General features: G+C 41.6%; 6 protein-coding genes across 16 annotated transcripts; 4 read left to right on the forward strand and 2 right to left on the reverse strand.

The window, feature by feature from the left end:
* The first annotated feature begins 202 nt into the window (after window positions 1–202).
* Window positions 203–6,929, forward strand: TMEM247 (transmembrane protein 247). The gene is given in 4 exon segments (XM_032653246.1): window positions 203–1,485; window positions 1,488–1,586; window positions 2,304–2,651; window positions 5,409–6,929. Coding segments are annotated over 4 exon segments (729 nt in total). The 5' UTR covers window positions 203–1,467; the 3' UTR covers window positions 5,673–6,929.
* A 23,070-nt stretch (window positions 6,930–29,999) lies between these two features.
* Window positions 30,000–52,462, reverse strand: ATP6V1E2 (ATPase H+ transporting V1 subunit E2). The gene is given in 7 exon segments (XM_032653248.1): window positions 30,000–32,154; window positions 32,156–32,200; window positions 32,203–32,656; window positions 36,513–38,226; window positions 40,544–40,846; window positions 51,355–51,430; window positions 52,319–52,462. Coding segments are annotated over 3 exon segments (636 nt in total). The 5' UTR covers window positions 32,509–32,656; window positions 36,513–38,226; window positions 40,544–40,846; window positions 51,355–51,430; window positions 52,319–52,462; the 3' UTR covers window positions 30,000–31,869.
* A 32-nt stretch (window positions 52,463–52,494) lies between these two features.
* RHOQ (ras homolog family member Q) lies at window positions 52,495–92,838 on the forward strand. 2 transcript variants are annotated; one of them, XM_032653249.1, is made up of 5 exons: window positions 52,521–53,091; window positions 53,642–53,700; window positions 84,791–84,955; window positions 85,262–85,357; window positions 88,563–92,838. In XM_032653249.1, the coding sequence occupies exons 1-5, from the start codon at window positions 52,950–52,952 to the stop codon at window positions 88,716–88,718; spliced, it is 618 nt and encodes a 205-aa protein (XP_032509140.1). In that variant the 5' UTR covers window positions 52,521–52,949; the 3' UTR covers window positions 88,719–92,838. The 2 variants fall into 2 exon arrangements, with proteins under 2 accessions (XP_032509141.1, XP_032509140.1); XM_032653250.1 differs by lacking the exons at window positions 84,791–84,955; window positions 85,262–85,357; window positions 88,563–92,838 and adding an exon at window positions 70,434–71,200 and having other exon boundaries at window positions 52,495–53,091.
* On the reverse strand, window positions 88,928–112,428 carry PIGF (phosphatidylinositol glycan anchor biosynthesis class F). Its single transcript, XM_032653247.1, has 6 exons — window positions 112,306–112,428; window positions 110,204–110,452; window positions 108,937–109,028; window positions 107,585–107,701; window positions 104,697–104,805; window positions 88,928–89,238 (listed from the first exon to the last, which is right to left on the reverse strand). The coding sequence occupies exons 2-6, from the start codon at window positions 110,429–110,431 to the stop codon at window positions 89,125–89,127; spliced, it is 660 nt and encodes a 219-aa protein (XP_032509138.1). The 5' UTR covers window positions 110,432–110,452; window positions 112,306–112,428; the 3' UTR covers window positions 88,928–89,124.
* Window positions 112,429–112,510: 82 nt separating this feature from the next.
* Window positions 112,511–120,256, forward strand: CRIPT (CXXC repeat containing interactor of PDZ3 domain). The gene is made up of 5 exons (XM_032653251.1): window positions 112,511–112,658; window positions 114,883–114,948; window positions 115,708–115,762; window positions 118,921–119,024; window positions 119,344–120,256. The coding sequence occupies exons 1-5, from the start codon at window positions 112,643–112,645 to the stop codon at window positions 119,406–119,408; spliced, it is 306 nt and encodes a 101-aa protein (XP_032509142.1). The 5' UTR covers window positions 112,511–112,642; the 3' UTR covers window positions 119,409–120,256.
* Window positions 120,257–186,738: 66,482 nt separating this feature from the next.
* Window positions 186,739–246,673, forward strand: SOCS5 (suppressor of cytokine signaling 5). Of its 10 annotated transcripts, XM_032653057.1 has the most exons (5): window positions 187,053–187,244; window positions 217,503–217,598; window positions 228,684–228,776; window positions 241,869–241,952; window positions 242,459–246,673. In XM_032653057.1, the coding sequence occupies exon 5, from the start codon at window positions 242,471–242,473 to the stop codon at window positions 244,079–244,081; it is 1,611 nt and encodes a 536-aa protein (XP_032508948.1). In that variant the 5' UTR covers window positions 187,053–187,244; window positions 217,503–217,598; window positions 228,684–228,776; window positions 241,869–241,952; window positions 242,459–242,470; the 3' UTR covers window positions 244,082–246,673. The 10 variants fall into 10 exon arrangements, 9 of the variants coding, with proteins under 9 accessions (XP_032508953.1, XP_032508951.1, XP_032508950.1 ...); XM_032653058.1 differs by lacking the exon at window positions 241,869–241,952; XM_032653059.1 differs by lacking the exons at window positions 217,503–217,598; window positions 241,869–241,952 and having other exon boundaries at window positions 186,985–187,244.
* Window positions 246,674–288,358: the final 41,685 nt, after the last annotated feature.

The raw sequence follows: 288,358 nt of genomic DNA on the forward strand, positions 1-288,358 counted from the left end.
ACACTGAGCAGCAGAAAGGTAAAATAACTTTCCCTTGGACACACAGCTAGAGAGAGGAGCAAAGCTAGAATTCAAATGCAGCCTTTTCTCTTTCCATATGCAACCTTGCCTCCAACTACCAAAAATGTTTTTTTGTCATTTCCACAAAACTGAAGACAACAAAGTATATTCCCCAGCCCCCATTCTCTTTACTGGTCCCATTCAATCCATTCAATGAATAACTGAGGTTGTATTAGTTTGCTAGGGCTGTCATAGCAAAGTACCATAGACTGGGTGGCTTAAACAACAGGAGTTTATTTTCTCACACTTCTGGAGGCTAGATGTCCAAGATCAAGGTGTCGGCAGGGTTGGTTCCATCTGAAGGCTGTAAGGGAAGGATCTGTTCCAGGCCTATGATGATTAATTTTCTGTGTCAACTTGACTAGGCCCTGGGATGCCCAGATATCTGGTTAGACATTATTTCTGAGTATGTCTGTGAGGATGCTTCTGGAAGAGATTAGCATTTGAATGGGTGGACTGAATAAAGCAGATTGCCCTATCGAGTGTGAATGGGCATCATCCCATCCTTGGAGGGCCTGAATGGAGCAAAAAGCTGGAGGAAGGCTGAATTGATTTGCTCTGTCTGTCTGAGCTGAGATCTTGGCCTTCTCCTGGCTTTCGACTGGGACTTATACCAGCAGCAGTCCTGGTTATTAGGCCTTCAGACTCAGACTGGAAGCCATGCCACCAGCTTTCATGTGTCTCCCACTTGCAGATGCAAATCATGCCACTTCTCGGCCTCCATAATCACATGAGCCAGTTCTTTCTAAGTTCTATTTGAATTTATAAGGCTGGGCTCCTACTGGTTTTCTGGAGAACACTAATACGAGCCCTGTCTCCTTGGTCTTTAGATGGCCATCTTCTCCCATCTTCACATCATCTCCTTCTGTGCATGTCTGTGTCCAAATTTCCTCTTCTAAGGACATCAGTCATATTGGATTAGGACCCACCCTAATGACCTTATTTTAACTTAATCACCTCTGTAAAGACCCTATCTCTAAATAAAGTCACGTTCTAAGGTCCTTGGGGTTAGGACTCCAACAAATGAATGTGCGGGGTGAGGGCACATAATTCAGCCCATAACAGGGTTTGTGGAGCTAACCGTGACTCATCTCAATACAGGCTGCATTTAAAAGAGGAACTCAAGAGAACAGATTTCAGATGATGGAACTCTGGATTTCAAGTGGTGGAATTCTAGTTTTCACAGCGGTCCCTAGGGGTGGCAAAGGCCCACCCTATAGTTCTTAATAATGGCACCTCAAAGGTATCACACCCTCTGCCAAAGGGGCCTTAGCAACTGGTGGAATGTGCGTTATTATGAGGACAGGGCATTGTGATGGTGGCCAGGCTGTGGAATCTTGTGAGGCCAAACGTTAATGCCTCAAAAGATGTCCTTTGGCCCCAACCGGCAGTATTGTGGTTTTCTGGATGGCAACAGAGGACAGGGAGAGATGACGGAAGGCCGGGGGGCAGGAGAAAGCTGCCCAACCTTCCCCAAGATGGTGCCTGATGACCCCATGTCCGAAGGGAAGTCAAAGCCTTCTATGGTAAGGAGGATGCCTCTTCTCACTGCCCCAGCCTGTCCCAGCACAGGGGGGAAGAGCATAATGGGGACACCACAAGATAGGAGCTGAGAGCTGTTAGATTCCAGAGAACTGCTAAGAAGAGTAGGAGACGTGCACCCTATCCCCACGCTGGCACCCAGCTGTAACTGGAGACCAGGTAGCCCTTCGTAAGATTGTCAGGTCACTTGAAGCTGGCTTTGGTCTCCCCCGTCTAGCTCTCCATGTGGGGCCCTTTCCTCCTCCTGCAGATGGGACCAGGCTTCCCCATAACCCTACCGTTGGTTCCCATATACTGAGGTTCTCTCAATGCAGACCTTGGGTTTCTTCCTCCCTCTGTGGCCCCCAGAGGACTGGATGTCTAATTGGCCTCAAAGTAGAGTGGGAGGTGGGAAAGTTACCACCAGTAGTGATCTGAAGATCACGAGGAAGACAGACTTCTACTCAACCCTCCCAAAGGCCCCACTTGCAACTTTAGGGCACCATTCTTCTGTGTCCGTTTGCCCTCTCCTCCTTAACTCTCAGGTCCTGATAACTCCGTCGAAGTTTCTCGGGAGAACTCAGTCTAGATGTTTACAATTCACACCGCTTTCAAGCACCCCAGTGCACTGTGCCTAGGGCTGCAGGAGCGTGGTGGGGTAGGGGTTGGGCGGCCCCATGCTAACCCCTCCAGACCCCCCACTTCCCCCTTCCCAGGCCCAGGAGGCAGAGTCCCCCAAGCCAGACTTGTCCTACGACTACCTTGAGGAGATGGAAACTTGTGAGGACAGAGGCTGCCCGGGGCCACCTAAGTCACTCTCCTCCAAGGCCGGCCCCGCCACCACCAAGGGCCAGGAGGGCGATGGACCTGAACGCGCAGAGCCGCCCCTGGCCCCAGCCGCAGCGGCGCCGGGGACCCCAGGGCCCCAGCGAAACGACGAGATGGAGCTGGAGAAGATGCGCATGGAGTTCGAGCTCGAGCGGCTCTGGTACCTGCAGGAGGAGAACGAGCGGCAGCGGCAGCACGAAGAGGTGATGGAGCAGCTGCGGCAGCAGGCGAGGCCCCGCCTAGTAGGTGACAGGTCCCAGCTGGGAGGCGAAGGGGGCGGGGAAACTAGGGGTGAGGGGAGCCCATCCCTGACCTGCACGGGGAGCCCACCTTACCTGCTTCTCGGCTGTTCCCTGCCCTGCGCCCGCCGGCTCACTGCTTTAGAGCTTCCATGTTAAGCTGAGATCCAACTCTTCAAGGATCAACCCTCCCCAGGAGGGACCCGGAAGCCACCTTGTCCACTTGCCTGTCCATGGCTTTCCTCCTCAGGGAAAACTCTTCAACACTTCCTCTATGTCTGGATTTCCACCACTCTCTACTCCTCTCTGCATCTCTTAAAATAGGACGCCTGGGACTAGACCCAGAACTCCCACTGCAGTCTGGCTAGTGGATTTTGATAGAACCATCCCCTGCTCCCCTGATCAGGGCCGCACGTGTTCTGTTGGATCACGCTGCCTTGCTGTCAACTAAAACTTAGACATCTTTTGGCAAGAAATGGACCACTCTCCCCTAATCTAAATGGGGATAAGAAAGCCTGCTTGTGATTAAATGGGACGGGAAATGCTTAGCACTCTGGCTGGGCCTTCATAAGCACTAAATAATGAAAGATGTTACTGTTTAAAGCAATGCTGTCTGGGCTTTAAATTCAGACAGGCCTGGGTTAAAATCCTGGCTCCACCACATATAAATTGTGTGACACTGGGCAAGTTACTGATCCTCTTTGGGCCTTGGCCTGCTCATCTGTAAGGTAATACCTACCTCATAGGGTTGTCGTGAGGATTAAATGAAAGAATGCATGTGAGGCACTTTGCAGTGAGCCTGGCACATTGAGGTAAGCACTCAGTGTTAGCTATTACCATTTTTATGTACTCACGCACTTCACTTCTTGACACAAATGCAACAACTTACGTTCATCATTTCTCAATTTTATCAGGATGTAATGTATTAGCTATGCTTCCCAGCTCTGAGTCATCCTCAGTTCTGAGAAACTTGCCTCCTGGCTTTATCCAAGTCATTGCTGTAATTGTCGAGGAGGATATGACCTAAAGTAAATACCACTAAAAGATCTCCCTACAGGTTAGCAATGTTCCATTAATCAGCACCCTTGAGTTACATTATCTCCAGCTCACATTTCTCTACCTTGTCCAGAAAACTGTACTGAGACACACTGTCAAATGGTTTCCCAGAATTAAGATATTACACTATAGCAATTCCCCAATTGACTGGTCCATTTTTTTTTTTAAGAAAATTAGGTTGGTTTTGCATGATTTGTTCTCAATGAACACATGCTGGCTTCTTAACAATTCTCTTTTGTTTTCCTTGCTCACAAAATACCTGCTTTTTAGTTTGAAAATCTTTCTCCTTGCTGGAGGAGATGGAAATCCTTGGTGTACAGTCCTATCTGCTCTCTGTCTTCTGCTTTAAAAAAAAAATAGACAACTGAAAGTGTTTTGAAAAGTCTAAAAGGTTTCACAAATGCACAATTTGTTATCAAAATCACAAATAATAGCCATTAGCACGTAGACCACAAACAGTGGCAGAAAGTCCACGGAACCAGAGCCACACCAGGTCTGCAGAAAAACACAAGATCTGTCCAGCCCTCCAGTCCCACCAGAACACTGGGTTTCTTCCTCTGGTCTTCCATCTTCCTTACTATTCATTTTAGAGGTGGCATCACTGGAGTCATTTCCTGCCCCCTCAGTTTTATTTAGTTACTCTCACATTTTACGTAGCTGGTTCAACAATAGTATACCCAAAACCCCAGTCTTTTAACAATAGATTACAAAAGGGTTTTACTTCCTGTGCCTTTACTTGGAGAGCTGACTTAATTTTTAAGCCTCCCACCTCTCTTCTTCTGGGTGGGTGGGTGGGTGGGTAGATAATTGTCATTGTATTGAAAAATATCTCTATGAATATGTTTCTTGTGAATTTAGGGCATCACAGTCCCTGCCATATGCCTGCTTACAAAAAATGTGGCATGAGTTTAAAAGATATTTTAAAGAATGAACCATGGGTAATGCCTTCTTAACTATAGATCAAAATAGCTATATCAGCTTTTACTCTACTTATATGTTGATGCTTTCTATAGTTAAAATGGGGGTCTGTTCGACTTTAATTATATAGATTCTGGAAAAGAGCAATACACAGGCAGAATCAGCCAGACAGCTCAAGCTGCCTCCCCCACACCCCAAACCCTAAGAGTTTACGGAGGCCCCATCACCTGTGTCTTACTACCCGTCTGCAGGAGAGACCACCCCCTGGGCTGAAGGACCACAGCCTGACCTTATGTGACATGCACTACGGCCCAGAGAGTCAGACACAGTCATCTGTGCCCAAGGGACCCCCTCTCATTGTGCCACCATCCAGAAAACAAGGTGGAGTATCTGGGGACACTGTCCAGAGAACACACCCAAGACCTGGTGTCCAGATGTGGGGATCTCACGCCCAAGACCTGGTGTTCACATGTGGGCTCAGAGGCTGCATGGAGTGTACCAAGAAAGGAAGGGGGCGGCCTGACTCAGGAGGGCTAAGACCAGGCTCAAGAAGTGAAAACTCATGAGTCCCCTCTGTGCCCGTGACCTTGCCTGGGATTTTCATTCTCGTCCTCACTCTTCCTCCTCATCATCTTGTGAGGTGGGCACGATTACCCTCACCTTAGGTGAGGAAGACAGCCTGCCCGAGGTCACGTTCAGGAAGGGACAAGAGCAGGATTGAAGCCCGGGTCTGCCTGGTACCCAAGCCCTGGTTTTGCCATTTCTACTCTCTTCTTTCCCCCGCAGTTCTCGGGAGGCCTCCAGGACCTCCTGCTTCCCCAGAACCAATTCGCCATGTTCCTGTACTGCTTCATCTTCATACACACAATCTATGTCACCAAGGAGATGATCTTCTTTCTCTTCTCCAAGCACTACCTGTTCTGCATCGCGGCCATGTTGCTCTGTTTGATTAAAACTTTATGGTCATACTTCCAAGTGCCTTGGCTCTCTCCAACACTGGGCACCTCCTTCCCTCACCCGTGCCTCCCTCCCATCGGAACTTGCTGTTAGGAAATGTTTGCTGTCAACCATTTACACCTTAGTGCGGAGAAACATGTTGTTCAGGCCTTCTACTAAGCCTGAGTTCCCACTGTGGATAAAGATGCTTTATTCCCCAAGAGGAGAATTTCAGAAGGTAGCAGGCCAGGGAAGTATCTGTAGGGAGAAGGGTTTAGAAAGCCTTTCCAGAATCACAGAAATCATACCATGACCAGGCTGACTTGCGATCCACCACATCTACTCAGATAGATCTTCCCTGAGGTGTGGGGAGCTGGGGTAGGCTTTTGAGGGTAGGCCCCCCAAAGACATCCACATCCCTGTGAATATGTCACCTTATGTGGTAAAAGAGACTTTTGAGATTAAATTAAGAGCCTTGAAATGAAGAGATGATCCTGGACTACCCAGAGGAGCACAATGTAATCATAAGGGTCCTCGTAAGAGGGAGGCAGGAGGGTAAGAGGCAGAGAAGGCGATGTGGCCATGGAAGCAGAGGGGAGAGTGGTGCAGGACCATGAGCCAAGGAATGCGGGCAGCCTATAGAAGTTAGAAAAGGCAAGAAAACGGGTTCTTTCCTAGAGCCACCAGAGGAATGCAGCCCTGCCAAACCCATTTTAAACGTGTGACCTCCAGAACTGTAAGAGAATAAATCTGAGTTGTTTTAAGCCGCTACATCTGTAATAATTTATTGCGGCCGCAACACTAACACAGGAAACTAATACAGGAGCCAAGGTTCCCCAAGCTCTTTCCAGCTCTGCAGACATGTCAAGATGGCATCACCAAGGCATTGGCAAGGGTCCATCTAGCCCTGGGCCTGAGCAGGACTGTACACAGTCCACCATGCATGCTTGGAGCCTGCCCTCAGCAACATGCAATTCAAGAAGAGAGACGCTGAAGAAGCTCCAGGAAACCCAGGACAGGCCTATCAGATATCCTGATCACTGAGCAGCACATGCCTGGGTGAGGCGGGGGCAACATCTGGGCATACTCCTGGGGGCACAGGTAAGGAGGCATTGATTGATTAGGTGCAGTCAGCAATGATGCTCCAGTAGAAAAATAGGAGAAAAAAAACCTAAAGAGGCCACACGCCCAACCCTCAAATCACATACACACACATACACACACACACAGAGATACATAACAAATAGTTGTCTACAACAGAGATATACACAACAACAGGCGGCAACAACCAAAAGGAACAGACTTTGGGCAGTAGGGGACTCACAAGAGGCACAGAAGTGGCCCAGTGTAACAAGGGAAAGGAGTTCACCTCCCCCATCCTCTACACATATACGTGCGCGCGTGCACGCGCACACACACACACACACACACACACACACACACACACACACACACACAGCAGGTTGTCAGCTGCCCCCACCTCACCAGCCCTGCCCAGGAATGACGGCCAGCACGGGAGACTTTAAGGATAACGCAGCAAACTGAAGGGACACAGCTTTGCAATCAATCAAGTCTTTTTTGACCCTTCCTCTTCCTGGACATAAGGCTCTGCTTTAAGAGGAACAAAAGAATACGTTCTGTCTTGCTGGGCTCTCTGAGTGATGCAGAGCGAAACACATGAAAAGAGAAGACCGCCGCGGGACTCATTGTCAGTACACATTATCACGCCGTTTCAGTCCACGGTGACTTCTCATTTTCCACCCAGTTCAATTCATTCATTCCCATTTATAGCTGCGCGTGACAGGTATTTACTTGGAAGTAATAAAACTGTCATTTCTCATTAAACTTTCAATGGCAGAATTTTTTTGCTATGGGTCACTTCTCACAATCTAATTTGATCTGGGTTTCTGGGGTGGGATTGAGGCAAAAGAAGGAGGAGATCAGGATATCAAAAAGATTAAGGCCCAGATGTTTAATTCACTACAACAAACAGAATTGGGAGTTTGTTTATAAAAAAAAAAAAAACAAAAAACTGCTATAAGACCATTCAATTCATCATCCTGTTGCCAGGTAAAACTGGACTTAAATACACCCATTTTCCTTACAAATCTTCAGAGAAAGATTAGTAAACTCCTTTCAGTTAAGTTAGCATGTCTTCTCACCCCCTTCACAATGGCCATGAAATCTCCCCTCTATCCTTACTTCCTACTCTGATAGAAGACTGAAGCCAGCAGCCAAAGATCTACCCTAGGCAGAAATGAAAACAGCTCATGGTCACTCCTCAAACTTGATACAGACCTCACTGTTCAAATGCAACGCAGAAAATCAGAAGGAAGGGAGAGACAAAAGTGGAGAGAGATACAAAGGATAGAAAAAAGGCACAGCCTAGGATTACCAAGCAGGCAACAAGTCAACATACAAGCCCTTCTGGAGCACCTCCAATATGCCAGGCACTTGGCTACATGCTTTATGGAGGCCCGGGAGGCAGACATGTACATTATACCCATTTCACAGACAAGGATACTGAGGCTCAGAGAGGTTAAGCGATGTGCCCAAGATCATCTTAGATCTCAAGTCTGACTCCAAAGTGATCTTTCTGTATTTCCACACTCCCCAAATCCTGCCTTGGAGGATCTCACAGCCTTGCTGAGGACATGCAGCTGATACACACTAAAGTATAAAGAAACTATCAGGCACATAGACCTCAGTGATGAAGGAGATTAAAGGAGAGGTCCCTGGAGCCCAGGGTGATAGGAAGTCTTCTCAAAAGAGCAGCCCACAAGGGCAGGTAAGCCTGGGACAGGTAGAAAGGAGTAGCGAGAACTCATGTGAATTAAGACCAGGGTGGGAGTGTATAATCTATACTCAAAGAAGGAGCAGGCACATGCTTGCTCCGGTGAATGGTAACAGGCCTGGAAAACTGATTTGGAGCCAAATTTTATAGTCGTGAATATTGACCTGAGGAATATGAACTTAGTCCCTTGGGAAACAAGGAATCCCTGAAGATTGTAGAGTGAGATAGTGACCCTCCCCCCACAAAGAGGGGAACTCCTCCCCCCTCCCCTCTCCTGGGGGCCACGTTCTTGCCTTGACCTTCTCTTCCCATTTCCAATCCAGGAACATTCTTTCTGAGGTCCCAGTATGAAGACTGCATTTAGCTGTAAAAGAAACCCAGCCACAGTGGCTTAACCAAATAGGGGTTTATGTGTCTCACATACTCAGAAGTCCCAGGTTGGGCAGTCCGTGATGGTGAAACTTCTCAAGGAAGTCATAGAGGAGGATCCTTCTTTTCGTTCCACCATCCTTAGCATATGGCTTTTATCCCCCTCACCCCATGGCTTTTAGCCTTATAATCTCAAGATGGCTGCTATAGCTCCAGGTATCAACTCCAGGTCAGCAGAGGGGGGAAGAGAAATGGGGCCATCTTTTTTCAAAGCTTTCCAGAAAGATCCGCCTAGAGACTTCTGCTTACATCTCATTGGTCAGCCTGGTCATGTTGCTGCTCCTAGCTTCAGGACATATGAGGTGTGGTAAGTTTTTGGCCTGGACAGTGTTGCAGCCTTGAACAAAATTAAGATTCTGATAATATGGTGGGGGTGGGGAAGGGGAGGGGTGGATACTGAATAAGCAAATAACTGTGTCTACCGTACCTTGCTGCTTTCTTAAGCCCAGCTCCCTCCCACTCTCTGCCCCAGTGTCATGGTCCAGGTTGAGACAACTGGGTAGGACACAGCTGTAGCCAAGCTGGAGCTGGGCCTGGCCCACAGCTGCACTTCTGCCTTAAGGCCTGGCTCACATACCACAGCAGGAAGGTCATGGTTTTCTCCGGATACACAACTGGAACAGCTCTGCCTGCAACCTCCTGACCTCTGCCTGAGGCCCCAGTATCTTACACAACCGGGGCCACAGCCTTGCCTGGGGACTTAGAAGGGCACACCCCTCTGTGCTGGGTGCCCTCAGCAAAGTTGCAGGAGGAGGTGAGTCTGCCCTGAGAGTCCCTCCCCTTCCTGAGTCCCAGATCCCACAGGACAGAGCCCAGTGCCCCCAATGTCTGTCCTGTCATCCCACTCACACCGTGATGCTGAAGACAGAGTGTAACGGATCCTACACATTACACTCAGCTTCAGCCCAGGCAATTGAGCACTAATAGTGAACTTTCGGGAAGGCTTAGGAGGAGAAAGATAGAAGAATCTTTCCTGCTCCCCAAATGGAATCACATACGTGGCAACCCTGAGCCCAGGGACGGGGCTAGAGTCCTGGAGATGCTGAGATCTGCGGGAGGGAAGGGGGAGCAGGCTTGGCTTCCAAGGCCACTTCCCTGCCAGATCGGTTTCTAATCCCACTTCAGGAGGTGATTGCAAGCAAGTTGGTTAAGCTTTCTAGGCTTTATTTGGGTGACCTGAAAATTATCTAGACTCTAACTCAGTTTAAAAAAAAAAAAAAAAGGTGGGGAATGGGGAGAAGGGGACCAAAGAGCTTAGGGTCTGATTTCAGAAATTCCTACCTAACTGATCTGAGATGGTGTCCTGGGAGCACCTGAAGAGTGTCCCAACTGATTGTAATGTTCAGCTTCATTACAAAACCTAAATCCTTGCTACTCTGCACGTGATCTGAGGACCAGCAGCCCCAGGCATCTTAGAAATGCAGCATCCCAGGCCCCACCCTGGACCCCACTGATCGTTTGCATTTTTGACAACATCCCCAAAGACTCTTGTGCACCTGAAAGTCTGCAAAGCACTGCTCTAGGTGATGTAACTCAATTCAACCTTTGCTCTGTTGTGAAGACACTGCTCTTGGCCTGGAGGGTCTTCGGGGGTGGGAGGGTACGTGGAGGCAAGATAGGAAGGAGTGGAGAGAGGATAACTGAGCACGTAGCCCCCACCAGTGCCGTGGGAGCCTCCATCACAGCTGGCAGGTGCAGGCTGGATGGCAGTGTGTCCGCCCCTCCTCCCTCTGTGCTCTTCACCAGTACTTGCTCTGGGCTTCTGAGCCACCAAATGATTTCTCCCAGCACTCTGCGATTCACCAGAAACTTCCGGAATCCCCCCAGGCCTATCTCTGCCTCTGTCCCTTTTATGATCTAGCTCCGTTGCTTGGGGGGAAAAAAATCTCGCTAACATACATTCATTCATTATTTAAAGGTTGCCGCTGTTCTTTCAGGAAGGTTAAGCATGATGAAAAGATGGGATTTTTTCCACAGGGCGCAGCAGAAAAACTAGGGCTCCCGCATTTTTAAGCTGTTTTGGCCAAGTCTTATTGCATAATTTAAAGCCTGTGACTTATTTAGATTTAATTAGCCAAAGGAGCAGCTGCTGCGGGTTCATTAGTCAGTATTTATTAAGCGCTCCCAGAGGGCTTGTCCAGGGCTCTTAAGAGCCAAGTGGAGGATCAGCTTTGGACTTGCAAATTTCCTACACTTAAGTATGAGGGTATCGCAGATAGCGTCAGGAGGTAGGCATTTTTATTCCTCAAGAACAAAGGGGTGGCATCAAAGGGCCTGGGGTCATGAGATGAATCCCACAAACAACTCTGGCATGAGTCAGTGATTTAGGGACTCATGGTGACAGGTATGATAACAGCGTGCGGGCTCATGGAAAAGGCAGAGCTATACAGATGAGAGGTGTTAGTAAAAGATGAGCAAAGGGCTTCCCTGGTGGCACGGTGGTTGACAGTCCGCCTACCTATGCAGGGGACACGGGTTCGTGCCCGGTCCGGGAAGATCCCACATGCCGCGGAGTGGCTGGGCCCGTGAGCCATGGCCGCTGAGCCTGCGCGTCCGGAGCCTATGCTCCGCAACGGGAGGGGCCACAACAGTGAGAGGCCCGCGGACCGCAAAAAAAAAAAAAAAAAAAATAGATGAGCAAAGAATGTGTAGGGATCACCGACCTGACTTTAAGAACTGGGAGAAGTGGAGAGGATCAGAATCGGCTCCAGAGTCTGTGAGGCCCAGCGCAAAAGAACAATGCAGGGTGTCGAGAATTCCAAGGTGGTGACAGCAGAGCCTGAAACCAGGTGTGAGGTCTCCCTGAGCGCAGGGTCCCCCTGAGTATGGGGCCCAGTGCCAATGCTGTGGCAGTCCGCCCATGAGGCCAGCCCTCGAGGTGGATGAAGGAGACCCCCTGGGGTGGGGGGCTTTTGTGGATCCCCTCAAATCCCATCCTGGTCCTCGGCACCCCATCAGCTGGAGGAAGGGGAGCAGGTGCTATGCATTTTGAAAGGGGGTGGGGACCACGGGAGCAGGCCCAGCAGTGGAGGATGCTGAGTCTGGTGGCCTGGGGGGACAAAAGGTCCCCTCCCAGGCAATGCAGGGGTGCCCCTCGTACACCCACCGGCTCTGGAGGCAGAGTCTGGCTAAGCAGGAGGCACCTCTTGGTGTGCAGGTCACGCCCCAGGCTTGCAGCTGCTAATCCCAGGGCTAACAGAAGCAAAGAGCTCTCCAACTCTTGGCGTGTCCCCTCCCTCCTGGCTTCCGCCCCCAGCCCCATTCAGCTGCCCGTTTTTCTCTGGGCTAGAAAATCCCAAAATAGGAGAATAAAGCTACACTTTTTACCCTCATGAGCCTCATTTGTATCAAATGACACAGTCACTTTGCCGCAAACTTTTTCATCAAAGGAGCCTTTGTAGGGTCCTGGGGCAGAAAGCAGGCCTTGGAAGACAGCCACCAGGAAGCCGGGCAGAAAGTGCTGAGCAAGGCAACCCTTAGTTTAGGTAGTGGGGGGGCGGGAGGGAGGCGGGGGAGGGCGGTCTCAGACATTCTCTACCATGGACCTGCTCTCCTCCCAGCACTCTCTTTGACCAGGAGATGCCAGAACAGCTAATTGTGTGCTGCCGGGACCAACCCACTGCCGGGGGCTCAATCAGTGCTTGAAGCAAATGAATGAACAAGCCAATGAACTAAAGGATACACTAGACAACCTGAGAGAGGATCCCGAGCTCAAGCCTCTGTGAAGACGTGCTGGAGAGGAGAGAAGGGAGCACACGCTTCCCCAGTACCTACTGGCTATTCTGCCCCGTGCAACACACTTTATGTTAACTCATCTCATCGCACGGCCACTCCCTGAGGGAGTGCTATAACCATCCTCACTTTGCAGAAGAGAACGAGACTCAGAGAGGTTCAGGAGTTGCCTGAGCTCCCTCGGCAAGAAGGTGGCAGAGGTCAAGTGTGGCGCAGAGCTGAAAGTTGCTTTAAAGAAAGCTACGAAATCTATGTCTCATTTATTTGTATTTGTGAATGACGATTCAGAGCTGCTTTGATAACGTATGTGAAAAGTACTGTTACTGTATTTCATGTGGTATTATGCAGTCCACTATGTCTCTCTATTGTGCACACCTACGGGTAGTGGCTTCAAAGGTACTTGGCTTAAAAATCTACCGTTTCATTCCACCCACTCTCTCCCTTCCTCCCACCAAAGGCTGTGGAGGGAAATGTCTCTGAGAGGGGACAAGGACGTAAGTCCTCACTAGCCCAGGAACTTCACACACCTGCTATTTTCTTGGCGAGAGGGAGATCCATACTCAAAGCCCTTGATGCCCCCCACTCCCCTCCCTCCCTCCCATTTCCACCATGTGACGATGCAGGCCCCCTGTCTAGTTGTTCAAGGGCATCCAGGAATCCAGTCTTTTTATGTGTTGGTTCCATCTTTTTAAGCACTCTGTGGACCTAACAAAAGTCTGTGGGCCCACCAGTTCACAAACTTTGAACTTGAGATGTGATTTCCCTTACGATAGAGTCTTCTGTTTCACTCAGAGACATGCTGGGGCGTTTCTTCAAACAGAAAACACTCCTAGTTATGAAAATAGAACGTGATTCACTCCAGCACCGCGTTGAAGCACAGAAGCAGGAGTAAAGCATGCTTCTTCCCTTCACAAATAGCCTCCCCTTGAGGTGTTTCAAGAGACAGATCTCTTAATGCATTTCAAATCAGGTTAGAGTGGCAAAAATCCAATTTTCATACAACTTCTTGAAGGAAGATGGGAATTTGGCTCGAGCCTGGATCAGAGTTAAAGAAGGGACAAGGCAGGGGCCTGGGGGTGGGGAAATGAGGCAAGAGAGTGCGTTGAGGGTGGAGGGCAAAGGGGGGTGCCCTCGCTGAGAGACGTGGAGAGAGGCTGGCAACAGCTCTGTGAAGTTGGTGAGACAGAGAGGTGGGTCATGCGGATCGGAGCCAACTGGAGAGGGGAAGAGGATGAGGGAGCTCCTTAGTTGCCATGGTGACAAAGGAATAAGGAAAGGGGGGGGAAGAGTGAGGGGGGAATCTCGGAGAAGAGCTATATTATGCTGCTACAACCAGCTCTCTCCTCTCCACCCAGGACCCCTGCCTATGACTCCCTGGGCCCTCTGCCACCTCCCCCACCTGACTCCATTCATCCCTGGCGTGGATAAAGTCCTATGAAATTACGTCAAGGACATTTAGATCCTATACATGGGTGGTCTGGACAGATACCTACTTACGGTGCATCTGGGTCTCCAAAAGGCCTCTTGAATTCAAAAATATTTTCTCCACTGTCCTGCTATATAAAGCTTACAATTCTACTATTAGGGCAAAATTTCCTGGACTAAGTATTTGTTCATGTTCAATTACAAACCCTCCTTAGGAACTGTAATATCTTGGATATTAACTTCTAGAATCTCATAAATTAATTTATCACATGTAGCAGGGATCTCAGCCTAGGAATGTCCACTACTAGGATTCAGGCATATCTAAATATGTATGATAAATTAGTAGGGCAGACCCCAGACGGGCCAGTTCATAGGATGGTTCCAGTGGCATCTGCTATGTGTGTTAAATGTTCATTTCCCCTTGATTTTCTTTTGGGGAACTCCCTGTTCATCAATCTTTGTCCAAGAGGTTCAAGTGGGCTGACTTCCAATCGAGGGTGGACCCAAGACCCAGACCTGGCCAATCAGAGCATTCCATCTCCTGGCCAAATGATTGGTTCTGGTGTGGACACATGACCCAAGCCTAACCAATGAGTCTCAGACTTAGGACTTTTGCTGGAACTCCTGGGAAAGATAAACTCTCCACTGGGTACTAAGCAAGCAGAATAAATGTCCAGAGCTACTGGAGGCTGTCTTGTTCCACTCGGGGAAGGCCTCACTGAGAATAAAGCTGACGTGAAGAAAAGCAAAGCCAAGAAGAGATGAGAAGACTCAGGGAAGGAGAGGGAGGGAGGGAGGAGAAGGAGAGAGAGTGAGTCCTTGTTGGCATGATTTGAGCCCCTGGATCCACCTGAAACAGAGACATCCCTACGCTTTTCAGTTGCTATTAACTTTGATTTAAATTGTGTTTCTGTCACTTGGAACCAAGAGTTCTGAATCATGCAAGGGCTTTCCCATTTGGCTAAGGAGAAGAGGATTACATGAGTTGGAACATGGGCTCAGCAATAGCTAATGGAGGTGATTTGGCACCTGTTCCCAGCCTGTCCTCTGGAGAAAGCCGTGGAGATGAACCTAAACAAGGGAGTGCGAGAGGCGTGGGGAGAAGTGGAGCTATTAGAAGCATACATGAGAACCCACATGTCGAAAGGGAGCCATTTGTCCACTTCTGGAGGGAAAACAGCCCTGCTCTGGCCCCATGAGGGGTTGAGGTATTGATGTCTGTGCCAAGGGAAATGGTGGTAGGACCTTGCTGAGAGGGGATGCCAGTGGGAAACCAGAGAGAAGCATAGTCTGTACACTCACAAAAGGCTCCATGAAAAGACCATGAAAGGTCTGGAAGCAACCCAAGTGTCCATCAACTGATGGGTGGCTAACTACTGTGTGAGAGAGCCATACAATGGAATATTATTTGGCAATAAAAAGGAATGAAGGGGCTTCCCTGGTGGTGCAGTGGTTAAGAATCCGCCTGCCAGTGCAGGGGACACGGGTTCGAGCCCTGGTCTGGGAAGATCCCACATGCTGTGGAGCAAATGGGCACGTGTGCTACAACTACTGAGACTGCGCGTCTGGAGCCCACAAGCCACAACTACTGAGGCACAGGCCTAGAGCCCGTGCTACGCAACAAGAGAAGCCACCACAATGAGTAGCCCCTGCTCACCACAAGCAGAGAAAGCCCACACGCAGCAATGAAGACCCAGTGCAGCCAAAAATAAATAAATTAATTAAATAAATAAATTTTTTAAAAAAAGGAATGGAGCATTGATCCATGCTACCACATGGTTGAACCCTGAAAACATCATGCTAAGTAAAATAAACCAATCACAAAGGACTACATATTTTATAATTCCATTCATATGAAATGTCCAGAATACACAGATCTCTAGAGACAGATTAGTGGTTGCTTAGGGCTAGGGGGACAGAAAGATTGAGGGATGAGAGCTCGGGGTGCACAGTTTCCTTTAGGGTGATGAAATGTCCTAAAATTAAATGTGGTGATGGCTGCAAAACCTGAATATGCTAAAAGCCATCTAATTGCACACTTTAAATGGGGAAATTGTACGGTATATAAATTATATCTCAATAAAGCTGTTACCCTCCAAAATGGCTCTTGAGGTACCTGCCCAGTCCGCGTGTGGCAGGGGTAGGGGTGGGGGGTTGGCCTCCAGGAGGCCCAGGGCACATGATGTAGCTCTTGCTACTCTGGGAGAGAGTGTGCCCTTCAATCCAATAAGAGGGACCTCACTCTGGGCCAGCACTTTAAGAGGGCTCCCCTCTGATTCTTATCTGGTCTCCCCCCTCCCCACAGGGTAAAAAGTCTGTAGGGCCAAGTGGACGTGTACACCACACTCACACCTTCCAAGAACATACCCTAGGCATACAGGACCAAGGAACTCCTTGCCCAGAAGGTCCCAAACCTGTTTCTCCAGCCTGCAGTCAGTCCTCTTCCCCAGGTCGATCCTCCCTCCACAGGGTAGACTGGAATGGTGGCGAGCATAAAAGAGGTGTGACTGGAACCTGGATATGTAGGCTGGATGCCCACATCAGGCCCCTCCAAGGGTGAGGCAGAGCTGGGGGGTGAAGGAGAAGGGGACAGGCCATGGGCCATGAGTGCAGGGTGGCGGGGAGGGGGCCTGGGGCCAGGTCTCCCCAAAACCACCATGTTCCAGCACGGGGATCAGAGGGATATGAGCATTCTCAATCCAAACTTGACCTTCTAGGTCATCATGAAGATTTATTTTTCAAGATAGGAAGCTGGAACATTTAACAATTTGTTAGCTCACTTTACAGTTGTAAGATATGTGAACACATGGCTTGCGGACCTCCCTTTGTCCTCGTGCTCTGGACCCCCTCAAATATAAAGATCTGATGCTGAGAGGTGCTACACTTGAGAGAAATCTATCAGAGCTTTTCTTTCTAATGAATCCTGCTGTGGGGTTTCCCAGGTCGCATTTACTGATTTCGGGAACAGTTCATAGATTCTTCGCTCCAGGCTAAAGAGAAAGCTGATACTTGGCTGCCCACAACCTTGAAGTTTAATGATTTCTCTCAACGTCTCCTCAGCTTAGCCCAGGGCTTAGGCACGTAGTGAGGGGCAGGCTGGAGACTGGGTGGTTCCCTGAGCCATACTAAGGAATCCGTGTCTGTCTGGCTCTCTTGTCTTCAGTCTTGTTGTTGCTTTAGGATATAATGTAATAGAGTCCAACTGGCAAGGAATTCTAGCAGAGGCTCATGGGAAACACCTGAGAGCAGGGCTGGGACAGGCCAGAGAGTCTCTCTTCATCCTTCCTTTGTATCTTCCTGATGGCCAAAATCTCTGTGGGATCTTGTGCTAGTGCCTTTAGGGGACAGACCTGCAAGACACACGGTCTCTACCCTCCAAGAAGTTACCATCTGGTTGCAAAATAACACTGACACTGATCATTAAAACACAATATAAAAACCCTAAAATATAACTTAGGGTGTGACATAAAGCGTTTTCAAGACTAGAGACCATCTCGTCCAGAGTTTCTCCTTGGCACTGTTGACACTTTGGGCCACATTATCCTTTGCTTGGAGAGATGGGAGCTGTCCTGTGCATTGCAGGATAGTTAGCAGCATTCCTGGCCTCTACTCACTAGATGCCAGTAACAGGCTCCCGGCCCCAGTTGTGACAACGAGAAACATCTCCAGATACTACCAAATGTCCTGTGGGGGTCAAAACTGCCCCCAGTTGAGAACCATTGCTCTAGTATAAATATCCCCCCATCATTTCCAGTATAATTAATGTCTATAGACAGAGATTGCAGGAAGCCACATGCGGGGGAGATGATCGTGGGCTGGAGGAGCCTGGTTCTTGGAGGAGAAGGCAGCACCTGAGGCCGTCCTCATAGGGTGGGTAGGGTTTGGTGAATCCAGCCAGAAGGACAGCACTCCAAGAGGGGAGACAGTATGCTCGAAGACAGAGAGGCTAGAACAAGCAGCGTGCCCCACATGGTTATGAGGTTGTGCAATGCCAAAAGGTGCCCAGTCGGGGGGACAAGTGGGCACTGAAATGCGGCCCACCCTCCCCCGGCCAAGCCATGCCCCTTGGCACTGGGCTGCATCAGTCCAGAGGAAGGGGAGAATTTTTCTTAGTACAGAGGTGTCTTGTGAGCCCCACCTCATATGCTCACGGTGCTGTACTGCCCAAAGAAGGCCTTTTTCCAATGACAAAAGTGCCACAGCAGCAGGCCAAGCCCCCACGAATGAGCACAGCCTGGGATGGAGAGGACAGAGAGCCAGCAAAGTAGCCAGCCCTCCGTCAGGGACTGATGGGGACTCCAGCTTTCTCGGGCCCTCGATGGTCCCACTATGCTCCTCTCCACTCTGATTTCTCTGTGGGGAGCCCCCCAGCCCCCCTGCTCTGCAGAGGCCCCACATGGAAGAATGAGAAGGAAGGTCTTTCAAGAGCTCAAAGTAGGTTGAACCAAAAGGGGAAGGAAAGCTCTAAGAGTCTGGGTCTGAGACAGACAGCAGCCAGTGTGCCTGGCTCAGATCCTTGCTGTTTCCATCCCCTCCTCAGAAAGGCCCTACAGAGAGGTGGTCATCCCTCAGGGAAGGGACCCCTCGCCCCATCACCTTCCCTTTCTTTGCTCATCCATCCAGCAATGGACCGGCACAAACTAAGGTACAGGTGCTCTTGGGGATACATGAAGACCCTCCAAAGGGTACACACTTTGGTGTAAGTCATTTTAGGAGCCTCACATGACGAGTCCTCGACTTCCACAAGCGCTCTCTTATACAGCTGTCCTGTCTGAGCACATGGACGAGGGATGCTGCTTGTTCTGCCTCTTGCTTCGCTTGCACAATCACCCTTCTCCCACCTCCCAAAAGAAAGGCACACTACCTACCTGTCCCAAGTCTTCCCACAGCGCATTGGCTTAGGGAAAAATGCATGGTGCACTGAAAGGACAGTCTAAATGCCAGCATCCATGTGGAGAAAAGGGGTGACTAATGACTGGGCAAATCGACGAGCTTCCAATTCTCTGCTCTCATTCAGACTGAAGGAGAATCTATTCTAGTTGTCAGCTGATAGGTTTTTAATGATCTACCCATATGATCTTTGAGATTAACTCAAAAGGAGTTTATAAAACTGAGCGACATTGCTACAACAAAACTCCCTACATTCCTTTGTACTTATGTATGTGAAAAGATTTCTGAGCTCAGCTCTTGCACCTATTTAAAACACAAAACAAAACAAATAGAATTAATACCGAACCTTGACCCCTTCTAGCGATGAGTAATATTCATCCATGGATATATGAACTAATTGGGGTAGGGAAAAAAAGCTTCTTCTCATTAAGAGATGTAGTTTCAATTAATCTTTATTTTTTATGCTTCCTTAGTAGCTATTAGATTTTCTAATAGCATTTGTTTTGATTAACTGTATATTAGTTGTCATGGTACAAATCCAGACAAAATACTCTCTAACATTTAGAATCTATGGTCACAAGAAATTTTAAAAATAAATTCATTTTATATACATAGCTTGGTTGCAGAGAAGTATGATAGGGTGATGCATAAAAGATATACAATCATAAAAATGTATTAGGATAAAATTCTGTAGGGAAAGTAGAAGGAAATATAAATTCAAGGAGGAAAAAGAGATGAAATTTTTCCAACTGTTAAGGCAGAATTTCATGTATTTTTTAAAAGGATTACAGTGGGTATCCAATCACTATAGTATTTCATTTAGAAACATTTCTCAGAGTACTGCAACACTTTTATCTTTAAATGTCAATATTTGCGTACACCAGAAAGTACACCCTATGTAACTGTTTAAACCATGGAAAAATTTTGTGTGTTGGCTCCTAAAAATGTGCAAAGGGGTACACATATTTTCCAAAAAAATTTTTGGAGTCTACAAGAAAAACATTTAGAGCACCAGCGTCACAGAGCTTGGCTCTTGCCTGCAAGGGGAGGGCCTACAATGAATGCAAAATCAGCACCTTTGAAGATTCCCTAAAGCTTGAGGGACCTGAGGGCACCCTTAAAGCATTGCCAAGGGGGTGAGGGCTCTCACTATTGTGAAACTGGGCCAAGGAGCTCCCCCTTCGTCCTGTCAATATCTTCCTCCCTCGTCTTTCTCTTCTCACTTGTTTTATTTGCAGCTTTCCTCCAAAATCCCATTCCCTCCACTACAGATGCCCTGTCAGGTCAGTGTGAGATCTGTTCTGCTTTGTTGTGTCCCACCTCACCGGTCCTTTCTCCCAGAAGCCTTCGGGTGGGCGGGCAGTGTCCCCACCCCCCCACCGCCAGCCTCGCTGGCCGCAGTCTAATACCCCATGTACACGCGCAGCACCCACTGCTTCCTCCAGTTTTCTCTTGCTTTGGGCTAGTCCTCACTCCTCAGCTAAGCCATAAGTTTTCTCATCTGTGTCTCCAAACCTCTCTTCTCAGCCGTAAGAGGCGGATAAAAAGAATTAAGCGCGATGAAATTTGAACAGCGCCTGGCACCGAGCCTGGCCTGCAGCCAGAACTTGGCACCCAGCTGCATTCAGCAAATACTTGCTAATCGTGCTGTTGCATTTTCTCGCTGGCCAGTGATTACAGAAGTCTGGGCTTCCTAGCGTCCCCCTTCTTCGCCCAGGGAACCAAAGAGAGTTCCCAAATCCCCAGGTCTCCTTTAGATAGCTTGTCAAGTAGGGGTGATGGAAATGCCTTCCCCCTCCCGCCACCGCTGCTGCCGCCGAGTCCGCTCTGGGTGCCCGAGCCCAGGCTGGCGGGGTGAAGGGGGTGGGGGGAGCTGGGAGCTATGAGGTCATACTCGGGTCACGTGACCGCTGCCGCATCTGTCAACTGTGGTACAATTACTAAGCCGGTCGGGCCTAGCGACATTCAAACCAGTTCTCTCTTCCTCCTCTCTCTCCCAGGCTCTGTGCCCTTTCACACCAAGGGACCGTCTCAAAAGTCTAGGACCCTGAAGGAGTTGGCTTTCACATGCTACAATTTAAAGGGCTGGGATAGAAAGAAAGGGGGGGGCGGGGCGGGCGGAGAGAAACAAAAGTCCAAGAATGCACTTACTGCTGCTGCAGTTTGAAAACTGTGCTTAAGGTTCTTTAAAATCTTTTTCGGTCAAAGCAATTTGACATATGTATTACAGAGTCTATAAAAATCCTCATACTCTAACCCATTAATTCCAGCTCTAGCATGCTTGTAAGGGAAGTAATCCAAACAGGGGCAAAGGTTTCGGGACACGAAATTCACCGTCTTGTTATTGAAATTAACAAACTATATAACGAAACGGAATAGATTAGGGTATAAAAGAACAATAAAATATTGTTCAGTTGTTAAAAATGGTGATTTCCAAGAATCTTTCATGACATGAAAGATGTATGAAAAAATGACCACAGGGAGTATTTGCTGAGCACTTCCTATGTGCCAAGTGTTCTGCTAAACGCTTTCTATGGATTGATTCTTACAACCTAAGTAGACAGATACTATTATTATCCCTCTTCTAAAAACTGTGGCCTAGAGAAGGAAGCTGCCTAAGGTTGACTAGCTAATAAAGTGTGAAAATTGAAGCTTAGCGGTTATCCAAAGGGTTTACCTAAATAAATGGCAGAGGCAGGATTTGAACTCACAGAGTCAAATCCTGAGTCTGGAGACCAGTCTTTTAACCTCCATGCTCTTAACTGCCTGCCCAGTAGTAACTAGCAAGAAATCAGTATGAACACTGCACACACACCATCAGGCCAGTAATATGTATACACACATGTGCCCCTACACACAATATATGAGTAGCAAAAGAGTGGAAGGACAGACACCCACATTTTCACACTGGTATCTGTCAGTGGTACAATTACGAGTGATTTAAGTTTTCTTTATACTACTCTAAATCTTTTAAATTAATACAATGTATATGTATTAATTTAACAAGTAGACAAAATGTTAAATACAGACTGATTCCACTAGAGAGCCCTGTGCCAATTATGGGATTATTTATTATAAGGACAACTTGAAAGTAACTCAAGTGTCAATTACTGTTTGAATAGTTAAATGAATTATAAAACATATTAGGTGCAATAATTTGCAGGCATGGAAAATGAAGGATACAGAGATCAAGTGATACCGTTATGTGAAAAATCAAGGTACAAAATGGTAGGCCTATTATGCACAGTCACTTGAAAATATTACTGTAAAATATGAAAGAAAGGAGAAAAAGATAACTATATCAGGATGATAAAATTATATGTGATTTTTAAACTTTTCTGACTTCTATAATGTCTTTTATTTCTTGTATACTAATACAAATATTTTCATCGAGTTAAGGTTCCATATCAAAATTAGCAATGGAGCACATGGGCATCTTTTTTGCCTTTTTAGAATGCTTTCTGTTTTATCTCATTTCATTGACAAAACGCCCCAATGAGAATACTGTAGGCACTTTCTTATCCATTAAGAAAAGTTAAGGCACTGAAATGGTGAATGAGTTACTTGGAGTAAACCAGCAAATGCATGGCAACCCCTGGGACTAGAACCCAGGCCTGCAATCTCCTACCCCAGAACTCTGTCCTATAAACCACACCAATTCCTTTCTGTGAAGGGCTGCATGGTGCTGCCTAGAGAATACAAACTACTATTACAAGACTCCAGACTCTGAGAACCAAGTGTATATTCTCTCAATGAGCAAGAGCCTGGAGGCAGGGAGCATGCATTGCCCTATTTCTGCTCTTTGTCTTCAGAGTGAGAATGTCTAAGGCCCAAGGCTTCCCCCGCCCCTCCAAAGCCCTCCACACACACAGCCAACCACGTCCCCCAAAGCAGGCCACCTGCGAACATGCCTTGCTCTTGGTTGGAGAGCGAGGCCAGTAGATGTGCAGTGTATCCTCCCCGACACCCTTTACTGTACAACCCTGCCCACGGCCCCCACAGGAGAAGGATCAGGGGCCCTACAGGCCAGCATGTGTCAAAGGCCAGTCTCAAACTAGGTAGGCACCAGACAAGCAAGCCTAGAAAGAAAGATCAGGACATACAGACAACCAACAGGCACATGAAAAGATTCTCAATGTCACTAATTGTTAGAGAAATGCCAATCAAAACTACAGTGAGGTACCACCTCACACCGGTCAGAATGGCCATCGTCAAAATGTCTACAAATAACAAATGCTGGAGAGTGTGTGGAGAAAAGGGAACCCTCCTACAGGATTGGTGAGAATGTAAATTGATGCAGCCACTATGGAGAACAGTATGGAGGTTCCTTAAAAAACTAAAAATAGAGCTACCATATGATTCAGCAATGCCTTGCCTGGGCATATATCCAGAAAAGACAAAAACTCTAATTCAAAAAGATACGTGCACCCCAGTGTTCATAGCAGCACTAGTTACAATAGCCAAGACATGGAAGCAACCTAAATGACCATCTACAGATGAATGGATAAGAGATGTAGTGTGTGTGTATATACATATATATATACACACACACAATGTAATGTAAGCCATAAAAAAGAATGAAATAATGCCATTTGCAGCAACATGGATGGATCTAGAGATTATACTAAGTGAAGTAAGTCAGACAGAAAAAGACAAATATCATATGATACAAGTGAATTTATTTACAAAACAGAAATAGACTCACAGACATAGAAAACAAACATATGACTACCAAAGGGGAAAGGGGGAATAGGGATAAATTAGGAGTTTGGGATTAACATATACATACTGCTATATATAAAATAGGTAAACAACAAGGACCTAATGTATAGCACAGAGAACTATACTCGGTATCTTGTAATAACCTATAATGGAAGAGAATCTGAAAAAGGAAATATATATGTGTATACTATATACATATATATAATACTGAATCACTTTGCTGTACACCTGAAACTAACACAACATTGTAAATCAACTATACTTCAATCAAAAAGAGAGAGAGAGAGAGAGAGACAGAGACAGAGACAGAGAGAGAGACAGAGAGAGAGAGAGATCAGAAGAGGTCAAGTGTCAGCAGCAGTGGGTGAAGCCAACAGTGGGGAGCTGGGGGGCTGAGGAACCCCAAGGAACTGGGTCATCAGGCCCTGGTCCCTCATGTAACAGAAGGAGATGTGACTTGCCAGGGTCACACAACAGCCAGACAGAGTAGAAGTAAACCCAATCCACAGCCCAAAGGAAACAGTCAAAGGCCAGGACCAAACTCCACAGAGCCAGGCTTCATTCATTCATTCAAGATATAACCAGTGCCATTCCTGCTTACCAGATCTTCCTGATGTCATGGATTCAGAGCCAGTACCCTGTCCCCAGCCCACTCCCTTTCCGGGGGATCAGGTGACTCCCATGACTCAAGAAGACAAAGAAGTCACAAGCAAGGGAGAAGCTGCCCCTCCAGAGAAACAAATGCAAACTCCAAAGCGTGGAAAACAAACCAATGGGCTGAGTCCAGGGGCGTGACAAGTCCAAGCACTCCAGAGCCCAGTGAGGAAAGCTTCCAGGAGGAGGAGTCAGGAGGAGGTATGACTTGAGTGGTCCAGAAGGATAGGTGTGCTATAAAGTTTGAGCTAAAAGAAAACCAGAAGATTCCATAGGTATGGTAACGCACAAGAAGCTAAGAGGGGGACGGAAGCCTAGGTTTACAAATCCCGATGGCAAGGGAGGGTCCCTAGTAAGGAGAAAGGGAGGTGGAGGTGCTTGGATAGGGTAATTTCTGTAAACAGTACATTTAAGTGTTTGTCCTCAACTTGGAGTGGAAAGCATGGGATACCTGAATATTAACAGCTCCTGCTACTGAAGACAAAGGTAAAGGTAATGGTACTTTCTGTAAGGAAGGGACGCCATTGGCCCCAGATGCTATTTACAAAGGGCTTTTCAGGAAAAAAAAAAAAGTCTTGCCTATAAAGAGACCTGTCCATTAATCTGAGCTGATGATGACTGGGTGGTTTGTTTTCCTATTTCCATGGGATCTGTGGGGTTTCTTTTGAGCAAAGGAGAGGGGCAAATGCTGTGTTGGGGACCTAACAGAGAAGCAGGGACACAGTAAAATGAGGTCATGTCCCTTCCATGCTTGCAAGCCCTAAGTGGCTTCCCATTGTACTTAGAATAAATTCAGATCCCTTTAAGGGCCGCCCACAAGACCCCTGGGATCTGGCCCTGCCCCTTCTGTCTCACCTTCACTTGCTTGGTGAAGCCCACTGACCTCCTCTCTGCTCCTCAAGCCAGCAGAGCTTTCTCTGCCTGGTGCCTCACACTGGGGTTCCCTCTGCTCAGAACGTCCTTCCCTTCCGCCCCCGTCCCCCCACCCTGCTGTTTCCGTGGATGCCTCCTTCTCCTGCCTTAGGTGCACAGGGCCCTACGTGAGCAGAGGCTGCCAAAGGCCTCCCTGCCCATAACCTTTTACTTCTCCATAGCACTTAGATCAACCGAAGTCGCCAGCTGTCTACTTGCTCAGTGTAGCGAGTGTCCCCTCCTGACCCCTCAGCCCTCTCACTTGTGCCCACCATCCCCATCAGCAGGTTCCTTTGGAAAAGCTGGGGTCTTAACTGCCCTGTTCACTGAAAGGGATGCGGTGCCAGGCAGAGCGCCTGACATTGGTAACCAGCCAATAAATATTTGTGGAGTGAATAAATGAATAAGAGGTCTGCTGATTTGAATGTAACTGAGTGAAAACCCAGAGCTCAAATTCCAAAGGAGAAAATAAGAATCTTTACACACTCCCTATTGCTTCCCTTTCTCCAACTGAGCCCCAGCACAACTTGCTTCCACTTTCTCCGCTCCTCCCTCCCTCCCTCCCTTCTTTCTTTTACAGAGGTTCACGAGCACCTGCTCTGGCCGGTGCTGTGTGGTGGGCCCACCTTCCCACCCACTCTGCTCCCCAACATGCCCCCGGGGCCCTGACCTCATCCAGGACCCCAGTCTATCCCTGGGCCCCCTCAAGTCACATCCCTTATACAGTCACCCCCCGGTACCTCTTCTCTGTAGACCTTCATTGTGACTGAGCCCTGAGGACAGAACACCCTGGGAAAGAGAAATGAAGGATTCTCCAAGGAACAAGCTATAGCCATGTATTTGCTAACATATTTGCCCTGCTGGGAGCCAAAGTTTTGGAGCTTTTATACATTAAGTTTTCATTTAAAAGGAATGACAACAACCCAGTCTTATCAGGTTTTTTGTTTGCAGTCCCAAGGGTCTTATTAGCTGGCTATGACCCAGGACTGCTTCCTTGCTTCCTTTGAGGCTCAGATTCCTTTGAGGCTTTCAAGATCCCTTCAAGTTCTAAATCTTGTGTGATCTTGGGGATGTGAATCCACTCAGGCTTGGTAACAGCCAGGAGTCATCAAACATCACCCTCTCTGGGCTCACCTCCCAGTGATAAAAAAAACACGTGCCCAATTCCATCACTCCACGGGTGTGCAGGAGGAGGTGGTGAGCTGGGCCAAGGGTCTGCCAAGACTGTCTGAGCTGGGGATCCCTTCTGCTGCGTCTGCGGAGAGAATGGAGTAGCCTGCCTTCCAGTGAAAGGGGTCCCATCCTGCAGGAAAGGACCACGGGGCGAGCTGTGAGGTTGTGTGGGAAAGCTGGGGAGTTGTGAGAAAGTGAGGGTTTATCATGCTTTAGAACAGAGCTTAGGAAGGTGAGGGTGGGAGGAGAGATACAGCCTTTTCCAGCATTGTCAATGACCAGGCATGATGTCAGAAACAAGGTAATGAACAGGGAGGGTACAGAGAAGGAGACAGGGGAGGGCAGAGGAAAGGGGCAAAGACTTGAGTATCTCCCTGGGGAGTTCAGTGAGGGGCTGCACTGGTTCCCAGAGCCACGCGGGTTGGGGTTGGCCCAGCATAGGTCTGCTGACCCCCTTCCAGGGATCTTGGGACCCTAGGGACAGAGAGGAAGCCCTGCAGCATTTTCTGAGGTTCCAGCACGTGCTCAAAGTAACCTTTCCATTTCTGGCTCTCCAGGCAGCTCAGGATCGGAATTAAATCTACGCTCTCCCTCCACCAAGTTATCTTTGCCGACAGCCTTCCTGCGGGGGGCAGGGGGGCTGGCCTCAGTGAGGGGCAAGGCCTGACGGCCTGATGTTCAGTCTCCCCCAGCCCTCCCCAGGCAGGGAGTGAGCCTGCAGAAGCAGCCTCGCCATAAGCACTGCCTGGGTCTGTGTCAGCAGCAAACAGCTTCCCTTGCACCTCGGGAGGAAGTGTTAATGAGAAGAGCGGTGGGGAAGGGTTGCGCCTGCCTGCGGTTGTAACAGTTTGCTCCTTTTGGCTCCTGGGGACTGAGGAACTTACACAAGGAACACGCCTTCTTGAGGGTAAGACGGTTAACGCTAATAAAGAATGTGTGTACGTTTGTACTAGACAACTAACATAAAGGGCCTAGTGCAAACATCTCTAAAGCAAAGATCCCGACAGGACCGCAGCTGCCAGAAGGTACAGGATGGTGACCAGCAGCCTACCCCACAGGTCTAGGGTGGCACTGGGAGCTACAGAAAGGTGAGGGCTAAGATTTGCCTCTGCGTGGCTGAGGCCCCTAAGGACGACCCAGCCCATCCACAGCCCCCTGCCTTCACACCCAGGTCCAAAGCAAACCCCCTCCTGTTTCCCAGGGAGGGAAGGGATCCGATAAACCCTGACTGAAGCGAGTCCTGCTTGAGTTCAGGCTCTACCCATCTGCAGCCTTCCCCTCAGCAGCAGTAGAGAGGGATTTTCTTGTCAAGAGCCATCGCTGGGTTACAGGGCGGGCGTCCGAGCCCTGGTCCTCACCTCACGTCATTGCCCTTTTCTATGGCACAATCCGTGCTTGAAGAGAAGGCCTCCGTCCAGAAACCAGAGCCAGGCCGGGAATGAAGAATGTAACAAACATTTTAAATGTCTGTTCAGACCCTACGACGTGCACACCCAGCGTCAGCACTAAAGGAACAAAGCAGCAGGGACCACAGAGAAGAATGAAGACACAGTCCCTACCAACAAAGATCTGTGTCGAAAAAGATGGGCCTGAGTAGACAAAGCAGCTGACAGGAAATAACGGCAATGCATGGAAAGTCCTCATGAACGGGGGCTGCGGTCCTGATAGCCAGGGGCTAGGAGGGCAGGCTTGGTTCACCACCAGCTTTTGTTTCGCTGAGGGGACACTGTGAGGGTGGAGGCTGGAACCCACGGGGTTGAGAGGCTGAGGAGGAGGGGGCTGGGGAGAAAGCGTATCCGGCAGCTCTGGAGAGAGACAAGCTTGGGAAAACAGAGAGGTGTTGAAGTGCGACTGGGGGAAATTTTGTCCCACGTGTACTATGTAAAGCTCTCCTCAACTTCCCATAAAACCTTTCATTAAAACTATTTTGCAGGGGAGATGAATTAATGTCAATTTGGAGGACGTGAATTATTGTCGGGGGCCCCAATAACGGACTGAGGCCAGCTCAGAGGGCTGGACCTGGGGTGGACCAGGGGGCTAGACACTCCTGGGTTATACAGCTTGAAGTGGGGTTCAAGTTCCCAGAATGGGAGGTGGCTGGGGGCTCAGGCAAGTGGGAAGGGAATGCTTTGCTGGGCCTGGAATGATGGCTGGGAGAGAAAGGGGGGGGCTCTGAGGGGGAGTCCAGGGGGGCTTGTAAGATGGTGTGAAACTGTGATGGAAAGCCTCAAGCCCTGGACAAGTGAAAGGATTTATTGAGGTGGAAGGCAGGGAGGTGGCAGCGGATAGGACACGGGTCACTGATTCTGATCTCCTCCGGCCTGTGTATCAGAGAATTTGACCTACCTCACCAAAAAGCTGGGGAGACTGTCATCTCCCACCTGGGCTGATAAAAAGTTCCCCAACTGGGCTCTGGCCTGCAGTCTCTCCCTCCCTCCAATGTGTCCTCCACATACAGTGCCACTGGAATAATCTTTTAAAAGTCCAGTTCTCAGGGACTTCCCCGGCGGTCCAGTGGTTAAGACTCCGTGCTTCCAGTGCAGGGGGTGTGGGTTCGATCCCTGGCTGGGGAACTAAGATCCCGCATGCTGTGAGGTGCGGCCAAAAAACTTAAAAATAAATAAAGTCCTTCAATGACCCTGCATCACCTACACCCCACCCCCACACACACACCAGATTTCATCTAATTCCTGAGCAGGGCAGGAAGCACACATAATCAGGCTTTGTCCATCTTTCCAGCCTCATCCATGTCACTTCCCTTCGCCCTTCACACTCCATCACGCTGAACTACACACAGGTCCTCAAACACAACTTGCTTTTTCACACCTCAGGGCCTTTGCATATGCTCTCCCCACCCCATCCCCTACCTCTGCCTGAAGTTCTTTCCCCAGCTCAACTGCCAACATCCCGGAGCATTCTGTGAACCTCTCTACCTGCTACTGTATTTCCACAGTACGCTGAATACAGCACTTCCACGTTGTAACATCACCATGTTATCATCTGTGTATGCGTCTATAATTAGTCAGAGGACAGGACCAGATGGTATTCTTTGCAGCCCAGGAGCTAGCACAGCACCTAGCTCATTGCTGGCATTCAGAAATTTTTCAATGAATGAGTCAATTCACAACTCAAAAGGGCCCACAAAGAAGACACCCTTTAAGGAGTCTGTCCAGCTGACAAAGACCCCCTTTTCTCTAAGAACTGCCCCAGACACCAACTGGACTGTAGGTGGACATCTAATCTGAATTGAGCCAAATGGATTCCTTCTAAGAAAAGAGGAAATAACTCCAAGAAAAGCAAATTTGTTTCTGGAACTACAACATGTAAACTCTGGGGACCATGCAAACTCCACCATTTAAAATGGACAGTAGAGGACTTCACTGGTGGTGCAAGAATCCACCTGCCAATGCAGGGGACACGGGTTCAATCCCTGGTCCGTGAAGATCCCACATGCTGCGGAGCAACTAAGTCCATGTGCCGCAACTCCGGAGCCCACATGCCACAACTACTGAAGCCCACGTGCTATAGGGCCTGTGTGCCACAACTACTGAGCCCACGTGCTGCAACTTCTGAAGCCCGTGCACCTAGAACCCGTGCTCCACACTAAGAGAAGCCACTGCAGTGAGAAGCCTGCACACCACAAAGAAGAGGAGCCCCCACTCGCTGCAACTAGAGAAAGCCCACACGCAGCAACAAAGACCCAATGCAGCCAAAAAAAATGATAAAAAAATAAGAGTATCAGTCCTTACGTTTAAAAAATAATTATAATAAAAAAATAAAATGGACAGTAGAAAAAGTCACTGCTTAAAAAAGAAAATGAACTAGCCATCTAGAGGACTTCAGAAAGCTTTCTGATGCCCAGTTCCAGCCCTCCCCTGAGACCATGACAGATTCCTGTCCCGAGCTCCTGTGAGACACCCCTGTTTACTAATAACCTGCCTCCTACTCTGTATTTGAGCTTCATGGGATTTCTGTTCCTTATAAATTCCTGACCACACAAGCCAACCTTTGCCCTTGGCAGAGTTGCCTGGGGGTTATTTTCTTCAAAAAACTTCTACTTTAATACATAAATCATACACATGCAGAACCAGCTACATAATTTATGGGGCCCAGTGTAAAATGAAACTGTGGAACCCTTTGTTCAAAAAGTACAGTTAAAGGTACTAAAATACTTATAAAGCTTTTTCTTTTCTTCTGCAGTCTCTCTTTTGGCTTGTCATGGTGTTTATTTGCTATTTAATGTCTAAGTAAATAAAAATTACAATATAAAATCCTTAGCATGAATTTTATCATTTATCTTTATATTGTGCAATGCCCATATAGAGAATCACCACAATGACTGTATTTCTTGGCTTCTCCCAGAAGATGCACCCAGCTGGTCACAAGAGATGAGCCCAAGTCGCCTCCAGACACCGAGCTGTCTAATGGAGAACTCCATCAGGTACAGGATACTTCACAGGGCAAGTGCAGATCCTTATAAGCTCCTGAAGATCCCTCCCCGAGACTCAGGCCCAGCAACCTTGACAACTGCTGGGTCCTCCTTCCCACCAGTCCCCAGATCTATGCGTTGTACCGAGGCTGGGGTCAGGAAAGCCGAGCCAGGCATCTCCCATTCCAACAGGCTGGCTGATCCAATCCACAGGAGACAGGTGAACCCCAGGGTCTTTAAACCTCCACACTGAGATGTGCCCAGTATCTGGTGGGTGAGAGACCCAAGCTCACCAAGTCACCTGCTGAATGTGCCATGGAGCTGCCAAGCTGAGCAGAGATGGCCACCATTATGCCCAGCCCTAAGATTCTACGGAGCATACAGACCCTCCCTGCATGCACACTGGGCAGAGGGCAGCAATGAGCACTAGTTGAGGGAAGGGAAGGCAGGGTCTTGGAGCACCAGGGCGCTGGGAAGTGGGTGGTCAAGAACCCAACCCAGGGAGATGGGTAGGCTTTGGGAATCAGTACTACGTGTGAGCCAAGGTCCAAGTCCCTGACACATGCTCCGAAGTCCCACTGGACTTCACTTATAAAGGGCACATGCAAATATAAAATTAAGAATTTCCAGACAGTGGCTGTAAAGCATTAGACCCCAAGTGCCGGGCTCTTCTGACATGGAGCTCTGTGTGACTGCACTCACCATACACCCATGAAGTTGACCCTCTACACATGAAAAAGAGTTCTAGACCTTATTAAATAACGTAAGAACAAGAAGCTGAGACAGAAGAAGAAAAACAAACTTCACATACATATTAAAGAGCTTTAGAACACCCAGACCCATAGGTCAAGAATACCATTCACATCTCAGTTTGAGGACGAGCTAAAGAGCAGATGTCTCTACTCCCTTCAACACAGACTGTAGAACTGACAAGAGGCTGTAATATGTGTAGATAAATTGGAAATAGGTTGCTAAGCACTAAGTCAGGCTTTATTCCAAAGCGTAATGCCTTTAGCTAGTCAAAGGGTATTTCATGAAGACAGGCTAATACCAGAGCAAAAAAGAGGAGGAGGTATTACTGGCTTCCTTTGTCCTAATAACTCATGCTTTTATAGCTTAGAAATTCAACACGAGCTTCACTTCCCAGAGGCTCATATAAAGAACTTCCTGCTGGCACTGGCTCCAAACAAGGCCTTTCGTATTTCTGGCATCTTTTGCCAGGATAAGAGATCCAGTCGACTCTCCAGAGTATTGGAGACCATTATTCTCTGATCACCACTGTAGACCTCCACACCTCCAGCCGCATCTGTAGCCAGTTGCACGCCTCTGTCAACTTGGACTTCCACACGTTTGTGGGAGACTGTCGTGTATTGAGGGATGGCTTTTTGCACTGCAGCCTCCACCAGGAGGAGGTCCTGTGGCCTGCGGCGTACAATCCACCACAGGCTCCAGCAGTCGGAGCAGACCCTGAAGCACTAGTTTATATCCAGCAGCCCCTGGTAAAATACTGGGTCTGCCCCGATCCTGCTGAGTCTCGGCTTTGCATCATTCAGCAATTCTGAGATGAGGTCGTTTCGGGCTCTCGGGACTTTCAGCCTTGCCTGATTCCTCATGGTAGACATCTGGCTTTTCTTCTGCTGCTCTATCTGCTTCTCTTTCTTCTCATAATACGCCATAATCTTCAGTCGTTGGGTTTGCACAAGGCATCCTCTCTCAAGGTTGAACTCTTCCTCAGCCTTGGCGTCTATTTCTTCGGCCTTCTCACTGGCTTCCTGCTCAATGAAAGCCATCACCTACTTAATCTGCTTCTGCACATTGACATCACTCAGGGCCGTGGCTGCTCCTGGAAAGGGAGGTGGAGGGAGAACTGGTGGACTCTCTGGTTCCTTTGACTTAGGGCAGAGTTTCAGGAGTGTCTCCAGAGTTCCACGTTCTGAGCTGTGGAATGCATGAGGGGAGGAAGGATATAGTCAGAGTCCAAAGGGAAGGATCATGGAGACCATCTATTCATGAATCACTTGGAGGAAACTGAAGCCCAGAGAGGGAAAGCAACCTGTCCAAGGTCATACCCTAGTAGAACAGAGACCCAAACCTGGGTTCTCAGAGTTCCATTTCTACTACACTCACCACCTTTTTGTCATCAAATAATAATGAGATGATTAGGGCAGACCTCAGGAAGACTTCTAGTCAGCAATGGCTCAATCACAGATAGCAAGTGGAGAGAATGGAAATGCCAAATTAATACAAAAATGTAGGCACATTTTGGGTTGGAGAGGGCTGGGGAGAGTCAAAAGAAACTTGTGGTTAAACAGGAAGGTTGCCTTGAAGCAAAATCCAGGAAGGTTGCCTTGAAGCAAAAAGATTTTTAGAGCCTCAACTGATTCAAAGAGACAGAAAACTCATAGGCAGATGGTGACATCCTGGAGAGAACTGCAAGGTGGGAGGGGTTGAAGGTAGTCTTTTAACTGGAAGTGGTTTCCAAACCTAGATGTACATATGAATCACCAGGGGACCTTTCAGAAATACAGCTTTCCAGGCCCCACTCCAGACTACTGAATGAGTATTTCTGCCAGTAGGGTCTGGGAATCCATATCTTAAAAAGACTCCCTGGACCCTCTTATACTGTTGGTGGGAATGTAAATTGGTGTACTCACTATGGAGAACAGTATGGAGGTTCCTCAACAAATTAAAAATAGGGCTTCCCTGGTGGCGCAGTGGTTGAGAGTCTGCCTGCCGATGCAGGGGACACGGGTTCGTGCCCTGGTCCGGGAAGATCCCACATGCCGCGGAACGGCTGGGCCCATGAGCCATGGCCACTGAGCCTGCGCGTCCCGAGCCTGTGCTCCGCAATGGGAGAGGCCACAACAGTGACAGGCCCAGGTACCGCAAAAAAAAAAAAAAAAAAAAAAAATTAAAAATAGAGTTGCCATATGATTCAGCAACCCCACTCCTGGGCATATATCCAAACAAAACTATAATTTGAAAAGATACATGCACCCCTATGTTCATAGCAGCACTATTTACAATAGCCAAGACATGGAAACAACCTAAATGTCCATTGACAGATGAATGGATAAAGAAGATGTGGTATATATATACAACGGAATATTACTTGGTCATAAAAAGAATGAAATAATGCCATTTGCAGCTACATGGATGGACTTAGAGATTACTGCACTAAACGAAGTAAGTCAGAAAGAGAAAGACAAATGCCATACGATATCACTTATATGTGGAATATAAAATATGACACAAATGAACTTATCTACAAAAAAGAAACAGACTCAGACATAGAGAACAGTCTTGTGTTGCCAAGGGGTAGGGAGTGTGGGGGAGGGTTGGATTGGGAGTTTGGGACTAGCAGATGCAAACTATTATATATAGAATGGATAAACAATACAGTCCTATTGTATAGCGCAGGAAACTATATTCAATATCCTGTAATAAACCATAATAGAAAAGAAAAAAAAAAGACTCACTGGGATGCTTAATGAGCCCAGGAAAATGATATATGAAAAAAATAAGACTAGCAATAAAGAGATAGAAAATATTAAAAAGAACCGAACAGAAAATTTGGAGCTAAAGAATACAATAACTGAATTGAAAAATTCACTAGAGGTGTTCAACAACAGACTTGATTACGGAGAAGAAATAAACAGCAAACTCGAGGACAGGCCATTTGAAATTATCTATTATTGTTGGAGAAGCAAATTTTTTTAAAGTGAAGAAAGCCTAAGAGACATATAGAACACCATCAAGTGGATTAACATATGTAATATAGGAGCCCCAGAAGGTGAAGAGACAGAAAGAAAGGAGCAGAAATCTTATTTGACGAAATAATGGCTCCAAACTCCCCAAGTCTGAGGAAGGAAACAGACACCCAGATTCACAAACAAAAATGAGAAAGGAATCAAATCATGTCACTAAAACAAATCAGTGAAACACAAAGACATCAAGAGAGGGGCAAAAAAAGCTACAAAGCAGACAGAAAACAATGAACAAAATGACAATAGCACATCCTTCTTTATAAGTAACTATTTTAAATGTAAATTAAACTCCCTAATCAAAAGCTATAGAGTGGCTGAATAAATTAAAAACAAAACAAGATCCAATTATATGCTGTCTCCAGGAGACTCACTTTAGGTTTAAGAACACACATAGGCTGAAAGTGAAAGGATGGAGAAAGATATTCTGTGCTAATGGTAACCAAAAGAGAGCAGGAGTGGCCATACTTATATAAAATATATTTTAAGTCAAAAACTGTCATAAGAGTAAAAGAAGGACATTTTATAATGATAAAAAGGTCAATTCACTAAGAAGATATAGTAACTATAGATATATATGCACCCAACATCAGAGTACCCAAATATATAAAGTAAACATTAACAGAACTGAAGGGAGTAATAGTCAGGAACACAGTAATATTAAGAGATGTCAATATCTCACCTCCAATAATGAATAAACTATCCAGAGAGAAGATCAATAAGGAAACACAGGACTTTAACAATGATATAGATCAAATAGACCTAACAGACGACACAGCAAAATATTCCACCACCAGCAGCAAAACACACATTTTTTTCAAGCACAGTTTTAACACTCTCCAGCATGGATTACATGTTAGGTCACAAACAAAGCCTTAACAAACTTAAGAAGACTGAAATCATACCAAGTATCTTTTCTAACCACAATGGAATTAAGCTAGAAATCAGTAGCAGAAGGAAAAATGGAAAACACAAATATGTAGAAATTAAACAACACTCTATTGAACAACCAATGGACCAAAGAAGATATCTAAAGGGAAATTAGAAAATATCTTGAGACAAACAAAAATGAAATACACATACCAAAACTTGGGACGCAGCAAAAGTGGTAGTAAGAAAAGTTTATAGCTGTAAAAGCCTACGTCTAAAAAGAAAGATTTCAAATATACAACTTAACTTTATACATTAAGGAACTAGGAAAAGAAAAACTAACCCCAAAATTAGCAGAAGGAAGGAAATAATAAAAATTAGGGAAGAAATAAATGAAATAGAAAAATGGAAAAGAATCAATGAAACTAAGAGTTAGCTTTTGAAAAGATAAAACTGACAACCTTTAGCTAGACTAAGAAAAAAAGAAGACTCAAATATATAAAATCATTATACTGATGCCACAGAAATAAAAAGCATTGTAAGAGACTACTCTGAACAACCATATACCAACAAATTGGAAAACCTAAAAGAAATGGATAAATTCCTAGAAACATACTACCTACCAAGGCTGAACCATGCAGAAATAGAAAATCTGAACATAGTAGTTCAGATATGAGCCATGTGAGCCATGGCCGCTGAGCCTGCGCATCCGGAGCCTGTGCTCCGCAACGGCAGAGGCCACAACAGTGAGAGGCCCGCGTACCGCAAAAAAAAAGAAAAAAAAAGAATGCTGTCCCAGAAAGATGCACCATTCACCAAGCTTGGTGGAAAAACAACCCCGTGTTTCTGACAAAGACCAAGACTTCGGGTTCAACCTTACAAACTGTCATTGGAAGTTAAAAAGAAAATGATTTAGCCCACCCATTCCCCACTATTTTAGGATGTAATTTTTCTTAAACTGCACTTTTGTAAACAGAGCAAAACATTCTCTGCTCCTAAATAAGACAAGTCCATTAAATATTTTTTAAAAAGGGCTCTCTGGGTAACCCTGCTAATCACCAGCTTTGGAAGCCACCATGAATGAAAGCAGAGAGAGTAAGAGATGCAGGAAGTCCCAGGTTAAGTGTGTAAAGGAAAAAATGTACCAGACAAATCCTTACCAGTCCACTGCCAAGGGCCAGCCTTTGCTCTGGCACCAGGCGTCTGTAGGCAGAATGTGGAACTTGGAACACGCACTGGAACCTGGCACTGTTGCTTCCTTCTTTCTGCAGACCCTCACAGTTTGACCAGGCAGCTTGAATCCAAAGAGCCAGACTGTCACTGGGGAAGGCGGGCCAAACCAGCCAAAAGGAGGCCAAGAGGAATTTCCTTGGCACAGAGGCCTCAGCTGGGGGCTACGCTTGCATGCCCAGAATCTCAATTAAGTTGGCACATGGTGGGCCTCAGCTCTGGGGTGGGCTCACCTTAACCAAGCTGTCAGAAACAGGTACGTATGTGAACCCAGGCAGCCAGTTTATTAAGTTACTAGTGAAAAATACAGCTGTCATGTTGGCAGGTCATGGCCCTCTTTTCCTGTATGTGAGTTGCCTGGGAAGCCAAATCCAAAGGTTGTTTTAGTGAGAAGCCAGAGCAAGCAAGACTTGCCAGACAGTCTTTCAGAATGCCACGCCAGCCACAGGGGCTGGCACACTCTGGTCCCACGGGGAGGACATCCTCTCCAAGCCCAGACAGGGCTTAAGGAGGCATCGCCGGCTTCCACAGTACGGTTGCTGGAGTAAGACTGCTGGAATTCAGATCCTACTTCTGCACTTAACATTTGTATGACTTTGGGAAAGCAGCTCATGCCTTGAAGCCTCAGTTTCTCCATCCGTAAAATGGAAATAATAATAGCGTGCACATCATAGGATTATTGAGAGGCTTAAATGAAAGAAGTGAATGTTCAGCATATACTGCTAAGCACAGTTAACCTTCACGCTTGGTAGTTACGGTCATTATCAGCATTATATTATTACTAGCTCTTCTCCTCCGCTTTAAGCCTCATCACAGTCACCCTTTGTGTGTACAGAGTACTTATGACTGATTTGATTTCCCCTCCCTAAAATAAGTAGAAACACGTCCTAGTCTTGCTTCCTTATATTAAAATTAGTAGCCCTGCATGGAGTTTGGGAACCTCCCGGCACTTCACGGCACATTCCCCCATGGTCTCAGGTGGCCAGCCATATCCTTGGTGATGGTAGGTAAAGTCCTGGAATTCCAGGGCTCTTGGGCTGAGGCTGGGGTAGAGTCATCCCACAGCCTGTCACAGTCTCTGAATCTGCAGTCCTGAGTTCTCATACTTCCTCTGACTCCCACTTCTACTCAGTCTATCAGTGCTGGGACTTGAAGGCAGCTGCAGGGTGGGGCAGGGCTAAAAGTCAGGAATTAAACAAGTAAGTGTCTCTGCATGAACTCGGGTGCCCGAGTAATGTGTCTGGCAGATGTAACTTCCAGTCTGTCTGGGATGGGGATTATGAGCCCACTTGAGCCTGTGGCTTGAACAAAACAACAAAACGAACTAAGAAATGTGAAACACACGTGTCGGCTCTTGCACAAGGGCACAGGATTCTCCATTCAGATAAGCAGGCTTGCACTGTAAGTGGCGTCCACCCTGCCCATGTTTGGGGCTGGGGGCAGATCTAGAGCTCTCCAAGACAGCCTTACTCCCATAAACTATTCGGTACTGGGCTTCCCTGGTAGCGCAGTGGTTGAGAGTCCGCCTGCCGATGCAGGGGACACGGGTTCGTGTCCCGGTCCGGGAAGACCCCACATGCCGCTGAGTGGCTGGGCCCATGAGCCACGGCCGCTGAGCCTGCGTGAGAGGGAGAGGCCCGCGTACTGCAAACAAAACAAAAACAAAAACAACTATTCAGTACTAGGGTTTCTTCACTGCCCCCCAGACACATCAGGCTCAGTCTTACCTAACAGCTCTTGATCATACAGTTCTCTCAGCTACAATGCCTTCCTCTGCTTCTCTCCACTTACCTAAATCCCACCTACATCTTCAGCCCAGTTTGAGCCCCACTACCTCCTTGACCTCTGGACTCCTCCTCAAAATGACAGCATGGCCTATTTTCCAGATATAATTCAGAGCTGGATTCGGAGTCTTCTGATGCTCTAGTTACCTTCCTTCCTCCAGGAAATTCCTTGAGGACAAGAATCTCTTTCTCTAGCAGGGGCTGGATGCCGCCAGGCACTGGGTAAACATGAATTGATTGGATTAAGCCCCTGAGGCTGGGGGGGGGGGTACTTTCTTTTTTACTGTGAAATGTAACACACATCAGAAAAGTGTATGGCTTAATGAATTATTATGAGGCAAATATCCTGTAACCAGCACCCGGGTCAAGCAGCAGGACATTGCCAGCATCCCCAGAAACCCCTTCTTATGACCTTAGGGAAGAAGACATTTCAAAACTGATGATTTTGTATTTGTAGGCATAAGAGGCATTCTTAGAGAAAGTGTGGGCTTGGAAATCTCTCTTCCCTGGCCTCACCTGTGTGATCCGGTGTGCACCTTGGGGAATCCTCATCACCATTAGAGGGAGGAAGGGGTGGCAGGCGTGCTTGGCGGGCAAAATGTGTCTGTCACCCTGAAGCCCCGCCCAGACCCTGAAGCAACTGTTCCTCATTCTAGCTGGGATTTGTAAGCAAGTCTGAGGGTGGATGTGTCTGGGTGTGGGCTCCGTAACCCTGGCTGAAAGAGAAGCAGCACCAAACCAGGGCCTCTAGACACTTAGAGATTACAGCGTGAGGAAGGGAAGGGGCTTTCCAGAGCTTGGAGCATGGGGCAACTTGCAGGGCCCAGGAAGTGGGCGAGGAAATTTAGAATACTAAATTTAAATTCTAAACATGTGGGAAGGGGAACTTCCCTGATGGAGCAGTGGTTAAGACTCCATGCTCCCAATGCAGGAGGCCGGGGTTTGATCCCTGGTCAGGGAACTAGATCCCACATGCATGCCGCAACTAAGAGTTCTCATGCCACGACTAAGGAGCTGGCGAGCCGCAACTAAGTAGCCCACCTACTGCAACTAAGGAGCCCACGTGCCACAACTAAGGAGCCAGCAAGCTGCAACTAACGAGCCCATGAGCCACAACTAAGGAGCCCACCGGCCTCAACTAAGGAACACACATGCCACAACTAAGGAGCACACATGCCACAAATAAGGAGCCTGAGAATCACAACTAAGGAGCGCACCTGCCGCAACCAAATAAATAAATAATTTATAAATAAATAAATAAATATGTGGGAAGGGGGCATTCCCTTTTCTGTCTTTCAAGAAATATTTGTTGAACATCTACCATGTGCCAGGCACTGTGTAGGCACTGGAGATAGAGAACAAGCAGACACCAGCCCACCTCCCAAGCCTACGACGTCATGAGGGAGATGTACAGGTAAACAGGAAATCATACTACAGTGTGATCTGTAAGGAATCAGCAGTTCCAAGAAAGCTAAGCAAATGAAGGGGTCCAATCCCTAAAAGCCCCTCCCCAGCTCACCATGGGCTGTTTTATAATGAACTGCTCTGCAACCAGGTAGACCATGTAGTGGGTGGTTTGGGACACACCATTAGTGACCACACGTTTTAACTGGAGGCAGGTCACCTGGAAAAGGTTAGCCAGTAGACAGTATTCGTGAAGGAGGATTTATCCAAATAGGCAAGAATCGATCAAGCTGTGATGGATACCTGACTCGAAGCAATGCCTTGGGGTTTCCAGAGAGGACTTTGGTTCAGAAATATGGAAAGGTACCTGCACCCAACATGGATGGGATAAAAGCCAGGAGAGCACACAGGCTGTGTGGCCACAGGCTTCAGCTGAAGGAGTCGTCCTCTGAGCAAGGGGTCAAGCTGGGAGGGAGAAGTACAGATGGGCACTGAAGAACAAACAATTCTGAGAAGCAGGAAGAGAGAGTGAGATTGTCTAGACAGGGAGAACACTGTGGGCAGAGACACCGTGCTGGGAATGTGTAGGAGGTCTGAGTGCAGAGAACAGATTGGTGTGGCAGCAGACAGGCCTGCAGTGGCAGTGGGAGTGAGTGATGTCTAGAAAGACGGAGTTCAACTGGGGAAGGTGTGAAATGTCAGACTGAGAGCTGGGACATTAGGCTAAGGAGCCCTATCAAAGGCTTCTCAGTAGGGATGTAACTTGGCCATACCTGGGTTTAGAAAGATTAGCCTGGTGATGGTGGAGGCAGGAGAGCCTGGCTGTAAGTAAATGCCGGGTCGAGACTGCATGGATGAGGGCTTGGACGTGAACACGAGATGGAAGGAGATGTGGTACAAGAGCCGGCAAGTTTGATGACTCAGGGACTGGCCCTGGCAGCACCTGCTGCAGCTCCACCCACAGGGCTGAGCAGCTCAGCTCAGCGTGAAGATGTGGGAAAGCGGGTGTGATGCACCCTGCTCCCTCCGGAGCCAGCTGTGGGGAGACAAAGCAGCAGCCAGAGAGTTCATTTGGTCTGAAAGTAAAAGGAGACACCCAGAGCGGAAATCAGAGAAGTGTCCACAAAGCTTTCTCTCTGCTTCAACTGCTGATAACTAAGGGGCCACATACAGTTTTAATCTAAGAACTCCATCCCAGTGGCAAAGCAGGCTTTGGTTGGGGCTGGAGAAAGCTAATGCCCACTACAGCCAGGCAGGTAATATAAAGGAGAGAACCAGGCAGGGTCAGAAACATTTCTCCCCAAATAATTTACATTAAGAATTCACAATTTAGGGCTTCCCTGGTGGCGCAGTGGTTAACAATCCACCTGCCAATGCAGGGGACATGGGTTTGATCCCTGGTCCAGGAAGATCCCACATGCCGCGGAGCAACTAAGCCCGTGCATCACAACTACTGAGCTTGCGCTCTAGAGCCCGCGAGCCACAATTACTGAGCCCGTGTGCCGCAACTACTGAAGCCCGCGCGCCCAGAGCCCGTGCTCCGCAACAAGAGGCCACTGCAGTGAGAAGCTGGCGCACTGCAATGAAGAGTAGCCCCCGCTCGCCACAACTAGAGAAAGGCCGCGCGCAGCGACAAACACCCAACGCAGCCAAAAATAAATAAAATAAACAAATTTATATATAAAAAAAAGAATTCACAACTTGATTTCTCCTTTTCAAACATCTGCAGGAAGGTTACTTCAAAGGAATCAAGTTCCCCCCAAGAGCAATTTGCCACAAAGTTGCATAGCTAAAGGTTTTCAGTGGTGGTTCCCCCCACCTGCAAAAAAAAGGCCCTTCTGTTTCATCCCTGCCTAAAGGGCCCAGGCTTCTGCTGCCTTTTGGAAATGGGCACTTGGGCACAAGATCTTTTAGAGAGGCCGGAAATCCCATTTAAAAAGTAAAATCCATTTATCTTTTTTCTTTGTCTTATTGTGGTACAATATACATAACTTTTTATCATTTTAACCACTAAGTAATGTTCAGTGGCATGAAATATATTCACACGGTTGTGCAACAGACACCACCAATCATCTCCAGAACTTCGTACCCATCAAACACTAACCCCCATTCCCTCCTCTCCCTAGTCCCTGGCAACCACCATGCTACTTTGTGTCTATGAATTTGATTATTCTAGGAACCTCATAGAGGTGGAATCATTTAATATTTGTCCTTTGTGACTGACTTATTTCGCTTAGCACAATGTCTTCAAGATTCACCCATGTCATAGCACTTGTCAGAATCTCCTTCCTTTATAAGGCTGAAAAACATTCCATTGTATGTACATATCACATTTTGTTCCGTCATCAATGGACATCCGGGTTGCTTCCACCTTTTGGCTATTGTGAATAACATTCCTCTGAATGTGGGTGTACAAATGTCTGTTCAAGTCTCTGCTTTCAATTCTTTGGGATGCTTACCTAGAAGTGGTGCCACACCATTTTCCCCAGTGGCTGCACCATCTTATAATCTCACCAGCAATGCAACAAGGGTTCCAGTTTCTTCACATCCTCACCAATGTTTGTTACTCTCTGGTTTTTTGATAACAGCTTTCCTAATGGGTGTGAGGTGGTACTCATTACAGTTTGGATTTGCCTTTTCCTAATGATTAGTGATGTTGAATATCTTTTCACATGCTTATTGGGCATTTACACATTTTCTTTGGAGAAATGTCTATTCAGGCCTTTTGCCCATTTAAAAAATCAGGTTGTCTTTGTTGTTTAGTTGTAGGAGTTCTTACAACTTTGTGGTCCTGAGCACTCAACTCCAGCTGCCAGCCAGGTAGCCACTCAGCAGAGCCCCTAAAGCAGGGTTTTGCAAAGTGTGGGCCGTGAAGCCAAATGGAATAGAAAACCCAGAGTTCATTACAGGTAGTAAGTTTAAGTGTTGTTCTGTCAAACCTTTGTTAAATATATGATATATACGTACATACGTATTCTGGTTCACAATGAAAATGTATGGGTTACTGTGATTTGCCATACAAAATATTTGGAAAACACTGACTTCATGTTAATTGAATCCACCCTCCTTAGAAAACAACCATCGTTACTCAAGCAGACCCTTGTAAGTTCTCCCACAATCGATTTATCAAAGTATTCGTCCCCCAAAACAGGCCCCTTTTAAGGTGGGGATGGGGGTGGGTGGGAGTGGTCTGAGATTCTGGCTACAAGATGTATAAGCAGCTTATATGGCTAATATCTATTGAGTGTGTCCCACGGGCTGGTTGGTCACAGGACGGGGATGGTAACCAAGGGTGGGAACCAGGCTTCCCCTGAAGTAGGAGGCCTCTCTCTGGCTCGGATGCCCCCACGGGCCATAGCTGGTGTCATGAGAAGTGCGCTGGACAGAGCATCAAAGGTAAAAGTTTCGGTCCTGATGTCACTCACAGGCCGGGTGATCTGGATAAAGGTTCACAATCTGCCTGAATTCCATCTGGATAAAGACACAAAGCCTCATCTGTTTACAGAAAGGGTGTTAATGAGGAATTTTGTGAAAGCCAGACGATGTGAGGAGTGAAGAAGCTTTGTAAAGTGCTAGGTGAACATCAGAGGTCATCATTCACAAAACACTACCCCAGTCATCCTGTCCTTCCCAGAACTGCACTCCCAAGCTGCCTGTGGGGTGGTAGATGCGGGCCAGCAGTCAGCCCAGAAAGCCTCCAGGGGCCAGAGGGTGGGTTTGAAGTCGGCGAGGAGCCCCAGGACACAAGCCCTTCAGAGGGAGCTGGCCGGCCAAGCCTCCAGCCTCTGAGCCAGAGCCAGGGACAGGCCCGAGAGCAGATGCTCTGCTAGTTCAGGGACATCAGGAGCAATGTTTGGTACCCGTCCCCGGATCAGGGGATGCATTCAGATGCCAAGCACTCCTTCAGTATTGACTTAACTCTCACTGTGATAGTCCTGACTGGCTTCACCTCTGCTGAGAGACACAGCTCAACCCCAGACACAGGGAAGGTACTGGTTTGCAAGGAGGAGAGTGTATCCACCCAACTCTGTCCCTCACCATGCATAGTGACTTCCACAATGAACTGGTTGGGAAAAGTGCTATTCCTGACCCCCTCTGCACTCATCTTAACACTTCACCCAGAGTCTAGTACATAGCAGTAGCATTAAGCATTATTTGTTGGACCCACAGATGAATGGATGGGTAGTGAGGAAAGAGTCTCCCGTACAGACTGTCACAACCCTAGGGATTTGTAACTCTCTTTCAGATGAGGAGAGAGGAATATGAAGATGGAAGAGGTGCTGCAGTGGCTGGCCACAAGGGGGACACCTCCTCCTGTCCCACCCACACTCCTGCAACACAGAGCTCAATAAGAATTTTTTAAATCTAAATTATTTAAATGAATTTGCCCAGTGTCCTCTGGTTGAGACTATTCTACTCAGAGAGGTGATTTGAAGTCCCAGGCAAGGCTCTCACAATCCTAACCTACACTCCACTGAGGGATGACACTCGACATAATTAACGACTAACCAACCAGAATAGTCCTGCCTCTGCTGGAACAGGGTCTTGAAGGCCTCCTTCTCTGCTGGGGGCATTACCCTTTAGATGTTGAATGAGAAAGTCAGAGGCAGCCAGGGAAAGGCCTAGGTTGACTGGAGCATGGTGGGGGTAGAGGTGGGTTCAGGGTAGGAAGCATTTACCAACCAACATAAAATTATTTCAGGGACTTCCCTGGTGGTGTAGTGATTAAGAATCCACCTGCCAATGCAGGGGACATGGGTTTGAGCTCTGGCCCGGAAAGATCCCACATGCCACGGAGCAACTAAGCCCATGCGCCACAAGTACTGAGCCTGTACTCTAGAGCCCACAAGCCACAACTACTGAGCCCGCATGCCACAACTACCGAAGCCCACGCACCTAGAGCCTGTGCTCCGCAACAAGAGAAACCACCCTAATAAGCCCACGCACAGCAATGAAGACCCAACACAGCCAAAAATAAAAATTAATTTAAAAAAATTATTTCACTATTGTTGTTAGTCCTGCCCCAATGACATCTGCTGGAAATTCCTATCTTTAACTGAAGGTCTCAGGAATGCAGAGTTTAGGATACACCTATGGTGTTTTTTGTTTTGTTTTATTCCATTAGCCTTTTTCTCTTTAGTTTGGATACTGCTATGTCTTCAATGTCACAGGTACTTTCTTCTACAGTGTCCAATCAGCTGTTAAGCTCAGTCAGTGAATTTTTCACTTCAGGTATTGTATTCTTAAACTCTAGAAGTTTGATTTGGTTCCTTTTTTAAAACTATTTATTTATTTATTTATTTTTGGCTGCATTGGGTCTCCGTTGCTGTGCACAGGCTTTCTCTAGTTGCGGTGAGCGAGGGCCACACTTCATTGGGTTGTGCGGGCTTCTCACTGCGGTGGCTTCTCTTGTGTCCCCTGCATTGGCAGGCAGATTCTTAACCACTGCGCCACCAGGGAAGCCCTTGGTTCCTTCTTATATCTTCCATTTCCTTCCTCCCCATGTTCCCATTTTCCTTTAAGTCTTTGGGTTTATTTCTAATTCTTTTTTAAGTCTTTGCCTGCCAATTCCATTACCTCTGTCATTTCTGGGTTTGTTTCTATTGATTGATTTTTCTGGTTACAGTTCTCTATTCTTTACATATCTAGTGACTCTTGACCTTCTGAAATTTATGTTGTTTAATGTCTTTATTTTGTTGTTGTCCTTAAAAAAATGATGAAATTTGTTTTGCTCAGCAGTTATCATAATAGTGGATAAACTCGTTCTATATGAGGCTTGGGGGTCTAGAATTGCTTTTACTTCAGGGCTAATTTAGCCCTTCTACTAACGCATAACCCTTCTGGAGTTTCTACTGATTTCTTTGGACATTCAATAGGTCTCTTCACATTGGCTGGTTGAAACTCAAACATCCCCCAGCCCTGTGTGAGCCCTGGGAACCAATCAGCTCATGTTCCCTGGCAGTTCTTTGCCTACCATGGTGGAGTTTCACTCTATGCAGGAGCAACTCAGTATCAGCAACAGACTCAAGAGGATACTTCCCCCTATCTGGTACTCAGCCTTGAAAAGTCTCCTCAGCTGTCTCTTGGACTCAGCAAGATCACTATGGTCAACTTTGGTTCCCCCTTACCGTGCTGCAGTTCAGAAAGTACTTCCAGCAGAAAGGGTAATTAGTAGTAGAGCTTGCCTCATTTGTTCCTTTCTTTCAGAAATCACAGTCCTGTGCTGTGTTCAATATCTGAAAACAGTGATTTCGTATATTTTGTGCAAGTTTCGAATTGCTTACATTAGGAAGGCATATAGGTTGAACGTGTCCCCGCAAAATTCGTATGTTGGAACCTAATGCCCCAAGTAATGGTCTTAGTAGGGGCCTTCGAGAGGTGAGGAGGTCATGAGGGTAGAGCCCTCATGAGTGGGATTAGCGCCCTTATAAAAGAGGCCCAACAGAGTCCCTTTGCCCCTCTGCCATGTCTGCAACCCAGAAGAGGGCCCTCCCCAGCCATGTTGGTACCCTGATCCTGGATTTCCATCCCCCAGAACTATGAAAAATAAATTTCTGTTGTTTATTAGCTACCCAGTGTGTGGCATTTTGTTATAGCAGCCCGAATGGACTAAGACAGCGGTTGGTCTGGTAGAAGTGGGAATCTCTGCTCCCACTGCATGAAGCACATTCAGTATAGCGATCCACTCCTCCAACCTCTTCTCAAGAGGCTGCGGTGCAAGGACCAGAAGCTGTCAGGGGCCAACTGAACAGAAAAGGCACCTCCAAGGATCATGCACAGCGCACAAGACCGCGGGCAGGCTAGTACAGCTGCTCAAGACTGTCTTTCCAGGAACCACGCCCAACACACGCCTCAGGACCTGCTCTGATGAGAAAATCACTTCTGGTATCATCGCTGCCACCAGACTCTAGACAGTCAGCGTGTACGGCAGTCACTTCTGCACCAGGAACTCAGTCACACCACAACCAACACCACCACCCACCCTGTGTGCCACTTCCTGTGTTTAGTACTGAGTTGTGTACCCAACACTACAGCTGCAACCTCCAGAAAGCGTGCCCTGTATTTAACTCTAGTCACTTTAGCTCCTGAGTCTGACAATGAAAGCAAGAGTCTGTAACTTTCGGCTTCCATAAGGGGCGATCTTTTCTTCCCAACCTGACTTACAAAGTGGGAGATTTCCCAAATTCAAAACGTGCTTATAATACTCAGTGACCACAACATCCACTGTGCAAGAACAATCATAAATGAGTCTCGGATGGTTTTCTGGCACTCTTAGTACTGAAGCCTGGCATAAAATCATTAATTTCATTTCTGGAAGAGGGATCTATGATCCAGCCTCCTTTGGACCTTATAAGAGGTGGTCACTCCCAGATCATATGAGTATTCTGCACCAGCAACCTCTAAAGAAGTGTCCTTTTCACGATTCAGCAATGGCGGCAATGCCATCAGGTATAACGACTGGTCTCCTGACCTAGGCTGCAGTAAAAGGTAGCTAGAAATGAAGATCGGAAAACATTACTAAAGATGCTTGAGCCCAAATCCTCAGAGGCTGGGGTGTACTTCTGAGTTCCTGGTGTGTAATGAACTGGAAAAAAGAGATCTAGATGCATTCTAGAAACATAACTAGAAATGAAAAACAAGTGAGCCGGATTTATCGGATTTTTTTAGTCATTCTGATCATTAGGAACCATTGACCTTTAAGAAATTGCTGCAGTGTTTAAGCCATTAGTACCTTAGCTAAAAAAAGGTGCAATGTATATTACATCTGAGCCCTAAGAGAAAAGGATGCAGATGGGAGGTTTTAGTGGTGGGAAGGATAAGAGGAATAGGTATGGCACATAGCATGATGCTATGATCGTGGGACAGGTGGAGTCTGGGAAGCAAGAGAGCCCTGGGGAATGAAGAGTCTGCAGTCTGCAGAGAGAAAAGAAGCATGGATGGAGACAAGAAGCATAACTGAAGAGCAGAGGGGACGGGGTAAACGGATGATAACCACTTTACCTCCTTACCAGTAACTCTAAGAAGGAAATCTGAAGGGGGCAGAGTGTACCTACTATCACCCAAGAATTAGGGATTCACACCAAGCATGGATTCATGTCCTGACAAACCAACTGACTGAAATTTGAAACAAATCATAGATTTGACTTAGATCCTTCTCACTTCCTTCTTCCCTTGAAATCTGATGTTCCTAAAGTTCTTTATTTCTAGTATAGCTTGGGGAGGCCTAGAAACTTTGACTGGTGGGCAACAATCCAGATGTACTAGATATCGCTGGTCGCCTCCCCAGCATACATTCCCCCTGATGCCTGCGATGCCTGCCGCCCGCTGTGCAGGAACCATAGAATCTAAGTGGGATTAAAATCCTGGCCTTGGGGTGGGCCCTGATAGGCCTAATCAGGATAGTCCCAATCCCTTGTCACAGTGATGGTTTCAGGGATGGCCAATAGCCCAGGCCTAAGGCAACGAGCATCTGACATTCTGCTGGCCACCATGATGAACTCAGCTAATCTGATCAGAGAAAGTCCAAGACCTTTGTGCAATCAGTGAGTCAAGAGAAGCTCTTTCTCCTCCTGGGCAGTGTGGTGTATGGGTGCTAATGCCTGGACCTGGTACAACCATTTTGTTTTCAAGAGAGAAAGCAACCTAAGTAGGAAGTTGGCCCAAAGAGAAGAGAAAAACTGAGAGAAGTGAAGAAAAAAACAGATCCAGAGTTTTGATCAAGCCATGCCCGAAGCTTGAGCTACTTCTGTATGTTTCAGTCAAAGAAGTCCATATACTCCCTTTGCCGTTGAAGCCAGTTTGGGTTGACTTTCCTACTACTTGCAACCCAAAGCATCATGACACCAAATGATCCACTGGAATCCAGTTTTCCATTTTGGGGGTGAATGTGAGGGAACACAAACAAAATGACAGAAACTTAATGTCCTTCTAGAGATCTACTCTCAGCTTGATTTAGGCAGTTGGTCTCATGGTTAGGCACCAAGAGGAGATGGGAAAGTTTTTAAAAGTAAGGAAGAAAACTAAAATAAGGAGGATAAAAACAGAGGAGATTAAAAAGGAATGGAGAGAAGGAATACGTCAATGGAATCATACGTCAATGGATAACGCCTCAGAGGTATCCTAGCCCTTCCCCATGCTGTGTTACCAAGCCCTGTGGACTTGGTCATCTAAATATCCTGCTAGGGACTTCCCTGGTGGCACAGCAATTAAGAATCCACCTGCCAATGCAGGGGACACGGGTTCGAGCCCTGGTCCTGGAAGATCTCACATGCCACGGAGCAACTAAGCCTGTGAGCCACAACTACTGAGCCCACGTGCCACAACTACTGAAGCCCACGTGCCTAGAGCCCATGCTCTGCAACAAAAGAAGCCACTGCAATGACAAGCCCGCACACCACAACGAAGAGGAGCCCCCGCTCACCGCAACTAGAGAAAGCCCGCGCACAGCAACAAAGACCCAATGCAGCCCAAAATTAATTAATTAAAATATCCTGCTACCCATGGCCTCCTCTTCATCTACACAGCCATGCCTGGTTCAGACCTTTGTGACCTCTCTCCTCACTTCCTCTGCCTTCACTCTCGTCCCCTCTAAATCCATGTTCTAACACCACTCCCAGAGTGATCTTCTCAAAAGACAGCTCTAAACTTGTCATCTCCCACTGAAAAACTTTTAATGCCTCCTTCATGTGGAACATGGGAAGTAGCATGAGCTCAGAAGATTGATCATTTTGAAAGCTAGCTCTGCCACTTACCAGCTACGTGACTTTGGGCAAATTTCTGATTTCGCTGCACATCACTTATCTCAACTGTAGTGATAATACTAACACAGTAAAGATTCCCTTGGTTACCAGTGACAGAAAACCAACCCACACCCACTAGGCAAAAAGGGAAGGGGGACGTGTTAAATCAAGTGACTAACTGAAGACCAGTAGGTACGACAGGGTCCCAGGGATAACCAGAAATAGGAACTCACGAATATCCTGTGAGTCTCTTCCATTCTTCAAGGTTCTGGTGGAGCCCTGCATGCCCGGCTGGGGCCCTGCATGCCCTGAACGTGGCTTCCAGAGGCCCATGGCCTGGCAACATCACACAGTTCTCAATTACATACAAACCAGCTCCCCTGCACCACTAATCCTGCATTCTGTCCACCTACATGGCTCACCATTCCCAAGAAGTTGTGTGCTGTTCCTTCTTGCTGGGGGGCAGGGCTGTCTTTCCTAGGCATTCTTATCTTACTCCTATTGGCCTCTTAACCCCCAGGCCAATGACACCCTTCTGCAAATCCTTCCTCAGCACATCTAGAGCTAGGTACTAACAGCGTCCCTGCACTTGCCGAAGACTGTTCTTTATCCTCGATCACAGCACTGATCACATTACATAGTGATTATTTGTTGAGATCTGTTTGGTCCTTCCAGCTAACCCATCATTGGGCTGACCTGGGCATCCAGGATAATTCTCCCGTCTCCCTCCTACTCTACATTCAACTGGTGGAATCAGTCCAGAGCTCAAAGTACTCCTGGCAGTCAGTCTTGGCTTTTCTATGGGCCAAAGGGATGAGGTCACCGTCATCAATGAAGTCATCACTGCATGATTCATCTGACAGCAGTTCCCCACTTGGAGTGTTGTGATATTCCCAGAGCTTCTCTCAAAGCATCCAGAACCTGGAGTCCCTTCCATTTTTCAAGGTTCTAGAGCTAATCCTCCAGCTCTCTGGATCCCCGGTAAATATCTGCCACACTGAAAAGCAGCATGAGAACTGAGAAGCTGGAGTCCTCAGTGGGGGAAGCCTCCATCCTCCAGTCCTGGGACAGACCTCATTATCCCTCAAAAAGGCCGTCCCCATGTCTCTAGCAACTGCTTCTCCCCTGGCCCAAAGCTTTTGCCAGGATCTCTCAGGACACATTGTGAAGAGCCCTAGCATTCTCAAAGGTGAGCCCTGATCTCACCCTTATGGATGAGCTCACATTTATGGATGAGAAAGCAGAGGCCCCAAGAACAGAAGTGGCATATGCTCAAGGTCACACTGCTAAGTACTGTCAGAGCCAGACCCAAATGCCCTCTCTAGGCTGAGTGCACCCGGAAGCTCCTTAACCTCTCCTGATAGACCCTCCTTTCACAATCCCAGTCCCAGCAAATGCTGTCTGAAGAAGCAGGCCTGTAGGCAAAGGGGGCAAGTGCTCCTTTCCTCCCCTCTAGAAGGAAGTGGCAGAGACTAGTCTTGAACCAAGATCTGACTTCAAGGCACTGAACTGCCTTCCTTAACCTGTCATTCAGCACATAAAAAATATCTTCCAGATTCACTGCATAACCTAAAGCAGCTGGCAATGTAAATACCCACACTCAGACCCAAATGGAGGGGTCTGGTGAGACGTCCAGTGGGACTCCACAAGGAACTTCCAAGAAACCAGGAAGTCTTGCAGGACAATGGAAATCAGATTTGGGGTTTGAGAGTTGAGGCCTGGGAAGTGTGGCGTGAGGACATAACTAAGCATTTCCCAAAGTGTGTTCCAAGTCCTTGAACGCTGGAATTAGCTGGAAGCCTTTGACATAACCACTTCACCTCTCTGCGTCTCAATTTGCTTACCTGCAACCTCAGGGAGATCTAAGGGAGGTGGTCCAGTTGACCTCTGCGGTGCCTCTCAACACAGCATTTTCTGATCCTGTGAATTGATGAAAGGAAGCGATTTATCTCCTGTCAACAAGGGGAGGGAGGGTGTGGTGTCTACGCGCAGAGTATTCTCCCCCACCCCCACCCCCCGGCCCCAGGGCCTAAAGTTAGAAGCAGCACCGTTGGCGAGAGAACGCGACCTGGCCTGACGGGTGCTTCCAAGCAAGCATCGCCCAGGCAGGAGGACAGGGGTCGTTGCCTGGATCACAGGCCGCGTCTTAGAGCTCTAGAGTGTATCACTCCTCAGGGATCACAACCTAACACCTTCGAGGGAAACTGGGACTGTAAAGGGGCCTCAGAGAATGTCGCCTATAGGGGGAGCAAAGGTACACCCGCGGCATCCAGAGCCGCAGAGTCTCCCTTTTCTGGCTGGTGCGGGGTTGCGTCAGTGGTTCAAGATGCTGTAACTCCCTTAGACACCAGTTTCGTAGTAAATGACTCAAGCTCTGCCGTGAACAGCATGGGGTGGTGGGGATGGTGGGAGGCGGGACGGAGCAGTAAGCCAGGAGTCCCTACTTTCCAGCTCAGGGGCCACCGCCACCCCTCCCCCATCACCCCGTGCGTGAGAGTGAAAATTTTTTTTTAATTAAAAAAAATTTTTTTAACTCTCTTGCCCTTTCTTCCTTCCCGATTTCTAGTTCTGTTGTGCACTTAGAGGCCGACAGAATGGATCCTGCCTTCCGGGTGGAGTTTAAATATACGTGAATAATTTTTCATGACTATTGCGTCATCATAAGAGTCGTCGCGGTTCCCCAAGAGGCCTCCACGTCTTCTCCCAGCATCGGAGCCTGTGGACGCTTCTGGGCGTTGCGCACACTTTCGCGAGGAGCCCTCGCCTCCTCGCGAGCGCTGGTCGCTCGGCCCCCTCCCCCAGTCTCACCTTCCTCCCCGTCGCTCCTCCTCGGCTCCTCCTCCTCGCCCCCTCCCCACAGCCCTCGCGGGGAGTCAAGCTAGGGTGAGCCGGCAGGGCCGAGCTGCGTCCGCGGGCGGGGCGCGGGGCGCGGGGCGCGGGAGCCGGCAGGCGGGCGGGCGGGCGGGGGCGCGGAGCCGGCAGCCCGCAATCCGGGGAGGCGCCTGGGCCCGCCCTCCTCCGGGGCCGAGCGGGGAGGGGGCCCGGGCCGGCGCTGGGCGGGGAGAGCCGCCTGGCCCCTCCCCTCCGCCGCCCTCCCCAAAGTTGCCGTCTCCCCCGGGGCCGGCCAGTCTTATGATCCAGCGGATCCTCCTGGGGAGGCCTGGCCGGGGAGAGGGCGCGGGCGCCGAGCGGCGGGGGCAGCGGGCGGGCGCGGCGACCGGGGCCCGGGCGGGGATCCGGGCAGCGACCGAGGCGGCGGCAGCGCCCCGGGCCCGTCGCCCCTCCCCTCGGGTGGGGGGAGTCGCTGCATGGGGTCGGGGGGTCGGCCGTGCTGCGCTGAGCGGCGGCGGCGGCGGACCCCCCAGGCGGGCTGGGGCTGATCCCGGGGCCGGGGCGGGGGCTCCGGGGGGACCATGCCCGGAGGCCGGCCGGCCGCAGCATGGCTCACGGGCCCGGCGCGCTGATGCTCAAGTGCGTGGTGGTCGGCGACGGGGCGGTGGGCAAGACGTGCCTACTCATGAGCTATGCCAACGACGCCTTCCCGGAGGAGTACGTGCCCACCGTCTTCGACCACTACGCAGGTAAGCCTCGGAAGTGCTGACTAAGGGGCCGCTCCCCGGGCTGGGAACTTTGGAGCAACTTTGGCTGAGCCCCCTCACCGCCTCCCCTGCGCGCGCTCCCCACCCCTCCCCCGTCGCGCCCTCCGCCGGGCGCCCGGCCCCACCCCCAGGCTTTCCCTCTGGCAGCCCCTAGCATGCCGGACCCAGCCCTCTTCCCACCCCCGACTCCGGTGCCCCGTCCTGGCGCCCCGCATTTCCCATCCCCCTCGGCGCCCGGGGCCGACCCCCTTGACCTTCCTACAGCCGCCTTCCCTATTGCCCCAATCCCCGAGGGGGAAACGTGGCTACGGGACTTGGGAGAAAGGAGTGGGCAGCTGGGCGCCACATCGCCCCAGCCTCACGCCACTTCACAGTGAGCCGGGCACAAGGGAAAACGGGTGGCATCTCCCTGGGAGCTCCCACTTGCCTCCAGCTGGGTTAGGAGGGAAGGGTCCTGATGGGGAACGAAACTGCCCCAGAGCCTAGATGATTGTGAGCTTCTCTCCCCGCCCCCACTTCTCTGCCCTTGCAGTCAGCGTCACCGTAGGGGGCAAGCAGTACCTCCTGGGACTCTATGACACAGCCGGACAGGTGAGTGTCTTGGCCCCTGGCCGCACCCCCCGCCCTTTCCCCAATTCAGGGTGTTTATGAAGGGCCTTTGGAAACTGACGTGTCTAGGAGGGAGGGTGTGTCTGCAAGGGTCCTTCTGGATCAAGTATTTCTTTCTTCAAGTCACCACATTAGGGAAAGGAAAAAAAAAAACTCAGCAACAAACCCAGACCAGCCTACCCCATGTGAACCCCTGGGCTGAAAGTTTCTGCCTGTGTGTGCCTTCTGTCTGGTGCCTGGTGTGTGGGTCCCAACTCCTGTTGCAAAGTGGCAGCGGCCAATCCTGAGGCACTATTATTTTTAGTTGCCGATGACCAGGTCTCCCCTCACAGCCTTTGTCTGGTCCCTCATTGGTGAGTGGTCTGCCTGCCCGAGGAGCCTGATTGGTGGGAAATGGCATCATCTAATATGATGGGAAGGCATTTGGTCCTGGTTATGTTTATTACAACATCATTGCGCTCTGGGACTCCAGTCCCTGAAAACGTAATTTGTGGTATTACCAGAGGACCACAGGGAAAAAAGAAAAGAAACAACCACCATCCAGCCACTCCCAGGGGCAGGGAGGGGAAGGAGGGGTTAGGAGTTCAGTGTGAATCTTGGAGGAAGAGCTTTTTTTTGTTGTTCCCTAGGAAGGCCAGGTGACTTTGTCTGGGTTTTCTTTGGTAGAGATTATTGTGCAGAAAGAAAATGCACCCTCCGACCATTATTTGCATATTAGAGGTGGCTTCTGAAGCATTAAGTTCTCCTCTCTGTCTCTGTCCCAGCTCCACCCTCTTCCCAAACCCACTTTTGCTGTGGGCCTAAGATGATTTGTTTGATGAAGTTTTGCAAAATCCATCCCTGTGATTTAGACCTGAAAATTTGGGCGGAAGTTTCCACGTGTCATCCAGACTTGAGTCCTTGAGAACATGTGAGCGGCTGAGGGCCTTGGAGAGTGTCTTTAGGGGATGTCCAGTAGTACAGTTTCCTTATCTGTAAGATGGGGTTCAAAAAATTCAGACCATTCCCCTGGGCATATATTATATGCTGGATGCTTAGCACTGAGTCTGGCACACACTAGGCACACATTAGGTCAATAAAGAGGAACTTTTCTTTGTAGCCCTTGTAGATTTGGATTTCAGAATTGTAGTACCGGGTTAGATTCCAAAGAATGTCTTGTTGGGGGGCATCTCGATGTGGCCTCTGGTTTCTATACTGTGAAGTTAGAGGAGCCCCTGAGAATAGAGAAACCACTGGCAGAGCACTAGGCACCAGGTGCCTGAGGCCGCCCACTTTCACCAAACTGAACCAGGTTAGTACAACGAGTTCTTAGCTTTCCAGGGGCCCTTTTCATTACCTGCTTTGTAGTTACTCCTTCTATCATTACCGGACGGTATAGAGGGCAAGAGGCAGAACCCATTCAATCAAATAAGACCGACTTTTAAGAAGTACAGCTGGTAAACAGCAGGTTGAAATTGTTGTTTGAAAGGAGAGAGGTTAAGAATCGTCTCTAATTTTAACTTCTCTCAGTACTGCCTCTTCCCTTTTCTTTGTTACTTGTCACCATGGCCATCTTTTGACCACGAGCCCTATTCAACAGGACGTGTGTATGTCAGAGCTGTTCTGTGCACATTCAAATCTGGCTAATATCTACTGACTTCCTTCTACATATCAGGCCTGGGGCAGCCACATGCAAATATTATTTTATTTTCTGCACTAAACAACCCCATGAGATAGGTGATCCTCCATCTTTGAAGACGAGGAAACTAGGGCTCAGAGAAGCTAGGTTGCTGTTCTAAAGTCACAGCTACGGAGGGATGTTGCTAGGATTAGGACATGGGTCTGAATCTGCCATAGTTTGAGGCGGTTATGTACAGAGGAAGTCATGGGAGGTGCTGAGGTGCCACCTGGGTTGATTGGGTTGCTTGTGTCTCTGTAGACATGGTCCCTGGAATCTTCACAGTCATTCTCTGAGTGGGGGTTGTATGCCACCCCTGCAGAGGAAAAAACCCAGGTCCAAAGAGTCAAGTGCTGTTTTCCGTGGAGATTGTAAGCTATCTTCTAAGTGGGATCAACCTATTAGTGAGAGTCAGATATTACTGTTTTTATCCAATGGTGGATCACTTACTCTATTGGCCAAGAGGTATGTTAGGCCCCCTTGGTGTTTCTCCCAGCGTCTAAGACTTTTCCTGAGTTAGCAATAATTCACCTTGCAGCATCCAAGGGTTTATTACTAATAAGCAATCTTAGCAACGTAATCATCAATGAGATTAAATGAGTGCCCACTTTGTACCTAACACTGTGCTGAGCACCAGAGGGGTACAAAAGAATAAATTTAAGATGGGGATCTGCCATGTCTGAGGACAGCACAGGTGGAAACGTCTGAATTAGATGCAACGTGTGATATGTAGGAGATTCCTGTGTTGTACTTGGTCATTAAGACCTCGTGCCTCTATGAATTGGTAACCGATTAATCTTACAATAATAATAATGATAAAGAAACACATTCACATGCATATACATATAGAGAGAAATTTTCAAGTCTGATGGGCAGCAGAGGAAAGCCCATGGGCTTTGGAACCAAATAAGCTTGGGCCCAGATCTCCACCTTGCTGTACTGGTCCTGTGATTCTAGCTGTATTATTAACCTTCTCTGTGATCTAGTAAAAATGTGGTTAATTAGAATCTGTACTGCAGTGTTATAGGTCGGCTTAAATTGTTTAATGTATATAAAAGCAGCTGACACTGTTCTTCGTTCATAATAGTAGATGTGTAAAAAATATGAGAAATTACTGTGCTCCACCGTGGGCAGTTTTATAAGGGGAAGAGGTCACACGTGGAAGAGGACCGTGTATTATACTTGGAGTTGATAGAAATTCTACTAGGATGCCAGATCCTAGAGGCTTTTTAGCGGAGGTCTGATGCTAGCTTTGTACTTTGTAATTGCCACGGTCCCCATCACTGGACCCATGGACACGGTCGAGTGCTCCCTGCTCTAAATGCCCTGTTGTGTCAAGATGGTTTCCTTTCTTGATCAGAACCTGCATCCCCAGTGATGTAAGAGAAACTCTTAGAAAAATGAAGAGTTCAGCATAAAATTTGAGAACCAAGTGGGGTATGTAGGTTTCAGTCGATTCTACTTTGGGAGATAAGATGGGATGAGGGAGAAGCTCACAGCACTTTAAAAAGTTCACTCATGCACTTGGGCGCTCACTGTATTTGAACAACAGCACATCTCCCTTGGGTTGGAACTTCTAGTCTGTGTGCTTACTCTTGGGTCCCCTCTTTGACCCCAGTTGAGTTCAAAGCCATAAGTATCCAATGGCCCAATTTATATATTAAAGAACATATTATGGAACTTCAAGAGATGACTGTAGTAGATAACCTCTTGCCTTCCGGAGTAGGCTGCTTCCCCCTTAACCTCCACTGCTATTGGCAGAGAGAGAGAGAATATAGAGTGAATGTGAATGTGTCGGGCATCACGTTCTGAGTCCCATCACGTTCTCTGCCTGGGCACATCCCTCCACACCCCCGACACACTAGCATTAGGCCAAAGGGAAGCCCCCCTCTCTTGGCCAAGCCCCTAGTGGCCCAGGAGCAGCCCGACATTTTAGTGCCAAGCATTTCAGAGTGGAAGTTGAAGGCGCTCCTTCCTCCTCCCTGTGGCCTGCCGGAGAGGTCCGGCTTCCGGTCTGGGCCTCTGCAGTTCTTCTCTTTTCTTGCCTGGCGTTCAGGGCTTCAGGGTCGGCTCTGCAGCAGCCCCAGTGTCTGCTCAGGGAGGTGCTGGAGGGGTGAGATTTTCCCTCCTGACTCTGCGCTGTGTGGAGCTCAGGGGAAGTGAGAAGAGCTCTGGCTCTGGCAGACGAGCCAGTGGGAGCTGCCTGGCAAGCTGCTCTCGAAGTGCGGGCTCCAGGCTGATCTCTTAATCCTTGGCAGGAAGGCAGAACTTGATACCCTGAAGAGGGAAGGACGGACGCCCAGTTTATCCCAGGTCCCGGAATACCCACACTCAGGAGGGTGTGTTGGGGGTGAGTTTGGGTTCCCTAGAGTTCCAGATTTAGCCACTGCCTCAGTGTGTACAAGTCCATATGTGTGCTTTTGGGTGTGCTGTTGCTATATCTGTTAACTTAAACACACACAAGTTCAAGGATGCATATAAGAGAGCTATAAATACCTTCACTCAGGTGTCCCCTGGGGTTGGTTCAGGGACAAGTGAGGTCTGTTTCTTACTTGACATAGCCCAGCAGCTGTGGCTGCCTTGCAGGCCCTCTGGGTGCCCCGAGAAGCACTTCCCCTCCAGAAGGGGATCTCCAGGGAGGCAGCCTGGGAATGCCCTGCCTTCTGGAATGCCCTGCAGCACCCAAGAGCCTAGTTTAACAGGAAGGGGCAGGGGTAAGCCCAGGGTATTGCCACTCATAGAACGCCTCCCACCTTCAGGCAGGCATCCTCACAGAACCTTCCGAGGTAGACTCTTCCCAGGTGAGGAAATTGAGAGTGAGTGGGCTTATGAGAACCAGACCAAGATGGGATTAGGAAAAAGGTTTTCCTTACTTTGGAGGGGCCTGCATGGAGCATCATTAGGGCTCAGGAAGTACCAACTCACATCACCCAGGCTCCAGGTTCCTGCAGCCCGACACTGCATCCCTGAGGGGCCCCAGGAGCAGAGTTTGGGAGGAGCCGCAGGGTTCCTTCCAGACATCAGCTGCAACAGGTGAGATGCTGGCACTGAGCATCCTGGTTTCCCTTAGTAACCTACTGTAGATTTGTCATCTGTGCATTTTGCTAACCTTTTTAGAAGCTATTTATATTTCCAGTCTGCACTGCATCATAGGGAATGCTGGTTTCCTCCTCCGCGTGGGGAAGGTGGATGGCCTTTCTTGGCTTCAAAGCCTTTGCAGTGGCCGAATGCCCTGTGTCCCCCCTCTTGGCACTCTGATGTGAGTTTGGGATGTGATCCTCTGATCCATCCGGCTTCACTTCTCTCATGATTCTCTTGAGGTTTGGTGACATTTATGCTCTGGGAACCAAAGCTTACCAGCAGGTGTGTCAGGAATGGTGTTATAGGTGCGCCCAGATGCCATCTGCTCAGCTCGGAAGTGGGGGGGGGGGGGGGGGCGGGCCCAGTGTGTAGCTTCCAGGGGGCTGAACGTATATGGTCATGTTTATGTGTGCCAGGATGTGAAAAAGGTGGGAAGCATTGCCTTAAAGCTCATGGGTTAGAGTTCTTATGGAGAACTGGGTGTTTGTGGTTTTGTTGTGGAGTTTGGGGTTTCAGGAGATAAGCCCTAGTGGTATTAAAACAAAACAAAACAAAGCCGTTCTCCATGGGGCTATCGATTTCTAGCAATGACATGTGTTGGCAGCAGCTGGTACTACCAAGAGGCCTCAGGTACAGAATAGCAATATGCAAGGAGGAGGAAAGAGAGGCTGTTACAAAGAAACTAAGCCCAAAACCACACATGTTTTTAAAATTCGGGCACCTCAGCTGAATTTCCTTTCACTCAGAGGGCTTGGTTTTGCCCTAATTTGGTGTGTTTGGGTCAAGGAGCGGCTTTCCTTGCCCTCAGCACTTTGCTGTTCCTCTTTTAGTTTCTGGCAGGCAGCTGCTTTGCATGAGGAAGGGCGGGGAGACCCAGCCAGGGAGGCTGCGCGGGGCGGCAGGATGGCCATGGCGGGTCATCGGCGCCCTTCCTGGCCGCCCAGCTCTCCGAGCACAGTTCTCCCAGATCCACTGCCTGCTGGACTGACTCGATTCTCTCTAAGCTCCATGAGGACAGGTGACCGTGTCTCTTTTTCTCCACCGGGTTTCCAGCACGCAGCCCAGTGCCTGGTGCGTGGTAGGTCTACAATGACTGTTTGTTAAATTGAGTTGATTGGCATTTGGCTGTCAACTCATTTCTGCTAAAAGGTTAACCAAAGACTAGGGTTATTGCTGTTAAATAAGAGCTTCTGGCACAACCCCTTTCTTGGAAAAAAGCTTTGTTCATTTAGTAGAAGTCTCTAAGTTTCAAAGGAGTGACAGGCATGGAGGTAAGCAGCAGGCCAGGCGCTATCCCCTGACCCAAAACCTGGGGGCTTTCCGTGGGCCCCAGTGGGCCCGTCCCCCAGTGCTGTCTCTCAGGTGCCGGCCTCCACGTCTTTCCTGAGACCTGTCACTCTCAGATGCCCCGAGGGGGAGGCAGCTCGGCAGTGACAGTGTGGGTTCTGGATTCTCTGGAACATTTTTGAATCCTACTCCTCCTCTCTGTAGCTGTGAGACCGTCAGGCAGCCAACTTCTTCCCTCCCTGTGGACGGGGGAGATGATGGCCACCTCGCAGGGTTGCCGTCAGGGCTAGTTAGAGATGATGTGTAGTTGTCCCAGATGGCCTCACACTCAGTCAGGGGTGATGGTCCCAGCCGGCTTTGGGGGCTCTACCCCAGTTCAGTTCAGCTGGTGTTGATTCAGTGCCTCCTCTCTGTCCCAACCTCCTGTGGGAGAAGAAAGGGGGAGTCAGATGGCAGAAAGCAGTGGGGAACACTCTTCATGTGAAATTGAGTGGTACACCATCCCAGTTGAGAAGAGGTAGCAGGAATAAGCTCTGCAAAGCTGTAGGCTCGCAGGAAGAGATGGGAGGCAGTACAGTAGACTGGTTACCACTGTGGGCCCCCACATTGGACTGCCAGGGTCTACTTTCCAGCAAAGGACTTGACTTCTCAAAACCTCAGTTTCCTCATCTGTAAAATGGGGATTATAAAATCAAATCAGAGCTTCCCAGCTCCCAGGTAAGGGATTTTTCTTAGCCTCAAGGTGGCTGGGTAGGGCCTGGGATGGACAGCCCTGGGCTCAGGTTGTCCCTTCCAGCTTGAGCCGTCTAACCTCAGTCACTTAGCCCATGGCCCCTCTACCCTACCCACTGTGTGCTGAACACATCTCTGTCTTCTCTGTCCCAGGAAGTGAAAGCTTGGGAACCATTGGGCTAAATGAGGTCACGCAGGCAGAGGGGCACGGAGAACAGATATTCTGGGTGGAGAGGAACAGCATGGGGAGCACAGGCACAGGGCGTCCCAAATGTGTCTTTTTATGGTACCTCGGATCCCTGCTATCAGTGTCAACGTGTGGAATAGGGATGAGAACTAAATTATGGAGTTTTTCACCCAGTAACTGACGACTTAGTAATTAGAGAGATATTAACCTGGTGCTGTGCTGCTTGTTGATTTTAATAGAGAGAACAGAACATGGGGAAAGGGGCCTCTGTTATTGTTGCTGTTTCTTTTCAAGTGATTGGTGGGAGTAGAGGCCCAGCCGCCTCTCTCCTGATGCCCACACTCGCCAACCCTTCCCAGACTCAGGGAAGACCCCGGGGGTTAATAATGACACTCTTGTCATTGAGTGGCACTTTTACAGGGTGTGAAGCACGTTGCACATGGTGCTCCGTGAGGCTTCTCACCTGCCCTGAGTAAAGGAAGCAGGTCGTGGTTGCCTCCTTTGCAGGTTCAGAGAGGTTAAGTGACTTGTTCGGACCACACAGCTGGTAAAAAGGCAACACCAAGATTACAGGCCAGACTGCCCAACTCCAAGACCTGGGTTCTCTATGTTAAACCACTCACAAGAATCAGCTTGATGGTGTTATATGTCTCCTTTACATTACGTATATTCTGTTGCTGACAATTTCATTAAAAAGTACATTCTGGGCACATTGCTTTTCTGGACAGGAGAGTTGGTGGAGTGGTGTCTATAGATGGGACACTAGGGGCTGCTGCTGAAATGGCTCCTTAAAGATAACCTCCACCCCACCTCCACCCTGGGAGATGAAGGGTGTTTTGTCTATTTGTTCATTAACCTCCATTGTTGCTGAAAAAGAGGACTTCCCCTGCGTGGTGCAGGTAGCTGCATTGCCAGTGAGGCTGTGGAAGAAACTTCATGCTGGTGCAGGTGTCACCTGTTCCCGGGAAGGAGCTCTGCGCTGCTTTGCATCGTCACCCCTGCTCCGCCTGGCAGCCCTGACTTGACATGAACTTGCTGTGCGGGGGCTGCCAGGCAGATGTCTTTTCCATCCCATAGGGGCTGCCCCAGACTTTTCTTTTCTCCCTGTAGGAGTTTCCTTATTTAGGTAAAAACTGCCATTTTCAACCTGTTTGTCCCTCTTCCATCGGGATATGCCCTGAATATGCACCCAAAGACTTCCTCTGCCACCCACTCCTCATTTTGCCTGCCTTCCTGAGCATCCTGTTGACACCACCTCCGCATGGGCTTCCACATCCCACGTCCCACAGCCTGGGCTGCGTCCCACCGCCGTGACTGCCAGGACTAGATGAAAACACTCATTCAGTCAGTCAGCAAACATTCCTTAAGCACCAAATCTGGGCCAGCACCTCTGCAAGGGGTGGGGCTTACGAGACAGATCGGGCCCAGGCCCTGCCCCCAGGAGCTCACGGTTCAGCAGAGGGGGGAAGGGAGAGGGTGCCTGTTCATCGGGGGCACAGAGGAGGCTGGGTTCTGTCCTTCCCAGGAGATGAGAATGGGCACAGCAGCCTGGAGTTCTCCAGGTCGATTTTAGGTGGAGAAAGTGCTCAGACTGGATTCTTACATGTACTAGATGCTCAGTGAGGGTTTGAATTACTGCACTGGTTCTCAGATGTGGTCCTCAAACCAACATGCATCTTCTGGGAATGTGTTAGAAATCCAGACTCTTAGGCTTCACCCCAGGCCTCTGGAATCAGAGAATCTGGGACAACTCTGGTATGACAAGCCCTCCAGGTGATTCTGATACTGGCCGAAATGTCAGAGCCCCCAAGTTAGTAAATGTGAACTTAATATACCTTGTCTTAGCAAGCCACCTCCCCATCTCCCCTCCCCCGATACACACACACACACACACACACACACACACACACACACTCTCTCTCTCTCTCTCTCTCTCTCTCTCTCTCTCTCTCTCTCTCTCTCTCTCTCTCTCTCTCCTCTCCCTCTCCCTCCCCCTGCCTCCCTCACTCCCTCCCTCCCTCCCTCCATGCTCTACTTATACACTGTCTCCAGAGTGCAGGTACATACCTTATCCATCTTGTAATCCTTATTCATCTTTTAACCCCTGCCTATCCAAACACGCCTCCACACACCCTCATCTCTAGTTCTTTATGCGTGGTTGGGATGCTCCATATTTGTTGGAATGAACTGAATCATTCAGCCACTGGTGCCGCCTTCCTCGCCTGCCTGGTGGAGATGGGGCCAAGGCACGATCAGGAGAAAACGGAAGCAGAACTTCTTAAGCTGCCCTTGGCTCCACTAGTGCACTGTCTGGCCCAAGGCCATGCACACAGTAGGTTCCAGGGGTATTCCTTGATGAGGCCCAAGTGCCAAGCCATGTCCTTCCCCATACATTAAGCATCCAGACAGACTTGAGACGCAAGACCTGCTCTGTTCACCGTAGCTGAGGTTAGCACTCTGGGAGGTGACAGGCCTGCCCCTGAGGACAATGCTGGTTTGGTTTGTGCTAAATTAGTTCCAAAGCAACAGATGGGCAATGATGTCCTTTTGTATTAAAACTCCCCACTGGGACGGTTGGAGGAAGGGCTGTTACTGACACCCTTCTCGGCAGTAATTACTTTTCTGGCTGACCATGGCTTTCTGCGCAAGTGTCCTCCTCCTCCATTCCCCTGCCTTCCCTCCACTTATAAATTCCCCCTTTCCTCCTTCCTTCCTTCCTTCCTTCCTTCCTTCCTCCCTCCCTCCCTCCCTCCCTCCCTCCCTTCCCCTCTCCCTTCCTTCCTTTCTTCTTTTTTTACTGCTCTCTCTTTTTTTTTCCTTTTTTCAAAACTTGTTCCAGTGTAGAAAAGCCATCTTCTTTCAAATGGCCTAAGGGTTGGGATTATAAATGAGTTGGCTCAGAGTATGCCCCCCTTTAAGAGCTGCCACTTAATTCTGATTGTCCAGCTCAATTAAAATTCCACTTACCAATTTCGTTTCTTTTTATGGCTGAGTTATTTGTAGTGAGGTGGATGGACCTAGAGTGTGTCTTACAGAGTGAAGTAAGTCAGAAAGAGAAAGACAAATACCGTATGCTAACACATATATATGGAATCTAAGAAAAAAAAAAAAAGTCATGAAGTACCTAGGGGGCAAGACGGGAATAAAGACACAGACCTGCTAGAGAATGGACTTGAGGATATGGGGAGGGGTCAGGGTAAGCTGTGACAAAGCGAGAGAGTGGCAGGGACATATATACACTACCAAATGTAAAATAGATAGCTAGTGGGAAGCAGCCGCATAGCACAGGGAGATCAGCCTGGTGCTTTGTGACCACCTAGAGGGGTGGAATAGGGAGAGTGGGAGGGAGGCTCAAGAGGGAGGAGATATGGGAACATGTGTATATGTATAGCTGATTCACTTTGTTATAAAGCAGAAACTAACATACCATTGTAAAGCAATTATACTCCATTAAAGATGTTAAAAAATAATAATAATAAACAACCAAAAAGAATTTTAAAAATTCCACTTATCCCAGCGTAATTTTCAAAGGGCTGTCCCGCCAAGCGAGCTGGTTCAGGGTTCACAATTAAGGTGTTCCTTGTGGCCTCCCTGGCTCTGCAGGTTTGGGGGATGGGATAGAGATGAGAGGATCCCTGCTTTCTTCAGACAGGGGCCTTGTCTAGCAGCAGGGAGCTTCTGGTCTTCATCCAGCCTGCAGAAAGTGAGAAGTCCTTCTGAGGAGGAGGAGGCACCCCGTGAACTCCTCCCCTGAGACTCCAGCCCTCTTAGGGTTGAACCCCGTCTTTGAATTTCAGCTGAGAAAATCATCTATAGGCTACAGTCTAGCATTCTGTTTCATTCTTGTTTAAATCTTTATTCAGCACCCAGATTGTAAGCCCTCAGAGGGGGTCTGCATGTGGCACGTAGCGCTTAGCACAACTCACAGCCAGGTGTGTGCTGGATATAGGAGAATCTGTTAGAAAGATGATCATGAAAAGAACATCTCCCGTGACTTTACATCACCTCCGTATTGGTTTTCTCATCAGCTCATTTTAAAGGGAATTCTGTTCTGTCTTGGCATTATTGAAGGTTTTTAAAATCGGGTTATAGGTGGCCGGTGTAATGCGTTGCCTGCCGAGGCACAGTAGAACTCATTTCTTAACTCAGGGAGTCCATCAGCAGAAAGGCTGCCAGGTCTCTTTGGATAAAATACTGGCCAGGATGTGTGCTGTTCTCCAGCAAGTCTGGATCTGTAGGATTCCTTCAGTGTGTTTTGTGTCATGTGTCCCTCTGTTACAAGCAGGGGGAGCCCTGACATCCTGCTGCTGGGCCAGGCAGTGTGGAAGCATCAAAGTCTAGGCAAGCTGGTGTTATAAACAAAGCAATTCCTCAGAAATTCCTCGTGAGCCAGACTGCTTGTTTACTCCTCTTTCCTTTTTAAAAATTGAGATATTACTCATATTCAGTGGGTTTTATATGTTCACAAAGTTGTGCGACCATCACCACTATTTAATTCCAGAACATTCTCATCACCCCCAAAGAAACCCTGTACCTATAATCAGTGACTCTCCATTCTCCCCTTCCCCCAGCTCTTAGCAACCACTAATCTACTTTTTTTTTTTTTTTCCCGGTACGCGGGCCTCTCACTGCTGTGGCCTCTCCCATTGCGGAGCACAGGCTCAGCGGCCATGGCTCACGGGCCCAGCCGCTCCGCGGCACGTGGGATCCTCCCGGACCGGGGCACGAACCCGTGTCCCATGCATTGGCAGGTGGACTCTCAACCACTGCACCACCAGGGAAGCCCACTAATCTACTTTTTGACCCTGTGGATTTGCCCATTCTGGACATTTCATATAAATGGAATCATACAATATGTGACCTTCGTGTCTGGTTTCTTTCACTTAGCATCATGTTTTCAAGGTTCATCCATGTTGTAGAATATACCAGTACTTCATTTCTTTTTTGTGGCTGAATAATCCTCGTGTGTCCTTTTTATTCCTTTTCGTCAGTCTTCATTACATGGACATTCTGCCCGAACCCTGGAAATCACTGGTCATGTACTTCTGGTGCTGTCTTCACCCCAGCTCTGGTAGGGCTAGGGCTAGTCCCTCTACACTTTCAGTGTTCCAGTTCTCCTGTTGCCTCTGTTCATAATCCTCCCCACCCCCATCTACACCCTTATGTCTTTATTCATCAGATATGTGAGTATCTGTTAAATACAGGTGAGGTGAGGAACACGAAGATCCATCAGATAGGGTTCTTTCTCTGTAGGAGCTTAGAGTCCATTGGGAAGAGAAGATGTATACAGATGACCAAAATGCAAACAGAATATGGGACGTACCAAGAAAAGGTAAAGGGTGAGGAGTGTCATAAGGGTGCCTGACTGCTAGGCTGCTTGCCTGGAGTCTCCCAGAGAGCCAGGGCCTCAGTGGGGCCATCAAGACTCAGAGACTTGATTTCATTGAGGCACTCACATATCATCAGGTCCACCGGTCTGATCTGTGTTAACTCATAGAGATCTGGATATAAATAAGGTTGTGGAAGGATTATTTATCATGTGGTCTTGGTGGAAAAATGGGCTCAAGCCATAAACCAGTAGCTCACAAGGAAGAAAAGCAAACAGCCAATTGAACACACAATATGCAAAGATATGCAAATAAAAACTTTTTTTTTTTCACTTACCAAATTGAACAACATGGGAAAAATTGATATTCAGGAGTCAGGGAAGTGGATGCTGTATGTACCGTTCAGTAAAAACTGACACAATCCATTTGGAGGTTAATTTGGCAAAGACACTTAAATTTTCAGTGATCCATTTCTATGAATTTATGCCAAGGAAACACTCAGTGTACACAAAGATTTACATAAAATGATATTCTTCACAGCCATATTTATAATAGTGATAAATTATAAACACAATGCATAGTAAAAAAGGATTTGTTAAATGATAGCATGATATGTATTAGAATGATCACAGCCATTAAGAACCGCTTTCAGCAAATATTTAAAGATATATGAAAAGGCTAGTGGTGTGTTAAGTGTGAAAACGCAGGAATCAAAACTATATGGCATTATCACAACTTTGAAAAATCTGCATATGTATAACGTGTAAGAAAAAAATTGGTATAAAATTGTCACAATGTTGAAGCAGTTGGCTCTAGGTAGTGATGTTGAATACTTGTAGACATTTACTTCTTTATACTTTATTCTGTTTTTCTCCAATTTAAAAAAACGTCACTTTATTTTTATTGAACTTATATATGCAGATGGTTTAAAGAGTCAACAAGATCCTGTTATGGAGAAACAAAAGATCCCTCTCCACTTTGCTACAGAGAAGTCCTTTCCCACTCCCCCAAGGCAACCGCTTTCAGTTCTTAGCTGTTTATGTTGGTAAAAGAAATCCTCTGTTGCCTTCACACCATGAATGATGAGGCTTTAGCTATCTTTTGAATATGTCTTCCACTTCCCATCCACCTATCCCCAGTAGCTATATTGTAATTTCCATTTGATTATTGATCAGTGGTTATATTTTTATCACTGTGTTAGCACAGCTGAGCCATGTAGTGTACTATAATTACTTTTCCCTCTGTGTGCGGCTTTTTGTTTCCCTGGAGTTACTAATTATCTTCTTCCCTTGCTTAGTTTTCACCACCTGTCTATTTCATTCTAAACTCACCTTTCCATACATTCCAGCATATCAAGTATTCTGTCAGTTTCTTCTTGGAGGCATTCGTCATGAGCCTACTGACCTGCTTCAGTTTGGGCTAGTTGCCTCGAGCCTACTGCACAGCTGTCATCCTAGGATTTTCCTTCATCATTACTGGGATTCCCTTTGGCTCTATGTCTTGTATTAGATGCCAATTTTTATTTTTCATGTCTTCATAGTTTATTTCCTCGTTTTGGTAGAGTATATATTTTATTAGTTTCCTGAGAAAAGATGCATTGTAGGCAAATTTTTTGATACCTGGTATGTTTGAAAATGTTTTTATTTCCTTCATACCTGCTTGACATTTTGAAAATCGATTGGAAATCATTTTTTTCTTCAGAGCTTTGAAGGCATTGTTCCATCATCTTCCAGCTTCAATTTATGCTGTTAAAAAGTCTGATGCCAATCTTACTCTGGATTCGTTTTTAGGAACCTGTTTTTCCTGTCTGGAATCTCACACTCATGGTCTTCAGGGTAGGGTGTAGCTGGCTATTGTGGGCTATTTCATCCTAGGGCCTCGTGTCCTTCAGTTCTGAGAAATTTTCTTGGTTTATTTCTTTGATTTCTTCACTTCCAATTAATCTCTTCTGTTTCACTAGAACTTCCAGTATTTAGATATTAGAGGTTTTGGGGGTGGTCCTCTAATTGTGCCTTCTCTGTGTCTTTTTGCTCTATTTTTGGGAGAGTTCCTCAATTTTATCATCTGCCCCTTCTATTTTTTTTTAATGTGATTCTATTTTTAATTTTCAAGAACCTTTTCCTGTTCTTTGGATGTTCCTTTTTTTTTTCTTTATCATCTTCTAAGTTTGGATTGGCTTGCTTTTGGTTTGAATATCTTCTCTAATTTCTCTGAGGGTATTAATGATAGCTTTTTGAAATTTTTGTCTCCCTGCATAGTCTCTCGTTTTGATCTCTGCCTTTTGTGGCAGTTCCTCAGGTGTCTACTCACATTTACGAGAGTGGCGTTGGAGAATGGGAAACTCTGCGTATGCATGGGGCTGGATGACTCTGGCCCTTACTGAACGTCTGGGTTTCTCAGCCTCAGCACTGTTGATATTTCGGGCTGGACAGTTTGTTGTGAATGCTGTCCTGTGAACTGTAGGATGTTTAGCAGCATCCGTACTGTCTTCCCTACCCCAATCATGATGATCAGGAATGTCCCAGACATTGCCAGGTGTTCCCTTGGGGCAACGTCAGCCTTTGCTCCTTCTACCCCCATTTGAGAACCACTACTGTAGGGTGATTCATCTGGGTCTTTTCATTGGGGAACCTGGTCCTTCCTCTTGCACTGTTCATATTCCCCAGAAAAGAATCTTGCACCCTACTGCCTGAGTGGTTCCTGCTGGGCTGCCACTGTTCTGGGAGGTGAGGGGAGGAAGCAGGGTAAGGGTCTCAATTTTCAGTGTACCCTGGCCTTGTGTGTTCAGTATGTTCAACTGGGCCCTGTGTCCTCCCACCCAGGGAACCCTCTGTTCTTCCCTTTCCGGGGAATAAATATCCTCCTCCTTTCATCAGGGCTGGGGAGAGTATTTATCATGATAGAGGACAGATCTGGGGTTTAACTGCTTCATAAGCAGACTGTCAGTCTGCCCTCTTGTTTGTGGCTCCACCTTCAACCCACTTTCAGAACGCACTGCTCCAGCTCCCACACCTTTAGGGGGTTCTGTTGTACGGAACCGGGTGCTTCTTAACTTCTCCTCATTGCTGGCCCAGGATCTGGCTCCCAGGGTCTGCTAAATCAGTTCCTACTTGTTCTTTGGTTTTCTAGCTTCTAAAATTGTGTGGCTGTTGTCTCCTTCCCTGTTTGCTTTTCCTGTGGCTTTATGCCTTTTTTTTTAAATTACTGTACATGTCAGAGGATTTTGGAAAGATCAAAGATAGATTCACGTGTTCAACTGGCTAGCATTTAACTGAATTCTTCTCCAATTTGTTTTAATAGTTAGAAAACATAAATATGAAGATCAAAGCTATAGTGATAGATACCTTTTCAGTGCCTGTTATCCAGTGTACCTTTCCTTAGCATAACGTTCCCAGGAAAATGAATTCATTAGAAGCTTTCTTGGGATTCAGGCTTTGGAGCAAAAGGTCTTAGAGGAGATGTGAATTTCATCTGGCTCCTGGAACCACATGGTCAACTGCCCCTCCCACACGGGAGCTCGGCTTTCTAGTGTTCAGCATGTTTGTCCACCACGTTTAGCGTCTTACCGTTAGGCAAAGCTAAATGGACACAAATACTCTAATTAGGCAATTTCTCCTTTGCTAGACTCTATTTAGAGTCTCTATAGACAATAACTTTTAAGTCAACATTTTTCGGACAGGCCAAAACATACTCTATTAGGTTACAGCTTCCTTTAGTTACATTTTAATCACCTTGATTAGATTCGGGTGTTTTCAAGAATCTCGGTCATGTCTTAGTAATGACCCATATCGCAGATGACTAATGACGATTATGGTTTCATTTTCATGAATTTAATTCTCAACATGTAGCCATATGTCAAATTATTAGGGTGTCCTACTATAGTTCCCCTATATTTATTAACTGACATTGGGAGGCAGGAAGGGGCACTTCCAGCTCTGGGGATGGGGGTGGGGGAGGGTCGGGACTGTGTTCCTAGGTGAGGAGGTGGCATGAGTGTGTGGGTTTGGGGTGGGGACAGGACATGGGTAGAACAGGTATTCCATGCAGCCTTTTCTAGTCCTCAGGTGGTAGACATACTCACTCCTGTGAATTCCTGTGGCACTTAGCGTATGTGTCTCTTGTCATTAATCTCGTGCCTACATCAGAGGCCTTCTCTGGACCTGTTTGTCCCATTTAATCTTAACAACAACCTCTGAGGTAGGTGATATTATCCACCCCTCCCCCTGCCTTTGTTTTAATGGATGAGAAAACAGGCACACTAAAGTCACTAGTATGAGTTACACGCGCAGCCCGTGAGAGCAGCACTGGAACTCAGGCCAGGCCCGCAGGCTCCTGATCTGTAAGTCGTTCAATTAGTGACTTCCCCTGCTGCCAGGGTCTTACTAGGTTGCTTAACTAAGCTAGTGGCTCTCTGAAGGGAGATGTGTGCTGTTTGATTTTCCAGGAAGCAGCAGACTCCCTAAAGGGATTGATGTGTGGGCTTGGAAAGGACTCAGCTTAGTGGGTTACACCAGGCTGGGCTGAGAGCTGGAACCTTGCAGGTTCCCGTGCAGCTTGACCAGGCTCTACGTTCCACACCTGCTATGGTTGAAAACTGCCTCCACCTCCACCCTGACCTGCCCAACTGCTCCAGCCACAGTTTCGCCGGCACTTCACCGACTTCATCCTGGCCTCAGCTGCTGCCCTCCACCCCAGATGGGGGGATGACAGCTGCTGTCCCAACACTGCCTCCAAGGGTTTTATGAGGATACGCAGAAGAGAATGGACATTTGAAACCCCTGGAATGACCGGGGTTTTTCTTGCAGAGCTTTGTTGTTTCCTTGTCTGCCCATAGTGTTGCTTCTTTTTGATTTTGTTTCACGGGCTCTCAGTTTGTTTTGGTCAATGTCACATCTTCCTAGCCAGGTTCTCTGTGGTGGGAAGTCCAGCTCCTGGATTGGCTGAGCTTCTGGGAGCACGAGGATGCTCGTACAAACGTGGGTCCAGTGAGCCTTTTACAGGCAGCAGCTGAAAACTGCCCGTGCTGTTGTGCTGTTTGCAGCACAGGGCAGAGAGGGCCTGGCGGCAAGGGCTGGATGGCCACATCAGAGTCCACGTGCATCGTGATTCTTTTTCAGTTCTCAGGTCTCGTTTACCATTGTTTTAAAAAAATACATGTGGGGTATATTAGTTTAGCTATCTTCAGTTGTTTTAATAAAATTCCTGACTTCAGTTCTCGCCTGCCATGTAAACATATGCACTTTGTAAGCAGCCACATTTCTCAGTGTGTTCTTCACAAAGTCACTTTTACCCTCAATCCTCCTTTTCCACCGATTTATTCCTCTCTGCCAAATCTGCTGAAACTGAAGAGCTAAGGAACACTACTGGCCGTGGTGATAAACTTGCAGCCGCCACACAGGCTCCATGCTAGCTCATTTAATCTTCCAACAGTTTAGTCCATTTTATAGATGAAGGAAAGGAAACGGTAAGTAACTTGCCTGGAGCCACATAGCCAGTAAAACTATGATTCAAAGATTTAAAAGGTCTGTGTCTAAAACCTGTGACCTGCTGCTTGCTTAGAACAAAGGGGCCAGGAGGGTCCTAAACTAGTTGATTGGAGAACTGCCTTCCTGCCTCATTTCTGCCCAACTGTCCTGTAACTTTGGACAGGTTGGACGAGTTTCTCTGAGCCTCAGTTTCCTCATCAGTAAAGTGGGAGCTGCCCTATCTCATAGGCTGATGGTGAGGGTTTGGTGGGATAGTAGGGCTAGTGTGAAAGCAGGAGCAAGGCGCTCTGTGCTGTGAAGCAAAATAAGGCTAGAGTAATATAATGCGGTGACTCGTTAATAAGCCCGGAAAAGAGCTCTGCTGGGAGCCTCCTGTAGCACGAGAAGGCCAGAGCTGGAGGGGAGAAGATGAAGTGGGTGATGCAGAAGAGGCAGAGTAGGGGTTATGAGACATGCCCGAAGGAGGGTAAGCTGTGCTCCACAAAGTGGAAGCGTGTCACTATGATGAATGCAGGTCCTGAGGAGTGGATGGCTTGGGTATTTCTGCCAGGGACTCCCTGCAGGGAAAGGGTATTTCTGCCACGTGCAGGCACCTCTCTGAATTTCAAAGAAATCTCTGTGTGTGTGTGTACGCACACACGTGTGTAGGCCCATGAGGACCCAACTTTGCATACTTGTGGACCTGTGTGTATTTTCCTTAAATTAAGGTGAAATTCACACAACATAAAATTAATCATTCTTAAGTGTACAATTCAGTGGCATTTAATACCTTCACAATGTTGCATAACCTCCACCTCTGTCGAGTTGCAGAACATTTTCATCACCCCAACAGAAATTGTGTGTACTTTCTAAAGGGCCTGTTCTGTGAAAATGTATTTGTGAACCACATTAGGTCATCCTGGTTTTGCCTACCTGCCCAGAAGCCTCCCTCCCTCGTCTGCCTGTCCCATGTCTTTGGCCAAGGAGTGTGGTCCAAGACCTCAGATTCCGAATGGGTTTGCTAGTCATGGTAAACTCCTTCATGCAGTGTGGCTGTCTCTGGTGGGCATGGAGAAAACCAGCATTTCAGGCTTAATCAGAGGGTAGTTCCTGCGGCTTCTCTCGCCGCTTGACTGCCTGTCCTTAGTGTATTAGAAGTCTGTGTTTAAGGGTGTCTGCCAGTGAGAGACTTCAGTCATCGTAAGCCTCTTCCTCAGCCTCAGAGGCGAAGAAGGTAGGTGGAGGAAAATGGTGTTTCCTCTGCATTTGGCCCATCTGTAACTCCTAGTTCTATGCTGGTGCCCTCGCCACATGGGAAGCCCAGGTGACCTGAATCCACAATGCCCAACAGTCCTCTGTAGCTCAAGCATTAAAAGGGTAAGAGGGGGCTTCCCTGGTGGCACAGTGGTTGAGAGTCCGCCTGCCGATGTAGGGGACACGGGTTCGTGCCCCGGTCTGGGAAGATCCCACATGCCACGGAGCAGCTGGGCCCGTGAGCCATGGCCGCTGAGCCTGCGCGTCCGGAGCCTGTGCTCCGCAACGGGAGAGGCCACAACAGTGAGAGGCCCGCGTACCGCAAAAGAAAAAAAGAAAAAAAAAGGGTAAGAAGGCTGTTCCCCTGGAAGTGTCAGGCCTGGTACTTATATATGCCTGCCTCCAAATAGCTGGCCCTGGGCAGCATCCACTCCCCTGTGATACAGGGACCACAGCACCAGCCAATGTAGTGGGGATCCCTGAATAGTCTCCATGAGCTGCAGAGGTGGGGCCAGTGAGTAGCAAATCCTTCCATACTGAGTGAGGGGTGGAGGGAGAGAGAGGGAGACAGAGAGGAGGAGCAGCAGAAGGAGAAGAAGCGGTGAGGAAAGAGCTGCCTTCAGTCATCTAGGGACTACTTCATGCTGATTCCACTACTTAGATCTTGTGCTCACCCAGGAACCAATATCAGGCACACCTCAGAGGTACTGCAAGTTCAGACCATGCAATAAAAAGTGAGCGTATGAATTTTTTGCTTTCCTAGTGCATGTGAAAGTTATGTTTATACAGTAGTCTATTACGTGTGCAAAAGCATTATGTCTAAAGAAAAAGTGCGTACCTTAATTAAAAACTATTGCTTAAAAATGCTAACCATCACCTGAGCCTTCAGTGAGTTCATAGTAGTAACGTCAAAGATCACTGATCAGGGACTTCCCTGGCAGTCCAGTGGTTAAGACTTCACCTTCCAATGCAGCGGGTGTGGGTTCAATCCCTGGTGGGGGAGCTAGGATCCCACATGCCTCACAGCCAAAAAACCGAAACAGAAACAATATTGTAACAAATTCAGTAAAGACTTTAAAAATGGTCCACATCAAAAAAAAAAATCTTTAAAAAAAAAGATCACTGATCATAGATCACCATAACAAATACAATAATGATTTTTTTTAAAGACCTGAAATATTGCGAGAACTACCAAAGTGTGACACATAGACATGAGGTGAGCAAATGCTGTTGGAAAAATGGCACTGATAGACTTGCTCGCTGCAGGGTTGCGACATGTCTTCAATTTGTAAAAAATGCAGTCTGCAAAGTGCAATGAACTGAAGCGCAATAAAATGAGGTATGCCTGTGCTTTGGCCGGGGGCAGAGAATGAGCCCCTTGGATAATCCAGGGACCACTTCATTCTGATTGGACTACTTGGATCATGTGCCCACCTAGGAGCCAGTGACTCTGGCCGGGGGGTAGGGAATGAAACTCCATGATTGGCTTAAATCCAACCAGGAATTCTTTAAGCTAGATATGGGGTCAGGGTTCCCAGGGGCATGTGTCTGAATAGAGGAGTGGTGGGTCTTGACCTAAATCAGTTTTGCAAAGAAAGAACAAGTAGGAGAAGGATGCCGGTAGACAGTCAATGATATCCTCCATCCTAGATAAAACAAATGTCAAGACAATGGAAAAAACGTGGTGGTGAAAAACAGTAGCAGGAACTAAAATACTGGAAGAATTGCTCCGTCTGAGGCTCTGCGCCTTAGAGCTCACCTTATTATTCAGGAAGGTGGGTTGGACAGAGAAAGGGCCCTGATCTTAGGAGGCAGTTGGAATCTTGGCTGAAAGCGGTAACTGCAACCTGAGAAATTCACCTGTTAGTGGAGGATTCAGAGGCTTTATCCATCATCTCCAGCTCTGCAGCCGATAAAGGAGGTGCAGGCCACCGTGATCTGGCTGCAGTTTGTCCTTCTGACTTCATCTCCCACACGCTACCCTCATTCATTCAGCAAGAATTTAATAAGCAGCTATTATAAACCAGACTTTGAAGAGTAGTCCTCTGCCCTCGCGGAGTCCTGTGGAGGATACAGATAAGACAAGAGGTAGTTGTATTACAATGTAAGAAATGGGACGACAGGAGAAGGTGTTACAGAGAGAGGGACCTTGATCTGAATTGGGGGTTTGGAGAAGGTTTGTTGGACCAAGAGATTTTTAGACCAGAGCTTGAAAGATGAGTAGGAGCTGCCCAGGTGAGGAGTGTGGAGAGGGAAGAACAGACTGGCTGGGCAAGTGGTTGACTGACTTTGTGTTTGGGGTTGATACTGAGGACTCCCAGAGTTATGGTTTGATCCTGATGGAGTGGTGATGTCTTTTCGTGAGATGGTGAACTCAACAGGACTTGCAGATTTGAGGGGGAAGAAATGACTTTAGTTTAGAAATGTTGAATCTGAGATAATTCTGATTCAGCCAAAAGGAGACATCTAGAGCTGGGTCTGGAACTCAGAGGCAGAGAGCTCTTCCAGATACTCGTTTCCCACTGTCAACATCTTGAGCTTAAAATGCCCAAAATTGGCCTCTTGAGTTTTCTCCCTAATGTGTTTCTCCACCTTCAGTCTTCCTCATCCCTGTGAAAGACATTATCCATCCAGCTGCACAAGCTGAACCCTGGATTATTCCAGAAGGCTCCCTGGAGGCATCTGTCAGGGCTTTTCTGCCTTGGGCCTTTTGCCCCTAGTGTCCTATATCTGGCTTCTCAAAGCATCCCTCACATCTCAGGTAGACGTCGCTCCCTCCGAGAGGTCTTTCCAGACCACCAAGACTGAAACTGCTCGTCCTGGTTATTCTCTGTCTCCTGGCTGTTTTCCTTCACAGCACCTATCCCAGTTCGCATTTGTAATCATTTTTGTCCCAATTTGTTAAATACCTGACTCAGTGCCTCTAGTATGTTAGATCCATCCCCCCTTTGATAACAATTTTTATAACATGTTTCTCCTATACTTATCTTCAAATGAAGTCTATAGCTAATACAACCTTTCTGTATATATAATTTTAAATCAGTATAACATCCTGGCAGTAATAGGAAGGCAAAATAAAAGGAAAGTAATTCATAATCAACATATTTATTTCAGGGCTTCCCTGGTGGCGCAGTGGTTGAGAGTCCGCCTGCCGAAGCAGGGGACATGGGTTCGTGCCCCGGTCCGGGAAGATCCCACATGCCGCAGAGCGGCTGGGCCCGTGAGCCATGGCCGCTGAGCCTGCGCGTCCGGAGCCTGTGCTCCGCAATGGGAGAGGCCACAACAGTGAGAGGCCCGCGTACCGCAAAAAAAAAAAAAAAAAAATTTATTTCAGTATTAAATTCCTAAGTTCCCAGGGCTGAGTACTCAGAAATCATAATGAAGTAGTCAGGTGAACAACCATGAATGCAATAGCTCTAAAAGTTGACTAACGGGTTTGTGTTTTAGTGACAATTAGGGTACTAAGAGCAATATTGCCAGTGGTGTGCGATTTTCTGCATTGGTAAGCAACTCCTGTAATGTTTGCACAACATCAAGTAAATCTACCTTTCTACTAATATGCAACAGAGATAGATCCTAGATTCAGGTTATTATTAAAAGTTTTTTCATAGTCATTCAGTGCCTAGAGGCACACTCATCAATCATGCAGGACCCAGGACTGTTTTTCACTACACAGGTCAGGTAGCACCCTGGCTCACACCCCTAAATGCTGGTAGAGTTCCCCCGTTCGTGTTGACGATCAAAAATACCTCCCGCGCTTCCACAGTGTCCCCTGGACCCAGAGTAGTCCTGCCCTAGTGGGGAGGCACTTGCCTCTCCTCTGTTGTACTGTGAATTCCACGAGGGCAGGGTCCACGTCTGTTTCTCACTGGAGTACACAGTGTTCAGCACCTAGTGGGTTTATATTTGTTGAAATGAAAGAATGCATGACTATTCCATCAACATGAAATTTGTACCAAAAAAAGTTAGGAAAGGAGTACACTGCACAGAAGTGTGACCTGACATTGACCTTCCTTCTGCATGCCTTAGGCCAGCTGACCTCTGTTTTAGTGAAAGAGACTTGCAATTATAGCTCCAGACAATGTAGAATTGCAGCTCTTAAATCCTTTACAATGAAGGAAGTCATCTCACCATGCACAAAAGAAATTGCACTGTCTCTGAAGCTGTGGTTTGTCTTTTTTTGGAAAGTCAGGCTTGTCTGTTGAAGAGCTCAAAACACTTGACCAGCTCTCTCATTTATCTTAACATGTGTATGCTATATTTATTCTCCTCTCACAGATGGGGAAATGAAGCTTGCCGAAGGGCCATATTTAGTTGAGTGTTGATCCTCTGCCTTGGGGGGTCAGCTTAGATAAAACAGTATCCTAAAACTCAATTTTTATGCAGTAGTTTAAACCTCCACCCACATTAAATCTGTTACTAGGGCTGCTCACAAGGGTAAAAAGTGTTAGTTTGAGCGTTTTTAACCATGTGACGTGGCGATCTAGTTCAGTCCTCTCCTTTTAGAGATGAGGAAGTGCAGGTTCACGAGACACGGTTAGATAATGGCAGAACCAGTTCTCCAGCTGGTCGTCTTTCTGCTACCGCACATTTCAACCTTTCTCTCTCTCTCTTTTTTTTTCTCCAGCTAACCTAAACAGGAGTTATAATAAGTCAGGCAGCCAAAAGGAAGATAATAATGGAAAAGAAGCCAAAGATATGGTCCACTAGCTGCTAAATAATTAATAAATTAACTGGGAGACTGACTTATTCTAATCAAAATATATGAAGATGACAGTTGCTTAAAGTTAGAAGCTGAACCTTCAGTTTCAAGAATTCTTTTACCGAGAGCTAATCAGGCTCATGATAAGTAAATACCATCTCACAACTGAACAGAGATTTTAAAAAAGGAAAGGAAGGAAGGAAGGAAAGAAAAAAGGACGGAAAAAAAGTCAAATATTTTTAAAGTTTTTGAAAAACAATGATCTCTTAGGAATTTCCAGCACTTAAAGAAAATTCTCCTCCCCAAATTTTCTTTAGTCCACCTGTAGCAGGAGAGTGGTAGGTAAATTCAATAAACTCATCATCGATGCATTTTGAACCAAACTTACCAAAATATTCCACAAAAGAACTCAACACAGCTTCCTTGAAAAAGTTATTTTTAAGGGGGTGAAAGGTGATATTTCACAAAGTTAAATACAAAATGAACTTGAAAGTGACAAAAGGACACAAAAAAATGAGGTTTCATAGACTACTGTTACCAAGAATTATTGAAGAAATGTTGATAATTTATAAGATTTCTGACAAAACACTTCATCTTCAGAAGCTAGCTTCAGTCCATGTGCCCTCTTGGCTTTAGTATAGCACCTTTTAGGGGGTAGAGTGATTCAAGAGCCATGCCTGATACCTATTTTAGGCTTCTCACCAGAAACAGATGTTTCAGATGGAGATTACTACTCCTTCATTTACCACAAGCCACCAGTTGTCAGGGACATTCTTAGTTAGTTGCCTTACATTTTATATATCTCCAAGTAGTCAGAAGCTGTTTTAGACTTTAGAAGTCTGGGGCTTGTCTGTTAAAGAATTATTCAGTTGTGGTCCCACTTTTTCTAGGTTGTTACAGAGGAAAAATTCTTACAAGTTTTGATAATGACTGTTTTCTGAATCAAAGTAACGCCCTGGATTATTCGGAGGCGTAATATATTCTTATAGCACATATAGTCTTCAAAGCACTTGTCGTTGATAATCTCCCATTTTACAGACGGATAAATGAAGGCTCTAAGAAATAAGTGACTTGACCAAGGCCACATGCTAGTAGGTCATATATGTTCCAATCCTCTCCGTTCTGTAAGGCTCAACCCAAATGGCACCTCTTGTAAAAGTCGTTTTTTAGAGTCCCCTAATTACTACCCTTGGTTTTCACCACATTCTGACTTGTAATACAATGTCTGCATACATTTGTCTCCCTTGCCGTGAACTCCCTATGAGCAGAAACCGTTATAAATGTTTTTGTCTCTTCCAACTTACCAATTCTCCCTCCTCAGTGCCAACTTTAAGCATGTTCTCTCGTCAGCACCGCAGTTTCTTCTTCTGTTCTAGGCTGTGACTTTGAGGTCTACAAAGTTCTAGTGAGGTGCACGGGTATTATTGCTCATTCGTGTTCGTTGCCATATTTTCAACATACAGGTATCTTATGAGAGCTTTGCAAATGTTGAAATTGTTTGACGGGTCAGAAAGGATCTAAACCTTGGCCTTCCTTCATTTCCCTGATGGGTGCACATTCTGGGCACATAGTAGTGATACCAACCAGGGTTCTTGGCCTTCCCCAGTCAATAGAAATTGACTAGAGGCCAGACAAGAGATTCAGGCAAGGCTTTTTTGGGGCCCCTGCTGCAGCAGGGGGGAGGGAGGGAGAACAAACAACAGGTTTCCTTGCTTGCTTACTTGCTGAGCAGGGGCGAGCTTGTTCCTTACATGGGGTGAGGGTAGGGGTGTGTCCAGGGGTTGGGCTGGAGGGGCGGCTTAGGTGGTGGTGTGTGCAGGGGGCATACACAGTACCCTGCTTTTCCTCCTGACACTCTGTTTTTGCTCCAGGCTCTTCAGAAGGGGCAGTTGGGTTTTCTGGTCTCTTTGTATTGATCTCTTTTGGGTCCAGAATTTGCCCCAACTGCTATGCACACAGTTATTTTTAGTCTCATGTAGTTTCTTTGTATCTTGTTGCTCCAGGAGAGGTTTATTCAGGCACAAGCATTGCAGCACTGTAGCAAAGCTTCCCAGGTCCCAACCTGTCTCAGTAGGCGCTTATTAATGTTTCTTTGATTAAGCATTTATATATTCACCTGCTCCAATTTACACTCTCCCATTGTTGTATCTGACTGCCTTTTTCTATGTACATGTCTTGAATTCCCGACTAAACTATAAGCTCCAAAGGGGACGAGGGGACGATTATATTTTTTATTTGTGTGTACGTGTCCTTAGAACATTTTCCATGCAGTATGACCTCAAAACATCTTTGCTAATTGATTATCAGTGACCAGTTGTGTGATAGAATACCACAGAAAGCATGGCAAGGCCTATACCACCCAACTTGAGTGATTTTGCTTAAAGTACATATTTTGGATAAGTATTTTAAATAGGTGTACACAGTCTAAAAACATGGTTTTTTTAAAATTTTTATTGGAGTATAATTGCTTTACAATGGTGTATTAGTTTCTGCTTTACAACAGAGTGAATCAGTTATACATATACATATAATCCCCATATCTCTTCCCTCTTGCGTCTCCCTCCCTCCCACCCTCCCTATTCCCACCCTTCTAGCTGGTCACAAAGCACCGAGCTGATCTCCCTGTGCTATGCGACTGCTTCCCACTAGCTATCTATTTTACATTTGGTAGTGTATATATGTCCATATATACACTACCACTCTCTCACTTTGTCCCAGCTTACCCTTCCCCCTCCCCGTTTCCTCAAGTCCATTCTCTAGTAGGTCTGCGTCTCTGCGTCTTTATTCCCGTCTTGCCCTTAGGTTCTTCACGACCATTTTTTTTTTTTTTTAGATTCCATATATATGTGTTAGCATACGGTATTTGTCTTTCTCTTTCTGACTTACTTCACTCTGTATGACAGACTCTAGGTCCATCCACCTCAATACAAATAGCTCAATTTTGTTTCTTTTTACGGCTGAGTAATATTCCATTGTATATACGTGCCACATCTTCTTTACCCATTCATCTGTCGATGGACACTTAGGTTGCTTCCATGTCTTGGCTATTGTAAATAGAGCTGCAATGAACATTGTGGTACAAAAACATGTATTTTAAACAGGTCACTAAAGTGGGAGGGAGCACCCAGGTCCACGCCAAGGGAACAAAGGTGGTACAGAAATGGGCACGCTTCTGGGCTGCTGACTGAGCTGGGCATAAAAAGGGGTCTCCTGACTGATGGCCATTTGCCACAGTTCTCTGTTGCACCTGAAGGTGTTTTGTTTCCTCTCAGAGCACATTTCGTTGGTCTCTTATTGTCTGTGGACTCTTGTCAGATTGTCAGTGTGTGATATTGTTGAAGGGTGAAGCTTGTCATCCTCACAGATCAGGCACTCTTGATGAGAATGGAGAGCCTAATCACTAAGCTACCAGAATACATTGTAAAAAAATGGATCCCGCTGGTACTTAGCCAATTGATAAGAAGCTAAAGATTTTACTAAGCAGTTCAACAATCCTGTTGACCAAATTCACCATTGTTTTTGATGTAAGACAGTTGTCTTTAATACACTTGAGAACATTTCGGTTACCAGGCTGAAATGTTTAGATATCTACCTTTAAAAAAATTTTTTTGGACTAAAATGTAATTGATTTCTTAATTAGGAGGACACTAGAGAATTGGCTTTGAGGAATTCTTTTAAAAGAAAGGGCAGTTCCGCATTTAACTTTCTTTGTGTTGTCAAATTTTAAATATATAGCTGGGGAAGAAAGAAATGCATGCCTCAATTTATTTATCCCCAAATCTAAAATTTCACATTAAGTTCACTCAGGATATTACACAGTAGATATAAACAATTGTATATGATGCAGGGTACAGTATGCACAGGGAATCATTTATTTTTTTAATTTGCTATCTATTATTAGACTTCTAATTACTCAGGCTGGATGGAAGCAGAAAGGTCTCATTCTGATAATCACTGCCAATTATTTAGCTGGAGATTACAGGCAGAAGGAGTTCATTTTAGATGGTTCAGATTTAAGAAGTAACATTTCTTGCCAAGGAGTTCTAAACACACTTGTCTTTTTTTTTTAACCCCAATTCTTCACATTTTAACTATTCCAACAAAAATCTACAGTTTAACAAATCTAGAAATGATTAGTCTAGTTCCATTCCTTTGTGCCCACATGTCTCTCGAGGAAAATCAGTATGCACTGTGGTTATGAAAGGAATCTGTATGATAGACTTATGTTCTATAAAATGTTTGGATGAATATTTGAATATTAAGCATTTCTAGAGAACTTTGCATTCACTTGCTTTTTATTTCTTGTAATACCCTCCCAGAGAAAGAGTGCACTTTCTATTTCCCTGATGAGGTAAAATTTTCATTAAAAAAATCTAATTTGATTTTCTTAAAAAATGTGCAATTCTTTTTTTTATTACATTTTAAATAGTCTTAAGGCTCTTGAATCCCCCAGATGACTAATTAGTACAGTAATAATATATCATTCTCTTTTATTAATCTGAAAATTATACTGTCCTCAAGAGACCTCAGTTTGATTTGTGTGTTTTGATGCCAGAGTAGAAAATTTTATTTCTCACTAAAGGAGTTTCTTCCCTGTGGTTGGAGAGAGAACGATGCAGAGCCAGGGCTGATGTGCCACTGATGAGACCCTGCGTGGATTGGCAGAGAATAGGAGAACCAGTTTCCCGTGGGATGAAGAATTGACGTTAAAGAGTTGAAAGAGCTCTTTTATGTGTTTGGCACTCTGCTGAGTGCTTTAGTTGCAATATCTCATTTATTCCTCATAATCCTATGAGATAGTATCCTCATTTCTAATTCTGTGAAAACTGGATCTCGAAGTATGGATGAGGAGAGATTTGTAGCAAGAGCCCCCCATTCCCTGAGCGTGCCGTGTGCAAGTCTGCTCAGGAAAAAACTGCTGGGTAGTTGCCAGGTGGAATGCTAAGATCAAATACTGTCCCTTTAATTCTTCTTCTCGACATGCAGTTTGAAATAGGCAGTAGAGTACAAGAAGTATACTTAATTCACCAAATTGTACTGTTTAACACTCAAACTGATTTTTAAAACATGTTATACTTTTGATAATAGTCCTTTTGTAACTGACTGGGGTGCCAGCATGTTTCATACCCGTTTTGCGTGATCTCTTCATTAATCATTTCTTAACACCAGAGCACTGCTTTATTCGAATCCAATTAGAGGCCTCCACTTTTAAAAATAAATGCTAAAGCGATTGGGGATGGCATTTCCCGTCTTGTCCTGAGCCAACACTTGAGAAATCTTTCAGTGCCCTTGGCTCCAAACTGCGGGTGTGCCCTTCAAAAGCATCACAGAAAAACAGGAGGGTTAGCTCCAAAGTCAGGAGTTTGAGATAATATGAGTTTGAGTGTAACATTGTAGTAAGAAAAATGTCAGAAAATGACATGAAAGGAAAATTGTCCCATGAGAGAAATACTACCTGAAACTCTGAGTGGAAGATGTTTTTAATATGCCTTTAATTCCACATTCATGCAGTTCTAGTAGTGAAGCAGGTCATTTAAGAGGGGTGGTGGCTTAGGCCAAAAATAAAGTTTCCTTGAAACCAGATGAGAGGCTAGCCCTGACGAAAATGGAATCCTGACTGTTCACTCACAAAAATGTAAGCAAGTAGAATTTTGTGTCATAGGAAATAATCTAAATGAAACAGGATCTTCACTGTCTTTTGTGATGGAGAGATGCTAAAACAGCCCTTCTATAAAATGTGAAGCAGCAGTTTAAATATGGAAGGCATATTTTATAATAACCTGTAAGGGAAAAGAATCTGAAAAAGGATATCATATGTGTGTACATATATATATGTACACACATACATATATATATAATTGAATCACTTTGCTGTACACCTGAAACTAACACAACATTGTAAATCAACTATACTTCAATTAAAAAAAAAATAATATAGCAGTCTAACGTATTCCGGTCTGGAACCATGTCCAAGACATACTGAAAGGTGCAGAACAACATGGGTTGCACGGTTTTCATCTGTGTACAGATGTTTAAATATGTACAGTTGTAGGCATATACATGCACAGAAGATAACTGGAAAGATACATACGAAAAATCTACATTTCAGGAAAGGAATGGAAATTGGAGAGGAAGGGGGATTTTGTGAATTTACTCAGTATGTTTCTATCTTTAAATTTTTACACAAACATGCATATGTGCACACACACACACACACACACACACACAAAACTAAGAAAACTATATAAACAGGGAAAGCAAAGATTTAAGGTCTCAGTGAAGATGTATAGTGGTTAAGGCATAGGTTCTGAAGTAAAACTGCCGGAGTTTGAATCCCATCTCCTTTACTTGCTATAAACTTCCTTACACAAGTTAGTTAATTTCTGTTGCCTTAGTTTAGACAAATGCAACACAGAGATAATGGTTCTTATGTCATATAGTTGTTACAAGAATTAAATAAGTAGGGCTTCCCTGGTGGCGCAGTGGTTGAGAGTCTGCCTGCCAATGCAGGGGACACGGGTTCAAGCCCTGGTCTGGGAAGATCCCACGTGCCACGGAGCAGCTGGGCCCGTGAGCTACAAATACTGAGCTCTGCGCGTCTGGAGCCTGTGCTCCGCAGCAAGAGAGGCCGCGACAGTGAGAGGCCCGCGCACCGCGATGAAGAGTGGCCCCCGCTTGCCACAACTAGAGAAAGCCCTCACACAGAAACGAAGACCCAACACAGCCAAAAATAAATAAATGAATAAATAAATTAAAAAAAAAAAAAGAAGTAATACATGAGAGAGCATATGGCTCATATGTTTAATAACATAGTGAACATTCAGATAATATTATTATAAATGACTATACTTAAACATCTAGCTACAATCAATTCTGTGTGCAAACTTTTCAGTTAAAAATGCTTCCAGGGCTTCCCTGGTGGCGCAGTGGTTGAGAGTCTGCCTGCCGATGCAGGGGACACGGGTTCGTGCCCCGGTCCGGGAAGATCCCACATGCCGCAGAGCGGCTGGGCCCGTGAACCATGGCCGCTGAGCCTGCGCATCTGGAGCCTGTGCTCTGCAACAGGAGAGGCCCGCGTACCACAAAAAAAAAAAAAAAAAAAAATGCTTCCAGTGACAACTCTCGTCATCACAATGTATTTTCTCAGAGTTTCATTGTAGACGTTAATGATACTGTTATATTTTACCCCAGTGGTGTTCAGAGCTTCCAATTAGAATAGAATAGCAAAGACAAATGGAATTATGTTGTTTTTTTGTAGTATGTCATACATTCCATTTGTGGACTAGTCCTGACTTTGCTTCTTTGACCATCTAATCTAATGTACATATTTGTTAGTAAACTCTAGAAATGGAAATAATGAGGTTTTTCTTTCTCCCTTAGGAAGACTATGATCGTCTGAGGCCTTTATCTTATCCAATGACTGATGTCTTCCTTATATGCTTCTCTGTGGTAAATCCAGCCTCATTTCAAAATGTGAAAGAGGAGTGGGTACCAGAACTTAAGGAATACGCACCAAATGTACCCTTTTTATTAATAGGAACTCAGGTATGTCTGCTTTGATTTTACCCATTCAAGAATAACCTCTGTGGCCTGCCTTGTGGTGTTGCTCTCAGACAAATGGCCCTAAGGTATAGCAACTGAGATAATAATATGTTGAATCTCAGTTGTTATAATAAATTCTGTCACATTTTTGGAAAAAGTAGTGTCAAAGAAAGCAATTACTTGATTAGTTGGTTTTAAAGATTAGGTTCTTTTGTAATCGTTTTTTGATACGTGGGGTTAAATGGGATTACATGCTTTATCTCTAAAGACTGATAATATTATGGGACATTATTAACCTTTCTTAACTAGATTGATCTGCGAGATGACCCCAAAACTTTAGCAAGACTGAATGATATGAAGGAAAAACCTATATGTGTGGAACAAGGACAGAAACTAGCAAAAGAGGTAATGCAACCTTTACAGAATTTAAAAGTAAATGTAAATGAAGCTAAGGTGATAATAGAAGCTAATATTTATTGTGCTTTACTGTATGCCAGGCACTGTGCTGAGTGTTTTACATGCATTAGATCATTTAATCCTTGCCTCGACTCAGTGAGGTTGGTCTACTAGTACCTCTGTTTTATGGAGGAGAAAACAGAGGCACAGCCGTGTCAGGTAACTTGTAAGGTCCCGCAGGTAGTAAATGGCAGAGCTGGGCTTCAGTAAAGGCCTCACTCTGGCCTTTACTAAACCTGTGCTACACTGCCAACAATATTTTCCTAGTAAGTCATGTGTACAAAGAGGCGTCACAAATAGGGGCTGCTGAATCGGGCCCTGTCGTCAGTGAAGACTCATGGTGGAGAAGAAATGTGTGGTTGAATTCTCTTCCACAAGAGAATTTTTATGCAAGGTGGAATATATTATCATTTAAAAAATATAACTGTGATGCACAAAATACCTTTTAACTTATATTCTTCCTCTCCCCAAAGTGAGGCTTACTTTTTTCTCCATTTGCCCCTAACATGATTGGATTCTATTTTTTAGATGTTATGACTTTAATAGGACTTTCGTGGAAACGGAATATAATAAGGTGTTTTTAAAAATACTATCAGGAGGCAGAAGAAAGCAAGAAAACTTTTTGGAGAACAGTTTTTCCTAAAGCAAAAGATAAATAGCTTCACTAACAAGTTACTAGCAAGGAATTTCACATATTAAATTCTGTCATCTTAGGAGAGAAGGAATTTCTAAATTTCATAAAGGTAAAAGTCATAAATGAAAACATTGATGATTTAACTACGTAAAAATTTAATATGACATCAAATGCCAGAAACAAAATTAAAAGTCATATAACAAACTTGACATTTATGGCAGAAAAATGGGTTAATATCCTTAGTGGACATGAACCCCTTGCGTATGGATAAATCAGAAAAAGACATATGCATACCCCAATAGGAAAAGGGACTCAGAACATCAATGGGAGATTCTCCAAAAAATGCAGATTGCCATTGAAGAGAAAAAATATGTTCATATTCCTTAGTAATCAAATGTAAGTTCAATTTCCATCTGTAAAATTGGCACACAAAAGAAGAGACATTAATTAGAATACCCACTGTTCCAGGTGTAAGCAAATGGGTACTCTGTTGTTCTGTTGGTCTTCGAGTAAAAGCCTCGACAACATGCAAAAGCCTTAAAGTCATGTACACTTTTGATCAAGCAATTTCATAGGGAGGAGTTTATCCTAAGAATATTATACGGGATGTGCTTAAAGAGATAGCCATAAAGTTCCTGCATTGTTTATAATGGCAAAAAAAAAACCCTGCATCTGTTAAAAATTTATACTAATTTACTTACTGAGATGTTCATGTTTATTATGTAGTTTAAGGGGGGAAAAATGGTTGCAAAACACCATTTCTAGACCTGTCAGCAGCATTTGGCACAGTTGGTCCCTTCTTGAAACACATTCACTTGGCTTCCTTGAACGCCCTCTCTTGGGCTTTCTCCCGCTCGTGGGCCTCTCTTCCATCTCCCCGTCTCTGAATGTTGAGGGTCCAGGGATCCACACTCAGCTTCTTGGATGTCTTTCCTTCTATATCCACACTCAGCCTTTAAGCTTGGTAAGCTTCTATCCGTCTTGTGGTTTTAACAGTCTGCTACTGAGATTCCCAAATTTCTATCTGCAGCCTGGACCTCTTCCCTAAACTCTAGACTTGGTTATCTAACTGGTCATGCACCAAGTCCATCCGGGTGGTAAGCGTCTCAGAACTAACATGTCCAAAACAGAATTCCCAATTTTATCCTCTAGGCGTAGTCTTCTCAGTTACTCGGGTCAAAAACCTTGAAGTCACACTTGACCTTGCTCTTTCTCTCATACCATTCAGTGAACCCCCCAGCAAAATATATTTTTCTGCGTTCAGAATATACCCAGAATCCAAACGCTCCTCTGTGTCCCCTCCTCTGACAACCTGGTTCAGGCCCCCTCCCTCTCTGGCCTGGATTACCGGAACAGCCTCTCACTCACCTTTCTGCTTCTGTCTGTGTCTGTTAACCTGTTCTCAACACAGCAGCCAGAGTGAGACTTTAAAAATAGAAGCTCCATCAGCTCCCTGCTCTGTTCAGAATCTTCCAGTGGCTTTATTATCTTCCGAATAAAGAAAGGCCCAAGCCCTCACCCTGGCGTACAGGCCCCGCTACCTCTCTGCCTCACTCACTGTGCTCCAGGCACTCGGCCTCTGTGCGGTTTCCCCAATCTTCTGCCTCAGAGCCTTTGTCCTTTCACTGCCCCCTCTGCCTGGGATAGTCTTCCTGATGTAGACATTGTTCATTCTTTCACTCAGATATCACTCTGTCAGTGAGGCCTTGCCTGACCTCTCCCCACTTCCTATCTCCTCCCCCATTTTTCTCCAGACCACATATTCTACCTCTATATTTATTAGTCCACGGTCTTCTCCCTCTAAAATATAAGCATCATGAGAATAGCTTAGGGACTTAATTTTTTCCTTGCTCTATTCTCACATTAGGCAAATGAGAGTGCTCTGTAAGTTTTCAATGAACGAACGAACGGATGGATGGATGGCCCTTACCCCTGCTCGCCCTCTCCTGCCACTCTGGCTTCTTTCCCACCCTCTGAATGCTCCTGCATCAGGGTCTTTACATCTGTGGCTCTGTCTGCCTGGAAACTCTTTCCCTAGGTATCCCTCAGTGCTCAGACTTTACCTTGGTGAGCAGCTTTCTCTGACCACCACCACTGTCCTCTGCACCCTTTCCCTCCCTCACTCTGCTTTTTTTTTTTAACCTGTAGCATGTGCCACCATCTGCTCTATATTCCTCTGTGTGTTCCTCCCTCAGTAGAACTTAAGCAAACGTAAGCATCACACAGCAGAGACTTTGCTGTTTTGCTCAGTTCATTGACATGATCCCCAGCACGTAAAAACAGAGCCTGGCATATAGTAGGTACCCAGTAAATATTTGATGAATCAAAGAATTTTCCATAGAGAAAGTCTGGAAGAATATACACTAGTATTTTAACAGTTAGCTATCTCTGGGTATCATAAATATGGATGATTTCATTCTTTTTGCATTTTATGATTTTCCTTCTAATGGTGTATTTGTGTGGTATCAGTTGTTGTAAAAAAGACTGTATATATTTGTGATTTTTTTTTCTCCCTCCCAGATAGGTGCGTGCTGCTATGTAGAATGTTCAGCTTTAACCCAGAAGGGATTGAAGACTGTTTTTGATGAGGCTATCATAGCCATTTTAACTCCAAAGAAACACACAGTAAAAAAAAGAATAGGATCAAGATGTATAAACTGTTGTTTAATTACGTGAGAAACGTCTTCAGTGGCCAAGTAAACTGTCCATTTCTCTCAGAAAGCATATGAAATGCTAAAGCTATTACCCAGACCTCTTAAAAGTAATGAAGCAGTTTAAAACTTGAAAGGAAAAAAAAAAAAAACCCTGTCCTCAGAATTCTATAAAGTTGATTAAGAATGTTTCTTAAAGGTCCAAGAAGCAACAAACAGCATCTGAAGCCACAATCTATTATAAATACTTTATTTCAACTAGAAGGTACAATCTCTCAGGGGTTTCATAGTTTAAAAAGCTACAATCACATCATGTTGTAACTACATAAAAAACAGTGCTGTTAAGTGGAACTGCCTGGCTTAGACCATATACATGTCTGCACAGTCTTTATGGAATCTGCACAAAGAAATATCTTCTCCCTTTGCTCCAATTAATTGTTCTTGTATGTAAGTTTCTTTCTATTCCAGTATATCCAGAGTGGTGAAGTAACAAGGCCAGCCACGTAGCCAAAGGTCGCTCCAAGCGTGCAGGAGATGGGCCATTCCTGAGGAGAGAATGTATGAGGTCGAAAAGAACAAAATGTTTTATTATTACTTGAGCACAAGTGTAACCTAAATATTTCTATATTAAAGCTTAATGTGCTTTCTCAAAGAATGCCAAAAGTGTAATAAGGTCATATCTGCATTTATCATGAACACTAAAAATGTACACATTTTAGTTAATGTGCATTCAACTGTAACAAAGGTTTCTGGCGATTGTAGATTTAGTTTGATGCTCCCCAAACTGCATGAGTTACATGCTGAAATTACAAATTAAAACTTTGGGTCAGACTTTGCCATAATCCTGGACTCAATTTAGCTCTCTGAACTAGTTGATAGTTTTGTTTTTCTGATTTCCACATTGGCTTGTATATCAAATGAAACGAAAAGGGTGTATGCTGACCAAACCACAAGAAACTTTAAATTGTGTTGAAAAGACCTAGAATTCAAGCATGTTACATGGAATTTATAACAAAGCAACTGCTTTCATAATAAAACTGATTTCACCTTTCAGATATAGATATTGGAAGCACAGTAGAAGTTACAGAACCACAGCTTATATACACACCTAGAGTATTAAGTTAAATGACATACTGGCTTCCAAATACCCATTTTCTCCAGCCATATTACATTTCACAATATTACGTCAAGCCAGAAGTAAATAATGTTGACTTATTTCATCCTCGAGCAGTGCATGGTAGTCCCTAGGTTTTGAAAGGTCCTGCTTTAAAAAAATGTTCTCATGTTTATCTATGAAGCTTATTTGGTATACTGGAGCCATTTCTAATCTTTCTCTAGGGAAACAGACTGTATAACTGTGGTAGAGGTGAACCATCTTAATGCCTAGTTCTGTTACCTAATTAAGCTTTCTCGTTTGGTCTGCTGTTGACCTACCTTATTCCAGATGCCATGCAACAGACAATAGTGTTAGACAAAGTTTCAGTCAGTGTGAACAAACTAATGCAGTTCAGAGAAGCATAACCTAATCCATAAAATTTTTCCCAGCCTTTCCTACATTTAAAAATGCTGTTGCCTAAATTATGATTTCTTTATGTCTTTGGTGAGCTTCTGTTAATTTCCATGACGTGAGCTTATAGCTATGTCTATTGCACAGATTGGGTAATGGAACACTAAACTTTGATACTTGAAAATGACAGCCTTAATGCTCATAGCAGTCACAAATCTAGGATGTACTGTCTTTTGTGTGAGCTTTGTAGAGATTTTTTTAAAAATATAAGCATCATCTTCCCCATTGACGTGCGGAGAGTCTACTGGATAACTGGTCAGGAGGTTTCTCTCCTGAACTGGACAGTGGATGTCTTCTTTCTCCCAAGAAGTGGTGGTTCGCATTAAGTACCATGGCCTTATGTATGCTCAAATGGAATCTGATGTAACTTTCTCATTTAATTTTGGTCTGCTATTTTTAGATAGAATTGAAAAGAACTGTATAACTCAATTAGTATATCAGCTAAGTTGTCCAACACATGGTATAAAGGAATTAAGACAGTAAAGTATTATACATTTATTTCCAACTTGCCTTTGGGGATTTGATGGGAATTTTTTTTTTTTTCTTCCTCAAATTCACATCTCTGAAACTCTTCACACTTGGTTTCCTAGCCAATAAAGTTAAAATCTAGAATTTGTCCTGCCCTAAGAGAAATGGACTAGGACTCTGGTGTCACCTCTGTTTCTTGACTGGGCCTCATTTTCCTCATCTGGGACGTAGAGGAGATGATCTCTAATCTCTCCCATTTATCAACTCTTAGTATTTTCCTCTTTCTTACAGTAATCATTGTTGGACATTACCTTTTCGGCTTCATGGTCTTAAGATGGTAAAAATCCTGTATATAGATGATTAGAACTCTAAGCAAAGATGATTGTATCATCTGAACCTGAGGTGCCTTAGGTACTCTATTGACCTTGATGGGGTTTGGAGTTTCCCATTGCTTATTAAGAGCCTTTTCGTTGCTTTGGTTCTTTAGTATTTCTTTTTTGCAAAATCCTTCCTGCTAGTTTAACTAAAACCAAAGATTTTTTTTTTTCTGTTCATAAACAGATTGTAGAAAAGTTGCCTTATTTTCAGAAGCATGTTTTCAGTTAAGAGTTAGGTTTCCATTGAAATTCAGGCTAATCACTGGAACAACTAGTTCAAAGTAGTGAATTCTCTGGAAAATAAAATACTTCAAAAATATCTTACTGACATGAATTTTGCTAGTGAATGAAAATACACTGCTTCAAATAAGGTCATGTATGAATGAACTTAAACTTATAGTTAATATTTTTTTGCACATAATCAGTTCTGAAGTTCTTAAAAATAATTTTAGGGGCTTCCTGAAATCTTACTTAATATTTTGCTTATATCCTTATTCAATCTCTAAAGGTACATTTTAGGTTAGCCTATGTTGAATTATCACATTTACAATAAGTAGAGCCTGCACTAATGGTTTTTACTGTGAATTATCTTAGTTACTTTAGGCATTGCTTCCATTTGGTTTTAATTATTAATTTTAAGTACCAAATTAAATACTGGTTTGTCGGTTGTTGCTTTTTAAGTGATTGTTGCTTTAATAGTGTCCCATCTTAACACATGGGGTTACAAATAAAATAATATGCATAGTTTACTATCTACGTAAAGCACTGACCTTCTTACCTTAGTAGTTTTTATTTAACACTCTATGTAAACATTTGGGATAATACTCTTTCCTCTGTCTCTCACGTGGTGGATCTATGCATCATCGGCCAACTGTGAGCATCCGCACCTTGGTAAAGAGTGCACTGTCAAAGTGCAGGGAGAATCGTAATCCCTCATGAATTCAGCCAAATTCCAATTTGGGTTTCTAAATTCTATTTTAATCACTTTGTAATTTCAGTGTGGCTCTTTGTTTCCAAACACATATATACACATTTACACACACATTCTTTAAACAGTGCTATACTTCACCTCCAGTGGAATGCCAAAAATGAAGTAAATATTAGTTAGAAAGTTTTGCCTTAAGAGGGGTTAAGGCCTGGAACACCTGCTATTCAACATGTCAAGGAATCCATGCCATCAGCAAATTAAAATGTTGGACTGGCTTTGGAGACTGTTTGCTAGTGATGGACCAGGCTTTCCTGCTTGATTTTTTCTGAAATAAGTAGTCCTTAACTGTAACATAGTCATTTTTTAAAAGAGAATTTCTCTTTATATAAGGGCAACTTTCCTTAATAGGGAATGGCAAAAGGAGCTGTTGAAGGGAGTTGGGGAAGGTTGCCAACGAACAACCTTTCCTCAAGCAATTTCCTGCTAACCTTAATATTGCTTTAAAAATATTAAAACTATCCTATGGCAACAATTCATTTTGACTTGTCAAACAATCGTAGCTTAATCACATATTTTCATAATTAGATCTTGAAGTTTTCCATTTAAAACTACTGTCTCACATACGGAGATGTTTCTATTTAACATTCCTCATTAAAACACACCGTATCATCTATTGAAGAGACAATTCAACTGCGCTGCTATAAACATTTCTCCAAATTATGATAATCTGAGATGGCTCTATATAGAGAGCCATATATATATGGCTCTCTATATATATCTTGTTTTGTGTAAGGAAAATAGAAAACTCAAAGACATTCATGTAAAGGAAGTCACAAGCGATTACCACCAAACGACCATCTTCTTTTTATCCAGTTCTTTATAAATTTAAATTTTTTTAAATCACTAAACAAAAGAAAAGATCCCTCTTGCATAACAAAAGATAATGCAACTGGGTAAAATCATTACAGTTACTGTCAAAAAGAAAAACTAAAAAAATGAGTAGCTGCATCATGTGAAGAAAGCATCTTGCTTAGAGTACTACTATTATCCTTTTTCTAAATCGAATGATTCCTTATATGTGTCAGCACTTAAAAAAAGGTCAGTGTTCTCTTAAAATAATCAGCATCAACAAAGGCCTGATACATAGGGTCTTGGTACACGTACTACCAATAAGTTATTTTTCTCTTAGAAATAAAACAATTTCACCCTAATGAGCTTTAAAAAACATCTTAAATAATACAGATATAACTTTTTTTCTGTTAAAAAATCAATATTATTGCTGGTTGAAAGACATTTCAAAATTATATAAGCTTATTTCTACCTGAAGACCACACTGGTTTCTTCTGATCAGGCATTACTATAAAACTGCTTACTTTTTAGGAAAGGAAAATGTACCAATATAAAGAGTTTGATATATTTCAGAGCATGTTGTAAGTAGTACAGAATAGTGATTAAGAACACTGATTTTTGGGACTTCCCTGGTGGCTCAGGGGTTAAGAATCCGCCTGCCAATGCAGGAGACAAGGGTTCGAGCCCTGGTCTGGGAAGATCCCACATGCCGCAGAGCAACTAAGCCCATGTGCCCCAGCTACTGAGCCTGTGCTCTAGAGCCCATGAGCCACAACTGCTGAGCCTATGTGCCACAACTACTGAAGCCCGCATGCCCCAGAGCCTGTGCTGTGCAACAAGAGAAGCCACCACAATGAGAAGCCTGCGCACCACAACGAAGAGTAGCCCCCACTCACCTCAACTAGAGAAAGCCCCGGAGTGGCAACGAAGGCCCAATGCAGCCAAAAATAAATAAATTTAAAAAAAAGAAAAGACTCTCGTTTTTGTATTAGACTGGATTTGAGTCTCAGCTCTGCCATTTGTTAAATATCTGACCCTGGGAAATTAATCTGGATGGAACCTAGGATATGACATGACGCAAAGGAACTTATTTACAAAACAGAAATGGTCTCACAGACAGAAAACAAACTTACGGTTACCAAAGGGGAAAGGGGGAAAGGGATAAATTAGGCGTTTGGGATTAACACATACACACTACCATATATAAAACAGACAACAGGGATCTACTGTATAGCACAGGGAACTATATTTAGTATCTTACAATAACCTATAATGGAAAAGAATCTAAAACAATATATATATATATACCACCAAATATATTTTCAGAATATATATATATATATATATATAATATATATAAATATATATTTATATATATATATACAAAATATATAAATATATATTCAGAATATATATATATTCTGAATCACTTTGCTGAACACCTGAAACTAACACAACATTGTAAATCAACTTTACTTCAATTAAAAAAAAAAGTTTAGATCAATGGAACAGGAAGAAAGCCCAGAGGTAAACCCACGCACATATGGTCACCTTATCTTTGATAAAGGAGGCAAGAATATACAGTGGAGAAAAGACAGTCTCTGCAATAAGTGGTGCTGGGAAAACTGGACAGCTACATGTAAAAGAATGAAATTAGAACACTCCCTAACACCGTATACAAGAATAAACTCAAAATGGATTAAAGACCTAAATGTAAGGCCAGACACTATAAAACTCTTAGAGGGAAACATAGGCAGAACGCTCTATGACATAAATCATGGCAAGATCCTTTTTGACCCACCTCCTAGAAAAATGGAAATAAAAACAAAAATAAATGAGACCTAATGAAACTTAAAAGCTTTTGCACAGCAAAGGAAACCATAAACAAGATGAAAAGCCAACCCTCAGAATGGGAGAAAATATTTACAAACGAAGCAACGGACAAAGGATTAATCTCCAAAATATACATGCAGCTCATGCAGCTCAATATCAATAAAACAAACTACCCAATCCAAAAATGGGCAGAAGACCTAAACAGACATTTCTCCCAAGAAGATACACAGATTGCAAACAAACATATGAAAGGATGCTCAACATCACTAATCATTAGAGAAATGCAAATCAAAACTACAATGAAGTATCACCTCACACCAGTCAGAATGGCCATCATCAAAAAATGTACAAACAATAAATGCTGGAGAGGGTGTGGAGAAAAGAGAACCCTCTTGCAGTATTGGTGGGAATGTAAATTGATACAGCCACTATGGGTTGAAAATAGAACTACCATATGACACAGCAATCCCACTACTGGGCATATACCCTGAGAAAACCATAATTCAAAAAGAGTCATGCCCTCAGATCCAGCAAATACTGGATTTCATTGTTAATTTCTTCTTTGCTAGTTATTCGAAAAGCAAGTGTATCATATGATTGAACTTATAAATGGAGAGATGACCCACAGTCATTATTCCAGACAGCATTCCAATTCTGCAGAAACCAATACTGACCCAGACAAAGAAATTACTGAAGGCACTGGGTTAAACATACAGATCTGTGTGCCATTTCTTTATGAAGATACCACATTTTGGATTTCTCTTTTTGTGAAATCTAGAGGTTGTGTTGCAATTTCAAGAGGGTGGGACTGTATGAGACAATGACACTCTTTTACACAGATACATTTTTGGTGTTCTTTTTAAAAAACTTTTCCTGGGGCTTCCATGGTGGCGCAGTGGTTGAGAGTCCGCTTGCCGATGCAGGGGCCACGGGGTTCGTGCCCCGGTCCAGGAAGATCCCAAATGCCGCAGAGCGGCTAGGCCCGTGAGCCACGGCCACTGAGCCTGGCGCGTCCGGAGCCTGTGCTCCACAACGGGAGAGGCCACAGCAGTGAGAGGCCCACGTACTGCAAAAAAAAAAAAAAAAACAAAAAAAAAACAAAAAAAAAACTTTTCCTGTTTAAGCAGTAAATGGTTAGAATTGTTTAAAAAAAAAAACAAACCCAAAAAGAGTCATGTACCACAATGTTCATTGCAGCACTATTTACAATAGCCAGGATATGGAAGCAACCTAAGTGTCCACTGACAGATGAATGGATAAAGAAGATGTGGCACATTTATACAATGGAATATTACTCAGCCATAAAAAAAGAAACGAAATTGAGTTATTTGTAGTGAGGTAGATGGACCTAGAGTCTGTCATACAGAGTGAAGTAAGTCAGAAAGAGAAAAACAAATACCGTATGCTAACACATATATATGGAATCTGAAAAGAAAAGGTTCTGATGAACCTAGGGACAGGACAGGAATAAAGATACAGACGTAGAGAATGGACTTAAGGACACGGAGGGGGAAGGGTAAAAGCTGGGATGAAGTGAGAACATTGACATATATACACTACCAAATGTAAAATAGCTAGTGGGAAGCAGCCGCATAGCACAGGGAGATCAGCTCGGTGCTTTGTGACCACCTAGAAGGGTGGGATAGGGAAGGTGGGAAGGAGACGCAAGAGGGAGGGGATATGGGGATATATGTATACATATAGCTGATTCACTTTGTTATACAGCAGAAATTAACACACCATTATAAAGCAATTATACTCCAATAAAAATGTTAAAAAAAAAAAAAGTTTACCAAAATGTGACCCTGGGCAAGTCACCTAACCTTTCTGTGCCTTGATTTCTCATCTACAAAATAAGGATCACTGTAAAACTCACCTCATAGGGTTATTGTAACGATCAAATGAGACAAGGTGATGTGTGATACTTATAACTATACCTATAACAGTATCTGGCACATAGTACAAGTGACAATGTGAGTTATAATTGATAATAATCTTTTAGTTCATATTTTTAATAGGCACATATGAAATAAGCTGTCATTACAATCTAGAATACCATCGTTCCTCAAATATACCATCTCTAAAGCTATTTTTAAAATCCTGCCCAAATTTTAAGTACTTTAAAAGTATTTTTTTTAAATTACATCTACATATATATGGATCATGTTTGACGAGAAGGAAGCATGAATTCCATTAGATGGTAGTTGGATGTGTATATACACACATCCATATAATTTCAAGGGTTCACAAACTTGAAGCCCATATATGGACTCCTGGTTAAGAATCCCTACACTTGGAACTATATTCAATATCCTGTAATAAACCATAATGGAAAAGAATATGATACATATATATAACTGAATCACTTTGCTGTACACCAGAAACTAACACAACATTGTGAATCAACTATACTACAATAATAAAAAAAAGAATCCCTGTACTCTTCATCACTCCACCCTAATAAGTATTTTTATTAACTGTTCTAGTTGGCCAAAGAAATACAATGACCTTTCACTTTTTGGTTTCAGAATTTTAAGGATCAATTTCAATGACATAGATGGCATTTGTGTGAATTGAGAGTAAACAGTTTAAATACATTTTAATTATAATATGCACAATATAACAAGTGCAAATAGATTACATTTTTACTCCATAAAACAGCTAGTTTGGTATATCACTGACTATGGCAGTTTACAAGCTGCTGCAGGTTTCATCAGGTATTTGGGATTGGATAATGGTGACTTTTTGAAATTAGTTTAAAATATTCAACAAAAAGTTTAAAAAGCTAATTATATAAAAACATTAGGCTGCTTTTTTTTTTTTTTTTTTTTTTTTAGGCTGCTTTTAAAAATACTTTATATTTTACTTGGGAGCTTTACTTTGCTTTTCTAGGAAATGGCATGCGACATTGGAGTGAGAATGATGTGAGATGCAGGGCCAGGTCAGCCACTTACTGGCCATATGACCTTTGCCGGGTCACTTAACACCTGAGCCTCAGTTTCCCAACTGCAAAACAGGGATAATAATACCTCTTGTACTTAAAACATGGGGCTCTTGTATTAAATGAAGTAATACTTGAAAATCTGTCATGAAAGCTGTAAAGTACCATGCATCAGTATCATTCTGTATATTACATATTTTAACTTGAAAAAATTAAACTTACATGATCACTAATGGAAGTACTTCTTAGGTATTCTAATAGGTTATAATTAGAGCCTGCAGTTTAGAACAAATAAAATATTAATAGTTTATGAGCAATGTTATGTTGTGCTGTAGGAACTATTCCCTTGCCCTTGTAATATAAGCATCTTTAGTACTTGCTTTTCTTCCCATGAAATGTCTGGGGAGCATAAAGCTTACAAGAGAAAACTCTCAAGAGCTATATAGCATATGGCATTATATTAACCATATGTAGCCTTACCACTGAAATAGACGGGTGATTCTTGCTCCTAGCTGTCGTTTTTCATAACTTTTAAGAAGTATAAGTACAGAAACTGATTTTAAACCAACCACTGGTAGGCATTTCTATCATTTTTAAGAGTCTCCATTTGAATGGCTCTGTATATTCATAACTATTTATTGAGAGCCCCTACTATAAACCAAGCAGTTAAGGGGCAAACTAAGATTATTTAATTTTTTAGATAAATTTTAATAACACAAACTTTAAAAGATATGTTTCAATATAATTTTTGGAGAGGTATGTACTATGATAGATATCATGGGAAAACTGACCTATCTGCAGATCAAAAAACCTAGAAACACTTAGGACAACTCACAACCATTAGGATTACTGGCTCTTTCAGATAAAAAAGGGAGATAAAACCCAGGCAGTTCTAAATTTCAAACTACTTTTTAATATGTTTTGTTTATCATGCTTACCACAAATTTACATTTGCATGACTGATAGAATTCATTTTTAAAAACCTACTTTCAAAAATTCTACTGGTTTTAAATGATTATTTATATTTTCCTCTGAATTTGGTTTTAAGTCATGTGTTTTTCCAGATGTCCTTAAAGCAAATGCTATTGTCTGATGTAGGAATACATGTACAGATGAATCTACTCATCTGGATACATCTCTCTAGTTGTCACTCTTCCGTGTGCCATGTACACCATACCACTCTCCTGTGACTAAGAACACAGATTTAGGAAGACCTATTTGTGGAGAGGTCCACAGTCTCCAGGCTGGAACTTCTTGTCAAAGTGACGATAAATGGTCCTTGGCAGGACCATGCAAATGAATTACCTTAGCCAGCACTCTTCTCCCTCACATGAAAGTTCTGCTAGCAGATCATTTTCAACCTCACTGCCCAACAGTGAACCCACCTTTTAAATCCAAAACCATTTTCTATCAGTTACACATTATAGTTTTTTTTCCATGCTCGAAATATGTAACTCATATTTCATATACATTAATATTTTATTTTGGTCTGTCTAAAATACTGTATAACACCTTTAGCAACAGAAACACCAATTAACCTAAAAATATGCACCCTTCAATAATTAAATCCATAACCTTAGCTTTATCCCTCACTCTGTCATTATTTGCAGTGATTCATTTAATTATCCTTATGACCTCCAGCTTCAATTTATGAAAGTATTATCTGTGGCATCTGTGACTTTTAAAAATGAATATATATGTTTCACAGATATTAATTTTTTAACCTGATAAAACCAGAGAAAACAAAAAAGTTTTTAAATATAACAATGCCTCATTTATCTGGTATCTGACGGGAACAAGTACAAATATTTTTAAACTTAAAATTGTTTTAAAGACAATCTCAATCCATTTTGCTTTTTAACTTTATAAGAAATAAATATGCTCAGAAGAGATTTGATTCTCTGGGCCAATTCCATTTTGGAGACAGTAGCATGGAAGTCCAGAGTTTAAAGATATTTGTTGGTTTTCTAGGTACAAAAGCTTCACATCTTAGCTTCAAATACTCTCCTACAAATACATTAAATTTTATGGTCTAAAATACAAACACTACCAGAGTGGTCATGGCACTTAAATGAAATTCTCAAGTGAAGAAAGAAACACAATATAATAACTACCCAACCTTTCCCCCAAAAATCTAAGCTATGGCTATTTTTTAAAAAGAAAAGCTATGTTTCAGAGTCTCCAGGGATAAAGAGAATCATGGTGTCTTGGGGCACTGGATCCTGAGTCTTCCTCTAATCAGCCAAGAAATGTTGAACAAGATGTGTACCCCTCTCCTCACACTTTGCTTTCTTTTGTGTAGAAGTGGGACTGAACCCTACCTTGCACTAGGGTTACCAGGATTAAGTTGCCTGTGTGACAGTGCCAAGCCCATGCCTGGTACATACACAGACAGATACGACGTTTTCTTTCTATTGCCATCCGAAATGTCAGACAGAATTGAAAGTTACATGAAATCCAAATACCCTAAATACCAGGGAAAAAAGATGATTTAACAATCCACCCTACCAATTTAAGGATTATCAGGCAGCATGAATACAATAAACTGAGACAGTTAACATGCTCTAACACTTGGAGAACTCAAATAATGGAATTTGCAGGGTTTTTTGGTAATGCTAAAAAAAATAGTCATTAACCTACTCCTTTTACAGGTCATAAATGCCTATAACAGTAATTAAGCAGTAACTATGTGTCAGGTTCTGAACTAAGTACTTTAGAAGGATTATATTATTTAATCCTCACTAGCAAGTGGCAGAGCCAGGATTTGAACTCAATAATCTGATGCCAGAGCTCTTAATCATCCTGTTATCTGTCTACCTATTAATAAAACATGTGGTTTTAAAAACTTCATGGTAAATTTCCTTTGCTCAGAATAACCAACAACAATTCCCAACCTCCCGTTAATTTTTTTAATAACATGAAATACTAGCCGACTTTTGATAATTAAGACATTTTCCAGATGAAAAGCTCATAACCATCTATTCTGCAAAATATTTAGAGCATATTAAATCTGAATCTAAATCACAATATGAATCTAAATTATCATTACCAAACAATTAAATTCCAGTCCTGGTAATATTTAAGTATCTGTTGTAACTTACACAGAATATGTATTTTGTACACAGTAAGAACTCAACAAATATTTACTGATTAGCTATTTTTACAGCAGATAATGCATCAAATTATAATGTACAAAGATCTTCCATGGTCAAAATATTCATTTTGTCAGTAACTATAGCTAGAAGCTTTCTCTGGGGCTGAAGAAGGCTGTCTGGGTTATGGGCAATTCAAATGTTTATAATGTAATAATTACGGCAAGGAAGAGAAGCAAGATGACTTTCAATTATTTTTAAAGAAAACAATAAAGATGACCAACAACATAGTGGGCAGCCACCGACCACATTCTCTTTCACCAAATTCTCTTGCTGCCTCCTAGAAAGGGAAGGCTTCCTCCAGCTATAGAGATGCCTGGTATCTTTTGTCATTTGTCATTACTTAAAATTATTTAAAATTCCTATTAGTAAGTGAAAAACATTTTTCATTGAGGTTATATATTTGCAATGGGCCTTTCTAGTCATTTAATGATGAAACAATTTTAAAAACATAAATATTCTTGAAATTGCTCAGTACAGAACTCACATCATTATAATCTTATGTTTGGCCTCCGGAAATTTTATACGAAGTCAGATTTGAATTCAAAGTAGAAAAAATGGAACTAAACATGCAAAAGTTTTTGTGAGGTGGATGGTATGTGTTTTTAAAGAAAGTGTAATTGCTTAACCAGATACCCTTGTTTCTCTGACTGAAACATCAGTAAAACCAGATCCCAATCCAGAAAAGCTTGCTTTACCACAAACATATCAAATCTTTACTGGGCTATAAGGAATAGAGAACTAACCTCTCTTCCTAATACTATAATATTACAGTTTAGATAATGAAGTATATATAGTAGTTATCTTCCCGTGAAATTTTACTCTAGAAAAATCTCCATTCTGAGGTGACGCCATGATCTTTCATTTGGTTTATTGTTTCTCTGGCAGATTCTGTCAGCACCATGAGCCACACGGAGTACTTATTCTGTAGTGAGGTTTATGAAGAAAAAAACCAAAACAGAACAAAAAACTTGTTCACTGAAAATAAAAAGTGAACAAAAAAGATGCCTCAGCATTTCTCTAGTTTATCAGTAAATCATTGCTAAAAGGGAAAGGGGCAGGTGATTATTATATGAATAAAAGATGATTAATTATACATCAATTCTATTATTTCACCAACAGTATCTATCAGAATTTTAAAAGATGATAGTGAATAAGTGGGTCATTAACTTGGAATACTTTAAAAACAACTCAACAGTAAAGATGATTAAACAACCAGTAATATTCCAGTCAAATGAAACATTCTTAATGAAGACCAACATTTGTTACATATTAAATTAGCTAGTTAGAAAACCTTTTTTAAAGTCAATAATTCAAATAGAAACTTTATATTAATTTTAAAAGTCTGATACCATTAATTTGGATCCGGCTCACCTCTTATTGTAAACAAGAACTGAGGTAGAAAAATGAGAGTCAGTAGGTAAAAGCCCAAACAATCGAAAATAGATAACTGAATTGTAAATAATCAAAAAATATATTTTCTACGGAAACCTAAACCCAGATTGTACAGAGGGCATCTACTCCCCATAATTCAACATCTATTTCTGCATAGTCTTATAAAGAGAAGATTTATACAAGTGTAACATATCAAACTTTTACACTCCAAAATATTCCACCTATACACAAACTAACATGTTAATTACATAGTACCTTACCAACTCATAAGCTGAGGGCCGACGGTGCTTTATATATCGATACTTTGTATTTAGATATAATTGCATACATCTGAAAGTAAGGAATTAAAATACAATTTCCTGTGTATATTTTTAAATGATTTTGATTGTCCTCCAATTTAGAAATCACTGACACTATTGAATGAAATTAAGTTCCATAAGATTGTAACTTGAGTACAAATGAATCCCCATTTCCCAGTGGTCACTGAGATGACCAAGAAAATATAAAGGAAACCTTTATTAATATTATAACCTTGGGAAGGGTATCAGTGACACCACACACCCCAAACCTCCAGGGATTTCCATAACATATAGTAGAGAAGGGCAAACCTACCAAACTTACTGAATGTAAAAGAACAACACATTTGTCTAGGAAACACAACATCTAATAGAAAGCACAAAGAATGGACTTAAAAAGTAGGCAGTTAAGTGCAAGGCATATAATTCAGATCCCTCAAGGGCCTTTGGAAAGTGACATACATAGCAGAGATTTAACCCAGCCACTTATTACCTAGGAATTTACACTAAAGAGAAAACTGGAGGGACTTCCCTGGTGGCGCAGCAGATAAGACTCCGCACTCCCAATGCAGGGGGCCTGGGTTCCATCCCTGGTCAGGGAACTAGGTCTCACATGCATGCCGCAACTAAGAATTTGCATGCCACAACTAAGGAGCTGGTGAGCCGCAACTAAGACCTGGTGCAACCTAATTAATTAATTAATTAATTAATTTTTTTTAAAACCTAGACAAATCTGCAAAGATATATGTTTTATGATAATCACAATAATTCGTAATAAATTAGTAATAGTGAAAACTATAAATAATCTAAATGTCCATTCATAAGAAATTGGTATATGATTTTACCCAAATAATGGAGTATTATAATGCAAATTTTCACTGACATGGAATGAGCTCCATAATATGCTGTTGAAGGGAAAAAAAAGATTAAAAATAATATGTGTGGGCTTCCCTGGTGGCGCAGTGGTTGAGAGTCCGCCTGCCGATGCAGGGGACACGGGTTCATGCCCCGGTCTGGGAAGATCCCACATGCCGCGGAGTGGCTAGGCCCGTGAGCCATGGCCGCTGAGCCTGCACGTCCGGAGCCTGTGCTCCGCAACGGGAGAGGCCACAACAGGGAGAGGCCCGCGTACCGCAAAAAAAAATAAAAATAAAAAATAAATAAATAAAATGTGTATTATGAATAGTTACACACATGAAGAGAGAGCTGCAAAGATTACCACCGAAACACAAATGGGAGTTGTCTCTGGGTGGCTGGCTATTTGATAATTTTTACTTACTTTTTATAATTATTAGTATAGCTTAAATTTTCTAAATAAATATATACTGTCTTTGTGATCAGAGAAAAATTCTCTTCATGTTGGAAAAAGAAAGTATATTTATTTTTTAATACCACAATTGATTTGGGAGAAATCATCTTAATATTTGGAAAAATCCATTAAGATATAGATTCAAAGATGTTTATCATAGCACTGTTTATAATAGTAAAAATAGTACTAAATGATCAATAGTGAATTTTTTAAATAAATTTTGGAATAACTATATAAAGGTTTACTATGAAGCCATTAAAACTTACAACAAAGATGTATCCATCACTAGCTCAGTGACCTTGGAATATTACATGTCCTCTAGGTATTAGTTTCCTCATCTGTAAAATGGTGATAAAAAGAACACTTACAGTGTTTCCCCTAGCTTATTAGCTATATCCTATTGTCATAGAAAACAAAAAACCTGATGTTTATGAGCTTCCTCTAATATCACAAGCCCCTATTTCAAAACCTACTTTGCTATATGCTTTAAGAAAAAAAAATCTCAAAATCAACGTTCAATTTGGCTATCAATCAAGCTAAGAAAATATGAATCTAAGACTACAAAGGCAATGTATATCAAAGTTAAAAATAGGGAATTCCTGAAACTTCTAGGCTATTAAACTCCTATACATATTCTCAAACCAAGCTTGTTTATTCACCTATACATGTAGAAAAAAATAGTGTTAGAAGATAGAAACAGGCTGATCTGGATGCCTGTGGCACTGAGACAGGCCCTAATAAATCACCCAGATTACAGTAACAGAGGGAATTGGCATCCCTACTTAACTGAACGATAAAACAATTTAAATATACATACTCGTTAGCTTCATCAGTTTTACCATCACTGTACAATCATCTACTTTGTTGCTTTAAAGAGTTGAAACCAACCTGCCATGGTCTTCCCCAATCGAGTGGAATAGGAAAGGCTCCAAGCCATGTTCCTAGAAAACTAGAAACTGTAGTGATCTGGAGACTATTCTCCCAAATGGATGTAACCCTATAAAACACAAATATATAAATTATTGGTGGTATATATCTTAGCTGCTGGGGAATCAAACAAACAGCATAAATTAACACTATACATATATATATATGTTGTTCATTTAAAATAAGCATCGCAAATTGACACAAATATTTGCCATGAATCATTAACAATCAATTGGTAAGAAGATATAAGTGTTTTTCAGCTGGAAAGGTAATATATGCACATAGTGAAAATCAAACAATACAAAAGAGTGTCTGCAATGAAAGCTAAGTCCTCCTCTCACCCTTATCATCAACTCTGATTCCTTTTCCCAGAAACAACTGCTATCACCAGCTTATTACATATCCTTCCAGAAATATTTTATACATATACAAATAAACACACAATTTTGTTTAGAATGATATATGCACATCTGCATATATATACACATATATGTATATATCCTTCAAAACAAAACTCAAATGCACCACTTTATAAATCCAGTTTTGCTGTGTGTTTTCCCTTGTTAACAGTTTTACTAGTATTCTATTGTCCAAAGGAAGCAATCACAAAAGATCACATATATGATTCCATTTTTATGAAATGTCCAAAATATGCAAATCTACAGACAGTAAATAGATTAGTGGTTGCTTAGGGCTAGGGGAGGGGGAACAAGGAAGTGGCAGGTAAAGGACATGGAGTTTCTTTTTGAGGTGATGAAAATATTCTAAAACTGTAATGATTGTTGTACATATCTGTGAATATAATAAAAACTATTGAATTGTACACTTTATATAGGTGGCATACATGGTGCTTGAATTATATCTCAATACCGTTTAAAAACCCATCTCCCAGCTATCTCAGTTCCCCTCACGTATATGAGCCACACCTTCCACATCTGTCTTAGCTTTCCAACAACCCTCCTTCATAATAACTTACAAGAGGCAACCCTTCCCACATCTACTTCCAAAAGCAAGTTTCAGGTTTTGTCCAAGGAAAAGTGCCATATTTATTAAAATATTTATGCAATTCTTAACCATTTAACATGTATTAAATTGTCCTGCCATTTTTATTAAGTTCCTACATTTTTTAATGTGTTACTGATGAAGTTTTTGAGTGTTATGCCCCATCCCATTTTTCCCATAAGTTCTGTGTTTCTTACTGCCCAGTTTTGCATAATGCAAGGATTTTTAGGAATGCATATGCCATCTTATAGCAGAACTGACTATAGAATCAAACGACGGTATCTCCCCCAAGTACACCATTAATGCTATTATCAGAAACAGAATTCAAAGCTGGATAAATCACCAATCCAAACCAATAAGGTTTCAACTGATTTTCACTGTTTAAAAATGTCAAACTAAAACACTAAAAGAAATTAATGCCATTTGGGATACTATGGTAACAATGTGGGAAAAAGTGTTCAATGTGACACTTTTGTTTTCTTGAGACTTTATGAACACTAGAAGATGGTTCTGAAGGGGAACAAACAAACATTTCAAAAGGAAAAAGTCAGTAATTTATGGAGCCTAGCTACTCAGCAAGCATCCTCTGCTCCACTTGGGCTGTTCTCTTCCAAATCACACAAAAATACCATGTTCATTTCAGTTTCTATAGTTTCATTCATCCCATAGTGTGGGGTATCTCCCCTTCCCACTTAGTCTTAGCAAATCTCTTACTCCTGATCCAAGTCCTTCATAGATCATCCCCCCATCCAGCTCATTCTTCAGTGGTCTCCTACCCTACTGAGTTCCTAAAACTTCATTGTTTGAGTTACACAAACTTCGTCTTATGTTTTTGTTCATCTCATCCTTGCCCCTTGAATGTCCAAGATCCTCATGGAGAGAAGCACAGCTAATACCACAGACTCCACACAGAGTTTGCATAACATAGAGCACAGATTTAAGGGCTCAAGAAGTTTTTGCTGCTGGGTGATAAACAAGACAAAACCATGGGCACCAAATAACTTTCTAGTTTTCTGAGTTATAACTCAACCATTTCTGATACAAATGATTTCACTGCCTTTCAAGAAGCGAAAATTTTAACTTAACGATGCTGAAAATACATACAGCTGCTAAGGGAATAAAATCCTGTAAAGGGCTTCCCTGGTGGCGCAGTGGTTGAGAGTCCGCCTGCCAATACAGGGGACACAAGTTCGTGCCCCGGTCCGGGAGGATCCCACTTGCCGCGGAGCGGCTAGGCCCGTGAGCCATGGCCGCTGAGCCTGCGTGTCCGGAGCCTGTGCTCCGCAACAGGAGAGGCCACAGCAGTGAGAGGCCCGCGTACCGCAGAAAAAGAAAAAAAAAAAATCCTGTGAAACCTGCACTCAGATGTCTCACCACAAAAGAGGCTGAACAAGAAGCTATAGCTGTTCCAATAAACATTTTTATATGGTGAACCCCAATTCTACATTATAAGATGTATGGAAGCAATTTGATCTGTAGCAATTTTATCACAGTGATAAATTATCCCCAAGGAGGGGTTTTCAAAGTTTTCTTTTGGTAACAGAAACCTTTTATCAAGCAAAATGCTAAGTGGAATTCAACCATACAAAAAAAAAAAAAAGCAGAACTGATCTTGCTAACGTGGAGGGAGAGGCCTATAATTCTGCCTGCTTGGGTCTCCCTCAAGTGCATGCCACCCTTCCCTGGCCCCAGTCCCCAGCTGCAGTGGGCCCTTACAGCATCACTGAGAACCATACAGTGCTGAGAAACACGCAAGGAACAATCAGCAAGCTGCCATGAATAGAAAAGTACCTCATTAATTTTTTTAAAAATTTCAAACATCACTAGAATATAAAATTCAAACTTACCCATTTCTACTGAAAACTCTTAGCCATGCTTTGAAGTTTGGTCCTAACAAACATAAACAAGGTACAGTAGTAAAAGTGGACAAAGTAACTGCAAGTAAAAATGTTTCCAACGCCAACCTAGGAAAAAAAACACTGTATTAATTTTTTCTTAAGTGTTAAAGGTGCATATACACACACGCATAATCTTTTTTACTTAAATAGATTTAGTATAAAACTATTTTCTTACACTTAGAAAGGTAACATGAGTCTTACCAAAACCGTGACTATAAAAAATGTTACTACCAAAATGCAAGCTATAAAAAACAATCTAGCAAATATTTGTCTTTGATGATAGAGTTCAGAAGTGTTAAATGCCATACGGTAATGAGACTGTCCATTGCAAGAAAACCCATTTCTAGGTCATTAACTTTTTCCTCAATAGTCTCTGGAACTTTCTCTGCAAATCGTGGTTCAAATTTAGCTTATATCGGAACCACTTGGAGAACTAGGTAAATTTGTTTCTGACTAAGGCCTGAGAATTTGCATTTCGATAAAATGCTGATGTTGTTGGTTTTAGAACCACAATTGGAGAACCACTGCTCCAGACATTCATTCTACTCTAAAATGGATTACAGAGAAATTATCATTTCCCATTACAAAGGTCTTGTCCTCCCCACTCTAGAATATAATTACCTGTTAATCTAGTATGTGTATATATAACCAGGTATGTATATATATGTAAAACTATACATATAGCTGTGTGTGTGTGTGTGTGCGTGTGTATGTATTGCATCACTCATTTCAACATGATCATTTATCACTGCTAAACTGAACTTTCCCAAACTATAATGGAACATTATATAAGACATATTAATGAATTTGGCTTTCGTTAATTCAAAACTGTTCAGTTTTGAAAAGGTGTTGAGTTAAATTTTACCTTTAAACTATAAACATTAGCTTCTACGTAATTAAATACAAGAATCTATTAACTTTTCTTAAGAAAACAAACTCTTTTCAAGCACTTCAGAATCACATTTACTATTTATAACTAATTTATATGTATCATTATAGTCAGTTTCCTTAGAGGTTCTAAGGGCCACACACCTATTGGTATATGACAGTTTCTCATCTACCTCCCCCTTTAATCAATTGCATGACAAAAGGCTACGTAATAGGAGCATTTAATGAATTAAGTTATTCCATTGTCTTTTAAAAAAATAACACTACCAAGGGCAATGATGTCAGTATCCTTCTGTGATCCACTGATTAAACACATCATGTTTTTTCTCTAATCACCAATAGAATTAGCACTTGGTTTAATAAACGACTGTTTTAAAATATAGTTGGCTTAAGGTAAAAAATTTCAGACTTACTCTATTAGTGGTGCTCCATATAGAACAAAAATTACATGAAAGGCGAAACAAGACATAAGAAAGTAGATACAGCATTTCAAAAATCTGGTTACCTAAAAAAGAAATGAATAACTTAAAGAATCAAGAGAATGACTAAAGGACAGCAAATGATTTGATTTTATCTACAAATACAACTTAGCCCTGTAACATGTGATACAGCTGAATATTCTTTGGATCTGCTCCTGAAGTCAGATCACATGTTCTTTGCACAGCACTGTAAAAAAGCCACAAGACAAAAATCGATCCCCATGTTCCACTCACCTAACCAACAGCAGAATCAGAAAATGTTTTTGTTTCTATGCTAAGTATTGAACTATGTTGTTAATCAGTATTTATGAAATATTTACCAATAAGTGTGCTAGGATACAAAAAAACACAAACACAGTCCTTCTTGTGTGATGATACACAAAATATTTATAGAAAATAATGATTATAATAATATTTTTTCATTTTAAAACAAAATTCCTAGGAAAACTGGACCCAAAAAAAGCACAATATTAAATAATTCCCCAAATCATATTCATGTTACTATATGATCCACATAAAAAAAGACCTGCATGTCTGCAAATCAGTGTGTGGGACCTACTTGAGTTCGAGCTCAAGAAGATCTAATAATAAAACACACAATGAGTGTTTTAAATCATAGGGCAGTAAATGTGTTTTAAATTACCTAATAAAGAACATACACATAGTATTGAATAATGTTAAGTGAGGACTTTATTAATTTAAATAATAGTCAAGTGTTACACTGTAGTGAATATTCCAGAAAATAGATTCCAATGTCTGAAAACTTCAACTGCTATTTAGTCAAGGAAGGCCAAGCTTGAAACAAGAGCTTATTTTGTAATTTATGAAAAACCCATTGTCTTTCAGAAATGCAAAAGATGAATGAAAATAAACTGAAATGTCTTATAAAATAAGATTTAAAGGTGTGATTGCTATATTTATATATATTGCTACACTGAAGATATATTTATCTTCAATGATGACATGAAACATGACTATATAGGTTCACAATGCTATGATATCCAATTAATACATGGCAAGAATCTATCAAACATTGTAGACAGTCTTCCAGCAAGCAATAGGCTACTGACTGGAAAAAAAAAAAAATCAGCTTCTTTATTCACTGTAAATAACCCAATAAGTACTTGACTAATACTTTATTCATCCAGTAATAAAAACATTACCTACATCTAAAAATCAGTTGTCAAGAAATAAGTCTTACCTTGTATGATAATGAACTTCTTTTAGAAGATGCATTTGGTTTCACTACTAAATACAATACTAAATTGACGGCAGTTACAGAAACAGAACAGATGCACAACCATGTCAAGTGTGTTTCCAGTACTGAGAAGTTCTCCAAGAAGAAGGATGGAATGAAGATGCTTAGGATAATTGAAAATATGCATAATAGATGGACATATAGTAGTCTCTTGATGTCAGTATCTTTCATGGTGTTTTCTTGAGTGGCTATCTAATGAAAAACAAATTAAGAAAAGAGCATAGGCAATAATGACTTTTTCCATTGTCCTAAATGCTCCAACGTCTAAAAACAAGCCATGAGCCAAAGTCAATTTTCTATGGGCAATAATGTCACAGTGTCAGAATATAGGAAGATGCATATATGTAAAAACTAATAGACTAATATAGTATAAACAGCTCACAGAGCCTGAAAAAGGACAAATTTACTAATTTCTTAAATATTTGTGTCTAGTTTCTGTAAAACTGTCATGTGCAAGGACTAATTAAGCAATTTGTTTTTTTTCTTTTTGCCAAAATCAGAGGTGAAAACAAACAGCATGTGTTAATGATTTGCCCTGTTGGAAATATAAGCTATGCTTTCTAGAAACCCCATAATACAATTTGGCTGAACTGTTGGCATTTTTATCATTATGGACCTTTGTCTAACATCACAGTAGTTCACATTTTCCAACAAATGCCAAGTAACACCAGGTACACACTGGAATGGTGGCCAGTGTTACCAAGAAGCTTCAAAGAACATTATGCTAAACTAAGGAGTCCCAGTACTGCAAAAATACCAAAATGACAATGTCAGTTACACATGCCAGATTCCAACCAAAAGCAGAGCATGAATGGAAGGTGGAAAAATATTTACGTTCTCTCTCACTCTCTCACTCTCTCGCTCTCTCTCTCTCTATATAAAATACGTTATTTTATATATGTATGTATTTACAAATTACCTAACAGATAGCTTATACATAGTATTGACTAATGTTAAGTAAGGACTTTATTAAAGTAGTAGTCCACATGTTACACTGTGGTTAATATTCCAGGAAAAAAAAAATATATGTGTGTATATTTTATAGACACACACAGAGCGCCCACTGGGGCAAAGGGGCGAATCCACGCCTTATAATAACACTCTCGTTTAATTCACACTGTATTTTTACAAGGCAAACACTTTACTGATAAGGAAACAGGCTAAAACAGATTAGGAAACACTCCAAGGTCCCAAGCTCCCAAGTGCTAAAGCCATTTCAAAACCTAGCCTCTTTGATACAAAGATACGCACTAGGGGGTCGAGAAAAGAATGCATGGCAAGAAAGAAAGGAAGTGTTTCTCACAGGTCCTAGCCTCAGCTGAGGGGCTGGGAAGGGAATCCAGAATATAGTCTCTCAATAGACACACCTTCAGATATTTTTCTGGGCCACCCTCAGAATCGCAACTGACTGAAGCAGATCTGGACCTAAGACAGTGAATGGTACCCAAAGTCGGATGCTTGCTGAATGACTGAATGAATGAACGAACGAATGAAAAGTTGGTCCAGTGTTGCCCCTCCTGAGAAACCAGCCCTGTGTTGGGCCCTGGCGAGCCCAGGAGGACTCTCGTCAGGTGCTTCCTCGGGTGGCCAGGGCCCCGGCCTCCACGGTCTGACCTGGCCCGAGTCCTCAAGCCTTGCAGCGGGAGAGAAGGCTCTTCTGAGCGGCTCCTAGAGGAGCCTTCGCGGGAATCGAGGGACCTTAACCTGCAGCTCCATCCCAAACTGAGTCGCTCCGAACTCTGCCCAAGCCTCAGCCGACGGGAGTGTAGGCAACGAGGGACGAATTGAGAAGCATAATCAAAGAGCACAAGCGTGGAGACCGAGAGAAAAGAAGGGACAGACGCAGAATGTCGGATCCGAAAGAGGCCAGTCCATCAGCGCAGCCCCTGGGTCACGCAGGAAGGGCGGCGCTGGAGGGGCCGGCAGGCGCGGGCCGGCAGGCACGGACCGGCCGGGGGCAGATATTCCCGGCCAGCTAGGCAGCTGGCGGAAGTGGCTTGCAGCGCCGGGAGGCTCGCGCACCCCGAGCCTCCGGCTGGGCTTACCTAACTCTCCCGCCCGCGGAAGAGAACGGAGGGTTTCTACCTCCCACCATCAGGTGTAACTCAGACCCTGTGCCTCGCGCAGGCGCAGGCCTGTGGGGAGGAGGCCCAAGGCCTCACAGCCAATCGCAGAAGTGGAGAGGCGGGCCAAGAAGGCAGCCCCGCCTCCCCACTCGCGTTTATTCCTCCCGCGGCTTTCCAGGTGTTGGATAGGCGGGGCGGAGGGCGGAAGGGCCGGAAGTGTATTTTCGTAACCCGGAAGGGGAGTGCTTCCCTGGCTGTATTGTTAACTTCTTCCAGCTGCAGGTCGTCCTGCGGCTGAGGGAGTCGTCGCGGAAGGATGGTGTGCGAAAAATGTGAGTTAAGGAGACTCTTCTGCGGGAGAAGGAGGCTGGGAGAACCTAACTGGAGTTCCCCGGGAACTTTGCTCTTTCTTTGTTTTTCCTTCGGCCACAGGTCCTTGATTCTAGCCTCTGTCCTCCTATACTGCCCTTTGACCATTCCTGCCCTCCCCAACGACCGTATCGTCCTGTATTTGCATTCAGAGTGGTCTCAGTTTTGCACCTCTGTTTATTTCCGTTGCTTCCCATCAACCCCGGGTATCATCCTGAACTGCTTCTTGACGGGCTTCCTCCCTTCACAGACCCGCCGGGTTGGAATGGATCTTAAAAGTCACTTCCACAGCATCTGGAGTTGATGGATTTAGTAAATAAAAGTACCGGACGCCCGGTTAAATTTGAATTTCAGGAAAACAACAAATAATTTTTAGTGTAAGTATGTCCTATGCAATGTTTGAGACTTGGCTCTGTTTGCTGCTCCTTACTACAGTAAGTGCTTTGTCCCAAAGCACGCACTTTTAGGACATTCTTTACTAAAAAAAAAAAAAAAAAGTATTCATTGTTTATATGAAATTTAAATCTAACTGGGTGTCCTGTATTTTATCTAACAAACCTAAGTCAATATCCCATCCAATGGCTTAAATGCTCTTTGCATGAATGCATAGAGGATTGAGGCACAGGGGTAGGAGAATCTCACCACCTTCAAAGCAGTCTGTGTAGATTTCACTGGCTTTTAGAAAAGTCTTTCCTCCCTGTAGTTGCCATCCAGTGATTCTAGTGCCAACCCTTGAGATTTAGAAAATATCTTATGATATTTTGATCTCACAAACTGGTTATGTGTTTTAAAAGAGCTGTCATATCCCCAAATCCCTTTTTCCTACAGCTAGATATGTCTGACTCTTCTGTGACAATTTCAAGTCCTCTTATCCTGATAATTGTCTAATTAATGTGATCCACTTTGTTTATATCCCTATAGTATATAAAACTTTGAACATAGATGCCCTTGAGTTTGAATCACAGTTTTTATATTAAGTGAAAGAATGACCATGGATGGTTACTTTAATAAATTCTCAGGGTGCAGAGAATAATTTGGGATTTCTATATTTGGAGCCTAGCATTCAGGAGGACCCTCCTCAGTGAGGCGTCAGCTTACCTTTTTTTTTTTTTTTTTTTTGCGGTACGCGGGCCTTCTCACTGTTGTGGCCTCTCCCGTTGCGGAGCACAGGCTCCGGACGCGCAGGCTCAGCGGCCATGGCTCACGGGCCCAGCCGCTCCGCGGCATGTGGGATCTTGCCGGACCAGGGCACGAACCCGCGTCCCCTGCATCGGCAGGCGGACTCTCAACCACTGCGCCACCAGGGAAGCCCTCAGCTTACCTTTTTAACTGCATTTTCACTAAGCCTTACCCTTTTCACTTCAGCCAAACCAAACAATATTTTGCCCGTATGTACCCTGAGTTTTCAATGCCTTTCCCCAGGATGTGTCCCTTATTCAGTTTACCTTCATCTTCTCTTCTCCTCTTTCTTCACAGTCTCATTGCCACTAATCCTCTCTATTGCCTTCCCCACAAAGCTTCACTGGATTTCCCTAGCCAAGATTATTTCTTCCTCCATGGAATTTCTCCTAGTACTTGAGCTCTCAATTGTCATACTATTTACTTTCCAGCTTATATTTTAGTTGAATAATTCTTAACTTTTTTTTTTTTTGGTTCTCTGAGCCCTTTGAGAATGTGATGAAAGCTGTAGACTTAACATAGTTTATTAAAAAATGGATATACAAAAGGTTTGTGTACAATTTAATTTCATATATTTCCTAAGGTCTACCTGTGAAACTCAGGTTCAGGACTACTATCAGAGAAATCAGTGTGCTATAAATTCCTTGAAATCTAGAGCTTTATCTCATTTGTTTTATTTTTATCTGTACTTTGTACAATGGCTTATACATCAGAGATGCTTAGTAAATATTTATGGAATGAATAGATTTATCAGATTTGTTTAAAGGATCCATGTACAGAGGAAGCCTATTATAAGCCATACTATTATCCACAAATTTTACTGAAGAGTCAGCTATCCATTGCCCACAGTTAATATCTTAAGTCTCAGTTCACTGGCCCCGACCCCAGCATTAACAGGCTTGTACATAATATGACTGGTGATGCCATTGTGAACTTTAGGCACAATGTAGTGTATTTATTAAATAGTAAACACTAATCTCCCTTACTTTTACTGTCTTGTTATAACAGGTGAAAAGAAACTTGGTACTGTTATCACTCCAGATACATGGAAAGATGGTGCAAGGAATACCACAGGTATTTTTCCTTTTAGAACGTGGAAACTGAATCAGATACTTCTGTGAATAATGTTTTCACTTTTACATTATTTGTAAAATGATATGTTATGTGTACAATGTATTTTATCTGTTAAACATTAAGGAATACTAGATACCCCAACAATTTAATATCTTTTCTATTTAGTTCTCTCAGTGACATGTCAGGGTTCCTAATTTGATAGGCAGGAGATAGCAAAATATTTAAATGATTTTTAAGCAATGAGTATATCACAGTAAATGATTTGATTCAGCTTAATTAGAGTTAGTATTGAAAGCCCCCTAGCCTCACCTGATTTTTATATTCTTGAACAAATTATTTAAATGTTTTCACTTTCATAATCATTAAATACAGTGAAGATGTTTTCAAAGGGAAGAAAAAGAAACATTTTTACTGTATTCAAGATCAATGGCACCAAAGTAGCGGCATCTAGATTTTACATTAGATATATGTAAATATAGACCCATTCCTAAAGTCCTACTTTGAGTTTGAGAAATAAAATGATTGCCTTTTATCCAAATTTTTATTTTCCTAGTAAATAATTGTGTGTGTGTTTTTTTTAAGTAGTGTCTTTGAAACCTGGCTACTAAATGAAATTTTTTAAAATTTTGATATAGGCTAGTCTGTTGGTAGGAGGTCACAAAATGAACTCTCTAACTAATTGTTAAATGTTTCATGTATGTGTTAATGTGTGAAATGTGTAGACATAACACACTGAAATACATGTATATTTCAATGCAGAAAGTGGTGGAAGAAAGCTGAATGAAAATAAAGCTTTGACCTCAAAAAAAGCAAGGTAGGTATAAGAGCATCTATAAAGCAGTCATATTAATTTCCCCTCTTTTTAATATTAAGTGTATTGGAATGAATTTGTTTTACCTCATTCTGTTGTGATAAAACATAGTTAGATAGTTCCAAGCATGCATAACCAAGCTGTCTGTTATAACCTGCTGATTTCACCCTGTTCATTTTCACTGTATCAATATATAAAGATATTATACATTATTTTTATAATTTCACCAGAAAGCATGACTTATTTTTTCTAGTTCTTAATTTTCCTGCAAATCAGAGGCCGCAGAGAAATGTGGACAGGTCATGAGCACTGGAGTCAAACCTAAATTTGAATCTAGATTTTGTTACTGTCTAGCTCTGTAACCTTAAGCAAGTTAAACCAGTTCTAAACTTTTCTGAACACTACTTTTTTACCTAGGAATAGGGATAAAAATGTCTCCCACCATAAAAACAATTTTTGACACCATACTCTATTATATCCAGTCTTAAAAATTCCTTGAATCCTTTCAGCTGTCGTCCCATTTCCTTGCTTCCTTTTACAGAAAAAGTTTTCAAAACCCTTATCTAGATAGTACTTTCTCAGTGTCCTTAAGTTCTATTTACTCCTTCAGCCGCTGTAATCAGGCCTCCATCTCCACCACACTCCTAAACCTACTCTTGTTAAGATCACACGTGACCTTTAAAACTGATGGCTACTTCTCTGTTCTTACCTTATTTAACCTTTCGAAAACTGTCTTTTTTGCAACACTTTATTCTCTTGGCTTTGAGATACCACACTCTCCTTTCCTCTTAACTCACTAACTGTTCCTTCTCAATTGAGTGCTTCTGGTCTCAATCCTAGACTTTTTTTTTTTCTATTTATAAATTTATGATCTCCCCTCAAGTGACTTTAGTCCAATGGCTTTAAATTCAAACTGTATGTTAATGAATTCCACATGTATATCTCAGTCCTGACTTTTCTGAGCTCCAAACATATATCCAGTTGCCTCCTTGACTTTTCCAATTTGATGTCTGACAGGCAACCTCTTTTTCCTTCAGTGAAATCATAGTCTTCTCATCATTGCTCTATGGTCCAATCTAGCTGTGCAAAACTGGAATCCCTAACTGATTTCTTAATTTCCCTCACTTCCCATATCCACCAGCGAGTTCTTTGGCTCTACTACCAAAATATAGCCTGAATACACCTGCTTCTGTTCATCTCACTGCTATTACCCTCTTCTAAACCATCACAGTTTCTTACTTGGGTATTGTAATAACTTTCTGTCTCCCTGCTTCCTCTCTGGTTCCCTATAGTTCGTTCTCATAATAACCAGGGTGGTCCTTTAAAGGGCATGTAACTCCTTTGCTCAAAACCTTGCATTGGTTTTCTTTTTACATTGAATAAAAGCTAGGTCCCATACCATGTTCTTACAGGGTCCTCTGTGATCTGGCCCCTCCTGCCTCTCTGACTTCCTATTGTGCCAACTCCTGCATCAGATATGCCAAGCCCACTCCCATTGGAAGAGGTTTGTGCTTACTACTCCCTCTTCCTAGAATGCATCGCTAAGAGCTTAACATAGCTGGCTCTTTCTTGTTACTTGGGTCTTAGCTGAAATGTCATCTCCTCAGAGAGGGTCCCTAACCAGCACCTAAACTAATGTCTTCCTTCCTTCCCCTCATGTCCACCACAGTATCCTCTCTGAATTTTCTCTACAGCAGGTATTACTATCTTAAAAGTGTGGTTGTGTTCTTACTTATTATCTGTCTCCTCTCACTAGAATGTCAGCTTGATGAGGGCAGAGGCTTTGTCAAGTTCATCTTTGGTATTTAATAATAATAATAAGGCTTTTAATACGTAAAGTGCCCAACACATAAAGGTGCTTATTAAATAATGGGTATAAAATAGCATGATAGACTTAAACTTCAATGCATTGTCACATTATGTATTGTTCACTGACTTATTGATGTCTTCTAAGACCACGCAGTTATTATTGACCAAGTTGTTATGTTTTACAGAGTGTATAGTTGTAGGTACTTCCAGTTCCTTTATGCTCCCAAACTTACTTCAGTGTCATTAATTAGTAGCTATTACTTTTGGGTATTTTAAGTATCTCACTTTGGAAAATGTACGTAAGATTTCTGAGACATTAAAATGTACATTTTAGAATAAAATATGGTTTTAAGAAAAAGCAATCTCTAGACATGTAGGTCCAAACAAATTGAGCTTATAATTAAAAGGAAGAATAGTGTCCGCTCTTAACTTCTCTTGTGGGAAGTAAAGTGACATTCTTTTGGATTTGGAAAAATTAACCTTTAAAAATGAGCTGTTGTATCATACCCAAGAGAAGAAACCAGGTCTAGGACAGTGTTGGTATTCAGTATATGAGTACGGTTACAAAAAGTTATTGCCAATTTAATGGGAAGTATTTCCTCTAAAGTTATTTTGCCCTCCAGTCACTGTAAGGTCACATTTTTTTTAGTAGAAACTTTTTTATCCAAAGGGATTGCATCAGTTAATTGAAAATGTCAGTTAAAGTGGGCAATCATTAAAAGATACACATACCTTATTTTAAGTCAAAGCACATAACTGTACATGCATTCATCAGTCATTTGGCACTGAGACAAGGCTTTTTGAATATGAGTCTACTTTATAATTTTCCTTACATTAATCATAACCAGAATATATATTTCCAGTATCTTTAAGGTAGAGCAAGAACTGACACTTGTAAGGTGCCAAGTCCTTCCACTTAGGATTTTTCCTCAATTTTTAAGTTTTCTTACCCATGCCTAATTCCATAGCAGTTTTAATGATTCACACTTACCTGGTCATCCTAAAGTATTCATTTAGTTTTTAATATAATCAGTCACTCTTTGTGTACTCTCATTACATGAGTTTCCTTAATATTATATCACATGAATAGATTGACAAATACAACTGTTATAAACAGGTTTGGGATTACATACAGCTGACTCTTTACAAGCATACAGCTTACATGGAAGGGGCAGAAGTGTGGAGACATATTAAGAGAGTAGCCAGTTAGAAGAGTGCTATGCCTATCAATTGTAGAACTTGATAGAGGGAACAGAGAGCATGAATTAATCACAGTTGTTACTTAAGTGAGGTTATTTAAGAGTATTTCTATTGTATTGTACATTTTTCTTTCTTTAAAAAAAAATCTCTAGATTTGATCCATATGGAAAGAATAAGTTCTCCACTTGCAGAATTTGTAAAAGTTCTGTGCACCAGCCAGGTTCTCATTACTGCCAGGGCTGTGCCTACAAAAAGGGTAAGTTTCCTTTAATACCATTTTTGAATTCATGTCAAACCTACTTCTTTTGATACTGATTTGGATAACATAGTGAAGGAGTAGTCCTTCATAAATTAGTCAAATGCTCTTTTTTCTAAGGCAAAATAAACTTAGAACTTGTCATAGTTAAAAGTATATATTTTCTTTTTTTCTTTTCTGATGCTGTTAAATTATGTTTTAAGCTTCAGGAGTGACTTAAATAAACCAAATCATTTGTATTGGTTAGCTAGTAGATTAGTATTATTAGTTGTTATTAAGATTTGATTACTTACATGAGTTTTTTGTTTGTTTGTTTTAGGCATCTGCTCTATGTGTGGAAAAAAGGTTTTGGATACCAAAAACTACAAGCAAACGTCTGTCTAGATGTATTGAAGTTTCTGGCTTTCCGTATGATTTTACTTTTTGCTTGAATTTTCAAGGCATAATATAGATGTTAAAGTTACAAAATAACATGTCTTAAGACAAGTTTAAACCAGGGAAGTAGATTGGTATTCATTTTTGTGCTCTCAAGAAGTTCTGAACAGCAGCAGTGTAACTAGTTTTTGCCTTAAGTTTTTATTTTCCTTACAAACATCTGAACTGGGATAAGTGACAAATTTAACGAAAAATATTTTCCCAGTTCTGTATGCACTTTTTATTTATCATTACTCATGTAATTTTTATTATCCTTTCCCTCTACTTTATAGATATTGCAAAAGTGTGAGAAGGAGGTTATTGATATTTGGCTTTGAACTTGGCATCCAGATTTGGAATTTTTCCCTCATTCCCTTTTGGTTGCATAGTTCTTAGGATCAGCAGTCCCTTAATTAATTGCAGCTTCATAAGGCATTTAAATATCTGAGATCATTATTGCTAAATAGTTCCTTAAGTAATTAGCCCAGGCCCAAATCAAACAAAAGTTGTATTTATGTTATTTTTTATTTGTTCTTGAAGCCAAAGTGCCAATACCTTTCATATGAGAATGGGAATGCAAGGAACACTCCACACAAATCCAAATGAATACACTGGATTTCAGAAAAACACACATTACACATATTACCTTGAATTCAGACCATTAATTATGAAAGCCAGGAGAACAGTGTGCATCTATGATGATGTGTAACGAATGAATCACCATTCCTTGGGAAAGCGCTTTGAAGCAGAAACCAAACTTCTTTTTAACCTCCTCCTCTTCTCCTTCCCCCACCAAAAATAAATAGACTAAGCAAACATTTTGACTCTTTTTTTTTAATATATATATATAACATAGACTGCTGAAAGACTACTTTGAGGTTTCTTTTTCTTTTTAATTGAAGTAAAGTTGATATACAATGTTGTGTTAATTTCTGCTGTACAACAAAGTGATTCAGTTATACATATATATACCTTTATTTAAAAATTCTTTTCCTTTATGGTTTATCACAAGATATTGAATGCAGTTCCCTGTGCTATGCAGTAGGACCTTGTTGTTTATCCATTCTATATATAATGGTTTGCATCTGCTAACCCCAAAATCCCAATCCATTGCCCTCCCCACCCCACCCGCATTGTTTCTGTTTCTTAGATAGGCTCGTTTGTGTCATATTTTAGATTCTACATGAGTGATATATGGTATTTGTCTTTCTCTTTCTGATTTATTTCTCTTAGTATGATAATCTCTAAGTCCATCCATGTTGCTGCAAATGGCATTATTTCATTCTTTTTTGTGGCTGAGTAATATTCCATTGTATATATGTACCACATCTTTTTTATCCATTCATCTGTCAATGAACATTTAAGTTGTTTCCATGTCTTGGCTATTGTGAATAGTGCTGCTATGAGCATAGGGGTGCATGTATCTTTTTGAATTGTAGTTTTGTTTGGATATATGCCCAGGAGTGGAATTGCTAGATCATATAATAGTTCAATTTTTAGTTTTTTGAGGAACCTTTATATTGTTTTCCACAGTGGCTGCACCAACTTCCATTCCCACCAACAGTGTAGGAGGGTTCCCTTTTCTCCACATTCTCTCCAGCATTTGTTATTTGTAGACTTTTTAATGATGGCCATTCTGACCGGTGTGAGGTGGTACTTCATCATAGTTTTGATTTGCATTTCTCTAATAATTAGTGATGTTGAGCACCTTTTCTTGTGACTGTTGGCTATCTGTATGTCTTCTTTGGAGAAATGTCTTTTTAGGGTTTCTGCCCATTTTTTGATTGGGTTGTTTGTTTTTTGGTTATGGAGTTATATAAGCTGTTTGTACGTTTTGGAAATTAAGCCCTTGTTGGTCATGTCATTTGTATTCTCTCCCAGTCTGTAGGTTGTCCTTTTAATTTTGTTTATGGTTTCCTTTGTTGTACAAAAGCTTGTAAGTTTGATTAGGTACGATTTGTTTATTTTTGCTTTTATTTCTATTGTTTTGGGAGACTGACCTTAGAAAACATTGGTACGATTTATGTAACGGAATGTTTTGCCTATGTTCTCTTCTAGGAGTTTTGTAGTATCATATTTTATATTTAAGTGTTTAAGCCATTTTGAGTTTATTTTTGTGTATGATGAGAGGGTGTGTTCTAACTTCATTGATTTACATGTGGCTATCCAACTTTCCCAACACCACTTGCTGAAGAGACCGTCTTTTTTCCATTGTATATTCTTGCCTCCTTTGTTGAAGATTAATTGACCGTAGGTGTGTGGGTTTATTTCTGGGCTCTGTATTCACTTTGAGGTTTCAGACAAAGATTTTTCTTATGCTGCCTTCAGAGGTACAGGACTTCTGCTTTTGAAACCTGCAGCTTACTGTGGAACACCAAAGAAGTATTCCTTGTTGCCAAGTGCAATATAAATACATAACACTATAAAATGGAAGAATAAGGTAACATGATGATATATATGGTATAGATATCACATTTTTATTTGTTTTAAAATACTATGGAAAGTATTTAAAGTTTTAACTGTTTAATTTATCTATAAGGTTTTTTTCCCTAGGATACATTCTTATTCTTACCCAGAAAAATCATAAGGGTAATGCAAAATATAATAAATGACAACAGCTCTGAGGGCAGGAAGTATCTTCTCATGCTTTAATTGGGGATTTTAAACTAAAATCAATACAAGGGACCCATAATAGGACCTGGTTAAGAGAGTGACCCAGATCCATCAACAGCTGGGTTGGTCAACTTTGGGAAACTACATTTCTCATGTATCAGCTGGGATCTGGACTTCCCCAACTCATATTTCATATTCATGCCTTGACTAGCCTTCTTCTGTAAATGATCCAACAGCCAGACTGAGGTTCTCCTATGAAGATATTTGTCAGTATTATACCTCAGAATAGTTTAAGTATTATAAACCTTCATATTGCTGAAATAACAATATGACTCCCATAAATTGAATAGAAGAAGTTATTAAATGAGGAAGAAATTCCCAAAATAAAACATGAACATAAAGTAGTTTTTAAAAAGAAGACATAAAAACAGAATAGATAACATTAAGATGACAGGATTAAGATCAAACATAGCTTTTATTAGAGTAAATAACATGTTTCTTAAAAAATCTCAGATTGTATTTAATATGTGTATATGTCAGAAACAACTTAAATTCCAACAAGAACACTTCTTAAGTTCATTCATTCATTAAAATATGCAGCCATCAAAATGGTACAGGAATTACATATATGTCCAGAAGTTTATATAAACAGGTAGAAGACATCTGAAAGCTACTAGTACTGTTTTTCTCTTTGGGGTGGAACTAAGGGTTGAGAAAAGAAAGACAACCCTTTACAGCCTCATGCCAACTACCTAATACTTTTTAGCTTCTAGTTCCCTTACCTGGGGGGAACAGGAGAGTACTAATAATTTTAGTATCTTAGAAATACATATTTACATACATAGATATGTATATATATTTTTTGAGAATTTCAAGCAGAAGAAATATATACATTGTTCTGCATTTCAACTTCTTAATGTTTCTCCTGTTTACCATTTTCTCTCTATCTCTTGTTACATGTTTTTTGTCTTGATCACATGATGAATACACTGCAGACATCATACCCTTTAATACTACGTATATACTCCATAAGAACAAACATACTAAGTTTGGTTATCAAATTCAGGAATTTAACATTGATATAATACTTTCATCTAATCTATAGTCCCTATTCCAATTTAATTTGCTGTTCCATTGGTAATTTTTGTTTTCAGCTACAGGGTGTAGTCCAGGATCATATGTTAGATTATCATGACTCTAATCTGGACCAGTTCTTCAGCCTTTTTTTATCTTTTATAGTATTGATTTATTTGAAGAATACAGGACAGTTAAAGTATAGATGATCCTTCTTTTTGGGTTTTTCTGATTCTTCCTTATGTTAAGATTCGGGTTATGCAATATGGGCTGAAATGCTATGAGTGATATGTCCTCCCAGGGTCACATCCAGACTCCCAGAATGTCCCATTGCCTATTATTGGTGATGTTAATTTGATCACTTGGGTAAGAAGTTGTCCAGTTTCTCCACTGTATAGTTCCCATTTTTTTCTTTTGTGATTAGATAATTTGTGAGGAGAAAGTTTGAGACCAGGTTGATTGATATTCTGTTCCTCATCAAACTTTCCCCTCCTAGATTTAGCATCTTTTGATAATTCTTGTCTGAATAAATTTTTACTGTGCTGTTTACAAAATTGATTTTTCTAACACATTATTCTTTCTGTATTAATTAATTGTCATTCTGCTCTAAGGAAAAGGTTTCCCTTTATCTATTTATCATGAGTATAGAATAAGTGCTTTTTTTCTGACCATTTGAGTGTTAGTTACAGATAATTCCTCTTTACCCCAAATATTTAAGTGTGTATTTTCTAAGAACAGGGATATTTTCTTCCATAACCACAGCACAATTATCAAAATCAGAAAATTAGCATTAATATAATACATTATCTAATATTTTCCATATTTCACTAGTTGTTCCAGTAATGGCCTTTGTTGGGGGGAAAAAATAGTCCAGGATCCAGTCCAGGATAACACATTACATTTAGTTGTCAAGTCTCTAGTCTCCTGTCTGGAACAGTTCTTCAACCTGTCTTTCAAAAATGTCAAGGTCATGAAAAACATATACCAGTTATTTTATAGTGTCCCTTAATTTGACGTTTTCTGATGTTTGTTTATGATTAGATTGAGCTTATGCATTTTTGACAGGAATATCATAGGAGTGATGCTGTGTCCTTTTCAGTGCATCATATCCTGATACCAGTTGTCTCATCACAAGCTGTTAATTTTGATCACTTGTTTTAGGTGGTATCTGTTAGATCTTTCTGCTGTAAAGATTCTTAATTTTTTCTTTTAAATTAACAAGCATTTTGTGGGGAGATACTTAGAGACTGTAAATATTCTGTTTCTCAGCAAATTTTCATACACTAAGTTTAGCATCCAGTGATGTTTCTTGGCTGAATTAATTGCTACTCTGATGGCTGCCAAATTGTGGTTTTCCAATTCTGTCACTCCTTCTACATTTACTAGTTGGCATTCTACTGTAAGGAAAAGACTTCTCTTTCTCACTTATATTAGTATGAACTCATAAATTCCTATCTTATTCAGTCTGTTACTCTCATTTGTTTTAATGTCAAATTGCCCCATATTTGGCCAGTGGGAGACCTTTTAGGCTGGCTTCTGGGTCTTTTTGACATGTTTTTATCATTCTTTGAGAAATTTCTTACTTTTCAGCACAAAATGTTCCAAGTTTATCTTGTTTTTTTCCCTCCACCCTATCCCTGGAATCAGCTATTTCTTCAACGATCCTTAGTTTCTTTTAGTAGAGAATGGTGTTTAGAAACTAAGATCTGGGCCTGCTGGGTGTCATTGTTTCTAGGCCCCTTCAACAGAAAGAACTAGGAAACATATATTAAAAATCACCAGTTTTTCTGATATCTCCATTTCCAATCCAACCCCACAGGGTTCTTCCTTGTCTTTACCCATTCCATATTTGTACCTTCTTCCACAGTGAGAACCCAGGCCTCCAGCATCATTATTTGCAGAACTCTGATTTTTTTTTTTTTTTTTAACTTTTGGTTGCACCAAGTGGCATGCAGGCTCTTAGTTCCTGGACCAGGGATCAAACCTGAGCCCCCTGCAGTGGAAGCGTGGAGTCTTTAACCACTGGACTGCTAGGGAGGTCCCCAGAACTCTGAATTTTTTAATACTAGTCATGCGTTTGTAATTAAAAATAGTTTTAAGTTTTTAAAAAATCTAAGTAAGCAAGTAGGAGAATTATACATGTGAATGTCATTCATTAGTCTGTTACTACAGAAAAAAAGTTTGGGAACTTTTGTGCATGTGCTGCCTCCCAGATAAATTTGGTAAGTGAATAAATGGTAGTAAATACTTGTTTCGAATCAGCTAACATTTATTGGATCTATAATACATTCACATCCCTAATCAGACTACTGTTATTGGTTCCAACTTTTTTGCTCATAAGCAAGAACTTGATAAACAACCCATCAAATTAATGTAAAATTGTAAAAGTAAGGGGTGATGATAGACACAAAGAAAATATATTGAAAGAATATAAAGAGAGAGACTGGTTCAAAAACAACAATTCTAGCAGAAATAAAAAAAAAGAATAGGAACTAGATTAAGATGATACTAGGAGAATCGAAATGAAGGGACAGATTTGAAAGACCTGATATAAGATTTGACAGCCTTGTTGACTAAATGAGGAAGTCAGAAGTTGAGTCACAGTGGGTCTCATTTAGATGTTGTAATAGTATTGGTTCTCCACCAGAGGGCAATGGTGTTTTTTCTTGGTTTTTAATTTTCCATCATGCTAAAAGATTTGCAGTTTTAGCAACTTAAAGATCAAATAGATGGACGTAAATCTCCAACAACATCGTGAACAAGATATCCAGAGAAACTTAACCATGCAATAAAAATCCTGGAAAATATTTACATATATACATATGCATATAAGTATATAAAATTTGTACATATGTATGATTTTAAAATATAGAGTTGATTAAACTGGCGAAAAAGTGATGATGATCCTCAGAGGCCAGAAACAAAGGGAAAGTGCAAGTCCAAAGTGTAAACTAGCACCAAAGCCAGTACTTGCCTTCAAGAATATCTTCCAATCTCGCAGTGCCTAAAGCCTACATCTTAAAGCATCACGTGCATGGAAGACAAAGCCTTGGACTTGAGCAAGGTGGGAAGGTTAGATAAGAGACATGTGCATTAAGCATGGAGCCCTACAAGGCAATGATTTCAGTGGATTTACTTTAAAACCCCACTTATACACAAAAAGGCAGTGGGAATACGTTCTTATGGCCTTAGCCCTGGGAGGACCAGGGGAAGAAAATTTAAATCTCTTCAGAGACTTTAGCACAAAGATCCAGAGATAGAAAATATGAAGTAGAAATTGAGACATGAGAGGTAGAGGCAAAAGGTCTGACCTACATCCAAAAGAGACATGTTTAAACTTTTTTCATAATAAATAGTTTTTTAAGAACAGGAATGAAAGAGACTTTTTTTAGGCAAACGAGTTTAAACCAGCAGATCCTCAGTAGAGGACATTCCAAAGGCATACTTCAGGAAGAAGAAAATGAGCTCAAAAATTAATGAAATGTAAGAAAGAATGATCAGTCCCAGAAAATGGTAAATATGCAGGTAACTGTAGACAAACATTGATTATATAACAAGATAATATCTAATTTGTGGAGTTCATAAGAACTAAAATACTAGGAAATATTAAAATATAGTTGATCGGGTTAAGTACTTAAGAAGAAAAAGATATTGACAAACTTTCAACTTGGTCAAGTTAAAAAATACATGTTAAACTTTCTCAAATAACAAAGAATAAAATAAGGAGCATATTTTGCAAACCAGAGGTATTATATGGAATGAGAGAAAATATATTAATCCAAAAGAAGTCAAAAAAGGAGGGGGTGGGGGGGGAGGCATTTAGAAGGGACAAAGTAAGATGAAGGCAATAAATTCAAATATCTCTATTCACAACTGATGTGAATATACTAACTTTTCCAGTTAAACAAATATTGTCACTTTTTTTTTAAAGTTCCAGCTGAATACTAAAGTGTGTTTATAGTAAAAGGATGGGAAAGTATATCAGGCAGACACTAACTAAAATAAAACTGGTGTGGCTATATTAATGTAGAAAAAGTAAGTCTTAAGGCAAAAAGCATTACTAGAGGGAAGAAAGACCATTACATACTGATAAAAAGTTCAAGTTTCCAAGAAGATAAAGCAATTCTAAGTTATATACTGCTAACGATATAGCTTCAAAATATATAAAACAAAAATTGACAGAAGTGTTCTAGTGAAAGATTTTACGCACTTTTTGCACTAATTCATGAAACAAGCAGACAAGCCTCCTAGATAGCCTCCTCCACCAGAGGGCAGACAGCAGAAGCAGGAAGAACTACAATCCTGCAGCGTGTGGAACAAAAACCACATTCACAGAAAGACAAGATGTAAAGGCAGAGGGCTATGTACCAGATGAAGGAACAAGATAAAAGCCCAGAAGAACAACTAAATGAAGTGGAGATAGGAAACCTTCCAGAAAAAGAATTGAGAATAACGATAGTGAAGATGATCCAGGACCTTGGAAAAAGAATGGAGGCAAAGATCGAGAAGATGCAAGAAATGTTTAACAAAACCTAGAAGAATTAAAGAACAAACAGAGATGAACAATACAATAACTGAAATGAAAACTACACTAGAAGGAATCAATAGCAGAATAACTGAGGCAGAAGAACAGGTAAGTGACCTGGAAGACAGAATGGTGAAATTCACTGCTGCAGAACAGAATAAAGAAAAAAAAAAGAAATGAAGACAGCCTAAGAGACCTCTGGGACAACATTAAACGCAACAGCATTCGCATTATAGGGGTCCCAGAAGAAGAAGAGAGAGAGAAAGGACCTGAGAAAATATTTGAAGAGATTATAGTCAAAAACTTCCCTAACATGGGAAAGGAAATAGCCACCCAAGTCCAGGAAGTGCAGAGAGTCCCATACAGGATAAACCAAGGAGAAACATGCCAAGACACATAGTAAACAAATTGGCAAAAATTAAAGACAAAGAAAAATTATTGAAAGCAGCAAGGGAACCATGACAAATAACATAAAAAGGAACTCCCATAAGATTAACAGCTGATTTCTCAGCAGAAACCCTACAAGCCAGAAGGAAGTGGCATGATATACTTAAAGTGATGAAAGGGAAGAACCTACAACCAAGATTACTCTAGCCGGCAAGGATCTCATTCAGATTCAATGGAGAAATCAAAAGCTTTACAGACAAGCAAAAGCTAAGCAAATTCAGCACCACCAAACCAGCTATACAACAAATGCTAAAGGAACTTCTCTAAGTGGGAAACATGAGAAGAAAAGGACCTACAAAAACAAACCGAAAACAATTAAGAAAGTGGTCATAGGAGTATACATATTGATAATTACCTTAAACGTGAATGGATTAAATGCTTCAACCAAAAGACCCAGGCTTGCTGAATGAATACAAAAACAAGACCCATATATATGCTGTGTACAAGAGACCCACTTCAGACCTAGAGACACATACAGACTGAAAGTGAGGGGGTGGAAAAAGATATTCCATGCAAATGGAAATCAAACGAAAGCTGGAGTAGCAATACTCATATCAGATAGACTAGACTTTAAAGAATGTTACAAGAGACAAGGAAGGACACTACATAATGATCAAGGGATCAATCCAAGAAGAAGATATAACAATTATAAATATATATGCACCCAACATAGGAGCACCTCACTACATAAGGCAACTGCTAACAGCTGTAAAATAGGAATCGACAGTAACACAATAATAGTGGGGGGCTTTAACACCTCACTTACACCAATGGACAGATCATGCAAAAGGAAAATAAGTAAGGAAACAGAAGCTTTAAATGACAATAGACCAGATTTAATTGATATTTATAGGACATTCCATCCAAAAACAGCAGATTACACTTTCTTCTCAAGTGCGCACGGAACATTCTCCAGGATAGATCACATCTTGGGTCACAAATCAAGCCTCAGAAAATTTAAGAAAATGTAAATCATATCAAGCATCTTTTCTGATCACAATGCTGTGAGATTAGAAATGAATTACAGGGGAAAAAAACGTAAAAAACACAAACACATGGAGGCTAAACACTACATTACTAAATAACCAAGAGATCACTGAAGAAATTAAAGAGGAAATCAAAAAATACCTAGAGACAACTGAAAATGAAAACACCACAATCCAAAACCTATGGGATGCAGCAAAAGCAGTTCTAAGAGGGAAGTTTATAGCTATACAAGCCTACCTCAAGAAACAAATATCTCAAATAATCTAACCTTACACCTAATGGAACTAGAGAAAGAAGAACAAACAAAACCCAAAGTTAGCAGAAGGAAAGAAATCATAAAGATCAGAGCAGAAATACATGAAATAGAAACAAAGGAAACAATAGCAAAGATCAATAAAACTAAAAGCTGGTTCTTTGAGAAGGTAAACAAGATTGATAAACCATTAGCTAGACACATCAAGAAAAAGAGGGAGAGGACTCAAATCAAAATTCGAAATGAAAAAGGAGAAATTACAACAGACACCACAGAAATACAAAGCATCCTAAGAGACTACTACAAGCAACTCTATGCCAATAAAGTGGACAACTTGGAAGAAATGGACAAATTCTTAGAAAGGTATAACCTTCCAAGACTGAAGCAGGAAGAAATAGAAAATATGAACAGACCAATCACAAGTCATGAAATTGAAACTGTGATTAAAAATCTTCCAACAGGGCTTCCCTGGTGGTACAGTGGTTGAGAGTCTGCCTGCCAATGCAGGGGACACGGGTTTGTGCCCTGGGCTGGGCAGATGCCACATGCTGCAGAGAGGCTAGGCCTGTGAGCCATGGCCGCTGAGCCTGCACGTCCGGAGCCTGTGTTCCGCAACGGTAGAGGCCACAGCAGTGAGAGGCCCGCGTACCCCCCCCACAAAAAAATAAAGCTTCCAACAAACAAAAGTCCAGGACCAGGTGGCTTCACAGGTGAATTCTATCAAACATTTAGAGAAGAGCTAACACCCATCCTTCTCAAACTCTTCCAAAAAATTGTGGAAGAAGGAACACTCCCAAACTCAGTCTATGAGGCCACCATCACCCTGATACCAAAACCAGACAAAGATACTAAAGAAAAGAAAATTACAGACCAATATCACTGATGTATATAGATGCAAAAATCCTCAACAAAATACTAGCAAGCAGAATCCAACAATACATTAAAGGATTACACACCATGATCAAGTGGGATTTATCCAAGAATGCAAGGATTCTTCAGTATACGCAAATCAGTCAATGTGATACACCATATTAACAAATTGAAGGAGAAAAACAATATGATCATCTCAATAGATGCAGAAAAAGCTTTTGACAAAATCCAACACCCATTTATGATAAAAACTCCAGAAAGTGGGCATAGAGGGAACCTAACTCAACATAATAAAGGCCATATGACAAACCCACAGACAACATCGTTCTCAATGGTGAAAAACTGAAACCATTTCCACTAGGATCAGGAACAAGACAAGGATGCCCACTCTCACCGCTATTATTCAACATAGTTTTGGAAGTCCTAGCCTCAGCAATCAGAGAAGGAAAAGAAATAAAAGGAATACAAATTGGAAAAGAAGAAGTAAAACTGTCACTGTTTGCAGATGACATAATACTATACATAGAGAATCCTAAAGATGCCATCAGAAAACTCCTAGAGGTAATCAATGAATTTGGTAAAGTTACAGGATACAAAATTATTGCACAGAAATCTCTTGCATTCCTATACACTAACGATGAAAAATCTGAAAGAGAAATTAAGGAAACACTCCCATTTACCACTGCAACAAAAAGAATAAAATACCTAGGAATAAACCTACCTAGGAAGACAAAAGACCTGTATGCAGAAAACTGTAAGACACTGATGAAAGAAATTAAAGATGATACCAACAGATGGAGAGATATACCATGTTCTTGGATTGGAGGAATCAATATTGTGAAAATGACTCTACTACCCAAAGCAATCTACAGATTCAATGCAATCCCTATCAAATTACCAATGGCATTTTTTACAAAACTAGAACAAAAAATCTTAAAATTTCTATGGAGACACAAAAGACCACGAATAGCCAAAGCAGTCTCAAGGGGAAAAAACGGAGCTGGAGGAATCAGACTCCCTGACTTCAGACTATACTACAAAGCTACAGTAATCAAGCCAATATGGTACTGGCACAAAAGCAGAAACATAGATCAATGGAACAAGATAGCCCAGAGGTAAACCCATACACCTATGGTCAACTTATCTATGAAAAAGGAGGCAAGGATATACAATGGAGAAAAGACAGTCTCTTCAATAAGTGATGCTGGGAAAACTCGACAGCTACATGTAAAAGAATGAAATTAGAGCACTCCCTAACACCATACACAAAAATAAACTCAAAATGGATTCGCGACCTAAATGTAAGACTGGACACTATAAAACTCTTAGAGGAAAACGTAGGAAGAACACTCTTTGACATAAATCACAGCAAGATCTTTTTTGATCCACCTCCTAGAGTAATGGAAATAAAAACAAAAATAAACAAATGGGACCTAATGAAACTTAAAAGGTTTTGCACAGCAAAGGAGACCATAAACAAGACAAAAAGACAACTCTCAGAATGGGAGAAAATATTTGCAAACGAATCAACGGTCAAAGGATTAATCTGCAAAATATATAAACAGCTCATGCAGCTCGATATTAAAAAAACAAACAACCCTATCCAAAAATGGGCAGAAGACCTAAATAGACATTTCTCCAAAGAAAACATACAGATGGCCAAGAAGCACATGAAAAGCTGCTCAGCATCACTAATTATTAGAGAAATGCAAATCAAAACTACAATGAGGTATCACCTCACACCAGTTAGAATGGGCTTCATCAGAGAATCTACAAACAAATGCTGGAGAGGGTGTGGAGAAAAGGGAACCCTCTTGCACTGTTGGTAGGAATGTAAACTGATACAGCCACTATGGAGAACAGTATGGAGGTCCCTTAAAAAACTAAAAATAGAATTACCATATGATCCAGCAATCCCACTATTAGGTATATACCCAGAGAAAACCATAATTCAAAAAGACACATGCACCCCAATGTTCATTGCAGCACTATTTACAATAGCCAGGTCTTGGAAGCAACCTAAATGCCCATCGTCAGAAGAATGGATAAAGAAGATGTGGTACATGTATACAATGGAAAATTACTCAGCCATAAAAAGGAACAAAATTGGGTCATTTGTTGAGACGTGGATGGATCTGGAGACTGTCATACAGAGTGAAGTAAGTCAGAAAGAGAAAAACAAATATCATATATTAACGCATATATGTGGAACCTAGAAAAATGGTACAGATGAACCGGTTTGCAGGGCAGAAATTGAGACACAGATGTAGAGAACAAACGTATGGACACCAAGGGGGGAAAGCCGTGGGAGTGTGGGGGTGGTGGTGTGATGAATTGGGCAATTGGGATTGACATGTATACACTGATGTGTATAAAATTGATGACTAATAAGAACCTGCTGTATAAAAAAAATAAAATTTAAAAAATTTTTTGAAAAAACAAGCAGCCAATATATAAAACTTCAGTAAGATTTGAACAGTACAATTAACTAGCTTGATCTAATGGACACACAAAAGATCATCCCAATAACTGAATAATTTGCATTCTTAAGCATGCCAGGAACATTTATAAAAAAAAATTAATCATGTACTAAGCCATAAGACAGGTCTCAACAATTTTCAGAAATTTGATATCAGAAAAACCAACCTTTAATCACAACACAATTAGGTTAGAAATCAACAGCAGAAAGATAATTTTTTAAAACTATACAGTCGGCCCTCTGTATCCTTGGGTGCTACATCCATGAATTCAACCAACCACAGGTTGAAAATATTCCCCCCAAAATTTTCCAGAAATGTCTAAAAAGCAAACCTTGCGTTTGCCATGTGCTGGCAACTATTTCGATAGCATTTACATTGTATTTTACAACTATTTATGTAGCATTACATTATAGGCATTATAAATAATCTAGAGATGATTTAAAGTTTACAGGAGAGAAGATGTACATAGGTTATATGGAAATACTACACCATTTTATGTAAGGGTGAACTTGAACATCTGTGAATTGTGGTGTGTGGGGAGGGGAGGGGTGTCCTGGAAACAGTTCCCTGCAAATATCAAAGGATGACTGTATTCAGAAATGTAAGACATACTTCTAAATAATTAATGAGTTTGAAAAATCATAGTGGAATTAGAATATACTTAAGATCAAATAATAATGAAAATATTTTATCAAAACTTGTGGGATACAGCTAAAGTGGAATTCAGAGGCTTTAAATGCTTATATGGGAAAAGAAAGTCTGACAATGAGCTAAGAATTGGACTGAAGTTAGAAGACAAATCCAAAGAAGGTAGGGAGAAGGAATTAATAAAAATAAGATCATAAATGAATCACATGTAAAACAAAGATACAGTAGAAAAAATGGAGCTCAAAAAGCAAAAAGTTCATTCTTTGTAAAAACTAGTAAAATTCTAAAACCTATAGCAAGACTGATAAAGAAAAAAATCAGGAATAGTCAATTTTAAGAATAAACAATGGAACATAATTGTAGATAAAGCAAAGCAAAAAAAAAGAATATTATGGATGCTTTTTTGCCAGTATGAGTTGAAGAATATTAGATGAAATGGATATTATCTTATAAATATAATAATGATTGACTCAAGAATAAACTAAAAAACCTGAAAGGTCCTATAATCACTAAAGAAATTTTATCACAAGTCAAACATTAGAATGAGATGGTTTTACAGGTGAATTATACAAAAATTCAAATAACAAGTGATTCCAAACTTACACAGACTTTTTCAAACAAGAGAAAAAGTGGGAATACTCCTCAACTCACTTATAAGGCTAGTATAACCTTGTTACCCAAATCAGGCAAGTACTGTAAAGAAAAGAAAATTACAGAACATTATCAGTCATGAGCATAGATGGAAAATATTAGAAAACTAATTCAGCAATGCATAAGTTGATCATATTATTTTGTGACCAATACGAGTTTATCCCAGGAATGCAAGACTGGCCAACACTTTTTAAAATCTATTAATTCATTACCCACATTAACAAATTAATGAAAAAAACTATGTGATTATTTTTTATAAAATCCAACAAACAATGAAAACTAGAATAGAAATTCCTTAACCTAGTGAAAGGTAACATCAAAAGCCCACAGCAAATATCCTATCAATTATTAAATACATTGACTTTAAAATTAGTAACAAGACAAGAATGCCTACTCTTACCACTTCTATTCAACATTGTACCAGAGATTCTAGCAATTGCAGTAAAACAAGACAAAGAAGAAAAAAGGTATAGAGATCAGAAGGAAAAAGCAAAACTAATTGTTTGCAGTATTCCAGTATTTTGTGGATCCCAAAAGAATCCACAGCAAACTATTAGGCTGAATAAACAGTTTATCCAATTTACCACAAAGGAGATCAGTACACAAAAGTAGAATGCATTTAAGCATACCAGCAAAAACAAAATGTAATTTTAAAATATACCCTATATAATAGAAACCAAAAATATAAGAATAAATATAACAGAAGGTGTCCAAGTGCTTTGGAGAAAATTATAAAATTTATTGAACAAGATAGAACTCAACAAGCTGATCATAAAATTTATATGGAAGAGCAAAGGGCCAAAAGACACTTTTAAAGAATAATAAATTGGAGGGTCTTGATATACCAAGCATCAAAGTTTTTCATAAAACTGAAGTAATAGGACTCTTGTACCAACACAAAGACAGAGAGACCAGGCGTCGATGAATACATATATGGGAAGGTGGTATATGCCACAAGTGGCATTGTAAATCAGTGGGGAAATTCTTCAGTAAATTCTAACTGGATCCCTGTACACAAAAGTCAAATCCAGAACTTAGACGTGAAAGGTAGTCCTGCTGTCCAATATCAGAAAACAGTTTTCTAGATTTTGTCTGGTTTCTTAACTGTTTAGAGCAGTAAGGTAAGTTTGGTTCCTGGCAGTCCATCATGGTCATAAGTGGAAGTCAAGTGTAGTTTTGTAGAGTTTTCCTCTTCCCACACAGTCTGTTTCCTCCACGTTGCTTTTATGTTTGTTTAGGTCTCTGTCTTCCTTGTTAGTTTTCTTCAAACGTCTGGCCTTTTTTTCTTTCTGCTTACTCTTAATAGTGTGGGGAGACTATTGGAAACTCTGCTTGTGTTGGTAGACAAGTTGACCATGAGTTTCATGTAAGGCAGAGGTTATCAACAGTAACACTACTGATGTTTTGGATCGGATAATCCTTTGTTGTGGGACGCTTTTCTTGTGCATTGTAGGATATTTAGCAGTATCCCTAGCCTCTACCCACTAGATGCCAGAACCCCCAACCCTACCAAGTTTTGTGAAAATAAAAAATGTCTCCAGACATTGCCATATGCGTCTTAAGTTCAGAATCACTGATTTAGGGTGATTCTATCTAAGCTGTTTGCAAAGGGACTGTTGAAGTCAGTATATTTAGATACTTCTTTTTGAGGTGGTCATATTCTCCACAGAATAGTCCTCCAATTTCTCTTGCCTAAGGATAAAGTGGAAGAAAGCAGGAAGCCTTAGTATTCGATATACAGGCATTCACTTATTTTTCCTGTTTTAAGTACTTCATACCGACCCTCAACTGTGCCTGGTTTTCCTCCATCCAGAAACCATCTGTTTACCCATCTCTGGAGCCTAAATCTCTAGACTTTGGCCAGAGTGTGGGACGGGCAATCACCAGTGATGTGGAGTATGGGGAGGGGAGAAATCCAGGAAGCTACGTGATCCTCAAACAGCCTTCATTCAACCAGTCTTGCTTATTTCAACACCCTGTTTCACCCCACTTCCAGAGGCACCATCAATCCTTGAGTCTTTTGAGGATTCTGGAGTGCATATGGAATTTATTTTTACCTTACTTAATGTCAGTTTACAATTTGGTCTTTCAAGTTTGCTACAATTTGGTCTTTCAAGTTTGCCAAGTCCATTACTATTTGCTTTCTACCCTCCAAAATTTGGTTCCTTTGGTATCCTCTTTCACTCTCTTTATCCTTAGGATTTATGCCACCCCCTTAAGCGCCTTTACTGTATTTTTATGTGAGGAGATTGAGCAGGATAAAAATTAGATATGTTTCATTCCACTGTCTTTATCCAGAAGCTTCAATTCCATATACTTTTGATAGTTGTCATGTTTCTAATTGTCACCAGACATTTACCCTTTGGAATGTGGGCCGTCAAGTGGAAGGGAACAGATACAGCCTTTATTTCCTTCCCCTCTTTCTATTTCTTATAGATAATATTATAATTGGGAGGTGGGAATGAAGAGAAAGATGTTAACAGAGGATATGAGAGATTAACTGGTTGAAACTGAAGTTCATGTTGAAGGGTTATGGGAGATATGAATACAATAAATAGATAAGGTGGGACCAGATTATGAAGCCTACAATACTGGTTTGAATATATCATATTGGATCCAGGAGGCAGTAGAAAAGCATTATGGACTTTTCATCTGAGAAGTGATTTGATGAAAGTAGGTTTTATAAATATTAATCTTAAGAGCTCAGATAACAGATGGACAAGAATAGGGAATGAGTAGAGGCAGAGGAGCTTTCCAGGAGACCGTGGCTGATATCCAGATAGAATTGATAAACTAGGCCATAATGGGAGGGATGGGAATGGAAAGGATAGATTTAAAAGTCATTGACAAGGAAAGTTTGATTGTATTTGTTACCTCCAACAGGTATAGAAGTTAAATAGATCACAGTTGAATGTACAGAATCTCATATTCATGGGTGGTAAATCTAAACACATTAAATAAAATGTTGGTGTGGCAGGAAATGTGCCTGGTAGAGCACCACATGATTCAGTCATTGAGAAAAGGCCCAATTAAGACAGCTCAAGAAAAAGGAAAGGGAGGCTGTTGAGAATTCACAGAGGGGTCTCATTGGAATATAAACATTCCTGAAGAACAACCAGCCTTCTGGGACTGGAATGAAACAGAAACACTTTCTCTGTTTTACTTTGGCTTTTTCCATGAACACATCTTGTACAAGGCCCACAGATGGCTATTCTAATCCCTGAGGCCATGTGACCTTTCTGGCTACATCTCTACCACCAACTGCTTCTTCCCTCTAGTCTTTCAGTTAAATTACTGAAAGAGAATTTGGACCCAGCTCCACCTTTCATTTCAGGGCACAAGTTTCACATACCTGAGCAGCCAGCAGTGACAGAGGATAGGTTGGGGAAGGGGTGGTTACACAGTGATGTCCAGTCAACACAACCACAAACACAGCAGGCACATTGACCCACCCAGGCAAAAGAATTGTTTTAATGAATCTGAATTAGAAAGGAAACGGAAACTTTTTGGTGTATAACCTTACCTTTTAGAGTTGGTGTCAGCTACAGAATCCCAAGCTACCTTACAAAGCCACCGTGAGTGGTGGAAGTGAGAAAAGGTTATAGGATTGGCCTAGTGTGCTTATTCCTTCTATGTAAGTAGTTTACACTTCAGACTGAAAACTCTGTGAATCCAGCACCAGGTCTGCTGCCTGCGAGCCAACTGGCCTCTTTGACAACACCAGACAATCCTCACCCAGGCTTCCTTATGTAATGTTTGTAGAAAAAGGGCACAGTTTGCTGACCAGTAGACCAATACACCGTCATCATGGCCCCACAGAAATTGGTCTGCTGTGGTGCTCCAAGAAACTCATAACTTTTTCAAATGAGCTTATAATTTTTCTACATCTGTGCAGTTGTTCAAGATCAAGGGTCAGCAAACTATGATTCACAGGCTAGTTGCCTATTTTTGTATATAAAGTTTTATTGGAACACAGCTATGGCCATTCAGTAATAGATTGTCTATGGTTTCTTTTGTGTACAGTGGCAGAGTTGCAAACCTAAAATATTTACTACCTGGCCCTTTAAGAAAAAGTTTGCTGACCCCTGTTCTAGATAGTTCTAGAAATGATCAGCATTTTGGGAAAAATCTTGGGTAGATATAAAAGACTAGCGGCTGCACAGTAGTGGTACAATGTTTTCCCACACTGCTGCTTTTACTGTTTCTTAGCTCCTTAATCACTTTATGGACCACATTTAGGGCCAGAAGTCACTCAGACATCTCTCAAGATTGTCTTATTGGCCTAAACTCATTATTCTACATTCATAGATTAAACTATTAATTAATTTGATCTAGATGACTAAAGCAAATGTCTTTAGTCTGTTCTGATTATTTACCCTCAGATTTTATTTTCTTGCTACATTCACTCAAGAATAATAGTATGTAATTATTTCCTGTGTGATCTGGAATGTCGGGGCCTCTTGCCAAATGCAGTCCTTTGATTTGTTTCCACAACATGGAGCTGGCCTTTAGTTGATGTGGTTGAGTTTCCCCAAACAGGATATTAATTTTCGCACAGCTGGAGAAACATAATCCTATTTCATGATTTAGTGGGCCAGAGATCCTTCTACCTTCTCTCACTAGCCTTCATTTATAAGATAAATGTTAATTTGGTTTCTTTGTGGATCGTTGGCAACACACCTGTATTTTCAAGGAACTCACCCCATACTCAGGTGAGCATACTCAGCTAAGGTGGCCCATTTGGAACAAATGAGCTTTGGCCAAGAGTTTAATGATAAAAATACATTGCTTGGGCTTCCCTGGTGGCACCGTGGTTGAGAGTCCACCTGCTGATGCAGGGGACACAGTTTCGTGCCCCGGTCCGGCAAAAGTTCTAATTTCGGTCTCTGGTGTCTCCTGCATGGTTTTGCCAACAAATTCTTCTTCGCCTGAGATACAGGATCTTTCAAGTCAACTGCTATCCCTCTCCAAGAGGTGAGGGGGAGCGAGTTTGCGGCTGTCGCATTGTGAAGGACCCACCCCACCCCCACGCGTTCCTTCCCTAGGCTCCTGATTCAGCACAAATTGAGAAACAGGGAAATGGAACATTCTTGCCTAGGCTTGCAGCACTTAGCTCTTTTGAAGGAGAAAAATTTGTGTTCATAATCACCAAATTTGAAATGTATGGCTACCAGAAATTCGGGCTGTTTCAGAGCCAGATCAGATGCTCCCTGAGCCCTCTCCCACAGCCTGTGGCTGGCCTCTCAGTGTCTGCCCTGCCCCCAGAGCCCTGGTGCTACTTCTCTCAAGTTCTACCTGTTCTTTCTTCTTCTACCCAGAAAGCCTTCTCTGACACCTCAAGGCTTGGCTAGGTGTCCTGCCTCAGTGTTTCACTACAACCTGCATTTTCCCCATCATAATATTGGCATTGCTCCTTCTCCTGTCTTTCCATGGGCTCCACCCCCATCCCCAACTAAATTATGAGATCTTGAAATCCAGCGACCATGTCTTTTCTGTTCAGCAAGACTCAGATAAATTCACCAAGACCAAAACCGGGTTGCTTGTTCCCCAGTGCATAGCCCAGCATAGGAATTCAATGATTATGAATGAACGAACGAACCGAACAAACTTCAGATCTACCTAGGGCAGGAACATCAGAATTAGAGGTACCTTTCCAACAGCCCCAGGGGCAGGGAAGTTCCAGAGAGAGCCGTACCCCGCCTGGCAGTGCATAGCGCCTTCCCTTTCTTCCCATCACCACCCTTCCTCTCCCAACACCCAGTCTGAAGGCTGGAGAGCCTTCATGTACCACAGAGAGAGCTTTCATCCTTCACCCCATCCCTAGAAAAGATCCCTTTATTATTCAGCATTGTGTCTAAAAGTCATTTAGCTCCGGATGCAAGCACTGCAGAAAACATGAAGAGCCTTAGAAAAACTGCACCACTGCTGGGGGTCTTATTTTAATTATTCTATAAAATTTCACTCTTTGCTTAGTGTCTGATTTCATTTGGGGCTGGTTTCTTCTCTTGCAGGCCCTGGACCCATGAAATCTGTATTAATTTGTATATGTGGCAGAATAGTATCAGCCAATCCCTTTCCCTGTGTTTAACCTCCTTCTTTCTTCCCCTCACTCAGGAAGCTAGCCTAGTTTGTGCTTCTTACCCAGAGGAGGGATGTGATAGCTAGAAGCAGAGAAATGAGTGTCTTCCTGGCTTTTGGTCTCAAAAGCTGCCCTTAGGAGAAAGAAGAAAAATTACACCATAGACAAAATACTTGAAGGAAAAGATAATAAGAGTAGAAAAGAGCTCCTGAGTCCTAGGGGGATGAATTCATGGGAAAATACCAAGGGCAAGAGACATTGCTAGGTCCTGTGTGCTACTCTACAGGCTCACCATGGAAAGGTGGCACAATCCCAGATGTTTGTATGGGGCCTGGGAATAGAGAAGATGTGTTCCTTACAAACTCAGTAGAGCCCCAGGAAGGTTGCAAGACCTCAGAGAAGAAGTGGGTGCATGGTGGGTTGCTGCTGAATGGGCTTTAGGCAGCAGATTTTTCCATGCCCCAGTGAGACATAAAGCATGTCTCCTTGTGCCCAAGACGATGCCAGAGAAATGGAGGGTGCCTCTGAACCTGAAGGGGTCATGCAACCAGGATAAAGGATGTCTCAATAACTACCAGTGTATTTAGTAGAATGACCTTGAGGACCAGACTCCTCACTCCCTCCACTCCCCCTTCCCCACTGCATACCTTGACACCTCATAAACCCCTCCCAGGAACTAGACACAATCCAGGGGAAAGGGGAGGTTGACATCTACAGATTCACTGAGATTATGTTACTGACAGTGCAAAGAAATGGAAGATTGAAATAAAAATTGGGTTATATTTCTTATATAAATTTGTGGATAAAGACATGTATCCACTGCTCGTATCTTATATTTAGGGATGACATTTCCCACAGAGGAGCAGTGCTCAACTAGCCACTAAAATGTCTTCTTAACAGGTTTCAAGGTTCTAGAAACCAAATGGTGAGTGTACTATCCAACATATTCCATGAAAGTAGAGCCAACAACAGGGGGAAAGTTTCTCTTCTAATGGTAAAGTGTCCAAATTCTCTGACCCAATCAATAAAGTCAAATGATCTGACAAGTGTAAAGACTGCATTTCAACATTGAAAAAACTGATTTTGCTTAAACTCAGGCTTAATATTAACTAAAACAGGCTTAATATTAACTAAAACTACTTTTAGTTTCAGCTGATTAAGAAAATACATAACAAAAGGCTAAGCTATATTCAGCAACATTGTAAGATAATTTCTTTTATTCATCATAAAAACACTTATGCATATTTGAGAAGTAATCCATATGGATGAGCACATTTTTCATTCAGTCTACAGACAGAACATGTACGTGGGTTTGCAGATCCTGTGAGGTAACTCTACCACTCCCAGAGGTCTGAGGTCCACAAGTTGGGACCTGCTGGGTCAATTAATTTGAAATCAGTCTTATTTGGAAAATCCAAAATGTATGATGGTGATGCCTTACAGAAATACCTCTTTTAGTATTACAGTCTGTGGACTCTGGCAGAAATAATAGATTTTTGCAAAACAGATCACTCTTTTTTTTGGCTGCGTTGAGTCTTCGTTGCTGCAAGGGGGCTTTCTGTAGCTGTGGCGAGCGGGGGCTACTCTTTGTTGCGGTGCACTGGCTTCTCATTGCAGTGGCTTCTCTTGTTGCGGAGCACAGGCTCTAGGCACATGGGCTTCAGTAGTTGTGGCATGCGGGCTCAGTAGTTGTGGCTCGTGGGCTCTAGAGCGCAGGCTCAGTGGTCGTGGCCCACAGGCTTAGTTGCTCCGCAGCATGTGGGATCTTCCCGGACCAGGGCTTGAACCCGTGTCCCCTGCATTGGCAGGCGGATTCTTAACCACTGCGCCACCAGGGAAGTCCTGATCACTCTTTTTTGTTTGCAAAGTCTTCATACCAGCTGAATCACAGCTTGCTTTTCACTTCTCGTAACACCTTGCAACATCGCAAAATATTTGCTGGAGTTTGGGAAGGGCGGCTACAGAATTAGTAAACTGAAAGGAAGCCTGCCTTCACTCCCACCCCTGTCAGCACCTTCTGTTCTAGCAGACCGAAAGGCAGCTTGAGAACTCTGATTGCTTCTCCAGATAAGGACAACTCTTGGCACCGTTGCCTGGGGCAAGAATGGAAGCAAAGGAAACATTAGGGAGTTGTGCAGGTGCCAGTACATAATACTGTCACTTCACAGAATGAAATTTATAACTGACTCCATGAAGGTAAATTGCTATGGCAACCAGCCTTCTCAACTTTTGTATCTGTAAGTGAAGACAATATGGGCCATTTCTATTTGGGAGTATATAATCTGGGTTTAATGAATAGCTACCATGCTCTGACTCCTAGTACTAGGCTCATATAATGCTAAACCAGGACGGGACCTTTGCAAGTATCTAGTTCACATCCCAGGTTTATAGACGGGGAACTGATACTCAGAGAAGTGACGCTACACAGCTAACATGTCTCAGACCTGAGCCCATGTTTCCTCACTTAGTTTTCTAGTGCTCTTTTCCTTTCACCATGCTGCCTTTCTGAATTGACTCACCCAACTTCCGTGAGTGGATAAGAGAAATGGGACCACAGTTAGACATAGGGCCACCATCACTTCTTACTGAGATGTCAAATCAAGTATTATGGATATGCTGGTATCTAAGTATATAACTTTCTCCAGAGTTATGACAGATTCCATATTCCAACAATTTTCATTTAGCCAGCTGATACTAAAAGTAGAGTTAATATCATGCTTGTGTTTAAGCAAAATCATTTTTTTCATTGTTGAAATGTAGTTTTCACACTTGTTAGATCATTTGACTTGATTATTGGGTCAGAGAATTTGGAAACCTTACCATTAGGAGAGAACGTTTCCCCCAGTTGTTGGCTGTACTTTCATGGCATATGCTGGACCACCAAAGGTACTAGGAGAAGACGTAGCAGTGTGGGGATGTAGGTAGTGACCCGAAGAGACTTGATTCAGTATTATGGTTCTACCATACATAGGTTAGCAAAGAATTAGAATGTACCAAAATTATATTGAATAGTAGGTAAACTTCTTTTAGTGATTCAGAAAACATCCTTTAGGAATTTTCAAGGCCTAGTTTCTTGAACGACAATTTCCATTGCATAAATACCTGCAAAGGTGCTTTGGATAAGAGCTTTCCTTCCAGTTAATGAATCACCAGGCCACAGAAAATTTGGCTATTAGGAATCTTCATAGGTTCTTGTTGAGAGAAATGGCAGAAGTTTGGAGTACCTCATACCTTTCTTTTAAAAGCAAATCAAACTCCAAAGTTAAACTAAACAGTGAAATTAAGGAGTGTTTTAGTTAGAGTATTATTTCATTTTAAAGGGACATGTAAATACAAATACTTAGTTCCCCAAAGTCTTTAATCATCTGGAGATCTTGTTAAAATACAGATTTTGGAAAAAAAAAAAAATATATAATACAGATTCTGGTTCAGCAGGCCTGAGATGAGACCCACAGTTTTGCACTTCTAACAAGGTCTCGGTGGTATCAAAGCAACTGGTCCTTGGTTTACATCTTTAGAAGAAAGGGACAAGTTTACTTGCTGCCCATCTCTTTAAATGTGTTTTCTGTGGAGGTCAACCCTGACTTTCAGATCTATGACCGCCCCAGTCATAGGACTCTTTCTGGCCTCTGAATTCCTAGTGCTCTTATTATATAAATCATCCACAAGGCACTTAGGTACTTCAGTGTATTATGTCCTGTATATGCATGTCTTGTATCCCCTACTAGATTATAAACTCATCTGTGTTTGCTCAGCCCTCTGTGTGCAACACAGATGCTCAGTGAAGAACTACTGATGACTGATTGATACACTGAATATCATTTACTCCTTCCTCAGAATGCTACACATGCTGTTGGAGGCCAACAGTCCTGGGTTCAGAGCCTCATTATGTCACCTGCAAGGTGTGCTGGATAGTTTTCATGCAGGGTATTAGCTCCATCTAGTGGCTTACTGCTGCCTAAGCTTCCTCACAAAACTCTTTCCCTAGTACATTTATTTATTTATTTATTTATTTATTTATTTATATTTAGGGCTGCTCGCTGGCTTTCTCTAGTTGCAGTGTTGCGGTGCACGGGCTTCTCATTGCAGTGGCTTCTCTTGTAGCTGAGCACGGGCTCTAGGCACACGGGCTTCAGTAGTTGTGGCTCATGGGCTCTAGAGCGCAGGATCAGTAGTTGTGGCGCACGGGCTCAGTTGCTCCGCGACATGTGGGATCTTCCCAGCCCAGGGCTCGAACCCGTGTCCCCTGCATTGGCAGGCAGATTCTTAACCACTGAGCCACCAGGGAAGCCCCCTTCCCCTAGTACATTTGATGGTCGTTTGATTCATTCATGCAACAGCATATATTGAATGCTTACTGTGTGCCGAGCATTGATTTGTCTGCTAAGTCTACAAAACAGTAAACAAGATAGACATGGTCCCTGCCTTAAGGGAGTTCATGGTCAGATGGAAAAGACAGAAATTAAATAATCTGTCAAGTAAATTTTTGTTTTTACTTTTGTTTTTTAAATTTTTATTATTTTTAATTGAAGTATAGTTGATGTACAATATTATATGTCATAAGTGTACACTATAGTGATTCATAATTTTTAAAGGTTATACTCCATTTATAGTTATTATAAAATAATGGCTATATTCCCTGTGTTGTGTAATACATCCTTATAGCTTATTTTATACATGACAGTTTGTACCTCTTAATCCCCTCCCTCCTTCCCTCTCCATGCTGGTAACCACTAGTTTGTTCTTCATATCTGTGAGTCTACTTCTTTTTTGTTATATTCACTAGTATGTTGTATTTTTTAGATTCCAAGTAAATTTTGAATTCAAATTGTGAAAAGCAGTATGAAGTACAGGATCCTGTGAGTTTGTAATAAGGCTTCCCTAGAGAAGTGACACTGAAGAGAAGAAGTTGGCCAAGAAACAACATCAGGCAGGTATCAGACACCCAGCAGCATCCCTCTGGAGACCTCAACTCCCATTTAGGCTCAGCATCCTGCCAGTCCATTGGGAGCTCCAACCTTGAGCTATGGCCTCTTTCATCAGTCATTTAGCATCTATCAGCCCACCCTATGCAAATCAGTTTACATACATCATCACTAATCTTCTCATATTATTCTTTTACAGACAATATTCAGAGAAGCTGTCATTCGCACAAAGATATAAATTGACATGTCAGAGACAGGATTCACATGCTGATCTTTCTGCCTCCAACGTCCATGTCCTTTCTTCTACTCATGCTGTCTTCCTAATGCCAAGCCCAGATCTCTTTATTCTGCTGCTTGCCTTCCACTAAAAGGAAATCATTAGGGGAAGTGTCTCTTAGGAAGAATGAAAACACGAAGGGAAAACAAAATAATAGCTTGGTGGGTCATGTGTGAAGGACATCTTACTGAGGGATCTGAATCACCCTTTGTCCCACCTTTTCTGCCTTGGTCTATGACTAAGCCTTTCTTTGGACCTCAGGTTTTGATAACTGCCCCAGCCTGACTTTCATGGGTATAACTTTCATGGCCTAACCTTCAGACCCTCCCAGTCTGGCCCATTTCTAAGATGACCAATCAACATGGTTTGCCAAAAATATCCCAGTTTTAAAGCTGCAAGTCCTGTGTTATAGGAAACCTCTTAGTCTTGGGCAAACCAGAATGGGTTGGTCACCCTATACACCAAACAAACCTGCAGCCATTTTCTGATCCACTGAAGTTTTGCTCCTGGTTTTAAATCACAAGAGGGTAAAGAACATTATTGGGGAGACTTTCTTTACTTTTTTTATTTTTAATATTTATTTATTTACTTGGGCTGTGCTAGCTCTTAGTTACAGCATGCAGGCTTCTTAGTTGCAGCATGCAAACTCTTTAGTTGCAGCATGCATGCAGGATCTAGTTCCCCGACCAGGGATTGAACCCTAGCCCCCTGCACTGGGAGCACAGAGTCTTACCTGCTGGAACGCTAGGGAAATCCTGGGAGACTTTGCTTCCTGATGGAGGAGATCTCTCCAGTTTACTTTTCTAAAACACAATGATGGACCATAACTAACCAAGCCAGCAGAGCAGTGCCTGGCCCATAAGAATACATAAACGGTCACCATGGCATTCTCAGGAAGAGCAACTCACACGTCACCCTGTACTGATCACTTCTATAGCTCAGTTTGCCCATCTTTGTACAGTGGAAATCAAAAGCCCTGCCAAAACTTTCATAAGAAACAGAACAGGCCATGATCAACAAGGAAATGGATAGTGGTTAGGAGTGTGTGCTCTGGAATCAAACCACCTGTGTCACATCCAGCTCTGCCATTTAGATGTTCATTTGTTATTTCACAAACACTTATGGGCCAGGCACTGTGCGAGCACCTTACACATATCAGCTCACTTAATTCTCTTAATTCTCATAGCAGTCTTATCAGGTAGGTACTGTTATTCTTCCCATTTTACAGATGAGACTGAGGTGAGGCACAGAGAAGTTATTTAACTTGCTCAACTCATACAAGGAGCCAGAACCTTGGGCTGGTTTGTTGACATCTCTGTTCCCCTAGTTCCCCCAGAAAAGTGGGATAATAAATTATGATACCTACTTCACTGGGTTGTTTTGCAGATTAGGTGAGAAAATCTATGTAAAGCACTTAGCAAAGGGTCTAGGACATAGGAGGCTCGCCATACTTAAACACAAGGTATGTACTACTTAATTGGTGTGACAAAACACATATTATATGCTATAATTATCGAAAACATAACTGGCAGTTAAAGAAAATGCCTAAATGAGTAAAGTAGTAAAAGTCTGGGGTGAGGCAGGATACATAAAATACCCTGAGCTTAGGAAAAGGAGGGCAGGCCTAAAGGTCTTATTTGCATGAGACACAATTCTCCCATTTCTTTTGGGGAGAAATGGCAAAGAGGACTGTAAGGATTGACAATTGGTCCCAAAGCTCCAGGCTTTACTTTCCTGAAAGAGGGACAATAAACAAGTCCTCAGTTCTGGGAAGAAGTTCTTGAAATCCCCAGGTAGGAGAGCTGAGGTATCTGGAGAAGTCCACACCTGGGCCTGGGCTGGGCTAGCCAGGGAGGCCTGTACACGCAGCTTTTTCTGGCCTCTGGCTGTGGAAAGCCTGGGCAGGGGCAGGGCTCCAGCCCACATTCCAGATTTCTACCATGACCTGCTTGCCAGTGTGAAGCCACTGTTGTCTTGGCATTATCTCCCTGGCTTCATCCATTTAGACTCCCATCTTTGGCTCACAGAACTCAGCCCTCTCCTCTTCACCTGTTCTACTTTTGATTTGCTCCCCTGATTCCAGGGAAGACACATGCCCATCTGCCCCAAGCAGGGGGAACTTGAAGGCAGAGGGGATTTAGCAGGGATGGGTGAGGTAAGAGGAATACCTTTGATAAGAGACGTGGCAGCATTACTCACAAATAGCTCTAGACTCCTGGCAGAGTCCTAGGAACTCGCCCAAGTTCTTCATCAGAGCAGGCGTTAAACTTCATTTCAGAAACCTAGTAAGAGCTGTAATTAGCAGCACAGAGAGAACAAGAATCCTCCTCTGGGTTGAGTGACCAGGGCAGTAAGCATTGAATGGACATAGCTTGTCCAGTCAAGCTGTGGTCCCTTTCTTCTCCTGCCTCTTAAAAGGTGGCTGGAGCTATGGTCTTGGGCTCAGGGAATTCTTCCTGGCTGCACTGCTTTGCCTCCAAATGGATTCTCCATCTCTCCTAAGCCCTTTTGGATAGATGACTGGATTGGATGGGACCGGATTTACATTTACATTTCTCCCCTGGATGTTGCCCTCTTCAAATCATTGGCACCCAGGATTGGCAGATTCCATTTCTCCCCCTTGTGTGAGTGCTACTCCCTGCCCAGAGTCAGTCCCTCAGGACACCTGGTCTGTGTGGAAGATTTGGACGTTGGCTGCTGCAACCTTGGTGCCTGGCATTTCAACCTTGGTTTCTGCGATCTTGGATTGTGGGTAGGAAGCTGCAGAGTGGAGCCACCACATGGCAGAGTGGGGCACAGCAATGAGGATATTCTCCCACAATGATTTTTGTGGGAGGAAAGGAGCACCTGGGAACCCAGGTAGTGGAAGGCAATTGAGTTGTTGCCTACGGATTGATGTTGCCTGGGGAGACACAGCTAAAGTTATCATGTGCCTGTAGGGTCCCTCTAGGAAAGCTTCCAAGAAGAGACTGAAATCGAGCTTCAGTTGGGCTTGAAGGGTGGTCCACCCACATTGTGCATTCAGGTCTGCATTTCAGCTCCAAGTGTTGCAGAAAAAAGGAGCATGAGAGGATGGTTATGTCCCAGGTCTCGGGTGAGTCCCTGGGATGGGCTGCCAAGTGAGGGTCCTTGGCTTTGCGCAGGAAAGACTTCAATAGTGAGCCATAGTAAAGTGAAAACAGATTTATTCAGGGAGATCCATAGACAGAGTGTGGACTGTCTCAGAAGGCGGAAAACAGCCCCAGGGCATGAGGTCATCTGGGAAATTGCGAGCAGCCCCGAGATGTGGGGTAGTTAGTTTTTATGGGCCGGGTAATTTCATAGGCTAACAAGTGGGAGGAATATTTTAACTATCTTGGAGAAGGGGTGGGGATTTCCAGGAATTGGAGCACTGCCCACTTTTTTGGCCTTTTATGATCGGCCTCAGAACTGTCATGGCGCCTATGGGTGTGTCATTTAGCATGTGCTAATGCATTACAATGAGCGTATAATGAGCTTCAAGGTCTACTGGAAGTCGAATCTTCTGCCATCTTGGATCTAATGCGTTCTAACCAGTTTTTGTCCTATCCTCTCAGATCTGAGGTGAACCTGTCTATGAAGTAAGGTGTGGACTTATTTTATTTTAGTTTATTGTGATTTTAAAGGGCAAGGAGGAGAAAATGCAGACTGAGGCAAGGAAGGGGAACCAGCATTTATTGAGCCCTTCAAGTGCTTGAGATGGATGCCTCACGCATATTAACTTGTTCTTCCTTACAATGATCTTGGGAGGTGTTATTTATTCCATTTTACAGAGGAGGAAACAGAAGGTACTTTGTAGCACAAAGTACCACAGCTAGTAAACAGAGAAGCCAGTTGCTAATTTGCTCTTTATTTAGTGTAAAACTTAATGAAAATTTTCTGAATAATTCAGTACTTTTTTCAAAAAAAAAGACTTCATGAAGCATGCCATCCAATGAGCTGTGTGACCTGGGACAAGTCAGTGAACCTCTCTGGGCTATAGTTTGAATTTCTATAAAATCAAGAGGTTATTCTGGAGTGATCTACCATCTAAGAGCTTTTGACCCAGTCTTTAATTACCCTTGTTCTCAAAGAAGGACTTCCTGTTGCCCAGCCCAAATCTCTCAAGACCCTAAATCATACTAATAGGAAGTAAATGATTAGTACTCATCAGGAGTACATCAGGAATTCACAACCCTTTTGACTGGACAGCACTTGTACAGCTATGCTGTAACTCTCCTAAATCAGGACCTATGAATAGGCAGGAGGATGAAAACATATAGTGAGTGCTGAAGGGTTTCTACCTCCCCTGGGTTTCTACCTCACCACTCTCCGACAGCCACTGCAGCCAGTGTGCCTCAACCCTGCCATTATTCCCTGTGCAGCACAGGTGCTCCCCTGCAGCTGGCCACCAGCATCACGGGACGGGCCAATGCCTACCATGCTTTATCCCTGGGCAGGCCTAGCCAAGACACAGAGGCCGGATTGGCATGGCCTCCCCTGCACCCTGGGAGAGCACTGCCCAGGTAGGGGAAATAAGATAATATTTATGAGAAACAATAAACTCTGCAGCAGCGTGTGCGCCTTGAAATTCTAGGAGCCGTGAACTGAAAAGGCACTCCCTGACTCCCCGTGCAATTTGTCCTCACCTGGCCTCGGTGGGGAAGGGATCACACATACACACACATATACGTGCATGCATGGACACACATGTACACATATGTATTTATATGCATGTATGCATACCAGCTCTCTCCTTGGGGTTTGCTAAGCCTCTTACATGAAGCATCAACAGCCCTAGGAAACTGTACTTATGAACTCTAATTCGGCTGGAGCTTGCCAGCATTCCAGGGCCAAGTCAAGGCTTTTAAATAGCTGTGGACTAGATTCTGACCTCAGAGCGCAGACTGGACAAAAAAGGGCCTAAAGATGCCAGGGAAGCCAAAGCCTACCTTTCTCACCATCCATGTCCCTCTCTCCCCTCCAGCTTCCCAAGCCCACCCTGCAATACATACACCAAAAAAGCATTAAATCCCAGAATGGGCAATTGGGTATAAGAGAGACAGACACCAGTTGAAGCTTTGTGAGTGGGTGTAGCTGTGCCCAGTGCTCGATCCAGAGATGACCACCAGAGGCAGTGTTATAATTTAAGTCAAGGCGTCTTTGGCACCCGCCTGCATCTCACAGTTTAGCCTCTGTTCCCATCCCAGCCCTCCTCAGGCACCCCTCCAAGCTGCTCTGTGCACTAGATTTATAGGACACTCTGCTCGGCGCTGTACTGAGGAATACAGAGTCATTCTGGTACTAGGTCTGTTGCAAGCTCTGGGACCTTGGGCTTCTCAAGTGACTGTGCTCTTGCTCCGCCTTAGAGAAACCGGCGTGATGCAAGAAAGATGACAAGGAACTTGTACTTAGCGGAAAAGCCTAGGTTTCTCACCAAAAGACTGGCAAATAAACCCGTATCTGTATGTTTTAAGTTAAAGTAAGATATGCTTAAGGCTTGTGTGTTTCCTTGTCTTATCTGCTCTAACCAATGTTTTCAAGTAACTGATCAACAGTAGTTCCGTTTGCATTTGATGAGAGCATCTGCGATGATATCTTAATTCCTTTTTTTATTAACGTCTACAATTTGTAAGGGACTAAGGATGCACTGTGCTGGAACCAAAGGGAGGAGGTACTGGAGGGGTGGGGCAGGGTGGGGGGTCTTGAGCCAGGATGATTGACAGGAGAAAGGATCAGGCTGGGGAAGGACATATGGACCCAGGTCTGGATGCAAGGCCAGAGTGGGGGGTCAGGGAGGAGATGGGGCTGGCTGGGGCACAGGAACTTGTAAGAGAGTAAACAGTAGGAAATAGAATTGGATAGGTAGAATAGGGAAGAGGGGAAAAAATTAGTATGTATCAATTAGTTTATCATATGATTTTGCATACTATATATAGTTTCATTTAATCCTAACATCCCTGGGAATAGGTGGGCCTGGGGATGGTGGTTCCTCAGCCTCTAACAGGGTTCATCAATGAAACTAACTTACTTGCTTAATCTCAAACAGCTAATTAGTGGTAAAACCTACATCCTAATCCTCCATTTCTGTCTCCAGGTCCAATGGCTATTTCTTTTCATTTTACCTCACCTACCAAGTTACTACCATGTTAACTTTCTAACAATATTATATGAAATGGATTATATGTGCAAATGTATATAAATAATATACAAGTATTGTTTAAGAAAATTAAGTGCTTATGAACCCACCCCTCAACTTAAGTAATAAAATATTACCAATATTATTGAAGTACCATATGCCCCTCTCTTCCCTTCCCACAATTCTGAAATGTGTGCCAGTGATACCTTTGTGCCTTATAATTTTACCACGTGTATTTGCTGTGTCATTGCCATTTGCCCCTCCAGATCCATTCTCCAATCTTATCCATCCTTCCCGGTGCCCCCTGAGGCTGCCCTGTATGGACTGTACCAGGAGGCTCCCTTGATCCCTGGCTTTCTGATGGGTTTGGCTAAAGTGAAGTGCTGACAGGAGATCAGAGGATGAGGAGAATGAGGTTGGGATATTAGCTCCCCTGCCCTTCCCTGCTGGGTCACCCACGATAAGTCGGTTGCATTCCTCTACCAAAGGCAGGCAGCCCTCCGTACAGCTCCCTGCCCACCCCTGGCTCCTTCAAGCCTAGGGAGGGTGAAGCTTCCGGACTGTCTTGCCAGCCCCCAGGGCACTACACCATTGTTTGTGGTTACCCAAACCTAGTGTTTCTGAATCTTTTTTTTTTTTTTTAATTTTCACACCCGCCCCCAACCACTATGTAGCCTTTTCAGATTTTTTTTTCCTAATCTTCTTCCCCACCATGAAACTTTAACACCACAGACATACTATGTATCTATTTATGTACTATACATATCTCTGCTTTATACATGACAAGAATAATACTTTTTTGCCCTCAAGAATCAATTTTTGCCCCCTTGGGGATAATACTGGCCTCATTGAGAATGCATACCCTAACCCAACTCACATTTTTTGTAAAGAGTGCCTTTAAGAAGCTTCTCAGCCACCCAGCTTGTGTGTGCCATCTCTTTCTTGCTAGAACACTGACTAGAACATACCTGTGTCCCTGAACAACATGTTTTTAGTTTTTCTGGGTTTTGATCTTTACATAAATGAAATGACATAGTGTATTTTTCTTGGTCTTGCTTTTCTCACTCGATAGAGTTTGGGAGATTCATCCATATTGAGGTGTGTAGCTATTGTTCATTTTCACTGCTGTATAGTATTGCATTGAAAGGAACACATCAACATTTACATGTTCATTTAGTGTTGATGGATATTTGGGTTGGTTATTCTGAACATGTGGCAAAAACATTCTTGTAAGTGTCTCCAGGTTTGGATATGGATATGGATATCCATAAATGTGGATGTGGATATAGGTATAGGCATAGTTATAAACATAGATAGAGAGTATCTAGGGTACATACCTGGATGTAGAATTGCTCGTGGTAGGGTATGCCTATCTTAACCCTTAGTAGGAAATACCAAATTGTTTTCCTATACCTGTACCAGTGTACACTCACACTAATAAGGAGTTTTGGTCACTCCACATTTTTTCCAGCATTTGTTTTTGTTAGACTTTAAATTTTTTGCTCATCTGGTGGGTATGAAATGCGTATCTCACTGTAGCATCTTGTCACTTGTTCATTAGCCATTCGTGTTACCTTTTCTTTGAATGCCTGTTTATGTCTTTTGTCCATTTTTCTACTGGGGTGTTTCTCTTTCTTCTTTATTCATTGGTATCCTTTGTATATTCTGGACACTAATCCTTTGCCAGTTACATATGTTGCAAATATTTTCCCAGACTGACTGTGGCTTGTCTTTTCACTCTCTTTAAGGTGAATTCTGATGAATAGGAGTTTAAAATTGTAAGGTAGAAAAATGTATTAATCATTTCCTTAATGGTTTATGCCTTTTGTGACTTATTTGAGATACTCTTTCCTATCCTGAGTTCCTAAAATTATTCTGTAGTTTTTTAAAGATCTTTTAAATTATGCCTTTTACCTTTAAATTTTTATTCTGTCAGAAATTCGTTTTTGTACATAGTAGGGATCCAGTTTCCTTATGTTACTAGAAACTAATTTTCCAGTCTCACTTACTGAATAGACCCTCATCTCCCTTGCCTATCTTTAGTACCTTCTCAGTCATATATTTATACACGTGTGGCTCTGTTTCTGGATTCTTTATTCTATTAGTCTATTAATATATCCCTGAACCAGTAACACTGTTCTAATTTCTATAAGCTTAATAATAAGTCTTGATATCTGGTACAGTAAGTCTCTTCTCTTCTTATCTATTCTTTGCTCTTGGCTCGTCCCTGTAAAAATTTTTAAATGATTTGTCAGCTTCTTAAAGGGACTTGTCATGGGTAAAAGCACAAGCAGGAAGCAGCATCTACATGCAGAGCAATGAGGACCACTTGGGGCAGAGTAGGTGATGAAAGTTGGTGCCAGTGGCCAGGTCATATTTGAAATCCAGTAGCCAAGGCCTCTGGGAGCCAGAACAAGATCACCCAGTATGGGGAAGCTCAGCCAGTGTCAAAAAGTGATATGAGGCTGTCTCTGCTTATTTTTATTAACCCAGTGGCTCAGGGACATCATAAAGGTACTAAACCTTTGCCTTTGGGGAGGTTTATTAATGAACTGGAATTATTTATTCTGAAAAAAGAGAAAAACTGGGAGTGACTTAATTGTTGAATACTGTTCTAGGCCAAGGAGATAAGTGAAAATGGGAAAAGAGGCCAGAGTTGGGGATTCAGACTCATAGGGCTCAACTAATATCACAACGAGACAAACCTAGCTGAACCCATAACACCCGCCTGTTTTCTTCCAAAAAGAATAGATGGTTCTGGTACAAATCCATGTCCATTTACTGGTATTTTTGTTTGTTTGATTGTTTGTTTAGACAGCACTGAGCATTTGCTATGGGCCTGCCTCTCTTCCAGGAACTTACCATGTAGTAATTTATTTAAATCCTGCCTACCCCAACCCAAATCAACTCAGAGTGCGTATCCAACTGATGATTTTCCTGTCGGTGTGCTCCCATGAGGAACAGACCACTGAGGGAAGCTGAAGAATTCTGTGTATAGACCTTCCAGAGCCACTCCTCAAGCCAGGCTTTTAAACATTTCCTAGTGATATTGTTTTGTGTGTGTGTGTGTGTGTGTGTGTGTGTGTTTGTTTGTTTGCAGTACGTGGGCCTCTCACTGTTGTGGCCTCTCCCTTTGCGGAGCACAGGCTCCGGACGCGCAGGCTCAGCGGCCATGGCTCACGGGCCCAGCCGCTCCGCGGCATGTGGGATCTTCCCAGACCGGGGCACGAACCCGTGTGCCCTGCATTGGCAGGCGGACTCTCAACCACTGCGCCACCAGGGAAGCCCTAGTGATATTGTTTATTTGACTAAAGCCAGGTGTCAAGTTATGTAGTTTAAAAACAAAAAGAAACAGGATTGTGGTGACAACATTTTCTCTGTGGAAGCAGGCAGAAGGAAGGGGATGAGCAGGAAGATGGGTATTCTAGAACAGGCTGCCTGGAGCAGCCATCATACACTCCACAGAGACTGTATGAATAAGACCTGGCCCTCTGCTACAGGCCAGAAAGCCCACGGTATCAGATTCCAGGTATTGGTAACAAGCGTTTTCCAACAAGAAGGCAGCACCTCAAATCCTTTGTGGAGAAAGACAGGTTATAAATAGACCTATAAATTTTTTTAACTAGAAGGCAACAGGCTTAGCACAGCTATTCTTCCTTGCTGGTCCTCCTCCCTGCGCTGCTTTGCCTATTAAATCCCTGCTACCAGGCAGATCTACCTGCCTCTTAGCCAATCCGCTGCAGCAGGCTCAGGAGTGCTAGGCTGGAAACTGGCTTCTATTGACTCCAGGTTGTGACCTTGCTTGTGGAAAAGAGTAAATCTTCCTATCTTCTCTCTGGCTAATTGGGCAGGAGGTAGAGGAGACAAGAATTTATGCTACAATTTGCCACCTGCTGACTAGAACACTAATGTATCCATTTCAGAGGCAGGCTCTGATTTTAGTGACAGGCTGAAGAGAAAAAGGATGTAGGCTGGGTTTCTGGAACATGTAGTGAAGACCTGCTCATGAAGCTTTTAACTACAAGATCCAAAGACTGATATTTTACTGGTCAAGTTATATGTGGCTTGTGTTTTGTGTGTGTGTGTGTGAGAGAGAGAGAGAAACAGAGAGACTGATCTCATCTCCTAACAGATCCAAAGGCATCTGAGCATTCAGAGACTTAGAAATTATTTAGCGCAGGGCGTCTCAAACTTTGTTGTACATCAGAATCACCTAGGGCTTCTTAAACACTGATTGCTAGGTGCCGCCCTCAGCGTTTCTTTTTTTTTTTTTTTAATAAATTTATTTGTTTATTTTATTTATTTGGCTGTGTTGGGTCTTGATTGCCGCACTCAGGATTTTCTAGTTGCGGCGAGCAGGGGCTACTCTTCATTGCAGTGCATGGGCTTCTCATTGCAGTGGCTTCTCTTGTTGCGGAGCACAGGTTCTAGGCATGTGGGCTTCAGTTGTTGTGGCACGTGGGCTCAGTAGTTGTGACTCGCGGACTCTAAAGCGCAGTAGGTGTGGCGCACGGGCTTAGTTGCTCCGCCGCATGTGGGATCTTCCCTGACCAGGGCTTGAACCTGTGTCCCCTGCATTGGCAGGCGGATCCTTAACCATTGCACCACCAGGGAAGTCTCCCACCTCCAGTGTTTCTGACTCAGTAGTTCTGGGTGGGGCCTGAGAATTTGCATTTCTCATAAGCTTCTGGGTGACACTGATGCTGCCAGTCTGAGGACCACACTTTGAAAACCACTGATTTAGCCCAATGTCCAGATCACAGATGAGGAAACGAAAGCCCAACAATTAATAAACGTATGTGTTTAAGGGCCCACAACTGATTATTAGCTAAAGTCGGACTAAAATAGAGACTCCCGACTCCTAATCTGGTGCTTTCCCCACCACTTCAGGCTGATGCATGGTCAGAGTGCCAGGGAGGTACCATTCTAATGATAACCATGTTTTCCTTTATGGCTGAAGATTACCAGTCTCCACGTTGTTTTCTCTTCTGCTGCCTTCCCCAGCCCAACGTCACTGGTCCTGCTGGCTCAGTACATAAATAGCCCAGCCCAGCCCACTCACTCCACCATCCAGGGGGACTAAGAATCAGGTCCTGTTCCCAAAGCCTGGTGCCTACTCCTAAAGGCTGGTGCCTACTCACTCCCGTAATAGCCTCACGGGTAAATGAGTGGAGATCTGAGGCCTCTGCAGTGACCATCGGTCATGCATATTGGCCTCGAGTTACAACTCTTTCTACATCCTCCATGTTCACCAGAGCTTTGACCTTGGTGTCTGACATTTAAGTCTTTTATCCTGCTTAGTAACTAAGTCCCCTTCGGAGGCTGGAGCTCCACTCTGAATGACCATCCAGCATTGGGGGACTGTGCTTCTGTTGTTCTTCTTCCTGGGCTGGACTGTTGGCCTATTCCCAAACCTGGTGACTGGGTCCTACAGCCCATGGGCAAACCTCCTACATGGTGTTTGCCCACCCAGAGGTCTTCTGAGCACTAATTGTCTCTTGAATTCCCCAGGGCTGCGCTCTGCCTGCCAGATTGGAAATCCCAGGCTTGACCTGGTATAAATCATTGCTGAGATTTTCATCAAGCTTGGGATGCTTCTCTACCTATCATGGGCCAGCTTCTCCATTGGATCAGTTCCCCGACCCCATCTCACCCTAGCCACATTCCTTGGTTTGCCCAGTGAGATCCAGCACAAAGATGTCCCAAAGAGGGCAGGTGCTTCGAGTGGGTTTTCCCCAGCGTGGGGAAGGGATACACTGACCCATCCACGATGGTACCTTAGAGGCCTCTTTTCATTTGGAAGTGATGCTCCAAAGGCATGGTCTGAAAGCAGACAAAGAGTTGGCTAAATCATTCTGCATAAGGAATCGGTGGATAATGGAGGTGATGGAGAGAATACAAAAGAGAGGACCCTAGAGAAGGTTGGAGTAGTTTGAGTGACACAGTAGGATGCTGTAACCTGGGGGAAAGGAGCCAATAAGAGATTCCCTGTGTGGCAGGACCAGAGGACTTCTGCTGTTCAATTTTAATTTGTCTGCTGTGGGACAATATGACCTCTTCCCTGCTAAAAATCTGGATACACCTGTACAACTTTTGTGGTAGAGACATGAAGAGTGAGAGAGCAAGACAGTGTAGAGAAACGTGCTCTGCTCCACTCGCCTCTGCTGAGACTCACGTGTAGCTAGCAGCACTGGATCTCGATTCTCGGCTGGAATCTGCTAGTTCCAGGTGGTCAACACTAGAGGGGTGAGAAGAAGCTAAAATTGGGTCTAGGAGAAGCAGGGAGGAGTCCTTGACACAGAAACAACCGCGGGTAGACTTAGGCAGGGACATGAAACATACTCCCTGTTTGCCAGACATACTGGAGGCTTTGAAGGCAACTCTTAGATGATTGTGCCGGGTTTTTCTGGGATTCATTGTCATTACACACTCACCATTTGAGAGAGCTGGCCTGATATGAGACACTCTAGAGTCTCTTAAATTTGGATCCAATTAACTTGGAATTTGTGTTCCCAGGGTCAGGGGTTTGGGTGAAATTATCTTTTTCTTGTCTGTGAAGAAACAAATCAGGAGTAGAGACAAGATGGTAGGAAACATGTTTAGCCTTTGTAAATTTAGTAATTCTTGGTTTATCACCCTAGGGAAAAAATTACAATAAATACATTGATAGTTAATGGGGGTTTACAGTTCTGGGGAAAATTGTTTTTAAAACCCTTGATCCTTTTTATACAATTTGATTTGAGGATAGTTCCAAACCTCTTCCTAGCCACTCCCTCCCCTGTAGAGAGTTGATTCCTTTGTTTCTTCCAAGCATACCTTGCATGGTGAGAAGATGCTATGGAAAGCCAGGTTGCCATTTTAAAGGCTCCCCCAAGCATCCTGGAATGGGACAAATTTTCTTTCTTGCATCCAGGTAAGTGTCAATCATCAGGGCTGGAGTAGATTGTCAGGATGTGGCAGTGGGAATGAAAAGGGAGGCGAGGAAAAGGTTCTTGCTGAAACCATTCCCTTTCCTTCATTTGTTCCTAATCCAAGAGCTGCTGGAAAGTATCTCTCAGAGCACACCTTGGTCCTTTTCCTGAGAAATCCAAACTTGGAAGTGACTAGCAGGTCTAACTGTGCCTCTGTGGAATCTAAATTCTGGAAGGAGACAAAGAGAGTTCTGGAGGCCTCTGACTGAAGAGCCTAAAGGATTAAATCCAAGTCTCTTAACAGTCCCAAAAAGCTGTCAGGGTGCCTGGGCAGTGTGGAGCCAATCCGGACGATGCATTCCAGATGGTTTGCCTTCCTTCCTTGGCTTTGGGGCCAGTTGGAGCTCCCGGGCGGTCTCCCAAGGTAGACCCCCAGAGAGCACAGGGCAGCTGTCCAGATGGGAGGGACCAGGCTGAGGATCACTGTGGCAGGCTTGAAATTAGAGGGAAGGGCCCCCTCCTTTGTGTTGAGCATCTGGATATCATTTTTCAGGCTATTAAACTAACTCTACTCTGCTAAATGCAGCCAATTCATTTTTTTCGAAAAGCACTTGGGGGCCAAGCAGTTGCCCCAGAAGGGATCCAAATAATTTGGGGCTATATGATATGGTGAAGCTCAGAGAAGGGGCTCCAAAACTCTCTAACAGGCATCCAGCCACCACCCCCACTCCAACCTCCCAACTTCACCAGTTCACGGGCAATGACGCCACCAACTGCAAAGACTCAGGACCATGCCAGGTCTTTGCAGTATATTTTACTTTTTGTTTTTGTGCAAAATGTACGAGGCAGATGTAGAAGATTTTCTTCCATGTTGAAGGCTTTCTGATTAGGTTAATGAAAATAAGCAGGAGACAGATAGAAGGGTGGGGGCAGGGAGAGCATGTGAGAGAACAGAGAGAAGGAGCAGACTAGATGAACCACCAAAAATTCTCGGTGGACTCCAAGGTCTGTGAATCGGCTCTAGCCATGACTGAATTTTCTACTGCAGAAAGAAGGCCTATTTGCCTATGGTCCTGTTGCAACCGTGTGCTTTGGCCGGCAACCTAAGGGCAGGCAGCTAAGAGCAACCCCCTCCCCAAGGGGCCTGGGGAGGGGACAGGAGGTGAAGAGTGAGCTTCTACCTATGAGTGTCCCAGGCTGGTTGGAAGAGAAGCGGTCCCTGCTCTGGGGAAATCCAGGCTAACGAGGCAGCAGGTCCCAACGCTGGGGAGCTTCTGGCTTACTAGAAAAGAGTAATCACAGAGCAGCATGCGATAAACAATTGCAAGGCAAGGGAATCCATAAATATTGAGGGGATACAGGGAAGGGGTGAGCAGAACAGTCTGCGATTATTTGGAAGGAGAAGAGTTGCTAACAGAGAAAACCCTTTCCAATCCAATAATAACCTTACACAGAGGAAGCAGAGGAAGCCCAGGCACAGATCCTGCCCAACCATCCCAATGTCTAGTCTGTTGCTTTTGGAACTGTGCTTTAATCAAGCTATTCTGGATACATTTCCAGAGGGTAAGTATTAGAGAATTAAAATCTTACACACCCAATTAATCCCCAAAAGTCACCCTATTTGAGGGGTGGAAATGTCTTCTATGTATATCTCCCAACTCTATGAACTACCTATGATGGCAGAAGCAGGTTTCCTAAAATTTTCAGCCTAGTCCATGTTGGGAGAAAGTGATGACATTCAGGACATAAATGTCTAAATATACATCATTATACATGAACAAGCCATGAATAATCAAATACACAAATCTGTATACTCCAAACTTGTGGTGGCATACCCCGATGTGATGTATCCACACAACCCTAACTCTTACACTTTGTCCTTAGGAATCACTCAAGAGTATTGTTATTGCCATTATTTAGAGACCTCACTTGACCCTGGTCCTCCTGGATGCCTGCAAATCTCCAGCCCTGAGCCTCAGACCCTTGCCTCTCTTGACAGGGCTTTTCTAGGCTGCCAAACAGCTCCCTGTTGTATGTATTAGTTAATTTTGATCTCGTTCATGGCAGCTCTGCTGTGAAATGTCAGTCCTGTTAGTAGCTCACCATCAGGCTCTGTGCTTATCTTCTCAGAGTCGTACCTCAGGACTAACCTTTACCTTCTTTTATGATACCAGAACATTGACAGACTCTCTCAAATGCCATAAATAATAATTTTCTGAAACTCATCCGCCTTGTAACTGAAACACGTCATGAGCACCAGCCAATCCTTCTGAAACAATATTGATGTAAGTGACAGGCACACAAGGAAATGATAGGTATTTTTGCCTCCAGATTCAAATGGAGTGTTTTGATATTGTTTCTCAGACCAGAAGACTTACATGGTGGAGAACTTTCCTGGACTGAATCTTTCTTGCTTACTTGAATATTCAGAGAGACTTCCTCAAGGGGTCCAGACAGTGTTGCTCTAATTATTTAAATGGAGCAACATTAGTTCTTGTCTTGTTCATACTTGGTAACCAGCGTAACTTCTGCATGATGTTAATGTACTTTCCCACTATGGTTGGACCTCTGCCCTTGTGACTCCTGCTTCTGCACAATAGGTTGATGAGGGAGCCCGGGATTCTCCCAATCAGAGAAACCCGAGACGGGCCCCAAATCAGTTAGCCTAGGGAACAGAAGCAACGGGGGCAGGACATTGCTACCCAGCCCCAATTCCATGGCCATCCCATCCTCATTTCTTTTCCTGGAGTTGCCATGAGCTCCACTTGAGGTAGAAGCTCTGGTGCTTGCTCAGGAAGGAGATGCCTGGGGAACTATTCCATGATGAAAACTGGACTCCTTAAGGCTCTGCTGCATAGAGGTTTGGTCTAGCTTTCCTAGGATAACTCATCCCACCAGAGGAAATGAGCTCATCTGGTCACTGACCTGACAGATGGCAATGATTTGGGTCCAGAGTGCCAAGGAAAACTCCCCAGAAGATTGCTGCTCCTCCCTGCGGCTTTAGTGGCAGTGCCACATGGATGGGTCTGTCTGCCTGGTAGCCTTCTCACACCCACAGAGTGTAAATACCAAGAGCAGCCACGTTCCTTGGGATCTGCATAGGGGATGCCTCTGAGGGCATCTGACCTGATTTGAGTCAGCAGAGGAGAATCTGTCAAGCCAGATCTCATTCGGGAAATGTGGAGCTGTTTTTAGACTCTGACCTGGTAGAGTCCATCCTGGAACCATGAGCTGAGGAAAATTGGCTGAAAAGAGTAAGACTCATTTAAGAAGCTGCGATGGAGGAACACCCATCCTGCCCTGGTGGCTGGCTGCCAAAGTAGATTGGCTCCAGGTAAGTCACTGGCAAAGAAAAGAATACTTCTTCCTGCTCTGCCTCAGTAAACTGTGCATGGATCATGAGCTGCTGGAGCAAGGGCACGCCGTGGAATTGGAAGGGCACCAGGAGGGTTTTGCAGCCTGTACTCCTGGGGCTTAATGAATTCTTCCATCTGATCTCCTACTTCCAGGAGGCTTCCTCTCCTCACTTCTCTCCAGGTACCGTGATAGGCCTTTCATTTGATATCGAACAGCTATTTCCATACCATCTCTGTCCATGCCTTCATCTAAGAGAATTTGTTGTGTTCTTGGCTGACCGGGGTGAATACAATCTGGGCTTTTTTTCCCCCAGTTTCTTTCACTTGTAACTGAGAAATGAGATTACCGTGCAGTAAGTACTCTAGGAAGAAGGTACACATATTTGCTGTTACCAAGAGTATCTAAATCCATAGCAATTCGTGTTAGAGGGAAAGGCACAGCAGTTTTCCTTTTTCAAGAGTTTTCCCTCTGATTGTTCATTTTGTCCTTGTAACTCTTAGGACCTCGTAGGAACGAGTCAAATTACCTCCATTTGACAGCTGAGGACAATGCAGCTCCACAGTGACTTGTCTGAGGGAGTCCAGAGAATTGGTGACAAAACTGATGTCTGGTCCTGATTTCCATTCCAGGGTTCTTTTTACCAATCTTCCTTATTTCATTCACTCAGTGTAGCAACTGAAGTGAAAAATTGCCTACTACATGACATGGTAGAAACAGGTTTGTAGTCTCATCTCCCACAGCCTGCCCACATAAACCATCTGTCCAGCCACACCAAAATAGCATCGTGTTTCAGGCTCTGCACCTTTGCTCCTGCATGTCACTTGCTTGAACTGCCCTCCCCCAATTCTCTGCTTAATGAAACTTAACCATCCCTCAAGCCCAAGCTCAACTGCCCTCCCTTCTATATTGCTCTCCTGATTATAGCAGCAAGAAGTAGTTTTTCTTGCTTGGGATGGAGTTAATAAAAAAGGGGCAACTTTGATGCCATCATATACTGCCTTGGATTATAGCTTTTTGCAGGTGAATTTTATCTCCCCCAAAAAACTGTGAGTCAAAAGGAGACAGAAATTTGTTTCACAGATCTTATGTTCCCTAGTGAGTCTTGCATAGACTATAAGCTCAGTATTTACTGAATGAGCAAATGCGACATGGAGGAGGTTAAGTGGCTCCTCTACAGTTTCACGGTACTGAGACTTGAATTCAGAATTCCAGAAGCTGATCTCCATGTTCTTTCCACCAAGTCATGCTGAAAACAATGCAGTTTTCACTATGATTAGCCTCTTTGCAGGTCAAAAATGGTTGAAAGTAGGCTACTTCATATCGGCTCAATCTAATACAATGCATATTGAGTTATTCTGAAAGAACAGAATAGTTTAAATGATTGGGCTCAAAAGCTGAACTTCCTGGGCTGTTGGCTTGCATGAAATGAGCAGCCCTTTCCCAGGGATGCCACTTCCTTTCATAAGTTTGAATTGATTCTCACCATGAGTCAATATGGGAATAAAATATGGTGGTCATTAAGGTGCCTTCATGGGCCAAACAAAGAGGAGAATGAGAGAGTGACCCAGTGTTACCTTCTTTTGATCATCCACGCACTATTTACATCTGCGCTGACTAAGCATGCTCTGCCCATAGTGGACCAGTTAATGTAGATACAGAAGTAACACAAAAAATCCCTAATGGAATGCCAATCTAGTGACCATCTACGGCTACTGCAAATCATTTAAGTAAGAATCTTAAATTCAGCGGAATTTTTTGTCTCTCTTCTTTTTGTTTCATCTGAAGAGTTGAATTAAGGTTGGAACTCCAGGTATCATTCTATAAATGAAATGTATACGCAGTCTGTATACTGAATCAATCTATATACTGAAATGGAATCAAATAGAGATAATTATGCTTACTTGGAACCTCTCAGGAAGCTGCTTGGGGAGGGAGACTCCCAAGGGAGTTACTCAAGTGACAGCAGAAGTGTGCTCGCCTGCCTTCAGAGAGGGGTGGGGTGTGGTCAACTGTAGAGCTCTTCTGCTGAGCAGAGGGTACAAGTTTGGGTCAGAACTAAATTTCTCAAGGCAATAGAGAAGAGACAGATTCTATCCTCTTTCTCTTGTGGTTGTCAGGCTGTCTTTAAATAAATATTAAGCCCATATTTAAGATTATGTGTTTGAAGCAATACCAAATTGGCCCATTAAGGCAGCTGTCTGTCTTGGTCTAGCCTTGTTTATCGGCATCATTTTACTTATCAAAGGAAATAGGCCACTCCTTGAGCAGTCACAGAAACCACAATGGAACGCAGGTATCTTAACCCAGTCTTGCATCCTCTGCATTAACATCCCATTGCTAATACCAATTCATTCCATTTGTTTATTTATTAATGACAATTATCTGCATTGCTCAAATGACTTCCTCATCCAAATTAAATATTAGGATATTAGGTCAACAACATCAGTTTTCTGAAGGCCATTCCTCTCTGAAGTACAAAAGAGAGTTAATAAATCAAGCAAAGACCAACAGCCTACTTCCTACCAGGCGCTGTGCTGGGCACTGGATGTCACAGTAGGTTAGATCTAGTTTGGTTTATTCAGAAGACAACTCTGGTAGACAAACCAAGGAATGTTTTTGTAGAAGGATAAAAATAGTCTTTAGTACATAATCTTTACAAAATTATAGACACACCCTAAGCAGCTCTTGCTTCCTTTAACAACTCATTGTGAATTCTTTATCCACGCAGTTACCTACGTTCCTATAGCATTTATTTTGCTCATGTCTCCCGTGCTTCTTGGTATGATGAATTTATAACTCAAAGACTAAAAGTAGAATTTCCTCTTACATGTTCTAAAATTACTCCCTTCAAAGTTCAATGGCTCCTTCTTCCCTTTAGTTTTAGTGATGGAAAATCTGGTGAATCATTCCTGATTACACAGTGTATAAACTTCACATTTTCATAAATCTAATCATGTTTCTGTTCAGTCTTCTTTCCAAAGTGCTTCACCCCATTCAGTAAGTCAACAGTCCTCAAGTCATTTCTGAGACCTTTCTGGAACTTTTCTAGATCTTCATGTTTATATTGATGTGTATTGTTTCTAGGAGAGAAGGCAATAAGTACTTGAGGTATAGACTACCACAGTTCTATATATATCCAGGTTGATGTCTACATAGTTCTTTAATAATAAACAGGTCAAGGAAGACATACGGGAACATATGTATATGTATAACTGATTCACTTTGTTATAAAGCAGAAACTAACACACCATTGTAAAGCAATTATACCCCAATAAAGATGTTTTAAAAAAAAAACATAAAACGAGTAGAAGAACAAAAAAAAATAATAAACAGGTCAGTATTTCACACCACAGTTTGTCATTAATCCATGCTTCTTACCCAGATATTTCATTGCTATATAAATTTCCTTACTGCAAAAACAAACAAAACACCTCTACTGAAGCAAACACCTGTCTAGAACATTCCTTCAAAACTCCTTGTCTACTGCTACATTCTCTTCCCTGATTTTGGTTTTCTGTGTACACTTAAGCACTCATCTATGTGCTCAAAATAAACAAACATGCAAAACAAGAGAAAACCAACATATCCTTCCTTTTCTCCTGCAAAATACAAATCAACAAACCCTCTCCTTATTCCCTACACATCCAAATTTTTCTCCTGACCATACTTCTACTCCCTCACTAAACTCCATTTTCTCTTCTGGCCCATAGGGGTTCTTTGTCATCTTTCTTTTTTTTTTCCACTGGGTATATGTTGAAAACACAACAAAAAGAAAAGACTTCCCACTCTCCAACTAATGTGTAGCTGATGCAGCAAGGGGAAAGTAGGTCTCTTAGGCCAGATAAATTTTAGCAGTTAACAGTATCTTCTGTGCCTCGTACTTAAACATACAGCTTTTGACATTTCATACTTCACAAACGTCAATTGTGAAACTTACATTTAGGTAATAATTAAATACTTTAAAAATAGACTCCACAACATTGACTATGATTTAGCATGGCGCCCTGTGTATAGAAAATGTATAGTAAATAATTGATGAGGCTTTACTCTGATAACTACATGAGAAATACCTCACTATCCTATAGGTTATACTTCTTACTGCAGATGTCTGGTGGTAGTTTAGTCAGCTCTATGAATGTTTTTGTTGGATGGATAGAAATCATGTGGTGAATTGATGAGGAATGGATGGAGTGTATGGGTTTTAAGTTTTTAGGAGGTAATATTCCCTTTGGGACCTTCTAGATATTTTGAGGGCTAGTACTCTGCAGAATTAACACAAATATGACAGCGATATATATTTAAGTAAATTAATTAGTTCTAGAAAATGATGCGTTTTAATGTTTCATTGGTGTATCTTCAAAAAAGGCAGCATTGTATCCATTCACTCAGGAAAAGCTTTTTTTAAAAAAGCTTATTAAAATTGGAAAATTGTCCAGGGTGTCTTTAATCTTTCACTGAACTGTCCGCTCTAAGTACTTTTAGTCTAGGGAATCATCATTGCCCTCAAAACTTCCCAAAGAAAGCCTCTACTGAGTTTTTATCCTGAGTTTTCTAGTGACAGGTTCAATGCCAGTAGGGCTGCATGGACATGTAAGTGGGATCTTCACCTTTACATACTCAGGCCACTGAGTAGGTGGCATCATATTTCAGTACTGGGAGTGAACACAAAATTCACAGGGACAAATGTTGACCCAAGCATAAGAAGACTGTTGAGTCTAATATTCTAAAATATATAATTAGTCAATGACTAGGAACCCTTCCACACATCAGTCTGGAAAGATAGTCAAATACAGAATGTTTTCTTTTTCTTAAATGTCTGCACTAGTTAAGTAGACAATACTATGTCCGTTGCTAATTTTTGAGGCCTTGGACCCAATTTTACAGTATAGACATAAACAAAATATGAGGACAAAAAAAGCAATTTTTTGGAGAACATAATGAAAGTCCCTGTCAGAAGCTACATGTTGTTCATGAGAATCCTGTTGAAATAGAAGAATATAATAAAAACCAACTGTCCTTTCCTGCTGACTTACTTTTTGAAGAAAGCTGAAAAAACACAGACATATGACTTGTGATTTGAGAGATGCCCAAATAAACTCCTTCAACATATTTATATACAAATGACCCCACAGAGATCTTCAGTTTCTGCTTCAAAGATGCTATGGATTATGGAAGGATCCATGTGCACCCTCCTCCTAACTGGGCCTCTGAAAGGCAGTATGCTTCCCTGTCCTCCAGCTGCCTTATTCATCTCAGAGCAGTCCATAAAGATTCTATAAAAATTCTACAGAGTTGAAGATCACACCAGCTCTTATTTACAAAGCTCTCTGATACCTATTCACAGACTTTTGGTTCAGAATGAAAATGCACAGGACATACAGCCTCTTCCTAGAATATTCACTATTTTCCTTTTGCTATTTAAGAATAGGAAGTGTATTAATTTAAAGCAAACGTCCACAGAAAGCACATCATCCTCCAGGTAATTTGGTCCTATCTGCCAAATTTTAAAGCGAGGAGGGAATTCTGGGAAGATGGAGGAAGTGGTAGCATAGCTTTGAATGCCCCCGATCCCTTCCCCAAAACAAAGTAACTAGGTAGCAAAACTCAAAACCCTTGAAAATATTTACAGTAAAGCTAGGTGACAAAGTAGCTCCATGAATATCAAAATATCAATGAAAGGGGATAGCCAGAAGACCTGCATGTTATCAGCACCTATGCAGGAGGAAGCAGAGAAATCCAAGAGAAACAGCATATCCGAAAGATCTGGGGACAGGAAAGTTCCACAATAGCTGAGGGGTATTCACTGGAAAGCATTATGGGCTCATGTGACAACAACCCTGAGTTCTTCAACAGAGAAATTGCATGGAAAAGAAACGTTTGGAAGGGAAAACTGCATATTTAAAGACATTTAAAAGATACATCAAAAGTTTTTTTAATGGACAAAACTAAACTATCATGTTTATGGATGCCACTTGGGTGGTAAAACCACAAAAAAATAGAAGGAAGTGATTTCTATAAAAGTCAGAATAGTGGTTATTTTCAGGGAGGGAGGGAGTTTTGATCACAGAGCACACGGAGGGCTTCTTTCATTGCTGACAAAGGTCTGTTTCTTGATCTGGGTGATGGGTAAAGGGGCCTTGCCTTATAACAATCCATTAAGCTCTGCATTTACTTTGTTTGGTTTTCTGTATTTGTATTTTATAATAAAAAGAGGCTTTAAAATTTTTTAATGCACATATCCTTTGTCCTAGCAATTCCACTGCGAGGGATTTGTCTATAAGATATACTCACCAAAGTATGCAAAGATAGGCATGCCCATTGCATTACTGTTTGAAATTGCCAAAAAGTTGGGGGTGGTGGGGGTGGAAATGAATGTCTGTTAGGTGGGGACTCTGAATAAATTATGATACAGCCAGCCATATGACAGAATACTATACAGTCAAGAAAAAAAGTGAGATGGGTCTGGTCTATGGGTTCCCAGACATACCATTAAGTTTTTAAAAGAGAGAGGCATACAACAATATTACCGTGATCCCTTGTGTGTAAATACACACAGAGACACACATTGTATTTGCATTTAAAATATTTGGAAGAATAAGAAACAGTTAAATTCTTTTACCTTTAAAGTTGAGGTGGGACTAGGGATGGAGTCAAAGGGTGAGAATTCACTTGTCATTTTATATGCTTTTATACTTTTCAAAAGTATGTATATATTTTACTTTTATAATTTTTAAAAAGCTGATGCCTTGATTGCAGTCTTGTGAGAGGCCCTGAGTGGGAGAAACCAGCTAAGCTGTACCTGGATTCCTGACAGAAAGAAACTGTAAGATAATAAATATTGTTGTAAGCTCTCAGTTTTGGGATATTTGTTACACAGCAACATAGAATTAATACGGTTGACTAAATCCCATCCCTTTTGGAAGTAGACCACCTAAGGAAAGACACTTGCCTTTGGGAGAATATCTGGCACATTGGGTGGATGTAGTAAAGTCACGATGGTTTGTTTTTTAGCAAATGTCCTCACCTGTGCCACTTTGTTTGGTTTCAACCCTTCCGGTGAGGTGACCTTATCTGTGAAGGCTTAGTTCAAAATGGGCTTTCTTTACAAATTCATTTTGTTTTCTGGCATTGAGTTTTTTCAATCTCATATTTAAAAAAAATAACTATTTATTTATGTATTTTTGGCTACGTTGGGTCTTCGTTGCTGCTCGCGTGCTTTCTCTAGTTGCGGCGAGCAGGGGCTACTCTTCGTTGCGGTGCGTGGGCTTCTCATTGCAGTGGCTTCTCTTGTTGTGGAGCACGGGCGCTAGGCATGTGGGCTTCAGTAGTTGTGGCTCACGGGCTCTAGAGCGTAGGCTCAATAGTTGTGAGGCACGGGCTTTGTTGCTCCATGGCATGTGGGATCTTCCCGGACCAGGGCTCGAACCCATGTCCCCTGCATTGGCAGGCGGATTCTTAACCACTGTGCCACCAAGGAAGTCCCTCAATCTCATTTTTAATTTGAAAACTGCAATTTGAAAGTGATTTAGTTAAGAATCATCCCAGACTCCAATTTATTACTCTATACACTTATTATTTTCTGTCCTTGACTGCTTTTCTCCATTGTCTGCATTCTTCTACCTTTCTTTGAAGTTTTTCTTAATTCTTTCAGCTCTTGGATGGCGCATAAGAATCTACTTGAGTAAGATCTCATATTATTTCCACATTTCAACATTTTTTCTTTTCTTTTTCTGGCTGGAACTGCATTTTTTATATCATAGTCATTGCTCTGAAAGCTTGTGCATGACTTCCTTTTATTTCTCATTTAATTAAAAAAGAAGGAATAAATTCTACTTTAAGAGATAGACCATATGACCACATTTAGTAGTGGGAGAACAATATTTGCATTATTTTTTGCAGAATTGTCAGAATACTTGTTCTTTGAACAACATAAGGAATCCAGATTTAGGAGGTCTGAAATTAGAGGGGTGCTCTTCCCTCCTCTCCCCACCACATCTCAGAATGGCAATTCCTCAGCTATATGGGAGAATTTAGAAAGATAAGTGGAAAGGGAAGATTTCTGAATACCATTTTACTTTGTTTACCAAGTTCTGAGAAAGCCTATTTGGCATGAAACACAAAGGGATCCAAAGATTATTTTGACTGAATCAAGATTATAGGCTCTCTGGGACTTCCCTGGTGGTCCAGTGATAAAGAATCCGCCTTCCCAGGGAGATCAGCTCGGTGCTTTGTGACCACGTAGAGGGGTGGGACAGGGAGGGTGGGAGGGAGGGAGACGCAAGAGGGAAGAGATATGGGAACATATGTATATGTATAACTGATTCACTTTGTTATAAAGCAGAAACTAACACACCAATAAAGATGTAAAAAAAAAAAAAGAAGTGCAAGGCAGACTCAGATAAGGGCTGCATTAAAATATTCAATCCAGCCATGGAAAGACAGATGACAATATGCTGGTAGTATTTATCTCTGGTAGGATCATGTTTTATCTACACTTTGGTATATCATATGTATACTTTATATTTTCCAGGATCCCTACCATAATTATGCATTACTTTAGGAAAAAATGTCTATTATTAAAGGCTGTGACAGTCCAAAATGATGATTCAGTTATGAATAAAACAGGACTCATGAATATAATATGTACTACAAAAAAGAAAAAAAGAATCCGCCTTCCAATGCAGGAGATGTGGGTTAGATCCCTGGTCGGGGAACTAAGATCCCACATGCCGCGGGGCAACTAAGCCTGCGGGCCACAACTACTGAGCTCGCGTGCCTCAATGACAGAGCCCGCGTGCCACAAACTACAGAGCCCACGTGCCCTGGAGCCCATGTGCCACAACTAGAGAGAGAAAACCTGCACACAACTAGAGAGAAAGCCACGTGCCACAACTAGAGAGAAACCCGTGTGCCACAATGAAGAGCCCATGCCACAATGAAGGATCCCGCATGCCTCAACTAAGACCTGATGCAGCCAAAAAAAAAAATTAATTAAAAAAAAATGAACAATGCATTAAACACATTTAAAGCATTAAAAAGAAAAGATTTTAGGCTCTCTAAGTTACAAATAATAATAATAATAAAACAAACAAAAAAATACATCACTTTTCCTTCTAAAATATTTAAAGAGAGATGCACGCAATGTGAGGAAAATGGCCTTAGAAGAGCATAGCAATATATGTCTTCTACCACAAAAAAACACACATGAGATCATGTCAAATAAGAGATCCAAAAAGCTGGCAACCAATCCTGCAAGGTTTTTACTTGCACTAAGTATTTTACCCCTTTCTAAGTGTAGCACAGACCTGACATAGTAAACGTACTCTTCACCAATCAAACCACAGGGGCAACGACAACAAAGACATGCATAAAAAATTTGTTAAATTTTATTTTGTTCGTTTGTTTAATTAGCACATGGCCCCAGAAAAGCTAACCGAAGACTCAGTCCTCTAGCTCTGTGGCGTTACTCTAAGTTGCTCCTCAGGGCAATTCAGACATCAGATATGGTACTTGAAGAAGAAAGATACTCCTTTCCAACCTAGAAGAAAATATTCAAGGATTTGGGAGAGAGCATATGATATTTTGCAAGGTGCCACCAGTCTTTCTCAATAAAATATCACCAGTGAAAAAACATGGAGGCCAGAAAGGGCTGGTGAGGGAGAAGTATGACAAGGAGGGTTGGCAAGAGTAAACCCTTGGTGAATTCAACCCAAGGGAAAATACAGAAAGAGAACATAAGTGAGTATTTCTCAAAAGTTTTTCTCACCAAATTCCTTTCATTTTAGAGTCGAGGAAACTGAAACGTGGGCATAGTGACCAAAGGCATACAACTAGTAACTGACAGAGCTGGTTCTTTCTACTATATCACAGTGCCTCTTCACGTTCCTAATTTCCTACCTCTGTTCTATTCTAAATTGCCCTTGTTAATTGGCATTAAAGTCTCTGCACCTAGTGTTTTAGACATATTCAGAAACTTTTTTAAACACGTTGATACATTCATTCAGGGCTGAATTATTTGTGACAGCAGTAACAACTCCACCTTGGGGCGTATCCAACAAGGTGAGGGATTCAGGAATCAATCATGTTGTGTTCCATTCTTCTAGGCTCTCCATATTTCCACAGAAGAGAAATCAGTTTCCTGAGCGTGCACAAGCCCCAAAAAGCCATCATAAGGGTGTCTGTGGAGAAAAGAAGGCAAAGTCCCATGGGTCCAGCCCTCCACAATCATCCTTAGAATGACCTTGGGGAACCTGATTCCTCCTTTGGCAAGGATGTATGTGGATTGGGTGATTTGGGAGAGGCAGGTTAACGAGCTATATGTATGTAGTTAAGTCTTTGGTTCTTCTTAGCATCAGCTGGCAAGACCATGCCTTGTCGCACTGCCTCTGAGAGCCACTGCCTCTAGGCAGGGAGAGGAAGAGGGAGTGATATTGCCTCTAACTTTGAGAGTAACCATTACCGTTTCAGTGTGCAAATGACATGTTCCAATGGGCAGGGTAGGAGTGCACAGGATTGTCTACCTATCTTGTATATTATAGGCATGGTCTAATTCTTCCTCATATTCTTTCTTCTAATAATGAATTGTGAGAGAACAGGATGTACTGTTGTGCTTTATAATTCAGGAAAACAATACAGGTATTGGCTAACATTGACATGATCAGCTGCTTTTAAAATTTTTTTTTAAAGCCAGTCTGGCAGAAAAGCATTGGCCTATTGTGGGAGTTGCGTTGGCCCTTCCAACACTTTTCAGTCCAGTCCATCAATCAGCAGCAGAATTGCCAAGAGACCACATTACTACGCTGTAGCTCAAAAAGGTCTGTGGTTGTGAGTGGGTTGACTGGGAACAAAGTTATATCATTCCAATTCTGATTGATTAATGCTGAAGTCCTTGCTAAATAATGATTACCAGTCCCAGTCTCCACAAATCATTCAGTGGTGAATAAGGACTAAGTTAAACAAACTTGGGCCTGTGAACACAGATTCTTCTTGCAGTGGGGGGCAGAGGTGTAGAGATGGTAGGAGAGGGGAGAGAAAATCTAGATTTGACTGAATAAGTGAAGAAAAAACAACTGCAGTCTGGGTTCTCATGGCACCTTGGGCACTTCCCTTCCTTCTGCTGTTGCCTTGTCCCCATCTCTGCATTCGCCATCTCTCTGCAGTCAGATTACCTCCAAATGATACCACCATAGTCACTCCCTTCTATCACCCTTGGCTCTTTCGTTACAGATGCCCATTACTAGCCAGATGGAGTTATTGCCTAGTCAAATGGTTTAAACCTCCCCTCTCTGAAGGCTTTTCTACCCAAATTCTCCAACTCCCCCCAATTCCTTCCAATTACTTGTTTCTAGCAAAGTACATTCCAAGTCATTCCCTTTGTCTCTTTCTCCCAATTTCTCTTCTTTTTCACTCCCATATCCAAGTATGCTCATGCGTGGAAAGATAGCATTCTTCTGCTTCGGTTAGATGGCCTTTTCAAAAATGCTCAGTGTATTTCCACCAATCCTGGACATGGAGTAGGTAGGGTATTAGAGTTGCAAGAATATTTTGGACAATATCAAATTTAAATATTGCTTTTCTGTTTGGGGTTCTTTGAGACATATCCAAACAATAATGGGGAAAATTTTTTTTTCAGTTTTCTGTAAGCTCTGGTTGCTTCAGTGTCAGCAATCTCAAGTGCTGCTTCTTGCCAGCTTTCCATTTGGTAGAAGGTGCTTCCTAAAGATGAACTTCTGTGAAGTCAGAACCAGCATAGACTGAGCCAAATCACGATTAAAACGCTTGCTGGCTGCTCCTGTTGCCAGTATAGTTCTGTGTCTCCACTTGTTGGAAAGCTATCTGCCTATCAATGTTTGCAAACGCCAGTACCTTTTGTTATAACAAACTCACAGTGTTCCTCTTCAAGAATGCCAGCATTCGTAATTTTTAAGCCTCCAACTTTGAAGAAATGGAAGCCTCTGAATTTCTCTGCATTTAAAAGTAGAAATGGTAATATTACATAGCTAGAAATTTCTGTAAAGTGGACTGGCAATAATGTTATTTATGCTTTCAAAAATAGGGTTCTTCTAAATTTATGCCTGTGTATCAGTCACAAGCTAATAAATTCTTTGACTTTAAATGACTTTCTTTCTTGTCCTAGAAATCCTGAATGATTGCTACGATGTAGACATTTACAGAAGTTTGACTTGAGACAAAATGTTTCAAAACTCAGGTAGATGTAAATTATAATTTATTACTGGCAGGAAAACACTTAGTTCCAACATCTCTGACTGGAAAATTTTTGAATTTTCTAGATATGACAAATAAAGATTTATGAGGTATGATTTCACAGAAGAAAAAGCATTTTGATGAAAACTCTTTTTGGTAGGTAAAATAGGAAATCACAAGAGTAACCAGGATGAACTTCAGTGGAAATCATCTGTGAGCTTAATTGATCAAATGAAATCCATTAAACTCTGGGAAACTAAACATACATGTTTATTATTTAGTTTCTGGTATTGAGTCCTTTCCATTTCCCTACAGAGTTGTTTGTGGGATCTGTTATTTGGAAAACATGCTATTTTAACTTGCGTTGTCAATAACTTGATCCTGGTAATTTGGTAGAAAGGGCATTAGATTAGGAACCAGATGGCCAGGGTTTCATTCTCACTCTGCTACTCACCGAGTTTGTGACTCTGGACATCTCTCTTCCATACTTTGGACCTCTGTCTTCTCATCTGTTCGACAATAAGAAGAAATACCTGATCCTGTTGCCTCTTAATGTTGTTGTGAGGATCAAAGAAGGTCCTAGTTGTTAAATCATTTTGAAACTATAAAGTGCTGTATAATATAAGGCAGTCTACAGTCTACTCATTATCACCTCAGAATTCCTCTCAGATTACATTGCCTCAAATGCATTATTTAGCAAAAGCACAAACTTGGATACCATATGGAGTCCCTGTTGACGCTGCAGATGTTGGTTAATTTTAGATTGTAAAAGAACAAAAGAACAGAAGCACCACCAAGCAAATTAGCCTCTCTTTAGCTTTTTCTTCGAAATCTCCTATTAGACAAATACCAAACTAAAACTGGCATGCTAAATATTATAGAAAATTACATCATTTGAAGCATTGAAATTCTGTATATCCAAGCCTTTTTGCAGTTTATTTTTGCAGGAGTTTATCCCCTTCAAAGCACATCACCAATGAATTTAATGCTACAAGATTAATTATGGTTATTTCTTCAAGGACCAAGTAAGAGGATTTTAATCTTAAACTTTAACCTCAAATAGCACAGAGACAGGGGAAACATAAAAGTTTCAGAAGAGTCACAAAAAGACACGCAATCCATTTTGGTGGTCATAGTCTCTCTTGAACTAATGGAAAACTGAACTAAGCTCAGCTGGCCTTGGGTTCTGATTCTGAAGGTTCATATTTACGAGTGGGAATTTCCTTGTAGAACAGGTGTGACAGACTTGCACATACTCATGACAACCGCTCTTACAGCCTCATCAGTTTGGGAAGACCTGTTCTGTTCATGTGTGCCATCTGTAAGACATCTCTTTACATTGTGTCAAATCTGACTCCCTGTTTACACATGCACCAGCAAGAGGTGTTTTTGTAAAATATGTAGATGGCATCTGTCTTTCTATCTCTTGTTTGTATACCACCCACTAACAAAAAATATCCTGGAACAAGCTGAGCATTCTGTAAGTGTCTTGAAATTATTTATATTATAAATATATAATGATTTTTTATATATAAAGGTCCAGTTGATATTCTAAACCTAGATTTTTACTTTTTATTTTAGAGGATAATCAATGTCCCCAAATTGTTCACTAAGTCTTAATGCCTTGAGATATTGACAGACTATCAATTTAATTAGAAAAAATTTTCAAACTCAGGCCATAAATGTTTCACCTACAAGACACTTGCTCCTCTAAAAGAGGCAAAATTTTCAAAGTATGCTTCAACCTATCTTTTAGTGATTAGGTGGATACTATACGATATTTCAAAATATGCTCTCATGTGGATTAGAAACATTAAAAGAAAATCCAAAGAGTAGATTTTATGACACAGCTTATTACGGATGCAGTCTAGGCTGATTATTTTCGTATTAAGTATACTATTAATCACCTCCCTCTCCTGCCCATATGCTACCTCTTTTAGCACAAAATGCCTAACAAGACGGGTGCAACTTGATTCTACGTTACATAGTTCTGTCAAACTGGAACAAAATTTTAACTCCCCCCAATATTTTCTCCTTGTGAAGGACTTTGGATTACTGCAGATGATTACAGGCCTAAACCAGAAATGGATTCAAACAACTCTCATTCACTGCTGAAACTGAACTGGAACTGACCCCCAAAATACATTGGCTTAATTCCCTATAAGAGGAATATGAATCAGGTTGCCATCTGTTCCCTTCTTTCTTTAACTTCACCAGTGGGCTGGGTTTAAACATAGAACTGGAAGAGCCTTTAGGGGAAGGGGAAGAGAATTCTGGTTTGGTGTCTAGACAGGTATGCTGCAAGGGTAGATTCACTCTAGATGCAAGAAGAAAGGAGTCTGTGTATTAGCTGGGGAAATCATGTAATTTGGCAAACCGTGGGAACAACGTGAGTTTAATTTGTCTAATTTTGTTTGAAGATGTTGCATCAACTAAAAATCCTTTGCTCTCCAGAGGTGAGAAACATAATCCAAAGTAGTTTAGTCAAAAAGGTAAATTTACTGGCTCATGTAACTGAATGATTTAGAGTATCTGGTTCAGGTGAAGCTTGATGCAGTGCTCAAACAGTATGACCTAGGACTTGGTTTCTCTCTCTCCATTTCTCAATTCAGCATCTTCAACATTGGCTCCATTCTTGGGCAATCTCTCACCTCGTGTACCCAATATCGATGCAAGCTGCTACTTACCTCTAGGTTCAAACCCAGAGCCAACTTTTCTAGTAGATCTAGAATGGATCACTGTGACCAGGGAATAGGATATACTGATGACCTAGACCAAGGTCACATGTTTCACCCCTGAGGCATGGGGGTAGAGATATTGCTATTCTGTCCAAGCCCTGCGAGTATGGAGGACCAGAGTCCCCAGAACAAAATTACAGTGTGGTCAGTGGAACTGATGTTCTCTACAAATACTCAGGGACCAGGTGCACAAATAATTTTATCTAGTATTATTCCTCACTTAAGCAGGAATTCTGGCTATCTCCTAAAGACAGAGTCCAAGTCTTACCAACTGAAGAGAATAAAGGAGAATGTATAATTGACATTTCCTCATGTTCACATAGAAGAGTTAGTGCTTAATGAAAACTTGAAGGATAAATATTGCAAATAGAGAAACCAAAATATATGAGAAGGAATTTAAAAATTAATTAATTTAAAAACAAAAAAGGGGGGGGGGACGTAATGGCCAAAAGAGAGACTGTAGAATCCTCATGTGAGACATTTAAAAAATTGAAGATAGTTTCAGTTAGAGCTGGGACTAGATACTCTTCAGAGATATTGTACACTTCTAGTTCTACAATTTGTAGATTTTGTGATTTCTGAGGAAGAGAGCTTTAGAGCTAAGGAAAGCTTTCTAGACAGCTGTTGGCTGAAACTTGTCAATTTCATGGTTTTTTTTTTTCTTTTAATAAATTTATTTATTTATTTATTTTTGGCTGTGTTGGGTCTTCGTTGCTACACGCTTTCTCTAGTTGCTACACCCTTTCTCTAGTTGCAGCAAGTGGGGGCTACTCTTCATTGCGGTATGCGGGCTTCTCATTGCAGTGGCTTCTCTGGTCGCGGAGCATGGGCTCTTGGTGTGCAGGCTTCAGTAGTTGCGGCACACAGGCTCAGTAGTTGTGGCTCACAGGCTCTAGAATGCAGGCTCAGTAGTCACGGCCCACGGGCTTAGTTGCTCTGTGGCATGTGGGATCTTCCTGGACCAGGGCTCGAACCCATGTCCCCTGCATTGGCAGGCGGATTCTTAACCACTGCGCCACCATGGAAGTCCCTCATGATTTGTTTTTAAATACTTCCTTTCATGCTACAATTAAAATGAACAAGCAAATAAACAAACCGCCCCACACATAAAATGGAACCAAAGAGAAGTTCTGTGTGGAAAGATAATTTTATTTTCTAATAATGATAGTAATATGGATGGGCTATCTTCTTAAGATGTATACATATATTTTTTAAATGGCAGCTCTCACTGACACATTACTTGTACATATTTCTACATCTGTATATGCTCTCCTAAATATTTCATGTAAATTAAGTGCCCTAGGATTCTTCCATCCTGGTCTCATGTATCTGGAATCTAATAAATAAGAAAAAATATGAGTGGTGGCTAGTGTAAGTACAGGATACTTACTTTACGTGGCTCAGTTATAAAGCACATTTACCGAAGTCTACCCATTTCACCAAGCCATTAAACCTATTTTCCAAAAGCAACTATGGAAAACTGAAGAATTACAAAGAGAAATGTAAAGGGGTGCTAATAAAAAATGGCTGAAGGATATTTGACCCTGGGGCTAGGGTAGCACTAGAGCTGTTTGGGGCAGTGTATACCTTACAAGTTCTCAACTCCAAACCCATCAATCCCATCTGAGACTTCTTTCTAGAGATGCTTCTATAGGTTGAATTAAGAAAACTCAAGTATTTTCTAGAGCTTAAAATTCATTAACTGGGGCATAATCAAGCTGAATTTTATTCTCTTTTTTCTTCTTTTATAAAACATTATGCCAGCTATTACTGGTTGCAGGAGAAAGATTAAATATTTTAAAAATTTCCTTTTTGGGGCTTCCCTAGTGGCGCAGTGGTTAAGAATCCACCCTCCAATGCAGGGAACAGGGGTTCGAGCCCTGGTCCGGGAAGATCCCACATGCCACGGAGCAGCTAAGCCCGTGCACCACAACTATTGAGCCTGCGCTCTAGAGCCTGCGAGCCACAACTACTGAAACCCGCGCACCTAGAGCCCGTGCTCCGCAACAAGAAGCCACTGCAGTGAGAAGCCCCCGCACCGCAACAAAGAGTAGCCCCCGCTCGCCGCAACTAGAGAAAGCCCGTGCACAGCAATGAAGACCCAATGCAGCCAAAAATAAACAAATAAATAAATTTATTTTAAAAAATTCCTTTTTGGAAAAAATACAAGGATATAATTCACAGGCCAACGAATGAGGAACTATGCTTAATGGAACGTGAGAGTTAATCCTTGGAAAGCTAAGGTTCTACTTTGGAAATCTAATCATACCACCTTAGAATATTCCTTTAGAAGATTTTATTAAAGTGTTTGGGAGACTTCTGGGGATTTATCCTACGGATAAAGCTGCAGACATACGTGTCAGGTTATTCATCACAGCATTGTTTGTAACAAATAGCAAAGATTGTAAACAGCCCAAGTGTTCATCAATAGGGGAATGGTTAAATAAACTGTAATGTAATGCTGTGCAGCTATTTAGAAGAATGAGGATGCTCTCTTAGTACTGATATGAAAGATCTCCAAGAGACGTTGTCAGAGGGAAAGCAAGATGCAGGTCAGGAGATATAATATGCCACCTCTTGTGTAAGAAGGGAGGAAGAGAAGAAAGAAGAATTGCTTGTACTTGTGTGAAGAAACACTGTAAGGACACATGGGAAAACAATATAAATAGTTACCTTGACCTATGAGGGTGGGTGGGCATGGAGAATGGGGTGGAAGAAGCAAGGTGGGAGGGAGACTTTTCGCCATATACCTTTTAATTTTGTTTTGATTTTTGAAACGTGAATATATCAGCTGGTCAAATATTAAAAATTAAATAAATACCAGAAAGAAAAAAGCTTGAGAAAAGTCATTCAGGAGTCATATGGTAACCTCATAAAAGTTCCAGTTACAATAAAAAGAAGAAGAAATCTGAATTCATCGTCAACCAAAGGTCTACTGTTGGCCTGGTACGAGTAGGTGGGTACAGTAGAAGCTCAGACCATACTGATTCCCATTCCTGTTAGCTGAGCACCTTGCTTCTGTCCAGCATCTTTAACCTACTGGCTGTTTTTCCATATCCTTCCTTCCTCTTCTCTTAAAAAAAAAAAAAGTCCAAGATCCTGGAAGATGCTGCTGACAACTATGGAAAGTTATTCATAAAGAGTTAAATTAAAGCTTTATCTAGAATGTGGATTGCTGCACGTATTCACAAAAGCCAAGAAAGTGCCCATTATCTTCCCAAGAGAATAGGCCTCCTGGTTCACTTAGCTGGACTAGACTAGGGGCCAATGCAGGGGACACGGGAGCTCCTTCCTGACACTCTCAGTGGAGACTAGGGGCTCCTTCCTGACACTCTCAGTGCAGAGCTCTGACATTGTGCTTAAAACATCCCACAGAAATCACCGGGGTAGGAGGCAGACCTCCCCACTAGCCTGGGTTTTTTGAGAGCAAGTACTGTGTCTTAGTGGGCTTTGTGTTCTCAGAGCCTAACACAGCGCCTCCGTAGGCACTGTGTCAACTCAGTAAACTGAACTTTTATCCACCTCACTGCTTAGCTCCTAATCCTAAGAGTGATCTTTAATGTCTTTCCCTCACTCACTGTCACTAAATCCATCAGTTAGACTGGTCAATTCTATCTGCCAAACATACACCCAAACCTACTACTCTTTCCAGTCTTCAGGCTACCACCCTAATCCAGACCACCACCATCTCTAGTCTGGACCAAGATCACTAGGCTGCTTTCTGATCCTCTCTCCCATCGCCCCCAGAACACATTCTCCATATGTAGTTAGGGAGATCCTTTTAAAAAACAATCAAATCATATCATACTCCTGCTTAAAATCCTTCAGAGGTTTCTATTACAATTAGAATACAATTTAAACTCTTTACCCTGCCCTTCCAAGCCCTGTCTGCTTCTTTGACTTCACCTCCTACCACTACCCCTCCCTTCCTCCACACCATGTCGGCCTTCTCTCAGTTCCTCACATCTCCTTTGCCTTCTCCTGTCTCAGGGCCTCTGTCTGTGCTCTTCCCTCTGCCTGGAAGGCTATTCCTCCTTCCTTCTGTAGGATTGTCTCTTCATTGCTGATGCTCAAAGGCCACTTTCTCAGGGAGGCTTTCTCTGACCACTCCTGTTCCATCAGCCCCACCTTCAACATTGTTCTATCTGTAGCACCTTTGACTCTACAGATTAACATCTTTATTTGTTGGTTTGTGCTTACTGTCCCCACTCCAACGTAAGTTCTGTGAAGGCTCTTGTTAGCCTCTGGATGACCAGTGCCTAGAACAGGGCTGGCGTTTAATGGCTCTAAAAAGTTTTTGTTGAATAAAAATAAAGGCATTTAAAATTAATCATGGATAGACTATATATTCCATTTCCTCAGAGACCTTTTGATGAAACTATTTAATTATAAAGGCAATAAACAATTATAAAAAGAAATGAGGATGTCATGATTGGCTTTTATATTGTACAAAGTAGGCTAAGAGAGTAAACGGAGAGAATATGATTCTGCAAGAAATGGTAACTTACGTCATAAACCAGTCTAGGCAACAGGCAGGTCTGAGCATTATGTTAGGTAGAAGGGATATAAAGATAACCAGATGCTGGTTTTGCACTCAAGGAGCTCACAATATATCAGAAGATACAGCTTTGTTATTATAGCTCTAATATCTGTATAGTGCAAATCACATTCACATTTATAATTATTTCATTTAATCACCAGAAGAGTCTTACGAGGGGGTTATTATTATGTGTTATCCCAATTTTACAGATTAAATAACTGAGGTTCAGAGAGGTTATGTGACTTGCCTCAGATGCACAGCAAGTGGTGAATGAGATTTTTAAGTTAGACCCAGATCTTCTGACTCAGCTCTCCTGTTCTATTTCACCACTCTGTCTGTTCAGTGTGATAAATGTATGTGCAGCATGCTGTGGGAGGTCAAGTGTAACAAACAGAAAGACTATTTTTATCTGGAGAGGTCTGAGAAGACTTTACCGAGGAAAGTCATATAAATGGGGCTGTGAAAGTTGGAGGAGTTTCCTGGTGGAGGAAGAGGCACATTTCAGACAGAGATCTGAGAAAATGCACAGAAAGATGAAAATGTATAGCATGCTTTATGTGGCAGGGAGCAGAGGAATCCAGGAGGGGAGGTTGGGACCATACGGTGAAAGATTTTCAGTGCCACTTTGTATGCAGTTGGGCAGTCTCTGAATGTAGAGGTTTTAAACAGTCAGATCTGGGTTTTCAAAAGAAAATTAGAGTGGCAGATCGGATGATGAATTGGATCATGAAGAAACTAGTCAGGAGATTTTATGTTATCATGCAAGGGAGATGTGTCTGAATGAGGATACTGGAAATGGAAAGGACTGATTACAAAATGTTTGTGTGACGTAGAATCACTTTTTTGGGAGGTTGAAGAGAGGGAAGAGTGAAGATTATTTTTTAAATTTTCTAGCTTATATGACTCAGTAGATGACGACTACCTCAGCCAAATTGAAGAATACAGAAAAATGATTTGAGAAGGGAATTGGAAGTAGGAGATGGGGGTTTTCTTGTAGCTAAGATAAAGCACTTGCTTTATCTTTTCGTCCTGTTTGATTTGAGGTACCTGTGTGTAGTATCCACGTAGATATGTCAAGTAGGTAGCTAAAAGTATGGGCCTAGAATCTGAAAGCAAGGTTGAAGCTGGCAATCTAGATTTAGAGTAACCAAAATATAAGTTGTATTAAAATTCCAACTGCAAAAAGGGCACAAGGGAAATTTTTGGGGGTGATGTAAATTTTCTATTTCATGATTACAGTAGTGGTTACAAGGGTATACGTGTCTCAAAACAGATCAAACTGTACACTTTAAACAGGTTCATTTTATTGAATCTTAAACTCCTTGAAAAAAAAAACCCCACTAAAAATAGAAGTGAACTGCCTTGTACAACATAGTGCTAAAAGTTTTTTAAAATGTGTTAATCAATTGTTTTAGAAAAAATAAGAGAATGAGAAATTGTTCTACATACATCAGTTAAAAACAACTGATAAGCAGCAGAGAAAGCTGCCATGGTTCCAGTTGTTTCAGAAGCCAGTGCCCAATGTGCCAGTTTATGGGCCATTTGGGAGTTCTCCATTCGAAAACTCATTCCCTCCCCAAACCACCCTCCTCCATCCTCAGCCCCCCCTTGTACCACCTGGGTTGACTTCCTCATTTGGAAGAACTGAGATAATAAAGGTACTTGAAGAATATAATATGACTCATCGCTGAACAAGAAATCTTTCTCCTTATTGATTGATTTTAGGCTTATGGCCAATTTGGCCTCCTTGTTTGGCACCATTCCCTCAGCATCACTTCTGAATTGTCCTTTCAATGCTCAGCTTAAAATCTATTTTGTTCAAAAAACCATTTTTAATTTGACAGAAGGAGGTGGTATCTGATACCTATATTCATCTCCCAGTGTGGACACATCTACCATGAGTATACAGTCACCAAATTTGCATATTTATGTTAGAATCTCAGTTCTGTCACTAAGTCTTTGAGACCTTGAAGAAAATAAGGATAATAAAAACCACCTTGCAGGGTGGTGTGGATCAAGTCAGTTAGCATATGTGAAAATGCCAAGTATGGCATTGAGTAGGCGCTCAATAAAAGGCAGATGCCTTGTCAAGCCTGACTATATTTGCTGAATTATTTAGTCTGTATTATAAGTTTCTTGAAAGTAAAAGCACTCTTTTCTGCACTCTGTACTCCCACCCTAACTAATACATCCTCTGGAGACATTGTAGAATGCTGTTTAGAAAGCTGGCAGGTCAAGGATAAAGTTGAAGAAGATTTACACAATAAATATGTAGATGAGAAGAGATCATTCAGGGGACATGGAAAAAAGGAACTCCATTTACAGGTGGTGGCAAGGTCTTTCTTTACATTTCCTCTTTTCATTCATTTAAAATTTTATCTTGCCAAAAAGAGGGGACAGAAGGTCTCATTTTGATGAGCGGAGCTGCAGGACTGTGTGCCAATACACCTGGTATTGATTCATGCCAGCTGGGAGAGGAGCTTGGCTTCTCTGTGTTTTACTACTGTGGTTTTCTGGGCTGGGCAGCTGGGTGCCTAATAATGATAAAAACCATAATAATACTTCATAATTACGCACCGCCTTTTGCCAGAACTTGGGTTTAATTACAATGACTATGACGGAACTGGCATCATCTCACTCCCTGTTGGGGTGCAATACCCAAGGGCCTGGAAATAGAGTCAAGTGGCAACTGCAATCCTTCTCCTGCAGAGCCTCTCCTGGCAATTCACCCAGAGTGCTCTGGGTTTGAAGCTCGTCATCAGAAACAAAGAATACTTTTAAATTGCCCACATGTACTAGGCACCGTCAAGTAAAGTAGTGCTTATGATGCAACTCCTGCGCGACATGGGGCACAGCATCATGGAATCCCAGGCCTGGAAGGGACCAACAGAGGTAATCTCATTCATTATTACCCTGCCCTCTGCCATGAGGCATAGCTGCCTCTACGCTCTAATAGATGAGCTCACTGACCTTCCACTCTGATTGAGCTGGAGATGCTTCTGTGGCAGCCTGATTCAGGGGTCAGGGGATTCACCAGTTCATTTCAACATGCATTTTGTGAGCACCTATTCTGAGCCAAGGCCCTGTGGAGGCATAAAAATGTATAAGGTGTGATCCCTGCCCTCAAAGTAGCTTATCTCCTAGTTGGCGGATTTGTATTAAGGCAGCTGTAACATAAAGATAGAGGGAAGTCCTGGCAGATGAAAGGAAAGAAAATCACTCCAGTTGAAAGGATCAGGGCTATCTTTTCTTCAAGAATACGAGGAAAGGATGAGAAGGTGTTGAGCAGGGTGGGGAGGCCGAGGGGCATGGGGGAGCGGGGTGGGGGAGATAGGTGAAGAGCTGGGCAACAACTTCGGGAGGTTCTTGCCGGTTTCCCTGTTTTTCTGGGGTGGGGGGAGATCTTTATAGCACATATCACCCCTGAATTATTTTTTTCCTTAAGAAATATAGCTTATTTATTTTATTTTTTAAATTTTTATTGAAGTATAGGTTGCTTTACAATGTTGTGTTAGTTTCTTCTGTACAGCAAAGTGAATCAGCTATACATATACATATATCACCTCTTTTTTGGATTTCCTTCCCATTTAGGTCACCACAGTGCACTAAGTAGAGTTCCCTGTGCTATACAGTATGTTCTCATTAGTTATCGATTTTATATATAATATCAATAATGGGTATGTGTCAATCCCAATCTCCCGATTCCTCCCACCACCACCCCCTTACCCCCTTGGTATCCATACATTTGTTCTCTACATCTGTGTCTTTATCTCTGGTTTGCAAATAAGATCATCTGTACCATTTTTCTAGATTCCACAAATATGCATTAATATATGATATTTGTTTTTCTCTGACTTCACTCTGTACGACATTCTCTAGGTCCATCCACGTCTCTACAAATGACCCAATTTCGTTCCTCTTTATGGCTGAGTAATATTCCGTTGTATATAGCACCACATTTTCTTTATCCATTCCTCTGTTGATGGACATTTAGGTTGCTTTCATGTCCTGGCTATTGTAAATAGTGCTGCTATGAGCACTGGGGTGTCACCCCTGAATTATTTATTTGCTACTTTACTCATATATGCTTTGTCTCACCCTACTCAGGAACTTTGTCCCTTTTGTTTACCACTATATCCTGAGCACCTCAAAAAATGCCTGGCACATTGTAAAATGCTTAGTAAATACTGGGCTAATGAATAAATGGCCCAGGTGAGGCAGTGGCTGTAGAAATTGAGACAAAAGGGCATTTAGTAAATATAATCAGCACGATGAAGTTCAAAGGGGTAGGGAAGTGTTACAGCTGTGAGGGAGTAGCCTGGAGGACTGCTCGCAGATTCTGGTGTGCTTAAGTGAATGAATGGTAATGTTATCAAAGAAGATAAAGAACAGATGGGAAGGAGCAGGTTTGCGGTCTTCTTAGTAGGTATTTGAGTTCTGATTTGGATATGTCAAGATTGGATTCAAGTGGAGATATCCAAAAGCACTTAGGTATGCAGATCGGGATCTCATTAAAGGTACACTCAGCCATCAAAATGGTTAGACCACCTAGTGTGCAGTAGAACGACTATGCACCAACTGAGGATCAGATCCTGGGACTCTCTTAAAAAGCCAACACAGAACCGATTTATAAAGGTTAACTGAAGAGAAATACAATCTGAGGGTTTATGGTCTTAGGTAAACTGGGGTGAGGGGTACGTTGGGGAGGAGGAAAAGGATGTAGTCCATAGAATCAACTGCAAAAGAGATCATATAAGAACGAAAAAGTGATCCTTGAACTCGATCATATGGATGTCACTGGTAGCCTTAAGAGAAGCACTTTCAGTGGGTTAGTAAGGAGTATAATTTAGCCTGTACTGGAAGCATGAATTGAAATAAGGATGAGAACTAGACAGGGTCTCATAGTCAACTTTGTTTTGTTCTGTCTGGAGGCGTTGTAATACGATCAGGGGTATGTCTAACACAGAAGTGTTGGGTAAATTTGTGAATGACGACAAGGCTTCTATAAGGCCAGATGGCCTGTCCTGGCGTCTGCACAATGCCTCAACTACGCTTTTATTCTTTCAGCCATTTCTAGGGCGGGGGCCCTTCCATACAAAGTGCAAGCAAAAAGTGGGAGACACTCCTCCATCTGATCATTGAGTCACGTTTGTGACAGCTGGGAGTGGGGATGGGAATGCTTGAATTAAACGAAGTGCCCAGGTTCCCGTGGATCTTGGAATTTAGGAACAGGGAGGCTCCTTGCTGGAGGGAGCTAGGGAGACTCATTCACAGTTTCCGACCGGGCACTCACGCCCTCCATTCAACATTTTTCCTTTCCTTTTCCCTAACAGAGTTGAAACCAGGGACAAAGCTTTCCTGCTTCTCCCACCTCAAGGTTGACCTTCCGCCCCCAAGCCCACCTCTGGACCTTCTCCGACCACGTGACCCTCTTCAGCCCCCGTGACTCGCCGCTGCCAACCCCTCCCCTCCGGCCGCAGCCCGCCTTATCCCGCCTCTCAAGCCCACGTGACCCCCTCTCTCCCACCTGACTGGCTCCTCCCTTTCCCCCGGGCCGGACCCGGCCGCCGTCGCAGCAGCCCGACTCCAAAATGGCAGCCGCGCACGGCGCGCACCCGAGCGGCCGGACCTCCCTGACTCCCGGGCCTCCCCGCTCTCGCTCCCTGCCTCCCTCCTTCGGCCCTCACCTACACGCCTTCGGATTGGCCGTTGGGAATCCCGCCCCTCCAGAGCCCCGTCTTCTATTGGTCACGGTAGGCTGCCCTTCAGAGAGGCGTGCCCCCGCCGCCCCCCGCCCCAGGAGGTATTTTCCATTCCGGTGGGGGTTGGGGGGAGGGGGGAGGGGAAAAGGGTGAAGAGGGGGAGGTGGCCGGGGAAAGGGGTGGGGGCTTGGCGGGGGCATCCGGCGGAGCTGGGGTCCCCGGACTCCGTCCGGAGGAAGCGAGACTGCGCCCGCTCGGGCAGTCGGAGGGAACTGGACGGGACCGGCGGGCGGGCGGGCGGACTCGCCCTCTCGGTGACTGCGCCGTCCGGGCCCGTCCTGCCTGGCCGCAGGTGCCCCTGGATGAGGCCGCCCCGCGCGCCCAGACCGGTGAGTGTCCCCGGTGGCCCGGCCCTTGAGTGCTCCCTGGCCCCCGCACAGCCGTTAGCGGCCGCCTCTTCGGCCCCCGGTGCTCGCGCCCGGCGCAGTCCGCCTCCGGCCGGCGCCTCCACACCCCGGGCGGAGGCAGCGCCGGCCCTCTGGCCGAGAAGAGGACGACGGGCGGGGGACGGCGGACCCGGGCCGCGAGCCCCGTGCAGACCGTGCGGCGCGTAGTGGGAGCTTGCGCTCAGTGGGCTCTTGATGCATTTCGTTGAATTGTTTTTCTGGTTGGAGGAACGTAGGGCCCCTAAGAGGAAGGGGGTCGCTCCGGGCTAGCCGGAGGGCGTTCGTGATCTGGGTCGTGGTGAATCGTGGGGGAGGTCACCGGAGACTGTGGGGCATTTGCGCGCGTTGCAGGGGAGGGGGCACCCGCCAAGTCACTTGGGGCTCTAAGGCTCCGATCCGGGGGTCCTCAAGGTCGACGAGAAGAGAGGTTCATCCGGAGATGATAGAGGGAACTGGGGAGCTTGGATGGGGGAAGTGACTGGAGCACCTCCGGAGTTTAACCCGAGGTGGAAAGGGATGCGCAGGCGGGCGCTGGAAGACCCTCTGCAACTACTTGGGGTCCTAAGATTCTTTGGTGCTGGGATTTGGGGATTCAAGCAGCTGAAGCGAAATGACTTTCTGGAGAGGGAGTTGCATTTAAAAAAGGATGCTCAGAAACAGTTTAAGCACACAACTTGCTTGGTTCTGAACTTTGAGAGGCCGGGGTATTGGAGTCACGAGGTGATTTCTGACATTTTCTTTCGGCATTCCAACCAAAAGGTGGACCTTGGCAGTTATCTTTTATTTTAAAAGGTATGTATGCGTTCGATGGTGTTTTACCAGTTACTAGTTTTGCTGGAAATTCGCAAACTGCACCTTGAAATTCTTGTAGGAGCTTCTCCATCTGCTGAAGATCCTTTCTTCAGGTCTCTCCATCCATAGCAGTGGCTTACTTCCAATTTAACGTTTAGACTGGACTGTATTATTACAGTTTGCTACTGGCTTTTATTCTAGAAGATTAATAAGTAATTCACATGCTTTCTTTCCCTTGCTTTTAATTGTTTCTTTACAAGGTCATGCAATTTTAACTTTTTAAAGTGTTGGACTGGGAAGATGTTGGTAAGCTAGCAGCTCTAGAAAGCAGTATGCAAATTTGGGAATCTTAATGTCAGATGCTTAATTTTAATAATCGTGTATTTGCATAATGCTCTTGAGAGTTGAGAACATAGAAAATGCATACCAGGGTTGGTCCACAGAATCCACCTCTGTGGCAGCCCACGGAGGTTCTTCATGTCACTGAGAAGAGGAAGCTAAGAATTGCACAGCTAGCTTTTTAATCTTTTCTTAATCATATATGTTATCTTACTAATTCCTCACAATTTGCAAAATAAAAGCTTTTTTTTTAAAGGGAGCACTTAAACATGTATGAGAAAATTTTGTAGATTGTATTTTCCCTTTGCTGTAAAATGTAATTCGTCAGAGAAAACATATCTGCAAAAAGGTGTTAATATATTCAGTTGGCACCTTCTTAGTTATTGAATAAATAATGGATAATTAAATTTTTTCTCCCTATTGTCCTTGAATTTTACTGTCCGTCTTTAGGGAGAATGTACTGGCACACAAAATAGTAGCCTAAAATATTGAAACCTAACACCTTTTAACATTATAATAGCTTTTACATTATGCACCTTCAGACTCATCTATGGCAAACCAGTGTTCAGGAAGGCTTTCTCCTATCACCTTTGTTTAGAATGGGCTGTTTTCTCCCATTGTAAAACTAAGGGAAAATAACGCTTAATGCCTGCAAAGTAGTGGTAATAACTAAACAGAATGAGAATGGGAAGCTTGGAAAAAAGATGTATGTGTATGAGTCACATTTCTTTTAGAGCTGGAAGAGTAGACCATGGATATGATTATGTTGCAGATCAGGAGACCGAGACCCAGACCAGTGGAAGGGACTAAAATTCTAGCTAGTGACCAGCCAGGATTGGTGGGCAGGTCTCTGAACTCTAGTCCAGGGTTTTTCTACTTTATGACATTCACATTGTTTATTTCTAAAGCATTCTAGTGCCAACTGTAAGTGGTTTTAGGATTATGGGTGATGTTGTTCCCTTCCAAGGATGGGGAAGTTTGGGTTGACTACTTTTATGCATGAAATGACATAAAGCAAGATGAGCTTTTATTGCACAGTTAAAAACAGTATGCTGCAGTGTTAGTGGAAGTGCTGATGTTCCCCTCTCATTGGGAAGAGACAGACTGTCATCTAGATTGAAGTATTAGATGAACTTCTTAGAGTAGGCTAGTGTGCTTTAAATTTTATGCTAAAAATTAATTGCTTAAAAATTTCTCAGAATTCAAAAGGCTCTAGTATTTTCAAGATAAATTATACAAAAATTATTATTTTAAGGAAGTGTGGGGGTTTTGTTATGTTAAAAGGGATTTTGGTACCTTTGCAAAGAGCAGTAGTAGAATTACATGGTACTTATGAAAACATGATTTTGATCATAGTTGTAGGAAAGACTGGATTTGTATAATTAAAGTTACGATCCTTGGCAAGTTATTTAACCATTATGTACCTAAGTTTCCTCACATGTAAAGTGAGGTTAATAAAAGTACCCACCTCAATAGGGTATTGGTGAGGATTAAAAGTGTTTCCTTAGCACAGAGAAAGGGTGCAACAAATATTAGACATTATTTGTCATGTTCATTAGGTATGTACAGGTACTTGTATGCTTATTTGTTTCCTTGCTGTTAACGAAGTCACTTTGTGGCTACAGAAAATTCCCAGATAAATACATGATCAGTATTTATCATATTTATTTTATAAATAACAGTCTGCTTTAAGGGGCACTTAGTGCAAATGATGCCCTCATTTATTATTTTTTTTTAGTCCTTACTCTGCTCACCTTGGACCTTGAATTAGGTGTACCTATCAAGGTAGAGTGAAGGTGGCTATTTTTCTGAATGTCATTGGGAGACCCTGTTGCAGTTTCATTATTCTAGAATTAAAATGTTAATAATTGATTTGCAGATATTCTACTGAAAATACAGTGAGTTCTGGAGTCCTACTGGTTAAACTTAGCTGAGGAAACCAGGGCTTTATAAGGTCTATTATTATTTGCAAACCCCTTCTCCCAGTGGAACCTTGAGAAAATCACTGAACCTTGTTTTCTGTTAAATGAACATTTTGATGACTTCATTCATTAAACTGTTAGGTTTTAGTGATAAAATTTGCTTAGCTCCAATTTTGTAACGTTTCTTTCTTTTTGATTTGCTATAGTCCAGGCCTAGTTAGTCTCAAGAACATGTGGTTTAGCAAATGTGCTTTATGGTGACAGTGGTGAATTTCTTCTCCTGGATATTCTGGAGTTCTTCCTTATCAGGTTCTGCAGTTGATTTTATAGCAGCTCGTCTTCCGTTTACGGTCCTCTTAACTTTTATTCAACCACGTTTTTGTGGTCTTTCCTTCTCACACATCTTTACCATCTGTACCTCCACGTAGCTTCTTACCAGCTGTCACACATGAGCTTACTTTTTTTTAGACCTCTTTTTTTTTAACATTAATTTCAGTTATTTTTAAAATGTATATCACATAATATTTAAAAATTGCCCTTATTTTTAGAGTTTCATTGAATTGAGCCCATTTTACAGGTTTGAGATTAAAATCAGAAACAGGTTATAGCTCAAAAGCATCTTTATTATGCCAGTAGTTGCTTTTTCCTATTTTGTTTTAGATCTCAGGCAGGCATTCTGTTGGTGGTACTTCAGATGATAAATACGTCCCTTTACTCTGAAGTAATGCTAACCAGCAGAGCTAAGAGAGTTACATGGCGCCATCAAAAGCTTCCAGTCATTTTTTTTCTTTCATTGATACAGAATTTTAATGTTTGAGAGTGACCAGCTCCTAATCTTCTTCTGATAAATTATTTTAATAAAGATTATGAAATTATTACAATTTGTTGGCCATTTTTGGCCTCATGACATGCTTTTAGGAATTCTGTAGAACTTAGACATGCAGACCTTTTCTTCATGTCTATTGCATAATCTAATTACATGAATAAAATATTTAATTAAATGTGATTTCAAAAGATACCGTAAATATCATGCTATAATAAAAACAACCAACCGTTGCTCAGTTTTTCATTAAGTTGATTTTCTTTATATATTTGAAAATAATAAACACATATATATGGAGTCTAAAAAAAATGGTTCTGAAGAACCTAGGGGCAGGACAGGAATGAAGACGCAGACATAGAGAATGGACTTGAGGACACGGGGAGGGGGAAGGGTAAGCTGGGACAAAGTGAGAGAGTGGCATGGACATATGTACGCTACCAAATGTAAAATAGCTAGTGGGAAGCAGCCGCATAGCACAGGGAGATCAGCTCCGTGCTTTGTGACCACCTAGAGGGGTGGGATAGGGAGGGTGGGAGGGAGGGAGATGCAAGAGGGAGGAGATATGGGGATATATGTATATATGTAGCTGATTCACTTTGTTATAAAGCAGAAAGTAACACACCATTGTAAAGCAATTATACTCCAATAAAGATGCTAAAAAAAAATTATGGCTTATGAATTGCCTGTTAGTCATATTGAAAATTCATGGGTACATGGACTGAGTAGATACAGACCATGCAAACTACTTTCTTAGCTTCAATGTAGATGTTAGAGAGTGAGAGTTAGAGATGTTAGAGAGTGAGATAGTCTAAATTATATTTAGAGGCTGAGTTGTGACCCAGGAAGGGGATCCAGAAGTCATGGAGATAACTTCCTTGAAGGCATTTATTGTAGTTACTGGCTGGCTACAAAGTCCTAGGAAGAACATGTTGAGTGTTGTGGGACATGGTTCTGAAAACAAGAATGATGCTGTACGTGAAAATAATTGTAAAAGGGGTTACCATTTTTGGACTGTTATGTTCCAGGCCAAGTGATTTGCAATCATTCTTTGATTTAATTTTCTTAACAGTTCTGAAAGGTGGGTGGCATTATCCAGTTTTATCAAAGAGGAAATTTGATTCAGGGAGGTTAAGTGACTTTCCCAAGTTGGCCAATATGTGGTACAATTGGGACTAAGGCCCTGGTCTTTTGATTGTTAACCCTAAACATTTCCGGGATATTAGGAGGCAGCTTTGAAAACTTGTAATCGTTTAATTTAGAGTTTATGAAATGTTGTTTTACTTCTTTGCTGTGGCAACTTTGGATGTCATTACCACAAGAGGTAGTATCTAGATATTTTGAGAGGATTTAGAGACATTCCTTAAATTCTTGATTGTTAAGGAAATCTAGGGATGTTTTGGTGTACAGTCTTAAACGCAGTGCTGGCTGCCCATAAAATGTTTCTCCTGTTGCCTTTATAAAATGCTGGATCATTAATGGGCATTAATAAGGGTAACATTAACAAAGAAAATAGTTTTCGGTGGGAAAAACTACAGAGTAGGCGTCCAGCGACCTGGGTTCTTCTACTGGTCTGAAAGACTGGTGTGAAAACATTAGGATAACATTGAAACAGCCTTAACGTTCTTGCTCTGGGAGTACGGGAAGGCCTGAGCTGTGTCTTAAGAGATGAGCAGGTGAGGAGAGGTTGTAGAGTTGTAAGCAGAGGGAGTACCAGTGTGTTAGGTGAATCACTGAGCTGTTATTTTTTGAACTGTAATTTCTTCAAATGTGAGTTAAAATATAAGAAAATATTTTACTTATAAGGGTAACTAACGTATTATATAGAAACTATTACACATATTTCGTATTTGTTGATTTTGGAATCCCCCAAAAATGAGGTTCTAAGAACCAAGTAAATGTGAAAGTGCTTTGTAAATTTTTAAGTGTTCTACCAGTAAGAGGCATAGAGGAATACTGATATTCTTGTGAAGGATGGACAAAGAGGATGCTGTGAAAACTTAGGTAGCAGGAAGAGAAAAGTACAAGAGGAGCAACAGCAGAAGTGGAGAAGAGAGGTGTTAGAAGGTGAAAGAAAGTATGTGAATAGATGGGAAGAAGATTGAGTTGTAGTTCTCTTTGTGCCTGTTGATCAAAAGGAGGGTTATAAGTCTGTAACTGAAGACTTTTAACATTAATTTATGGTAAGGAAAAAGCTTAGCAGGTAGTTGAAACATCTTATTCACTTCTCCATTTAGTCTACAGTGACCATGTTAACAAGGCTGTGAAAATAGGCTAATTGAGAGTTGGCTGTATTGTGATTGTTTCCTCACTTCTGTATAGGTTTAGCTAATGGCTTTAAATTGTATAAGGGTGCTCATTAAAATAAGCTGCACTGAGTTCCTGTTTATTCTAGATTTATTGAAAATAAAAGGGCATAGTGTGTTTAAGGAAAAGGGTGAGGTTTGATCTGTCAAAATGAGTGCAAAAGAAAATTAGGAAATCAGGGTAGAGCCAAAGTAGAATGGGAACAAAATGCCATAGTAGGAGTTAGGTTTTTGTGGGTTTTTTTGCTGTACACGGGCCTCTCACTGTTGTGGCCTCTCCCATTGCGGAGCACAGGCTCCGGACGTGCAGGCTCAGCGGCCATGGCTCACAGGCCCAGCCGCTCCGCGGCATGTGGCATCTTCCCGGACCAGGACACGACCCCGCGTCCCCTGCGTCGTCAGGCGGACTCTCAGCCACTGCGCCACCAGGGAAGCCTGGAGTTAGTATTTTTATTTTGTTTTATAGATGAGGAAGTGATACAAATAGTTTGGTCCTTTAAAAACTGATTATAGCTATAATGAAGAGTACAGGCTGGAGGAACAGAGAATTGAGACATTTATTCGTCAAGGAATATGTATGGCAGGGTGAGTGAATGAGGCATTTTCTGTGGCCTCTGGTAGGCAAATCACAGTCAAGGATGCCACTTAAGGCTCTGCCCTAGTTCAGGAACGAGATTATGATGGTCTGAATTAAGGAATTTGTAGCAGGGATAGAAACAAGACCACTGATTTCAGAGATATTTAGGAGTTTAAGTCCTCCAGACTTGGTTAGTGTTTGTAGGTGATAGAAGTTGAAGACGAGTCTAAGGTTCCTGACTTGGCAGGAGAATAATATGTGCAAGTTTGAGAGAAGGGGAATACTGAGTTTGCTTTCAGATAAGTAGTTACGCTCTTTAGATAAGTAATAACAAGATATCAGTTGGAAATAACGGGTCTAGCTCAGGAACGTGGTTAAGTTTATAGATGTGATTTGGAAGGCATAACGTTTGTAGTTGAAAGTTTTGAAATTAGACAAGTAATGACCATAATTCCTAAATAATAATGCATGCAGAACAAAAAGTAACTGCCAGTGCTGGCCCTAAGTTCAAGAGTGTAGACGTTTTAAACTATGTATTTTAAATTTTGCCCACCTCCAGTCAAACCCCCACCGCGTAGCTTTATAAAGAATATATAGAAATATTTGCTGCCAGAAATATTTTAGTGTCCTTGAAATAGTGTACCGCATCCTGTCTGGCCATCAGCATAACAGGGAATTTGTAGACAAATGCACTTCCTTATTCTTCACTTTAGTCTCTTTGGAATTCTCTTTGCTTCCTTGAGCTGGTGAGGTAGTCTGAACAGATTTTGAAGCCTGAAGGCTTTTTTCACCTTCTTTAAAATCTAGCCCAGATCAGCCCTATTCAGCCATCTCTTTGCCTCTTTCTCTCCTACTCCTACAGCCCTATGGAGCTCAAGGCTCTGGCAAATAAAATGGCACTCCAGGAAAGAAAAGTAAAAACAGCACAAGAGAAAGAACCTTGAAGAGGACTGTAATCTTTTCAGTTCTCCCCCAAAGGTTCTACTCTCTAAGCCAGGGGATGGAGTTGGTGAGTCATTAAGAAGTGATGTCCAAATTCAGTAAAATAAATACATCTATTGGGAGCAAGGTCTTCAAGTGCTGAGGGAATTTGGAAAGAATCTGAGGTGGTTTAGCACTTAGTGGAAAAGATGAGTTTTTGGTTCAGTTTTAAAGGAGGTAGAAAGACAAGGCTGTGCAGCAAAAGGTAACAATAACATTATTAAAGAGGGAGGGAAAACAGTATGTACCAAGGAAGTAGAAATTAAGAAAAAACAAAGGAACTGGCGAACAGGACTCTTTATCTAAAATGCATGGTTTGGGATGGAGTTAATGAGAAATTAGGGTTTTGTTAAATGATTGAAGACTAAAATTTGGAGTTAGTACTCCTTGAACACAGAGTAGAAAATTGAACATGAACAGAAGAGTATTGTAACATGATTTAAATAGCAATTAAGCAATTATGGAAGATGACAACTGTTATATATAGGTTATGATGTATATGGCACTGATTAATTTATATACCACCCAAATCCCTTATATTTTCTTTTTGTTTTCTTATTATGTACTTCTATACCTGTAGTTATCAAACTTTCCTGGGCATAAAGATTATATGAAGCTCTTGTTTGAAATATAGATTCATCCATGTTACATGTAACAAGTGTTTAGTTCCTTTCAGTTGCTGACTAGTGTTCCATTGTATGGATATACTGTAGTTTGTTTATTACTATTGTGGAAAGGGTTGTTCTAGTTTTCAACTGTTATGAGGAAAGCTGCTATGAACATTCTTGTATAGGCTTTTTGTGACGCATGTATTCTTTACTTGTGGGTGAATACCTAGAAGTGGAATTGCTGGGTATATGGGATAGGTGTGTTTAACATGAGAAATTAACAGAACAGTTTCCAATGTGGGTTTACCATTTTACACTCCTACCAGCAGTGTTCCCTCTTCCTTTCTTTTAGGGAGGAGTTTGGGTGCAATTGATGTTCTTCCTTAAATGTTTGTAGACTTCACCAGTGAAGCCATCTGGACCTGGAGTTTTCTTCGTGGAAAGGTTCTTAATTAAGGATTCAGTTTTTAAAAGAATAGGTCTAAGACTGTTCAGATTTTCTGTTTCTTTTTGTGTCTGTTTTGGTAATTTGTGTCTTTCAAGGAATTTGTCCACTTCATCTAACTTGTCAAATTTATCAGCTTGAAAATAAATTATATATTTTATGAAACAGTATTTCCTTTTAATGTGAGTAGGATATGTACTGATGTTCCCTTTTATTCCTGGATATTGGATTCATTTTCTCCTTTTCCCTCCTGATTAGTGTAGCTAGGGGTTATCAATTTCATCAGTCCTTTCATATAATCAACTTTTGGTTTTGTTGATTTTCTCTCTGGTTTATCTGTTTTCTATTTCATGATTTGAGCTCTTTTACTAATTCCTTACTTTCTCCATACTTGGGTTTAATTTGTTCTCCTTTTTCTAGCTTTTAAGGTGAAAGCTTAGGTCATTGATTTTTAATTTTTTTAAAAAATTATCAACACTTAAAGCTTATACATTTTCATTATCATTATATTCAAAATAGTTCCTAATTTCTCTTATAATTTTTCTTTGATTCATGGGTTGTTTCGAAGAGTTTTGCCAAATAATTTCCCAATATTTGGAATTTTCCAGGTGTTTTGTTACTGTGTTTTCATTTAATGCCATTGTGATCAGAGAACAAACTCTTAATAATTTCAATCCATTTAAGCTTTTTTTATTGTTTTATGGCCCAACACATGGTATATCTTGCTGAATGTTCAATGTGTACTTGAGAAGAATGTATATTCTCCTGTTGCTGGGTGGAATGCTCTCTAAATGTCAGTTAGGTTAGGTTGGTCTTTGTATATCTTCTATATTAGGTTAGGTTGGTCTTTGTATATCTTCTGTATTTTTACTAATTTTCTGCCTGCTTGTTCTATCAATTACTGAGAGAGCAGAGTTGAAGTTTTCACCTACAATTTTGGATTTCTCTGTTTCTCTTTTCAGTTCTATCAGATTTTGTTTCATGTTTCAAGCACTGTTAGAGCACTGTTAGGTGCATGCACATTTAGGATTGTTAAGTCTTGTTAATGAATTGGTCCCCATGTCATCATGAAATGTCCCTTTTTATTCCTCGTAATTTCCCTTGTTCTGAAGTCTCTGTGTCCTTTTGATTTTGCATGGTATATCTTCTTCCATCCTTTTACTTTTAACCTATCTGTATCGTTATATTTAAAGTGGGTTTCTTGTAAACAGCATGTAGTTGGGTCTTGCTTTTTTATCCAGTCTGACAATATCTCTTTTAATTTGGTGTGTTTACCAGCAATTGGCAAACTATGGCTGGCAGACCAAACTCTACCACTTGTTTATGTAAATAAAGTTTTATTGGGATGTAGTCAGGTTCATTCATTTACGTATTGTTTGTGGTTGCTTTTGTGCTACAGGTGGCAAGGTTAAGTAGCTGGGACAGAGACCAAAGCATAAAATATTTTCTGGTTCTTTATAGAAAAAGGTTGCCTACCACTAGCTTAGACCATTTACACTTAATGGAATTAAGGTTGGATTAAAATGTACTATCTTACTATTTGTTTACTATTTGTTCTTTTTTCCTTGGTTTCCTTGTCTTCTTTTGGACGGATTATTCTTTATGGTTCCATTTTATTTTTTCTGTTGGTTTATAACATTTCTCTTAAAAAAATTTTTAGTGGTAGTCCTTCTAGTTAATTAATAACAGTCTGCCATCAAATAATATTATACCACTTCATGAGTAATGCAAGAATTGTACATAATGTTACAATTTCTCCTTCCCATGTTTTGTGCTTTTTTGTCATACATTTTGATATGTGTGTTTTAACCCTGTTGCTGATCTTTTTGCTTTTGTCAGGCAGTTACCTTTTAGAACAATTAAAAATGAGAAAAATGTCTTTCTTATTTGTCTCATTTTAATCACTTCTTTAGATCTTCATTTCTTTGTGTAGATTCAAGTTTGTGTCTAATATCATATTCCTTTTGCTTGAAAAACTTCCTTTTATATTTCTTTTAGTGCAGCTTTCTCTCTCTTTCCCTCTGTCCCCACTTTGTCTCTCATTTTGCCTTCAGTTTTGGAACTTATTGTTAGTAGTTACAGAATTGTAGGTTTTCAGGTGTTTTTTCCCCCTTTGAGCACCTTAAAATGTTTTTCTCCATCTTCTCATTTGCATAGCTTCTGACAAGAACTCTGTGGTGATTTTTCTGTTTGTTTCCCCATATGTAATATGTGTTTTCCCTTTGGCTGCTTTTATGATTTTTCTCTTTATCACTGGTTTTCAGCAACTTTATTATGATGCTCCTTGGTATGGTTTTATTTGTGTTTATTCTTGGGGTTTATTGAACTTCTTAGATCTGTGGGTGTATTGTTTTCATCATATTTGTAAAATTTTTAGCCATCTAACTTCAAATTTTTGAATTCCCAAGTATTTTTCTCCTCAGACTCCAGTCCTGCATATGTTCATTCAGCCACTTAATATTAGTTCACAGATCACTGAAGTTCTCTCCATTTTTCTTCTAATCCCTTTTTCTTTTCTTTCAACATGAAAAGTTTGTTTCCCAGTCTTCAAGCACACTAATTTTTTTTTTTTGCGGTACACGGGCCTCTCACTGTTGCGGCCTCTCCCGTTCCGGAGCACAGGCTCCGGACGCGCAGGCTCAGCGGCCATGGCTCACGGGCCCAGCCGCTCCGCGCATGTGGGATCCTCCCAGACCAGGGCACAAACCCGGGTCCCCTGCATCGGCAGGCGGACTCTCAACCACTGTGCCACCAGGGAAGCCCCAAGCACACTAATTTTAAAAAATTCTCCTTTGTCTAATATGCTGTTATACCCATCAAGTTAAATTTTTATATCAGGTGTTTTTTTTTTTTAGTTCTAGAATTACTATTGATTTAAAAAAATAACTTCCACTTCCCTGTTAAGATTTTTTCTTTTTTTTCATTATGTCCATGTTTTCCTTTAAGCCTTTGAACTCTTTTCTATTAGCTATTTTGAAGTCCTTGTATTAAAATTCTCTTTATCCCTACCACTCCTGGATCCTGATTATAGGTTACCATTTCTTATTTTTTCATACATCTGGTAATTTCTTCTGGGGTTATGGTGTTGAATATTTGCCTTGATTTTTTTTTTTTTTTGTCTTCCTTTCTTGAGTATTAAGTTTTATTCTGGCAGGCAGTTGCTTTGTGGATCAGATTGATCTTTTGAGTTTTGTTTTCAGGGTTTTTTGGGTTTTGGTTTTGGGCAGTTCTAGAATAGCTTTCAGTTTAGGGCTAGTTTGGGCCCATTACTGAGGCATGCCCCTTCTTGTGTCTCACTTGATTGCCCCATGTGTTCATCAAGGTTTATTCATCCCAGCTGGTGGAAACTGAATGATCCTGGCCCTGTGTGAACTCTGGAAGTTGTTAGGCTTAGAGCTCCCTGGTATTTGTTATTTTCTTGAAGTTTTTCTTTGTCTAGCCTCATAGATTTACATAACACACACACGCAGATTGGTGTTTAGCCAGAAACTCAGGGAGACCTCTTCTGTAGATTGTTGAGCGTTTCTGTTTAGTTTCTTCCTTTATGGTAATATGCCCTGCAAATTCTAGTCGTCTCAGACTCCACAAATTCTGAGCTCTGTCACCTCATCTCAGTGAGACTGTTGGCTCTGTTTGGGTTCCCACTCCTTTTGTTGTAGTTCCAAACAGAAAGGTGGGGCAATCTTTGGGTTCACCTCATTTCTTTCCCTTTTTTCAGAGGTCATATTTCCATACTGCCTGTTACCTAGTGTCTGAAAATAATTGCTTTATGTTTTGTCTAGTTTTCTACTTGTTTGTGTCAGGAAGACAGTTTTGGACTTTGTTGGTCCCTTTTGCCTTCATTTTTGAAGGGTATTTATGCTGGATGTAGAAATTTAAGTTGGCAGTTCTTTTTTTTTTTTTTTTCTTGTAGCACTTTAAAGTCATGATTTCAATATTCTCTCATTTAAGTTGTTTCTGATGAGAAGTTAGTAGCCATTCTTACCATTGTTCACTTGTAATACGTCTTTCCCCCCACCTCTGGCTGCTTTAAAGATTTTCTCTTTATCTTTGGTTTTCAGCGATTTTATTTATTCTAGGACTAGATTAGCCCTAATACCAAGGCATGGCCTTTCTGAGATCTCTATCAAATGCATGTCATGTGCATTGAGGTCTCTCTACTCTAGCTGCCAGGAATTTGAACAACTCCCAGGTAGTTGTTCAGCTCATGCTCCATAGTTGCTCTTTCCCCAGATTTTGTTCTTTGACTCGCCGCATGCAGTTTTGCCTTGTGCACATGCAGCTTAGTCCCTAGGCAAAGGATTAGAAGATCTCTCTACAGGTTTTTGAAACTTTTTCTCTCCACAGCTCCCTTCTTTCTTGTATTCTGCTCCTTAAGTTGCATGCCTTCACTAGCCTCAGACTTGGAGCTCTATTTTCTCAACTCAGTGAAATATCTGTGTTCTTTGGGGGTTCCCCTTCCCTGTGGCACAAGCAGAAAGCCAGGGTGTTCGTGAGTCTTTGTTTCCCTTCTCTCCGAAATCACAGTCCTATGCTGCCTGTTGTCCAGCATCTGAAAATTATACTTAATATATATTGCCCCGTTTGATGGGCAATATGTATAAAATATTATTTTCAGATGTTGGACAACAGTCAACATAGGACTGCCTTTCACATCAGGAGGTCATAACTGGAAATGGGAGTGTAGAATTTCATTTTAATTTTTCTTCTTTTTAAAAACTTTTTTGCCTCACGGCTTGTGGGATCTTAGTTCCTGACCAGGGATTGAACCCAGGCCCTTGGCAGTGAAAGTGCAGAGTCCTAACCACTGGACCACTGGGGAATTCCCTAAAAACTTTTATAATTTTTGGTACAGTATATCATACCTTTTAGAGTATGGCTTCATTAAAAAAATAATGCCAGGGCTTCCCTGGTGGCGCAGCGGTTGGGAGTCCACCTGCCGATGCAGGGGACATGGGTTCGTGCCCTGGTCCGGGAAGATCCCACATGCTGCAGAGCGGCTGGGCCTGTGAGCCATGGCCGCTGAGCCTGCGCGTCCGGAGCCTGTGCAACGGGAGAGGCCACAACAGTGAGAGGCCCACGTACCGCAAAAAAAAAAAAAAAAGCCAGCTCATATTTTAATTTGCAAGCCATACAGAGAGCTACAAAGAAGAAAGTTCAAAAGAAAGAAAGAGAGAAAGCTCAATATCCCCAAACCCAGAGTTTACCATGGTTACCTTTATCATTTCAGATCTCATATTGCAAATATGCACATAGAAGAACAATTTATTTTTTAAATGGATTTATGCAGTTCATGCTATTTTTTTTTTTTTTTTGCGGTACGTGGGCCTCTCACTGCTGTGGCCTCTCCCGTTGCGGAGAACAGGCTCCGGACGCGCAGGCTCAGCGGCCATGGCTCACGGGCCCAGCCGCTCGGCGGCATGTGGGATCCTCCCAGACCGGGGCACGAACCCGCGTCCCCTGCATCGGCAGGCGGACTCTCAACCACTGCGCCACCAGGGAAGCCCCATGCTATTTTTAATTAAAAGCACTTAAATTTAATTAACGGGGTAAATTTATTAAACAGAAGGAACACTGGAAAAATGGCTCAACCACAGATAAGTGTTTATCTACTACAAGAGATATTTCCTAAAAGATTTTTCTCTAAGGTTATGAAATAAGATTATGGAAAAAGCCTAAGAGGTTAGAATCATTATGTCATAGTTGGCATGCTTCAGTAGGTCTCTCATATAAAAAAGAATCACGTGTTGGCAAATACCTGCTGTTGGTAGGAGAATAAATTGGTACAAATTTCTAAATGGCTATTTTAGCTCAAGCTGCTATAACAAAATACCATAAGCTTATGGTATTATAAACAACAGGTGGCTTACAAACAACAGAATTCATTTCTTACAGTTCTGGAGCCTTGAAGTTCGAGATTGGGATGCCAGCATGGCTGGGTTCTGGTGAGTCCCCTCATCAGGGTTGCAGACTGCAGACTTCTTGTATCCTCAAATGGCAGAAAGAGAGCTAGCTAGCTCTCTGACTGCTTCTTATAAGGGCCCTAATCCCATTCATGAGGGCTCCATCCTTGTGGTCTAATTATCTCCCAAAGGCCCCACTTCCAAATACCATCACATTGGGGATTAGATTTCAATATATGAATTTTGGGGAGATACAAATATTCAGTCTATTACAATGGCAATTTGGCAATATTCAGAATCCTTAAAAATGTTCACATCCTTTGCCCCAAATTTCATTTTTAGGAATTTATTATAAGCAACTAAGAGATGTGTACATTATGTGTACACATGAGTGTGTGTTATTCATTTCAGTGCTATTTATAATGTTGAAAAATTAGAAGCCTGTTAAATGATTAAATTATGATACAGCCATATAACCAAATACCATAAAAACATTATAAATTATGTTTTAAAAATTTTTTGTTTAGTATACTACTAATAAAAATAATTGGCAGGTGATAAAAATCATGAGCTTTAAGATGTTTAAGGGTATAAGGTATAAGAAAATATTCAAATATAGTAAATGAAAAAAGTAAGATGATATTTTGGAGTATCTTAAAAAGGATATATTTATTTTAAAGTAGGATGTAAAATAAAATATGCTAACTTTGAGTAGTTAAATTATGGGTTATTTTTCAATTATATACTGTTTAATGTTTTTCACATTTTCTACAATAAGCATGTACTATGTTAAAATCATACAAAAAACTTAATTTTTAAAATTCTGATAAATTGAATGATTGGGAGGATGAGGGAAGAAGGATTTACATGATTGTAGTCTTTCTCATCTTAATCATATGCCTCTTCTCCATTTTTGCAGGTTCTTTAGCTTGAACTTTATCTGTATAGATTTAGTGAAACAGGCATTTATTCTTATACTGTATACGTAATATATATCCTAAACTTTTTCTAATTTAAGGCAGTCTCCCATGTTTCACAGTTTAAAATTTTGGGTTTCTATCAAGCACTGCTTTGTACACTTGAAGAGATGTAATATTGCTTTCTTTCCCTTTTCCATTTTTTTCCAGAGCTGTTTTTTTAAGTTTTCGTCCTGCTTTCTCAGCCAGCGTTACTGCCCACCTCCTTGCAGATGTGGATGCCCTTACGTTAAAGAAAGAAGTCGTAGTCTTTAGTTTTCTTAATGAAATATTACATTTGCTGTCTCAGTCCCTAGCATCTTAGGCATATGGAGTTGGTGCTCTTCAGGAACTCACTCTAGTGACTCAGCTTCACATTTTTTGCTATATATTGAACATGTTAGAAATCCAGTGGAGAAAGTTAATATTCTAAAGAAGAGACAAAGGAATGTTGTGGTTAATGAATAAAGAAATAGACATGTCCTCCAGGGAGGTATCATTTATACCAGACCTCAGAGAATGACCTTAACTTGAATAGTCTAGTGTCTATACCTCAGCAGTTACAGATCCAGAAAACTCATTTTGGTCAGGGGAACTGATTTCATGCTAAGCAAATTTATTGAAGACTCATATGCGAAACAAAGTTAATTTCTTAATTTACATTAAGGAATAATATGAAGCCATAATATTTTGATAGCCTACATCTTCATTGTAGGGCTACATCTACCAAAGGGATGTGAACAGTTGGGGTCCAATAATCAGACTGTGTTTTCCTGAAGGCTCAGGCAGTACATTCTTCTTCGATTACCTTATTTTTAGTCTTTGTGAAGGGCTCTATAGCTGTGGGCAAATTTTTTAACCTCCCGAGTGTCAGTCATCTCATCATTAAAATTGTGATAATAACTAGCTACTTCCTAGGCTTGTTGTGAGAACTAAATAAGATAATCTATGAAAAGTGACTAACCTAGTGCCTATCAGACAGTTGCCATTCAGTAATTGTTCAGATGATTTGTTGTCTTCTACTTCTAGATTTGAGGTCTGGGGGTTAAGAAAGGCACTCTTGTTCTTTTCTTTCCCTTTGCAGGCATTTCTGGGAACTCTATGGGGCTAAGTGGTGTTGAGGTACTAACACTACTTGATTTACAAGAATAGTGTTCTGAGTGATAAAGTTTAACTTAATCTAGTGAAGAACTGTAGTGAATCTTTGCCTAGGTTATGTTTCACTGTGAGATCTAGCCATTTTAATATTTTGAGACTAAGGTAACAATCATTCTTTTAAGGAATTCGGTAGTGTTTGCTTTTCCAATTTGACATTTGTAAAACAGCTTGCTATTTCTTGTAAAACAAACAAGTAAATTCCAGATAACAAATATAATAAGCTGTTTTTACTCGTTGCTGACAACTTAGTAAGGTTCGTGCTCTGTAGTTAATATTTCTAATTTATTATATTCATAGATTGTAATGTTGTAAAGGACCTAATCCCTTTCCCTTTCCTTCAGATGAGCTTACTGAGGCCCAGAGAACCAGCCTGAAACTAAGCCAGACAGCTGATGCATCATAGCGGGTCCCTGGGACTGTGAGGTGCCAGTGCAGCTGGGCCCAGGACAGTGAGGCCCTTGATACAAGAGTTTGTACTCTGGAGGAGGCAAGGAGAGCGGCCAGCTCCTTCTTTTGGATGTCAGCATCCTTTCTTTCACATGGTTGTGAGAAGGCGGTATTGAATTCAAGCAGTGAGCTTGCCATAGTCCTGAGTGGCAGACATCCTAAGTGAGTCCCTTCTAGAAGGAGGCCCTGCTTGCCCCTCCTTCCTTGCTTAGCCAAATCCAAATCAGAGTGAATGAACAAATGTCCTTTTTGTGTCAGGTACCACGTCTACTAATTAGGCACTGTGGAGCAGTTGGGACTTACCTGAGAGGTTTTTTTTTTTTTTAATTTATTTTATTTATTTTTGGCTGCGTTGGGTCTTCGTTGCTGCACGTGGACTTTCTCTAGCTGTGTCGAGCGGGGGCTACTCTTCATTGCGGTGCACAGGCTTCTCATTGGGGTGGCTTCTCTTGTTGCAGAGCGTGGGATCTAGGCGTGCAGGCATCAGTAGTTGTGGCACACGGGCTTAGTTGCTCCACGGCATGTGGGATCTCCCCAGACCAGGGCTCGAACCCATGTCCCCTGCATTGGCAGGCGGATTCTTAACCACTGCGCCACCAGGGAAGTCCCTACCTGGGAGTTTTTAATGGCAGAGCTGAGACAGGTGTCTAGACTCCAGCACACTCTTCTTTTTGCCATATCCCTGTCCTTACATCAGATGAATTTTTTTTTCTCTTCTGAATTACTGTTTGACTTATATGGGAGACTTGTTAAAGAATATTTTGACATCTGTTTAGATTTTATTCTCTAATTGTCCTACGTAGTACTTTCTTATTTACAGTTCCGGTTTCTCATTATCTCATGGTGTGTATTCTGTCCTCAGCTAAATCCTTGTGGACCTATACCGTTTTGATCTCTTTCCTGTGACCCTCAGGGCTTGGAATATTTTAAGCATTCAGTAAATTGTTGATCAATAAGTAAATATTTGTTATCAGTTTTTTAATTGCACCAGACTTTACATTTTAACATACTTTCAACTAGAGAAGGATCTGGATTTGCTACTTAAAGCTTGTAATCTCAGAAGATTTAAGATTGAAAATAGTTATAAAAGTGCTGTTGTCATTTGAAAGAAACTGAGTGCTCTCACAGATAACTAACTTCACATGCTTTAAGATCTAGGAAAAGTTAGGGACGGTGAGGTTGGTCACTTATTTAAATAAATGACTTGTGGTCATCCGGTGTGTTTTTGTTTTTTAAAATCACAATCTAACTTTTTTGGCAGCCATCAAAAAATATATATGGTTATAGAGAATAGCTGTCTTGAATTATAATCCTCTATGTGTTTTGGTGGACTAATTTGCTATGGGTTTATTTCTTGAGAAGAAAAAAAAAATTTCATGTCTCCTTAGGTTAGTTTACAGAGGGATGCAGGTATGACCAGTCTTAGCACGTGGTCCCAGTCAGCAGTCTTTCTTTTCCCCCCAGCTTTATTGAGGTATAATTGGTAAGTAAAAATTATACATACTTAAGGGATACAGTGTGACGATATGATACACATATACATTGTGAAATAATTACTGCAATCAAGCTAATTTATATATCCATCATCTCACATAGTTACCCTCTTTTGCGGGGGGGCTGAAAACATTCAGGATCTACCCTTTTTGCAGATTTCAAGTATACGATACAGTAGTATTAACTGTAGTCACCATGCCATACATTAGATCCCCATAAATTATTCATCTTATAACTGAAAGTTTGTGCCCTTTGACCAACATCTCCCTATTTCCCCCACCCCCAGGCCCCTGGCAATCACCATTCTACTGTTTTTATATATCTCACCTTTTCTTTATCCATCCTGTCAGCATTCTTAAAAGTGTGTGTTTTTTATATCAAGGCGAATCAGATGAGAAAGATCTGGATAAACCATTGTAAATCTACAATTGCTATTAGAAAAAATAAGGGACATACCATACTAATAATGGACAATAATGTCATTTTTATTTCAAGGACCAGATGAATATCTAGTATGAATGTGGAATCTTTCTTTTGACTTGATATTATTTGTTGTGTCTCAAATTATCTTTCTTACATGGTGATGTTAAATATTTATCTTTAGTTGTTACTAGGTATTAACAACCTCTATGGTTGGTTGAGGGATGTAATTGTTTCTGAGTCTAGAATTTATACTTATGCCATATCTTTGTATAATTTTTAAAAATTTAAGTCTCCTGTCTGCTGTCTCTGCATGCTCCCATTTCACTGGCGTTCACATTTATTTTGAGCCTTAATTTGTAAATAACTAGAAAGTTCTAGGATAATTTATACTGTGTATAAAGTTTTCATACTTTCTCTAGTTGCGGCGAGCAGGGGCTACTCTTCGCTACAGTGGCTTTTCTTGTTGCGGAGCACGGGCTCCAGGCACGTGGACTTCCGTAGTTGCAGCACATGGGCTCAGTAGTTGTGGCTCGCGGGCTGTAGAGCACAGGCTCAGTAGTTGTGCCACACAGGCTTCAGTAGCTGTGGCACATGGGCTTAGTTGCTCTGCAGCATGTGGAATCTTCCCAGACCAGGGCTCAAATCCGTGTCCCCTGCATTGGCAGGCAGATTCTTAACCACTACACCACCAGGGAAGTCTCTACGTATTTTTAAAAGCTTTAAAAACCTTTGATTAATGTACAATAAAATTGACTTTTTTGGTGGGGAGGGCATATGGTTATTTAAATTTTACCTCGTATATAGATCTATGTAACCACCACCACAGTCAGGATACAAAACAGTTCCATCATGCCCCAGAACTCCCTCATGCTGTCCCTTTGTATCACACCCCAGACCTCTGGCTATCCCCTCTTAACCCCAATCACTGATGGTCATATAAATGGAATCATACAGTATGTATACTTTTGAGACTGGATTCTTTCATTCGCAGTAATACTCTTGAAATTCATCCAAGCTATTGCATATATCAGTAATTCTATTTTATTGCTCAGTAGTATTCCATTGATAAACTGTACTACAGTTTGATTATCTGTTCACCTATTGAAAAACATTTGGGTTATTTTCAGTTTGGGGCAATTATGAAAGAACTGTTATAAACACTTATGTACAGGTTTTTGTGTGAGCACAGATTTTCATTTCTGTAAGATAAATACCAAGGAGTGGGATTGCTGGGTCATATGATAAGTGTATATTTAACTTCACAAGGAACTTGCCAAACTTTTTCAGAATTTATGTCCCATTTTGCCTTCCTACTTAGAATGTATGCAAGTTGTAGTTGCTCTGCGTCTTCTCCAGCATTTGGCGTTACACTTTTTAAAAACAATTTTAGCTGTTATAATATTGTTATGCCTTTAATTTAGATTTCCCTAATAGCTAAAAATATTGACCACCTTTTAATGTAGTCAGTTGCCCTCCATCTAGCTCTTTGGTGCACTTTTTGTTCAAGTCTTTTACCCATTTTTAATCGGGGTCTATGTTTTCTTACTGTTGAGTTTTGAGAGTTCTTTACATACTCAGAATTCAAATCCTCTGTCACATATGCCATTTGTAAATATTTTCTCCCAGTCTTGTAGCTTGGTATTCATTTTCTTGACAGTGTCTTTCACAAAGCAAAAGTTTTTAATTTTGAAGTCCAATTTATAACTTTTTTTCTTTTATGGATCATGCTTTTGGTGTCGTGTGTAAAACTTTGCCTAACCCATGTCACTACAGTTTTATCCTGTAGATTCTAAACGTTTTATAGCTTTGTATTTTACATTAAGATCTGTGATCCATTTTTAGTTAATTTCTGTATAAGGTGTGAGGTTTAGGTTATATTCTTGCCTATGGATGTCCAGTTGTTACAACACTATTTTTGGAAAAGACTATCCTTCTTCCGTTAAATTGCCTTTGCAGACATCTTTGTCCAAAATCAGTTGCCATATTTGTATGGATCTGTTTCTCAAGTATAGTCCATTGATTTATGTGTCTGTTCTTTAACCCAATACTGTACCCTCTTAATTACTGTAGCTTTAGAGTAAGTTTTAACATCAATTAGTATGATTCTTTCATTTTTATTCTTTTTAAGAATTATTTGGCTTTTTTAGTTCCTTTGCTGTTGTTTTTAGAACAAGTTTGTCTATATATACAAAAAATATCCTGGGGGGTGGTAGTTTGATCAGAACTGTGTTTAATCTACAGATTAAATGGGAAGAATTGACACCTTTACTATGCTGAGCTTCCAATTCATGAATGTGATACGACTTTCCATTTATTTAGATCTTCTTTGATTTCTTTAATAGTGGTGTGGCTTTGGCATACAGCTCTTATACCTGTTCTATTAGATTTATACCTCTGTATTTCAAATTTTGGGGAGCTATTATAATGATATTTAAAAATTTTGGTTTCTACTTTTTCATTGCTAGTATTATATACGTGATTGATTTTTGTGTATTGACCTTATACTTTATGACTTTGTAATTTTACTTATCAGTTCTGGGAGATTTTGTGTAGATTCTTTGAGATTTTTATGTAGACAATCATATTGTCTGCAAATAGGACTTATTTTTTCTTTGTAATCTGTATGCTTTTTCTTCCCCCTTGCCTTCTCATACTTGCTAGGACTTTGAATACAGTGTTGAATAGAAGTGGTGAGAGTAGGTATCACTGACTTGTTCCCAATCATAGGGACAATGTATTCAGTCTTTCACCATTAAGTATGATGTTAGCTGTAAGCATGTCCTTCCTTCTACTTGATTTGGGTTTACTTTGCTCTTCTTTTTTTCTAATTTAAGGTGGACACTTAAGATTATTGATTTGAGAATTTTCTTCTTTGATAATGTAAGCATTTAATGCTATAAATTGTCCCCTGAGCATTGCTTAACTGCATTGTACAAATTCTGATGTGTTTTAATTTTCTTTCAATTAAAAATATTTTCTAATTTTCCTTGAGATTTTCTCTCTGACCTGTCGATTATTTGTAAGGGCATCATTTAATTTCCCAATTTTTAGAGGTTTTTCTGTTATTGATTTCTAGCTTAAATTCATTGTGGTCAGAGAACATATTTTGTGTTACTTAAGTTCTTTTAAATTTGCTAAGATTGTTTTATGACCCAGGATAAGGTCTGCCTTGATGAACATTCTCTGTGGACTTGAAGAGAAAGTTGTTGGGTGGAGTGTTCTACAAATGTCAGTTAGATCCAGTTGGTTGACAGTTTTGTTCAGTTCTCTATCCTTGTTGATTTTTTGTTTACTAATTAGATAGATTACTGAGATAAGCATGTTGAAGTCTCCAGCTATAGTTAGAGATTTCTGTATTTTTCCTTCCAGTTCTGTCAGATTTTTACTTCATGTATTTTGAAGAACTGTTAGGTTGCACATAATCTTCTTGGTGAACTGACCCTTTTATCATCATATAATGTCATTTTTTATGCCTGGTAATTTTCTTTGCTTTGAAGTTTACTTTATTTGGTATTAATATAGCTACTCCACCTTTCTCTCTCCTTTTTTTTTTTTTGTGGTATGCGGGCCCCTCACTGTCGTGGCCTCTCCCCTTGCGGAGCACAGGCTCTGGACGCGCAGGCTCAGCGGTCATGGCTTACGGGCCCGGCCGCTCCGTGGCATGTGGGATCTTCCCGGACCGGGGCACAAACCCACATCCCCTGCATCGGCAGGCAGACTCTCAACCACTGCGCCACCAGGGAAGCCCCTCCACCTTTCTCTTGATTAGTATTTCTATGATATATCTTTCCCCATCCTTTTACTTCTAACCTACTTATATTATCATAGTTGAAATAAATTTCTTGTAGGTGGCATGTAATTGGGTCTTATTTTTTTAATCCATTTTCATAATCTTTGTCTTTTAATTGGTATGTTTAGGTGCTTTACATTTAATGTAACTGCTTATATATTTGGATTGAGTGCTACCATTTTATTGTTTGCTCTCTGTTTGTTCTTTTTGGTTTTTGTTTCTCTTTTTCCCCTTTCTGCTGTGCCTTCTTTTTGGTTATTTGAACAGCTTTTGGAGTTCCATTTAAATTTATCTTTTTTTTTTTTTTTTTTTTACTATATCTCAATCTAGTGTTGGTGTGGGTGTGTGTGGTTGCTCTAGGGATTGTAATATACATATCTAAATTCTTATAGTCTACTTAGGTTAGGGTAAATATTTTCCCACTTAATTGGGATGTAGAAATCTTAATACTATATATCTCTTTACCCCACTCTTTTTTTGTTGTGTTGTCATATAACGTCTACATACAGAGAAAACTCCATCAGACAATGTTACAGCTTTTACTTTTAACCACCAAACATTTTCAAGAATTCAAGAAGAGAAAAATAGTTTATTGTATTTACCCATATGGTTATTCTTCTTTTTCATAATTCTTTCTCATTCCATTTTCCCTTGGCATCATATCCCTTCTGCCGTTTAGTAATTCTGTTAGAGCTGATTTGCTTGTAGTGAATTTTCTTGGTTTTACCTTCACCTGAGAGTGTCTTTATTTTGCCTTCATTCCTGAAGGATATTTTCACTGGATATAGAAATTCTGTGTTGATGGTCCTTTTCTTTCAGTCTTTTAAAAATATGCCATTTCCTTCTGAACTTAATGGTTCCTGGTGAGAAATGCACATCCATTCAAATTGCTCTTCCCTTATAAACACTGAATCACTTTTCTTTTTCTGTCTACTTTCAAATTTTTTCTTTGTTTTTATCAGTTCGACTTTTATGTGTCTGGGCATGGATTTCTTTTTTGTTTTGAATTTTATTTTACTTTTTTTTTTATACAGTAGATTCTTATTAGTCATCTATTTTATACATATTAGTGTATATATGTCAATCCCAATCTCCCAATTCATCCCACCACCCCCCGCCCCCCCTGCCACTTTCGCCCCTTGGTGTCCATACGTTTGTTCTCTACATCTGTGTCTCTGTTTCTGCCCTGCAAACTGGTTCATCTGTACCATTTTTCTAGGTTCCACATATATGGGCATGGATTTCTTAGGGATTTATTCTGTTTGGGTTCTCTGAACTTCTCAAATCTATATATACATTGTGTCTTTTACCAAGTTTGGAAAGTTTTCAGGCATTATTTCCTCCAATACTTTTCTGCACTGCACTCTTTCACTTTCCTTTTAGGATGCCAGTGACTCCAGTGTTAGACCTTTTGGTATCCCAGAGGTCCTTGAGGCTTTGTTCATTTTTTTTTCTCCTTGTTTTTCAGACTTGATAATTTCTATCCATCTGTCTTCAAGTTCACTGACTTTGTTTTGTCATCTCCATTTTGCTTATTGAGCTCATCCAGTGAATTATTTCAGCTGTATTTTTTATATCTAAAATTTACATTTGGTTCTATTTCTTTGCTGAGACTGTTTTAAAGTCTTTTAAAGTATTAGGTTAATTATAAAAATTAGTACATGCTTGTTGTAAAATAAAGATATATGTAGAAGTATATGAAGTTTTAAAATCTCATTGTGTGGCTCTTACTATTAATGGCCATATAAATTGTTTTTACTTTTTGTCTATTGCAAACCAACATGCAAGTTTATATGTGTATATTTGTGTGCACACACTCCCACTTGTATGTCTATAGAGTAAATTTTAGAAGTAGAATTCTGGGTAGGCATCATTTTGAATACCCACAAAATAGTCCACATAACCTTTCCCCATTGAGGTGTAGTGTGAAGGTTATTTCTTGTTTTGCACTAGCATAAATTCTTGGAAAAAAAAATTTTTTTTGATCAGAAAAGCTTTTCTTATGTTTTAGATTAGTTCAGTAAAATGGCTTCCCAGAACTAGAATTAGTAGATTAAAGGTTATGAACATGCTTAAAGTTTTTGGTAATTTGTAAATTGATGTTCCAAAGACTTGGTTGATTGACACTTGTAACTATGGAATTTAAGCTCAGGAATAAAGCCTTTGTGTTTCCACTACCAAAGAACAAGAGAGTATTGGCAATATGCAGAGACCTTCTATTCATTTCAAAAGTGTTTGTCCTTCTTGGAGCATTTTTATAATAGCTGCTTTGAAGTCTGTCAGATACTTCCAACAACTGTGTCATCTCAATTGTTGATGTCTCTTTATTGTACCATGCAAGTTGAGATTTTCCTGGTTCTTCATATGCCAAATAATTTTGGATTGCATACTGAAGTATTATGAGACCCTGGGTCTTGCTTAAATTCAGTGGTGAATATTCATTTTTGCGCTTTAGCAGGCAGTGGACCCTGTTGGTTTAGGCTGCAGGTTGCAGCTAGCTTTCTGTGGGTTGTGATTTCAATATCAATTTGGTTTTCAGAGCCTGTAGTGCTTTGCTGTTTGGATCTGTCCTGTGTGTACACTGCCCATTGGCCAGTTTGAGATAGGTGACTAGTTTTTTCTTTATTCAATTCGCAAAAGTTTTTGGTTTGCTATTTAGGATAAAGTCGATGCCATGTTCAGCTCTGGAGTGAGCCCAGGCGTTCATAAGCAACTTTATGGAGTCGTTTTTCTGAGTTCCTCCCACTCAGCTATTTCCCATATACTTTCTACTTCCCCGGGAACTCCCCATTTTAGTCCTCCAGCCAGAAAACTTTGTCTGCGGTGCTCACTTCCTGTGATTGTGCCCACATGCAGGGACCAGGGGTAGGAGCATAGAGAGGGGGAAAAAAAGGTTAGGAGAGGGTTTTGCCCCACCCTCTTGAAACCACAGCTTCTGGGATTGGAGAGGATTTCCCTCCCTCAGACCTTTAGGTACCTGTGGGCCCCCTGTTGTTACTGCCTCCCTTTTCCTGCCCAAGCCTGAACTAAAGCACTTCACGTGAAACACTGTCTACATTGCTGCCCACTTCCAGGTTTCCCCCAGTCGATGTGGCAGGATACAAGAGGGAAGAAAGTAAACCCACCCTTGGTTCCATGGCCCTTTGAATTTTGGTCTTCTTCCCCAATCTACCTGTTACCATTTCCTTTTTTTTTTTTTTTTCTTTTTTTTTGCGGTACACGGGCCTCTCACTCTTGTGGCCTCTCCCGTTGTGGAGCACAGGCTCTGGACGCACAGGCTCAGCGGCCATGGCTCACGGGCCCAGCCGCTCCGCGGCACGTGGGATCCTCCCGGACTGGGGCATGAACCCGTGTCCCCTGCATCAGCAGGCGGACTCCCAACCACTGCGTCACCGGGGAAGCCCTACCATTTACTTTTTACAGTCTTTAAATAACTGCTCCGTACATTTTGTTTAGATTTGATAGCTGTATTCAGTCGGAGGGACAGGGTGGAGTGTTTTTACTTTATCTTAGCTGGCACTAGAAAGAACCCTGTATTGTGTACTTTTAAGAAGGGCATTATTTATTCAACCAACATATGTCCTTATCATATGAGTCCTCACCATGTGCTGGACACTTTAAATGTATTATTTGTTTAATTCTCTGACAACTGTCCCCCTTTTAGACATGAGGAAATTGAGGAGTAAACTCTTAAACTAGGTCCAGAGGCACAGATAGTGACAGGCTGGGATTTGAACACAGGACCCAAGGTGTGTTCCCAGGACCAGCATCATCAGACCCACATGAGAACTTGCTAGAAATGCAAAATCTCTAACCCCGCCTCAGATCTACTAAATCAGAATTCTGGGAATGGGGCCCAGTAATTTGTTTTGATGAGCCTCTGTTAATCTGATATATGCTAAATTTGAGCACCACTTCTCTATGCTGTAGGATTTAACAATACTATGTTTTAGTTTCTTAGCAGAACTTTAATATAAGAAACAGAAGTAGCTTTTCACCCTTGTTTGAGACATATGGTAGTATGTTGAGTGAGAACTAATTTTCTTACTCATGTCACTAACATATAGCTTTAAAATCACACTTTGCTATATTATTCAAGCTTATGGTAGTTAAAATATAAATACTATGAATTTTAAAAATTTAAATGTGTGTGTATGCAAAGAAATCAATTTAGATGTGGTTTTTGACCAATAAATCACTTAGCCTCTGGTAATTACTGTTATATAATGCTCTGTATTTTAAATTTTAGGATATTATTACTGATTTCCCTCAATTTCAGGGTAGCTTTTGATACAGGTTTAGAATAATATTGGGTTGGAAAAAATGGCCCATATTTGCAGGATAGGTCCTATTTTGTGTAATTTTATTTTTTTCATAAAAGATTAAATGTATCATTATAACTAAATTTAATTTGCATATTCTTGTAAGACATTTTATTTTTTTTATTGAAGTATAGTTGACTTAAAATGTTGTGTTAGTTTCTGGTATACAGCAAAGTGATTCAGGTATACATAGCTATATATATTCTTTTTCACATTCTTTTCTATTATGGTTTATTACAAGATATTGAATATAGTTTCCTGTGCTCTACAGTAGGACCTTGTTGTTTACCTATTTTATATATAGTAGTTTGTATTTGCTAATCGCAAACTCCTAATTTATCCTTCCCCACCTCCTTTCCCCTTTGGTAACCATAAGTTTGTTTTCTATGTATGTAAGTCTGTTTCTGTTTTATAAATAAGTTCATTTGTACCATATTTTAGATTCCACATGTAAGTGATATCATATGGTCTTTGTCTGATTTCACTTAGTATGATAATCTCTAGGTCCATCCATGTTGCTGCAAATGGCATTTTCATTCTTTTTTATGGCTAATTAGTATTCCATTGTGTGTGTGTGTGTGTGTGTGTGTATAGGCTACATCTTCTTTATCCATTTATCTGTTGATGGACATTTAGGTGGCTTCCATGTCTTGGCTATTGTGAATAGTGCTGCCGTGAACATAGGGATGCATATATCTTTTTGAATTGTAGTTTTCTCTGGATATATGCCCCAGGAGTGGAATTGCTGGATCATATGGCAACTCTATTTTTATGTTTTTAGGGAACCTCCATACTGTTTTCCATAGTGGCTGCACCAATTTACATTCCCACCAACAGTGTAGGAGGGTTCCTTTTTCTCCACACCCTCTCCAGCATTTATTTGTAGACTTTTTAATCATGGCCATTCTGACTGGTGTGAGGTGATATCTCATTGTAGTTTTGATTTGCATTTCTCTAATAATTAGCAATGTTGAGCATCTTTTCATGTGCCTTTTGGCTGTGTGTATGATAAGACATTTTAAATAAATTTACGAATTAGGAAAAAAAGTCTGTTAGAGCACATCTTCAGAATCTGTTTTTTTTTTTTATTAGCTTACAATCCACATATACTTTGAGGTATGTAGATTAGATTAGATTAGTAGGTATATGTAGATTAGTTATGGAGCATTTTCTTTTGTGATAATCTCTCCTCTTACTAATAGAGTAGCTGGCGGTTGGGGCAGAGAAGATATTCTCTATTGTAGAAATAGGTTGTTTTTTGTTTTGTTTTGTTTGCAGTACGCGGGCCTCTCCCTGCTGTGGCCTTTCCCGTTGCGGAGCACAGGCTCCAGACGCGCAGGCTCAGTGGCCATGGCTCACGGGCCCAGCCGCTCTGCGGCATGTGGGATCTTCCCGGACCGGGGCACGAACCCGTGTCCCCTGCATCGGCAGGCGGAGGACTCTCAACCACTGCGCCACCAGGGAAGCCCAAATACCAAGTTCTTACCATAGACTAGATGCTGTTCCGTTATTACTTAGTATGATAACCACTTGTGAAAAGAAACCATGGATGTAAGCATATAATAAAAATGTGTTATAATCAGAATCAGATGGCTGTAGTTATACTGTAGTTCATGGACCTCATTTGCCTTAAAAGGCAGATTCTAATCTTTACCTAATCTAGAAATTAACAAATTATATGTATGCTTCCTCTTTTCTGTATTGTCCATATTCCTCTCTCATAACTCTCAAGACTCGTAGTCTTTTCTTTGTGCCAGGTATTTCTTCTAGTCCTCGTCATTTACAGAAATAATAGTGTGCCTTTCTCTAATAGAAATAAGGCTTTCTTTTTCTTCCTGACCCTGTCCTCACCATACCTTAATCCGTATTGCTTTGTTTTCTGACTGAGCCATTTGGCTCTTCTAGAATATGAAAGAATCACCAGTGAAGTCATAGTCATTTAATACAACCAAGTACAGGAATAAATCACCCTTTTTAAGCATGGCATGTAAGACCCTTTAGAGTCTTTCTTCCCGGCTTTTCAGGTTGCTTTTTCTTTTACTTCACTCCACCTATCCTGTACTTCAGCCATCTAAACCACTCCTCACCTTTGGAAAGCCAGATCCTGTCCTCTCGTCTGCCTGAAATGCCTTTCTCCACTCAGCAGGCAACTAATTCATTCTTTAAAACCTAGCTCAAAATCACCTTTTCTGTGAAACCTTCCCCGACCCTCTGCATTAGTTACGATTAGGTACAGTGACAAGTAACAGAACCTCCAAAATAACAATGGTCTAAAAACAAGAGAGAATTTATATCTCTCCTATAACAGTGGACTTTGCAGTGTGGGGCTGAAATGACAGCTCTGCTTCATGATGTCATTAGGGAAGTAATGTCTACCTCATGGCTTCAGAATCTCTCACATTTAACCCTTGTCCTCACCATCCAAAATGGAACTATCTGTCTTATGCTCTATGATGTACCAGGGAACAAAAAATGGACTAAGGGCATTTGAGAGCTATCTCTTAACATTTCCCTAAAGCTCCCAAATTAGGTATCTGCTTGCATCTCATTGGCCTCAAGGAAGGCCTGGAAATAGTCTTTATTCTTGGTGGCTGTGTACCAGCTAATCGTATTATTATGGAAGAAGAACAGGGATGGAGTACAGCTAGTAGTGTGCCACACTCCCCCAGCTAGAGGTAGTTTCTTTGTGCTTTGTGTTCCCGACAGTACTAATTAATTAGTATTTAAGTTGTATTAGAATTCATTTGTCTTCTTCACCAGATTGTGGACTTCTACAGGCATTCAGGAAAATTATAGCAGAAGTATCAGAGACAAAAGCAGGGAATGATGTTTAAATACCCATGTGAACAAGGGAATTGCTTATATAGAGCTGATTTCTTAGACTTACATTTTTTTTTCCTATTTTCTCCATTTTGTAGAGGGAAGTGGACACTGACAATAGTAGAGGGCATGGCTTCTCCTTTTCAATAATGCCTCAAAATTGATCACACAGAGAGAACACAGTTATTTAAAAGGTGATATATTCTCTGTATTATACTGTTGTTTTTAAATTGTGGTAAAATATACATAAAAGTTACCATTGTAACCATTTAAAATTTTTTTAAATTTTTATTTATTTATTTATTTATTTTTTTGCAGTATGCAGGCCTCTCACTGTTGTGGCCTCTCCTGTTGCGGAGCACAGGCTCCGGATCCGCAGGCCCAGCGGCCATGGCTCACGGGCCCAGCCGCTCCGTGGCACGTGGGATCCTCCCAGACCGGGGCACGAACCTGTGTCCCCTGCATTGGCAGGCGGACTCTCAACCACTGCGCCACCAAGGAAGCCCCATTGTAACCATTTTTAAGTGTACTGTTCTGTGGCATTAAGTTCACTCACACTGTTGTGCAACCATCACCACCATCCATCACCAGAACTTTTCTATCTTCCCTAACTGAGATTCAGAACCCATTAAACACTCCCTGTTACCCCCTTCCCCAAGCCCCTGGCAACCACCATTCTACTTTGTCTATGAATTTGACGACTCTAGGAATTTTATATAAGAGGAATCTGTATATGTTCTTTTGTGACTGGCTTATTTCACTTAGAAGGTCTTCAAGGTTCATCGTGTTGTAGCATGTGTCAGAATTTCTTTCCTTTTTAAGGCTAAATATATTGTTATATATATGTACCACATTTTATTTGTCCTTTAATCTATCAGTGGACAATTGGATTGCTGTGTTACACTGTTGTTTTTGGTAAAATTTTTGTTTTCTAAAGATATTCTCCACACAAATAATGTCTTATTATAAGTTCACCACAACTACCCCCAGACACAAACCACATAATAACATATCTTTTTAAAAGGAAATTTAACAAAAATGCAAAGAAGATAAAAATAATCATCTATATTAGAAATTTATTTTTATAGGAAGTAATACCCCCTCCCAATCACAGTTTCTGAAGTATAAACTAAAAAATAAAATTAAGTTATGAAAAACATTATCCTGGTGTCAAATCTGGAAAAAGGTACAAGAGTGGAATTAGAAGAAATATAGTAGTTTTTCACAAGAAAATATTAAATTTTGTTATATTTAAGAGTCTCTTGATGATATGATAGAGACACAAAGGAGAGTGCAACCTATGAATCCCTATTCTTTTGAAATATGGAAATTTTACCAGTGGACAGTGAGAAAGAAATGGCTATAGCTGTAGCCTGCTGGATTTGCTTTTATGATATTTCTCCAGCATTGAAGAGAAAAGGGTTATAAATGGGTGGAGTAAGGAAAAGTAGCTCCATTTCTCTCACCTCAGCTCCTTTGTTATCAGATGGGAGTTAGTTTAGTGACAATAATTATTGGATGTTTGATTGCCAGTAATCTGATTGATGCCTAGAAAATTCTGGGGTTTGGCCTCTATCCCACTGTATACATAGTCCAAATTGGTAGTTAAATTCTTACTAAAATTCTGAGTAAGCTTTCAAATAGTTACTTAAATAAAATGCATGTCCAGTGGTTTAAACTGGATCTCACAGATACTTTCCCATTGCAGCTGATTGTTTGGTCAGCTTGGCAAAATGGTGAGTCATACTTCTCTAGCCAGCCACAGACCAGCTGTTGATTTACTCAGTTACTTGAGCCAAGACCGAAGCACCAGAATAGAATAGAGCACCTTGGCTCTGATACCGTTTTATCTTTTTCCTAAAAGTCTGGATGTAAATTTCCATCCTTCCCCTAGGTGTTTTGAGTTACAAGAAGCAGTACTTAAATCTTTTAGTACTGTTGTAGAAATAAAATTGACATGCCTGAAAGGATCTGAGCAGAACAGAACACATTGTGGTGTTAGCTGTAAACTCTTTTAGGGAAATTAGAACTTGACGTAGACATTAAAAATAGAATTGAATGGTGGAGGACAAAGTAGTGGAGGTGTTTTAGAGCAAGAATTAAGTTTGGATATAAAATGAGGCCTAATTATGGATGGCAGTGAGTGACGGTCAGCCACGAGAAGCTGTGTGTGACTGTTGAATGTTCCTGAAAGGAAATGAGTCTGGCGGTGTTAGGAGTTAGGAAGAGTGGAGAGACTAAGGTGTTGCAGAAATCCAGGAAAGTGGCAATAGAAATCTGGACAAGGTTATTGGCAGTGAAAGTGCAGAAGAAAAGGTAAATTTGAGAGCCATTCTGGGAAAAGAAACTATAATTGTGTCACATGGAAGAAGAGTAAAATTAAAAAATGTCTAAGAAATTCCATGGTGTACTGATATCCCATTTTGGGGAGAACTCTTGAATTAACTTTAGATATGGTGAATTTGAGGTGCGATGGGGAATAGCCAAAATAAGACAGATTTTTTTAGGCTATTAGTGGACTGAAAAGCGGGTGGAATGTGTGGACTAGACTTGTGCTTCTGGTACAAATCTAGCTGTACTCAAGGAGGTAAGAATTGGTCCTAGAAAATACCTGATTATAACAGTAAAGGCAAGAACATATGTTCTCATAGCTTCTGCATACCTGAAAAGCTCTTAAATAAGTTTTTTTTTCCGCCCCCCATTAGCTTTATTTCAACTGAAGGGATTAGGTTAGTTAAACAGGTGTAATTCATAAATTACATCCAGGACACTGAAGTTCTTCTCCCATACTATTAAATAAGAAAGTAGAATCTAGATTGCCTTACATAGAAAGATGCAGAACAGGGGCAAAAGAACTTAGATTCTTTCATAAAGAACAACATCTTAGAATAAGTAGATATTGTGGCAGAATAATGGCATACCAAGGAGCATTATGTTCTTAAATATTATAAGTTATTGAGTTAACTGTATTTAACTTGTAGTGTAATTTGTAACATTTGAGTAATCTAGTGTGCAACTGAACGTTTTGTGTTTTTCTTTAGTGGAGCCTTTAGCTGGAGCTGCTGTGCCAAGTGTTTCTTTATGGCTTTCTCTCTCAGAGCGACTCTTCGTATATGTAGCAAAATATTTAGAACCCTGTGGGGTAAAGTAGAAAAGAAACTTGGCAAAAGAGTATTTCTCTTATAATTAGAAATTGTCTTAAAATACAATATGTTACAGCAATGATAAAGCTAATATATTAGAGAAATAATAGCTTAGTGTAGAGATGACTGGCATTTCGCTGAAGATACCTAAGGGGGTAAGGGGCGTTTCCCTAGTGCCCTAGTGCCTGCAACAAATACTGCTTACTGCTTTCTTCTCACTCGAACCCGTGCCCCCTGCAGTGGAATCGCGGAGTCTTAACCACTGGACCGCCAGGGAAGTCCCTCTTCTGTCTCGTGTACACTTCTTTTTTTGCTCTTTATTCCTTCTTTTTATGGTGAAATATATATATAGCACAGTGAATAAAATAGAAAGGTACAGTTTAACGAGTAACTATAAAGCGTATTCACCACCCAGATCAAGAAACAGAACATTGCAAGTATACCAGAAGCCTGCTACGTGCCCCTTGCCAGTCAGACCCCACTTGTATGCATCCCGTCCTATCCTCCAGAAGTAACCATATTCTCACTTCGGTGATAATCATTTCTTCCTTCTCTTTGAAGTTTATCACCAAGTATGTGTCCCTAAATGATGTAGTTTACTTTTGCCTCTTTTGTATACATATATACAGACGTATGTATATATGTCAATACATAATCTTTTGTATCTGACTTATTTTTGTGCCATTTATCCATGTGGTATGTGTGTATAACATTTTCATGTCTCTGATCTATTATTTGCATACTGTTCCACTGTATGAATATGCCATAATATGTGTATTCTGTTCTGTTTCCTAATATTGAAAAACTCAGCCTGTGACCATTCTTGTATATTTTTCTTGGGGCACATAGGCACCAGTATTTCAGGAGTTTATACTTAGGAGTGGAATGCTGGATCATAGGGAATTCACATCTTCCAATTCACTGGATAGTACCAAAGTGTTTTCTAAAGTGGTTATTTATACTCACCCAAGCAGGATATGAGCATTCCTGTTCTCCATTCTCGCCATCAGTTGGTATTGACACAATCAAGTGTTTTGGGCAGGAAAACTGTGTCTCTTATGATTTTATTAAGGAGGATGAGCCCCTTTTCATATTTGAATTTCTTTTTGTGAAGTGCCTGTTAAAAAGGTCTTTTATCCCCTTTTCTATTTGGTTATCAGTTTTTTCCTACTGATTTTTAGAAGTTCTTTATATTTTCTGGATATTAGTATTTTAGTCTCTAAACAATTTTGTGTATTGAGAATTTTGTTTCCTTCCCTGTGTTTTTGATGATTAGAGAAGCCTTTAATTTTAATGTCATATGACTTATTCTTTTCCTTACAGATTATACTTTTTTTTTCCTGTGAAAATTTGCAGATATTTTCTTAGATTTGTCCTAAATACTTCATATCATTGATGCTATTGCAAATGGTATGTCATTTTACATTTTGTTTTGTTTGTTGCTGACAGGTAGGACCACAATAGATATTTTATATACTGATTTGTATCTACCAACGCTTCCACATTCTTGTTAATTCTAACAATTTTTTAGATAATTTTGAATCTTTTAAAATACACAGTTATTTCATCTGAGAATAATGATAACTGTTTTTTTTCAGATCTGTAGAGATGAATTTAAACAATGCCTTTTATTCCTTAACTTGCCTTATTCTGCTGATTACGACCTCTATCACAATGTAGAATAGGAAGGATGATAATAGGTATCCTTTGCTTCTTCCAGTCTCAGCATTTCTTCAAGGATAAGGTTAGCTGTCGTTTTTTGGAAATGCTCTTTATTTAAGTTAGGTAGGGTTACTTTTCAGTCTTAATTTACTAAAAATTTTCATCAGAAATGTATGTTGAATTTTATGAAATACTTTTTCTTTTCATTTTATTTCTTTTTTTTATGAAATACTTTTTCTACATCTAATGAGATTATCATGTATTTGTTGTTCTCACATTATCAGTGTGATTAATTTTCTAATGTTAATTCAACCTTTCATTCCTAGGCTGTATCTAACTTGATCATTTTTATATACTATTGGATTCAGCTCGCTAATATTTTGTTTAAAAAAACTTGTATTTATATTCATGACTGAGATTAGCCTGTATTCTTTCTTCTCATAGTGTCCTTGTTAGGCTTTGGTATCAGGTATATTAGCCTAATAAAATAAGTTGGGGAATGTTTCCCTGTTCTGATCTCTGAAAGAGCTTGTGTAAGATTGGAATTTTTTTTTTCCTTAAATAATGATAGAATTCACCAATGAAGTTATCTAGGCCTTGGGATTTTCTTTTTGGAAAGAATTTGACTACAGATACTTTAATGTTATTATATTTTATTTCCTATGGACTCTTGTTCTCACTTATGATGTCTTCTGTATGCTTATATTTGACTGTGTCTAATGCTTTTTGTTTTTAAAATTACTTGTGGGTATTCTTTGAGGCCTAGAATGAAGTTGTCTTCCTTCAGAGAGGGTTTATGTTTCCTTCTGCTAAGATGTGTGTAGGTATCATTAGCCCAGAAACATTTTAAAAGAATTTCACAGTTTGAAGTTCCCTGGATTAGGAGTCCATGCAGACACAGACTGCAAACCCCTGCCCAGGCTGCTCAAACTTCTTAGGGACCTACATCCTGGATGTTCTATCCACCATTCTCTTTTTCTCCTGCTTCTCTCTGAGCTAAAGCAATCTTCCCTGCAATCTCCTGAGGGTGGGATTAGGCTTTAGATTCAGTTGTAGTTTACCTTTACCTGCGGTTATACCCTTTTAGGATCCCATTTTAATGTGGGGAAGAGTTCCCTTGCACTCTCTACCTTTTGAAGAATCTGTATTTGAGAAATTTGTTGCCCTCATCCTATGATGCCAGTGAAACCAAAGACCTAATTTACTGAGCTCTATCTACAATTGCCCTCAGGACCAGAGTATCTTCAGGGAGTCCTGTTACCTCTCTAGGTTCCAGTTGCTCCTGGTTTGTCTGGCAGTTTCCCACCATCTTGTCAGCTTTTTATTCTAAGGTGTTTTTGGGTTTTTTGTATCTAAGGATTTTTAATTGTTTTCAGTAGGAGGGTTGATCTAAAAAATCCTAGTCTGTCATTACTAGAAATTGTAGTTCCTCTTAATTTTTTCCCCCCACTTAGTCTTCTATTTCTTTTGTTGACTTCAGCCTCCATGTTAATGACTTAGTTTCACAAACATTCATATATTGAACATCTAATATGTATCAAGCATGGCACAAAACAAAGTCCTTGTTTTCTTGAAGCTAACACTGTAGTGGATTCTGGATTGTGGGGAAAGTTGCAGCACCATTGGACAGCATTTTCCACACTGATTCACAGAGCGTTGGTGACCTGTGAAATCCTAGTAAGGTTGCCATTGTCAAGTAAATTTGAGAAATAATGCCCAGGAGGATATCCTCTCTTAGAGAGCTAAGGCACTAACGTATTTGAACTGAAACCGTTATTTGCAGAATACCTCTTAATATCTCATTAGCATACTAGAATTCCAGGGAACATGATTTATGAAATGTTGGAGTAGGACTAATGTATTAAACATCTCTATATTATTTACATGTTGTCACAGAGCAATTTCAACTTCTGCTTTCCCATAGTCATGTCTAAGGGGAACATCTGCTGAGGGAATAAAGCAAGGCAGCTGTGCTCTGCATTCTGAATGACTTTCCTTACTTGGCCGTGGGTAGTTAGACTAGCATGGGTACCCAAATCAAAGATGCCAGACATAGGTCAGTCACTGGCCAACCAGAGAAAGTGCAGAAAGTGCTGAATTAAGTTCTCACAGATCTCATTGGTTGGTTAAAGAAATAGAGCTCCTGCTTTGAACTTTATGTCTAGATGTACTGGGATTGGCAAGTAAGGGAGAGTGGTGGTTTCTGTAAGGATACATATGATGATGCGGGTCACAAAACTCACAAAAAGAAACGTATTTGGCAGTTAAGCAGTGGAAGAAGCAGAATTTGAAAAGTCAAGAGAAAGAGAATGGACCTATGATGGACCAAGAATTAGCGAAAGGTATGGCAGGGTGGCAACTATGAGATAGAAAAAGAATCAAGCGGAGAAGCAGAGACCAGCTTGTGTATGAATTCTTGTTTCCCTTATCATCAAATTCATACTTATAATCAGTTCTCCTCCCCCACCACACACACCTACTACATCTGCCAACCTGAGTGTCAGTGCCCTGCCACCAGAAGAGACTGATACATAAGGAAAGAGTTGGATTCATAAGACTGATGTATGAGTTGAATTCATATCAGTGTTGCTTTTTTGATTAACATTTTTATAACAATGGAATACCCACCATTCCTACCCCTGCTTTTTTCTTCTCTTTTTATTACATTTTGGAAACTCATCTTCTAAGCTCAGCTGTGCTAGCAGTGTTATTGTTGTATTGCGTCACATAATCTATTTCTGTTGGTTATTCTATAAATCAGGGGTCCCCAACCCCCGGTCCACGGCCCAATACCGGTCCGCGGCTTGTTAGGAACCAGGCCGCACAGCAGGAGGTGAGCGGCGGTGGGGCGGGGAGCGAGCCAAGCTTCATCTGCCGCTCCCCATCGCTCGCATTACCGCCTGAACCACCCCCCCCAACCCCCTCCGTGGAAAAAATGTCTTCCACAAAACCAGTCCCTGGTGCCAGAAAGGTTGGGGACCGCTGCTATAAATAGTATCTCCATATACAAAAGAATGCACATTACTTACTCTTGGTACTCTTTGGCAAAGAATATTTCCTACTTCCCAATCCAATGTTATTTGCTACTGATCCCCAGTACTGTTTGAGAATCACGTTGGCTTTAGTGGAGATCTCCATATTTGTTATTCCTTTCTCCACTGATTGTGTTCATCTGCCCCTCTAACCCCCATTTCTTTGTGTCTTTTTCCTCCACACTCTTCCCCCACCTTTTCTTTAAAAAGTTTTCTTAATACTTCATTATTTATTTCTTCTGCATTTTACACATAATTTTGGGTTTATAATATGAAATTAGATTGGTCTTTTTGAAGATCTACTTCCTTTTTATTTATTATTATTATTATTATTTTTTGCAGTACGCGGGCCTCTCACTGCTGTGGCCTCTCCCATTGCGGAGCACAGGCTCCGGATGCGCAGGCTCAGCGGCCATGGCTCACGGACCCAGCCGCTCCGCGGCATGTGGGATCTTCCCGGACCGGGGCATGAACTCGTGTCCCCTGCATTGGCAGGCGGACTCTCAACCACTGCGCCACCAGGGAAGACCCTACTTCCTTTTTAAATAACATTTTTCCAGCCAGGAAATTCGTACATTTGAATGTAATGTCTTGGAAAGTACAGAAAAGAAAAAAGAAAAAATGAAATTACAATAATCAAAAACCACCCAAAATAACCACAGTAGTATTTCCTATCCATAATCTTTTTATTAAAATATGTTTATATGTATATGTTGAGGTCAATTTATATACTGTTTTATAACCATATTTATTTTATATCATGAATATTTCCAGAACATTAAATGCTCTAGAAACATGGTTTTAATGTCTATTATTCCAGTAAATGAAAGAACTACAATTTATTTAACCAATCCTCTATTAACTGAACAATACAGTTATTGCCAATTTTTTTGCTAATATTATGCCAGGTGAATATCTCTTGTATATAAACCTTTGTGTCTTTATCTGATTATTTTCTTGGAGTACACTTCTATTGTGAAACCTTGAGTCAAAAGGTATATACATCTTTTCAAAGTTTTGATACATAATACTATATAAAATTTCCTTCTTGAAATGCCATGTGGATTTATATCCTCACATCAATGTGTAAAAATACTAGCTTCGCAATACCATGCTTAGATACTACCATTAAAATGTAAAAGAGGGCTTCCCTGGTGGCGCAGTGGTTGAGAGTCCGCCTGCCGATGCAGGGGACACGGGTTCGTGCCCCGGTCCGGGAAGATCCCACATGCCGCGGAGTGGCTGGGCCCATGCACCATGGCCGCTGAGCCTGCGCGTCCGGAGCCTGTGCTCCGCAATGGGAGAGGCCACAACAGTGAGAGGCCCGGGTACTGCAGGAAAAAAAAAAAAAAAAGTAAAAGAAATAAAAACAAACTTTGCCAAGTTGATAAGGGAAAAATCTTATATCACACTTTAATCTAGATGTCTGATCAATTCTAAGAATGACCTTTTTCATATATTTATTGGCCAAGTGTTGTGATTTTTCTGTACATGTCCTTTGCTATTTTCTATTTGAGGTGGTGTGTTTTGTTTTATCTTCTAAATGTATTAACACTTGGTCATATGTTGAAAATTTTCTCCAACTTATCACTTGTCCTTTAATTTTGTTTATGGCATTTTTTGACATGTAAAAGTTTTAAATGTTCATTCATTAAGTATTTTGATAATTTCGTTTTGGTCTCTTTCTTCAGCATTTTGTTTAAATAGACTTTCCCATCTCTTCTTTGAGAGGTTAAATGGTTTCTTATATTTACTTATTTATGTTGAGTCTTTTTACAATTCATTGAAATGCTCACCCATTCTTCTAATATTGGAACATTTGAGATTACAAACTCTTAGATCCAGATGTATAGAGTTTTCTAGTTTCAGAAAATCTGTTAACTTTATTTTTACTCCCATCTACTTCCAAAAAGAAGGGGAAAAATTAATTAACAATAAACCTACACTTGGACATTTAGTATGATGATAATTGATTTAGACTTATGCAGGGGCATGTGAGGGATATCTCAAAGTCTGTCAGAAATTTATAAACTAAGGCCTTCCATTTGGGTTTCCTGTTAGTAATAGCAGAAAGGAGGAGGAACAATGAGTTACATGTTTCGCATTGTCTGCTTAAAGGAAACATATCAGTTTTCTTAAAAGAGATTTGGCAGTGAAGTCAAAGACGAATTTTTTGTGTGGATATTTATGTGAAGAATGATGTCTTGATACCACTTTTATAGAACATAGAATAATACAAGGCAGTTTATTTTATAAACTCTTAATAAAAGTTAAGGGCATAATATTAAGTTCTAATTATGGTAGAGTACTATGTCTGCAGGCAGTCAAAATAATACAAACCACACATGTGTCTTTCTGGTGAAGTAGTTTGATAAGGGGTAGAGCTTAGACAATCTCTGGTTAGATATTTCTTAAACTAGCTCTTTCAGCATAATAGTTGAGATTTTTAAAAATCAGATTTTGATTCATGTGTATTTGTGATTTCTATTTAGAAATAGCAATTGTGGAATGATTCATACACATTAGGTCCACGTGTTTAACTGGAAAGTTTGACATTTTATTGTGAGAATTAGCCTACTATTTGAGAAGGTGGAGAATTATCTCATATAAGTGGGTTTCCAGAATTACCTGCAATCAGTTATACAATTTTTGCTTGCTACACTTCAAACAGTTATAATGTGAACAGTTTAATAGTAAATCTTACTTCATTTCAGATCTGACAGAATGTCTAAGAATTTTTTGTTTTTCATGAGGTACTGCTTCCTTCATTATCAAAGAATATTGAGAATTAAGTGTACTTTAAGCTGCTCAATTCATCTTTGAAACTATTTAAACTTACTTTATCTGTGAAATAACCCTCATTTTTAAGCTGTGTGTAAGGGAAGTAAATATATCTTAAACTGTGTAGGAAGGTTTTTTTTAAGGGGAAACAGGAAGGGGAAAGTTTGGGTTGACAGAACAGTATTACTTTTATTAGTTTTCTTTTTTTTTGCAGCTGACACTAAACTTGCAGTGTTTATATTGAACACTAAATCAGCACCTGACTGAAACATGACTAGCTAGAGAGTTCAAGACTATTTAGATAACTCAGTATGTTGGATGTTAGGGGATTATACTTTAATCAGACAGTAGTGTGATTAGGAATCAGTTGTATCTGATGTGCTACCGCTAGACCTGAAATAACTTGGAGTCTATTTGTGGAATGCTGTGATTGTATTTTAAATTCTAATATTTAAAAAAGTCACAGATCGTTGAGGTTAGTTAATTCAGTTGCTTGTAGAGGAAGGACTACCTGGGCTTGCTAGAGACAGAGGGTTGCTTATCCTCTTTAACATCTCCCATGAAAGACTCCTCACAACTCTCTTTTGGTTGTTTATTTACATTTTTAACTATTTGAAATATTAATTTTTTTTTCTAAGAGTTTCTTTGTTTTTATCTTCAGAAGGATTGAAGAGTGACCACTCAGAATTCTCCTTTTTAGAAAAAGACTTTTTATATACATGAAAACAACCCATTGGTTATGTTATTTTTCCAGGTGAGATGATTTCAGCTATATCTTTACATTCCTAAATTATAATACTGATAACTGTTGTTTTGTTGCTCCTTTTGTACTGAGTTCTTAAGATGTAGAGGAAGCAGCCAGACATCGAGTCCCTTGACTTTTCTTAGCTGCTTGAAATTCTGGGATCAATTTTATGGCAGATGTTCTAGAGGGGAGTGAGAGTGGAGGAAGGTGCACTATTTAAGCAGCTGTTTCAAGTAATACATGCAAATGATGATGAAGACTGAACCTGGGAGAAGGGCAGTGGAGATAGAGAGGATGGGAGGACCTGATAGGGCTCTGGAGTGGACTGTAGACCCCATTTTTCCAGTTCATCACTGCCTAGGGGAAGTATAAATAAAGGCAGTGGTAACTCTAGGATATCTAGCATATTTTGCCCCCTGCAGTTTGAATTTCCTCATCCTTCTGGAACATACAGAAGTTAGGGCTTTGGCTAAAGGCATTATTTTAAAGAAATGTCCCATCAGCCTGTTTCCTTACCCTTTTAGGTCATGTTCTTTGTTGCATCCATTTTAATTTCAGTTTCCATATGTTTGTTTTTGGCATATAGATCTTGTATCCTGTAACCCTGCTGGGTTTTCTTTTCCTTTTTTTTAAAAATTTTTTTTAAGATTCCTTAGGGTTTTCTATGTGGACAATCATGTCATCTGAAAATGGGTAGTTTTGTTTCTTCCTTTCCTATCAGTTTTGCCTTTTTTTTTTTTTTTTTTTTTTCCTTGCCTTACTGTGATGGCTCTCGCTTCTTTTTTAACCCTAACCTCTTGCTCTGGACACAAGTGATTAGAAATCATAGTTGTTAGACAGATTGACTTTTGCCTGGAACAGAAGTCAGGGTTGCCTGGGTTGGTGCTTTTCTTATGCAGAGATTTTTAATTACTGATTCAAAATCTTTTAGAGTTATGGGCTTTGCTTTTTTATTTGTTTTTGAGTCAGTTTTGAAATTTTATGTTTTTCTAAAAATCTAGCCATCCGTTTTTAAAAAGCGTTTTAATTTATTGGCTTAAAGTTCTTCATCATGGTTTCTTTTAAATGTTTGCTCCTTTTTTAATGTCTTACATTGTGTATCCCTGTAGTTTGTGACCCCAGGCTATTATGCTTTCTAAGGTTTTTTAGTCTCTTGCTCTGGTCTGTGTACTGGCTCAAAGCACTTATCTTCTCTCTAAAGCCCCTGCCCCCACTGCCCTTTTCTCATTTGCAGTTTCCAAACTGCTAAGCACTTCTGCGTGTAGTATCAGTAAATGTTAAAATGAATATATATTTTTATCATCTTTTTAGATTACCTGTTTTTCAACTTTTGATAGGTGAGGTTTTATTTCATTTCTGTTAACAAACTAAAGGTTTTTTGATTGTCCTATTTTTTTTTTAAGGGCAGTTGCCTTTTTAAAAATATTTATTTATTTATTTGGCTGTGTCGGGTCTTAGTTGTGGCACGTGGGATCTTCGTTGCGGCGTGTGGGCTTTACTCTAGCTGTGGTGTGGACTTTAGAGCACGCACACTTAGTTGCCCCGTGGCATGTGGGAGCTTCCCGGACCAGAGCTCGAACCTGCATCCCCTGCATTGGAAGGCAGATTCTTAACCACTGGACCACCAGGGAAGTCCCTTATTGTCTTATTTTTAAAAAATAAAATACATGGGGCTTCCCTGGTGGCGCAGCGGTTGAGAGTCCGCCTGCCAATGCAGGGGACGCGGGTTCGTGCCCCGGTCCGGGAGGATCCCACGTGCCGCAGAGCGGCTGGGCCCGTGAGCCATGGCCGTTGAGCCTGTGCGTCCAGAGTCTGTGCTCCGCAGCGGGAGAGGCCACAACAGTGAGAGGCCTGCGTACCGCAAAAAAATAAATAAATAAAAAATAAAATACATAACATAAAACTGGGGTATATTGCTTGGAATTTCTGGTCTGTAATTTTGGTCAGAGTGCTTCTCTTGGAATTAGTTTTCTTAAATGGTTAAAAGGTATCCTGTTTGTCTTTACCTCTCCCAGTACTCCTTCCAAATATCTTTCTAAAGCATAGACTAATTTCAAGATGTTTAAAATTTCTTTTTACTTAGGCCAGTTTGAGGATCTAGATTAAAAAACAAAGGAAGTTGTCCTGATTATGTTTTTTTTTCTTTCTTTCTTTCTTTCTTCGATTCATTACAAGCTGTCAAATTATTTGAAGACCTTGGTTTCTTCAGACCTATAATCTGGCATAGAAGAGAGTAGTATACTTTAATTTGTAAAGGAATGATAACTGTATTCTAAGTGGTTTTAGGTAAACAACAGAAGGAAAGTGTTACTATTTAAAAAAAAATCATTTTAGTCCTTAGAGTCTTTGTATTTCTTGTGATACTAAACTACTAGAGTTACAAAATGGTTATCCTTCCTAGAGAAGGAAATGGTCCAGATTACAGCTGCTCACTTACCATTGGTAATTGAGTATACTTTGTAAATTATTACCAGGATCACAGTGAGCTCATTGTTAAGCAGTCCCAAATCAGAGATTCTTTTCTGGGTTAAGGCTAACCAGTGTGGTAGCTTGATCCACTAGGTTTCTCAACTGAGAGTTGAGAGTTGCTTTGTTGGTCTTCGTTTCTTTCTAAGTTCACCTTTTGGTCGTAAGGGAGATTTGTGTGTTGTGGGGTAGGGGTGGGGTTGATGCCCTGTGCTCTAGGGAACGTTGCAGGCATTGCCGAGACAGCACTAATCACATACTGTTATGATGCTTAGTAGAAAGTTTTGCTTTTTGCTGCTGTCACCAACATGTAGCTTCTGCTGCCCTGTGGATTGGTCGTATAACAGAAGCTACCATTTTTGAGCCCCTGTTATAGACTCAGCTGTACGTACCTTTATGTCATGTTATCCTCTTAAAAACCCTTGTAAGAGAGGGGTAGTTGTTCCTGTTTTTAGATGGAAAGGCTGAGGCTTAGATTTCACACAGCTAGTGAGTGCCTGGATTTGCTTTTAGGGCTCTCTGAAGCGAAAGCACACGTTCTTTGTGTTCCACCACAGTCTGCCAGTAATGCTGGCCAGATAAGAAACATTTCAATGAATAGTATGTTTGTTAGTATATTACATAAGATACTTTCTCCATAGAAAAGGAAGCATAGCTTAGGATTTTATGCCTCCCTAGTGTGCAGTATCTATATGGTAAAATTTAAATTGTGGTGGTGTTAAAGACTAAAAAGGAATTTTGAAGCAAAAAAATGAATAAGGATTATGTTCCTGGGCCTTGCCCAGTACTACACAGATTGGCTATGCTTCGTTCAGGTTGTAGATGAGCTATAGCTTCAACTGCTAAGGAACACTGAAATCCCTGTAATGTTTCCTAGGGAATAGTATAGAGGTTTAAATGATAAATAATAGAACTTGCAATCCCGCATGTGTTGTGCATAGGAAAATACTGACATTTGTGGCGTGTCCTAGAAGAAATGAAAGGGAGAATCATTTATAAAAAGAAAGAGAAGCTAAAGCTTTATGCTAGATAGTACTGGTAACATTTGAAAAGTTCCTGTCTTTTGAGTGTCTCCTGGGAGCCAAAGGCTTTATAGATATGGTTTCTAATCCTCACATCCAACCCATGAAGTGGATATTGTTATCCTCATTTTATCAAGAGGGACACTGAGGTTCAGAAATATGAAGGACTACATCAAAGTTCACAGCATTCGTAAGTGGTGAAGTTGGAATTCAGCCTCCTCCCTACCACACCCCCTCAACTGACTGTCTCTTGCCTATGCCCTTTTCATTATGTTGCCCCTACGCAAAGTTCAGGCAGAATCACTACAGGGTTTAAGAATCTGGGATTTTGATGGTTCAGAGCGCCCTCCTGTATGACACTGGAAATTAGAATTGTGTGAGTAAAATTGAAGAAGCAGAGATGCAAATTTTAGATACTTTTTTTTTTTTAATCAGAAAAAGAAAGAACTCTTAAATTGTCTTTTTTTGGGGGGGCAGTATTAATGCAGAGTCTATATAACACTGTTACTCTTAATTTGATTTTATGTCCTTTTTCTTTTTTCTTCTTTTTTAAGATGTACTACTGTATTTCACTTAATATAAAGAAAGAAATATATCAACTTCTTAAACTTCTTTCATCCCTTGAAATTAGGCATGTGGTTTCAAACATGTTCTTTTTTTTTGATAATTTTATTGTTTTTATTTATTTTATTTTTTAACATCTTTATTGGAGCAAACGTATTCTTAATTGACCATATAGTTGAAAGTAGTATTCTAGAAAAGAAGTGAAATTTAGTCATATAGATCCATTAGTTATAATAATATCAGAACATTTTCAAGTGGTATACAAGCCTACAGAAAGAGTTATGACTTTCATAGTAGATGATAGGCATAGAATATAGACACCAAAACATTCACAATAGGCCTGTGAATATACCTTTTGCTCTGGGTTCTTTTGGTCAGAGTAATGTTTCACACATTGCAATTAAAGTGGAGCAAGCCAGTAGTTTTCTTTTGAGTGTGCACGTGCTAGGTTTGTCAAATTGTAATATCAGTTCCATCCTTTAATGGAACATTTTGATAAACCACCAAATTGCCATACAGAAAAAAAATCCCCCAAAGATTAATATGCTATTTTCTAAATAGTCTAATTTTCAGTTTTGAATTCTTCTTTTACCTGAAAGCCTTTTATTTTCCTAGTGGGTATTTTTTGTTTAATTCTTGGTTATTAATTCCCATTATGGTCAAAATGTGGCTGTATAATTTTTAAAATTTTATTGTGCAATGTATCGTGTACAGGAAAGAATATGTAAAATTGTAAGTGAAGTCTAAAGAATATTTAGTAAGTAAAAATCATATAGCCTTTACCCAGCCAAACAAGTAGGAACTTAACAGTGTTTTAGAAGCCTTCTGAGTGCCTCTCACTAATTCTATATCCCTCCCCACAAAGGTAACCATTTACCTGCTTTTTATATTCTTACTAGATATGTATACATATCTCAACAACATATTTTGGACTTTGCCTGTTTAAAAGATAAATTGATTCATAGTGTATATATCTTAATTTCGTATCTTTCTCTAAGCATTATATCTTTGAGATTCATATGTATAGATGCAAGTAACGGTAGTTTATCACCCCTGCTGTATAGTGATAGATTATCTGAATATACACTCAGACTGATGAGGTTTCGCTGGGATGTCTCAATGACAGTCTCAACTGCAATGTTTCCTAAATTGAATTTATTAACTCTCTTCAGCCCTTCACTTGCCAAAACTGCTCTGTCGATTGTGTTTTCTGTCTCTGAAATAGCATCTCTTTCCACCCATTTGCCCAAGCCGGAAACTCGTTTTTGACACCTCCTCCTCATTCCCCATTTCAAGGCATTCTTTAATCCTGCAGGTTTATCTTCTAAACATTTCAAATCTATCTCTATCTCCACTATCACCACCCTAGTCGAGTTCTTACCTGGACCTCTGTAGTAGTCTTTGTGCAGTATCAACATCCTTTCTTAGGCTCTTACCGTGGATTAGAGGCCTGCCTACCTCTTCCACTTCATCTTGGCACTCTTCCCTTCACTTGCTAGTCTATGTTAGCTTCAGCCATTGTTCATGCCATGCTTATTCCTGCTTCAGGACCTTTGCAAATGCTGCTGCCTCTACCTGTGGAACACTGTCCCTAATTCATTCTTACTCATCCTTTAGGACAAAATTTTAAAATACCACCTCCTCGGAGAGAAGTCTTCGTTGCTCACCATCCCTTAATCTAGATCATGACTCCCTGTTATCAGTAGGACTTTGTACTACTCCCACCTGGCACTACTGTAAAATTAATTAAATGATTATTAAGGAAGACCTCTCCTTTGATTCAGTCAGAGACAGTAGTCTGCAGAGTCTAATAAAGCAAGAAATCATAAAAAGGGATGCATGCCTTAAAATTTTTACTCTAAGAACATGACTGCATGTTCATTTGTCAGTCTTGTTATTAAGGGACAAAGGCCTTTTCTTTGGGAGTAGGTCCATTAGCTGCCAGTTCCATATTGTTTATCTTTCAGAAACCACACCCATAATATATCCTCTCAGATTTACAGTTTGGGTTTTTTAAAAGTAGAACAAGAATTTAGACTCTTCTGATACATTCTGAGTTTAGAATCCTTATGTATTTTTGCAATATTTTTTCCAATTTTTAAAACTATTTTCTTGCCTGTATCTAATTCAGCAACATAAGTATCTCACTTCTACTGAGTATTTCAAAGTCATTCAACTCAGTCTTCCCTACTCCCCTGCATTCTGTTAAGTTAATTAACAAATCAGCTAATTACAATAATAAGTATAAATGGCATGAACAGGTCTGGAAGCAAAATAAAAGTATAACTTAGCTGATGGGAAGAAGTCTCCAAGTGTACTAGGTCGGTGGACTCCACGGTTTTTGAGTGCACATGTACGTGGTCTACTGTATTGATATATTATCTATAGTGCAATACTGTAACTCTGAGGTTGAATTATGTAGCCATTTATTACCCACAAAACAGCAATTTTATATGGTTGAATATAATATTAAATAACAGTATAAAAGATAAACAGGCATCCAGTTGGATAATATAGATCATGTCACAGTAAAGTATGTAAATAATTTTTAAATAATTTTCTAAAAAACTCCAGTGGTTCTCAGATTCTTTTAAGGGAGTATAGCTATGATAGCCATGCATCCCTGGATTTCTGGGTCAGTCTTTAATATTTAACACTGTATTCTTTTTTTCTAAAAATTATTGAAATGTCACCAAAATATCAATCAAAAATGGAATCTCCTGAACTGCCTCTTGTACCTGACTTTAGCACAGAAATACGTTAATCAGCCATGTGTCCCAGTTTCTGTACTGTAACTGAAGAGCTTTCTATTGGAAAGGTATTACCATGACTTAAGTAGCCTAGGTAGACTAAACAGTAGAGGAGGGATTTTAGTTGGGTCACATTCTTCCTCTTTACTCACTGTGGCATGCCATGTAGTCTTAAAACTTACTGAATTTAATTTATTTCTAATAAAGTGTGGATCAAGTCCCATTGAAATGAACTGGGAACTATTTCAATTATTTTGTTTTGTGGAAATTTTGTAATAGATACTGCTTGGTATTAAGAGGGCCATTGACTATGTATGGTCTTTACTTTTTTAATATATGTAAATTTTTGTAGTAATAGAATTTGACCTCTGATATTTCATAATTCTGATTTATAGCTTATCCTGTTAAGTATCATTTTTCAGCAAAAGCTAGTTTACTTACTACATTATTATAAAACCAATTTTAAATTATGATTGTCCTTCAAGGAAGGAATGACTTTTCAGAAATTTGCTTTGGATAGTTTTAAGCATAACTCTGCAGGTATAGAAATGTGAATGATGAACTTTCAATCTAGAATCAATACAATTGAAATTTAACACTTTTTTATAGCCCTGTGTAACTTTATATAAAACCATAAAGTAACAGAGTTTTAATTTAGTTCTCAAAGGGTTTCAGCCAAACACATTCCCAAAAACTTAACAAGAAAACAAATAAAAGAACCTCAGACTGATATTGTAAATATTAATAAGATAGTTGAAATGCCTTCCTGATTCTTACATGGACTCTTCTATGAATCACTATCAGTGATTTTATTCCCAGTATTACAGCTGCCCACATAGCATTCCCCATCTTAGGAAAAATCTACTTTCTGTCCCCAAAGGGGTGTGGAAGCATAACAGTCTTTCTTTAAATTAGGGTATTTTGTCACGATGCAATCTAGCAGCAGTCTCCACGTTAGGAACAGAGAAACCACTAAATATCACGCTCTGTCTGTGAAACTGAACCAAAGGCTTAGTGTTAGAAACTGCTACTGTCACCTGGCAAGGACAAATGTTTTCTGCATGTCCCACTTGTTTATACAGCTTACAAAGAACTGTATATGGAATAAGTGGTTTTAAGTTTGGTCGCTTTCTAAAATGGACAGTCATTTTTTTAGGTATAATTTGCTTGTCAAAGAAATATCATTAGGTAGCTACAGAATTTATCTTATAAACATGGAGAAGAGAGATTTCTGTACTTTTTGAATATTGCTCTTTTAGTTTCTGCAGTGGTGTGGTTTATAATCTTACATACACTAGACCAAGGTCAACAAACTTCTTCTGTAAAGAGCCAGAGAGAAAATACTTTAGGCTTTGTAGGCTACCTGTGGTCTCTGTCGAATGTTCTTTGTGGGTTTTTTTGTTTTTGTAATCCCTTTTAAAAATGTAAAAACCATTCTTAGCTGAGTCTATACAGAAATAGGCCACAGGCCAGATTTGCTTCTCAGTCTATAGCCTGCTGACCCCTTCTCTAGATCAGTACTGTCCAACAGAAATATAATTTGAACCATATATGTAACTTAAAATTTTCTAGTGGCCACATTTAAAAAGTAAAAAGCAGATGAAATTAATTTTAATTCTGTATTTTACCAGTTGTATGCAAACTATTGTTATTTCAATATGTGGCACTAGCCACATTTCAAGGACTCAGTAACCACATATATCAGACAGCACAGCTCTAGACCAGAGCTATTTAAAGTATGGACCATGAACTGGTGCCGGCCTACAGTTTGTTACCAGTTTATGACAGGTTAAGTATAGAAATTGAAGCAAGAATTTAAAATATTTTATAGCAATTTAACCGTTACTTTATATCTGTTCAATCTAATAAGAAACTTGGCACTTGTATTTCATATATCCTTTTTTACATTTCTTTTTTTTTTTTTTTTTTTTTTTTTGCGGTACGCGGGCCTCTCACTGTTGTGGCCTCTCCCGTTGCGGAGCACAGGCTCAGCGGCCATGGCGCGCAGGCCCAGCCGCTCCGCGGCATGTGGGATCTCCCCGGACCGGGGCACGAACCCGCGTCCCCTGCATCAGCAGGCAGACTCTCAACCACTGCGCCACCAGGGAAGCCCCTACATTTCACTTTTTAAGCAATTTATTATTATATCTTACAAAAGAATCAGTCTGTGAAGTTAAAAAGAAACTGGCTCTTCACTACATATAATTTAAGAGGCACTGTTCTAGGCAGTTCCTCCTAAGATTCTGCAGGCCTCTTGTATACATGGCAAAAATAAAAAAAGGAAACAGTGATAAGATTGTGGTAGGTAGTTTATTTAGTACTATTCACATGCCACCAACCACTACAGAGCAGTGTCCTTTTACTTGTCTCTTTCACAGCTACCATTGGAGCCTCTGACCAGGCTACCCTAGGCCAGTGGCTTTTTTACACTGCTCTAGAATCACTCAGAGAGCTTATAAAAAATAGCAGTGTCCAGGCCCAACTCCAGGCCAGTTGAATCAGAATTTCTTGGGAGGGGGCCTGTGTACAGTTTAAAAAGCTGTATATTTTTCCAGTTACATCCAGGTGATTATATTTTACAGCCAGCATTATTGTATGGATTCCCTCATCCCAGAAAAATTTGCTCTTTCTCTGTTTGGAAGAAATCATTAATCTGGGTGGGGGATTTTCTGTGCAGGACCATTCACTCTCTTTAACAGCAAAAGGGAGACTTTCCGGTTAAATATGTCAGATTGAACTTTGGCATTTTATCTTTACGCCCTCCTAGAACCCCACTGAAATGAAAGGAATAAAAAACATAGAAGGCATAAATCACAAGTAGAAAGCAAATGAGAGGAGAAAGAAGTAGGCCTGATTGGTCAACAAGTTTTTGATAGAAGCAGGTTTGTAGAAATTAGTAGAACTGAGAAAGCTGATCTAAAAACCTGATGTTAAAAAGAAGCAACCCAGGGCTTCCCTGGTGGCGCAGTGGTTGAGAGTCCGCCTGCCGATGCAGGGGACACAGGTTCGTGTCCCGGTCTGGGAAGATCCTACATGCCGCAGAGCGGCTGGGCCCGTGAGCCATGGCCGCTGAGCCTGTGCGTCCGGAGCCTGTGCTCCGCAATGGGAGGGGCCACAGCAGTGAGAGGCCCGAGTACCGCAAAAAAAAAAAAAAAAAAAAAAGAAGCAACCCAGTTTATGCTGCTGGCTCAGAAATTCAAGAAACCAGTTACCTCAGAAGGTAAGGGTGGAGTATGGAGCTGAAAACAGGAACAGTGGGAAGTCTGTGTATCAGTCTCCCATGTGTCCTCCTTCACCCTGAGCAGCCTGGAAACGATTGTTCCTTTACCTTGGATAAAACAAGAGGTTAGAGCTGGGAGAAATTTAATCTAAGAAGTTATTCGTAACTGAAGGGATATCTTGTGAAAATAAGGACAACTTTTGAAAAACAGGGACTAAGCGAAAGTCTGAATGTTGAGGTTAAGACCTCACCATTCCCTTTTCCCTGTTCTCAGAGCGTGGCAGTCAGGTGTCTGTGCCCCAGACAGGAGATTGGAGCATTTCTCTCTGGGATGAGCAGCCAGGAGACAAGGTTTACAGATGCTAACTTCTGAGGATTCCCTAATAAAAAACCAACTCATTGTCTCATCACCTTGTAATAAAGCCAGTTGACAAGCACCGCCCACTCACCCCCACCTCCCCAAGTGGACAGAGCTTCTGATCAGCATGTCAGTGGTGATGCATCATCAGACGCTTGCGGAAAGCCTCTGAAGTAAATAAAAAACAAAGACCTAAAGATTTAAGGAGAAAAAAATAAGGTACTAAGAAGAAAGAGATAAAAATATTAAAAAAACATTTTACACTTTGTATCTGTAGAGAAATGAGATATTATATCCAAGAAGCTAGAATAGGATGCTATTAAAAAGAACATTCAGGACTTCCCTGGTGGCGCAGTGGTTAAGAATCTGCCTGCCAATGCAGGGGACACGAGTTCGAGCCCTGGTCCGGGAAGATCCCACATGCTGCGGAGCAACTAAGCCCATGCGCCACAACTACTGAGCCTGTGCTCTAGAGCCCGTGAGCCACAACTGCTGAGCCTGCGTACCACAACTACTGAAGCCCGCACGCCTAGAGCCCGTGCTCCGCAACAAGAGAAGCCACCACAATGAGAAGCCCGCGCACTGCAACGAAGAGTAACTAACCCCCGCTCGCCACAACTAGAGAAAGCCTGCATGCAGAAACAAAGACCCAGCGCAGCCAAAAGTAAATAAATAAATAAATCTATTATTTTAAAAAACATTCAGAGAACAAGAAAATGGTCTTGGAAATTAAAACTGTGATAGGAAGAATTGTAACTGCAAGAGAACTGTTAGAGAACTGTTAGAAAGTAATACCAAAGAAATCTACCAATAGAAAATGAAAAGAAATGCAATCTTGAAGATATATGATAATCAAAAGATGAATCTAAGTGGTCGAGTGTCTAATGAAAAGGATTTGTCAGGAGGGAGGGAGGGAAGGTGGGGGAATAAAAAGACACTGAAAGGGCCTGGCACAACGAGTGTAGAAAAGGTCCCACACTAAGGAGAAAAAGAAGAGGTACAATTTTTCACGAAATAAAAACAGGTCACATACAGAAGACTGGGAATTGGTGTGATATTAGACTTTTCAACAGCCATGTTGAAGCCACTAGCCAACAGTGGAATAATGCCCTCAAAATTTTGGGGGTAAGTTATTTCCATCACCCAATAGAATATTATCAACCAATAGCAATATGAACATGTTATCTAGAAACAATGAGGAACATAGCAGCAAGAAACAGCTAACAGAATTCAAAGTAATTTTCCTTGATTCCCTGGGAGTGGGAATCAAGAATGGAGAGGATGTTCCAGGCAATGCTCTTCTTTGTTATAAGCCTCGTAGTAGTATTTGACCTTTGGAACTACAAATGTATGAATTAGGTAAAAATAAAAAGCAACTCAAAGAAATGAGAAGGAAGCCAGGCTAGAAGGGACCAGGGTATCGGAAGAGTAGATCTACAAATTTTGGAGTCAACAGGAATGTAGCAGGAATTAGTCCTAAAAATAACAGGGCTATGAGTGAAATCTTAATATAAAAAAACAGTAAGTGATAACAACAGGCATGTTAAGTTCGAATGGTGTAAGCCTCAGAAAAGGCTTACAAAAATTTTTTTTTGCAAGGAGGAAGAGACAGAATGTTCTGACAGAGTTTAATAAGATTTAACAGTTCCATCTAATAGATTTTATTAGAATATATACCACTTAACAGTATGCTTTTAGTAAAGAAGAATCTGAAAGTACAATTTATGATTTTATAGACATAAATTCTCTATGTTGGCATTGTCACTAGTCCAAGAGCACTGTTAGTCCAAGAGCCCTTTCTGTAAGAAACTAAAGGGAAGATATGTAACTCATCTTAAGAAAGTTTATTCTTTATTTTTCTTGATCCTACTCAGCTTCTTGAAAAATGCAGGTATTTCTGACAAAGAGGATTAGTCAGTTATGGAAGGATCAGCTGTAATGACTCTCACCACTATAAGAAACAACTCAGATAGTTTTCCGATACTGATTTTAAACTGTGCAGAATAGTACCTAATGACATAGTAAACATGAACAAAAAATTCAGCGGAAAAAGTGCCATATTTACTAAATGGCAAAATAGAAAAAGAACACTTTTTAAAAACTTCTGGCTGTCATGTTGTGACAAAACTAGTTGAATTTTAAGTTTAGGCGTTTCCATTTCATCTAATGTTGACTTTTAGGTTACTGAATGAGACAGTGTGCCTATAAATGTTGTAGTTTTAAAATAACTCACTTATAAAATGTCATAAACTGCTTTAGATTTTTTTTTTTTTTTTTTTTTTTTTTTTTTGCTCTACGCGGGCCTCTCACTGTTGTGGACTCTCCCGCTGCGGAGCACAGGCTCCGGACGCACAGGCTCAGCGGCCATGGCTCACGGGCCCAGCCGCTCCGCAGCCTGTGGGATCTTCCCGGACCGGGGCACGAACCCGCATCCCCTGCATCGGCAGGTGGACTCCCAACCAATGTGCCACCAGGGAAGCCCTAGATTTTTTTTAAAGGAGTAAGAATAAAGATGCCAAATTGCATATTTTTTGTTTTTTATTTACTAAAGTATCATAACTTTTTTTCTATTACTGTTATTTTCAAGCTGTTCCAGGGTTAAGAATTGGGAAGCTTAAAGACATCTTCCATTTAAACCTAAATTTTATTTTCTTTTCTCCTATTTTCCATTATACTCAAACTGCTTCTTCAAAATCATGGATAAAATTTGTTATGCCCTAGGGCGAGGAGGGCAGATATGGAATGTTTACAGGTGATTGACCTGTAAGGTTTAGACTGCCAGATGAGTAGAGCGGCGGTTAGTTGGTAAGTGAAATTGGTAAGATTACTACTTAAAGGTTTTTTAACTAATGCATTACAGAAATGTGGCCCTGATTATCACTTTTGAGAAGTTGAATGCAGATACCTTTCAACAATACAGAACATACTTTCCCTTCGTAATACTTGAGGCAGTACCTAAATTCTTCAAAGAAAGGAGACAGAAATCAATGTCATAATGAACATGCATAGGAAAAAACCAACCAGAGTTTAAGGGTTTGTTTCCTTCCCCCGAGTTCTGAGTAGTCTATCTGAAAGGACGTGCATAGCGAGGACTAGCTTGAATAATAGTGCCACAGAAGGGCCTGCTGTCCTTACAGCTGCCAGACACTGTAAGAGCCTCATCATGTTAGCAGGGCAATGTAAGCTGAATTTCTGACCAGAACCCCTGAAATTTCCAATGAGAAGAAGGGGGGTGGGTACTTACTGCCTTTTCTGTTTTTACACACTACTTTGATTAACTTATTTTCTCCTTTTCCTGTTTTTGTCTTTAGGTCTTATAATCAATGGATAAAGTGGGGAAAATGTGGAATAACTTCAAATACAGGTGTCAGAATCTCTTCAGTCATGAGGGAGGAAGCCGTAGTGAAAATGTGGATATGAACTCCAACAGATGTTTGTCTGTCAAAGACAAAAACATCAGTATAGGAGACTCAGCTCCTCAGCAACAAAGCAGTCCCTTAAGAGAAAATGTTGCCTTACAACTGGGGTTAAGCCCTTCAAAGAATTCTTCAAGGAGAAACCGAAACTGTGCCACTGAAATTCCTCAGATTGTTGAAATAAGCATTGAAAAGGATAATGACTCATGTGTCACCCCAGGAACAAGACTTGCAAGAAGAGATTCCTACTCTCGACATGCTCCTTGGGGTGGGAAGAAGAAACATTCCTGTTCTACAAAGACACAGAGTTCACTAGATACCGATAAAAAGTTTGGTAGAACTCGAGGTGGACTTCAAAGGAGAGAGAGGCGATATGGTGTAAGCTCTGTGCACGACATGGACAGCGTTTCCAGCAGAGCCGTAGGAAGTCGCTCTCTGAGACAGAGGTTGCAGGATACTGTGGGCTTGTGTTTTCCCATGAGAACTTACAACAAGCAGTCAAAGCCCCTCTTTTCTAATAAAAGAAAAATACACCTTTCTGAGTTAATGCTTGAGAAATGCCCTTTTCCTGCTGGCTCGGATTTGGCCCAAAAATGGCATTTGATTAAACAGCATACAGCCCCTGTGAGCCCACATTCAACATTTTTTGATACATTTGATCCATCCTTGGTTTCTACAGAAGATGAAGAAGATAGGCTTCGAGAGAGAAGGCGGCTTAGTATTGAAGAAGGGGTTGACCCCCCTCCCAACGCACAAATACATACGTTTGAAGCCACTGCACAGGTTAACCCGTTATATAAACTGGGACCAAAGTTAGCTCCTGGAATGACTGAAATAAATGGGGACAATTCTGCAATTCCACAAGCTAATTGTGACTCCGAAGAGGACACAACCACGCTGTGTTTGCAGTCACGGAGGCAGAAGCAACGTCAGGTATCTGGAGACAGCCATGCCCACGTTAGCAGACAGGGAGCTTGGAAAGTCCATACACAGATTGATTACATACACTGCCTCGTGCCGGATTTGCTTCAGATCACAGGTAATCCCTGTTACTGGGGAGTGATGGACCGTTACGAAGCAGAAGCCCTTCTGGAAGGGAAACCTGAAGGTACATTTTTGCTCAGGGACTCTGCACAGGAGGACTACCTCTTCTCTGTGAGCTTCCGTCGCTACAACAGATCCCTGCATGCCCGAATTGAACAGTGGAATCACAACTTTAGTTTTGATGCTCACGACCCGTGTGTGTTTCACTCCTCCACCGTAACAGGACTTTTGGAACATTACAAAGACCCCAGTTCTTGCATGTTTTTTGAACCGTTGCTTACGATATCACTAAATAGGACCTTCCCTTTTAGCCTGCAGTACATCTGCCGTGCAGTCATCTGCAGATGCACTACGTATGATGGAATTGATGGGCTCCCTTTACCGTCAATGTTACAGGATTTTTTAAAAGAGTATCATTATAAACAAAAAGTTAGAGTTCGCTGGCTAGAACGAGAACCGGTCAAGGCAAAGTAAACCCTCCTGTCCCCAAAGGGCATTAACTAGATCTGCTTTTATGCGCATCGGGCAGTACACCTCTAGCAAGCACACATATCAGTGTTAGGTTTTTTTCAGTACAGTATGTAAGCTTAGTGTTAGTATTTGTCAGGTGCAATCTGCTGTTACTCAGATAAACGTGGTGCCTATCGAGACAACAGAGGATACAGCTACAGGTGTTCGGTAAGGCTACAAAAACATTCTGCCGATTTAGCTGACAGTTTGGTTTTTAATGGCTGTAGTTAACTGAGTGAAGCAACTCTGGGGCATTTGCTATGAAGAATTCTATTTCTTACTGAAGAACAAATTATTAATATTGGATGAGTATTTCAACAGTGTGACTAATGTTTGAAATTATTATTTTTTCTAAGGATTTTTCTATAACCTTCCAAAAGTAGTGATGTTTGTAGTTACTATAAATCAAGCTTTGGAAGTCCAAAAAATAAAGACTGCCTTCCTTTTAGAAAAAAGTGCAGTTTTCTGGCCACAAGGGCATAGTGCAGTGCAGTTCACTTAAGTGTTGATAGTCTCCTTTTCTCTTCTGCAAAAGGTACTGTTAAGTAAACCAGTTTTCTAAGTAGTAGTTCTTAAAATTTCAGACTTATGAAAAGTTGGTAGTAGAATTTTATTTAGAATTTTATTTAAGGCCTTAAGTATTCATTTTTTAATGAGTGCTTTAACATAACACATTGGGAATAGCTGCTGCAGGGTAGGCCTGCGTGTGATTTTTTTAAGGTGACATGTGCAGTCAAATCGCTGATTCATTAAAGTTGGACCTTTTTCTATGCCCGTGATGAGTTTGTGAACCACGAAGAAAATGAGACTGAAAGATACCCAAACAAGTCAGATAATACTACAGTGGTTGCTGACTGTTGAGATTATTGTTAAACTGTAATTCATAATTTAGATGGCAGTATTTATCTCTTTGTTGTAAACTCTCATAGCCGAATTGCTTAAGTACGAGTTATAGAATTTCGGTGCACTTAATTTTTAATGGAAAAATCTTAAACCTAAATTGCTGATTTAAAAGGTACTGTACAACCGTTGTATCTGTAAATAACTTTACTTAGCACCTTTTTGTCACTTAGAATAGTATGCAGTACTACTTGAGTGAGCTATTTTGGAAGTAATACCAAGTTCTAGTGTTCGCTTCTTAGTATCGGACTGAATTTACAGTTCCGTCCTGGACATTTTGCACTAAAGTAGTCGAATCCATTCTTCTGTCTTTTTGTTAACGTGCTCTGTACCACTGGTGAGTGCTCCTTAGTTTCCTTACCGGCTGCTACAGAAAGTTCTTTTACATCCCAGTGGCTATCGCCAAGGCCACAAAAAAGAAAAGCTATATTTGTATGCAACACTAACCCTTTGACTGCTAATGTATGTTTCCGCTTGCTGTGCCTTGTTACGGCTGCTTTTTTGTGCTAATAAAGTACGTTTGGTGTTCTCCTTGTATATCTGCCGTTTTATACATTTGCAACAATTTCTCTTGTAAATGGAATGGTTTGGGGTTTTTAAATAAGCATTACCTGACAACGTACTATAGTTAATGCAGAATTACTGAACAGTCTAATATTGACTTATTCCGACTAAGCTAACTCTAAATTTAATTCTATACATCTTGCCAATCATAATCACATATACTGTGGAACAGTATCTATAGTTACTGCAAAATACTGTATAGTCTAGATTATAACAGAAAATGAACAGAGAAATACTGGCTAAACCTATTGATTTCTCTGCTTATAAGTGAAAGGTTGAAACTATCGATGACATGTTATAATAAATGAATAATATCTGTAGCCTCCCACTGCATCAGAAACAAGTTAAGTGAAGTCTTGTAAACTAATAATACATCAGCACCATTTATTGGTTTGGGGACCATTTTAATTAATAACAAATGCCCAAAATGTAGAACTTTAACCAAAGACTTGTCCATTTTAAAGCAAAATGGGGACTGAAGGGACTTACAATTCCTGTTGTTTCTAACAGAAGTCCCTGAAGAACATATGCCAAAGTGTCTGAGAACTTCATCCAAACCTACTTTAAAGCATTATGTGAAGTTGTTATGACGTAATTACAGTCCGTTTTCTTGAGCTTATAATGTACCTGGAAAATAAACCTCTTGGGGAAAAAAAAGTTCATACTGATTATTGGAGAAAGACTATATATGCAAGCAAGATCTTATTTTAAAGAGGTAACTTGAAACTCCAAGAAAGCACTTGATGTTTTGTATGCTTGTAGCAAATTGATGTTTTAATTGTAGTTTTATAGAAAGTATTAATGCTTTTATGTATTTCAGAAATTTCATATGTTAAATGGAAATTGTTTTAAATGTGTAAATATTTGAGTTTATGCAAGCATGTATGTTACTGTGCTAAAAGTCACTTATGTTTCGGTTTGTGTGTAATATTAATATGCAACTTTTGGTTTAAAATTTTTTCTTAAACAATTAGTGGCTTACGTTTTAAAAAAGAAAAATCACCAGCATGAAACTGCACCTAAGTCTATATTCACTGTGTCTTTTTCTGAATCCCGTTGTAGCCTGTCAACTAAATTTGTGTTTTCACGGTCTTTTTGAAGTGCGTTTTAATGAGAACTAGGAAATTCTTTAGAAGTTTAGACACTTCATAGTGAAGTAATTATAATTTAACCGAGGAAAGATTGCTCTGATTCATATCCATTCTCATTCTTACGTTCACTTATTCATTCATTCACACTCCCTATATACATATGCATATATATATATTTATGCTGTTATTAATGTCAACATTAATATTGCCATCTGATTCAAAATCATGTAAAGGCCTCATTCTATATATATATATATACTATCCTTGTACCATTCATACTTGATTATCTACACCTGAAGTTTAGTCTTACAACTATAATCGTGTTTGTAATACCGTTACCTTAAAAAGAGAAAGCATTCATTAGTATTTTCTTTACTGGCTAAACAGTAAAAAAAATTTTGAAGAAACAGCTTGGTTTAAATATAGTTACTAAGAGTCATAATTAAATTTATACTTTTTAGACAAAAATTGAGCCCAAGTAATCATACTCCACAAACTGATCTGTGTTCCTATGGTCCATGAGAAGGTTTATATAAGATTTATAGTGGCTTGAACTATAAAAATTGATACTTGAATTCTAAGCTTCATTTTGACAAAACTCAAAGTTTATGAACATTTTTGACATTTTGACCTGGTTGCTATTCATTTTCCATCCTAAGCTTCCTTTGCTCCATGGCACTAAATACTAGTTTGGTAAGTTTTATTGAGATTGATGTTAGATCCCTTATTTTTGTAGCAAAGAAAGTTACAAAGTTCCTTTTTGGTAGAGGCAAAGGGTCTAGAGTGAGTCAGAACTCTCCTAGGAAAGATGCAGAGCCTATATCTATCTCTGGGAGTGTGTTACCACCACAGATCACACCAGTTCCTTCATTTATTCTGTACCGCAACACATAACAGTTTTACCTAGATGAAATTAGGTAAACATGCACACTAAGGGCTGACTTAAAGGTGAGAAACGTTTCCAAAGGGGGCAATGCTGCTTGGTGCATAAAAACTACATATCTATGAGGCTCAGGTTTTGTTTCATATTTTTGCAACAGCCAACAGAGAACACAGTCTTTTATAATGTGGTATATTTCTAAGGAGATTTGGGGTGGGATTTCTGTGGGAGGTGGTTGGTTGTTGTTTTGGAGGGTGGGGCGTGGAGGGATTGTCCTTTCAAAGTAGGGATCAGTTGGAACAACTGTTTCCATGCCCAGGAAGCTTGATTGAATATTTAGACTCATTTCAGCCATTCATCCAATAAATACTCATTGAAGACCCATGTGCCAGTCACCATTTTAGGTGATGGGTATATATTAGGTGGGTATATATTAGGTGATGGGTATATATTGGGTTACAAGACAAAGTTATAGGGTCACTGGAGAATAGTGACCTTGAGTGATGAGAAGATGATCACCAAGATCAAAGAAAAGAGTATTTTAATGAAAGAAACAAAACTAAAGATCTCAAAGCAGGAGTGAGCTTTTATACTGAAAGAGAGAATGCCAGTAAGACAAGTCCAGTGAGTGTGGTGAGGAGTGGTGGGTGATAAGTTTGTAGAGATTGGCAAGGGCCTGATCACTTGGGACTATGGGCCCAAAGTAAGGAATCTAAATTTTATTCTGAGTCTGACGGTAAGTAAGGGAGTGACATGGTCTGCTTTATATCCCTTTAATAGTTGGAGAACAAGCTATAGTGGGGCAAAATTAAGGTGACTGTTGCGGTTTCCTAAGTGTGAGATGGTGACAACCTAGACTGGAGTGGAAGTCATAGGGAGGAGTTTTTTGGTGGAAAAACCTGACAGGATTTGGTGATGGGTTAGATGTGAAGAAAGAAGAAATCAAAGATGAGTCCGATTTTGAGCAAAGGATGGTGATGCTGAGATTTCAGAACAACAGTGGAAGAGCAAATTGGAGGGTTTAAATCAAATCTTGCCTTGGATATGTTGAGATTTGAGATTCCTATTAATTATCTCAATGGAGACAGACATTGGGTAGACAGATGTATGAATGTAGAGTTAAGGGAAAAAAGTAAAATACGGGGAGTTGCTATATGGATAATATTTAAAACTATAGGACAGGATGGTAACAGCTAGGGATTTTGCAGGGGGTTAAGTATTTCTTCGGGGGAAGTAATTATGGCGGCATTTATCTTAGTTTGTCGATTCAAGATTCTGTATCCTTGAAAGCCATCTGCTTTCAATAGAGGACTTGCCATTCAAAAAGTTTTTAAATACTGGAATCATAAGCCTTGCACTCAGTTTTAAAACTTCATCCATGTCAAATTGGTTGTCATGTTTTCTATGTCAAGTTGGCTTGTGTATCTTTTTTAGTACAAATTTTTATATGAGAAATGCAAGTTTATTATGGAATACTTAGAAAATACTGAAGATTATAAAGAATCAGGACCACGGAAAAGTCCATATTATCATTTTCTCTACCATCACCAACCCCGACCCTGACCCTCTCAACTCCCATTTTGTAATCTTCCAGAGGTAACGGCTATTAACATTTATTATATTCCCTTCCACTATTTTTAATGCATTTCTAACAATTAGAAGATGAAAGTTTATGCAATATGGATACAGATAGATGACAACATACCAAGGGAGGAAGAGAATTACAGGCCTTGAATCACTTTTAGAGAGTATACTCAGATGTGCTCCAAATTTACTTTTTACCTGATTCAGTGTGGACCTAGGTTTCTTGAGACTTTTAAGACAGGTCATTGAATGGATAGAGTAACTGACACTGCTAAGGCCCAGTCACTGAAGGTTTCTTGAAATACAATTTCAGTAGAAGATGAGAACCCTCATCTCATAGAACTTTTAAACTAATGGGGACAGAGGCAAATACATAAATGTGTAATGACGAGAATATATGAAAATAAGCGAAAAGTAATTGAGCAATAACTGGTTGTGTGCTTGGTAAGGAAAAACACAAAAGTGACCCACATGGAGGCAGGGTGATTCAGTGCCTTAGATTTGTTTCATCACAAGAATGTTTAAGAAATTGACTTAGTGGATGGTGGAGCAGTCAGGTGTGGAAGTGTAGTGGTAACAACTGATGAGGGCAGGGTGTGGTAGAAGAATTTGTTGAGTGTAACATTTGAGTATACTAGACTGAAGAGTCTGAATTTATCTAGGTTCGTAAGCAAGGTAGAATTAGGAATTCTGCCAGCAGCTGTAAAATGGATTATGACCAGGAGAGACTGGAGAAAGGACGCCCTGTGAAATTTGCCTGGGTCAGATTGATAGCACTGGAATTAAGCTGAGGAGCACATCAGAAAGAAATCACACAAGGGAAAAAAAAAATAGCACCAAAAATTTGGGGTAAGGAAAAGAAGCAGTTTGCTTGCCTAGAAGATTGTTAGTTAACTGTGTCATCATTTCTCCAAATTCAAGCAAATTATAAGAAAGCCAAGCTAGTATCTCCCATTTAATATGAATATGTATCCTCTCTATTTTTAAATAAAACTAAATATGTGTAGTATATTTTTGAAAGGCACATTTTTTAATGCAAAAAAAGTAATATTTAAATAAGGAAAACTTCATCACTCTTAGCTATACTTACATAGAGAAATTAGGAAAACGATGTAAAATCTAAACATCAAAACTTTTTTTCAACCTGACAAAAATGCTGAGAATAGGTGGCAAAATAAGATTTAAGAGGGTGTTACTGAATTTAACCCCCCAAATGCTATTGTGATTGATGTATTTTTTTCTCATTCTTAATTTGAGTGAGTGAAACCTGCACTGAGTTTTTATTTAGTAGTCAGTCTTACATTTAGAAATGTATAGTATTACTGCCTGATATTTCTTCCTCTAAGTATTTACTAAGCATCCCTCTATAACTGGAAACCCAAGATTTTAGGGTATTTTTTTAAACAATATAACTTTATCATTACACTGACTGGTATAATACTTTCTCATCTGTCTTAAAATACAATTATGCACTTAATCCTACTTTTTTTTGCTTCTATTTTTAAGATGAATTATTTTAAATTTATAGTGATTTTTGTAAACATTTTAATATATTTTTAAAAATTGAACTGGAATAATTTAAAGCTTTTGTCATCTAATTTTATAAATTTTTTTAGGTATCCTTGGGTGTAATACAGGCAGTATGGAATTTTAATGACATTATAGGAATAGAGAAAAATTTTGGTATACAGTAGTAGTTACAATACTGTGAATGATAAAATCTGTAAATTATATTTTTAAAATACTGTCTTTCGGCAATTTTTATCCAAATAATAACAGGATTAGAAAACTAAAATTAATTTCTAAAATTTGGCTATGCTAAGTTTCTCATCTTTCAAGTAGATAATCTTAGAGGCAGTATAGTTTATTGGTGAAGTGAACAAAATAAACGTTAAGGGCCTACATTTGATCTATGAATTCTGCCAGAGGCCGAGTGATGTACCTAAAATAATCCTAGAGGGAAAGCTGCCAGAATAGCTTCCTGGCCCAGCAAACAAACCATATATAACCTGATGCAGCAGACGGATTACTATGTAATACATAAGATTTACCTGAGCTGCTGTGTTCTAATCCTCTACTTGTCTTTGATACGTGACTTAAAGGCGTTAAGTACTTGTCCAAGGTCACAGGAAGAGTGAATGTTGGAGCTAGGTTTTAAACACGGGTTGAGGCCAGAACCTAAGCTCTTATCAATGATACTTTAATTTTTGGATCCTAATTTTGTTAGCCAAGTTCATATCTCTTCCAATGCTCTGTCCCTTACTTTCACCTCAAGGGGACAATAGATTTTCAACAACTGATAAAAACAGATTCTAAACCGTTGATAAAACTGTTGAAACAACAGGCCTCTAGAGTTTCCTTAATTCATATTCTCCAGTTCATTATCTAGGGAGTCACCCACATATTTCTCCAACTTTTTCTAGCACTGCTTTTCCCCCTTGCTCACTTCTCTGCTGTCATGCTGGCCTTCATATGATGGCTCCAGCACTCCAGTATCGTTCCCACTTCAGAGCTTTTGCACCTGTTGCTCCCTCCTGAAATTCTCAACCTTTCCTCTCTTCCACATAGCAAGATAGGTTCCTTTCATTCTTTATCTCTTAAGCTTAAATGTCACCTCCTCAGAGAGACCTGATTATGCCATTTATAGGAGATCTCCCCATATTATTCTCTGTCTCTGCCCTGCTTTTGTTTTCTTCATAGATTTTATTACAAAAAACTTGCAAATATGTTATTCATTTGGGTTTGGGTTTTGACTTTACCTCTTGAGAAACTCAGAAAAGAGACCACCTCTACCTTGTTTGCTATTTTATCCTCAATGCCTAGCAGAGTACTAACCCAGGGTAGATTATTAATATTTGTTAAGTGAGTGAATGAATTAATCATCCTCTTGTATATATTTATCCACTTTACTGACAAATATATCATGAAAACCTTATTGCATGTCCTCCTAAAATCTAGATTTCTAAGAGGGAAGTTTATAGTGATACAAAGCTTACCTCAGGAAACAAGAGAAATCTCAAACAAGAGAAATCCCATAGCCACCTCTAAACACACCCTTTGACATGGCCCTGCCTACCAGAGGGACAAGACCCAGCTCCACCCAGCAGTGGGCAGGTGCCGGTTGCTCCCACCAGGAAGCCTGCACAAGCCCCTGGACCAACCTCATCTACCAGGGGGACAGACAGCAGAAATGAGAGGAGCTACAATCCAGCAGCCTGAGGAATGGAGGCCACAAACACAGAAAGTTAGACAAAATGAGATGGTAGAGAAATGGAATGTTCCAGATGAAGGAACAAGATAAAACTCCAGAAGAATAACTAAGTGAAGTGGAGATAGGCAATCTTCCTGAAAAAGAATTCAGAGTAATGATAGTAAAGATGATCCAAGATCTTGGAAAAAGAATGGAGGCACAAACCAAGATGATACATGACATGTTTAACAAAGAGCTAGAAGATTTAAAGAACAACAGAGATGAACAATACAATAATTGAAATGAAAAATGCACTAGAAGGAATCAATAGGATAGATGGGGCAGAAGAATGAATAAGTGAGCTGGAAGACAGACTGGTGGAAATCACTGCTGCAGAATAGAATAAAGGAAAAAGAATGAAAAGACATGAGGACAGGGACTTCCCTCACGGCTCAGTGGTTAAGAATCTGCCTGCCATTGCAGGGGACACGGGTTCTATCCCTGGTCTGGGAAGGTCCCACATGCTGTGGAGCAACTAAGTCGGTGTACCACAGCTCCTGATCCTGCACTCTAGAGCCCACGAGCCACAACTACTGAGCCCACATGTCACAACTACTGAAGCCTGCGTGCCTAGAGCCCTTGCTCTGCAACGAGAAGCCACTGCAGTGAGAAGCCAGCGCACTGCAATGTAGAGTAGCCACTTCTCACTGCAACTAGAGAAAGCCTGCTCGCAGCAATGAAGACCCAACACAGCCAAAAATAAATTAAAAAAAAAATTAATGATGACAGCCTCATAGATCTCTTAGGCAACATTAAATGCACCAACATTTGCATTCTAGGGGTCCCAGAAGGAGATGAGAGAGAGAAAGGGCCTGAGAAGATATCTGAAGAGATAATAGCTGAAAACTTCCCTAACATGAGAAAGGAAACACTCAAGTCCAGGAAGCACAGAGAGTCCCATACAGGATGAACCCAAGGAGGGACATGGTGAGACACATATTAATCAAATTGACAAAAATTAAAGACAAAGAATATTAAAGGCAACAATAGAAAAGCAACAAATAACATACAAGGGAATCCCCATAAGGTTATCAGCTGATTTTTCAGCTCAAATTCTGCAGGCCAGAAGGGAGTGGCACGATATATTTAAAGGATGAAAGGGAAAAACCTACAACCAAGAATACTCTTCCCAGCAAGGCTCTTGTTCAAATTCAATGGAGAAATCAAAAGCTTTATAGAGAAGCAAAAGCTAAGAGAATTCACCACCACCAAACCAGCTATACAACATATGCTAAAGGAACTTCTCTAGATGGAAAAGAAAAGGCCACAACTAGAAACAAGAAAATTATGAATGGGAAAGCTCATTGGTAAATGGCACAAAAGACAAAAAGGCACAGGAGACAAAACACCTGTACTCTGAAAACTATAAGATGCTGATGAAAGAAACCACAGATAGAAAAATATACCATGTTCTTGGATTGGAAGAATCAATATTGTCAAAATGACTATACTACCCAAGGCAATCTACAGATTCAATGCAATCCCTAACAAATTAATAATGGCATTTTTCACAGAACCAGAACAAAAATTTTCTAAATTTATATGGAAACACAAAAGACCCTGAATAGCCAAAGCAATGCTAAGAAAGAAAACCAGAGCTGGAGGAATCAGGCTCCCTGACTTCAGACTACACTACAAAGCTACAGTAATCAAAGCAGTATGGTACTGGCACAAAAACAGAAATATAGATCAATGGAACAGGGTAGAAAGCCCAGAAATAAACCCATGTGCCTATGGTCAATTATTCTATGACAAAGGAGACAAGAATATACAATGGAGAAAAGACAGTCTCTTCTATAAGTGCTGCTGGGAACACTGGACAGCTACACGTAAAAGAACGAAATTAGAACATTCTCTAACACCATACATAAAAATAAACTCAAAATAGGTTAAAGACCTAAATATATGATGAGATACTATAAAACTCTTAGAGGAAAACAGGCAGAATACTGTGACATAAATCACAGCAATATCTTTTTGGATCCACCTCCTAGAGTAATGAAAATAAAAACAAAAATAAACAAATGGAATCTAATTAAACTTAAAAGCTTTTGCACAGCACAGGGAAGCATAAACAAAGCAAAAAGACAACCCACAGAATGGGAGAAAATATATGCAAATGAGACTAACAAGACATTAATCTCCAAATAATACAAATAGTTCATGCAGCTCAATATCAAAAAACAAACAACCCAATGAAAACATGGGCAGAATATCTAAATAGACATTTCTCCAAAGAAGACATACAGATGGCCAAAAAGTGCATTAAAAGATGTTCAACATCACTAATTATTAGAGAAATGCAAACCAGAACTACAATGAGCTATCACCTTACACCAGTCAGAATGACCATCATCAAAAAGTCTACCAACAATAAATGCTGGAGAGGGTGTGGGGAAAAGGGAACCCTCTTGCACTGTTGGTGGGAATGTAAATTGGTACAACCACTATGGAGGACAGTATGGGTGTTCCTTAAAAAACTAAAAATAGAACTACCACATTATCCAGCAATCCCACTCCTGGGCATATATCGAGAGAAAACCATACTTTGAAAAGATACATGCACCCCAATGTTCATTACAGCACTACTTACAATAGCCAAGACATAGAAGCAACCTAAATGTCCATCAACAGAAGAATGGATGAATAAGATGTGGTACCTTTATACAATGGAATATTACTCAGCCATAAAAAAGAATGAAATAATGCCATTTGCAGCAACATGGATGGACCTAGAAATTATCATACTAAGTGAAGTAAGATAGACATAGACAAATATTATATGATATCACTTATAAGTGGAATCTTAAAAAAAAGGATACACATGAACTTATTTAAAAAACAGAAACAGACTCACGGACTTAGAAAACAAACTTATGCTTATCAAAGGAGAAAGGTGGGAGTGAGGGATAAATCAGGAGTTTGGGATTAACATATACACATTACTATATATAAAATAATCAACAAAGACCGTCTTTATAGCACAAGGAGCTCTACTCAATATTCTGTAATAACCTATATGGGGGGAAAAAACCTGAAAAAGAATGGATATATGCATATGTATATAACTGAGTCACTTTGCTGTACCTCTGAAATTAACACTACATTGTAAATCAACTATACTCCCAAATAAAATAAAAACTGAATTTAAAAAACAGCGTTAAAAAGCATGTAAAAAAAACCACCATACGATTATCTCAATAGATGCAGAAAAAAGCTTTTGATAAAATTCAACATCCATTTATGATAAAAACTCTCCAGGAAGTGGGCATAGAGGGAACATACCTCAACATAATAAAGGCCACAAACCCACAGCTAACGTCATACTCAATGATAGAAAAACTGAAAGTATTCCCTTTAAGATCAGGACCAAGACAAGGATACCTACTCTCACCACTTTTATTCAACATAGTTTTGGAAGTCCTAGCCACAGCAATCAGAGAAGAAAAAGAAATAAAAGAAATCCAAATTGGAAAGGAAGAAGTCATTGTTTGCAGATGACATGATACTATACATAGAAAGTCCTAAAGATGCTACCAGAAAACTACTAGAGCTCATTAATGAATTCAGTAAAGTTGCAGGATACAAAATTAATACACAGAAATCTCTTACATTTCTATACACTAACAACAAAAGATCAGAAAGTGAAATTAAGGAAACAAGCCCATTTACCACCACATCAAAAAGGATAAAATACCTAGGAATAAACTTACCTAAGGAGGCAAAAGACCATACTCTGAAAACTTTAAGATGCTGATGAAAGAAATTGAAGACGACACAAACAGTTGGAAAGATATACTGTGTTCTTGGGTTGGAACAATGAATATTGTTAAAATGACCATACTGTCCAAGGCAATCTACAGATTCAATGCAATCCCTGTCAAATTAACAATGGTATTTTTCACAGAGCCAGAACGAAAAATTTCTAAATTTGTATGGAAACACAAAAGACCCCAAATAGACAAAACCATCTTGAGAAAGAAAAATGGAGATGGAAGAATCACACTCCCTGACTTCAGACTATACAACAAAGCTACAGTAATCAAAACAGTATGGTATTGGCACAAAAACAGACACATAGATCAGTGGATCAGGATGGAAAGCCCAGAAATAAACCTACACACTTATGGTTAATTAATCTATGACAAAGGGAGCAAGAATATACAATGGAGAAAAGACAGTCTCCTGTATAAGTGGTACTGGGAAAACGGAACAGCTACATGTAAAAGAATGAAATTTAAACATTCTCTAATACTATATACAAAAAATAAACTCAAAATGGATTAAAGACCTAAATGTAAGCCCAGATGCTATAAAACTCCTAGAGGAAAACATAGGCAGAACACTCTTTGACATAAATCACAGCAATATTTTTTTGAATCTGTCTCCTAGAGTAATGGAAACAAAAGCAAAAATAAACAAATGGGATCTTATTAAACTTAAAAGCTTTTGCACAACAAAGAGAACCATAAACAAAATGAAAAGAAAACCTACAGAATGGGAAAAAATATTTGCAAACGATGTGACCGAGATTAATTTCCAAAATATGCAAACAGCTCATACAGCTCAATGTCAAAAAAAACATACAACTCAATCAAAAAATGGAAGAAGACCTGAAGAGACATTTTCCCAAAGAAGATATACAGATGGCCAATAGGCACATGAAAAGATGCTCATCACTGTTAATTATTAGAGAAATGCAAATCAAAACTACAATGAAGTATCACCTCACATCAGTCAGAATGGGTATCATCAAAAAGTCTATAAATAACAAATGCTGGAGAGGGTGTGGAGAAAAGGGAACACTCTTGCACTGTTGGTGGGAATGTAAACATACAGCCACTATGGAGAACAGTATGGAGGTTCCTTAAAAAACTAAAAATAGAGTTACCATATGATCCAGCCTGGGCGTATATCTGGAAAAGAAGAAAAACTAACTTGAATAGATAAATGTATCCCATTGTTCATAGCAGCACTACTTACAATAGCCAAGAGATGGAAGCAACCTAAATGTCCATCAACAGATGACTGGATAAAGAATATGTGAGAGATATATATATATGTAATGGAATATTACTTAGCCTTAAGAAGAATGAAATAATGCCATTTGGAGCAACATGGATGGACCTAGAGATGATCATACTAAGTAAAGTAAGTCAGACAGAGAAAGACAAATATCATATGATACCACTTATATGTGGAATTTTTAAAAAATGATACAAATGAACCTACTTACAAAACATTAATAGAATCACAGACATAGAGAACAGACTTGTGGTTACCAAAGGGGAAAGTGAGGGTAGGGATAAATTAGGAATTTGGGATTAACAGATACATACTACTAACACTACTACGTATTAAACAGATAGAAAACAAAGACCTATGGTTATAGCACAGGGAACTGTATTCAATATCTTGTAACAACCTATAATGGAAAAGAATCTGAAAAAGAATAGATATAGATACAGATGTATAACTGAATCACTTTGCTGTACACCAGAAACATTGTAAATCAACTATACTTCAATTAAAAAATACCAAAAAAGAGAGAGAGAGAGAGACAAGGAGGTAACTAATATGATGGCCCTCCTGTGGTGAATGGGGAAACCCATGGATAATACACAGAATAAATGAATCCTGGAAACACTAAGGCAATAGTCTTAAGTAGTTGGAGGTGAAACTACAGGCCCTAAGTTATATGTTACTGAAAGTTATCTTTTTTAAAAAATGGAAGACAATACCCTTGAAGAAACATTGTATGAGATTTTATGAGATTTTAGGGAGTTGGGATATGATGGGGTTAGAAGACTTGGGTTCAGGTTCGGAGGCCACCACTCATGTCACCTTGGTCGAATCACAGTTTCTCTTGGCTTTTGTTTCTTCTCATGGTGAAGGAAATATCTGTGCATTTCACAGAATCACATTTTGGAAATTATCTCAAATAAGAAATGACAGAAAAAGCACCAACCATTAATTTTCAGAATGCTGGCCTTTGGGAAATGAACATTTCGTAATATGTGGCTTAATGTAAGACAGAGATGATTTACCTAAAATAATTTTTTAACTAAGAAAGAAGCTCTTTATATAATGTTTTCCTTCTGAAGAGCTCAAGTTTATTTCATAGCTGTGTAGCTGTTCTCGGACTGCCGGGGTTGTGCTTCCACTCAGCTACCTACTAACTGGTAAGTTTCTTAACTCTTCTCAGGCTCAGTTTCTTCATCTCGGGCTCATCTATCTACCCTATTGTGGTGTGGAAATATATTCAATAATCCTTGAGAAGTACATATCACAGTGCCTGGCACATAGTAAGTGCTCAGTAAATATTGTTACTGTTTTTTTATCCTTCCATCCGTCATTGATTTCATTAGCAGACACGCAGAACTGTAATCTAGACCTTCTGACCTAGACCTTTTCTGTTAAAGTCTTGACTAAAATGTGAATTCAGCCAGTGGTTCTCTTATATACTGGTTTAATATGGTTAAATATGGAGTTTTATTGAAGGACATAATCAAAATGTTGAAACATTATCTCTGAATCTCAGAAAATTACTGGGGAGCAGGTAGGATAAAGCAAACCATAATTCTACCCAAATTTTTATTTCATTGCTTATAAGAAGTAAGATGTTTTTGTTTTCCATAAAACAAAAGATTTTATTTTTGGAACTGATAGAAGTATAGTTACTATGAATTTAGTTCATGTTTTCACATCCCAGTAGAAATGTGGCAATACACATAGAAAAGTTTCAGGAATTATTTTTCTCCAAATGCACCATTTTATTTTATAACCTTGGCTATGACTGTAGGGCCAGGAAACACACACACACACACACACACACACACACACACACACACACACACACGGCATAGGCATTGCTACAGGAAGCCGTAAGATCTGGTGTAGTCATCTTGTACCACCAATACAGATTACAACAGTGTCATCCTGTGAGAAATCCACATTGCTATCGATTGCTGCCTGAGACTTTAAAAACCAATGTGGCTCCTTTCATGACTGACATTTCTAGGAAAATCCCCTAGCTTCACTTTTCATCTAATTTGTTTGTCCCCTCCCCACTTTACACGCTGAATCATTGCTATTCGTTCCTGTGGGCTTTGTGAGGGCAGAGACCACACTACCACATTCCCAGGTGTATCCCTAGTGCCCAGCCCACTTCATGGCTCATGGAAGGCACTCAGTAAATATTTGTTCAAAGAGTAGATTAATCTTCAAATATTAAGGAATGTAAGTATCTATTTTGCCTACATTTAAAAAGCATAAAACACAATGTTTTGCCCTAACACTTAAATCTCTTCAATTTGAAGGAATTAAAGAACAAGATAGCATTGTGTAACTGCTAGCTTTACCTTGTCTTATGTCAGAAATGTTAATAAAGTCATTGTACTTTATTCTAACCTTATGAGTTAATTAGCTGACTGCCTTATAGTTAAAAGTCTCTTAATTTTGAAATTGAGACTTAACCTTTTTAGGCCTATTGCATCTTTCTGCCGGTTATGTAACTCCTTTAAACCATAAAGAGATTGCATTCACACCTTTTGATTCTAGAACTGCTGGAGGTTTAGAAGATGTCAGTTTTGCCTTGAGGTTGCAGTGCCTACCATTCGTTGAGAAGTGGGGCTCAGAGGACCTGCAGTGTATCAGTTAAAGGAGGAAAGAGCTTCCACCTAATCAACAGCAAGTATTTCCGGAAAGAGAGACAAGAGACGGTGGGACATAGGTAAAGGCCACAGAGCTGTCCCTCCTGAATGTGTCTATCTACGCTGGATGGATATCAGAGTGGTATTTTCATTCTCTAAGGCAAAATGTTTAGACTCTTGGGACCGACGCTGGAGCAGTTTCTACTGGAACGTTCTCAAAACTATATGACACTTTTAAGGCAGCAGTCTGCAACCTATTTGGCAGCAGGGACCGGTTTTGTGGAAGACAATTTTTCCGTGGGGCAGGGGGGCAGTGGTGGATGGTTCAGGTGGTCATGCGAGTGATGGGGGGCAGCAGAGGAAGCTTCGCTCGCTCCCCCGCCACTCACCTACTGCTGTGCGGCCCGGTGCACGGCTGGGTACCGCTCCGTGGCCCGGGGGTCGGGGACTCCTGCTTTAAGGAATGTCTCTGAACGCCACTATACAGATCAAGCCAAAGAAAGCACTGTTTTGACTTTAATGGCTTGTGACTTCTAGTGCGTGTCCTGTCCTTGGGTCCTGGCCACTGTGACACTGTGTGTGCTCTTCACTGCAGAGGCGTGTGTTTCTCCAGGTCTGTCAGCATGGGAAGGAAGGTCAGGGTGAAGGAAGGGTATCCTGAAACAAACCACTTTGACCATATCATTCAACTGAAGCCCAGTTCTACCTTAAGTCATTTGATTCTTCTTTGAGTTCAAGAAAGCTAATAATACCAGAAACATTTTGAGGAGGGAATAGTTCCAATCTCTTTGGGTGATTCTAGTACCTTCAGGTTAAAAACTTGATATTATTTGATCCTATGATTATTTTATTATGTTATTAAATGAGAGGATAATATTGAATGACCCAAAATATATTTAATTTGAAAGTTTTGGTTAAATATATTAAGTGTTTTAAAATAGTAACTGTCTGGCAGGAATAAAAGATGCAGACATAGAGAATGGACTTGAGGACACGGGGAGGAGGAAGGGTAAGCTGGGACAAAGTGAGAGAGTGGCATGGACATATAGACACTACCAAATGTAAAACAGATAGCTAGTGGGAAGCAGCCGCATAGCACAGGGAGATCAGCTCGGTGCTCTGTGACCACCTAGACGGGTGGGACAGGGAGGGTGGGAGGGAGATGCAAGAGGACGACGGGACATTATGGGGATATAAGTATACATATAGCTGATTCACTGTGTTATACAGCAGAAACTAATACAACAATGTAAAGCAATTATACTCCAATAAAGATGTTAAAAGAAAAAGTAACTGTCTGGATCTCCCAAACTCACATCTTGGAAAAAGAATATCTCCATGCCTACCAGGAGTCTCTCTGTCCAATAAATGACTCCTTCAAGAAATGATATGGCCCCCACCCTCACAATAGGTCTGTTCTGGTCCCTACCAGACCCTCAGGAGTGTCAGTTGTGTGGCCTTTTACTTGTGTCTATGTTCTTTTGTCTCTTTCTGGAATTAGAACCACTTCCTTCCTCTAACTGATGCACACCTCATGTCACTTGAGCCCACTGCCCTGATAATCCTAGGTTCCCATCAGTTTAGGGCAGCAGTTCTCAAACTTTTTGGTCTCAAGACTCCATTACACTCTATAAAACTATTGATGGCTCCTCAAAACTTTTATTTGTTGATTTATCTATCAATATTTACCATTTTAGAAATTAAAACAGAAATTAAAATATGTATTTATTTCCTTTTAAAAATCCATCATACATTAACATTTTTTGAAAAATAACGTATTTTGAAGAAATTTAGTAAGAAGAGCAGTATAATTTTAAGTTTTGAAAGTCTGTTTAATATCTGGCTTAATAGAAAATATTCTTATCTGCCTCTGCATTCAATCTGTTGCTCTGGTTAAAGAATATGAAGATATGTAGTTGAAATAGGAAAGGAGTATTTTAATAGCCTTCTAAAATAATTGTGGCTATTCTTCAATAATACTAGAGCGAAACTCAGCAGATCATAGTTTCTTAAAGGCTGGTTACAAAGCAGAGTCTGAAACTGTATCAATGAACTTTTAAAATTTATTACATTAAAACCCAATGGTCTGGACTTCCCTGGTGGCACAGTGGTTAAGAATCCGCCTGCCAATGCAGGGGACATGGGTTTGATCCCTGGTCTGGGAGGATCCCACATGCCGCGGAGCAACTAAGCCCATGCACCACAACTACTGAGCCTGCACTCTAGAGCCCGTGAGCCACAACTACTGAGCCCATGTGCCACAACTACTGAAGCCCACGCTCCTAGAGCTCATGCTCCACAACAAGAGAAGCCACTGTGGTGATAAGCCTACACACCACAGGGAAGAGTAGCCCCTGCTCGCCGCAACTAGAGAAAGCCCGTGCACAGCAATGAAGTCCCAATGCAGCCAAGAAACAAAACAAAACAAAACCAATGGTCCAATGGTCTATCTTGCACTCTGAATGAGTTTTGTAGCATCATGCATTCGTTATTTTAAGAATATTAGTTCACTGATTTATGCAGTTCTTCCAAACATTTACTCACTTTAATATATAATATCCAAAAAATCACATTTGATAATAGCACCCCAATCTCATCTGTAAGTATCGGGCAACTCATAATATTTGATACAAGTTCTCCAAAATTCTAATTTTTGATTGAAAGCTCAAATTTTATCATTAGCAACAAATACTTTCAATTATTTACCTTGAAGTGACATTTTCAAGAAAACGTCTAAAAGATAAAGTCTGGGGCTTCCCTGGTGGCACAGTGGTTAAGAATCTGCCTGCCAATGCAGAGAACACGGGTTCAGGCCCTGGTCTGGGAAGATCCCACATGCCGCGGAGCAACTAAGCCCGTGTACCACAACTACTGAGCCTGCGCTCTAGAGCCTGCCAGCCACAACTACTGAGCCCGCATGCCACAACTACTGAAGCCCGTGTGCCTACAGCCCGTGCTCCGCAACAAGAGAAGCCACAGCAATGAGAAGCCCATGCATCGCAACAAAGAGTAGCCCCCACTCGCTGCAACTAGAGAAAGCCTGTGCACAGCAACAAAGACCCAACACAGCCATAAATAAATAAATATTAAAAAAAAAAAAGATAAAGTCTGAATAACCACAGCTTGTCAGTCATTCTTTCAAGTAAAAATGGTGTTCCATTAAAAAGTGGCTAGTTCAGCTTGAAATTCAGTCACACAAGTGCTTTTCATGGAAACAATTTACTTCGAGACACAGCAGAATGCTTTTGTGCACTTCCTATTTTGTCATACATAATATTAAAAAGATGTGTACTCAAGAGCTGAAATTGAATAAAACATCCTTTCTACTGCTTCATCAAGGACTTTCTTAGGTGGAGCTGGCTCTTTACGTTTTGCCAGTGCATAGCAGTAAAGAATAAAATAACTCCAGAAAGTGAGTCTTATCTCTTGTTTTTAAGCCAACAATCCATCCTTAAAGATAATAAAAGTGTCCTATAGATATTTCTATTGATTGATTGACTAACTGATTGCCATGCTACATGGCTTATGGGATCTTAGCTCCTCGACCAGGGACTGAACGCGGGCCATGGCAGTGAAAGCGCCAAGTCCTAACCATGGGACCACCATGGAATTTCCTATTTCTTTTTATTTAGAATAAAATAATGAATTCTAAAGAAACCATATGAGACTTAAATTTCTTAATTTGAAAAGTTTTTGAAAAAATTTTAAATATTATTGCAACACCAACAAAGTATACTTATTTCTTGTTGAGCTTCCAAATGTATGCAAGGAAAACTTCAGGATTTCAAAACAATACATTGGACAATAAGTTATACAAATTATAGCAGGTGTAAGGAAAGATAGTAAGAACATTGTCCAAGTATTATGAACAAACTGAGCTAATCTCTGAAAATGCACAGATTTATACGCTAAACCTAACACCTTAGAAAATTCTAGAATACACAAAGCACATCTTCCATTATTTGCCAGAACAATGATGTCATCATACACCATGTGGCCTCTGGAAAACTCCACTATATACCTGTGAGAGAATGAAAGTGAAAAAAGCAAATAATGTCTTAGCATTATTATAAATTACTTTTGACCTCACAGACCTCCTGGAAGATCTCAGAGCCCTCAGAACCCCCCAGACTATACACTCTAGGGAGCCATCAGTTTTTAATGCATTTAAATTATCTTAAATATGCCAAGGGGGTGCGGTATGCTACTTTTTCTTTATTTGATGCACCTTAAAAAGCCTAAATTAGATTTTAGGATTTACTGATGCCTTGAATGAAATAATCAGTGGTTCCCAAGGTTAACAGTCCAAGAGCCACGGATTCAAACTTAGCTCCAGCAACTCCTTCCACCTTTGCAGTATGAATCTGGAAGCCTAGTCAGTTCTGGTAAAGAAGCTAGAAGTAGCTATTTGATAAATTTATGAATTTAAATTTCCACATGCTAATCCTCCAGATCCCTTCATAATCACTAATTTTCCTTCAAATGGGAAACTGAAGCAGCTAGAAATGTTTGTATATGGTTGGAATTTAATCACTTTATATTTTGAACATTCCTTCTGAAAGAAATTTCCTTCAATTCAATACAAAATACATGAGTACCATACACCCAACACTAACTAGGCACTTCAGGGAATAAAACAGGTACATACTCCTCCTTCTCAATTAATTTTTACAAATACTTACTGCATGAAACAAAGGATGTATAGTTAAATGTTGCCTCAGATGTAGGTTATGAGCAATAAGAATAGAGATTCGGGGGTCTCACAGAGAAGGTGATGGATAGAGACAGGGTGGAGGCCCATTCCAGGGGATTCATGGTTTGGACTAAGGAACTGAAGCTGGAAGCTGGAGCCAAGCCTGAGCGATTGGAGGTCATTGGGACTGTAAATATTTGCACACAGCCACATCCAGAGCTGGAGAGGTGAAGGGAAAGGACTGGAATAGTTCTTTCTTCTTCTCCCTCCTACCCTCCAATTGCCTTTAGTTGAGCCAGGAGGAGAGAAAGTAAACCAAGGGACATGGGGGAGGAGGCAACTCCAGAGTGAGTCATAGCCAAAAGAGGTTTTCAAAATAAAATGACCCGAGAGCATCAGGACACCATTGTCCGTGGTAGACCAGATGCACTGCTTAGATCTCCATCCCAGAAGGGACCTGCTACCCATCTACAGGAAGCACTGGCAGTCAGCCTCCAACTGTCAGCTCCTTCAGGTTCAGCCTCAGCCACAAAGAGCCACTTCGCTGCAAAAAGCTACCATGCTCAAAGTCATACCCTTCCCAGGGCAGTTTGCATACATTAACAGAGAGGCAGGGATGTAAAGGCATAGCCATCCTAGACGACTCTGCAGAATGGTATTTGCTCCAAAGCTCCCTGCTGGATTGGCTGAGGCCTTGATGCAATTCAGCTTCTCCTTCTGACCCATGCTTCTTTCTGCTTCTTCTCACAGGTGGGATCCCTAAGAATATCTTGCACTCCAAATTCTGCCCCAGTATCTGATTGTAGAGAATCTAACCTGTGACATTCTCTCACCCAGAGCAGAACATATATATATATATATTCATGTGTATGTATACGTGTACACATTTATGTATATGTACATATGCCTATGTATACGTATAATATTTATTAATTACTTTCTCCATTCAAAAGTACACTGCCTACAGATTATCACCAAATTGTGTTTTCAACCTATATTCTAAATATAGCTGTTATTTCCCCCTAATGAAAACCTTTGTTGCCAAAAAATTTTTATAATGGCAAAATTATTTATTTTTCCCACTAATCCCTATGTAATTTTTGACCATTTTGGAGATACTAAGATCCTAAATATGCACCATTTGTTCAGAACAGTAGGGTCAGATATAAACATATACAATCAACTAGTTTACTGGTAATTGTAGGCAATAGCTGTAACTTACATATGACACAGCTATGAATGCTGGTACCAGGCTCTCAAAACTTGACTGGGGGATGGGATAATGTTTATTTTTTATTTTACTTTTTATGTTTGGCCACGCTTCTCGCCTCGTGGGATCTTAGTTCCCTGACCAAGGATCGAACCTGCACCCTTGGCAGTGAAAGCACGGAGTCCTAACCACTGGACCACCAGGGAATTCTCAAGAGATAATGTTTATTTAGAACAGAACGTCCAGCACTTATACTCAGCTTCAGATCCCTGCACCTAGCGTTACTGTTTTGGCCTCAGTAATATTAATCATAAGTAAGAGTAATTCTTGGTAAGAATGGAAAATATTCCAGTTGTAACTTCAAAAATGTATCCGGAAGATTGAAAGTCACTTTCTCAGCAGTGCCTGGTGTAAGCCTTAGTTTTGACACCTCTATTTAGCAGCACACTCCGTCCTTTACACTCGTGTGCAGTGCAGAGGACCAGGGTCTGATTGAACTGGATCTGTCTGCAGGAAACTCAAGCAAGCAAGGTCAAGCCTTTTCTGCAAGACCTTCCAACAAAGGAGTTGGACTAGAGGATCCCTAAGGTTGTTCTTTTCCTAACATCCCAGGTCCCAAGTTCTGTGTTATGTTGACACATCGGTTATTTTGAGTCCTGAGAAGTAGATTAAACTATGATTTTAAATGTTTATTTTAGGCAAGGCTTTTTATATAAAACAACGACAAGCAAATGTGACACCCCTAAAATTCGTCATGAGAAATTGGTGTTCGTTTGTGAAGCCCAGGTGGGAGGCAGCCCTGGGCTGGACTGGAAGCCCAGCAGAGCATCTTCAGCGCTCTTCCCACGTCTCCTCTCTGCGCCCTGCCTGGTGCCTCAGGCCTGCCTCTCACCGTCCTGCCGCTCTCACCACAGCTCCTGGATATCTTCTAGAGTCACTGCTCCACTGACTCCCCAGGGCCACAGAATGCAATCCGGATCCCACAGGTTGGCATACAGGACCTCTGTGGTCTGACCACTGGCCACCTTTCTAACTGCCCCCGAGCCTCTCTCCCACCTATGCACTCTATCTCTAGCTGCTCTGGAGCCCTCGAGACATGAACACATCACTCACTCTCTCAGCTCTGCCTTTGTGCCCGCTGTTCCTCTTTGTCCTCACACCGCCCTTCCCTCTGTCCACCCAGCCCCATTTGCCTGCCAAAGCCCTGCTTAACCCCCTGCCCCGTTACCTCCCTCTGTTTTTCCCTCTGACTCTTCCCACCTGCTCTGGATTTCCTTTCTACTCTGTTCATAACGCCATTACAACCAGGTGTTTTGCGTTAGAGACCATTAATTTTTCATACCAGACACCTCACTTGAATGTGAATGCCTGAGGAGCAAGGGCAGGATCTGGTTCACCTTTGCGTCACCAGCGCTGTCACAGTGCCTGATACACAGCGGGCCGCAGTCACTGCTGCACGTAGAAAACTGAATTAACGGCCTCCGGCCACCACAGCCCCCGCCCAGCTCTGCTGAGAGAACTGTTTTTGTCTTGTTTTGTTTGCTTACATAAATTCTTTCCTTCTGGCCAAAGCATCTCCAACGAATGGGAGAAGTCTAGACAGTGACTTTTGGACAAATCATATGCCAACTCCAATGCCCAGCATCTAATAAGCAAGTACTAAAACTTCACTGAATTAATGACTAGGGCCCCCATCGATAGGCAACGCTATGCCTTTCTTTTCTAACCCAGTGGTACCTCAATTTCAGGCTAGCGGGAAGAGATATGGCGGAGGGAGAAGTAGGCCTCTCAATGCCCTCAAGTCATGGCATATGGGGGTTACTGCAGTCGAAATGTTTTGTGTCCCCCCCACCCTCCCCTGGCAAATTCCTACGTTGAGATCTAACCCGCAAGTTGACGGTATCAGGAGGTGGGGCCTTTACGATGTGCTTAAGTGATGAGAGCGCAATCCTCTTATAAAAGAGACTCCAGAGAGAGCCCTGGCACCTTCCACCAGGTGAGGATACAACGATAAGTCTGCAACCCAAAAGAGGGCCCTTACCTGACCAGGGTGGCACCCTGGTCTCAGACTTCCAGCCTCCAGAATAGTGAGCAATGCATTTCTTCTGTTTTTAAGCTACCCAGTCTCAGGCACCTTGTTAGAGCAGCCTGAGTGAACTAAGGCAGGGGGCTACCTGCTCATACACCTGGCTAAATATGGCTCCTAGAGGGTAAGAAAGGCATTACTTTAACCCTTTTCCTGGGCTCTGAGGGTATTAGTATTAGTTTAGTAAACTGAAGCAAAAAGGTATAGTAAGCCTTGGGAAACTGGGGTTGAGTGCTGGTGTGAAGCTGAAGTTGGTAGAGTCTCCCTCATCTACAGGTTTCATGGATGTGATTGATGTTTGGCTCTTATCAAGTGGGGCTGCAGGGAGGTTCCAAGGCGGCCCTTTCACTAGGACTAGGAAACAGAGAAGGTGTGGGAAAATGTGTCTGAGAAGCTCACCCAGCACAAACATATTTGCTGCTGAACTATGAAAATTGTTAAATCCATGCCACTAGCCTGTTATTTAAAACACTGTGGTAAAATTGCCTGCTGAAGCAGAAAAGAGAGCTTGTGCACCTCTTGAGGGAGCGTTATGTGCTCAGGTGTGAGTCCCTGCCTCCTCCTCTCCTCAGTACTTAGTATTTGTGCTTCCTAAGACCCTGTGCTGCTCTCTGCTCCATAAGTTTCAACTAGGATTTGAGCTCCTTGAGAACAAGGTCTTTCCTATCATCTTCCTCTTATGCTGGGCACACAGCAGCGGCTCAATAGATGAGCATCTAATTAGACAGGAAGATGTTAACATTGCCAAGGGTGAATTGCCACCATGTGGCAGCATGGAGAGTCCAAAAATAGCTCCCTTTATTGCTCTGCACCAGATATGCCTGTTATCCCTTTTAATCCTCATAAACTACCCTGTATGGTAAGTGCTCTTATTATCCCAGTTTACAGATGTGTACACTGAGGCTTGCAGAAGTTAATCAGCTAGTCTGAGGTCACAAAGCTAGAGATTAGTGAGGGTAAATTTTAACTCAAGAACTTTCACTTCTGGTGTTGCCTGAGAAAGATCCTACAGGCCAGCCCTCCTGAAGATAATAACTATAAACTCTGAACAGAGTGCAGATGATAACTAAATTAGAACACAGCTATGTGAAAGCACTGGTGAGTGAACAAAAGCAGGCAGATTCTGGTGAGGACTCCATGCTTGGAGGAGGGGAGTTGTATGGAATGAGTTGCCATTTCCACAGCTTTTAGTCTAGAGCCAGACAGTCAGTGTGGCACATGGGACAGTGGGAGTGCTGGTGGAACAACTGCTGTCTTTCTGGGGAACCAGAAGACTAAACATGGGGGAACCACAGATGCTGGAAGGGACTCCCAGAAGAGAGAGAGCTGAAGAAGGGATCCCCAAATTCTGCCTGCCCACATCTCTACTGACCCCTGAATCACACTTATGCAGAACAAACTCAAAGCAGCTCTGTTGAGGACAAAAGATCTGAATTGAGATTGGAGGTAGTGGGCAAAAAAAGGATTTGCTGCAGTTTGAGTCCAACAAAGATAACTGTCTGCTTTAAAAAGAAAAGAAAAAAGAAAGAAAGAAAGAAAGATCTTTTAAGAAACGAAAAGAAAAGAAAGAGTGCTTATCAGGGTAAAATAACATAATCCATAATCCAGAGTCTCCATAAATTTATGTTCATAATGCCTGGGATACAGTCCAAAATTACTCGAAATAAAAAGATACAAAAAAATGGAACACATTCTCAAGAGAAAAGAATATCAACTGAGGAAAGAACCTGAGGTGAATGGGATGTGGAATTAGCTAAAAATTTTAAAGGAGCTATCATAACTATCCTCAATGAAGTAAAAGAAAATATGCTCACAACGAAGACAGAAAATTTCAGCAGAAAAATAGAAAAAATGATATTCTTAAAAAATTATATGTAAATATATAATATATATAATGGCTGAATTTTTAGAAAATCTACTGGATAAATTTAAAAGCAGAATGGAGATAACAGAGGAAAAAGTAAGTGAACTTGAAGATAGAGCAATAGAAACTATCCAATATGGAGGACAGAATTTTTTGTGTTTTTTTTTAAAAAGACTGAAAATAAATAAATAAATAAAAGCCTCAGGCATCTCTTAGATAATATTAGTCGAAAATGTGTGTAATTGAAATTCCAGAAGGGGAGAAAAAAAATAGGGCAGGAAAAAAATACTTGAAGAAATAATGACTGGAAATTTCCTCTATTTGTTTAAAACATAAAGCTATAGATTCAAAGTATTCAAAGAACACCAAGCAGGCTGTGCTAAAGCACGTTATAGTCAAAATACTGAAAGTTGAATACAAAGGGCAAACGTTGCTGAGGTAGCAAGAAAAGACTAGCATATTGTGTTCAAGGAAAAACAATTCAATAAATGGCTGACTTCTTATCGGAAATTATGAAGGCCAGGAGAGAGTGGAACAATATTTCCAAAGTGCTGAAAGGAAATCTGTCAGCCCCGAATTCTATATCTAGCAAAAAAAAAAAAATCCTTTAAGAATGAAGGTAAAATAAGGACATTTTCAGATAAAAGAAAACTAAGAGAATTTGACACCATCAGACCTTCACAAAGAAATGCTAATGGAAGTTTTTCAGGCAAAAGGAAATGATATCAGAGTGAAATTCAAATCATCAGAAAGGAATGAAGCAAAAGGAGTGACTAGGCAGCATTAGAACCTGCTTCCTATCTTTTGGCCCAAACCCCTCTGCTAGCGCAAAAGTCAGAGACAGGATTGCCAGGTTTCCATACAATCCATGTCATTTTGTTAAAACTACTGATAAATACCATTTACAATATTGTACCATTTACAACATGATAAAAAACATCAAGTACCTAGGAATAAATCTAACAAAAAATGTTCAAGGAAAATTAAAAACTACAAAACATTGCTGGGGGGAATAAAAGAAAAGAGGAGGCTATGCTGGTGGAGCACATTTGGTGCACCCCCTCTGCAGGTTCTGCCTTGGTGGTCTAATGCCCCAATTTACAATGGGGAGCAGATGGGAAACACGGGCCTCTGGTTGCTCTCCAGCTCTTGAGTTTATGTTACACATCCAACTACTTAGAAACAGTCTGACTTCTCTCTTGCTAAGTCCATATTCTAAATTTCTAGCCAATTGGCCCACTCCTGAAATAATTAACCATAACCATGCATTATTGCATAAAAGAGCTACCAGTACCAATTGATTTTACCAAATGAGTTGGTAGGAGGCCGTTTCTACAAAGTGAGCAGGATGGCAGCTCATTTGGTGTCTAGTACAGTAAGAAAAGAAAGAAGAAAACTCTCTTGATGTTCCAGCAGGCAAATGCTAGGGTGAAACTACATCTTAGGAAAGTCTCCTTATTGGGAGGGTGCAGGATGTGCTAGTAAGGGGGAAAAGAGAAGGAACAGGAGGAGCTGGAGACCAGAAAAACATTTGGAATCAGGCATGTAAGATGCTGGCGGGGATAATCAGCAGGGATATGCAGGTGTAGCCACACCAGTTCTTGTTAATATTGAAACTTCCATAATGGTTGGTCACGAGTGTAACAGTAACTGCATCACGTGGTAAATGAACGATATACATTTTGGCACGTGGCATTTATCTCAAAAACCACACAGCAATGCCATTTCAGAATATTGGTCTGGTTTGGGCAGTGGAGTTCAGAGCTGAGGGGAGGAGTACAGCTTGGAGGGTGGCAGACGTCCTGCTGTTTATTTCAGGTGTTGGGGACTTGCTTATTCTCCACGATCATTTACTTTTCTAGAGCCCTCTCCAGTGTTCTCATCCATTTCCTCCTTCAGGACTCACAACGTTCCTGAGCGGGACTATCAGTACCTCCATTTCGATTGAAGCGGAGGGCGAGGCTTAGAGGTAGGGGTAGCCGTTCAGGGTTGGCTCTGGGGGCAGAGCCAGCTTTCAGGTCACCAGCGATGACATCAGTGCCCGCTGTGAGAGCCTGCCTGGGGGCCTTGGTCACGGTGGCACTGTGCCCCCGCATTGGCCCACTAGGAAGTCCTCTGCGGGCTCAGAGGACAGTATGTGCAGATGACTTCCTGCCTTGAGCACCTGAGACTCTGCCCAAGGGCTTTGTCTGGGCCCAAGCATGCTTTGCCTGTGGGCAGGTTAGACTGAAGGTTTGGAGGAGTTAGTTCTTTTCAGGGCCACCCCTCAAACCACAAAGGACGGTACTTCCCAGAACTTCTGCTGCCAGTGTCCTTGTCCCCATGGTGAAACCAAGCCACACCCCGCCTCTGCAGGAGACCCCCCAACACTAGCAGGTCCCCCAGGCCCACCAGAGATAGTGATCGTTGAGGAAATCACTGAGAGCACAGCCACACTTTCCTGGAGTCCAGCCACTGACAACCACAGCCCCATCTCCTCATACAACTTGCAGGCTTGCAGCCCCTTCTCCCTGGGCTGGCAAACAGTAAAAACAGCCGTGTGGATGAATGGCTCTTGGTGCCGCAGCCAGGAGTCAGTGCTGTGCCTCTGACGTGGGAGAGCCAACTTCAGGACACTGGTCCACAAGAGACCTCCCAGCTCCACGTAATATCAAACAACAAAAATCTCCAGAGATCTCCATCTCAACACCAGCACCCAGCTTCACTCAACGACCAGCAAGCTACAGTGCTGGACACCCTATGCCAAACAACTAGCAAGACAGGAACACAACCCCACCCATTAGCAGAGAGGCTGCCTAAAATCATAATAAGGCCACAGACACTCCAAAACACACCACCAGACGTGGACCTGCCCACCAGAAAGACAAGATCCAGTCTCATCCACCAGAACACAGGCATTAGTCCCCTCCACCAGGAAGCCTACACAACCCACTGAACCAACTTCAGCCACTGGGGACAGACACCAAAAACAACGGGAACTATGAACCTGTAGGCTGCAAAAAGGAGACCCTAAGTGCAGTAAGTTAAGCAAAATGAGAAGACAGAAAAACACACAGCAGATGAAGGAGCAAGATAAAAACCCACCAGACCTAACAAATGAAGAGGAAATAGGCAGTCTACCTGAAAAATAACTCAGAATAATGATAGTAAAGATGATCCAAAATCTTGGAAATAGAATAGAGAAAATGTAAGAAACATTTAACAAGGACCTAGAAGAACTAAAGAGGAAAGAAGCAACGATGAACACAATAAATGAAATTAAAAATACTCTAGAAGGGATCAATAGCAGAATAACTGAGGCAGAAGAACGGAAGAGTGACCTGGAAGATAAAATAGTGGAAATAACTACTGCAGAGCAGAATAAAGAAAAAAGAATGAAAAGAACTGAGGACAGTCTCAGAGACCTCTGGGAGAACATTAAACGCACCAACATTTGAATTATAGGGGTTCCAGAAGAAGAAGACAAAAAGAAAGGGACTGAGAAAATATTTGAAGAGATTATAGTTGAAAACTTCCCTAATATGGGAAATGAAATAGTTAATAAAGTCCAGGAAGCACAGAGAGTCCCATACAGGATAAATCCAAGGAAAAACACGCCAAGACACATATTAATCAAACTATCAAAAATTAAATACAAAGAAAACATGTTAAAAGCAGCAAGGGAAAAACAACAAATAACACACAAGGGAATCCCCATCAGGTTAACCGCCGATCTTTCAGCAGAAACTCTGCAAGCCAGAAGGGACTGGCAGGACATATTTAAAGTGATGAAGGAGAAAAACCTACAATCAAGATTACTCTCCCCAGCAAGGATCTCATTCAGATTTGATGGAGAAATTAAAACCTTTACAGACAAGGATAAGCTGAGAGAATTCAGCACCATCAAACCAGCTTTACAACAAATGCTAAAGGAACTTCTCTAGGCAAGAAACACAAGAGAAGGAAAAGACCTACAATAACAAACCCAAAACAATTAAGAAAATGAGAATAGGAACATACATATCAATAATTACCTTAAATGTAAATGGATTAAATGCTCCCACCAAAAGACACAGATTGGCTGAATGGATACAAAAACAAGACCCATATATATGCTGTCTACAAGAGACCCACTTCAGACCTAGGGACACATACAGACTGAAAGTGAGGGGATGGAAAAAGATATTCCATGGAAATGGAAATCAAAGGAAAGCTGGAGTAGCAATTCTCATATCAGACAAAATAGACTTTAAAATAAAGACTATTACAAGAGACAAAGAAGGACACTACATAATGATCAAGGGATCGATCCAAGAAGAAGATATAACAATTATAAATATTTATGCACCCAACATAGGAGCACCTCAATACATAAGGCAAATACTAACAGCCATAAAAGGGGAAATCAACAGTAACACATTCATAGTAGGGGACTTTAATACCCCACTTTCACCAATGGACAGATCATCCAAAATGAAAATAAATAAGGAAACACAAGCTTTAAATGATACATTAAACAAGATGGACTTAATTGATATTTATAGGACATTCCATCCAAAAACAACAGAATACACATTTTTCTCAAGTGCTCATGGAACATTCTCCAGGATAGATCACATCTTGGGTAACAAATCAAGCCTTGGTAAATTTAAGAAAATTGAAATTGTATCAAGTATCTTTTCCGACCACAACGCTATGAGACTAGATATCAATTACAGGAAAATATCTGTAAAAAATACAAACACATGGAGGCTAAACAATACACTACTTAATAATGAAGTGATCACTGAATAAATCAAAGAGGAAATTAAAAAATACCTAGAAACAAATGACAATGGAGACACGACAACCCAAAACCTACGGGATGCAGCAAAAGCAGTTCTAAGAGGGAAGTTTATATCAATACAATCCTACCTTAAGAAACAGGAAATATCTCGAATAAACAACCTAACCTTGCACCTAAAGCAATTAGAGAAAGAAGAACAAAAAAAACCCAAAGTTAGAAGAAGGAAAGGAATCATAAAGATCAGACCAGAAATAAATAAAAAAGAAATGATAGCAAAGATAAAACTAAAAGCTGGTTCTTTGAGAAGATAAACAAAATTGATAAACCATTAGCCAGACTCATCAAGAAAAAAAGGGAGAAGACTCAAATCAATAGAATTAGAAATGAAAAAGGAGAAGTAACAACTGACACTGCAGAAATACAAAAGATCATGAGAGATTACTACAAGCAACTCTATGCCAATAAAATGGACAACCTGGAAGAAATGGACAAATTCTTAGAAATGCACAACCTGCCAAGGCTGAATCAGGAAGAAACAGAAAATATGAACAGACCAATCACAGGCACTGAAATAGAAACTGTGATTAAAAATGTTCCAAGAGGGCTTCCCTGGTGGCGCAGTGGTTGAGAGTCCGCCTGACGATGCAGGGGACGCGGGTTCGTGCCCCAGTCTGGGAAGATCCCACATGCCGTGGAGCGGCTGGGCCCATGAGCCATGGCCACTGAGCCTGCACGTCCAGAGCCTGTACTCCGCAACGGGAGAGGCCACAACAGTGAGAGGCCCGCATACCGCAAAAAAAAAAAAAAAAAAAAAAATGTTCCAACAAACAAAAGCCCAGGACCAGATGGCTTCACAGGCGAATTCTATCAAACATTTAGAGAAAAGCTAACACCTATCCTTCTCAAACTCTTCCAAAATATAGCAGAGGGAGGAACACTCCCAAACTCATTCTACAAGGTCACCATCACCCTGATACCAAAACCAGACAAAGATGTCACAAAGAAGGAAAACTACAGGCCAATATCACTGATGAACATAGATGCAAAAATCCTCAACAAAATACTAGCAAACAGAATCCAACAGCACATTAAAAGGATCATACACCATGATCAAGTGGGGTTTATTCCAGGAATGCAAGGATTCTTCAATATATGCAAATCAATCAATGTGATACACCACATTAACATATTGAAGGAGAAAAACAATATGATCATCTCAGTAGATGCAGAGAAAGCTTTCGACAAAATTCAACACCCACTTTTGATAAAAACCCTCCAGAAAGCAGGCATAGAGGGAACTTTCCTAAACATAATAAAGGCCATATACGACAAACCCACAGCCAACATCATCCTCAATGGTGAAAAACTGAAACCATTTCCACTAAGATCAGGAACAAGACAAGGTTGCCCACTCTCACCACTCTTATTCAACATAGTTTTGGAAGTTTTAGCCACAGCAATCAGAGAAGAAAATGAAAGACAAGGAATCCAAATCAGAACAGAAGAAGTAAAGCTGTCACTGTTTGCAGATGACATGATACTACACATAGAGAATCCTAAAGATGCTACCAGAAAACTACTAGAGCTAATCAATGAATTTGATAAAGCAGGATACAAAATTAATGCACAGAAATCTCTTGCATTCCTATACACTAATGATGAAAAATCTGAAAGTGAAATTAAGAAAACACTCCCATTTACCACTGCAACAAAAAGAATAAAATATCTAGGAATAAACCTACCTAAGGAGACAAAAGACCTGTATGCAGAAAATTATAAGACACTGATGAAAGAAATTAAAGATGATACAAATAGATGGAGAGATATACCACGTTCTTGGATTGGAAGAATCAACATTGTGAAAATGACTCTACTACCCAAAGCAATCTATAGATTCAATGCAATCCCTATCAAACTACCACTGACATTTTTCACAGAACTAGAACAAAAAATTTCACAATTTGTATGGAAACACAAAAGACCCCGAATAGCCAAAGCAATCTTGAGAACAAAAAACGGAGCTGGAGGAATCAGGCTCCGTGACTTCAGACTATACTACAAAGCTACAAAGTAATCAAGACAGTATGGTACTGGCACAAAAACAGAAATATAGATTAGTGGAACAGGATAGAAAGCCCAGATATAAACCCACGCACATATGGTCACCTTATCTTTGATAAAGAAGGCAGGAATGTACAGTGGAGAAAGGACAGCCTCTTCAATATGTGGTGCTGGGAAAACTGGACAGCTACATTTAAAAGTATGAGATTAGAACACTCCCTGACACCATACACAAAAATAAGCTCAAAATGGATTAAAGACCTAAATGTAAGGCCAGAAACTATCAAACTCTTAGAGGAAAACATAGGCAGAACACTCTACGACATAAATCACAGCAAGATCCTTTTTGACCCACCTCCTAGAGAAATGGAAATAAAAACAAAAATAAACAAATGGGACCTAATGAAACTTAAAAGCCTTTGCACAGCAAAGGAAACCATAAACAAGACCAAAAGACAACCCTCAGAATGGGAGAAAATATTTGCAAATGAAGCAACTGACAAAGGATTAATCTCCAAAATTTACAAGCAGCTCATGCAGCTCAATAACAAAAACACAAACAACCCAATCCAAAAATGGGCAGAAGACCTAAATAGACATTTCTCCAAAGAAGATATACAGATTGCCAACAAACACATGAAAGAATGCTCAACATCATTAATCTTTAGAGAAATGCAAATCAAAACTACAATGAGATATCATCTCACACCAGTCAGAATGGCCATCACCAAAAAAATCTAGAAACAATAAATGCTGGAGAGGGTGTGGAGAAAAGGGAACACTCTTGCACTGCTGGTGGGAATGTGAATTGGTACAGCCACTATGGAGAACAGTATGGAGGTTCCTGAAAAAACTACAAAAAGAACTACCATATGACCCAGCAATCCCACTACTGGGCATATACCCTGAGAAAACCATAATTCAAAAAGAGTCATGTACCAAAATGTTCACTGCAGCTCTATTTACAATAGCCCAGAGATGGAAACAACCTAAGTGTCCATCATCGGATGAATGGATAAAGAAGATGTGGCACATATATACGATGGAATATTATTCAGCCATAAAAAGAAACGAAATTGAGTTATTTGTAGTGAGGTGGATGGACCTAGAGTCTGTCATACAGAGTGAAGTAAGTCAGAAAGAGAAAGACAAATACCGTATGCTAATACATATATATATATGGAATCTAAGAAAAAAAAGATGTCATGAAGAACCTAGGGGTAAGACGGGAACAAAGACACAGACCTACTAGAGAATGGACTTGAGGATATGGGGAGGGGGAAGGGTAAGCCGTGACAGAGTGGCATGGACATATATACACTACCAAATGTAAAATAGATAGCTAGTGGGAAGCAGCCGCATAGCACAGGGAGATCAGCTCGGTGCTTTATGACCACCTAGAGGGGTGGGATAGGGAGGGTGGGAGGGAGGGAGACGCCAGAGAGAAGAGGTATGGGAACATATGTATATGTATAACTGATTCACTTTGTTATAAAGCAGGAACTAACACACCATTGTAAAGCAATTATACTCCAATAAAGATGTTAAAAAAGAAAAAAGAAAAAGAACCAAAAAAACAAAACAAAAACCACAAAGGACCAGAGTGGGTGGAGATACCCCAGCTTCCTCGCTGTTCCAGCCTCCTCATCCTCAGTGGGGTGACTCCGAGGTGAGTTGTACACTCACCCTCTGTGGATCCTCGGCAGCATTGCCTCTCAGTTGCCCGAGCTCGGGCCCAGAGCTCAGTGACGTAACCCTGAGTGGTGTCCTCCCTTCCCTCTTTCCCTCAGGTCTCTACCATGCTTCTGGGAATCATCTCCCAAATAAACGACTTGTACCCAAATCCTTGTCTAGAGCCTGCTTTGGGGGGCACCCACACTGGGACAGATAGCAATCCTGTCCAAAGGCACCAGGTGTCTGAGCCAGTGGACCCCTCTGCCCAGACTAGTTGGGAGACCCTTGGCGGGGGGGTGCTCAAGGAGGGACAGGATGTGGCTGTGAGGTCAGAGGACGGCATTTCAGGCAGGGGGCCTGGCATAAGCCTAGTCTGGAGGATGTGTGGGATGAAGTGGGAGGGCGGGGGGCAGTGGGAGCCTTCAGGGTGGTGGGGAGGGAATCGGGGGTGAGACCCTGCCTCTGCCAGTAAAGGGGACTGTGCCAACGGGCCTCGGAGCAGATGCCAGAGAGGCCACAGTCACCCTCTCAGCTCAGTCAAGGCTTTTAAGGGCTGGAATTGGAAATGCCATTTTCTGGCTTGCTGTTGGCCCAGTTATTTCTTGTTTTACACTTTTCCTCTGGAATTTCCATTGTCCTTACTCCTTAGAGGAGACTAGACTTTTGTGGGTAGTAAAATTATGTCCTCCAGGTTAAATGTCATTTCAACAAATGCCATCATTACATTTTTCGGTGCCTGGCCATTTACGTAGCTCTTTCATTTTGTGCTGATAAAATAGCCCTTTGCAGTCAGAAAGGCAGGGGCTAGTATTTCCATTTCTGAGACGCTGGCTAATGTGCCCAAGGTGACCCGGCTATAAGTGGCAACACCAACAAAGGTGAGAGGGGCCTCCCAGAGCCTGGCGTGTGGCTTCACTCCTGCAGTAAGACAGAGTGGGGAGTGCGGCCCCTCCACGGGGGCCAGTCAGCACTATGACAATAGTGGGCAGGGCTGGCGCCCTGGGGGCAGAGAACCAGCGCCTGGATGCAGACGTCTGAGGCTCAGGCAGTGTTGTTCACCCTGATTCCACGACACCTGTCCTCTCAGGCCCCCACTGCAGCTAGCTGGACTTTCTAAAAGAAAGCTCTCTTTACCAAGAAGATTTCCAAGCCTAGTTCCCACAAGTGGGTCTGGAGATGGCAGCATTTGGACAGAACATTAGCACTTGGCCAGTGTCTGGCCTTGCCAAGGGCGGGCAACCTGGTGACTTGGGGCCCAGCTCAGGATCAAGTGTCACCGGTCTCAGGTCCATCTGAACCTCCCAAAGCACAGACAAGTGGCCAACTCTTTGTAGGTTCTGTATTTTTATGGCCTGCAGCAGCTTCCAAATATATGTGTAGGATGTTGAAAATGCTTGCTGTTCCTTCAGGGAAGTCCCCCAGTGCCCTGTCTGCTCGAACTCCTGCCTCTTTCTCGTGCCCACCACCTTCCGGGAATTACAGCCTGTCTTGACCAGCATTTCACTCTAACCTTCTGAGTTTCCTCCCAGGAAAGTGAGGATTTAACAAAGCAAATTATGAGACTCCTCTGCTGGAATCAGACAAAAAGGAAGATCTTTAATAAGGGAATCAATGATGAATGTTACACCGTTAGGCCTAGTTCCCCAAGATGGCAAAGGTGACAATGAGAATTAATGTTCTCTTAGCTCCTTTTCAAAGCTTCAAGTTCTGAGTCTAGCTGTTGCCTCACGGAAACATTTTCTCTGTGAATTCTCTAACATTCCAATTGCCATGAAATTAACCTGGATTTTAGAGATGACATTTTTCTTCTCTTTGGAGAGTATTGTAAGAAGCCCATCTCTGAACGCAAAAGAATGGCTTTTGTCTCCTCCTTTCTTCCACTAAGGAAAAAGATGTCAGCTGGCCAATCTTGTTTCATCCTTCACAGCCTCGCCCCCATGAGAAGCTGACGCTCTGCCCATCTCAGGTACAACTGCCTAGACCAGGTGGACCTCTGACCTAGGGTACCTCTCTCCAGCCTGCTGAGTTGTGGCCTGGTGAAAAAGATGATCTGAGCCACTAAGATTCCTCCTTCAGGCCATACGTAGGGGAGACTGAGAGGCTGCTGACATTTTGGAAATGGAAACCAAACCAGAAGGTTGTGGTACAGAAAGGGGAGAGAAGCAGGTGATTGTCATTATGGTCACACACGTGATGAGGGCACGGAGGAGACCCTGACAATAGCAACAACTAGAGGCCATGGGTTCCTGGAAAGATGGGGAATGTGGCCTTAGCTTGGGATGGCTTTCCCATCTCAGTCCCAGCTCCCTTGAGAGCTAGCTGAGTCAAGGCTCCCGTTCTAGGGGTCACCATCCCTTCCTCACAGATCCTTGCAGTAAACCCCTCTTCCCTGAGCCAGTTCAAGGAGAGTGGAGAGGTCTATTTCTGAAACACATCTGCTCATCAAGGGAAGGGGTTCAGATCTTTTACACTTAATGTAATTATTGATAGAGTCAGGTTCATATCTACCATCTTGCTACTTATTTTCTACTTGCCCCTGTTCTTTCTTTATTCTTTTTGTCTTCTTTTACATTAATTGTGCATTTTTTTAGTATTCCATTTTATCTCCGCTATCGGCTAACTATATCACCTTGTCTTATTTTTTAGTAGTTGCTCTAGGATTTAAAACATGCATAGGGACTTCCCTGGCGGTCCAGACTCTGCGCTTCTACTGCAGGGGGCACCAGTTTGATCCCTGTTTGGGGGAACTAAGACCCCACATGCTGCACTGCACAACCAAAAAGAAAAAAGTTGCCCAATATAATAAATAACTAAATAAAATATGCATAGTTAACGTACCACAGTGTACCTTCAAATACTATAATATGCTTCATACATAATATAAAACCTTTCCAACAGTGTGCTCCCATGTTTCCATTCTGTACTTTGTGCTAGTGCTGTCATATATTTCACTATTGTATACGCTATTAACACCACAATACATTCTTTTGATTTAAATCATTATTCTTTTAAAATTTTTTTTGTAAGGGGGAAAAAAAAGGTCTTTTATTTTTACCTACATTATTTACCATTTCCCAATCTCTCCAGGCCTTTGTGTGGATCCAAGTTTCCATTAGGCATCATTTTCCTACTGCCCGAAGAACTTTAATATTTTTTAAGCTCAAGCCTGTAAATGCTCTCATCTTTTGTCTGTCTGAAAAAGTCATCATTTCACCTTCATTTTTAAGTTACTTTTTTGCTAGATTTAAAATTCTGGGCTGACTTTTTTTTTTTTTTCTTTCTTTCAACACTTTAAGATGCATTCCGCTGTCTTCTGGGTTGCACTGTTTTTTATAATAAATCTGTGATAAGTTTTATCTTTGTTCATCTGTACAAAATGTATCTTTTTCTCTGGACGCTTTAGAAATATTCTCTTTGTCACTGTTTTTCAGAAACATGATCATGTTGTGTCATGGTGTAAGACATTTTGACCTGTAGATTTATAGTTCTCGTTAAATTTGGCAAAAAATTTTGGCCATAATTTCTTCAAACATTTTTTCTGTTTCCTCCTCTCTTCCATCTTTCTGGAAGTCCAATTTCACGGACACTAGACTGCTATGTTATTATTGCATGGGTGATTGGGACAGTGCTGGGCACTTAAAATGTGTACATTTTTATATGTAAATTAAAGCTAAGTATAGTTGATTTAAATCAATGAGATACTATATAAAAGCCCCCCAGCACGATTCATGGCATACAACAGGTGCTTAATAAATATTATTTTTCATCTCCCCAACATCACCTCTTGAATTTCCCTCTATGTTCCTGCTATTTTTACCCTCTTTACACACTCTGCCTCTCCAAATTCCTCTCATCCTTCAAGGTGCAGCTTGAATCCCTCCATCCTGAACATTTTCCAGGTTACTCCAGGTCACAGTTCAGATCTAAGCTCTCACTGTTTGTTTCCCCAGAAATAAGTATTGTCGTATATTGACATGTGTCCTTCATCATGTATGGGTACATCTGTGTCTTGCCTCCCCTTTGGTTTTGAATTCCTCAGGGATGAGTACTACTTCATCCCCCTGCAACTTCATCACTACCTGCTCCCACACTGCCAAGAGGCATTTTCCATTGTCCATCACCTGGGATAGAGCCTCCCAAGCATCCTGGAGCCCCAGAGGTCTCCTGCCCCTGGTCAGCCAGCTCCCGGGGGAAAAAAACTGCTCTAGAGTGACAACGTGGTAGTCTGAAGGAAAAGGGCCTTTGGAGCCCAACCATCCTAGTCCGAATCTCAGCCCTGTCTGCTTCCTACCTGTATGACTCTGGCCAAGTTACTTAGCTAAACTGAGCCTCAGCTTCCTCCTCAGTTGCATGCGTGTGATTGTTGGAGGGAGAGAATTGTGTCAGCGCCTGGTTGCTATCTGCTGGTATGAGAGCTGGGTTAATGAATGCAGTGCAGGGCCCCAGCCCGGCAGGCAGTACATGGAGCTGGTACTCTTATTCAGAGAACACCTAGACTCGTGGAGTTTTTGCCAGTTATGAACTCATTTCCCTAGGCTGTGTCTAAGGGCTCTGCATCCCTCTCAAAGGCTTATTGTGTTTCTTCAGCCCCATCCACACATCTGGTTGCACTTACTGATCTAAAAATGTATCCATCCTGCTTGCCATTTTCACATTTCAGAACACGGTGCAGCCCCAGGGGGGAAAAAAAACCTCATAAATACCATGCATTAAAAAAGTTAATGCCGTGCATTTACATCCTTCCAAAAAAGGAAGGTCTAGGCCAAAAAACATAGCCCTCTGTAAGCAGCAGGCACCTGGACAGCTCTGTACAACAGAGGTTGACACACCAGGGTCCCCAGGACTTGAACCTAGTGGTCCAAGGCTGGGAAAACCCTTCCAAAGCAGCGAGGAGGACTTCCAGGGCAAGAAATCCAGAAAATAAGAGGTTCTTTTGACTGCCTAGTGAAGGTTTACTTCCAAAGATGGGAGGAACAGCAAGGAAAGGTCAAGAGACAGGACACCTGGTTCTGCCTTTCGATTTCCTGAGTGACCAAGAGCACGCCTCTCAGTGTCTATGGGCCTCTCCTACCCATCTGTACATAGCTGCTTATGTCTCCACTGCAGCTGTGATTCTGTGAATGTCTCTGAAATGAATGAGGCAGGGTGTGTTTGTATGAATGAGTCTGTGTGTTTATAGTTGTCCATGTTCTCAGTGCCTATTACAGTGCCTGGAATGTAGCAGATACTCCACAAATGTTTTTTGAATAGATGAATGTTATAAGGTTGAAATTGTAAGCCTCTATTTAGATATGCACTTTGCCCTCGACTACTATGACATTAACAAGTAACTTCATCCCTGAGCTCCAGTTTCATTTGTAGAATAGACAATAGGCCTACACGTGATGATTGTGAAAATTAATAAAGGAAGGCCTCATTTTAAATGGCATTGAGAAGCCCTGAAGGGGGAGCTTTCATGTACACACCACCCGTTGCATTTTATTTTACAATTCTGGGCAGGAAGATGCTTATCTTACTAACCCAGTAAGAGGAAGGAAGGTTTTCTCTTCACCCAGCAAAAGCCCAGCCAATGAGTAAGTATCACAACTTACCACCCAGAACCCTCACTTTACTCCGATGGACTTTCATTCAAAGAAGCTCCTCCCAACTTCCTCCTTTTTCTCTATGAAGTTACATTCCTCTCCTTTGTTCTCCAGACCTGCCCATGATTTGCCACAGCTTGCGTGTCCAACATTGCAATTCCTCTGCTATTCCCAAACAAACCCATTTTGCTAGTAAAATAAGTGGCTGTTCTATTTTCAAGGTAGAAATGATCAAATGAAATGTTCATAAAACCCATAAAGAATGCCTAGGGACTTCCCTGGTGGCGCAGTGGTTAAGACTCCACGCTCCCAATGCAGAGGGCCCGGGATGGATCCCTGGCCAGGGAACTAGATCCCACATGCATGCTGCAACTAAGAGTTCACATGCCACAACTAAGGAGCCTGCGAGCCACAACTAAGGAGCCAGCAAGCTGCAACTAAGGAACCCACCTGCCACAACTAAGACCCAGTGCAACCAAATAAATAAATAAAGAGTGCCTAATACGGAGAGGGTGATCACTAAATGATAGCTATCATGGTTATTGCTGCACCTACCACAATTCTGCTTGTTACTTTTTGAAATGGCTGTAGGAATTTCCTCTCTTGTCTCTTTTTCCCCCACCCTCCCACTCCCAGTATAATGGCACAGAGCCTGCACTTTCTCACTAAATGCTCTGTCTCTGAGGACCTGACCAAAAGAACTGACTTGTGTTGTAGTAAGAGATTAGATTCAAGTTAGAGCTGAACAAGGGGTGTCAGATATTGAGAGAAGTTATGAAAAGAGATGGGGAAACTTTCCCCAGGAAATCTGTTGGAATATATAGATGTTTTCATCAGTGACTGGCTCCCGTGTTGACCCACGAGGAGCCATGCGGGACTATATGACTTTCACTTGATGGCCTCCACAAGCCATGAACAGCTCAAGGACATGTGATGAGACCAGTGGGCTCAGCCAGAGATGCTCTGTGTGTGATCTGCTCCACAGCAACCCACAGGTCTGTGAGTTTACAGAGCTGCTGAGATGCATTAGTGCCACCCACGACAGGATGAAAAGCAGTACAGCCCTGCCTGGTTCCCAACCAGCCCTGATGCCTGACTCTGAAAGAGGGAATAGAGAAGGGCCTCACTAGACCTGCTTTCTCATGAAACTCACATGTGCTGGGTCTTTCAAGAACCTCCTCGCAACCTTTAAAGCCAATCTAGGACACTTTGGAGCCTCACTGGGATTCTAGCACAACTTCAAGGCCAGGTCAGGTGGGGTCATGGGCCTACAATGACCCCTGCTCTCCTCCTGCCCATTTCCCCGTGGGCTCGGTTTGTGAGGGGAGAAGAGGAGTCACGCTCTAGGCTGAGCTCAGTGGCCTCCAGAGGCTCTTCCATCAGTGCTGGAGGCTGCCAACCATCACCCAGGGCCACTTCACTCAAGGAGCTGGGCCCTTGGTCTTGGTAGGAGAGACTGGGATGAGGGTAGGTGGAGTACAGGGGAAGGGCTTGTTGTGAGTGAGGTTGGGGCAGAGAAGAAACAGAAAACTTCTCTGCTTGTGTGTCTTACCTACTTCACTAGCTCTGTTTGTGGCAGATGAAGATAGGGACGGCTGACCTAAGACTGGCAGGTAGTGCGAGGAGCAAGTTAAACTGGGCTGAGCTGAGCTAAGTGGAGTTGGAAAGACAGATCCTGCCCTCATAGGCTCCCCTGGGCTGAGGCATCCATTCTGTGCAGAGATTGGGTTTGTTTTCCTCAGAACTGCTTCTGGCAAATGAAGAAGAGAAACGCTTTACTTATGGACAAGACACCGGGAAAACCATCTTAAGTCCCCAGAAGCAAGTCTCCGGCAGGTATCCCCACAAATCCCCTGGGCTGCCTCCACTCCCACTGTGCCTTCCCTTCCCTCTGCTCTCACTCGTCTTCCCCCATGGGCCTGGATTCTTCCCCACAGGCCTTTCTGGAATAACCCTGTACCAGCCAGACTTCTGCACTTACCTGGCTGTATTCTACCTTACACTGACCCCCATTCTCCATTTGTCTTGTCTCTCTGGGTCCTTCCCCTGGATAACTGACTGCTACAAAGGACAGACTTGTAATTCTTTGGTGTCTCCTAGAATACAGAACTCAGTATACAGTAGGTGCTCAATAAACGCTTCTTGAATGGATGACTGAAAGGTTGGATTACCTCATAACATAAGATGCAAGTCTAGAAAGTTTGGGTCATAACAGGTGTGTACACTCAACGTACACCTTAAGGCTTATTCCTGAGAAACTTGGGGTTTCTCGGGCTCCAGCTCTGAGAGCCCTGAGGCTGGTGAGGTGGGCTTGATTACGGGTAAGGGCATTAGGCCAGTGTGCCAGCCCTGCCACCAATTTGTGTGTGATCGAGAGTAAGTCATATAACCTTTCTCCACATCCCTACCTGTGCAGTGGGTCACCACCACCTGTATAGAGTGTTGTGGCAGAAAATGGGGCAGAGTTTTGAAAGAGCTTTGGTAAATGCTGTATAAATGAGGGAGATTATTATTCTCAGGGGCTTGTGAGGGATTCATTCAACACACCTTAGTGAGAATCTACTCTGCATCAGATACTAGGAATGCAAATATAAAGGTGCTTCAGACCTTGCCTGTGCGAAGCTGGGGAGAGAGACTCAAATACTAACAGTAGGATAAGCATTACAGAAAAGGGGGAAGGAAAGCATATGGGGGTGCAGGCAGAGTGGCATTTGAAGAGGCCTTGGAGAGTCATCAGATGTCACCAGGAAGAAGGCGGGGAGAGGCAGTAGCTCGAGCCTGACAGTAGGCTGAAGGTTGAAGGCGCGGATGGGAGCAGTGAATGGTGCCTTGTGACTACAGCAGAGACGCTGGGAAGGCGGCAGCGCTGGTGAGCTCTGAGACTCTGGCGGAGTGGGGTAGAGCAGGGTGGTGGTGTCGGGGGAGGAGGTTGCAGAACCCCTCTGCGACTCTGGGCAGGTGCAGGCACAGGTAGGGCCTGGAACTACTGGGTGTGCAGGGAGGCCTAGCCCTCTGGGGAGCTCAGAGTGGATGGGCAGAAGCACAGTGTCTGGTCCTTCCTTCTCTTAAGAGCTCCAAGGGCAGGCAGGCCAGATTACTGCTCCTCAAATGTGTAAAACTCTTCTCACCTCTGTGCCTCTGCACAGGCTCTCCCTTTGCATGGAGTGTTGTTAATGGCTCTCACCCTCCAAGTCCCAGCTTCCATGTCGCTCCCCCAGGGCCCTTCTGTCTTTATCACGGGTGCCCCATTGTTCCTTTCATGGCACTTAACACAATTGGTCCTTGGCTTTCTCGTAGGTCTCTCCCCACTAAAGTGTCAGTTCTGTGAGGCTGGGGACTTTGTCCCTCGTCCAGAGCTGTTGCTGGAACCTGGCACACAGTGTCTGGTGCATAGTAGGTGCTGAACAACTGAATCAGTGGCCTGACGGGAAAGCGTGACTTGAAAGGCATTAGGTTTAAACCTGCAGTATCGTCCATGGGTTACAGTGGGGATCCATATCCTCCATAGCAGAGATCAAGAAACCAGGGTCATATTCTTAGTCTTAAATATGTGTCACATTAAATTTCACAGTAGGTGACAAGGAGAACCGACCACCAAGCCCCAAGGCTGAAATCTGGCTTTCCACCCCCCACTCCCCACTCAAGTACTGAGCCTCATGTCCTAAGTCCTAAACCCCAAATCTAGCCAGAGTGGGTAGTCCAGGGTAGACACAGTCCTAAATCCAGCCTGGTCAAGGGAACCATGCTGGTACAGGAGGGTCTCCCCCGGGCCACGGCCAGCTACAGAGAATGGAAAGAACAGGCTTCAATGGGCAAAAGCTGCTATTGCCTTACTTAGCAACATACATGTCTTTTTAAAGAACACATTTAAATAAGTAATGCAAACTGTGAAAATCTATGGCTAAAAATGAAAGGGGAGGAGTGGGAATAAAGACTCTAACAGATGGTTGCCGGGCCTCCCCTTGTGACAGGTGGGACAGGTGGGACGGAAGCATCTGCACCAACACATCTCGAAGTCTTCTGGCGGCGCGTTGTTTGGCGCCCTGCAGAACGAGCCCTACGCCCAGACCGCACCGCCAGCCCAGCCTAGAGCAGCTCCGGGAAGGAGGACCTCAGCCTTGGCTGGGCCTCACCTGTGGCCACAGAGCTGCTGGCGGGCAACGAGAGAGATCCAACCGCAGGTGGGGAGGAAAGACCCGGCACACACGCGCGCGCGCACACACACACACACACACACACGTGCGCGCGCCTCCTGCAGCCCCAGGGCCTTCTTCCCGTCTGTTCCACCCACATCTGCTCTCTGATGGCCAGGACTGTGGGGTCCTTGGAAAGATGCCACCTGGTCCACTAACTGGTTCACATAGGAGAGTTGTGAGCCCCCAGCC

The sequence above is a fragment of the Phocoena sinus genome, chromosome 13 (assembly GCF_008692025.1).
Source record: "Phocoena sinus isolate mPhoSin1 chromosome 13, mPhoSin1.pri, whole genome shotgun sequence".
Taxonomy (NCBI): Eukaryota; Metazoa; Chordata; class Mammalia; order Artiodactyla; family Phocoenidae; genus Phocoena; species Phocoena sinus.

What these genes read in the sequence shown, in the direction of transcription:
- RHOQ (XM_032653249.1), top strand. Translation starts at nt 52,950, where the DNA reads ATGGCTCACGGGCCCGGCGCGCTGATGCTCAAGTGCGTGGTGGTCGGC. An exon ending in TTTTATTAATAGGAACTCAG is followed by an intron (nt 84,956 to 85,261) that starts GTATGTCTGCTT and finishes TTTCTTAACTAG; the next exon opens with ATTGATCTGCGAGATGACCC. An exon ending in GACAGAAACTAGCAAAAGAG is followed by an intron (nt 85,358 to 88,562) that starts GTAATGCAACCT and finishes TCTCCCTCCCAG; the next exon opens with ATAGGTGCGTGCTGCTATGT.
- PIGF (XM_032653247.1), bottom strand. Translation starts at nt 110,431, where the DNA reads ATGAAAGATACTGACATCAAGAGACTACTATATGTCCATCTATTATGC. An exon ending in TATGGAGCACCACTAATAGA is followed by an intron (nt 107,702 to 108,936) that starts GTAAGTCTGAAA and finishes TTTTTTTCCTAG; the next exon opens with GTTGGCGTTGGAAACATTTT. An exon ending in AGAGTTTTCAGTAGAAATGG is followed by an intron (nt 104,806 to 107,584) that starts GTAAGTTTGAAT and finishes TGTGTTTTATAG; the next exon opens with GGTTACATCCATTTGGGAGA.
- CRIPT (XM_032653251.1), top strand. An exon ending in TTGACCTCAAAAAAAGCAAG is followed by an intron (nt 115,763 to 118,920) that starts GTAGGTATAAGA and finishes AAAAATCTCTAG; the next exon opens with ATTTGATCCATATGGAAAGA. An exon ending in GGGCTGTGCCTACAAAAAGG is followed by an intron (nt 119,025 to 119,343) that starts GTAAGTTTCCTT and finishes TGTTTGTTTTAG; the next exon opens with GCATCTGCTCTATGTGTGGA.
- SOCS5 (XM_032653062.1), top strand. Translation starts at nt 242,471, where the DNA reads ATGGATAAAGTGGGGAAAATGTGGAATAACTTCAAATACAGGTGTCAG.